The sequence below is a fragment of the Antechinus flavipes genome, chromosome 1 (genome assembly GCF_016432865.1).
Source record: "Antechinus flavipes isolate AdamAnt ecotype Samford, QLD, Australia chromosome 1, AdamAnt_v2, whole genome shotgun sequence".
In the NCBI taxonomy this organism is placed as follows: Eukaryota; Metazoa; Chordata; class Mammalia; order Dasyuromorphia; family Dasyuridae; genus Antechinus; species Antechinus flavipes.
Genome location: NC_067398.1, coordinates 546,130,170 through 546,418,527, shown reverse-complemented (window position 1 = coordinate 546,418,527; position 288,358 = coordinate 546,130,170). Strand labels below are relative to the sequence as shown.

Genomic DNA, 288,358 nt, shown 5'->3' with positions numbered 1-288,358 from the left:
TTAATTATTCCCATAGCATTTAAAAATTAAAGGATTTTTAACTTAACCAGCAATATAGTATACCTATATCTTACTATATATACCCAAAGTCAGATGTACTCACAAGGTGAATCTTTCAAAAGGTCAGTTTAAAAATGTGCAAACCCTTCTTCCTCATTTTCAACAGAATCCCAAAAGAGAGATGGCAACAGCTTCTCAAAAAGAGACAGAGAATCATGTATGTTTCAGAAGGTCTGTGAGATAAGAGCAGTATTTCCTCCTAAATCCTAAAAAGTCCTAAAAAGTTAGCAAATTTAGCTTTAAATGGGCAGCTGGGTGGCACAGTGGGCTAGGTAGCATGATGGACCTGAAGTCAGGAAAACTCTTCTTCCTGAGTTCAAATCTGGCCTCAGATACTTACTAGCTCTGTGACTTTAGGAAAGTCATTTTGTCTTTTTTGCCTCAGTTTCCTCATCTCTAAAATGAGCTGGAGGAAGAAATGGCAAACTACTCCAATCTCTTTGCCAAGAAAATCCAAATGGGGTCACCCCAAATTTGGTCACAAAGAATTGGATGTGACTGAAACAGTTGAATAACTAGATTTGGGTAAGGTCTTAGCACACATAGGTCAGGCTTCTCACCAAGGTTATTAAAATTATTGTGTAGAACGGAATGGCTGTGGGGATTGACTCAGATTTTTGATGTGACTTTAGTCACTTGAGTAAAAAAGACCGTATGAACCTTGTTTTCTGAGGCTTCTGACTGGAGATTAGTACCATGAAAAACACTAGAAAGCTGTATTTAGCTACAAAACTGAAAATTCTTATTAAATATCCTTCCCCTGATTTTTTTTTGTTGTTGTGGTTTGGTCATAAAAAAGAAAGAAAAATAATGGGAAGAACAAGAAAAAAATCTTTTTAAAAAAGGGTATAGAAAATGAAATTGTAATTAAAAAATTAATAGGGAAAAGAGGAAAAAGGAATTTTACTTGACTACTTAGATGAGAAGAAAGAAAAAAAAGATGAGATTTTAAATAACTAGACAAAAGGAATTAATCATTTAAACAAAATTCCAAAACTAATGAAAGAGATAACAATAAGGGAGAGAAGGGCAGAGTTTGAAAATGAAGAGAAGAGAAAAAGTACATTAAGCCAAAGTAATGGAAGAGACAAAAATACTGTCTTTATAGAGGAAAAGCAGAGGTGGGGATTGCTGGTTCCTGATCACTTGCCTTATCCTATTAAACAATAAACAAAAATAATATTAGAGATAAATGGAGGAAAATACAAACTAACTTTTATAGCTTTAAATATGAATGGATCAAACAAGCTAATTAAATGAAAAAGAGTGACAGATTGAATTTTTAAAAGACCAGCAGACTCCATCTGTTGCTTATAAGAAATGTACTTAAGACACAAAGACATATACAGAATAAAAATGAGATACTGGAATAAAATTTACTATGCATCATATCCAAAAAACATGACTAGCAATCATCCTATCCAACAAAGGAAAAAAAATTCACATATAAGTGATAAAGACACAACATTATGCTGAAAGGAACCATATTAGCATTAAATGTATAGTTCCAAATGCCTTAGCTTATAAATTCATAAAGAAATAAGTCAGGCCTCCAGATAACATAGACAACACTATAATAATTGCAGGAAGTTTAATATTTCTTTTTAAGCTTTTTTCATATCTAGCAGAATGATAAACAAAAAGGAGACTCACAAAAATACAAGTAAGAAGTAATATTGATCTGAACTATGGTAGTGATTAGTTGTGTGGACAGAAGATAATATATGAAAGAGTTATTGTGAAGTCAGTTTGGCAAATGATTGAATGTATTCACTGGGGATGAATGAAAAGCTAAGGATAACTCCAAGGTTGCAAAGGTGACAGTAGTATATGTTTGAACTCCTGTGTGGGGATTGCTGGTTCCTGATCACTTGCCTTATCCTATTAAACAATAAAGACAAAGCAGTCAGAAGTACATGCTCATTCTGGTAGGTAATGTGCCCCCATCTAACTCCTAACTCCCTAAACCAAGTCCTCACTCCAGTTCTGTTTGGTTCTCAGATAGCTGGCTACCTCTATCCTCTACCTCTTCCTTTTTTGTGAACGACATTAAGTTTTGCATGTATTTGTGCATGTTATTCTCCATACCAGAAAGTATAATAATCATAGGTCTCCATCAAGCACCACCAGTCCAGGTCATGTAATCCTGCCCAGGGATTGTAATCCAGATTCATGTAATCCTGTCTAGGAGAAACATGAACAAGTGATGCTGTCCCATTACTCTCTGATAAAATGGAAATAATAATGGCACCTGCTTCTAAGGATTGTGGTAAAGTTCAAATGAGATAATAATTTTAAAGCTTTTAGCACTGTGTCTGACACGTAATAAAGGCTATAAATGCATGCTGCTGCTATTATTATTGTTATTATTATTATTATTATTATTGATTGCTCTTTCTCTTTCCAAAGTTCATGTGTTGGTCAAGCTTGCTCTGCTTTTTGGTTCTTTTCATATTCTCTTTCAGCCAAGTGTACTTGGACTGAGTAAACCTAAAATGCAAAATGCATGACTTACTCCCTCTTTCTTCTCTAGCCTCTGATAGATAATGTTAAGAAGGAGAAGTTGTTGGTCAGTCATTTTTTTTCAGTTGTGTCTAACTCTTCATGCTCTCTTGAGGGCTTCTTGGCAAAGATATTAAAGTACTTGGACATTTCCTCCTCCAGCACATTTTGTAGATGAAGGAACTAAAGCAAACAGGGTTAAATGACTTGACCATGATCACACTTCTAGTATGTGTCTGAAGCCAGATTTGAGCTCAAGAAAGTAAATCTTCTTGACTTCCAGTTTGACACAAACTGATAAATGTAATGTTTCATTACATCAAGGTGAAGGGTTACACATCCATTATGTGATAAAACCATACATTTTAGTTTGTATGTATGTAGTATGGTCTATAAATTCAATCCTTTGACTCAGAAAGACCTAAATTCAAGTCCTACTTCTAAAAAACACTAGCTAGGTGAACATGGATAAGTCCTTTAAAATAAATCTCAGTACCTCTACAGGACTCTTTAAAACATTCCATAGACAAGTTATTAGGGGCAGTTCAGTAGTACAAAGGATAGAATACTGGATTTGGAGTCAGAAAGACCTGAATTTAAATTTGTTCTCAAACACTATCTCTGTGATCCTGGGCAAGTCACTTAACCCTGTTTGCTTCAGTTTTCTTGCTTGTAAAATGAGCTAGGGAAGGAAATAGCAAACTACTCCAGTATTGTTTCCAAGAAAACCCCAGATAGGGTAACTGAACAACAACAAAGACAATTTATCAAATATTCACATTGGTAGAGGGAATTTTTAAAACCAGGAATTACCTGTGTAGTTCTAAAGAATTTTAAAGGCGGAATGGATTAAAGATTATACCATCTAAACCTCTCATTTTACATATAAGAAAAATGAGACCTCAGGGAAGTTATGACTTGTCCAAAGCCATGCAGTAAGAAAGGAGAATTCTAATCCAGATCTTTTGAGTACCAATCCAGTGCTCTTTTTAATATATCAAATAGCCAACTGTACTCAAACATGCTGCTATCGTCTCCCCTCCACTTTTTAAGGTCAAATTCTCTGCTTTCCCCAAGATAGGACCTAACCAGGGGGTAGCCAGAATCAAGTGCACTGGTTATGTGTATGAATATTGTGCATGTATGAATGAATGATCTGAATTAAGTTACAGAGCATGCTCTTGGATTGTCCCATAAATTCAACTGTATCACAATATGAAGATGGATGAACTAGTATTTTATAATGATACTGGAGATGATTCTGAGAAAATGTTTTACAATAATTTACAAGCCATACGTTTAAAAACAATACTCTTAACCATTAATATTAATGTAAAGCAATATAATTGCAAGAAAAAGGAAAGTAACAAATTAAGAAATGATATTTATAGAAAAATGCTACATTTGGAGTATTTGAAAAATTATTGAAGTCACAATCCCAAGCAAACTATAAAGAGATTATTTCAAAAAAAAAAGAACAAATTAATATTTCCTTGAAAAAAATCTTAGCCTCATTCATTATCATTAAGTAAAATAACGAAATATAAATTAAAGTGTCTTTGAGGCTGGATATGTCACCAAATTGATTTTAAAATTATAATAATTAAAAGCAACAAAATTCACTAATGGTAGCTATAGAGAAGCAGATCATTCATTGCTGACAGAATTCCAAACCTGAAGAAACTTTTTGGAGAGCAATTTAGCAGTAGTATAAAATTTTGCTCTTTGACCCAATAACTGTGTTTTGAGACCATATCTTGAAAATTTTATTTAAATTAAGTTTGTGTGAAAAAATTATGGCACCACTCTATGTAATTACAAAAACCTGGAAACAGTGATAATTTCCAAAGACAAGGGAGTAGTTAAATAAATTGTGGTATACTAATGTAATGTAACTCTACAATGCAGTTGAGAACAACAACTATGAGAAAAAAATGAATTATGGAATGACTTTGATAAAATAAATGCACCACACAAAGAGCAGTACATAAAGAACAGCAGGCACTATTATATGAGGAAAAATCAACAAAAAAAAATCTTGATTGTCATTAAAATAGCCTTATGATAGGGTATGTGTTGAGAATAACTAATTTAAATATAAATAATTATATAAATAAATAATGTAAATAAATAATTATTAAGAAGGTTTAGATGGCTGTGCTAATGTTTCACAGAGACTCAGTTTTCTCATCTGTAAAATGAGAATAATAATATCTACACAGTTATAACCCCTCTATAATGGTGGTTGGGATAGGATTGGGGACTCAGGTCCCTTTTGCCCCCAATCTGGAAAATTCAAGTAAATAATAGCTAAAAGAACCACATTAGAATCCACAAAAAGACTAAGTCAAATGAAGACAACTTAGAAGATCTACAGGAAAGGTTTGTTGCACCAGCATGAGGACATATGCTGTACCAGCACACTAGAACTTAGAAGCCAGAGTGGATCAGTGATCCTCCTCATTTTTCTAGGGCAGAAAAGAGTGCTTGTGGTCAATCACAAACCAAGGCATATACCATGAGAGTAGTAAGCACACTTCTCCTTGGATCATTCAACCTGGGAAGAATTGAAAACTTACAAGTCCCTAGAAGGCTCACTGAAAACAGCTGCATAAAACCCCTGAAGGTCCCCAGGTACCTTGCATCCTCCACCCTGGAAATAGAGCCATATTTAACAAAGAATTAAAAGCTGAGTAATAGATTGGGGAAATAATCAAACAACAGAAAAAGAGCCTGATTGTAGAAATTTACTATGATGACAAGGAAAAAATCAAAACACAAAATAGAAGAAGATAGCAAAGTCAAAGTGTTATGCCACAATTCTCTTTTATTGTCCTGACTCAGTTTCCCTAATTATCCTGATCCAGTCCTGATTCAGTTTCTCTAATTGTTCTACTTCAATTTATAATTATCAGCTCAAAGCTCAGTTCTGCAAAACCTCCCCTCCCTCTTTATCAGAATATTTGATAAGGATAAAAAATCTTATGTTGTAGAATATTAGAATGCCTCTTCCCATCCTAAGCTATGGGAATATTAGATACTGTCTCATTAAGATGCCTCTCTCCATTTCCGGGACTCCTCCCCCCCTTAGGTCATCCCATATCCTATGTTATTCCATCTCCAGTGGCTCATCCCACCCTGTCAGAGTCCCATTCCTGCTCTCAGCACTCTGACTCCGCCCCTGCCTCAGTCTACCCCCTGAGTCTGAGCCATGTGTATATAGGTCATTGAGAACTCACGATAGTTTCATTCAGCCCTAGGACCAAACCATGGATCCATTTGGTCCCAGTAAATCTCTCTCTTTTAAATAAATTATTAAATACTCTCTAATCTCTATCTTGCCTCAGTTTCTCTGGTATTATAAAAGTTCCTACATCCAAAGCCTCTAAGAAAAATAAAAATTGGTCTCAGGCAATAGAAGAGCACAAAAGGTATTTTGAAAATTAAGTGAGAGAGCTAGAGGAAAAATTGGGAAGGGAAGTGAAAGTGATTCAAAAGGAAATATAAAAACGTAATGAGAGAAATGCCTTAAAAATCAAAATTGGCTAAATGGGAAAGGAGGTACAAAAGCTCATTGAGAAAACTTATTCCTTAAAAATTTAAATTGAGCAAATGAAAGCTAATGACTTTATGAAAAATCAAGAAACAAAACAAAACCAAAAGAATGAAGTCTTGAAAAAATAGAAAACAATGTGAAATATTTCATTGGAAAGATAACTAGTGTGTGAAATAAATCCAGGAAATAGATCCATTTAAAAATTATTGTCTACCTGAAAGCTATGATCAAAAAAAGAATCCAGACACCATCTTTCAAGAATTTATCAAGGAAAAGTGTGCTGATATTCTAGAATTAGGAAATAAAATAAAAATTGAAAGAATCCACTGATCATTTCCTGAAAGAGAGCTCAAAATAAAAACTCCCAGAAATATGATAGCCAAATTCTGGAACTCCCAGATCAAGGAAAAAATATTTCAAGTCAATGAGCTATTAACAAATTACTGTGCATCAAGTAATGTGAAACATTTGGATAACAAAGAGAAGTGAAAAGACAATTCCTGCCCTCAAAAAGTTTGCATTCTAATGGAGGAAGATAGCAAATAAAAGGAAGCAGAAAAGAAAGAGGTAGAGAGAAGGTACCAGAGTTAGAGCATGATAGAAAAAGAAGCACAGAAGGTCAAGGATGGGTCCTGAAAAAAATAAAGGGAATGAATGTGGCTACCATGAGCACGTCCTTAAAAGGGAAGTTCCACTAGAAACTGTTTAATCAAAGGAAAGGAATACAAGGCAATTTTCAGAGTGAGAAAAGACCGGGAACATGACAATGAAGGCATCAACCAGAGTGAGATGTCCTGTAGCATATGATGAAGAAAGAAGTCTTGAGAAGCCAGGAATTGGAATCTAGAAAGGAATATACAGTTAATTCCCCCAAAGCATTCTTTCACTAGTAACTGCACTGGACTACTCTTTTTTTCTCAGGCTGGGGCACTGGCTCCCATGGCACAAAAAACAAACAAATTTGGACACTATCATAAGAATTTCCATCTGCTCATCACGATCTTCCACTCAGGAACTGCATCAGTAACAGTGATCTGAGCAGAGGAAAGGGGCACCAGCTCTTAACATCAGCTTTCTGAATAGCCCCATGCCAAGCAATCAGGCTCCCTGCCTTCTCTCAAGAGGGGCAGCTTTTCACCATTGATATTAGGATGCTTGATCTTATTTTCCTCTGATTAAATTTTAGTCCCTTCTTCCTAGATAATTTCATAAATCATTTAACTATACAAACCCTATCTTTTTTGATGAGGCTTTTTTCTAGTAGAATGTAAAATTCATGTCAGGAGGGACTGGTTCCTCTTTCTATCACAGCCTGTAGGATTGTGCTTCCTCAGAACCTCCCCTTGAGAAAGTACTCCTGCCAACCAGCCATCTTTACTCTTACTATGGTACAGTTCCTTACTCTCCAGATTACTGTTACTTTGCCTCTATCATATACAGGTACCTTCCTACCTCCATCCTTCCACATCTCAGTGCTTTTTTATGTATTTTCTTCTCCTGTTGGAATATAATATCTTTGAGGGTAGACACTATCTTTTTGCTTCTATCCTCAGCACTTAACATACAGTCTGACACATAGTAAGTAAATGCTTTATCTCATCTAATCTCATCTAGAATATGTCTGTGACTTAAAACATGATGAACCATGAAAAATACAAAAATAAAAATATAAGACCCCTGTGAACTGATTTAAAATGAAATAAACAAAACCAGAAAAACAATAAATGACAAGACTACAATATGAATACTAAGAGAAAGAATAAAAAAGAAAATAATCCTGGTCCTGAAGAAAGAAGAAAAATACTTCTCTTCCTTCTTTGTAAAGGTGAGAGAAGCACATCGGTTTTGGTATTAGTGGATTAAAGCAGTAAATACAGGCAGAAATCTAGAATAGTGGGATTATGGAGAGCTGGAAGAGAATTTTGGAAGTTCTCCAATTTAACCCCAACATTTTACTGAAAAGATAACTAAGCTCTGAAGAAATAAATTGATCTGCCTATATTTACATAGGTAGTAAATAGCCAAAATGAGATTTTGCACTCAGCTCTTGTTAACTCTTTTTTGTTTTTTACTTTTTACTAACGGGTAGGGCTGGATGTTTCAGCAATAATTCCAAACTGCCTTTTTTTTTCTGATCCCACACTGTTCAGAGAAATGTGCTAAGCCAATTGGAAGTCTGGGGGAAGAACTCATTCTACCCCACCTTGGGAGGACAACACCCAGGCTTCATGCCGGAGCATTTGATGAGGAATGACAGCTAGTGAGCTGGAGGTGGTGAGCGTATGCCCCTCCCCCAAGAACTTCTGTCCAGACTCTTTGGGACACTGCCTTTATTAACCGCTAGGAGCAGCAGTTCTAATTGACAAGAATAAAAGGAGTAATCTTTTTATTAATTCTCAACTAAACATGGAACTCAGCAAAAAGGACTTATCTAAACTGCAGGAGCTTCCACTGGTTTCGACAAAACCCACCTACCCATCTTGAAATACAACAGCAAGCAAAGCTTCCCAGAACTTCAAGAGGGTGGCTTGAGAAAAGACACCATAAATAAGTAAGCAGGGGCCGTGTACAATTTCTTTTGTTTAGCTTGAGTGTCCAAAACCCACATTGTTGTTTTATTCATGTCAATATCTCGTTTCCTTCCTAGGTTTCAAAGATGATGAAATCAAAAAGAAAAAAGAACAAAAAAGCATTAGCCACATTAGTTAATAGACCCAAAACTCATCAATATTTCCAATTTTTAAAAAAATGTTTACTTGGTTTAAAAAAAAAAAAGAAAACATCAAGGCAAGTCACCCATTTCCATTGATCTTTTTTTTTTATTTGATTAAGTATTGGATCCTATACTTTCCTTCCCCCCCTCATTTCTAAGCAGTCATTTCATAAGAAATGCTTTGTAGATCAGCATTTGTTTGAATATACTGCTACACATAAGCTGGAAAATATTGGTTTTATCACTCTTTTTACATATGGAGGGAGTTGGTTGTCACCTTCTGGGACCACTTTTGTATGTCAAAATTCTGTTGGAATAAGCTTTGAGGGGCTCAAATTTTTGATAAATAGAATATTAATTGAAGAGGTCACTAGGGTTCAGATCATTTGTGTGATTTGGAGGCAACAAATTGAATTGTCAGAGTTTACAGCTGGAAGATGACCCAAGAGATCATATGGTCATCTTCCTCATTTTCACAGATAAGATAACTGACAGATTAGGGTTCTAGTCCTAACTTTTCCACTAATCTGTTGTGTGAACATGGACAAATTTGTGAAGACTAGAAGTAATTTCAGCTAAACAGAAAGAGGGGAGGAAAAGAAAGAGAAAGAGGGAGAGGGGAAGGAGGGAGGTAAGGAGAAAGGGAGGAAGAGAAAGAAAAGAAGGAAGCAGATAGAGAAGAAGGGAAAGAAGGAAGGAAGGAAGAAGAAAGTCCTTGAAAACTTATTCATGTTCACCCATGGAATTAGTAGAAACTAGTACCCAAGTCTCTTACCCACTATGAATCTCAGTTTCCTTATCTGCAAAAATGAAGATGATTACATAATCTCTTAGGTCCTCTTCCAGCTCTGAATTCTCACAATTCAATTTTTTGCCCTAATATCTCACACATAAACCAATTTCCTGTTCAATTAACATTTTTTGCCTTATCAAAAGTTTGAGCCCCCCCCCCCAACTCATTCTAATAGTATTCTGGCAGATAGGAATGATCCTAGTGCATGATCACTAAATTTCAGAATTTTTAGGGATGTCAAAGGCCTTGATATCATAAGACCATAAGACTTTAGACCTGGAAGGAATCTGGCTCTAGATCCTCATTTAACAAATTTTATCATCTACTAGGTTTGTGAGCAGAAATTCTTTGTATAGCACCCTTTCTACATGAGCAAGCAGTCTCTCTTTAAATCCCTCTAATAATGGGGAATACACTATTCCCAAGACATCCTATTCCATCTATAGTTAGTAAGACGTTGTGGTGGTAGTGGTGATTTTTCAGTAATTTCTAATTCTTCATGACCCCTTTTGGGGTTTTCTTGGCAGAGATATTGGAGTGGTTTGCCATTTCCTTTCCTAGATCATTTTACAGATAAGAAAACTGAGATAAACAGGGCCAAATGGTTTGCCCAGAGTCATTCAGTTGTTGCTGTTGTTTTGCACCTAAATCTTCCACTTGGCAACTTTCACTCATTGTTCCTAGTTTTGTGCTCTGGGATTAAACAGAGCCGATCTAGTTCCTCTTCCACATTATAGTCCTTTAGTGATTATATATAGCAAGTCATTTAAGTTCTCACAAAAGGTACATCATTTGCTAACTCCATACTTTTTCACTAGGCTCCAAGCCCAAAGCATACACTCTCCTCACCTCTACCCCATAGAACATTTCATTTCCTTTAAGAACAAACTCAAGTATCTATTTCCACTTCTCTACTTGTTTAGGAAATTCTCTAAGATTCAGAGAAAGTGTTGGTTAGGGGAAATTTCTTCACCAAGGATTTTCACATATCAAAGAATTTGCAGGTCTTTTTCCTTGACCTAACTCTTTCTGGCTTCAGGGTCTGGCATAAGCACATAAAAGATGCTTATTGATTAATGATTCTATATGATCTTGGGCAATCCATTTCACTCCTCTAGGCCTATTTCCTCAATTGTAACATGCAGATTTGGACTGTTTGATATCTGAATGCTCCTTAAGGTCTTCATCCTGATTTTACTTGAAGAAGTCTTCATCTTAAATCTTCTCTTCTCCAGAGTAAATATTCTTTGTTCCTTCAATCTATTTATGAAATTGTTTTAATGTCACTCAAGCTACTGAACTCTTTTTCTTTCCTCTAGGAAGGGATTGGACTCTCTGGAGAACAGGGTCATTTATATCTCTCTTTCTTTTTAGGTTTCAAAAAAATTTTTACAACAGTGTGAGAGTGTGCTTACTTTACAAATAACTTGTTTTTCATTTTAAAATTCTATTTTAGATTTTTATTGCAGCTTCTTACCCTAGCAGCTCAAGGACCTTAACACCATATTTCATATCATATTTTGCTCCTCTCCTCTTCCATATTTTGAGAAGGATATTTGTGATTTGTTTTATTTCCAAATAATTTGACTCTTGTCCTAAAATTATACAGTAAAAAAAAATAGCTTTGCTAAGTAAAATATGTATTTAAATATCATTTATTTCAATGCCCCATTTTACAGATGAAGAAACTGAGTCCCAGAAAAGTAAAGCAACTTTCCCAAGGAAAAAAACAAACATTTATTAAGTGTCTACTATATGCCAAGTATTTTCTAAGTGCTTTGTAAATATTCTCTCATTTTGTCTTCAACAACCCTTGGAATGTTGGTGCTATTATAGTCTCCCCCACCTTAAACAGAAAAACCTAAGGCAGACCTTGGGTAAAGGACACATCTAAGGTCACTTATCTATTAAGAATTTGAAACCTGGAGCAGCCATGTGGTGCAGTGGATAGAGCACTGGCCCTGAAGTTAAGAGGACCTGAGTTCAAAGCCAGCCTCAGATACACTTACTACCTATGTGACTCTGAGAAGTCACTTACTTCAAAAAAGGTTTTTAAAAAAAGAATCTGAAGCCTTATTGAAACACAGGTCCCCGGGCCCTGTATTCTATCAATTGAGTAATCTAGCTGCCTCTGGGATTAGATACTAGCTGTTGTGGCTCCCAGCTGTTCTGCAGATTTGGGTATACTCTTGACCAGTACCTTAGTATGACCCAACTGCCTATGTTTTTATAATACTGTAAAATTGATCGTTGGTCAGCTTTAGCCACAGTCATTTTTAAACAAATTTTGTACATTGATTTCTACTGATGACCTGTTCATTTTAACCAATTAGCTAAAGAGCTCTATCTTTTTCCATACTTCAGTTTTCTGCCTTCTCAGCCCTTTTCTCCACTTGTATGTCACTTTTTGTCAATCTTAATTGCCAACACATGGCACAACCCATCTTCAGTATGATGCAAAGTCCAAGGGTTTCTATTCTTGCAAAGAGCAATAGCACATTCCAGGGGTTAGGTATCACTTTATTTCTGTTTCTTCTGTCAATGTGGTACGAGTGGTGCCTATTTATATTACATGTGAGCCCAATCTAGAGGAACTAAGCTGGGTATCACATTTTAGGACAGACATTGATAAGACAGTGCAGTCAGAGGAGGGTGAATGAGATAATGAAGGGCTTTGAGACCATATCACATAAGGATCAGTTGGAGAAACTGAGGATATTTAACCTGCAGAAAGATGCCTCACCATGATAATTCTGTCTTCATATTAAAGATTCTGTCTTATAAATATAAAAAATATAAAAAATTCTGTCTGCCATATTAAAGAAGAATTACTTTTGTTCTACTTGGCCCCAAGGGACAAATAAAGGACAAATGGTGGCAGTTATAGAAAAAGAGGATCACAGATTTTCAGAGTTCAAAGAACTCAGCTAAAAGAGCTGAGGAAAAAAATTAAAAATAAGAAAATGAAAGAGTTCAGAAGCCATCTGGTCCAACCTATATCACCAAAACTATTTCCATTAGACATTCATGACAAGTAGTCTTTTTCTGAAGACTTCCAACTGAAGGGGAACTTCATTCCACTTTGAGCTATCTCCTGTTAGAATGTTTTCTCTTACCTTGTCTAAATCAGCTTCTTTCCAACTCCCACCCATTGTTCTAGTACTCATTCTACCCATTCTGCCACTAGGTGATGCATTGGATAGAGTGCTGGTCTTGTCATCATAGAACTTAGATCCTACAGTTGCTGCAGGGGTCAATAAGATAATGTTTGTAAACCACTGAGCACAGTGTCTAGAACATAGTAGCTCCTGATAAATGTTTGTTTCTTTTTCTTCCTTCTGCCTTGTGATACTAAGTAGAACAAATCTAATCACTCTTACCTTTTATTGTTGTTCAATTGTTAAGTTGTGTCATGTCTGATCCTCCATGACCCCATTTGGGATTTTCTTGAAAAAGATACCAGATTGGCAAAGATTTCCTTCTCCAGCTCATTTTACAGATGAGGAACTGTTGGTACAGAGGCTTCAGTAGGCAAGAGTTTCCTCCCAACCCCTGAAAGTTTTCAAGTAGAGACTGAGGAGATTTCCACTCAGATCCAGGTTGGAATAATGAACTCTGGGGTCCCTTCCAGCTTTGTGTTCTTTGATTCTCCAATTTTGTGATGAAAGTATTTTAAGAAGATTTATCAGGGAACTACTTAGAAGATATATTGGGGGCACATGTGGAATTATGAGATTAAAGTCAGAAAAGCAAGTTGGAAAACTGTTTCAGGTAGCAAATTAGACTGATTTTCCTTTTTGATAGAATTACTAGATTAATAACTCCAAACAATGCCCTAAACATGATGTGACTTGATTTAATAAGATCCCTATATTTTTTTTCTTGCATTTCATTTCTCTGCAGGGATTTTATAGGCTCCCCTAATATCCTTATGGTCAGGGTGGAGAAATATGACCTACATACTAGTAGAGTAATATAACAAGGAGCATTGAATTAGGAATCATTGCCAAACTAGAAGAACAGAAAAACTCAAAAGCCTTGTTGAAAGTCTCTCTCTTCAGTCCTGTTATGTTCAACATTTTTCTCAACAACTTTGGAGGAAGAAAAAGAATCAAACAATTAACCAACATGCATTTGTTACTATTATGTACCTACTATGTACTAAGCATTCTACTAGGTGCTAAGAATACAGACATAAAAATTAGACAGACACTGCTCTTAAAGAGCCTATAGTTACTCTATTGAAAAAATACAATATATTTATAGATAAGTGAATAAACAGACTAAATTCATTAATGATTGAGGACATAAAGAAAAAGTACTTGATTTAAGCTTTGAAGGGAATCAGAGTTCCAAGAGAGGGATGAAGTATTCTGGGCCTGGAGGCAGGAGATGGAGTATAACAAAAGAAGAGAAGGCAGATCAGGACTGAAGAATAAATAAGGGGAAATAATGTATAATCATCTTAAAAAGATAAGAGCTTTTATAATGTAATTTCTTTACTGTTAAGGTGCTTCTATGTATGCTTTATGATGTTATCGTTGCAAATGATCTTGTAGTAAACCTAGGGAATATAATTAGGAAAAAGATTCTGATATGTTATAATTAAACTACATATTAATTAGACAGGGACTTTGTCTTTCTTCAGGTGTCTGTTATACTGAAAATGGGTAGCTAGGTAGGATAGTGGATAAAGTGCTACACCTGAAATCAGCAAAACTCATCTTGCCAAATTCAAATCTGATGTGATCCTGGGAAGTCATTTAGCCCTTGTGTGCTTCAATTCCTCACCTGTAAAATGAGCTGGAAAAGGAAATGGCAGACCATGCCAGTATCTTTGCCAAGAAAACCCCAAATATGGTCATGAAGAGTTGGACATGACTGAAATGACTGAACAACAACAAATACCATGATACTATGAATAAATAAAGATAGTAAATAAATAAGGCTTTGTCAATTCACATACAATCCAATAAACATTATTAAGCACCAGCTATATGCTAGGCACTGAACTGGGCTTACAATTAATAAAAAAGAAAGACAGTCCCTACTGTCAAGGAATTTATAATCTAAGAGACAAAACAACACATAAAAGGAAACAGGAAATGGATGGGAGACTGAGTGGTATCTGACTTTGTTCAGTGATCTAGAAACCAAGCAGAATATCAGATGCAAAGTGGAGTGAGTAAAAGTCCAATTTCTACCTTCTAGTAAAACATTGGGAGGAGTTTGGTACTCTACTCTCCAGTCCTCCAATCAGAGAAGAGAAGAAATGAAATGGTGTCAATCAAGGTGTGAATTAGCAGCATGATGATGAGATATTCCAATAATCTGAAATTCATTTGTTTAGTAGCCTGGAACAAAACATATAGTTAGGAACCAAGGTTTGCAAAAACAATACTCACACTTGACAGGGATGATGGAAAGAGCACTGGCTCTGGAGTCAGAAAACTGAATTGAAATCCTGCCTCTGACACTACTTGTGTGACCTTGGACAAATCATTCAATATACCTAGACTTTACTTTCTTCGACTGTAAAATGAAGAGGTTGGGTTATATAGTCCCTAAAATCCCTTCAGTAGAATCCTATAAGATGCTATAAGATCAAATTCAATTTAAAGAAATCAGTGTTTTCTAGCAGAACAAAAGCTTTCATCAGCCTTTTCTCATGCAGTTCCAGCAAATTTCCAAATTCAATGAAATCATCCTTTATACTGGTGAATGATTCAAACAAAGAGGCTGGACTAGATGGTCTCTAAAATGCCTTCTACATCTCTGATCCTAAAAGATCTCATAAGATCATATACAACTTATAGCTTGAAACCAGTGTGTTCTAGCTGCTAGAAAATAGCTCAAGAGCTTTCAGCAGCCTTTCCTCATGCTCTTCCAGCAAATTTCCAAATTCAGTGAAATCATCTAGAACACTGCTGAATAGTTCGGTCATCCACTACTTTCTTAATGAGCCATTAGAAATTGTCAAAGCCCTCCAAGATTCCTTAGGGGCATGGGCTTAAAATGGTACTGGGCAGTTGAAGACCATTCTTCTCCTTTTCCTGCCATGGAACTTGGATAATTCCTACTGTGCAAGTGCAAAACCATAAACCACTATACTGGCTGCCTAGCGAAGTCAAGGATGTCTTGTACTCACGTCTTGGTCCAAGTATTTGGTTTGGCTATAAGTCTAATACTCTTCATGCACACAGCTCTGACTAATCTTTTTTTCCATTCTATCAACAGAGGTGAGACATAGGGACTATGAGACTCTTTAGTGATGCCGTGGACTCAAAGTTCCTTCAGATGCTTCCTGAGGTTTTCCATCCCAGAGAGGACAATTTTCTGAAAACATTCTCCAGAAGACTAGGAATTCTTCATCAAAAGAGGTAGAAGATCCTGGTTTTTACCATCCATGGGAAGGAAAAAAAGTAATGACTTAAGACGTGGGATAGAAGATAATAGTACAAAATCAGCTAGATAATAGTACAAAATCAGCTAGATAATAGCAAAGAACTAGCAAACCTCACAAATATGTCAAGTAGTTTTCATTAACCTTCTGTACCTTCAATTCTGACAGTCACCATCCTGTAAAAAGAAGCCCATAAGAGTTCCAGTGCTATAGGATGCCAGATAGAAGAAAAGTTGCTCCATGCCAAGTGCTACCCTTCTTATCATCCTAATTCCAATGAGATGATTTTTTTCCCCTTCTGTGTTCTGTCATATTGTTTCTGATGTCTGGGCTTCTGCAAGCAATTATTCTTGTTATCTTCTCTCTTTTCTATTCCTTTCTTCTTTCTGTCTTTCTGGTATTTAGTTTTTTTGATCACTGACAATCTCCTCATCTCCTCATCTATAGTAGCCTAGACAGAATGACTCAAATCTTCATTTCTATCAGATATGACACAAAAAAGACAATATACAAAATTTTCCTAAAGTACACAAATAGTTCTTTGAGTTATGGTTTCTCACTATATCCTTCAATATTCTAAAAATCATCTTATTCAAATGATCTAATGAGTCATAATTCATTGCATTTTTGAGTAGCAGTGAATTTATTCCTTAAATAAATCTAAGGAATATAACTATGGTATATCTCTCTCACTTATAAGCATAAATAGGGTACTTGTCGAAATCCATGCCATATGTCAGTCTTTATTGAGTGGAGTATAGTGACTTCCCTCTGAGATTATCTTCTATCTCCTCTCTCTATCTTCTTTTACATACTTGTCTGCAAGTTATCTCCTGAAGATTCTTTGAGGACAGGAACTTTTATCCATAGAGTTTAGTACAGAACCTGGCATATAACACTGATATAAAATTAATCAGCATACCTAGCACCATAGCAAAAATTAAGAGGAAATAATAGAAATGGAAATTCCACTAAAAATACCCTAGATATAAATAAAATAACTAGAGCCCATCATAAAGCTAGAAGGGAAAGAAACTTTAGCATCTAGTGAAACTCCTTATTGTATAGATGTGGAAACTGAAACTCAAAAGAATTGAAAATTGAGTGGATGTACACCAATTGGAAAATGGCTGAATAAATTGTGATTTGTGAATGTAATGGAAATTATTGTTCTACAAGAAATGATGAGCAGGCAGATTTCAGAAAACCAGGAAAGACTTTCATCAATTCATACTCAGCAAAGTGAACAGAACCAAGAAAATATTCTACACAGTAACAGCAACTTGGTGTGATGATCCACTTGAAAGACATCTCTTCGCAGCAATCCAATGATCTAAGAAAATTCCCAAGGACTCATGATGGAAAATGCTATCCACTTACAAAGAAAGAACTTTGGAGTCTGAATGCAGATTGAAGCATGCTATTTTCACTTTTTTCCTTCACAACATGACTAATATGAAAATATGCTTAATATGATTGCATATGTAGCTTACATCAGATTTCTTGTTGTCTTGGAGTGGATGGGGGGAAGTAAGGGAGGAAGAAGAAAACTGGGACTCAAAATCTTATAACAAGTGAGTGTTGAAAACTATCTTCACATGTAATTGGGAAAAAATAAAATATTATTGGGAAGGGGGGGAGAAACTAAAACCCAGAAAAACTAAATGACTTGCCCAATGTCATACAGGTTCTTTCAGATTCAAATCTGTAAGATTTGAATCCACATTCCTTGATTCCAGAATCTTTGCTATTCCCCGTGTAAAATAGTGAGATCCATTCAAAATTTAAGTAAATATAATCACAAAATACTTTATGCAAAAATAAAGGAACATATATAATGAGATAGTCATTTCTCAGAATTAGGTTGTGCCAATATAATAAAAATAAGATGTCTGTTTTAGTTCCTCAGATGATCCTCTCACTGATCAAGCACTAGAGAATGATCAAAGTCAAAAGCCTTCTCTCATTCCCATTAAAGGGTATTAATTTCACAGAGATTTACTCCATGTTTGCTGTAGCACAAACTATCCATTTAACCTGTGCAAGCATTCAGGTACCATGATGGTAGAATGCAGCAATTCCTGTGAGTGGCTGAAACCAAAAGCAAATACTTTGGGGTTGGCCATTAATTTTTTTTGTGGTTTTTTCACTAACATCCCATCCCTTTCCTTCATTCTTCCATTATTTCTGATGTATATCTTAGCCAGGACTGGAAAAGTCCCTTATATGATGGACTGTGCATTGACTCATGAAAGGAATCATATTTTTTTCTACTTGTTGTGGAAAGCTAACAATTAATAGTTCTCTATCCATCTCTAAGAATAACTCTGGCCCTAAAATTCCTAGTAATTCCAGTCAATAAGCATTTATTAAATATCTTCCTAGGTCTCAGATACTATCATAAGTGCTCAGAATATGGGGAAAGGGGGAGAAAGAGCAAAACTCTCTGCCTTCAAGTATCTTACATTCTACATATACATACATATGTGTTTAAAGGCATATACATTATAAAACATATTAATCTTACCTAAGTAGTTGTCATTTTCATTAGTTGGTAAGGTCTTTTCAAGTAGGACTTGTTTCATTATTTGTATTTATGTATCTACTATTGAAGAAGCCAAGGGAAAACAGGTATCAATGTAAAACTGGTAAAACTATAAAATGGCCTATCTATTTGGGGAAAGAGTTTGGGTTGATGACCCCAAAATCACTAAACTTTGAATTCTCTTTGACCACTACTAGGCCTATTCTCCAAAGAGATAAAAGAAAAGGAAGACTCATACATACTTAAGAGCTATTACCCAATTGATAAATTATCAAAAGACATGAATTATACACAAAGGACTATAAAATCATGCTTATCCTTTGACCTAACATGACCTAGTCATGAGATCCAAAAAAGACTTTTAAAAAGGAAAAGTATCTATGTGTACAAAAATATTTATACCAGTTCTTTTCTCAGGGCAAGAATTGGAAATTGAAGACATGCCCGTCAAATGGGGAATGATTGAATTAATTGGGATATGAAAATTATGATAGAATATTATTGTTCTGTAAGAAATGATAAGCAGGATGCTCTCAGAAAAACTTGGAAAATCCTCCATGAACTTAAGCAAAGTGAAATGTACTGTGTACAAAGTAATAGTGATGTTGTAGGATGATCTGTTGAAAGACTTATGATGAAAAATGCTATCCATATCAAACAAAGAACTGATTGTATCTGAAATAGACACAATGTTAGAGTGAAGCACACTTTTTTTACTCTCTTTTTTTTTGAGGGGTTTTTTTTGAGAGGAAGTGGAGGTCTTTGTTGTCTTTCATAACATGACTTTTTTAAAAATACTTCACATGTACCTTCCATCAATGGGGGGAAGGGGAAGGAAGAGAATCTGGAACTCAAAATTTTAAAAACAAATGTAAAAATTGTTTTACATGTAACTGGGGGAAATAAAAACACTAAATAAAGAACAAAAAGAAAAAAGACCCATGTACGTAAAGTATCTTTTTGTAGTAGCAAAGAATTAAAAACTAAAGTGAAGCCATCTACTTAGGAATGGCTTAACAAGTTATATTATGGGAATATAATGAAATTATTGAACCAAAAGAAATGAAGAAATGGATAGTTACAGAGAAACTTAGGAAGACTTATATGAACTGATCTAAAATGAAGTAAATAAGACCAAGAAACTGTTTTATACATAAGCAACATTATATTATATATTTTTTTAAAAAAAAGCTTTGAAAGACTTGAGAACTCTGATCAATGTAATGGTCAACAATGATTCTGGAGAGGTAAAAATGACATACTTTTTGACAAAAAAGTGCATCACTTTTCTGATAACAAGATAGAAAATTTTTAACAAATCCAATGTGAAAATTTATTTTTATTTGACTATGCATATTTATTATGAGGTCTTTGTTCTCTTTCTTTTTTTCAGTTTTAATGTTGCAGTTTGTTGCTCCATTATAAACATTTACAGATTATTCCTACTACATGAAAGTTCTTATATAATAACACAAAACAGTTAAATGAAATTAATAAGATCCCATCTAACGGTGAACACATCATTTCACATCTGAGTACACTCAGAGAGTACTATAAGCTTTCAATTAAAAAAGAATTAACAAAAATTTATTTTCTTGATCACCTCCAACTCTATGGGGTGGGGGGGGAATTTTTATATAAATGTCATGTAACACAAGACAATGTAGCATATGTATATACAAGTTTAACAAATTTACTCAATGGTTATATAAAAATCTATGTGTGTGTGTGTATAGATCTTTATCGATGTATCATTTTACATTCTAAATCCATTTCTTCTCTGTGATGAATAGCTTGTTTCATCATTAGTCCTCTGGATTTATCAATGGTTATTGTATTAAAAGGACTGAGAGTTGAGGAAGGGATAACACTAAGGGAAAGTAAAGGAGGAAAAGAAAGGGACAGAAAAGGAAGAAAAGGGAAGGGAAGAAGAGAAAAAAGTAAAAGAAAAAATTAACAATTCCCTAATGCTTACTGTGTGCCAGGCACTAAGCTAAGTGCTTTATACTTATTTTCACATTTGATCCTTGCAACAACCCTAAAAGATAGGTGTTATTATTGTCCCCATTTTACAGATAAGGAACTGAAGAAAAAAGAAGATGGGTGATGTGTGCGGGATCACATGGTTAGGAAGTATCTGTGGATGGTTTTGAACTGGATTCCAGTTCAGTCTTCTTTCCATTGTACCAATTAGGTGCTCTGCTAAGAAAGAAATGAGAGTCATAGAAGCATTTTTTAATAGAAAAGAGAACAGAAGGAAGGCCAAAAATAAGCAGAAACAGGATAACTTTGAAAATTACAGTTTCAATTTATCCTATACTTTAGAAGAAAAGCACATTCTACATAAAGATCTGTAGTTTCATGTGCCATCTTCTTTTTCTGCTCTGCAATGTTTGATTTTTTATCTGTTAAATTCAATTTTTTTTAATGGGAAAAAATCTTATCAGGATGGCTTGCTTCCACCACCTACACACTTCAAGGCTGCTCTAGTCATCAGGGCTCAAGAATGCAAAAGAATTTGAAAGTCAGCAATTTAAGTCTTGAAAACAGTCATCAAGAAAGTAGATATGCTTACAAGAAAAAACCCAAAAGAAAACCATTATATTTTGGATTATCTACTCTTTTGGATTATTTGCTCCACAGCTCTAAGGAACAGCAAATAGTCCAGAGAAGGTTGGGAATTTCAATGCCTCTCTCCAGGGTTAGGCTATCAAAGAAATGCTAATTAAGTTGGTCTCTCTGCTCTCAATGCCCCAGAGACTCCAGTTTTTAGAGGTAAAGCTCTAACAAGAATGAATGGAGTGCAGAATAATGAAGGAGGACTTTGTAGTACAGTCTAATGACATCCACTGATCTCTGACATGACAGGCATATGGTGTTTATCAATAAATAAAAAGGATATAATTACGTCGAGGCTGCAGGATTCAGGAGCTGGGGAACATTTGGTAAGCTGGCAAGCTGTCTGCCCCCTCTTTATTCTGACAGGTGGAATAAAAAAAATGTGTCCATGAAATCTATTCATGGTTAAATGATAGTCTTTAGTTGTCTTTCAGTTAACAAGCCATGTTATTGGATTTCCCCAATGAAACATTAGGTCATGTTCTAATTTGTGTCCATAGATGTATGTTTATAAATTATTTAAATTACTTTTGAGGTAATCTTCAATCAGTCCTTACTACTTTCAATACACGGACCTTCAGAAACATCACCAATCTGATGACAGAGACTTGTCAGCATTGAATTAAAATCATGGCATGACAGCTGATATAACTCTAAACATTTACCTTCTATGGGCTCTCTAAAATTGTAATGACAAACTCAGCTCTGGCTTCAGCACCTATTGATTGGCAAAAGTTGATTGACTTAACACTGGGGAAATACCTTCAAAAAGACCATGCATGTCAAGCACAGATACAAACCCAGCAGTAATCCTCTGCTCTTCCATCATCCATAATTTTGAGGTTTTGTCCACATGAGAACAAAAGATGTTTTGACAGAAAATAAAATGGTGCAATTCAACTAAAAGAAATAACATTCTTTGAATATATTCTTATGGAGCCCATGAAAGTTGTTGCAGTGCACAAGACAAACACATGAAATGATTACTTATGATTGTAGTGTTTGGTGATTGCCAAATGTCCTAACACTAGCTAATTTTTCAGCACCTCCTTTATTTATATAAATCTATGATCTTCACACTATGAGTAAATCTCCATGAACTCCAGTTTAGAACCTCTGCCTAGACCTACTGACATCACAATAAACCAATGAAATAAAACCATCCTTCTCTCACCATGTAACTAGCCTGATTACTTCAATAATATATGTGGTACCAAATGCCTACAAGTTATGGAATACTGCAGTTTCTGAAAATTATTGAGAATGGCAGTCATGGGAAGAATATATAGCACATTATTGGCAAGAGAAATAATGTCCAAAATGTCATAAAGATATATGGCTTTGTCACCTTTACTAAAAACAAACAAAAAAGACCATATATAGGATATATAATTCTTTTAAAAATTTAAAGGGAATTCATTATTTTGTGTGATCCTTTGCCTCAGGTTCCTAATTTGTTAAGTGAAGATGATAATAGCACCTATCCCACTGAGTTGTTGTGAGGAACAAATGAGAATATACATTAAAGTATACATACTTTATGAATCTTAAAGTGCTGTATCAATAGTAGCTATTATTATAAAGAGATTTTTATAAACACAATTACAAAACACTCTTCAGAAAGAAAAGATTTAAGTAATTAGAGGAATGTTCATTGCTTATAATTGGGCCAAGTCAAGATAATGAATGTGATATATCTAAATTAATTTACAGATTTAGTGTTATACCCAACAAACTCAAAAGAAATTTCATTATAGGATTTTGCAAAATTATTTTTAAAAACCCATGTATTTGGAGGAACAAAATGTCTAGGATCTCAAAGAAAGTGACATATAGGAATAATGGGGGAATAGCACTTCTAAGTCAAACTACATTATAAAATAATAATTAGCTAGGTTATTTACTATTAACTAATTTTTTTTTACATCTGTGAAGCAGAGAAGACAAATAAGATTCAAAAATAAGAACATTAAATAACTGTGTTGAAAAATACTTAAGATCATACTTTTTGTTCTAAGATATCTTACATGAAAAAGTTCAACAAATTTCCAATGATTGTACTAAATATATCCAAACAGATGTAAAGAAGAGAAGAAAGGAGAAGGGAGGAGAGGAGAGGGAAAGGAAGAGAGAATGGCACAAGAATACAAGGGAGAGGATGAGAGGGAAGGGGAGGGAAAAGAACATAATTAACATTTATATAGTGTTCACTATGTGCCAGACAATTGTTATCTCATTTGATCCTCACAACTCTTAGAGGAATGAATTGTCTAACTAAATCTAAATATAAAATAGGTTGTATAATAAAAAATAAATGAAGACAATGAAAGGACATTAACAACTATAGCTAGGAGGAGGAATCAACCAAATAAAAGATAGAGAAGATCACAAACAATAAAAGACTATGTTATGTACTTTTAAAAAATGTTAGATGAACAAAGTTAATAAAATTAATATAAAAATATCAATTGGAAAATATTACTGCATTGAATACTTGTACTAAAAGTCTGATATTCAAGATATGTATGGAATTATCACAATCACATGACCAAAAGTAGTTCTTCAGTACAGAAGCACTCAAAAAATATGGAAAATTTGCAACAATATGAAATATTGCTCTGACAATAAGAGAAAAGACATTTTTTTTAATTCTGAGATTTTACCACATACCAATCAAATTGGAAAAAAGATTAAAATTACCTATTTTTAAAAGATTCAAGAAAAATACACATTCTGATATCCTACTTGTAGAGGTTATTCACCCCCATGAATTGGTCTAACCATTACAGAAATAAATTTGGAATTATTTGAGAAAAGTAGCAAAACTGTTTATTCCCTTTGGACCAGAAATCTCACAACTGGGAATATACTCCAAGAAGGTCAAAGACCAGTATGTTTATAGCAGTACTTCTTGTGATAGCGAGAACTCAAAAACAAAACAAAACAAAAAAACCTATGTTTTTACAAACTAATATAGAATAAAGTAAGCAGAACCAGTAAGACAAAATACATGATTATAGTAATGTAAATGAAAATAAAAATGCAAAATATACCCTATTAGTTATAAAAATAAATGAAGACAACGAAAGGGGAGAGAGAGAAAGAGAGAGGGAGAGAGAGAAAAAGAGAGAGGGATTGTTTAGTCATGTCCAACTCTCTGTGATCTCATTTGGCGTTTTCTTGGCAAAATTACCAGAGTAGTTTGCCATTTTTCTCCAAATCATTTTATATATGAGGAAACTGAGGCAAATAGGGTTAAGTGACTTATTCACAGTCTGTGAATATAACCATCTGAAGCCAGATTTTAACTCATCAGAATAAATCTTACTGATTCCAAGGCCAGTATTCTATTAACTATGCTACCAAATTGATAAATGTATGCATATTTGTGTATTTTTGTATGTAATATATTATATGTGATAAATGAGATGGTATGAATATAGCACTGGGCATGGAGTCAGGAGGACCCGAGTTTAAGTCTGGCCTCAGACACTTAGTAACTGTGTGATCCTAGGCAAGTCATTTAAATGTATTTGTCTCATTTCTTTGTCAATAAAATGAGCTATTCTTCACTCACCATTATTAGTGGAGCATGTGATATAGAGGGATATTAAATTAAGTGCTGGGGTGGAGATGGGGGCTGGAGGCATGGGAGATAAGACAGAGATCTCCCAGCTAGTTTAGAGTTTTTTTCTGTGTTTCAAGTAAAAACATAAAAATAAAAAATGTGTGTTTCATCAAGTTTAGGAGGAAGGGAGAATAGTCTCTCAATTCTGAGTTCTTTTCATGGACCAGGAAAAGGGAAGAAGTAATCTCTCTAAGCTTTGTTTTCATCATCTGAAATTATGAAAAATCGAAGAGATGAGGGAGTTAGAATAGATGGTTTCTAAAACCCCTTCCAGCACTAAAAAAAAAAAAAAAAAAGATTCTCTGATATTAGAATAATGGCATTAACTGAAGATTCTTGAAACCTTCCAAAGAATTAACCAGAGGAGGTAATAAATATATATGTATATATATATATATATATATATATGCACAAATATAGATACATGCATACACATATACATACATAAATGCACACACAAGCAATCAAACTCTAATATAGAAAATACAATTTGAATGTTATACTCTGTGACCAAACAGAATTACAGTAGCTCAAAAGAAATGTAAGATGCACAAATTTAGAGACACCTCCCCTGCAAATGTTCATATGAACATGTCTGATTTGCAGTAGAGCCTTTCAAGTTCTTATTAGTCTTATCAGTCACATTCTATACCTTGACTGCAACGTAATTATATGATTTTGCATTTTGATCCTCTTTGAGAAGGAAAGACAACAATCTATCTATCTACACATCCATCTGTGTATATCTGTATAAAAATTCAGGGGTGTATACATACACACATATGTGCATGTGAGTGCACACAAACTCAGACTTGTCCTTTATTAGAATGGTTAAATGTGTGTGTTGTCAAGTTCTGAAGGAAGGAAGGAGAATAGTCTCTCAATTTTGAGTTCTTTCCATGGACCAGGAAAGGCAAAGGGTAAGAGGGCCTCAAGTTAGAACCATATATCTAGAAGACTATGCCAGTTCCTAGGGAGGAGAGCATCATCAGAAGTAAGGCTTGACTCTAACATTCCTGTGTGCTTTGCCCTTGAAGCAAAATCTGGGTAAGATGAGGATTCACTTGAAAGAGAACCGTTGTTTTTACTGCTTATGTACTCAAACGTGATTTGTTGTATTTTTTTCATCCAGTGAAATAAAACCTATTCTATTTTTTGTCTGTTAGGCCTGAATGTTTGCATTCTGATGTTCCCAGGAGAAACCCAAAATGGATGCATGAACTAAAGAAAGAATTATCACAAGAAGACTCTGAGAATAAGTAAACAACTATTTCTGCAAGAAGTCCTTCCCAACCTATCAATACTAGTGCTTCCCTCTAATAATTATATCCATTTTATTCTTAATATACAAAGCATCTCAAAAGTCTTAGCATAGTTTTTAAGCACTAAAGTACAATTTTGCTTGTGTAAGAACTATCTTTTGTTTTTTGTATCCCCACTAGTTGGCATAATGCCTGGTACATAGTTGTCACTTAACAAATTCTAGTTGACTGATGGACTTACTGCTATGGTCCTGGCCCATTACATAGCCAAATGGGTGAATCCCAAGTCAGAAGCTAATTTTACTGACAGCTTCAAAAATTTCCATAGGCTATCCACATTTTTAGGAGCTAGCCTAAAGCCCTTCCCAAATTTTCTAGTGTGGGAGAAATAATTATATCTCAGCATAAACCAACTACATTGCAGCGAAAATGATATATTCAATTAACATTTAAATTTTTACCTCCTTACAGCATGTTTTGTATCCTTAAAATTGGCCTTTTTTCTTTTAAGAAATGGTGATTTGCACAGTAATGCTTGCAAAGTCCAAAGTATTCTGGGACAATCTGTACTTTCTTTTTTTTTCCCAAGGGAAAATATTCACTGGTCTCTATTTTATTCTAAGAATAAATCAATAACAGCTTCTCACCCATCCATATGTGTGACCAACATAAGGAAGATAAAGATGAAAAAGAAACAGATTTCAGTTTCAATCTTTCAAGGGTCATTAGATATAGGGGAGAAAAAAACTGATTTTTTTAAGTTGCAGGAAAATGCTTAAAGATTACCTTTCAAAGTTGAGAAAAACACCCAACTATGTAGTCACTTTTACAAAGAACTTTCATATTATTAATCCTCCCATTACCTTTATTCCTTTAGTAGCATCAACACCATTTCTTATTTTCATAAGTCAAAAGACATACTGTTATGATGATTATGACATTCCATGGCAGACATGTTTTTCAGGACAAGCTGAGGATGGCAGTGTTCCGTAACCAAATGGCAGAACAGTTTTTGACTTGGGCTATGATAAATAACAGTCAAATACATGCCACAAAATTATATTTTAACAAAAATATTGGGGTGATTATGTGTGGAGGTTGTATACAGGGAAAGATGTTTTTTTTTTTTTATTTTGGTGGATATTGTTAAGGATTAGGAAATCAATTGTGTTTCATTTTTAAGACGCAAAAAGATTTAGATGGTAGAGATCTAAAAATATTAATTCACTATTATAATATCCCTATGTGACAGTTTTAAAAGCACATCTCATCACTACCACTCTCTTTGTCTTGTAGCTGAATTTTTTTTTAAATCTCTAGAGGTTTAAGAATTCACACACAAGGACACCTCAGTCACTAGAAAATCCTAACAAAATTCTCAGTGTCTCTATTCTTCAATACTTGACCTATCTGCTGTATATTTTGGTGTACTCATCTATGTTCTTACTTGACTCCACAATATCTACTCACTGAAATAACACCAGTTGGTGACTTAGCTTCTAGGAGAATATTAGAATAAAAACTTGGGAATAGATTTCAATCACCCACTTAACAAAGGACTCATGTAATACCTGACTTAAGTCAGGGGGAAGAAATTCCCTTCCCAGACTATTCATATTTTCTTCTTCCTTCCTCCCCCTCAATTTTCCTTGAACCATCTCTTCCAGACAAACGTAGTAGTCTTCATGGTACTACTCTGACTGAGATTGGTAGGAAAAGAGGATGAATCTAAAAGTAAGGTTCCCACATGTCACCTATATGACTATCTTAGGGAGTGTTACCATAAGAGAGCCAAAATTTGCTAACAGTTATTTTTTATTTTTCTAGGGGTAGTCATCCATTTCATTCATACCTCCCATATGGAAGTATGGCAAGCAGGATGGACTTGTGCAGCTTATTTCTAGATGCTTCTTCTCCTGCCTTCTTTTTTGTAAACTAGAGTAGAGTAATAATAGGACTGAGAAATAAAGAAGTTAGCATTCTCTCCAACTAAAATTTGGTAGAGCTTATTGGTGAAACTGTAGAGCAGTTGGGGGAAATTTGGTTTTCAATTACCCTATCTTTTAAAAGAAACTTCAAAGTTCATATCTTCATTATGTACTGAACACTATCTTTCTGAATTCCTCCTCTTCATTTTGAGGGGAAGGGCAGAGCTTGGGAAAATACAGTCTATTTCCCATTGCAGGAAGCTCAGGCAGCTTTTTCTTTACAAACAATGTGTTCCTATGTTGCTTACCTTTAATGTAATTATTAATGAATGTTTCCCCTTTTATAGAAATAAATATCAGAAAGCCACCATATTCTTGGTTTCTGTGATTCATTTTAGTTGTATTGATTTGGGGAAAGATTTTGATCCTTTTAAAGCAGTGGTTCTCAGTGATTTTTGTGTCATGGATCCCTTTGGCAGTCCATGAACCCTCTCTGAGAATAATGTCTTTAAATGCACAAAAAATGCATCAGGTTACAAATTAAATCAATCACACTGAAATCATTATCAATATATATTTTTAATCCACAAATACCAGGTTGAAAATCTCTGCTTTAAAGAGATTGGAGGTAACCCAGCTTCAGTTCAAGGTCAGATGGGGAGATCCAGCTTTGCTGTCCCCCAAGAAAGAGGCATGCCAGAATCACATTCCCAGACCAATACTACTTTCCAATAATAGGAGAACCCATAAGCAAATGCAACAGTTTTGATAGATCCCTACACTTAATATAAACAAACCCTTAAAGCAAATTCAAGCCTAGGAAGGACCAGTCTCAGGTGGGATACACATTCTCCATGGAGCCCTAAATCTATTATAAATGAGAATGAACTTCCATATTGCCTCTATACATATAATAGAAATATATGAAGTTATGGAGGTAGAGCCAAGATGGCAGAGTGAAGCCAGGAGCTTTCCTGGTTTCCCTTTTAAAAAAATGAAATCAAGTTTCTGAACAGAGTTTGACAGAATGAAACCATTCTACAGCTAAAGATAGATTAGAAGGACTTCAAGCAAGCTCAATTTCACTGGAGTGAAAAGGGTGTTCAGCACAACTCAGACAGTGTCTGGGAAAGCCACTGAGAGGGTTTTATCACAACAAATCAGCAGATGCAACCCTCTGTTCTGATTTAATAGTAGAGCAGACCAGTGGGGCAGCCTCCAGTCCTAGCAAAGAAGGCAAATTACCAGCCTGGGAAACCAGGCTGTTGTCTGGAGAGAGCACGTAGGGCTACTCTTGCTGTGAGCAAAAATTAACCACAAAGGGCCCCTGTGCTCAAAGTCAAGACTCAAAACTGCACAAAAGCCTTGGAACAGAACCCTCTGTACCCCAGGAACAGAGCTTGACCTTAAAAGTCACAAAATAGGAAAAAAAGAAAGAAAATAAGCAAGAAATAGAAAGAACCTTTACCACAGAAAGCTACTGTAGGTGACAGGGAAGACCAAATGTCCTCAGATGACAACAAAATGTCCACATGGGAAATCTCAATTGATGATATGAATTGGTCTCAAGTCCAGAGAGGCTTCTTAAAAGCATTCACAAAAGATTTTAAAAGGCAAATAAAAGAGATAGAAGAAAAATTGGGAAACAAAATGAGAGGTATACAAGAGAAAATCAACAGCTTGATAAAGAAAAACAATTACTTAAAAAATACAATTGGTCAAATGCAAAAAAAAAAATCTGCTAAAGAAAACAACACCTTGAAAAGTAGAATTAATCAAATGGAAAAAGAGCTACAAAAGCTAACTGAAGAAAATCATACATTAAAAAGTAGAACCAGACAAATAGAAGCTAATGACTGTATGAAACACCAAAAATCAAACACACTAAAAAGAATGAAAAAATGGAAGAAAATGTTAAACACTTCATTGAAAAACAGCCAACCTGGAAAATAGATGCAGGAGAGAGAATTTTTAAATTATTGGTCTATCTGAAGGCCATGTCCAAAACAGCCTATTATTTAGCATTCTTCAAGAGATCTTCAAGGAAAACTGCCTTGATACTCTAGAATCAGAGAGCAAAATAGTCACTGAAAGAATCCATTTATCACCTCCAGGAAGAGATCCTATAAGAAAAACACCAAGAAATATTGTTGCAAAACTTCAGAACTATTACCTCAAAGGAAAAAAAAAGTACTACAAACTGTCAGAAGAAAAAAAAAATTCAAGTATCAAGGAGCAATAGTAATCCAGGATCTGGCAGCTTCCACAATAAAAGACCAGAAGGCCTGGTATACCATATTCCAGAAGGCAAAGGACCTGGGATTACAACCAATAATCAACTACCCAGCCAGACTGAGCATCATCTTTCAAGGGAGGAAATAGCTTTTCAATGAAGTAAGGGACTTTCAATCATTTCTACTGAAAAAAACAGAACTAAAAAGAAAATCAAATCTTTAAACACAGCACTCAAGAGAAACATAGGAAGGTAAAGAGGAAAAAACATTAATTAAAGGTCAAACTGTTTACATCCCTAGATGGGAAAAATTGTACTTATAACTCTTGAGATCTGTATTCTTTTGTTGGAGCAGTTAGAGGGGACATACATATACTGAGGGAGTATGAATTGACTCTGATGTGATGTGATTAAGAGTTGGAAAAAGAGTTGTACTGGGAGAAGAGGAAATGAGAGGAAAAATTAGATCACACAAAGGAGTACAAAAGACTTATTATAATAAAAGGAAATAAGGGAAAGGGAAGAACATTGTCTGAAGCTTAATCTCATCAGCTTTGACTCAAAGAGAGAATAATATTCATTTAGTTGAGTATAGAAATTACTCTTACCCTATGGAAGTAGGAAGAGAATGGGCAAAGAAAAGAGAAGCATTAGATAGAAGGCAGAGCCTAAACACTAGGAGAAAAGGATAAAAGAAAAAAATGGGGTCATAGACAGGAGGAAAGATTGAGGGTGGAGTGGGTTAGAAACAAAATACTTCTATGAAGGGACAGGATGGGAAAAAAGAACAAAAGAATATACAGGGGAAAAAATAGGAGGGAAGGAAATACACAGCTAGTAATCATAACTATGAATGTGAATGGGATGAACTCTCCCATAAAATGAAAGCAAATAGCAGACTGAATTAAAAAACAGAATTCTATAATATATCATTTACAACAAACAGATTTGGAACAAAGAGATACATAAAGAGTAAGGGTAAAAAGCTGGAGAATATTTTATTATACTTCAACTGAAGCAAAAAAAAAGCAAGAGTAGTAATTCTGATCTCAAATAAAGCAAAAGTAAAAATAGATCAAATTAAAAGAGATAAGGAAGGAAATGTTAAAGGATAACATTTGCACCAAGTGGTACAGTATCCAAATTTTTAGAGAATTTAGAGAAAAATATAATTGGTGGAGGGACCTTGACCTCCCTCTCTCAGAATTAGATAACTAGAACCACAAAATAAACAAGAAAGAAACCAGGGAAATTAATAGAATCATGGAAAACTTAGATATGATAGATCTCTGGAGAAAACTAAACAGGAATAGAAAGGAATCTACATTTTCTCAGCAGCACATGGTACCTATACCATGTCAACATGGTGTAGTCAACCAAAAGCAGCAGCAGTCAACAAAAACATATATTAATGGCTAAGAAATAGAATGGTAGATCAGTGGAATGGGTTAGATACACATGACACAATAATCAACAACTAAAGTCATATAATGTTTGATAAATCCCAAAACTTCAGCTTCTGTGAGAAAAACTCACTATTTGACAAAAATTGCTGGGAAAACTGGAAAATAATATGTCAGAAAGTTGGCATAGATCTACATCTCACACCCCATACTAAAATAAGCAAATTAGGAGAGCAAGGGATAGTTTACCTATCAGATCTTTGAAGAAGAAAAGTCAAAGAAGAACTAGAGAACATTATGAAATACAAAATGTATAATTTTGATTACATTAAATTAAAAGGTTTTTGCACAAACAAAACCAAAAGATCCAAGATTAGAAGGGGAGCACAAAACCAGGGAAAAAATATACAGCCAGTGATTCTGATAAAAGCCTCATTTCTAAAATATATAAAGAACTGTGTCAAATTTATAAGAATACAAATTATTCCTCAAGTGATAGTCAAAGAATATTAACTGATAATTTTCAGATAAAGAAATTAAAGCCATCTATATCCATATGAAAAAATGTTACTATTGATTAGAGAAATGTCAATTAAAACAACTCTGAGATACCAAATCATACCTATCAAATTGATTAAGATGATAGGAAAAGATAATGATAAATGTTGCAGGGGATGTGGGAAAACTGGAACATTACTGAATTGTTGGTGAAGTTTTGAAATAATCCAACCATTCAGGAGAACAATTTGGAACTGTGCTAAAAGGGCTATAAAACTATACATACTCTTTGATCTAGCAGTGCCATTACTGTCTGTATCCCGAAGAAATCATAAAAGAAGGAAAAGAACCTACATGTGCACAAATGTTTGTAACAGGTCTTTTTATGATGGTTAAAAACTAGAAAATTAATAGATGCCCATCAATTAGGGAATGACTGAATAAGTTAAGGCATATGAAAGTAATGGGATATTTTTGTTATATAAAAAATGATGAGCACACTGATTTTAGAAAGGGCTAGAAAGATTTACATGAACTGATGCTGAGCAAAACAAACAGAACCCAGGATTACATTGTACATAGTAACAGCAAGCTTGTGTAATGATCAACTATGACAAACTTGGTTCTTCTTAACAGTTCAGTGATCCAAGACAATCTAAATAAACTTAGTTTTGTTTTGTTTTGTTTTTTAATAGCTTTTTACTTACAAGTTATATGTATGGGTAATTTTACAGCATTGACAATTGCCAAACCTTTTGTTCCAATTTTTCTCTCCTTCCCCCCATCCCCTCCCCTAGATGACAGGATGACCAGTAGATGTTAAATATATTAAAGTATAAATTAGATACACAATAAATATACATGACCAAACTGTTACTAAATAAACTTTAGATGGAAAATGCCATCTGTATCCAGAGAGTGAATGTATATCAACACATGCTATACTCATTTTTCCTGTTCTTTTTTCTCTCATGTTTTTTTCCCTTTTATTCTGATTTTTCTTTCCCAACATGATTCATAAGGAAATTTTAAAAAATAACTATACATATATAACAACAACAAAAGTACAATGTAATAGAACTCTCATTGCTACAAGCATATTGCCTCATAAGGTGAGTGAATTGATAAATTCTGTTTTGTTGGTAAAAGCTCATAACCTTAAGGTTATGCCTCATAATATAGACTTTCTAAATGATGTCAGTTTGAAGAATTTTTTTTTAATTTACAAAATTTTATTTGGTGACTGCTTCTCAATATGAGTTGAATATACTCTTCAAATTTCCCAAACTACACACTAAGAAAAGAATCATGTGTCACTACCACCATGAACCCTGGCTGCTACAGCTCAACTCAGGATTTTAGAGGGCTTTCTTATTACTTAGTGTGGCCACCCAAATTCTTCAGGCTTTGAAAAAATGAAATTCTGCCTAGACTAATCATGAATCTAGTAGAATGATGATGAATACTGTCCACCTCCTGACAAAGAAATGATGCATTCAAGATACAGAATAACACATATTTTTGGACATGGAAGACCAATGTGGACATTTGATTCACTTTACTATTTATGTGCAAAGATTTTCTGGTTTTTTTTCTTTTTTTAATATGTTGAGAGGAAGTAGGAAAGAGAGAAAATAAATCTTTGTTAACTGAAAAAGTTAATCTACCTGCATAGATGTGTTTTACAAATTCTCTCAATGGCAAAGTCTTTTCTGGTATTTTTGTTGATAAGATGGAGATACATGGATAAAACACAGGTAATTCTGAAGTTCATCAAATGACCACACTCAATGTCATCTGGAAAGAGACTACTAGAGTTCCCCAAACATCTGTTCTTTGGTATGTTTTGTTTGATATTTTTATTAATATATCAATGACTTTAATAAAAACATAAATTACACACCAAATAGCTACAAAAGATAGCTATCTCTCCAAATAACTATGCCAGGATTCAAAAATATCTTGACAGACTGGAACACTAGGTAAAATAAAGTAAGATCAAATTTTATAAGAAAAAATGTCAACTTTTTTCCTCCACCAATAATGGTGAAGCTACCACATTTCAATTCATCACAGTATTTATTGGATAACTTGAAGAACACAAGAAAGTAGAAATGGCACTAAAAAAAGCAATAATGAGGAAAGTAACAGTCTTGAGGACACAGAAGAATTGATTCTCAAAATATCTGAAAGAAGGAAAGATAACAAATGCAAAGATACCAATTTTTCCCCCAAAGAAAAATTCTGAGGAAAAAGTCATGGAGAAAACACTCTATTCAATTCAATAAGCATTTATTAAACAACTGCTGTGAACATTGTTTTAGATTCGGGTATACATAGATTATAATAAAATAAGCCCTGCTTTAAGGAGTTTACATTTTATTAATTCAATAGTAACGCCTGAGCTTATTTTCCCATCTTTACAAAATCATTTTAGTAATTCACAAACATACTCATGGCATCCTTCATGATGATATGAGAAGGAAAATCTTCACAAATGAAAACTATGTAACAGATCATACTTTATACAATGAATTGGCCAAAAGGTAAAGAGACTGCAAGATCCCACTGTACCTTTTACTTGTTAATTATAAGGAAACATTTGATTTAGTAAACCACAATGCTTCCTAAGAGTCTCTTCTCCAACAAGGTGCTTCCCATATGTATACTAAAATCAAGTAAAATTCCTTGAAAAAAAAAGTAAGAAAAGAAAAAAATGTAACTTTATCAGCTCTCTATAATAAATGATCATAATAAATCATACTTTAAACTAAAAGATCCCTTGAGTGTTTAGGTTTTGTTTCCTAACATTGGCTTTGACCCATTTAAACTATCTCCACTATTACAATTGATTTGACACATGTCAGATTAGAAAATAATGAGATGAAGTAGGAGTCTGGGTTTTGTGTTGTGGCTTCCAACTGCCTATGAATACTCAATATTTAAGATTCCAATCTTTATTTGTGTCAGTAATGACTGGACAGAACTTTATAGATAAATCTAGGCAGTGTTATTAGTCTAAAGAATGTCTTCATGACTAGAGCATGCATTTCCTCTTCACCTTTTCCTGTTATAGTTTCTGGCACAGCTAGGGGGTACTACCTCCCACACAAGATATTTTCTAATCTCTCAGTCTTTTTAATGAGTTCCACCTTATAAATGATTTATATTTAATTATCTGATTATATGTTATATCCTCTCTGTTGAGTGTAGGCTCCTTGAGGACAAGCATTGTCTTTGTATGTTCAGCACATAATCTAGTCCAAACTAAAGAAAATGATTAATAAATATATGCTGAATTAAATGAGCACTGAATTTGAATCAAGGGATTCAAATTTTAAATCTTGACTAAGCTGACCTTAAACAAATCACATTAGCTTTCTGCATCCATGGAGGGCATAGTCATCTACTCAAATTCCCTTATTTTACATATGAGGGAGCTTAGGATCAGGGGAGTTAAATTATTCACCCAGAATCACTCAGCTAATAAGGGTCAGGAGTGGAATTCAAACTCATTTCATTCTGCCTTCAAACCTAGTATTCTACCAGGATACTACACAGTTATCCCATTCCTGATCCAGGGAACAATAGAAAGTCACTCAATAACTGAGAAAGATGATTTCTAGACATGGATAGGTAATTGTCAATGTGTTTAACACACATATGGATAATCTGGAGTTGAATATACTTAAGCTTATTGAGTACTAAAAGTATTCCAATTACTAGTTACCATGCGGGGGATTCACTGAATAAATGCTTTAATAATTCAAAATTTGTCATTCCATATCCATGTAAACCCATGGATATGTTTTACTTATGCTCCTACTTGGAATTACAATCTTTTCCTCCACATTTTGATGAATGGACTTCATGAGTTGTGACTGAAAAAAATTATACATTTCTGGTCAAATGAGTATCTCATGATTTAGCTAAGCTGATCCTCAGCTAGCAGACATAAAATCCATCATGAGAATTGTTATCAAAGTCCACTTGATAGGCCTTGCTTAGAGATTGTACCCTCTAATGGTCTTCAAGAGACCAGGGCCATCTCCATTCTCCAGGAGAATAGAACATTAGTTGAATAAGAAAGAGAAAACAGAAATATTCTAATGGTATAATCATGAAAAGTAAGATTTCACACATATTGAAAAATAAGGAAGTCTGGCAGCATGGTGATACCGTGTATAGCAAGTTGAAAATTATATGGTCTTATTGAACATTATATCCAGAAAGATTCTTAGAGATCATATAAACCAACTTTCTCATTTCAAAGATTTTAAGGAATTGAAGCTTAGGTTATGGAGAAAGAAAAATAATGTATGTAAAATCGGAGAGGATTCTTTTTTCCAATGGACCAAATAAGAATTTGAATAAATGTAGAAAATAACAATTAAATAATGCTGCCACAATTTGTAATGCAATTTCACATATATTATTAGGAAAAAAATTTAAGTAACTTTATTAAAGTCCCCCTATTTATGGCAGAACTTACTCAGATCTCAGTTAATGGTTTTCATGGCAGTGTTCTTTCCACTATACAATGCTATTTCTCCCTGAAAATGAAAAATTTATTTTAGTGTATCTGTCATAAGGAGAAAGCCAATTAATCCATCTCAAAGAGTACTCTCTCTTCCCTTAAAATATCTAGGCAGTTATCTAATTCCAAATCTATTCCCACACTATTTAAAGGTTCAACATCCAAAATAAAGTACTAAATGGAAAATATATTATTAATTTAATATATTTTAATTCTGTCTTCCTTTTTAGAGTTAGACAACAGAAAGAAAAATATAAGTATCTCTAAAAATGTAGGGCTACTTAAACATGAGCAAGGGAAAATGGAAAAGAGATTTCACAATCAGTTTAAGATTATCTCTGCCCAAGTACCTTTTTTTCCTAAATTATTCAAGTATTTCAAGGGACCTGAATTCTCCATAAAGCTACCACATTTTTACACTTCATTCTACTAGCATAGATGCAGCCTACATAAATGCAACAGAGATGTAATTCTCCCCAGGAGGGTGGCCTCAACTGTGTTGGTTGGAGATGTGATTGCCAATTCTTCTACACACTAAAATAGCAGCATAACCTATTACACACACATTTGTTATCTGGCACAGAGATAGAATAATTTACTTAGAGAAATAGAAATGGCAATTGATCATAATAGTTCTTGAAAGGTCATAAACCTGTTGGTTTTGTCTCTGAGGAAAACCTTAGACAGATTCTGGGTAAACATTTAATGAACTTTTTAAAAACTATTGCATTGAAATTATAGTGTTTTTTGGTGTCTTTCCTAGCTAAGCTGCAAATAGTCCACTCTAATGATACATAATTTTTCTGTAATGTTCTCTTCCTTCTCAAAAAAATAAATTTCTAAGTTAATCTTGTATATATATATATGGGTATGTATGTGTGTGTGTGTACATATGTATAAACCAAATGGCCTATGGCAATAATATATCTAATCTCAATCTCCCTATTCTCTAAAAGCAAGTATTGTTTTCAAATTTTGTTTCATCTTAATCATACTTGTAAAAAAAAGCTTATACCAATGAACTTATACCAATTTTCTCCTTTCTCTAACTAAGGAATATTAATTCTGGATGGGTTCTGTTCTCAGAGGTAATTAGATGGAAAATAAGAATTTGAATGAAAAGTTATTTAAATAATAATACCTGTGTTTAATTTTTAGAAGCAAGAGTTCACACAGAGATTAAAAGCTGAAAAAGGGCTTTAAAAATTGTGTACAACATAAAAAACTCAGAGGCTTAAGTTAGGAATTGAGTGACTTTCCCATGGTCACAGATAATGACAGAACCCACAATTCAGATCCCAGTCCGTCAATTCTTTCCTTAATATCAACAATTGCTTCAAAGAACACTCAAATAACTACATTATCTCATATGATTCTGGAATAAAAAAAACACTGGTGTTAATTAAAAGGGGCCATGGTTGATTTGGTCAGACTTTCATATTGTCAATTTGACAGCTAAACATAGTGACTGTAGTGGGGAGAGGCTAGAGGCAGGTAGACTTAACTAGTAGACTATTGCTAGGGTCCAGCCATAAGGTGATAAGGCTGATATCAGGGGTAGGCATATTTCTAAGATAAAAAGAGGTAGGCATAAACTAGAAACATTAAGAGAGGACGTATGAATTGATTGAATAAGGGGAGGGGCAAGATAATAAGATGTTGAGCATGGCATCAGATTGCAAGCCTGGTTAACTGGATAGATGGTGATATACTTGGCAATTTTAGGAAAGTTAGGAAGAGGGGAGGGTTTGGAGAAAAGTTAACGAGTTCAGTTTCGGAGATGTTGATTTTAAGATGTTTAAAAGACATCCTGTTCAAAATGTCATGAGGCAGCTAGAGATGAGACCATAGGACAGCAGAGGGAACACTCATGGTTAGTGGGCTAATTCAGATTAAAATCTTTTCTTACTTTTTTTTATTTTGTGCCTCTCCTTTAACCAAATATGATTAAACTTGACACAGGAGTGCAAATTAAGGGTTTGTATGTCATCTATGAAGACTAATTTGAATATCACTATTATGGAAATCATTTATCTTATTTAGAAAATGTTATGGATTTTTCACTAAAAAGAAACATAAATTACATATGTAACACAAATATATGAGTGATCCATCATCCAAATATTGTTTTTCAAACCTGAATTAGTAATGTATAATCATGTAGAAATATCTGGTATTTAATATCCTTGGAACATTACCTTTAAAAAGCTTCTATGGGTCCAAGGCTATAGGTGAAATGGCTTAGATTCATAAATTCATATAGAATAGTTTGGGCCATTGCAAGTGAGTCTGCTTTTATGCAGGGTGCAAAGCTGACAAATGGGTATGACATTAGTTTTGGAAAATAAGAAGAAATAGCCCCTCAGACTGAGGTGTATCACTATTAATGTTGGGGAAATGCCTACACATGCTGAATCACATAGCAACAAGGAATAATACCAAGGCTTTTATTATCTTTAGGCTTCAGAACCAGAAAATTTCCTACACACCATTTTGTATAAAATGAAATACTCTTTCTTGAGACATTCATCTGAAAGATGGAAACAACAAAAAATGTCATCTAGCTATAAAGGCCATTTTCATCCTAGGTACAATGGGGATAAAATGGCTATATCTCCCATAAGAAATAATATTCTAGGATAGGGCTCCCTAATAGGAAGAAAACTGGGTTAATTTCAGAGAATTATCCTGATTGATATCCAACTTGGTAGTACACCACTCCCCTTCACAAATCAATAAACCCTTCTGTGTGTTTTGCTGTGATTCCCAAAAAGGAAGAAAGATATCTAAAGATTTCAAAGGGAAAAAAATTCCCCCTCATGAAAAGGTAAGGCACCATGTCCTAAGAGGTATATTTTCTACAAAGGATTACCTAAAGATAGAAAGTATAGAATGTGACTACAAAATATGAAAACACCTTTTTTAAAAATTAGCAATTTTATAATCATACATTAAAAACAATTTTTCCATATATTGATTTCCTCTCCAAATTATTTTACTTTTCATTGTCCTTATGTTCAAAATAACTTTGAAGTTGTACTCTCACTGTAAACTGTTTTACTTTATGGTTATTATATTCATCCATTCATTCAAAAAGCATTTGCATGGTCTACCATGTGCAAAGTTATGTTACACACTGTGGAATAAAGAAAAATAAAGCATGGTTCCTGCCCTCAAGAAGCAAGCAATCTAGCAGAGATTATACATAAAAAAATATTGCTGTATAAGATGGATGTTGCAAAGGAGATTCTTGTTTACATATAAGTTGGACTAGATCAGGGCTTCTTAAATTTTTTCCACTGGGACCCCTTTTCTCCCAATGAAATTAAGTGACCCCAGCTATATAGTTACATAAAATAGGCATACAAATCAAATGTTTACTGATAATAACTCATAATTTCACAATCCCAACATATGGGAGACCCCAAATGGAGTTGCGAAACATAATTTAAGAAACTGGGAATGAGATGACCCCAAAGGTTCAATGAAAATACAGTGGGTTGTTCAAAAGTATGTGTTGTGCCTCCAAAATCCATTATTTAATAATTTAATAAATTTAATAATTGAATTTAATAAGATTTTAGATAACTTTATTTGCTCTATACTTCCTAATGCATAAAATGATTTCAAAGAACAACAATCATTCAGGAGAATGCAAATTGAGAAACAGACCCACTGAGTTCATTTAAATTTCATGAAAATATTTTCATTTACAGGTTTTGCAAATATGAGACTATCCCTTTGTGTCTAATTGTTAAGGCAAGTAGGTACTCCATCCTTATAAAAGGTTTAGATTAGTTGTTCTAAATGAGCAAAATGCACTAGCTTCCAAAGTACGATCTGTTGAAAATAACTTAAAAACAGACTAGGCCCCCACAGTGGGATCTGGAACATTCAGCTCACACTAAATATTTCCTTACAAATATCAAATGTGACTAGAATATTTTTATGGCCTGATTTAATGTACTATTGGTATAAAAAAAAAGTTTCAAGCTAGAAAACTGTTTCAAAACGCCTGGTGCACTGATAGCCATGTATTTTCTGAAACACAAAGAAAACAGTGTCTTATTGGAACCCTGGCAATGGACCTTATTAGTTAAGTTTTTAAAATATTTTAGATTACAGAATAATAAAATGGTAGCATTTAAAACCACTAGCCAGATTCAAGTAATGAACAATGGTTTGTGTTTTCGGTTAAGAGAGAATTTAACTTTAAAACCTTCCACCAGTTTGTCATATGGACTGAAATCTGTATGAATAGCAGATCCGCTAAACCTTCATTCTATGCTATTTTAAAATAGAAATTGGTAAGTGATGCACCTTACTTATGTGATTCAATAGTGTTTAAGCATTAAAATACCCACATTCATTAAACGCTTACTATGTGCACAGCGTTGTAAAGCAATAGCTTCTGCCTTTTAGCCATGCCTCCTCCAGTTTTACCTCTACACTGTCAATTGCTTCCTGCTCCCCACAGTACTTCCCTCCCACCCCAAAATTCTGTTGGCAGACGCAGGGTCTTCCTTTGCCTTGCTTAGGGTGGGAGGACTACTCTCCACAGCTTCAGATCACAGGCGCACACAGGAGCGGACTAGCTTCTCCGGTGACTTTCTCCAAAGTCTGTAACGCACTGCTAGCCCCTAGCTTCCTTATGCTTTTTCTCAGGTTTGGAAACCAAAGCAGCTTTGAACAGAGCTCTGTCCTCCGCGCCCCAGATTCCTGCGATGAAGTCGGGTCTTGAAACTGTGACTGGAGACGAGTAAGAGCAGCCAGTATAACGCGTGAACCCGCCCTTCAATCATCCCCAACTCTACCCTGGCGCTCGCTTCCCGAGCCAAGCCCGGGCAGCTCAACAGAGCGCAGGAGGAGAAGCAGCTGTTCGCAACAGCTGGGGGGCGGCGGTGTCTACTCCAGGTGGGGACCCGGCCAATCGCAAGCGCCCGGCCCGCCCCCCTCCCCAGCCGGGCTCCGACCCCCCGGCATGGGAGGGGAGGGGAAGAAAGATAGTGGAGAGTAACTCAACACCCAGGACCATCCTCCGCTCTTAGGGCCTGGGGAAGACAACAGGGAGAAGAGCAGGGAATCCGCGGCTTTGCCATCGGGCCGGAACACCTCTCCCATAAGTAGCTGCTGCAACTGCCTTGAGTGACCGCCAGCTCTTCCTGTTCTTTGGGCACTCAGTAGGGTCACTCCTGGAGAAGATCAGAGCCCCCACCCAGGAGATCTCTTTCAGATAAAAATCTACCTTCAAAAGCACCTCTGTCTTCCCACCCTGTTGCCTGTGGAGAGTACCTCGCTTTTCATTTTGGGCTCCCTGCCGGGTGAGTGGAAATAGATTGTATTTGAAAAATTATATCTATATGTATTCGTATGCATAAGTGTATATATATATCACCTACTAATAAGAATTGAGAAGCGAGGAAAAGAGGAGAGTTTGGACTGTAACTGGCAGGGGGGAACGGGAGACGAGCGTGGAGCAAGGCTACAGCCTGAGGTTGCTTACGACTTTGGAAACCCCAGGACCCTCACCCCGGTGCTGAGATCTCTCAGGAGCTGTTCTGACGCCCACCATCCCCAACATACACGCACGCACGCACACACTCACACTCACACACTCACATTCGTACACATACATACACGCGCACGCTGCCCAGTTCTCCTCCCCCCTCCTCACTGGGCTTGCCTTTGGCTTCGGCTGGACTCGAGAGGGTGAGGGAAACGAAGGGGCGGAGGGGGCGGCGCAGCAGCAGCAGCCACAGCCGCAGCAGCAGCAGCAATCGCCGCCGCTGCCGGAGCCGGAGCCGGAGCCGGAGCCGGAGCCGGAGCCCGAGCCGGAGCCGCGGGGAGAGCGGGAAGATGCACACCACCCAGAAGGACACCACATACACCAAAATCTTCGTCGGGGGGCTCCCGTACCACACCACCGATTCCAGCCTGCGCAAGTACTTCGAGGTCTTCGGGGAGATCGAAGAGGCGGTGGTCATCACAGACCGGCAGACGGGGAAATCCCGGGGCTATGGATTTGTAAGTAGGGGGGAGGGAGTTAATGAAAGGAAGGGGTAGAGATCTCGAAGATAGAGAGAGGGGCTGAGAACGAGGGGGAAGGGGAGAACAAAGGCGAGTCCCATCTGCCAGAAGAAACTAGGGATCGGGTAGGAGGAAAAATAGGGGTGACCAGTAAAACGATGATTCGGGGCGGGAACTGGGGGGAACAAGCTAATGTAATTCGTACAGGCTGAGCTGAGCTGAAACTTTTTTCGGCCAGAAGGAGTGAGGTAAAGAGAATGGAAAGGCCTGTCTCCCACCTCTTGGGGTTCCTTAGGGAGTAAAAGTGTGGAAGCTGTGTTTTTGTGGCGTTGGGGGGAATTTGGTCTTGCAAGGAAAAAAGTTAAATCATCTTTGGAAGGAGGGGCCGGAGGAGGAGGCTGATGACCAGGAGCCGCTACCCTGGGAAATGGCTTTTCCTGCGTTGATGGCAGCAAGTTTAGCTGCCCTATGGCTTTAGAAAAGTATGCTGGTCTCATGGCGATCCGATTGGATTAGAGAGAGGGCACTCCGAAGGAGCTGCTGCTGTCTGTCTGTCAGCCCTCCCAATCCCAACTTCTCTTCTCCCACCCAATCATCTGTTAATTTCTTTTTTTAAACCTTTTTTTTCAAAACTAAGTGCTTTAATATAATCAAGTCTTGTGGCTAGTTTCCAAAACACCATTTATGAGGCATGGGAGCATGTCTAATTAGAGTTGAGCTAACTTATTCAGTCAAGGTCAGTAAGTTGCCTAAAGTTAGCGAGGTCACCGAGCTCCCAAGCAGAACATCGAACAGCGTATTCTGGGAGAAGCTGATGGGGAAGGTTTCTTCTCTCTTAAATGGGACGTTTATTTTAAACAAGTATTTTTCCTGGCCTAAGGATGGGGATCACCAGCAGTGCCAGGCAAGGGGGGAATGTTAAGACAAGAAAGATCAGGATTCCAAATCTCTGCTTTCTCGGAGCAGTGCTTTGCAGGAGATGTTTTTTGTTTGTTTGTTTTCCTTTCTCTGAAATGTAAAAGGGATCATGATAAAGAAATGTGTGATGACTGCCTCTGTGTGACTGCTCTGTTAAGTTTCCTTCCCAAGTTTAATTTGTAGCATTTATGTGTATGTATGTTGCTAAGGTCACCATGGCTGACAGAGCTGCTGCTGAAAGGGCCTGTAAGGATCCTAACCCTATCATTGATGGCAGAAAGGCCAACGTGAATCTGGCATACTTGGGGGCAAAACCCAGGATCATGCAACCAGGTGAGAAATTAGTACTTTCTGATACTTATGAAGAAAGAGGCCCTGATTCAAAAGACAGAACTTTCCTCAGAACCTGTTGGTTTATTGTAGAGTGTACTTTTAATTGGTCAATCTATAAAGAAAACTTTTTTTCACTTTAATAACAAAAGAAGATATATGTAAACATTTTTCCATATATACAAATACATTGAAGTGTCTGTAAAAGTATAATCTTAGATGAAAAAGAAATATTATTCCAGATGACTTTGTACAGACCCAGATTTATATGACATGCAATTGCTGCTTATTCTTTTCATTTATCTTCAGTTACAACCTTATTTGTGCCAAATTTTTAATCGCAGGCTGGATACACCTGTTTACCTAATACTCTTCTGGGCTGCTTCCCTTCTCATTTGACATGTGCTTGGGGAATGCAAACTAATCTGAGCACTAGCCTAAACAAACCATAAGTAATACAGGACATCTGCTAGGGGGGAAGCACCTTGTGTATTATAAAGCAGAAGTGATTATTTGATAATCTGCTATTCAGGCTTATTCAAAATTCTCCTTTCCACTATTTGAATGGGTAATTGACAATAGAGGATATAATATATGTAATTTTAAGAAGTAAATGTTTATGTTTAAATGCATAGATTATAAGATTCTAAAATCTTGAGTATAGATTTCCACTTCAATCCATACTGTATTCAAAAAGACTTTTAAAAATGCCTTTAACAATGATAAGTACCAACATAGGGGTAGATAACTAATGTGCAAGCAATTTGATGGACCTATTTTTTCAACAAAAGTGAAACAAAATGTATATCATTAGTACATTGTGAAAATATACCTATTAGAAAAAAAAGAAAGAATTTGTTTTATTAGATTTTTTTAAAAGTTTTTGTTCATAAAATCTACTCATGATATAGAGGAGGATCACTTCATCAGGTGATGAGACCTGAATCTGTATTTAGAGGACCTGGCGTCAAAAGCCTGCTTTTGTCAGTTTACTAATTATGTGACTTTGGGCAAATCACTTTACCTCCTTAAATTTCCTCTTCTGTAATGATGAGATAGGCTCTGGGATCCCTTTGAACTCCAAATCTATGATTCATTGACTATAAACTTGCATAGACCATTGGAGTCCTATACTAAGTTCAAAATAGTATTACAAATATTGAAACTCATAAATTTAGAATGCCATCAATTTGAGTATGTCTTTATATGTATATGTGGGAGTATATATTTATGAATATAGATAGGATATTTGTGAGCAAATCAATATGAGGTACTATTGTTGTGCTTCATTAAATTCATAACCACTTCATTATGACCTCTTCCTGAGCTCTTTTCACATATGTTTATGCCAGTGAAACTTTGCACATAATGAATACTCTGCTTTCTGTCAGTTGTATTCATTTTTAATCATTTATTTTTAAAACAAAATCAAACTAGTGTACTGTATGAAACTTTAAAAACTTGTTTAAATTTGGGCTTGTCAGTTTCTGTTACTCCCCAGATAAAGTTTTGTTGATAAAAAAAAAAAAAACCTGACTTTAAATTAGTGTATCTAATGCAAATAGAAAATGAAAGCTGCCATTGTATATTTTATGTATAACAGTAATAAGTAGATTTTGGAATCTCATATAGAGAATGTAATATGTTTTGTTGTTAGGTTTTGCCTTTGGTGTTCAACAACTTCACCCAGCTCTTATACAGAGACCTTTTGGGTAAGTCAATCAAACAGGTTCTCCAAAGTTCAAGTATATCATCTATTAGTCTGCCTTTGTCACACATGGACAATATCATCCTGCCACTGAGTTTTCTTGATTTCTCTTTTTAAAAAACTGTTTTGCTTCTTCATGGTGATGCTATAAATGTTTTTAGATGAGTCAAGTTATGTGATCAAATATGCAGTCCTCCAATCCAAACACCTCTTAAGCTTATGACCTAAAAAAAGAGGTATGACTTGTATACAAGCACCGTACCCCCATCAATCTTCTAACTCTTCAGCTTGTCTCAATGTTATTTATCTCTTTCTAATCTGACAGGGATCGTATACAGTTAAGCTAACTGATCAGAAGGATATGATGATAAGATGTGGAATAGTTCTGTTTGGAATTAAACTCTGTAACCAGTAGACTCAAACACACGAGCTAAGATGGTGATTAACGATGCATGTATGTTGTTGTTTTATTTTTATAATAGTCAATAGACCTCCGTGTGCTTTATTTTATTTATTACGGTAATGAAGTGGTGTTGATAGCTAAACGTGTGCTTTTTATTTAATTGAAAAGAGCTGTAGTGAAAAGTTTTTTGGGGGGGAGCTATTTTGTTTTGGTTTTTGGTGGTGGTGTTGAGGAGTGTTGTTGACTTTGACTTTGCCATGGGGAGCAAAGGGTCTTTTTTTTCCTTGCTTTTAAGCTGTAGCCTGTGACTTCTTTTTAACCATATTTTTTGTAGTGAGTGCTAAAATGTGTGACTTCACTATGTAAGAAAATAGATTTACTGCTTGCATGTTCTACTTTCTTTGGGTTGGGGTCAATTTTTTCTTTTTCTTTTCTTTTCTTTTCTTTCCTTTTTTTTTTTTTTTGGTGGGTATGGGGACCTATCTCTTAACCACGTATGTCTGCTTAGCCTTTTCTAATTTGAAGCACCAATTCTTTCCATTAGATTTAATAATCAGACTATTTTCATTATAGTAGCACTAATATTCACTTCACACATCTAACTTTGGGGAAGCCTACCTGTATTTCTTGAATCTCTTGATTTTGTGATCAGCAGTGGTCTGTAACTCAGCTACCTGCTTCCCTCTCTTACAGACAGTATATAATGCTGATGCTACCCAGCTAATTTTTTTATTACTGCATTCTGCCTTCTCTAGACTGCACCTAGCACCTGGTGTGGATGTCAGAAGTTAAGTTTCCCATTTGGTTAAGGAGAATTGTCCCCCAACTAATGATTTCTTAATGCCTAATCTGAGTTTACTGCATATGTGTGGCCTGGAGTGTTGGAATCGGGCTGTGAAGTTAGTTCTATCTTCTCTGCTTTCAGGTGTATACAGGATGAAACAGCTGCCAAGTTGCACTTTTAGTGATTTTTTTTTAGCCCTCATCTTCATTACCTGAGGGTCAATCCTTTTTTTTTTTCTTTTCTTTCTACTTAAACTTACTTTTTAAAAAATTTAAGTGAGGGAAGTATAATGTAATTGAAAGGTGACTTTTTATACTGATAGCCACTCATCAATAGTCTTCCACACTAGCTTGGAGATCAACAAAAAATAATGAACTCTATATAGAATTCCTTGTGCATGTTACTAGCATTTTTACTCATAAATAATAGAGAATTATGGGAAGTAATTTGTCATAATTTGACAGATTTTAGTCTGTCATTTTGAAACCTTATGTTAACCAAGCAAAATTTTATTAATTCCTACTAGATATGCCATATAGTATTAGACAGTACTTGATAACAGAGACGTAAAAGGCATGTTCTGTATATTCAAAGAGCTTATAGTTTATGTGCAGAGATAAAAATAACACCCCTAAAACAAAATGCTAAATTATGTGACATATCTGCTCAAAAAAGTAAGATCATTATTGGAAAGAATATTGGAGAAGGCACTGTGCAGGTAATGAAATAAATGAATTTTAAAAAGGATGGGTAGAATATGAATTGATGGGTTGGAGGGAAACATTTCAAGGTGGAGTTGTAAGAGAGACTTTAGCAAAAGGAAAAAGTGGGAATGAGTTTGACATGTTCCTGTGGTAGCAATAAGGAAATCAACTTGTTCTTAGCAGATGGCAAATATTGGGAAGTCATGAGAAATAAACTTGATAATAGGATTATGATGAGATTGTTGGCCTTAAAAGTCCGTCCCAAGAGTTTGGTTTTATCGTATTAGGTAATTGGGAGCCATTGTATGTTTTTGAGCAGAAGATTATCACTATGAGCTTTAATTGAAAGTGCTCCATAGAAATTTAAATACAACACATTTTCAGTTGTAAATTTTTATTTTTTACATCTAATATCAGATAATAGCTACTTCATGGTGATTATTAATTGTAAAAAAAATCTACTAATGGCTAAAAAAATTATTCTACTTAACTTCACTTAAGCCAATACAATAACAATAACAATATTCAGTACTTATTATGGGTTAAACACTGTGCACTTATTTACAAAAGATATAGATTCGAGATAGAATTAGTCTTCTTACTTCAGTGAATTATTCTGCTGTTCAAGCATTCTTAAATTGAAAATAAGCTTGTTTTTTCACAGAATGGTTACTTATAAAAATTGCTGTACCTAATTGAATAATGTTATTTCAAATTGTGATAAGTGGTACATTTTTTATGTCTGTAAAATAAGTTTTTGATGCTAGTTGTATAGTTTGAAGTAATAACTTTACAGTTTTTATTTGACATTTAAATGGTTTCAAGTGTACTGTGGATCACTAAATACCAAGTTCCTAACTGAAGTTGGGATAGCCATCTGATATGTGGAAACCTGTGAACTCCACAGAACAGTGTTTTGTTCTACTTTATTTAATTTTAGAATAACGTTTTGTTAAGCTTCTTTTGCTTTGTGTATAAGGAAGATTTTTCTTCCAGGGACCTTGGAAAGGTTGTAGTGAGGCTGTATGGATTGGGAGTAGAAAAGTTCAAAACACCGTTGCCCAAAGTGTATGCATTGCTTCATTTTTGCCTCTGCCTCCTGGGCTTCTACTTTGCAAGATTGAACTGAGGAAGAGAATTCATAAAAATATGTTCAGAGAGAAGTCCATTATATTCTGTGTAATAGCTCTCCAGTGCAAAAAAAGGGTTCTCCTCAGGGGAAGAATATTGCAAATATGCTAACCCACTGCGTAATCTTACCCTCTTCCTAGAAAGGGTTTTTTTTTTCTTCTCATAATTCAAATTCATTTATTAATTCATTCAACAAGCATTTATACAGTATTTACTATATACCAGGTCCTATGCTAAGTTCTGAGGCTACAAAAAAGAAAAAGAAAAAAAGGACAGTCCCTGCCCTCAAAGAGTTTAAATTTTCCTCAGTCTTAAGTGATTTTATTCCACAATTATTCATATGCCACCCAAATTCTCCTTTTTTCCTCCTCACTTGCTATTCACAGGCGGTCTGATACAGACTGCTGACATGTGTTGAGACAAGTTTACTTACTCATTGGCATAATCGAATCAGGGAAAAGCTGTTCTCAATGGGAAAAGATTGTCTCCAGAGACTGGGATACTAAGGGACTCCCCTAGTAATGTAATTCACTGGACACTTCTGTTTCTTAAAAGAAAAAAAAGTTAATAAGCAAATGCAGAAAAAACATATCTTATGACACAAACTTAAACCACATTTCCCTAGAGCAAAAATCATTCAAGTCAATAATATAATCAAAGATGCCAGCCTATTCACTACTTTAGCTACTTTAGGCCACTAGGAATCTAGTGGGGTTAATGTTTCAGTATTAGTGAGACCCATGCTTGCTGGCCTTTACAGCAGATACAGCAGAGTTTTCTTTGGCCTTATAAAGACATTTTACTCTGCTTGAAACCCTTGTCTCATGACATGATCAAAAATAGCCCCACTGCAGCCTGTGCTGTCAATCACCCATGTAAAATAGCATGATAGTGAAGAGTTGGTAGAGACTAATATAATGGAGAGAGAGAGATGATCCACAGGGATAACATTTCATAATGCCGCCTGTTACTTTTAGTGAGATTAGTTGCTTAATTTAGAAAAAAATTACAAGTGTATATGGGCAGGGCTGTGTGTCTAGTTTTTAACAAACAGTCAAGAATATCTCTAAGTGTCCTCCAGAATACATGGATGACATGGTTCATTGGCATGAAGAAGGAACTACAACTCTAGTAAAATTCACCGTATTTTCACCATTAGAATAAACTTATTTGTTTTTTGGGCTAGCATAGAATAACTCCTGGAATAAAGTTAGTCTTTTCACAAATGTTCATCAGCTTTGGTATCTCCTACGAGTATTGTTTAAGACAAACTTTGAAAAAAAACCAAGCCATGATTTCATTGGTTTGGGGTTCTAATAAGAGAATTCCTGAACACCAAGTTTAGAGATAACCATTGTTTGAATTTCGAGTAGATTTTGTGGATTTGCTAAATTTTGGAGGGAATTCTGGTATAATTTCTCTAGATATCAGTAGTGTTTTCCACTAGTGGTTATATTGTACTAAGGTGGAATCAATAGGTCATATATTTGTAGTTGTATTAATTAATCAAATTTCAGTATTAAGAATTGAGATATGCAATTTTTGCAGCTCACATTTTTTTAAATCATGTGAGCTTTATAAGTGAGATGGAAGTGTATATGTTTCTTGTGTATAATTTAACTAGCTGCTTGATTTCACTTGACAGGCTATATCTCAGTTTTTACATGGTGTTATGTAAATAATGGACTTCATCTCTACAAGTACATACCAATGGAGTGTAAATGAACAAAGCCAAACCTTCTTTGATTTGGAGAAGAAAATGGAGAGTTAGAGAATGTGCAAAGAGATGTCTATTTAGATGTCATTTTATAAATCTTTTAAAAATTCTTATATTTTAGATGCATTTAGTTGTAACTCCCTTTTCCTACCCCCTCTTCCTCATCACTTCCCCCAACCCCTCTGTCTGTCTTGCATAGAGATAAACAAGCTGGCTGACATCAGTTGCCTGATAGTCAAACAGGTTTGATTGACCCCTGTGTCCTTAAAATTCTACCTTCAAAAAAAAAAGTGTGCTGCACTTCTACTTGGGAACCACTGCAATGAATGTTAATAGCATTTCTGTAGCTTCCCACAACAGCCTCTTATATAGAGTGAGCTGCACTACAATTCGTTTGAAAAGTGTGATTCTGCCGTGATTACCACACCTGTGAACTTTTAAACTTTTTTTGTCGCCTGCATTTTTTATTTTTATTTTTTTTATTTTTAATAAGGGTGACTGAGGTTGCAGAGAAATTAATGTGTGCTGAGTCTGCATAGCAATTTTAAGTAGGGTTGCCATGATAATTAAATAAGGTCCATTTTCCAGTTTAAATATTTGGTTGAAATTTTCTTAAGTGATTTGATATTGGCAAACTAGCTCTCATGCTTTGGACCTAATTGATGACAAGGTACTTTTTAAAAGTCCAATGTTTGCAACTGAGAATTTTTCTAATTGTCAGAATCCTTTTTTTCTCTTATGGAATGATTTTGATTTTTTCCTAAAGTCTGAATCTAATATTTAAGTTGAGAACCATTTATTAAATGCCTTTAAGTGGAATGATAAAATCCTGAACTTTGACTTATTCCCTTAACTATTGATGAGGCTATTAATTCATATTTGGTGGTATTGCGTAAACAAATACAAATGAGAATGCTATCATGATGTGTTTAGCTCCAGTTATTGTTGGCTTCTTTTTCTGAGTACTATGTATGTTTTGGGCTACTGCCAGAGTGCATTCATTGGACTGCTAGAATGTAGCTATTGTGGCAACCCTATGCTCATAATAACCACTAAATTTTGAGTTTGTTTTACTTCTGAAGAACAGATCTTTTGCACATAGGAGCTTACCATGATCTAACTTTCTTTTCTATTTCTCAACAGGATACCTGCCCATTATGTTTATCCACAGGCTTTTGTGCAGCCTGGAGTTGTAATTCCACATGTCCAACCTACAGCAGCTGCTGCCTCTACCACACCTTACATTGATTACACTGGAGCTGCATATGCACAATACTCCGCAGCTGCAGCAGCTGCAGCAGCAGCAGCCTATGACCAGTACCCATATGCGGCATCTCCAGCTGCTGCAGGATATGTCACTGCTGGGGGCTATGGTTATGCAGTCCAGCAGCCAATCACCGCGGCAGCACCTGGGACAGCTGCTGCAGCAGCAGCAGCAGCCGCCGCAGCAGCAGCATTTGGCCAGTATCAGCCACAGCAGCTGCAAACAGACCGTATGCAATAATGAGTGACCAGCCATCTGAAGAGAGTTGAATTTCTTTCTCTATTTTCCCCCAGCCTTCCAATTTTAAGTAGGTAATAAGGTGGTTAACACTAATTAAGCAGCTTTAAGAAAAGTTATGCTACTGCAAATCAGGAGATTTTTATTCCACTGTCTTTGTACTCAAATCATGTTGCTATGGGGAAAAGGGTAAGGGCCAGGGGAGTAGAAGGAATTAGTTTCAGGAGTCAATCCAGGAGACACTGAATAAACAATGCACTGCCATGAAAAGACTATACGAGTAACAATAGAACTTCATTTGACAAAATAAAATAAAGGGGTTTTTGTTGGGGGGGGTTTAAATAGTATCAGGGACGCAAACTGCCTTTTTCAAATGAGAAAATGTTGTTTTGAAAAAGTTAAACCAGGGAAAAGAAATCAGAGTGAGCAATATGTAGCTTATATGACATTTAAAACATATTTTAAAGATAATTAAAGCACTGACTGTCATTTATTGTTTTCACTATGGCCTATAGAACTTGTTCAAGTAAGAAAATGATTTTCTTGCTGTCTCACAATGGGCATCAAACAATCCTGAAGAGCATGGCCGCTCGGTAAAATGGTGGACAGGCACCAAAGCTATTTTCTCATCTGTCCTCTGGATGAGTGGAACTATGGAGCAAGTGATGTGGAATTAATGGGTGCAACAGCTGTACAGACAATCAATAACACAGACAGTTCTGGAAAGAACACATCACTTGTGCTTGTTTGATGAGCTTGTCACATTCTAATCCCTCTCCCCATCCTGTTTCAATTTTGGGAAACTTTTAACTGCTGGTGTCAGCTATTCTGATTCTGAAATAGGATCAGCCCTTTACTACAACAGCCTTCTCTTTCTATTTATTACGTTGACTCGTGGCTTGTGAATAAAGGCAGGAAGAAGTTTGCAGAATTTGAACCTTTGAGAACTGTCTTAAGGAAATTTGTTTTTTCCTTTTTGAAATGATTTATATGACTTTAATATCTGTTACAGAGTCCTATTTAAAACTATTTATTAGGGAACTCAATAAGTAAGACAAGAAAGTTCCTGAGACTACAGTTCTTCAAGGGTTAATGATATGTGGTTTATACTGTGCCTTAATTGTAATGCTATTTAAAAATATTTATTTTGAAGTTTTACGATGCTGCACTCTAAAGAAAGGAACTTTAGATGTGACACTGTAAAATTATGTATTCATCTCATGGCATAAATTATTTAGTAGGTTTAGATGTAGCATATTAAATATTAACCTATTCAGCTAAAGATGTTGACTTAGATTTATTTAAATTCAGTATGTGCACTGTACGAGAGGATACTCTTAACATGAACAGAGTTTAGGTTTTTTACAGGATGTGTTGTTAGTTTCATACTGCTTCCTCTTCAGTATTTTGCTCATGTAGATCTACTTTCCTGGTAATTCATTAGTCCAATTTCCCCACTATTTTTACGTAGTTTAAAATGCTGCTTTACATTTTTCTTGTGAAACTACAATACTTGCAATTTTTATTCTTAACCTAAAGCGAATAATATTTTACACTGTATTGGACTTTTTATACTTGAACAATTTCATACAAGGGAAAACAGGATAGCATTTTTATGGACTTTATCCATTGTCACTGGATTTATTTTAAGTATTCTAAATACTAGCCAGTGTTATATAATGTAGACATGACTCTCCTGTGCATATTATTTATTCAGTATGTATATTGCTTTATAACATTTCAGATCTTCTAAACTATTCACTTGTGTTAAATATAATTTTAAAAAATCTACTGTTGCATTGTCTATAATTATGCAATAAAAGTGAAGAATGTCTCCTTTTAACTAGAGTCTAGTCGTGATTTATATCTAAAACTCCTAGTGGACACACAGGTTTCGAGAGACCTGGCTTGGGTTCACTGGCATAAATTTCATTAACTTATGACACAAGTCAAATCCTAACATAATGAATGCTAATTTGGATGATTTGGTTCTGAAATTTGTAACATTTGATTTTACCAAAAAAGGAGGGCAGGGGCATCAACTGGGGCTTGTAATTTGGGATATGTAGTGATGTCCCATTATAATGGCAATGGTTAAAAGAAATCAATTTCCCTGTAAGAGAAAAATTGAGAGCCTAGTAAATAAAGAAATATGTCTGTTTTCTAATGTTAATATGACTCCAATGATCACTAGGAAGTCGTTATGCTGGTGAAATTATGGATCTGGCAAAAAAAAAAGGGGAGGGGAGATTTTATAGAGATTGAATATTACATTCAAATAGCTCTCGTCTAGCATCTTGGAATTTGACAAAGATTTATGAATGTTTTCACTGGTTGATTATACTATGGCTTATTGGTGTTATTGTTTACTTTCATGTCTCAGCATAAACTTGTGTCCTTAGAAGTTACATATTTCCAATGTCTTAACTGACACATCATTAGATTCAATAATTGAGAATGAGGAAACATTTTTTTAGATCTCCCAACAACACATTAGATGTTGATGATGCTAAATAATGTGTTTTTCTGTCATCTCTGACTCTTTGTGACACCATTTAGAGTTTTTCTTGATAAAAATAGTGGAAGAGATTGCTATTTCCTTCTCTAGGTTATTTTACAGATGAGGAAACTGAGGCAAAGTTAAGTGACTTACCCAGAGTCATGCAGCTAGTACATATCTGAGCCTAGATTTGAACTCAGATCTTCCTGACTCCAGGTCTGTTGCTCTACCCACTGTGTCACCTAGCTGTTCCTTGCTGAATAATAAGCACTGATGATACTAATTTGAGCATTTGAAAATGAAAACTCATCTCACTAAGTTCCTCAAGTAGACATTGGAATTATCTGATTTTATTATTGTTAAAAGATGTCTAGTCTTACTGAAGAATGTCTCAATAAAGCCACAGGTCTACCTCCACATAACTGTATTTCTGTTTTCTTTAACTTATGCTAAAAGCTCTTCTCAATAATGAGACAATTAAGGCCAGTTTCAATAATCTTTCGATGATGAGAACCATCTACATCCAGAGGGAGAACTGTGGGAACTGAGTGTGGATCACAACATAGCATTTTCACTTCTTTTGTTGTTTACTTGAATTTTATTTTTTTCTCATTTTTTTCTTTTTCATCTGATTCTTCTTGTGCAGCAAGAGAATTGTATAAATACATATGCCTATATTGAATTTACATATATATTTTACTATGTTTAACATAGATTGAATTACTTGCCATCTAGGAGAGAGGGTGGAGGGAAAGGAGGAAAATTGGAACACAAGGTTTTGCAAGGGTCAATGGTAAAAAAAAATTATCTTTGCATATGTTCTGGAAATAAAAAGCTTCAATAAAAATAATAATTAATGCCAAAAGAAATAGCTTAATAAGATTCAGGTTGGAAGGTGTAAAAAAAGGCTTTATAAGCCTTTCATCCCAAATTCTCATTTTCTAAACCTAGCACAAGAGAAAGGGATAATAGCTACACCATCAAATTGAACTTTGCCTTGCTGCCATGCTGAATAGCCCTCAGTAAAAATCAGCCCTAGTGTTAACCCAAAGGTGAATTTTATCTTGCTCACTCCTACTAGATTTTTATGGAGTGTTGAATTGTATCTATGGTTGCTACTACTCTGTAATGCCTACTGTGGTCAAACTCCTGATCTAGCATAGTTTTCAAAAGATAGAAGAGAATGGGGAAGGAAGATGCAGATGAATTTTTTAGTAAAGGAATCAACATTTTGTACCTTTGATTCAATAAATGTTTTTCAATAAATAAATCTCTGCCATGTGTAAGGTTTGAGATACCAGGTGACCTTTCTTTGCTGTCATCTATTCTTTCTAGTTTCTGGTGAGACTCCAACGAGATTTTGAAATAAGGAGAAACTGAGATTAGAAAATTACTAAATTTGCTTTCAGTCTTTTTGTCCCTCAAACAATTTTAGCCTGTTTCCATGGAAAGTCCAACTTTATTTTGTTCATGCATTCAGACAACTTAGAAATGTATTCATTTTTGGTACATGTCACAAATCAAATTTTTGAAAACCTAAAGTTGACTTTGGCTAAGTAATTTTACATTTCAGAGTTCAATTTCTTAATATAAAAAGTAAGGATGTTCTTTCTGCTCATATATAGTTTCTCACAAGATAGAAGTGGAACAATAAAACATATAAAAGAATTTCAATATGGCAAGCCCTCATCTCCTGCGATTCTATCATCTTAAGTTCTATTAGAGGAAAAGCACTTTCTTGGACTACTAGAATATCTGTTCCTAGAAGTTTTTACCTATACTTATACACTACATTAATATATGTGGACTTCATAACTCTGAGGAGAAATCTTTTAAAAATATGGTTCCTTTTCAAATATATATATATTTACAAATGAGGAAATGGAGGCCTAAAGGTAAAGTGACTTGCTCAAAGTTGAACAGCTGGCTTCCATGTTCTGTCTTTTGTACCATATTCCTTCTAATGTGTGAAAGAATCTTGTAGTCCTTGAAAAAAAAAGCCTATAAATCAGCAGATTATTACAGAATCTCAATCCCTTCGATTTCCTTGCAAATTATTTGGTCCCTCCCTAACAATGTCTTCACAAAATCTAGCCTCATGAACTTTCCCTCCCCAACTTCTTTTTTTTTGTTTGTTTGTTTGTTTTTGTTTTTGTTTTTTGGTGTTGGTGAACATTAACCAGAAAGGAACTTTTTGACATTATGCAGATACTACACAATCTCTGTGTGGTAGGAGGACTAAAGAGTATATTGGGAAGAGATAAGCTTTTCAATACTATGATTTCATTTATGCTTATTTTTGCAATATGTAGAGGATTGTAGAAAGAGGATGAGAAAAGAAGGAATCCAGATCAAAATAATTTGTAAAAAGTATTGTTATATAATCAGTTTATGCTACTTTTTGCTAGATCCAGAATAACTGATAATTTTTATTGGTAGAGAGAGTTTCCTCATTGGAAATTCCTTTTGCTTGTGAAATCACAGATCTGAAGTTGGATTAGAGTAGTAAAGGACATCATCCCAAATAGAGGATCACAAAAGGAAATGGCCAATCCAAGTATTGCTCTGTTATCTAATGCTGAAATACTCAGAGGAAGACTTCAGCGCATTGGATGGATTCCTTATAGAAGATTTATAGAAAGAAATTGGCAAGAGTCACACATGAAAAGATCACAAAACTGGGATTGACATCTGCATTGCTGGAAGGCATTTTTACATTGATGAGATCATTGATCCCATTGAATTACTGAAATGTAAAAATAGAGTGGGGCCATCTGAAGACACATCATAATTTAGAAGTATTGTGAGGGATGGAGAGACTTTGAGGATAAACTCATGAGATTTAGAACTGGAAAAGACCTGAGAAATGACCTAATCCTATATCCTTAATTCTATGACAAGTTTGAAATGGGTTTAAAGCAATTAGGTTTATGGTTTTCTTCTTTATTCAATATATATATATATGAAAAGGAATCATAGTTTTTGAGGATTTCTCCTCAGAGTTATGAATCCTACATATATTAATGTAGTCTATAAATTTAGGTGAAAATTTCTAGGAACAAATAATCTAGTAGTCCAAGAAAGTGCTTTTCCTCTAATAGAATTTAAGATGATAGAATCCCAGGAAGTGAGGGCTTGGCACATTGAAATTCTTTTATTTGTTTCATTATTCTACTTCTATAACTAAAGAGATACTCAGCCTTTTCTCCATAATTTACTGGGAATGTAAACAAAAATTATTATTTCTAAGGGCACAAGCTATTATCAGGAAAACAACCATGGGCATCTGTTACATTGCATCTCTTTCTCAATCACACCACTGCCTGCTCTCTGTAGATCACCTGACAAGTTTCTTACTTGATGACATTTAGAATAATTAGTAGCAAGTTACATGGCCTTGCAGAGAATACAAACCTTCCTGGTGCAATCCTGCTAATAATTTATGAACATTAATTCTTACTATTAAACTGACTTTTATCAGATATATTTATTCTTGAGGATCAGCTGGAAAAAAAAATAAGATATTTTCCCAGGAAAAGACAAAATTGCAGAGGAAATGATAACTATCTTCAAGTTTTGAAGATCTGTGTGTGGAAAACATATTAGATTTGTATTACTTGGCCCAGAAGAAAAACTAGGAGTTATGAGTGTAGACAAATAGGGGTTTGATGAAAAGGAAAACTTGCTAACCATTAGAACTTTCCAAAGAATGGGTCTTCAAAAGGAGTGGCTTCCTTCAAGTCCCAGCTAAAAATCTCATTTTTACAAGAAGCTTTTTCCAATCTTCCTTAATAATAATACCTTCCTTCTAAAATTATGTTCACTTTATCCTGTATATATTTTGTTTGTGAGCTTCCAATCCATTGGATCCATCCAATGAGCTGAAGTCTTCCTCAGAGTCTTTCAATATTAACAATGCTAACACAAAATCACTTGGGTTGGCCATATGTTGTCTCCTGCTCTTCCACCTACATGACCAGCCCATCTTATTTTGTGACCATCTATCTGGAATAATGTCCTTTACTAATCCCAGGTCTGTGATTTCATTATTAAAGGAATTCCCAATGAAGAAACTCCTTCTACCAATAAAAATTGTTAGTTGTTCTGCACCCAGCAAAAAGTAACATAAAGTGGTTGTATAGCAATATTTTTATCAAATTATTTTGATCCTGGTACCCTCTTTTCTCAACATTTCTTTCTACAATCCTATCATCCGACACATTACAGCAATACATGAAAGTAAGCATAAATGAAATCATAGTATTGCATCTATCTTGTTGGTGAGCTTCTTTAGGAAGAGATTGTCTTTTGCCTTTCTTGATATCTCTAGAGATTAGCACAATGTAAATTCTTAACTAAGTCTTTTTTATTGTTGTTTGCTTGTGGGTTTTTTTTTTTGTTTTTTTTTTTGTTTGTTTGTTTGTTTGTTTTTTGGTTTTTGGTTTTGGTTTTTGCTGAGGCAATTGGGGATAAATGATTTGTCCAGGGTCACACAGCTAGTAAATGTTAAATGTCTGAGGTCACATTTGAACTCAGGTCCTCCTGATTTCAGGACTGCTGCTCTATCCATTGTGCCACTTTGTTGTAATCCTTACAAAGTGTTAACTCACTAGAGTTGATAGAGACAATAATTATCTAATTTAGCATGGTTCAGTATGAATGATCTGATCTTACAAGGAGAAGTTATGGGCCAGAACTTGAAACAAGGTACTGATAGAAACACTGCTTATGTTCACATCTTTAGAGAGCTCATATAAGCAAGAAGCTCCCAGGGACAAAGGGCACTCTGGGATAGACACAGAGGCACTCTGGGAGAGCCAGGAGCCTTCTCTCAGAGGCAAGACAGATTCATTCCAACTTTCAGCTTGGTGCTGGCTGGAGATATTTGGAAGAAGAGAAGCTGAAGCTGACAGAGCACTCTGGGAGGAAGCCCACAAGCCTACTCTCTGAAGTGGAGTCAGATTCATTCCATTTTCCACCTTTGTGCTGGCTGGAGGCTGAAGGACAAACCTTTGGATTTGGAGGGAGCTCTTGGAACCAAGCAGAGAGATAGGCCACCAAGAAAACTAACCAGGCTATTTTGGAGAAAGCAATAAAATATCTGAACTTTTAACACCTGGCTGTATTTGGAGTGATTGTTACTCTGAACCTAAACTAAGGCTGCCTCCAAGAAACCTGCTCCGAGAGAACCATTATATTTTAAAGAAGAGAACATGATATTTTGGCGCCCAATATGGGGCTGGCAGTAAGTTCTTAATAAATGCTTATTGACTGATGGACCCTCAATCTGAAGATCCTTAAACAAAGGCTAGATAATAATGCAAACTATTCATTGGAAAAACAAATACTAAAGCTGAATCTTAACTACTTGTAATCACATAATAAGAAGACAGGACTCATTAGGAAAAATTCTGATGTTGGAAAAGATTGAAGGCAAAAGAAAAAGGGGAAGGCAGAAGGTGAGATAGATAAATGGTGTCATGGAAGCAACAAATATGATTTTGGACAGACTTTGGGAATTAGTGGAGGAAAGAAGGCTTTGGTGTCCATGGGCTCACAAAGAATCATACGTGATTGAATGGCTGAAAACCAACAAGAAGAACCAATTGCTAAATATAGTATATGCATGCAAAATATGAATTGGACTATATGTCCTCTAAAGTTTTTCTCAACTCTGAAATTCTGTAATATGAGCAAGTGATCAACAATAAATATATTAAAATTCTCCACTTTTAACTGAATCTGACTAAAAGCGAAGTTTCTTCTCAATACTAATTAGCTGTTCTAGATTAGATATCACAAAATTACAATGACTTTTAGCCTTTACAGCTGCTATTGTGAAATCTTTGTCCCTAATAAACAAAGAGCATTTGTCTAGTTCAAAGCTTCTTGAATTTTTTCTATTCATGACCCCTTTTCACTAAAAAAAAATTTGTGGGTATATAAGTATATAAAATAAATATACAAGTCAAACATTTACTGATAACAGATCATAAAGAAGTTTATTTTAAAACAATTCTTTGGTATACATATAATTATTAAAGATGAAAGCAAATTTGGGTACTGATGAGATGGATTACTTGTTTATTTTTTACATAAAGAATTAAATTAAATTAAATTAAAATATTTTTTACTCTTGCCAAATGTTCTATGTCCCCGACATTCAGCTTATATGCAACCCCATGTGGGGTCATGACCCACAGTTTAAGATGCTTTGGTCTAGCTGAATCTCTCACCCTTGTATATTAATAACTGCTCCACAGGCTTTTCATTGAGGTTGATGTGTAATAATCTTCATGCTAGCTTTTCTGTTTTATTCCATCAGTATTTCCTTCATGGTAATGGTTTGAAAGCAATCTAACAATGAGTATTTCTGAGTTCCTCTTTGGATTTGGTATTAAATATATTTGATACTGATTTGGCAATTAAGAAAGAAATGAAGTTTAAAGGCAATGTAGAAGGAAAAGTTTCCTAAGTTGTGGTGACAGTTAAAAAGTGCAAAGGTTTGGTTGTTTGTTTGGAAGGCAGAGGAGTTCATAGACTTATTTTAAAATTTTATTTCATTTTTCAATTTTTAAAAAATCTGCTTTTGTCCATCCCATCTTCCTCATCAAAAAAGAAATAAAAACAAACAAGCACAGTCAAGAAAAAGAAATCCAGAATGGCCATATCCAAAAAGTAGATGATTCAGTCTGTATCTTGAGTCCATCACCTCTCTGTCAGTAGGTGGACAGCATGTCATTTAGTGAGTTCTCTGGAATTGTGGTTGGTAATTGAATTAATCAGAGTTACTAAAAGTCATTCAAAGGTTTTTGTCTTTATAATATTGTTGTTATGTAATATTCTCTTGATTTCACTCTGCATTAGTCTGGCACCATTCTCCTTCATCAACTCTTACAGGACAATAGAATTACATTTATACACCATACTTTGTTTAGCACCACCTGATAGGCACTACCTTAGTGTCCAATTCTACCACAAAATAGCTATTATAACAAATTTTGTACAGATATGTACTTCTTTATTTATTTGATCTCTTTGGAATAAAACCTGCAAATTCTAGCCTACTATTCTAAACACTAGACAAAGTTCTTATATTTAGAAAACCTTCCTTCCATATCTAAGAACTGGATTAAGGCTTTAATACCAACATCAGTCCAAGTCCATTTAAACCTTCCCTCTCCTTTATCAGCACTATCATTCCCTCCTTACTATTTCTTTTCGTTTACTTCCTTTGTGAATATACTTGGACTTCCCCAAAATCCTAACATTTACCAATGTTTGAAATCACTAGCTTTCATACTTTATACTGAAAGGTCAAAACTGTAATATGAAGGGCCCCAAAATAAGCTAATGGATTCAGTAGAAATACTGTCCCAGAAATTCCATGACAATGTTTTCAGGAGAGTTTATAAGGGGCTAGGACTCTTTTTTCATACAACCTCTTGTCAATTTTTGTTTAACAAGAACAGATATTAGACTTGTGATTTCATTAGTATAGAGAACTCCCAGGGAGGTAAACACCTTTACCAATTTGTGATGGCATCTTTTCTTCAATTTGTAGTCTTACAAAGGAATAGTTTCCTCCAAAGAGATCAAAGAAAGAGGGAAAGGACCTATGTGTAAAAAATATTTATAGTAGTTCTTTTTTATGGTAGCAAAGACCTAGAAACAGAAGTTGTGCCCATCAATTAGGAATAGTTGAATAAATTATCATATATGAATGTAATGTTCAGAGAAACTTGGAAAGAGTTTGGGTACAAAGTGAAGTAGAATCAGGAGAACAATTTAGGTTATAACAGTATTGTTTTTAAAAATGAGCAGTTTTGAAATACTTGAGACTTTTTCTTTTGCTGAGGCAATTGGGGTTAAATGACTTGCCCAGAGTCACACAGAAGGCTTGAGACTTTTGATCATCTCAGTGACCAACTGTGATTCCAGAAGACTAAGGATAATGAAGAATGATACCTACCTTCTAACAAAGAGATGATTCATTAACGATGAGAATGAGATACACATTTTTAGTGACATGACAAAATTGTGAATTTGTTTTGCTTTCCTCTGCTTATTCTAAGAATTTTGAATAAAAATTAATTTATAAAAAAGTTGCCTAGAATCCTAAGGGTTAATAGACATTCCTTTAGTTATATAAGCAGTAAGTTTCAGAGGTTAAATTTAAGCTCTGGTTTTCTCAATTCAAAGTTTAATTCTCTGTACAGTATGCCACACTGTCTTTCAAAAAAGAAAAAAAGACTAAGATGGCTTGCTGTCTTGGGGAGGAGGAAGGTAAAAGAACATAAACTCATACAAAAAATGAATGTTGAAAACTATCTTTACATTTGAAAAAATAAAACATATTTGGAAAAATAAAATGTCATTGGAAAAAATTAACAATAGTGCGTTAATAATAATTACTATTTCATTTTTATCCCATAGCTGTGACTTAGTATACTGAAAAATAAATGAAATAGTTCTAATGCTGCTATGAGGTAAAGAAGAAACTATTAGAAAATGAAAAGCCAATAAATATCAAAGTTTTATAGGTGTTTTGTGGAAAATCAACAATTCCTGGATTACTTGTGATCTAAGGGAGGGGGTGGAGGGAAAGGGGGAAAATTTGGAATACAAGGTTTTGCAAAGGTCGATATCAAAAATTTATCCATGCACATGCTTTGAAAATAAAGTTTTAATAAAATAAAAAGTAGTCTTTAATAACAGTGGATTGCTGATAAAAAAGAAATTAATAATTTCAAATATATCATAAATATTACTCTCCTTGCTCTGTATAGGTTAGTAAGAATTTTTAAAAGCAAAGAATAATAAGTTTCAATTGCCTATCCAATTCTGTAGAATTTACTTGTCAGTAATAGTTTCGCGAAGGAAAAAAACACCTCAAAAAAATCAAGTTTTGACTTAAAAATCTGAGAATATTGGATAAAGAAAAAGCAAGGTGTTAGAGAAAAGGCTCATAACCTGAAATGTATGAGGAATTTTTAAAAAATATATTTTGATATCTGTATTTCAGTGTAATTTGTTTCCTTCATAATCTTACATATTTTATTTTACTTATTTAAAAGCATTTATTCTGCGAAAGGGATCATAGGCTTTACCAGATGGCCAAAGGACTCCATGATACAAAATAAGGTGACGAATTCCTGAAAAGAATAGGATTCTGATTAATTTGAGGATGAGCAAAGACACTACAGGAAAAAAAAATCCAAAATCCAAAATACAGCAACAAGATTGGAAATGATTGAATGAGAGAGGGCAACAGAGAAAGAATCTCCTGATGTGGGTAAGACAAGAACAAAAAGAAAAATAGGCAAGTCTTTTGCCTTCTCCTTAAATATGTCTATATCCTGAGTGTACTGAGTTCTTTACAATTCTAGCTTTTATAACAGCTGCTTTCCTTATCTGCTTTGGCATCCTTTCTTCAGCCTACACAAAGCCACTTAGCTCTCAGTCTCTGCCTGAGATGGCCATGTCTTTCAGCTGCTTAGAGGCCACATCCTTTAAATCTCCCAGCTGCCTCTTACCTCTCAGACTCTGTTGCCTTCTGTGTGTGTGTGTGTGTGTGTGTGTGTGTGTGTGTGTGTGTATTTAATCTTCCCCAGCTGCCACTTTTTGGCTTACTGGTTGTCTCTTAGTTCTCTTAGAATGAGATATTTCAACAGGACTGTGTGGGGAAAGTAACAGAACAATGCATTTTCAAAATTAACCCAGAACTCTATTCAGAAGAATTTTACCTCAGCTTTCTTATGACCAATGCTCCATGAATCAACCCACGAATTTTTAAAGATCTTTAGGATACCACAGAGGCACAAATAAAGAAATTTGAGAAGCCCACATGGCACCAAATTGTCTAAAATGAAGAAATTTCACTGCCTTTGAACTATAGAATCTCTGCCTGCTCTGGCCTCATGGAGTTTATGTAACACCCTCTCAGTTGGATAAAATGCTAACCAGCATCCCCACTGTGTTCAGAAATATAAATGCAAAAAGCTGCAAAAAAATCATATTAAATTTAAAACTCGTTCACCCCCTGTTTTCCTGCTTCTTTTCTAACCTCCAGCTGAGTTCATCTTCCATAGTCACTGTGATTGCTATTCCACAGGATATTTCTGAAAATATTTTTTGAGGTATGTTACACATTTTCCAGATTTTTTCTTTGTTGGGGTTCATGAATAGGAACATAAATAACATCTGGACACTATTTGCTAACAGGGATTTGATATACCTCACAAGGAGCAGAAAATCAATGCTGATTGATTAATCAGCGTTTGTTAAATATCTATTATGTGCCTGGTACTATGTTAGGGGCCAACCTTATAAAGACAGAAAGGAAAATAGTTGCTGCCCCTATGGGGCTTATATTTTGTTGAGGACACAGTTGTGTAGATAGAAATACATACAAAATAAATACATGTTAATTTATTAGGGAAAGACACCAACTGCTGGGGATGGGTCGGAATGAGAAAACCTTCATGTAAAAAGACTGCATCTAAGCTGAGTTTTGAAGGATAATAGAAATTCCAAGAAATAAAGGCCAAGAGGAAGGGCATTCCAGGCATGGGAAGAGATAACCAAGCATATAAAGGTGGCAGATGGAATTTCATATGTGAGGAACAGTAAGAAGACCAGTTGGACTAGATTATATCATAGGTGAAGGGAATTAATTTTCTTGGTATTTTTTTTTACCAAAGCAATTGGAGTTAAGTGACTTGCCCAGGATCACACAGGTAGGAAGAATTGTCTGAAGCCACATTTGAATTCAATTCCCTGAATTAAGGGTTAGTACTCTATCCACTGCACTGTGTAGCTTCTGCATAATTCTCTAATGTGGTGGTGGTTTGTCCTTCTTTCAAGTCAAGATAATAAGATTAGAAAAAGAAACTGTAACCAAGTAAATCTTCATAATGGCAGGTCATTGGAAAAATGTGTAGTCTACTAACCATTCATAGGATGAAGCTCATTGAATTTCACTTTCTACTCAGGAACTCAGCCCCCAAAGCTACAAAACCCAAACCGTGTTTCCCTCTTCCCTTCTGTGTTAGATCATCCAACCACTTTTAATTATTTTTGCCTTAAATTTTTCCATTTAATGATGTGGCATGATATTAAGCTACTGGGTTTGGTTTGTTTTTTAAAACAAGAGACATTAACCAACATTGACTTCTGACAACAGTAAACTAGAAAGTTAATTTTGTCAAATTCATAGAGTGATAACATTTTATTATCAGAGAGCCTTTAGAGATTTAGTCCAACTCACTTATTTTACAGATGAAATAACTGAGGTCCAGAGAAATTAAATTATTTTCACAGAACATGAAGTAGTGCAGAATTTGGACCAGATCTCCTTACAACCTATGATTCCTTAGATGTTTATTATATCTTTGTCATACGCAGGAGTATATCTAATCATGGTAGGAACCAGAGTACCTAGAACCTACAAACAAGAATTTGGTGAATTGAATTTTTGAATTATGGCTTTGGTGGGCCGTTTTTAAAATTAGCAAGACTTATTTCTGATGCACAAGGTTCTCTTTGTGAGGTTTGTTTTTCAGTAACTGTGCTTTCTAAGGCTTCTGAACATAATTCAAGTTCTATGATAAATCATCATCATCATCATCATCATCATCATCATCATCATCAAATCAGAAAGATCCTTCCAACGCCATCTGCTGGTTCAACCTGCACTTAAAAATCTCCCCTGTACCACAACTTTGACAAATGGTTACCTAACCTCCATTTGAAGACTATTAGTGATAAGGAACTCACTATCTCCAAAGGCATCCCATTCTCTTTTGGAACTTCACTAATACTTAAAATTTTTTTCTTACATCATTGTTCTTAGTTTTGCACTCTGGAGCCAAAAAAACTCCACATCTGATGCCTTTTCTACATTATGGTTTCTCAAACACTTGATAACAGCAATCATCTCCTAATAATCATCTAAATATTCTTCATCACCATTGTGATTTTCCTCCAATTTGTCAATGTCCTTCATAAAATATGATAATCAAAACTGAGCAAAAATAAATACATAAATTAAATGTCTATCATCCTTCTTGTACTGGAAACTGCTTCTTTTAAGGCAATTTATTATTTCATCGAAACAATGAACATAAACTTGGACAGACTTTAGGAGAGAATGGAGGGCAGAAAAGTCTAGCATGAGTCCATGATGTCACAAAGAGTTGGACACAATTGAATGACGAAAAAGCAACAGCAAAAATGATTCCATTAGCTTTTTTGGTTGACATGTCTCCCTGCTGACTCGTGCTGAATTTCTAATACACTAATATTCTCAAATCTTCTTCATTCAAACACTTTTCTAGTCTAATCAAATATCTATGTGGTTGCTTTTTAGAATGCAATTTTTTGGGTGGCCATATTCAAGCATCTATTATTCTGATGCCAATTCTCATTCTCCAGGATTTTTCTCTTTTTTTTTCACCAGCAATCTTTTAATTCTGAAGATACCTTTATCCTACAACTCTCTGTTTTGATTGGCAAGTCCATCACCATTTCATGAGGTGTTCAGGGTATGCCCTCTTTGCTCCTAGATTCAATCTGCACTTCCCAGACTTTTCTACCTCCTTTCCCAGCACCCATACTGTTACCCTACCACTATTTCCAGCTCCCTTTTATGAGTTGTTTTCTTCCATTAGAATGTAAGATTCTTGAAGGTAGGAACTGTTTCTTTTTGCTTGTGTTTGTATTTCCAATGCCTAGCACAGTAGTTGATTAAAGTGCCTAATAAACACTTTATTAACCATCCTTCCACTTGTTTATCACCTATCATCTAGATCCATCCATCTATCCAACTATCCTTCCATCTACTGAGACAATAAAGTGACCCAGTAAATAAAGCTCTTGACCTAGAGTCAGGAAGACCTGAATTCAAATCCAGTCACAACTATGTGACACTGGGCAAGTCACTTACTCTCCATTTCCTTTTTGCCTCAGTTTCCTCATTGTTAGAAGTCTTACAAAATACTAAGACAATGGAATTGATAGAGACAATAATTATCTAATTTAGTATGGTTCAGTATGAATGATCTGCTCCTACAAGGAGATATTATGGGCCAAAACTTGAAATAAAGTGCTAAGTCACTGGAAGTGATAGAGACAATGATTATGTACTTAATACTTACTAGAATTCTACAGGGTTCACACCTTTAAGAGAGCATATATAAACTAGGAGCCTCAACCAGGATTCACTCCGGGAGATTCAGAAGCCAGTATCCAGTGGAGGAGATTCACAAGCCAGAGAAGGCCAGTCGGGCAGAAAGAAGGAAGACAGAGAAGTGGTGGCAGGCTGTCCTGTGGAGAACACTGAAACCAAGATCCAGAAGGCCTCCAGAAAACTAGCCGAGCCCCAAGTGAAGGAGATAAGATTTTGAAGGAGACAATAAAGGATTTGGACTTTAATCCCTGGCTACATTTGGAGTGATTATACTGAACTGAAATGAAGGCTGCTCCCAGAAGCCCCCCAAGAAACCTGCTCCCAGAGAATATTATATTTTAGAGAGAACATTACACCTCATCTCTAAAATGGGGGTGATAATAGCACCTACCTCCCAGAGTTGTGAAGATAAAATGAGATAACTTTTGTAAAAGCACTTAGCACAGTGCCTGGAACATAGACACAAAATAAATATTTCTTCCCTTCTTTATCAGTATCTAGTTTACATCTCTCCATTTTTTTCAAGTTATAGTTATTTCTTCCACATCAATACTTTCTCCATTGTAGTTTTGATATGTTAGGGTTGGCATATGAAATTAAATGAGAAGTTTTGGGGAATTTTATGGAAGGTACAGATGACACACAAACCCAGCAGACAATATAGAAAAAGTTTAGAAACTCAAAAATGCATAAAGTCTATATATAGTATTAAGTAATACAAACCAAAATTTTACCATAAGATATTATAAGTCTCCCCATTGGCTGATATGAAGGGAGTGGCAGTAATGATTTATCTGAGTTTTCCAGATTACAGAGTGCTTCATTCCTAACCCCTGAAATTTGGAAGTGATAAATGTATGATTAATGATTATCATAAAATTTGATAATTGTAAAACATCTCAGTGGCCCTCTAATCTGAATCATCTACAAAAGTAATCTCCACTATAATATATACAAAAAGTGATCAAGTGATCATTCAGCTTCTACTTGATAATCTCCAAGGAGGAACTTTGACAAACTCCAAGAAACACCTCTTTTTAAAGCAGACCATTGTACCTTTGGATAGTTCTAATTGTTAGGAAGTGGGTTTTTTTTTTATTATTTGTTTGGTTAGTTTTGGGTTTTTCCCTAGACATCAAAGTTAAATTTGCCTTCCATCCATTATTCCTTATTCTGCCCTCTGAGCCCAAATACAAAAAAATCTAATCACTCCTCAACATGGCCAGCCTCCAAATATGAAAGAAAATTTATTATATATCCCATATACCTTCTCCAAGCTGAACATTCCCAGTTTCTTCAGAAAGGAAGGAAGGAAGGAAGGAAGTAAGGAAGGAAGGGAGGGAGGGAGGGAAGAAAGGAGGGAGGGAGGAAGAGAGAAAGGAAAAGAGGAAGGAAGAAAGGAAGGAAGAAAGAAAGAAAACAAGAAAAAGAAAGAAAGAAAGAAAAAGAAAGAAAGAAAGAAAGAAAGAAAGAAAGAAAGAAAGAAAGAAAAAGAAAGAAAGAAAGAAAGAAAGAAAGAAAGAAAGAAAGAAAGAAAGAAAGAAAGAAAGAAAGAAAGAAAGAAAGAAAAAGAAAGAAAGGAAAGAAAGAAAGAAAGAAAGAAAGAAAGAAAGAAAGAAAGAAAGAAAGAAAGAGAAAGAAAGAAGGAAGGAAGGAAGAAAGGAAGGAAGAAAGAAAGAAAGAAAGAAAGAAAGAAAGAAAGAAAGAAAGAAAGAAAGAAAGAAAGAAAGAAAGAAAGAAAGAAAGAAAGAAAGAAAGAAAGAAAGAAAGAAAGAAAGAAAGAAAGAAAGTGTTTGGGACATAATTAGGCAAAATACATTGGATTGTATCCTAGTCCCTATGAATCCAGAGCTAAGAACTCTTAGTGACAGAAGGTAAATCTAAATCGAGTAGTTTTCTCCATCAATTAATCTATTTATAAATACATTCTAGAATTTTTCTTGTAATCAAAGTAATCCTCACTAAGCTGAATTTTGAAGAATCCACTTCCTCTATGTTTTAAAAAAAACATCTCCAGCCTATAACATCTCTCCTATACTCAACAGTTATTGTTTCAAAGATCAACCATCAAGTTTCAAGTAATCACATCTGCAAATTCTTTCATTAAGCATCAAATTAATTGAGGGTCATTAGGTACTCTGTTATGAGTTCCTAGATTGTTTTAGGTTTAAACTTAATTATTGTTGTGGGGACTGGAAGTAGCAACCAGTTGAATTTTTCAATTTTCCCCACTAAAAATTTTAAAATTTCTCAAATCAAATTTTGGACTGGCAGAGTGAATAAAAGACTGGGATGAGACATTTTCCTAGTCTACAAAACCCAGGAAGATGGTAAGACACAGATGGTGTCTGTCACACCAAAGTAGAAACCTATCCATACACAGCCTACCCATGTACACGTTAATTGGACACACACCAAAACAGCAACAGTAGCTTTCAGGAGTTCTCAGTCCAAGGCAATGAGTCAGACAACTGGTCAGAAAGAGAGGACAGGGGATGCAATGCTGGCATCAAGTTCAGCTATTGTTGATTGGCCACTCTCTTGCCCATAGGCAGTTCTCAGAAAGAAGCATTTGTGATCAGTCACAAGGGAGGAAGAACCCTGCTTATACTACTTAGGCTCAAAGGAGTACAACAGCAGAGAAATAGGAAATTTGATCATAGTGCCAGTCCAAGGGAATACTAGTGCTTGTGGTTAGAAGGGATTAGGGCCCCCTCCCCCTTCCTCAATAAAAAATCAAAGCACAAACCAGGAGAGCTTCCCCCTAGAACTAGATCTAAAAACAGCTGCTTGGAAAAGCCTAGTTTGAGAAAGTGTTTCCCTACCGCAAATTGAGCAAAGCCCAACTTTAAAATAAAGTTAAAAGTCAAGAAATAGATTGGGAAAATGAACAAACAACAACAACAATAAAAAAAACTTGACTGGAAAAGCTACTATGGTGGCAGGAAGACCAAGACACAAACTCAAAAGAAGATAATAATACAAACATAGCTATAACTAAAACTTCAAAGAAAAATGCTAATTGGACCCAAACTCTTTAAAGAATTTAAAGAGTTCAAGAAAGTAGAGCCTCAGCCCTGAAGTTAGGAGGACCTGAATTCAATCTGGCCTCAGACACTTAACATTTCCTAGTTGTGTGACCCTGGACAAGTCACTTAACCCCAATGGCCGAGAAAAAAAGAGTTCAAGAAAGAGAAGAGTGGTAGGAAAAAAGTTGGGGAAAAGAAAAGAGATTGATACAATAAAATTATGGTGAGGAAAAATAGCTTGGAAAAAAGCGGCACAAAAAATTAAATGGCACCTTAAAAAAGAATTGGCCTAATGGTTTAAAAAAAAAAAAGGCACAAAATTTCACTGAATAACTCTTTAAAAAGCAGAGTTACAAAAAAGAGATTAAAAAAAAATCTCACTGGAGAAAACAATTTAATTGGAATTGGACAAATAAAAGCTAATGATCCTATGAGATATCAAGAAATAATAAAGTCAAAAGAATGAAAAAATAGAAGAAAATGTGAACTATCTCATCACAAAAAACAAGTGACCTAGAAAAATAGATTAGGGTTAGGTAATCTAAGAAGTATTAGACTCCCAGAAAACTATGATCAAAAGAGAGCTTAGACATTATATTTCAAGAAATTATAAAGGAAAACTGTCTTGATTAATTGAATTCAGAAGGCAAAATAGAAACTGAAAGAATCCATTGATTACCTCCTGAAAGAAATCCCAAAGTGAAAACTTCCAATTATATTAGAGACAAATTCCAGAGATTCCAAGTCAAGGAGAAAAATTAGCAGCTAGAGGGAAATAATTCAGATATCATGGAGTCAAGTTCACACAAGATTTAGCAGCTTGCATATTAAATGAACAGAATATTTGGAATATGATATTCTGAGAGGCAAAGAAGCTAGGATTATAATGAAGAATAACCTACCCAGCAAAACTGAATATAATCCTTCAGGAGGAAGTGGATATTTAGTAAAATAGAAGACTTTTTGATGAGGCAATTAGAGTTAAGTGACTTGCCCAGGGTAACACAGTTAGTTAAGTATTATGTATCTGAGGCTGGATTTGAACTCAGGTCCTTCTGCCTTCAAGGCTGAAACTTTATCCACTGCACCATCTAGCTATCTCCAGAAGTAGGGAACTCTAAAGAATTTCTGTTGAAAAGATCAGAACTGAATAGAAGATCTGACTTGCAAACATAAGATTCAAGAGAAATATTAAAAAAGTAAACATGGAAGACAATTCATAAGGGACTCAACATGGTTAAACTCTACATTTCTATGTGGGAAGATGATTTATGTTACTCCTAAGAAATTTTTTATTATTAGAGTAGTTATTTAAATTTCCATAGAGAGAATGAGTGAGTCGATTTATGTTGGAATGATCTCCCCAAAAATGAAGGGTTAAAAAAAAGGGCTGAATTAAAAGAAAAGGAAAGAGTAAAATAGAGGGTGAAATGGAGTCTGGCAGGCAATGCTTGAACCTCATTTTCCTCAGAATTGGTTCAAAGAAGCAAGAGTACACACACACACAAACACACACATGCACACAAACTCCAAGTTGTATTTAGAAATCCAACAGGGAAATAAGAAAGGAAGGGATAAAGAAAGAAAGGAGAATGATAAAAGGGAGAGATATTTAAGAGACTCAGTGATAAGAAGCAAAATAAATTTGAGAAGGGGCAAGAAAAAAAGAGAAAAAAGACAAAGAGGATAAAATAGAATAAAGTACACGGTTATTAATCATTATTGTGAATGAGAATGACATGAGCTCAGCACCCCCCCAAAAAAATGGAAGCAGATAGAAAAATGGGTTAGAAATCCAACAATGTGTTATTTACACGAGATACACTTAAAACAGAAAGACACACACACACACACACACACACACACACACAACTAAAATAAAGAACTGGAACATAATCTAATGTGCTTCAGCTGAAGTATAAAAAAAGTAGAGGTAACAATGATGATCTCATATAAAGTAAAAACAAAAATAGACCTAATTAAAAAGAGATAATCAGGGAAACTACATTTAGCTAAAAGATATGATAGGTAATGAAATAATGGCCAGAAAATTTTACATCAAGTTACTCTGATAAAGGTCTCATTTCTCAAATATATATATAATTGCATCTAATTTATAAAATTGAGAGCCATTCCCCAATTGACAAGTGCTCAAAGGATAAGAACAGGTTGTTTTCAGATATCCATAGGCATATGAAAAAAATAGTGTTTTGATTACATTATTGATTATTATTTGGTTAAACTATTAGACTAAACACTATTGATTAAAGAAATGCAAATTAAAACAACTATGAAATCCCACTTTACACTTATCAAAAATGACAAATGCTTGAGGGAATGAGGGGAAAATAGGGACACTAATAATATATTGGTGGAGTAGTAAGTCTGTCCAATCATTCTAGAAAACAATTTGGAACCATGCCCAAAGTACTATAAAACTACACATACACTTTGACCAAGCAACACCACTACTAAGTATATATCCCAAAGAAATCAAAGGAAAAGGAAAGGGAACTGTATATGCAAAAAATATTTAAAGCAGATATTTTTATTGTGGCAAAGAATTGGAAATCAGAGGGATGCTTATTGATTGGAGAATGGCTGAACAAGTTTGACATATGATTCTGATGGAGTATTTTTAAGAAATAAGGAGAAGATGGTTTCAGAAAAATAAAACATGACAAGACTTATATGAACTGAAGCAAAGTGAAGTGGAAACTGGGAAATCATTGTAATAATGATCTATACAGTAGTAGCATAATAATAGCAATGTTCTAATGATGATCAACTATAAAAGACTTCGCTACACCAATCAATATGATGATCCAAGACAATTTCCAAGAATTCATGATAGATACAAAAGTGCTATCCACCTCTAGAGAGAGAAGTAATGAGCAAATTTAAGAACAATGTTCTCACTTTCTATATTTTTTTTGAAATTTTTTGATATTTTTTGAAATATTTATTTCACTGAGCTAATAAGGAAATATGTTTTGTATGATATTACATGTATAATTAATATATTGTTGGCCCTCTCAATGGACATGGAGGGAATAAGAGGGAGGAAGAGAATTTAAAATTCAAAAATTTAAAAAATGTTTTAAATAAATAATAAGTTAAAAAACAATTATTGTTCTATATTTGCCAGTCTTAAGATATTTTTCCTAAAAGAAACCAGCAAGATAGAAATTGAATATCAATATACATATATTCTCTTTCTTACTAATTATTATAATCTCATTCACCCAAAAAGAGATCCTATCTTTTATCTCTCTCCTGCTTCCAATATAGTTTTCAAAAACTGAGTTTGTTTGTTTGTTTGTTTGTTTGTTTTATATATTTAACTCAGGTCTCACTTTACTAGACTCAAGCTTTCCTGGCATTATTCATTCTTTTGGGCTCATCCTTGATGCCATGTCTTCTACAGATCTGTTTATGTGGCCACATTCAACTTTTTTTCCTTCATTAAAATTGTTACTGACGTTAGAATTCCATTAATGAAAGCACTTTATCCTTCCTAAGTCAATTTCCTCAGACGATTCTTAAGCCATGTGATCCCAGCTAACTTTTCTTTGAATTCTGCAAATCATTCTTTCAAAAATTTAGGGTGTTTGTCAGACTACATTCAGGAGATACAGACCAGGTATATAATACATATACATATGTACACATATATACACACAAAGATATGTATTATATGTGACACATCTGTATATACATGCATATTGTATATATGTACAACTGATTTATTCTTTTTGACTGTCTTCAAATTTAGAATTAATCATCACAGCTGAATGTATTGTATAGTAAGCCACCTTTATTTTAAAGACTTCCCAAAGGAACAGATGTATTGTAGAATGGTCCATTCATTTCATCTGCATAGACACAGCTCCACTCTTGTCAAAACAAAGTACAGTGACACCTGTTTAGAGCACAACCTTTATTAGGACACCTGCTGAAAAGGCCTCTTTTTCAGTGTACATTTCAAACAGAGCATCAAGAATCTATATTCACAAGCCACCTGTCAGATCATTTTCTTTCTTTTTAATTAAATTGTATTTATTTTTATTTTTAGAACCATTTTCAAAGGAATGGCAAGCGGACCCTTTAAACAGGTTGGACTGTTAAACCGAGTCTTGGTTACTACAATTAATTCTTTCCCTACTATAGCTAATGTACTCAAATTTCCAGTTAAAAGTATATTAAATATGGTTACTGCTCATAGCCCAATGAAAACATGCAGTGCAAATCCAAATTATGCCTCTACTTTAGGAGAGAGATTCATTATTTCTCTTAATCAGGACTTTGAAATATAACCAACTTAGATTGAAGGTAGTGTTAATTTTTCATTTTTTTTTATTCCTTCTCCTCTGCTGTTTTAAGAATTGTTTTTTTTGGGGGGAGAGGCATACAAGCTGCTTTTTCAAATACTTTTGCTCCTATCAGAGACTCATTTATCTACAAACATCAGTTCCTTTGGCTATCTTTTATGTAGCTAGATGTCACTGACTTACTGGATGGAAGTCAGATAAATAACAAAGACATATTTCTAATATCTGACATGGTAGGTTTTGGGAGGAACAGATTATGAAATCAGGATAAGAAATTTTGTGACTGAGAAAACATGAAAAAACCATCATATTGGAGGCACCACAAGAATATTAATCAGTTGGATTGCATCTTCCTAGAACAAGTAAATATCATACAACATCTTTCAAGGTAAGCCTTAAAAATTTGAAATAGCACTTCTAGTTGGAAAGTCTGAAAATGACTCCTAGTTCTAACATTAGATAGCACTGTTAATTGGGGGAAATTCACTTGAGCTCTTCAAACCTCAAATTTCTAAACACGGACCTTAGTTTCCTCATTGGTCAAATAAGATAAATATTAAATACCTAATCAATAGAATTGTAATGATCATGTGAACTAGGTATTTGGAGTCCACCTGGAGATTTGGGTTTAATCCTTTCTTCCTCCTGCTTACAACTTATTTGATTTTGGCCAAGTTTATCTATTAAATGAGGAAGTTGGAATAAATGTCTGATGTCCTTTCCAGATCTAAACATTCTACTTTTGTAATAAGTCTAGTCATGCAATGAGAAGTAAAGAAAAATCAAATGAACTGCCTGGCCACAGGATGACACATTTTTCAGCCACTGCAAAACATCTTTTAATTTGCTGAGAGGTTATAATCAATATCCCTGGAGGGAATATTAACAAAGTCATAGATATATGAAGTATTAATGTTGAAGAATAACAATGAAATTAAATATTATTTGGTACATTAATTCAAACAAATTGGTTAACTCTTTGAGCATTAAAAATATAAATATATTCTTTAGGGAGAATCATTCAATTTTCTATATAGCTTCATACATTTTAAGTTTTTGGCATTCCAATTTAAATCTGGGCAAAATTATGAATTATTTTCCTCTTCCTTTTAAGCATTGCTTTAATCTCCTAACTTAACTATTTACTGGGGAAGCTTGTTTTTTGTTATTGTTGTTGTTTGGGGGTTAGGTTTTGTTGTTTTGTTTTTGTTTTGTTTTGTTTTGTGGAGTTAGTCTAGACCTGTGATTTCATCTGGATAAAGAGCTCCTAGAAACAAAACTCTATCTTATCAAAGTAGATCAGCAACTATTCTGTATTTATAATCTTAGAAATTTGCTTAGCCCCTGAAAAGTCAAGTGATATGCCCACAGTCACATTATCAGAGATAAGAGTAATTTGGACTCTAAAGTCTGGTCTGTATTACTAGCTGGGGTATTCAGGGAGGACCAGCACCTCTGGTATGAGGACTTGTTAAGCCCTTATCAGGGCTACTCATCTATCCTTGGTATTTACCTGTCACCCAACTCTGACCCATGGTTCCAAGAAGCTGTAGCATATACACTGGCCACACCCTGGTAAAACTATCTCACCAGATGGACTAAACCAGGTTGAGGATAACCAAGAGGCTTCAAAACAAATTAGGAGAATGTTTACCCTTAAGTATGTGAAGGATTCTCCCAGAATAATGGTCAGATGAGAACAATTTATTCCAGTGATCATGAAGGTGGCTGAAACAGGTGCGGTGGAACACTTGAGCTTGATCAAGGATCAAAGATACTGCATTCTAGATCATTACCAGTCATTTTGATTCTTGTCCTGCCACAGAACTTGAGTGACTCTAGAAGAAAAAGTCAGGCTGGTTACTTTGCATTACTCTGCTTCATTTAAATCCAATTTATATACAAGTCAAGACATTATTCATGATGTTATTGGTCCTCTTTGAAAACAAAAAAACTAACAACAGCATTTACTATCTATGTTGTCTGTCACTGGAACAGTAATAGATTGAATTACAATTTATCCTTAAAGAAACATAAGTATCCATAGTTGGTGTTAAATTATGATCATATTATGTATCTTTATCTACCTATAGCCATATCTATATATATATACACATACATATATATGCTTACACATATGTATACATTTTGTAATATATACATGTGTGTGTATTTTAATAGAGACATATTTTCCCTAAATTTCAGGATTGTTATATCAAAGGTCAAGGTCTGAGTTTGAATTTGCATCCTAGGAATGTCTTAGAACTTTGCATATCCTGGGAGAATAGTGTTTACAGAACACTAAGGGACTCATTTGACCAAAGGGATGAAAAAGATATCTAAAGGAAGCAGCATGCTAAAATAAAAAAACAAAACCATTGGAAACCTGAATTCTAATTTGCTACACACTCCCCATGTGACCTTAAGCAATACCAATATTAATTGGAAATTACAATGATAATGAAAGACAGCATCCTAATGTTCATCTATGGTTCTATTATTTTAGTTATTATGTATCCCATACTATACTTAAGATAAACTAGAAAGACATTGTCTTTCAGTATATATGATTAAAGAAAAAATGCATATTCTTTAGTAATTCATTGCTATTTCACAACCTAATTTTAAGGAAGTTCATGAAAATGTTAACCCAAGGAAAGAAAGAAAACATGAAATGAAATTAAGTCAGGGTGAAAGCCAGGATGATTTGGGGAAGGGAAGAAAGCAATCAGAAGCTATTATCTCTGTCTAAGCCCAAAGTTATCTTATTTAACAAGTCATCCAGAGTATATGAACTAGTGATCACTAAACCAGATCAAAGACAGTGTTTCTGAGCTTTCTCGGCCATCCTGGGCACATGCACACTGATATCTGTGAAGTTCACCAGGCTGGGGAAAGTATTTCTCTGCTATTTGCTGAAACTGGAACAGCTATAATGCCCCTACCTTGGGTCACTATTCTTACAGTCTGGTGTTAGGGAACGCCTGGGCATTCATAAATTAGGACTGCTTATATGCCCTGTTTGTCTAGAATGAAATACAGCCCTGTACAACTACTGAGAACCATTAATTATCCATGGTTATGTGGAGAACTTTATTAATAAGAAATGCCACATGTTGGAAAAGACCAAGTGAGCCACTGATGTCCTAGTTCCAAAGTAACAGAATAGGTTCCCACTGACACAGCACTCTGAACTTTCCATGCTATGTTGCCAGAAAGTTGAGATGATTAGCAATTTTAGAAGATGTATTCACTGTTCTATTTTGTGATCTTAGCCAGACAAGTTCCTAAGGATCTGAATGGAATTCAGCCTAGACTAGAGTACTTAAAGTTTAGACAGAAGAATTATTAGTCATTCCAGGCTCCAAGGTTTTATATAGGGATGTTATGTGAATGTCTGAATGTTTAGACTGGTGGTATCAAATCCAGGGTAATATATGTGGGAATTGTTGAGACTCTCTACTCAGTTTTAATTTTAAAAAACCCAGTAGTTGTGAATTTTTGCTTTACTTTTTATGACTAATGTTTTATGTGACTTTACATTAGCTGTAACTTAATGATTTATTAGATTGTTCACTAGAGACAGTTTGCAAAAAGCATCTCATGAATGTCATTATGAATATGTCAGTAGCATGTTATCTGAAAGTGACAGCTCCTAGAAACATTCAATTTTCTTCCTGAAAATATAAAATCAGTAGCAATATAAGACCAGTAGCAACAGGAGAGTTCAATAATTCTATTTAATTCAAGAAGTCTAGCTCAGCCCTTCCCTAGTCCCTATCTTCCTCAATTTTCCTTTTCTACTATGCCCTCTACAAACTCAGCTCTTTTTTTAAAGTTCCCTTTATCCTAGATCTCTTCATCTTATATATTTTCTAAATTCTGATATACTGGGCAGCCTTTCTAGAACAGACTACTTCTTTTGTTTTCCCCAAAATATTGATCCAGAAGGAATATTCTGCCACCATTCTTCAGAAGTGTCTCCTCTAAGACATCATCAAGGACAGAGCCAAGATGGCTGATAGAAACCAGAAAATTGCCTGAGTTCTTCCCACTTTCCATCAGAAATAATGTTATATCAAGCCTCTAAAAGAATTCTGGAGTGACAAAAGAATGGATTGAAACAATTTTCCAGCCTAAGACAACTTAGGAGAACTTCAGGAAAGGTCTGTCTCACTTGATTAAAAGGAAAGCATAGCCAGTACAGGTGTTCAGGCAAGTCAGTGAGAGGCTTTTAGCCATGGCACAGATCACAGCTGATGATACGTGAAGTCATCTATGAGGTCTCTAGTCCCAGTACAGGAGGTAAATGCCAGCTCCTGAACCCAGGGCACAATAAGCTGGGCTACGCTGGTACATCAGATAAGCCACCAGCTCCAGAGGCTTTGGCATAGAGTTACCAATATTGATTACTATGAAGCCAGGGCCAGGTTCCAGGCCCCCAGTGCAATAAGCTTGGGACAGTGCTCCTAGTATATGATCAAGAAAAGAACCTGAACACTGTCTTTCAAGAAATTGATACTGAATCAATCAAGAAATTATACCAGAATAGTAATAAAAAATTCTATTGATTAACCCCTGAAAGGGATTCCAAAATGAAAACTCCAATGAATATTGTAGTCAAATTCCAGAAGTATCAGATCAAGGGGAAAAAATACTTGCAAGCAGCAAGAAATAATTCAAATGTCAAGGAGTCACAGTCAGGATTACACAGGACTTAGTAACTTCTACATTAAAGAATCAGAACAGGCTTGGAATATGATATTCTAGAAGGCAAAAGGGCTTGGTTTACAAGTAAAAAATCAATTACTCAAAAAAAATTGAATATACTCTTTCAGAGGGAACGACATTCAATGAAATAAGTGACTTTCAAACTTTCCAGATGAAAATACCAGAGCTGAGGGGCAGCTAGGTGGCACAGTGGATAGAGCACCAGCCTTGAAGACAGGAGAACCTGAGTTCAAATCTGGCCTAAGACACTCAACACTTCCTAGTTGTGTGACCCTGAGCAAGTCACTTAACCCCAATTGCCTCAGAAAGAAAGCAAAAAAGAAAGAAAGAAGATAAAATACCAGAGCTGAACAAAAATTTGATTTTTAAGTACAAGACTCAAGAGAAGCATAAAAAGATAGACAAGGAAAAAACAAAACAAAACATGGTAGTCAGTAAGGTCAAACTGTTCGCATCCTCACATAGGAAATAATTCTTAAGAACTGTTATCTATTAGAGCAGTTAGGAGGATATTTAAATAGAGGTATAAGTTGGCTTTAATGGAATAATTTTAAAAATTAAAGGATAAAAAAAGGATTAAACTAGGAGAAGAGAAAGGATTAGGCAGAATGGAGTAAATTATATTACATGCACAGGCATGAAAGACCTATTAAGTAGAGGGAAAGAAGGGAAGGAGTGAGTTAAAATTTATACCAAGAATTCTGGGTTGGTTCAATATTAGAAAAACTATCAAATAATGGGCATATCAATAACAAAACTAACAGAAATAACATGGTTATTTCAATAGGTGAAGAAAAAGCTTTTGACAAAATACCTATTTCTTTTTTATTATTATAGCTTTTTATTTACAAGATATATGCATGGGTAATTTTTCAGCATTGACCCTTATAAAACCTTCTGTTCCAACTTTTCCCCTCCTTCACCCCACCCCCTTCCCTAGATGGCAGGTAGATCTATACATGTTAAATATGTTAAAGTACAATACCTATTTCTATTAAAAACACTAGAAAGGATAGGAATAAATGGAGTTTTCCTTAAAATGATATATAGTATCTATTTAAACTATCAGAAACCATGTAATAGAGATATGTTAAAAGCCTTTCCAGTAAGATATGGGATGAAACAAAATGCCCATTATCACCACTGTTATTAAATATTAAACTAGAATTGTTAGCTTTAGCAGTAAGAGAAGAAAAAGAAAGTAAAGGAATTAAAATAGGCAATGAGTAAATAAAACTATCACTCTTTGCAAGTAATGTGATAGCATGCTTAGCGAATCCTAGAGAAACAACTCAAAAACTATGTGGAAAAAAATATATATCAACTTAAGCAAAGTTTTAGGATCTACATTTCTATATATTTCCAACAAAACTCATCAAGAAGAGATAGAAAGAGAAATTCTAATTTTTTCTTCTTCCTTTTTTTTAAATAGCTTTTTATTGACAAAACATATGCATGGATAATTTTTCAACATTGACCCTTGCACAAACTTCTGTTTCAACTTTTCCCCTCCTTCCCTCCACCTCCTGCCCTAGATGGCAAGTAGTCCCATACATGTTAAATATGTTAAAGTATATGTCAAATACAATATATGTATACATATTTATACAGTTATTTTGTTGCACAAGAAAGATCAGATTTAGAAAGAAGGTAAAAATAACCTGGGAAGAAAAAGCAAAAATGCAAGTAGTCCACATTCATTTCCCAGTGTTCTTTCTCTGGGTGTACCTGGTTCTGTTCATTACTGATTAATTGGAACTGATTTGGATTCTCATTGTTGAAGATAGCCACTTCCATCAGAAGTGATCCTCATATAGTATTGTTGTTGAAGTATATAATGATCTCCTGGTTCTACTTATTTCACTTAGCATCAGTTCGTGTAAGTCTCTCCAAGCTTCCGTTCTCCAATTGATGGGCATTCATTCAATTTCCAGTTTCTATCCCCTACAAAAAGGGCTGCCACAAACATTTTTGCACATACGGGACTCTTTCCCTTCTTTAACATCTCTTTGGGATATAAGCCCAGTAGTAACATTGCTGGATCAAAGGGTATGCACAGTTTGATAATTTCTTGAACATAGTTCCAAATTACTATCCAGAATGATTGGATCCGTTCATAATTCCACCAACAATGCATCAGTGTCCCAGTTTCCCCAAATCCCCTCCAACATTCGTCATTATCTTTTCCTGTCATCTTAGCCAATCTGAGTGGTGTGTAGTGGTATCTCAGAGTTGTCTTAATTTGTATTTCTCTGATCAATAATGATTTGGAACACCTTTTCATATGGATAGAAATAGTTTCAATTTCATCATCTGAAATTGTCTGTTCATATCCTTTGTACATTTATCAATTGGAGAATGGCTTGAGAGAAATTCTATTTAAAATAACTGTAGCGCTAGAAATAGTTTTGTCAGATCTATGAAAAAGGAAAAAATTTATGACCAAACAAGAAATAAAAACTATTATGAAATGCAAAATGGATAATTTTCATTACATTTAATTAAAAAGGATTCTGTACAAAGAAAAATAATGTAATCAAGAGTAGAAAGAAAGGAAAAAGATAGAAAACAATTTTTACCACTGTTTCTGATCAAGGTCTCATTTCTGAAATATATAGAGAACTGAGTCAAATTTATAAGAACACAAGTCAATACCCAATTAATAAATGGTCAAAGGGCAGGAATAGGCAGTTTTGGGATGAAGAATTTAAAGTCTTCTATAGTCATATGAAATAATACTCTAAATCACTAGTAATTAGGGAAATGCTAATTAAAACAATTCTGAGATACCATTTTACACCAAAGAGATTAGCTAATATCACCAAAAAAGAAAAATGTTGAATGTTGGGGAAATGGGACACTAATTCATTATTGATAGAGTTCTGAACTGATCAAACTATTTTAGAAACCAATTTGGAACTATATTCAAAATGCAATCAAACTGTGCTACCTTTAATCTAGCAGAATCTCTACTAGGCCTGTATCCCAAAGAGAGCATTAAAAAGGGAAAAGGACCTATTTGCATAAAAATATTTATAGCGGCTCTTTTTGTGGAGGCACAGAATTGGAAAATTAAGTGGGGAATGGCTCAACAAATTTTGGTTTATGAATATAATAGAATACTATTGTGCCTTCTAAGAGAAATGATGAGCAGGACTTAAATAAACTGATGCTTAGTGAAGTGAACAGAACCAGGAGAACATTGTTTACAGTAACACTATGTAATGATCACCTGCACAGGATTGCAATGTTGCAAGGTAATTCCAAAAGACTCCTGATGGAAAATGCTATCCACATCCAGAGAAAGAACTATGAAGATTGAATGCAAAGAAAAACATATTATTTTAATTTTTTTTGTTTTTGTGGTTCTCTTTTGTTCTATTTTTCCTTTCACAGGATGACTAATGTGGAAATATATTTCTACATTATTGCACATGTATAACCTTTATCAGATTGCTTACCATCTTAGGGTAAGCCCTTTGGAGGAGCTTGGGAAGGAAAGAGGGAGAGAAAATTTGAAACTCAAAATCTTATAAAAATGAATATGGAAAACTGTCTACATGTATTTGAAAATGAAAATTTATCTCCATGTAGATATCACCATCTTATCCTACTGATACTCTTGCCAGTAAATATTAAGTCCCTGAATATTACTACTAACCTACTAACTCTCATGCTACTGAATATTGGAGGAAGAAGTCACCTAGATTTGTTCCAGATATTCTTTAGAAATTTGGGTTTTCTTACTTCATTTGGTCCCTCACTGCAGCTCAGCAATCTTCTTCTTCTTCCATAAACAATTCTCTATCACAAGATCTATAAAGACTATTTCAAACCTTCTCTCATCCTAGGTGCTTATGCCAACTTTCTCACCAAATGATCTCCATATGTATGTATGTATGTATGTGTGTATGTATTCTTCCTCGGTTATGTGTCTAACCATATTACTTCTCTACTCAAAAAAATCTTCAGTGGCTTCACAATCTAGTAACAATCTATTCCTTCCCTATTATTCCATATGATTCACCTTCATCCTCACTCTATATTCTTTTTTTAAATAGTGTTTTATTTTTCAAAATACATGCTAAAAGTTTTTGACACTAACCTTTCCAAAATCTTGTGTTTCAATTTTTTCTCCCTTCCCACCAAGACAGCAAGCAATCTGATGTAAGTTGAATATGTGCAATTTTTCTAAATATATTTCCATATTCATCATACTGCACAAGCAAAATCAGATCAAAAAGGAAAAAAGATGAGAAAGAAAAAGAAAACAAGCAAGCAAACAACAACAAAAGATAAAAATACTATGCTTCAATCCACATTCAATCTCCATAGTTTTCTCTCTGGATGTGGATGGCACTTTCCAGCATAAGTATATTGGAATTGTCTTGGATCACCACCTTGTTGAAAAGAGCCAAGTCCATCACAATTAATCATCATATGATCTTGTTACTGTGTACAGTGTTTTCTTGGTTCTATTCACTTCACTTAGCATCAGTTCATGTAAGTCTTTTCAAGCTTTTCTGAAATCAGTCTGTTCATCATTTCTTATAAAACAATAATATTTCATCACATTCACATAAAAATCATTTAGCCATTCTCCAACTGAAGATTTCCAATTCTTTGCCACTATAAAAAAGACTGCTATAAACATTTTTTACACATGTGGGTTCTTTCTCCTTTTGTAAGATCTCTTTGGGATACAAGCCCAGTAAAGATACTGCTGGATAAAAAAGTATGCACAATTTTATAACCCTTTGGTTATAGTTCCAAAGTGTTCTCCAGAATGTTTGAATCATTTCATAACCCTACCAACAATTCATTATTCACTCCATATTTTTAAACTCAATATTCCATCTCTCATCTCCTATTTAGTCTCTCTTCTGGAATGCATAACCTTTTCAGCTTTGCTTTTCAGACTCTGTCTTCCTTCAAAGCTTAGTTCAGGTTTTACTTTCTCCAAGAAAGTCTCCATGATTTCCCTTCCTATTGTGAATTCTAAATAGACATATTTGTGTACATATTAGATCCTCTAGTAAAGTACCCCGTGAGGTGAGGGATTATTTTGTCTTCATCTTTGTTATCCAAAACCTAGTATGGTGCTTTTACACATAGTAGATATTTAATAAACACTTTCTGAATTGAACTTAATATTTATTGAACATCTATCAGTTCTAGGTGCTGTGAAATACTCTGTTGACATCATAAGGAAGATGGTGTTAGGGGACTAAACCTGTGATTTCATTTGAATAGAGAAGATCCAGTACTACTAGGGAATAATCTTCCTTTAATACTTTCTCTTATTTTCTTTGTAAAGTACAGATAGACCGTCTCTGGGTTTTTTGACTACTCAAATCATTTGTATAATATGGGAATCATCAACTCAATTTTTTTTCTAATGAGATTTTTCTAATGAAAGAGGTCTTCTAATGAGGACCACTAGCTCAGATTCCAGGACCACTTTCCATTTGCCTTATCACTGCAACCTAAAATTCTATGGGCCTTCCCTATTTATTTACCTTACAGATGTGGGCACTGTCATCTAATCTGTAATATAAACTGAACATCTCTGGGCTTTATCACCAATCAACCTCAGATTTCTGAATTTGTCTTCTCTGAAGTAGAACTTTCTTTTCTTTCTTTTCTTTTTGAGTTATCTCCCTCTGATTAAAATGTAAAGTCCTTGTATTGTTCATTGGTTTCTCTTTGCAACCCAAATGTTTAATACTTAGTAAGCCCTTTAAATTCCTTTTCTTTCACTCAGTCATTTGCTGAGAATTGCTGGATAAGAAAACTCCCTCCACCAGTGCTCATCTGCACTTTTTCTACAATTCATACTCACAGAGCTGGAGTTGCCAAGAACACTGACTCATCCAAAGTTACACAGCCATTGGGTGTGAGAGGCAAGATCAAAATCAGTTCACTGTAGTTTTGAGGCCAGCCCTCTATCCATTCTGCTCTCATGCTGAAGACAAATCAGGTAAGATAGATCAAGAATTAAAAAAAACAGAAATTTTGTATGGAATTTCTTTGTTTTTAGGATACTGTTTCATACCCAAAATCAACTATTAGATAATGTATTCACAAATTTTAAATTGTTTAATTGATGACTTGTTGATATTTTTAAATGTCACTCTTAGTGCCAAATAAATTCCTTCCCTACAGAATTATCATTTGTAACAAAGAAAAAGTCGAACAAAACAACCTGATAGCTCATCATCCACTTACCTTTTTAGTCTTATGTCATACTATCCACCTTTAAGACCTAGAACAATCTCAAGCACATTATTATTGCTTATTGACTCATTCATTCATTCATATATCCTTTGGCCATATAGTCTATCATTCTATTTTCTTGATAACAATCTATATTTTTTCAACTTATGCTTTTTCTCATTGCAATTCCCTCCCTTGCAAATGTTCTCCACGCTGTTATTCAATATAGTCCATATGGAAATCTATCTATCTACTTTTCAAGTCACAATTCAAATGCTACTTCATACTTTAAATATTCCCCAATTCCTACCCTCAGAAGTGATCTCTAACCTCCCCTAATTTCTAGTAGAAATGAAAGGCAAATATTAATAATACTTCCTCTTAAAATTATTTACAGCACAATATTTATATAAATCTGGATTAAATAATTGACCATTGTGCTGATATTTTTCATCTCTGTTGTTTCACTTTTCATTAGTTTTATCCTCTAGATTGAGCTCTATAAAGACACAGATCATTTTTGTTCTTTTCTATCCTACAGGATTTTTACATGCAGCTGTTACTCAGTTAGGATTAGTTTTTAAAAAGGAAATTACAAGAATATGGAAAATCAGTAATATATATATATATATATAACAAAAAGAGAATGGAAAGACAGTGTATTCAAAGCATAAAACAAAAATACTTTTTAAAAATTATATTCTTTAAAGAAAAAACATAGTATTTAAAAGCAAAACACTATCTTCTTAAAACATTTATTTTAGGCCACTATAATTCCACAATTCCAGCTAGACCTGTCTACAATCTGAAAAAAAGAAAAGAAAAGAAAAGAAATTCTCCTGAGATGGGCTTTTTTTGTATAGCTTATGGGCCCTGTCTCATTATTCTCTACTCCGACCTTAACTATTTTCAAGGGAAAGGAAATGTCTTATGAATGCAAGGATTTTGCTAATGGCATTATGTCTGCACAGCTGCTGCTCATCCTGCAAACTATTATTCTCCTCATTTTGGCACTAAGGTTCAAGATAGGCCTCAAGTAATTAAGCATGACTCCTGCACATTTAAAAAAGAACACATTTTAAAGAAAAAAGACATTACTTACAAACCTAAAATATTAGTAGAAATTTTGGAAGATAGTGAAATATTAATGGAAAAAAATAAAGAATCATTGGAGTATTTACCCACCTTAAAATGACTAAAATAAATAATTGCATCCAGAATGAATTCAATTTTTTATTATTGTCAATATTTTAAAAGTCTGGTCTTTCTGACTTTGCAGAATTATGAATTATATTGCAAGTATGAAGCAGCTTGACATAGTGGTTACTAGGACAACATATTTCAAAATTAAGTAAGTAGATTAAAAATATTCTCCCATATGCACACAGAAACATGAGTTTTTATACCACTGCTCTTCTGATTTTGTATTTACATAGTCTTCATCTGAAAGAGGTAATATTTTTATAGAATCTGAAACCTGTCTTTCACCCTTCTTAACAAAGACTCCACCAAGCTCAGCAAAACAAATCCTTTTCTTGTTATAAGGAGAGGAAAGAAGATATTTACATATTGCATAATATTTAAAGGTAGATCTGAAATTTTTATTTGCACATCAGCCAGGATAATACTGACCTTTAGTAAACAATTGCTTTTATCTTGTTTGTCTAATCTCCTTGTTTACCAATGATCCACTAATTATATCTGTCTCTATCTCTATGTCTATTATGACTATGGTAATGATAATTATCATAAATTAATAATGACCTTGTTTAGGAATACATTATTAAATTATATAGATCTAAATTGTGTACCTTCCATTTGAGGTAGAAAGGAGTTGGCCAGTACCTGGTGATCATATGATCTATGTATCCAAACATGAAGTTGATATTCTCCATATAAATATCCATATCAAAATGTAGAGATATGTACTTTTTTCTGTTAAGGAAAGATGTTTAAATATAATGACACACTCCTATTGGTACATCATTCTCTAACAAACTTACTTTTTAATAGGATTTTATTAATGCCCTTTATATGATAATCTTCTCAATATTCTAGTCCCCAGATTGAATCCTCTCTTTCTTCAAAGAAAAACAATTAAACAAAAGCATCAAATACAATGTCTGTATCTGATAATGTCTACACTATGCAGTACTAATAATTACTTATCCCTCCATCCTAGCCATGAGGAGGAAGATATGTTTTCTTCAGAACCTTCAGTAATTTTTTTTAGCACTCAGAATTTAACTTTCTTTAAAGGATATCTTTATTTTAGTTGTTGTAGTCAATATAAATATTTCCCATCAAAAATATTAATAATCACAGACTACACACCAGACACTGTGCTAAGCTTTGAGGATCCAAAAGAGGGGACAGAGAGCAAAAAATGGTCCTTTACTTCAAGGAACTCACATTCAAATGGAAGAAACAAATGGGAGAAACAACTATGATCATACAAGATATGCACATGAAAAGAAATCTCAGAAGGAAGGCACTGGGGTTGGGATGAGGTGGTAGGCATAGGTGAAGGGACTAATGCAGAAAATGGGCTTTGAGCTAAGTCTTGAAGAAAACAATGGAACTAGGGCAGAAATGAGAAGAAAAATCATTCCAGGCAAAGGGGAGAAGAAAAGGTAGAGTTGAGAAGTGAAGTGTCATATGCAAAGAACAGCAAGGCGGCCAGTAATGTAGGAAATAAGGAATAAGAAAACTGGAAAGATAGGAAGGGATAAGTTTTTGAATGGTGAAAAAGTAAGGTTTTATATTTAATACTAGAGGTGATAGAGAGCTACTGGATTTAACAAAGGTATGAAGTGATGGTCGGACCTTGATTTTTAGGAATATCACTTTGGCAGCTAAGTGGAAGATAGATTGGACTGGTGAGAGATAGGATTCAGATAAACCAAGCAGAAGGTTGTTGAAACAGTCCAAGTATCAGGTGATGAGAGCCTGAATCAGAGTGTCAGCTGTATGACTAAAGAATTAATAGATGTCATAAAAGAATTAAGTGACAATACAAAGGTAGAAATGAAAGATTTGGTAACAGATTGAGTTTGTAGGGTGAGCATAGTACAGGATGATCCCTCTACTACAATAAGAATTTGGGAAAGACTTTTAGGAAAAAGATGAGTCCCAATTTATACATGTTGAATTTGAGATGCTTTTGAAATAATATGGTTTGAGATGTCCAAAAAGCAGTTAGCAATAATCTAGAAATGATTTACATAGAGCAATATTTCTACCCATGGGAGATAATATGCACCAAATAATATAGTATAATGGGAAGAGAGATAGTATATACCAAGTGAGATAGAATAATGGCAGGAGAGAAGTTCCATGATACAGTCCTCCAACTTGTCCATAGTTAATAGTTATTATCTGGATGAAGATCCAACAAAATACACTGAGAAGGAGAAATCAGACAGGAAGGAGATGAACCAAGAAAGAGAAGTATCATGAAAATGGAGAGAAGTGAGAAATCAAAGATCAATATTGTCAAAGGTCACAGGAGGTCAAGAAAAATGAGGACCAAGAAAAGGTTTACATATTATCTTTTTGGCTCTTCTGAATTGACATGTACAAGTGGGAACATGCTTCTCTCACTTTCTTAAGTTCATAATTTCTTATAGCAAAATATTGTTTCATTACATCTCTATATGATCATTGTTTTGCCCACCCTCCAGGAAATGGGCACCAACTTTGTTTCAAGTACTTTGCTACAATTGCTATTATTAATATTTTAGACCTTTTTTTTCTTGAGATGCAATCAATCATCAACTTTTGCCAGAGTAAGTGAAGGAGACAAGAGATTCATTCCATCTCTGTGCTGGTTAGAGGCTGAAGAAAGCAGAGGCAGAGGCTAAAGGACAGAACCTAAAGGACAGAGCATCAATAGTCATTGGGAAGCTTGCACCCAATCTGGGCCTCCAGGGCATCGAGCTCACACTCCTCCACACTGTCTTTCAGAGATCCAATCATCCTGGGGCACCTCAGTCCCAAGTATCTTTCCAGGTCATCCCAGGCTTTTTTTAGAGTAGCATAATGTTGAATATATCTTCCCAGATCAATATAAGTGTCTTTGAAGAGAGTTTTCCAACTTTTGTTCTGCGTTTTTTCTGCCTCAGATAAAAGCCAGTATTTTTTGCAGTGTCTTCTCCAGAGAGGATCATGGTTTGATAGCTGGTTTAATCTTCGGCTGACACAGCTACAGCTGACCAGGTCCTGTGGTCCAGATGTGGTGATCTTTTTCTTCTTTAATATAATAAATAATAATGGCTCTTCTCTGGGAGAGAGCAGGTTTCATTCAAGAGAGCCATGGAAGTCAAAAACAAGAATGCTGATACATTGAACTCATGGGAAATAAAGAGTTAGGTTCCTACAATCACCAAAAACTATTCTTTCACTAGATATTGCTGAAAATACATTTTCATGTATGTAGTTATTTATAACAAAACATTGGTCCTGATAATATGCACTTTCCTAAAACAGTAACCATAAAATGAGCTATAAAACACAGTACACAAAATAAAATTGGCAACATAAAAACATTTTTCTTATTAGTACAATTCCCTAGAATTCTGTAGTCTTTTGTGCTAACATCTCAACAAAAAACTCATTGATTTCAGACAATATTTATTTTTCAAAGCACATTAAATCTGAAGTATCATACTTTATAGCAAATAAAATTCTTAAAACCAAAACATTTTTAACTCAAATCTTATCTTCCAATGTGTCAAATGGCAGTGTGAGGCCACTGGATTGTATACTATATTGATTAAACTTATAAACCTTTCTACCTTGGTCACCCTCTGAAAACTAAGGGAGATGTTACTGGGACTTTAGTTCCTGCTATGTCAGAAGATGCCAAAACTAGTGAGATCTTGACCTCACCTCAGAAGTTGGTCCTTCACAGTTAGTGGACGGTGTTGGATATAATGAAGAACATATCAGATTGAAATAATCATCAGTATCAGTTTCATGAACCATATAAGTTCCTGAAGGGTCTCTGAATATGAGAGCAAAGTAGAGACGAATTGATGTTTAATCTTAATGCAGCAATTTTATTTTTCTTTAATCTTTTTTAGATTTATCATTAATTTCATAGCTATGTTATAGTTGCTTAATCTATAGCCATATGATTATCTCAGTAAAGGTAATATTCGACATTATCTAAGGCATAAATTAATAGAAGATTGTTAATCATCTCTTGTTTATCCTGTATATAGTTTGCTTTGTATATATTTGTTTCCATGTTATCTTTACCATTAGATTTTAAGTTCTTCAAAAGGCCAAGAATCTCAAAGGAATTAATGAAGTAAAAAGCAAATGAAGATGGCCTAGCTGTATGAGATCTAAAACTATATTATAAAGCAGCAGTCATCAAAACCATTTGGTATTGGCTAAGAAATAGAGTAGTTGATCAGTGAAATAGGTTAAGTTCACAGGACAAAATAGTCAATGACTATACTAATCCAGTGTTTAACAAACCTAAACACCCCAGCTTTTGACAAAAACTGGTGGGAAAATTGAAAACTACTATGGCAGAAATTAGGCATTGACCCACATTTAACACCATATGCCAAGATAAGGTCAAAATGGGTTCATGATCTAGACATAAAGAATGATATTATAAACAAATTAGAAGAACATAGAATAGTTTACCTCTCAGATCTGTGGAGGAGAAAGGAATTTTTGACCAAAGAAGAACTAGAGATCATTATTGATCACAAAATAGATCATTTTGATTATATTAAATTTAAAAGGTTTTGTACAAACAAAACTAATGCAGACAATATTAGAAGGGAAGCAATAAACTGGGAAAATAGTTTTACATTCAAAGGTTCTGATAAAGACTTCATTTCTAAAATATATAGAGAATTGATTCAAATTTATAAGAATTCAAGCCATTCTCCAATTCATAAATGGTCAAAGAATAACAACAGACAATTTTCAGATGAAGAAATTGAAACTATTTCTAGTCATATGAAAAGGTGCTCTAAATCACTATTGATCAGAGAAATGCAAATTAAGACAACTCTGAGATACCACTACACACCACTCAAATTGACTAAGATGACAGGAAAAGATAATAACAAATGTTGGAGAGGATGTGGAAAAACTGGGACACTGATACATTGTTGGTGGAACTGTGAATGGATCCAACCATTCTGGAGAGCAATTTGGAACTATGCTCAAAAAGTTATCCAACTGTACATATCCTTTGATCCAGCAGTGTTTCTACTGGACTTATATCCCAAAGAGATCTTAAAGGAGAGAAAGGGACTGACATGTGCAAAAAAATATTTGTCATAGCCCTTTTTGTAGTGGCAAGAAACTGAAAACTGAATGTATGTCCATCAATTGGAGAATGGCTAAATAAATTATGGTATATGAATGTCATGGAATATTATTGTTCTGTAAGAAACTACCCACAGGATGATTTCAGAAAGGCCTGGAGAGACTTACTTGAACTAATGCTGAGTGAAATGAGCAAAACCAGGAGATCATTATACACTTCAACAACAATACTATATGATGATCAATTCTGATGGACGTGGCCCTCTTCAACAATGAGATGAACCAAATCAGTTCCAAATGTTCAATAATGAAGAGAACCAACTACACCCAGTAAAAGATCTATGGGAAATGAGTGTGGACCACATTATAGAATTTTCACTCCTTCTACTTTTGTCCGCTTGCATTTTTGTTTTCTTTCTCAGGTTACTTTAATTTATTTCTAAATCTGATTTTTCTTGTGCAGCAAGATAACTGTATAAATATGTATACATATATTGCATTTAACATATACTTTGACATATTTAACATGTATTGGCCTACCTGCCATTTAGGGAAGGGAGTGGGGGGAAGGAGGGGAAAAGTTGAAACAGAAGGTTTTACAAGAGTCAATGCTGAAAAATTACCCATGCATATGTCTTGCAAATAAAATGCTATTAAAAAAAAAAAAAAAAGAAAGAAACAACCAGCAGGATGATTTCAGAGAGGCCTGGAAAGATCTACATGAACTGATGCTGAGTGAAATGAGCAGAAACAGGAGATCATTATACATGGCAACAACCAGACTGTAGGATGATCAATTCTGATGGATGTGGCTCTCTTCAACAATGAGATGATTCAAATCAGTTCCAATTGTTCAGTGATGAAGAGAGCCATCTGTACCCAGAAAGAGTACTATGGGAACTGAATGTGGTTTACAACATAGCATTTTCATTCTTTTTGTTGTTGCTTGCTTGCATTTTATTTTGCTTCTTTTTTTACTGCTTTGATTTGATTTTCTTGTGCAGCACAATAATTGTATAAATATGTATGTATATTTCTACCATGTTTAACATATATTGGATTACTTGTCATCTAGGGGAGGGCATGGGGGAAGGGAGGGAAAATTGGAACACAAGGTTTTTCAAGGGCTAATGTTGAAGAATTGTCTACATATATGTTTTGAAAAATAAAAAAAACTTTAATAAAAAAAAGATTTTAAGTTCCTTGAAGGCAGAGATTCTCTTTTGTCTTTCTTCATATTACCAGAGCTTAGCAGTATGCCTAGCACATTTATTTTTGTTCAGTCATTCAGTCATGTCCAACTCTTTGTGAGTCTATGGACCATATCACACTTAGCATAATTAAATACTTAATAAATATTTATTGATTGAAGTAGGGGAAAAATGCCCATGTGGTACTCTTGTGCTAACAGTAGAGACTCACAATTTCTGCAAGGATAGTAAGCTAATTACTCTTATATCTATGCTACAAGTAGTAAAATGAAAGGAAGAAAGAATGGAATGTGAAACCCTTTTGGACATACCATTATACAATTTTTTTAATTGACAATGGAATAGATTATCAATAATATGGTTTAGGCTACTGGATTAAATAATCTTCATTCCCTCTGTTGTCTATCTAAATAAATTTGGGATCACTCAATCTGCTTATTTTCTAATAGAACAATGTCTATAAAAAATTATCTCTAGTACTTCCAAAGAAAACTGGAGAATCTAAGAAATAGACTGCTCTGGAAATTGAGCAAGAGATGTGAACAGGTTTCTCAGGTTCTAAATTCCTCACTTCAGCACCAAGCACACTGAAATGTATATTCAGAAGAAAAATAGTATTTCTGGCATTTTTCTCCTCTAATCTAAGTATCCCATGAAGTTGATTTTTTTGAGTGTCCTTAAAATATCCTTTATAATTATGTTAATGGCATAAAAAGTTACCTATATCTGTAATTCACAGGTTTCTCACCTGTGCTCAGACAATCCTTAGCTTTTTTTCAAAATTTACATGAGATTTTTATCCTAATCTGTCTAGTCATCATTTATTAGTACTGTCCCTCTTGAAGTTATTTTGTATTACTTGATGTTATGTGTTTACTTTATATATTTTATATATTTTTATTATTTATTTATTATGCTACTTTATGTTTATGTGTTTATTTTATGTGTTACTTTATTTTTAGCTAATGACATGTGTACATGTTATATTTCCCTCCAGAAGAATGTTAAATTCTCAGGCAGGGAATATTTCTTTTCTGTCTTTGTATCTTTAGGGTCTTATATAATGTCTTGCAAATAATAACTATTTGTTAAATTGAAAAATGTCTTCCCAGTCCGTGATTCTCAATCTAGTAACCTCTTTTATTATTTTACTTCTCCTTTTCCCATTTAGGTTTTCCACAGTCTCAGGTTGTCATTTATTCCCCTTTATCTCTCAACACAGTTCTATATTCAAAATTTCCCTTTGTGTACAGATTCAGACTTTCCCTAATCAAAATTTAACTATCATATGTCCTATTTCATCCTCACTCAGCTGCAAGCTAAGTGATAGGTAGATCTTTCAATTTACTCTGGAGTATGAGGTTTGGTATCCTTAGAGGATGGCTAACTAATACTTTCTTCAGGGTCAAGGGAATAACCTTAGAGACCAGGAAGTTTTAGTACCCTTGATCCAAAAGCTCCCACTGTTATGCTTCCTACTGATAATAAATTGGTTGAAATCCATTAGTTTTTAGAAAAGGGATTTACTGGAAAAAGTATAACAAGGACAGTTGGCACAAAACATTCTCCCAAAACTAAGGTTTTGTGTTCTCCCTTTCATCACCTAAGGTCCCTAAAGAAAGTGAACCCAATTTTAAAGTAGTAAGGCACATGTGTAGGGGTAACTGCCAACTCTTAAAACCTTTCTTTCTATCTATCTTTCTTTTTAGTGGAATTCTCATGAGCATCCCTGTAGGGATGGAGAGAGGAACACAGCATCAGAGATAGATAAGTCTCTTTGTTGCTCAGCAGGATTGGCACCTGCCAGACATGGAGTCTCCATTTGACAAGTTGCTCAGTCAAGTTTGCTCCTTGTAGGGCATGCTGGGTCAGCATTATTGTCTGGGCACTACTTAATGATTGTAATCCTTCTGGAACTCCTAATGGCTACTGAAACCCTCTTAGTTGCATTCTCCTTTCAACTACTATAGATGACAGAACTTCTGATGGGACCTCTATATCTTCCAAATTCACAAGTCCTTATGGACACTCTTATCTCATAATACTCATCTAAAATTATAAAAGAATGAATGCAAAAGAACCAAAGCTTCCCCCATGTGTTCATGGAGGAAAAAATGGTAGGTAGAAGGGTTAATCACCTAATTCCTCAACTAATAGCTTAAAACAGTCTTACCTCCTTGAAGCCACAAAGGAGAAAAGAGAGAGAGAGACAGAGACAGAGAGACAGAGAGACAGAGACAGAGAGATAGAGAGACAGAGAGATAGAGAGACAGAGACAGAGAGAGACGAAGAAGAAGAAGAAGAAGAAGAAGAAGAAGAAGAAGAAGAAGAAGAAGAAGAAGAAGAAGAAGAAGAAGAAGAAGAAGAAGAAGAAGAAGAGAAGAAGAAGAAGAAGAAGAAGAAGAAGAAGAAGAAGAAGAAGAAGAAGAAGAAGAAGAAGAAGAAGAAGAAGAAGAAGAAGAAGAGAAGAAGAAGAAGAAGAAGAAGAAGAAGAAGAAGAAGAAGAAGAAGAAGAAGAAGAAGAAAAGAGAAGGGGAAAAGAGGGGGAGAGACAAGGGGGAGAGAGGGAAAAAAGGTGGGGAGGGAAGAAGGCAAGGGGGAGAGGGGAGAGAGAGAGAGACAGAGAGACAGAGAGAGGGGAGAGAGAGAGAGACAGAGAGAGAGAGAGAGAGAAAGAGAGGGACGGAGGGAGGAAGAAATAAATAGGTAGCCCCCACATTGTTATGCAAACTCAGTTCCAGCCAAGCAACTCCTGAGTCTTTCAATTCTGCTGCCAATTAGAAAACTTTTGAGTCATTTAAACCTGAAAACCAACTTTTCCCAATCTCCCCCATCACTTGGGATGAAACTAGGTAAAAAAACATATCTGAAGAACAACACTATCCCTTCCCTCCTTCCAACATTGGTCAGTTCGTCCTATTAAATTCTAATTATCTGTTTGTTACTGTATTGTTCAGTCATGTCTGATTCTTTGTGACCCTCTTTTAAAATCATTCACCAAGATTGTCTCAAAGACACACACAGAAGCCATTTAATAAATGTTTATTTGATGAAAAGTTTTCCAACAACAACAACAAAAACAATGTCTTAATACAAAGGATTATGTTAAATTATGGGAATCACAGTCATCACAGTAAACTAGTGAGGGAAGTACTTTTGAACAGGTAAGGATGTGTGGGACAGGGTGCTAGTCCTCCCTTACTCAAAATGACTACTCAGAAGCATCTCCAGATACAAACAAAAAGCATTTATTCATTTCTTGCAAGAAGCAGGCTAAGAACTAAATGGATGCCTATCAGTTGGAGAATATCTGAATAAGTTATGGTATATGGATGTTATGGAATATAATATATTGTTCTCTAAGAAATGATCAGCAGGATGATTTTAGAGAGGCCTGGAATTACATGAATTGATGCTAAATGAAATAAGCAGAACCAGGATTTCATTGTACACGGTAACAACAACATTATACAATGATGAATTCTGATGAATGTTGTTCTTCTCAACAATTAGATGATTTGTACTTCTGGAGAAACTGAAGCAAGATAGATGTTAAAGAGTTATAATAATTTAATCTATTGGAGAGTTAATCAATTGACTGGATCTGACTCTCATCTCCAATTATCCAGTAAACAATGTGAGTTTTCAATGACATATATACACGTGGCTCAGATACAGGGAGTAGACCAAGGCAGGGGTAGACTCAGGGTGCTAAAAGCAGGAACACGGGACTAACAATGGGGTTCTGACAGGATGGGAGGAGGCATGGGGGATATTTGATAATTGTGATTATAGAATGGAGAGAGGCACCCAACATTCTGATGATGCTTAAGATAGAAGGGCTTTCTCCTTATCTGGATCATCATGATTAGGAGGGAGGGATAGAAACTGGGGCAGAACAAATCAGGAAAACCGAGGCAGGACAAATTAGGGAAACTGAGTCAGGACAATAAAAGAGAATGGTGGCACAATAGATTAAAGCCAGTTCCAATGATCTTGTGATAATGAGAGCCATCTACACCCAAAGAGAGGACTGTGGGAACTGAGCATGCATCACAACATAGCATTTTCACTTCTTTTGTTGTTGCTTGTTTGAATTTTATTTTCTATATCATTTTCTTTTCCTTTTTGATCTGATTCTTCTTGTGCAGCAAGATAATTGTATAAATACATATGCCTATATTGGGTTTACATATATTTTTACCATGTTTAACATGTATTGGATTACTTGCCATCTAGGAGAGGGAATGGGGGACAGGAGGAGAAATTGGAACACAAGATTTTGCAAGGGTCAATGGTGAAAAATTATCCTTGCATATGTTTTGAAAATAAAAAGCTTCAATTAAAAAAAGTCATGTTAAAAAAAAAAAAAGAAGTGGGCCAAGTCTTAAAGTCTGATCTACTCTATCCTACAGTGTTCTGAGAAATCTTCACTCATCCCCTTTGAGGACATGTATTAAAGTACTCTCTTTGAGTAGGAACAAACTCTATAGATAATAACTGTTGGGACAGGAATAATACTCATAAGTTAGTTAACATTATTTTTAAGCAAAATATATCTTAGAGATTACCTTGTCCAACCACCCTCATTTTATAAATGAGGAAACAGAAGCAGAGATATTACATGACTTGTCCAAGATACATAATTAATATGTGGCAGTTAGGATTTGAATACAAATCTTTTGACTTCAAATATAGTATTTCTTCCTTTGCACCATGATATTGTTTTTCTGTTATACTTTTTAAGAAAAGTATAGCCTACATTTCAGGATTTTGGGACACTGCCTAAAAATTCTTAATAGAATCATTAGAACCCATGTCCTACCCACTATCTCCAGTTTATTTCAGAGATAATTCAGTCTTTTAAATAACTATGTTATTGACCATTGGTCAAAAGTTACTTCCTTTTCAATCCATCCAATGAATTTAAAAATCAACTAGGGGGAGGGGAGGGAGGCAGAGTAGGAGGCCGGGAGTGTATCTGTGTCTTCTCTACTAGGGCAGAAGCATTCTCTGCTTCTGCCATGTAGTTTTCAAATTTTGTTCTCATTACCTTTATGTTATTAAAAATAATTGAGGATCTGTCCAAAGAGTTTTTGTTTATGTGGGTTATATTTACAGATATTCATCATATTAGAAATAAAAACTAATTTTGAATTTGTTGATCCTCTGAACGTCAGAGACTTTTCAGTGTTTGAGAACTAATGCATTAAACTATAAATTCCTTGAGGACAGAAACTATTTTTTAAAATTTGTATTACCAGAACTTATTGTTGATTGATTGATTAGATCGCAAAGTATTCTTAGTAAAGCAGGCACTAAATTAGAATAGACCTAAGACAGTGTATCAAGAAAAGCATCCTATAATTGAGCTCAGTTGGTAAGATTTCCCAGGATGAGGCAAAATCCAAGGCTGGAATTGATGTACTGTATAGTCAAAGGCCAAACCTAAATCATCAATTCACAAGGTGATCTTTACCTGCCGACTTGCAATGTGCTTCCTATCAGTTCATTCTTGGCCCTAGTTTAGCCAAGTTTTCCCCAGGCTGCATTTGCCTTAAAGATGATAAAGTTCAGTCTGAGGAATAATGTGGCTAAAGTATGCTGGATCTAGCATTTGTGAATGTAAATTATACCTAAAGTCTGAAGGAAGCATCAGTGACATCACAGCAAGAATCAAAGGTACAAGTTACTCACTCAATGAGTTAGTCAAGCTAATAGCAAATGGGACATCCCCAGTTTATAAAACAATTTGTTAATTCTTGTGAAATCACAGATTCTATTAACCAAAGTCAATCTTATAGATATACTTAGTATATGCATATATAACAGTGAGGCAAACTGGGACGCCAATTAAATTTCCTTTAAATCTTTTTGAAAAAGTTTAAACCCAGGTATTTATTTATCTTTTATGGAAGCAATATCTTTTTCTAATGATTGTTACATTTACTTCAGGGATATGAGTTGGAGTAGAATGGGTTTTGGTATCCTGGTAAGAAGACCTGGAATAATCTGGGTTCTGAGATGTGGGAAAATCATTTAATTTCTTTACTAAATCTTACAGAGACTATCTAATCCAAACTATACTTGAACAGGAATTCTCTTTACTGTGAAACCACTCGAGTTTATCCAGCCTTTGATTAAGGATGATGAGTTATTTCAGTAGCATTTGACTCTCTATGACCCCTTTTAGTATCTTCCTGGCAAAAATAGAGTGGCAATTTCTTGTTTTCAATTTTGTTCATTTTTTTCCTTAATCTTCAGAATTTCTACTTTGGTATTTAAGATTTTCAACTTTTCATTGGTTTTTCAGTGTGTTTTTAATTGAATTCCCAATGTATTGAATCATTCCCCTTTTATTATTATTTTTTAATAACTTTTTATTGATAGAACCCATGTTTTTATTATTATTATTAAACATGTTGGAAGATATATGTATTTCCCCCTATGGATTGCTTTGGTGGCATTCAAAAAAGTTTGAATTTTGTTTCATTCTTTTTATTATTTTTAGAGAAAATTTCTCTAAAAATGTTTCTATTTGTTCTTTGACCGAATGATTCTTTAGGATTAAGTTATTTATTCTTCAATTGATTGTTAATACTTTTTTTTCAGTAGCCCTTTAATATAATTTTATGGCATTTTGATTAATATATATGTGTACATATTAAAAAATGGTGGAGTGCAATTGATAAATGGTCAAAGGATATGAACAGACAATTTTCAGAGGATGAAATTGAAACTATTACCACTCATATGAAAGAGTGTTCCAAATCATTATTGATCAGAGAAATGCAAATTAAGACAACTCTGAGATACCACTACACACCTGTCAGATTGGCTAAGATGACAGGAAAAAATAATGATGAATGTTGGAGGGGATGCGGGAAAACTGGGACACTAATGCATTGTTGGTGGAGGTGTGAACGAATCCAACCATTCTGGAGAGCAATCTGGAATTATGCCCCAAAAATTATCAAACTGTGCATACCCTTTGATCCAGCAGTGTTTCTATTGGGCTTATATCCCAAAGAAATACTAAAGAAGGGAAAGGGACCTGTATGTGCCAAAATGTTTGTAGCAGCCCTATTTGTAGTGGCTAGAAACTGGAAAATGAATGGATGCCCATCAATTGGAGAATGGCTGGGTAAATTGTGGTATATGAATGTTATGGAATATTATTGTTCTGTAAGAAATGACCAGCAGGATGAATACAGAGAGGACTGGCGAGACTTACATGAACTGATGCTGAGTGAAATGAGCAGAACCAGGAGATCATTATACACTTCGACAACGATATTATATGAGGACATATTTTGATGGAAGTGGATTTCTTTGACAAAGAGACCTGAGTTTCAATTGATAAATGACGGACAAAAGCAGCTACACCCAAAGAAAGAACACTGGGAAACGAATGTAAACTATCTGCATTTTTGTTTTTCTTCCCGGGTTATTTATACCTTCTGAATCCAATTCTCCCTATGCAACAAGAGAACTGTTCGGTTCTGCAAACATATATTGTATCTAGGATATACTGCAACATATCCAACATATAAAGGACTGCTTGCCATCTAGGGGAGGGGGTGGAGGGAGGGAGGGAAAAAAAAATCGGAACAGAAATGAGTGTCAATATAAAGTAATTATTAAATAAAAATTAAAAAAAATGGTGGAGTGGTTGTCCATTTCCTTCTCATTCTATAGATGAGAAGATGAGGAAGAGTAAACTGACTTGCCCTGTGTCACACAGTGGTGAAGGTCTGAGGCTGGATTTGAACGCAGCTCTTCCTGACTCCATAGTACTCTATCCACCTAACTGTTCAAAGCCTTTGGTGGAAGACTTCCAAGGAAGGAAATCTTCTCCCCACTTCCATCATACTTTTTGAGGAATCCCAATTTACTTTTGGACAATTTTAATGATTGGAAAGATTTTTTTCCTTGGTATTGAGTCAAACTCTAACATTCTATAACTTGAACCCCTTGTTTTGCTTCTAGTTTTCAGGCTAAATATTCATATTGATTTACTGTTTTACTGACATCCCACACTTCTTAAAATTCTCATGACCTCTTAACACTTTCCTTCTCCAGACTAAACAGCCAATCAATTCTCAGAAATGTGACCTCTAAACCATTCACTATCCTGATTGCCAGTTGCCCACTTTAGAACATTCCCCAGTTTGTTAGCATCCTGCCTAAAGAAGTAACAGCCCTAAATACAGTACTTCAAATGTGGCCTGTCCAGATTACAGTATAGTTTCCTTCTCTGCAAAATGAGGAGAATGAGATTTATTTTATTTACATTATAAAACTGTTTTGAGTAGATTACTTTGTAGTATATTATTACATGAATGGGAACTTAGTAGATAGAGCTAGACTTGGAATCAGGAAGATACAAATTCAAATCCAATCTCTGGGCAAATCACTTAATTTCTATCTGTCTCAGTTTCCTCACCTGTAAAATGGGGATAATAATAGCATCAATTTCCTAGGATTGGCATGAGGACAAAATAAGTTAATATAGCAAAATGCTTCCTATCCCCTTCCCCGCAGAAAAAAAAAATATTTTCCAAACCTAAAATGATAGATAAATTTAAATATGCTAGTTATTATTTTTTTTAAATGTAACTGAAACATTAAAAAAATGAGAAAATTGGGAAGGAGGAATATCAAGAAAATGGCACATGAAGTGAAAAGAGGCACATCAATCAAGTATTCTCTTACCTCCACTGACAATATAACCTCAGCAAAGGTTTTTGAAGAGCAAGAGGCCACACCTCCTAGTGATAATTGTCCCTGCATACTTGAAGCCACTTTACCCGGACAGGCTGATGGAATGAGCTGGCAGCCCAAAATAGCCTTGAATTGGGGCCTAGCAAAAAGTTGAGAAAGATATATTTGCAACTTTACACTGTCTCAGGAACGGATATATTATTGGAGATAAAGTTTAGCCATAGTTTATCAGGCTTTATAATGCTCCCACTTCTTAGGGACTCTAGTTTCTGAAGAGCTCTTTTGCATCAGTACTATAATTGTTAGATTTCCTCTTCAGCCCGGGGAGTGGACAGTTTCTCTTGAAAGCTCAAAAGCCAAAATGCATTCAATTCTCTTTCCTGGATGCAAAGGCAGTTGTTGCCCTGGTATTCTCCACTCCCCACCCCCATCCCCTTTTTTTAATTTAAGGAGGAAGCTGAATGCTGCCAACAGTAGTACAATTTGAATCTCAAAGGGACTTGATTTTGGTGTAAAATGGAAAGCCCTTTCAATGCAATAGATTCTCAACTTGGAAGAAAAAAAAAATCCCTCTCTTCCCATCCCCAATTAGTAAATATGAAAAATTATTCCAGTTCCACTTAGTGAGTATCAACATTAATTAGATCAGTGCTCTAATTTTATTTTTGGCCTTTGACCAGTCAGAACTCAGTCAGGGTTGAGCTGACAGTTTCTCTACTGTAAGAGTAATGGCACAAACATTTGCACACTTTCAGAAGCATGAGATGTATTCCCTGGGGAGCAATGACCAATAGCCTATCAGTATGGAAGAATGACACCCGGTGCTGAGAAATCAAGAGGGAATATTGTGAGCCAATTAGCAAGGACAAAAGCTTCTTCTTGTTGTTATTATGGCTGTTAAGACTAGAACTGGAGGTGGGGAAATAAAGAACTGAAAGATGGGGAGAAAGATTGGAGCTTTATTAGGCTTGAAAGTAGGAAAGGTGACTCTTGTAAAATGCAGTTGCTGCATTAGGAAGCTGGAAAGTGAGAAAAATAGAATGTCTTTTAGTAAACATATTTATGTTTATATGTTGCATATGTTATATAATAGTCACTTAATATAACTTTACATATATAGTGCTTATTTTGAATATGTTGTGGCTGTACATGTTTTACATGTACATGTATACACGTGCTGCAAAAATAGTATATGCTTTACATTGAACTCTGCATGCTACACATGGGGCAATGTATATGTATGTGATTTATATGTTGCTTATTGTAAACATATGTGTCTGTACATGTAGCTATGTATTGATTTGGTGGTCTGCTGAGAGAAAACTATTTCCAGCATTTAGAAGAATTTCCAGAAATGCGGAAAGCCCTTGGGTTTTAGAATCCAATGTCAGTTTGACACGTCCCAGAGTGGAAAAGCCCAAGTAATCTATCAAGCAGATTTTTGCAACTACCAGTTGGCTAACTTGTGCTTCATTCAGCCTCCTATCCTGATCTCCGCCAAGTTCTAATGCTCCCTCCCCACTCTTTCATCCCTTTCCCTACCCCCTTCTATGTGCATTAAAATATGAGCTCTTGAAGAGGGAATTTAACCTTTTAAGATAGCATTTTTATCTACATTTCTCAAGGGGAAAGCATTCTGAAGCCTTTAGGAGAGCCATAGGAAAAAGCCAGGAGAGGGGAAGAGGGAAGGGAAGGAGAAGGGGACAAAAGACTTAATTCTGTTGTTGATGAATGTTAATTTGGTCTGAAAGATTAGGACTATGTCAGAAATGTGAAATGGACATTTAAGGCAAGTACTGGAGGATAGAATGTAGCAGTCTCTAGTTCTGCCTCTTCTACTGACTTATTTGGACATCTTGGGCAAATCATTCCAGGTTTAAGGGGCCTCCCTTTCTTTTACTGGCAAAATGAAGGGATTAGACAAGTTTAGGGGTTTTTAACTTAAGAGTCCATAGACCCCCAAGGAGTTCAGGTATTCACACAGGGGAATTTCAAGGACTCTGTCTTTGGATGAAAAACAAATTACAACTTTATTTTCACTAAACTGTAATTGAAATTTAATCTTTCCTTCAATTATAATTTTTTTAAATTATTCTAAGATAGAGTCAAATAGGCTTTGATAGCCTATCTAATGTGCCCACAAAATGCAGAAAGATTAGGAACCCCAGGTAATTTAGCCATTATAATCTTTATTATATCTAATGTCCTAATAATATGATAAAATATTCATATATTGTTATAACATATTATAAAGATACTTAAGAAAGTACCTTCTAGTTCCAAATCCTGTCATCATTAATAACCCCTAGCCTTGGTTTCCTCATCTATATGTTTGTTCAATATTCTTCTCAGTAATGTGACAAAGCTCAAATAAGATAATATATGTAAAATACTAGATAGCTAAAATACATTTTATGAGTATAAACTATTATTAATGTGCCCACATCAATCATTTTCATCCTCTCTGGGGTTTTAAATACTATTCTTTCCATACATCCCCACAAAAGAGCCAAAAAGCATATATTATCTTTCTTTTTATTTACAATTAATTTTGTTTTGAGATTTCTATTATAGACTAAAGATGTCTTGCCTTTTCAATGTTTTTCTTCAGTCATTTTTCAGTCATGTATGACTATTTGTAACTCCTTTTGAGATTCTCTTGGGCAAAGATACTTGAGTTTGCCATTTTCTTCTCCACCTCATTTTATAGAAGGTTAAATTAGGCAAACAGGGTTGAGTGACTTACCCAGGATCACACAGCTAGGAAATGTCTGAAGTATAATTTGAACTCAGGTTTTCCTGATTCCACAGTTGGTGCCTAATCCTCCAGCTTATTAAACTATGTATCACTCTTATCACTGAATGTGGGGGACAAAAAGTTATGATTTATTATCACTAAATGTTTGATTTGTATACCTATCTTGTATACCCATATACCTGGGGTCACATAAAAAATTTCTCAAGTATAAGAGGGTCACAAGTGGAAAAAAGTTTAAGAAGCAATGCTCTATCCAGTGGCCCATCCAAAGCCACCTAGCTTTCTGGAGTTATTCAACTACCAATACCTTTAAACTCATATCATTCTGGCTTTCATTGAATGACTAATATTAGCCTTAGCCCAGCTCTCGATGGCTCATTATTTAGTTTTTGATAGCTCTGAATGAGTGTAAATAGCAATTGTTTCAGCAAGAAACTGTGAGAGTCTTCTAACCTGATATTTTTGTGATTGGTAAATTAAGTCAATTTTTGTCTCAATTCTTGCGTAGTGTGAATGAGTATTTCCTCAAACAAACTAAAACCTGGGAAATGATTTGATTTAGAAAGGCCAAGATCTTCTACTGTATCTCAGGCCATCATCAGTCATTCTGAGTTTTGTCCTGCCACTGGACCTTGATGACTCTGGAAGAGAAACTGAACCTGACAATTTTCCCTAATTCTGATTCAATAAATCCAATTTACACTAAAGTCAAGCTATCACCTCATGGTGTTATGGTGTTCTTCAAAAATAAAGGGCAAACAACAACAATAATAAAATTTTCAAAGGAGCAGAGAGAGAAGAAGGAAGTCTCCCATGACAATATCACTAAGTGGTGGAGATATAAATGTATTCCTGATACGCTTTTACAAAGACAAAAAAGGAATATCCAGAGAGTTTGTTTTACAGTTATTACAGTTTCCTCATTTCTTAGGTGCTACAATTTGCCATATACATGTTATTTTCTAAAAACAGATAAATTTCTGTTTTTCAGTTTTTAAAGGCATATTCTGTTTAAAACTAAATACAATGAATAATGCTGTCTCAGAATTCCATTGTATTTATTTGATATTTCTCCATTTCAAGTGAGTGTGGAGAAAAGTATTTAAATGAATTATAAATATTTACATTTTAGACTAATGTTTCTCTTTTTGTTCTCAGTCTCCTTTATACTTTTAAAACTTACTGAGGATGTTATATATTGGGTTATAAGACAACAACATGTGAGTTATATACAACAACAAAGAGATATTGTATATATGGATTATTATGATTAATATGTACCATTTTATAAATTAAAACATATATTTTAAAATATTTAAAAATAATAATAAACCCGTCATGTTACCATTAATAACGCATACTTTTGAAAAATAAAGTGAGAAAGGTGTCATTATTTTATATTTCCCCAAACTCTTTAATATTTGGCTTAATGGAAGACAGCTGGATTCTCATATCTGTTTCTGTAGTCGATCTGTTGTAACATGCTATTTTGGTTAAAGTATATGAAGAAAATCCACCCTCAGAAATATTGTCAGAAAACAAAATAGTATTTTATTAGACAAATAATATCTTAGATATTTTTATTAAAATAATTTTGATCTCCTGAACCACCTGGAAGGATCTTGAGAAGCCCCAGAGGTCCACATACTACACTTTCAGAATTGTTGTTTTGGTTCCAGGTTCTGGTCCCTATACTGTACTAATAATTTTTCTCTGAGGAAACTGTAGGGTAAGGAACTTGGATGAGATAATCTTTAAGGTCCCTTCCTTTTAAAGTTATATGAAAAGCTTAGGTTATTTCACATTTATTAATTTGTAGTTTTTAGTGAAATATTTGGAGTTGGGGACAGAAAGACACAGACCAAGCAAATATGGGGTATTCTAGCTAGGATCTTTCCCTCTCCTCTCAAAATGAATAATGTTCCTGAAAGAAATATGTCCCAGGGGACCTGGAAAACAAACTGGCTTCCTAGCAGTAGATGCCACAGGTAATTTGAATAATTTCACCTACTTGCCCAAGAAATTTTTTAGTACTTAAACAAGATGATCAGAGAGAAAATGGGCTGCTTTGTTGGCTCCTACACAATTGAGAATGTTCCCTTAGAAGGAAGATATCCTTTCCATGAGTCAAAAGAAAAAAGATAGTAGGTTTTATAGTCAACAATGTATTGACAACAAGAAACATGAAAGTATATTTATAACTATTGCTATAAGCTTTAGCATCTTTTTCTTATCTTTTATGCTACTTTCAAAAAAATGTTCTCCATTGAGAAAATTATATAAAATGCAAAACTCTTTGATAACTGAAAAATTTTAATACTTTACTAAATTAGGAGCTTTGTCTTTGGTACAGAGTGGATGGACTAGGCACAATGGGGGAAGACTATAAACCCTGCTTCCAAGAAAGCTGAGGCTGGGTAACCAACTTAAACTTAGGGGTTCTAAGTTGCAGTAGGACTAAAATTTCATTAAGTTTGGTACCTATATGGAGGCTGCCAAAATGCCAAGGATGGGTGACCCAACCAGTGTAGGAAATTAAAAGAATAAGAACTTCTGTGCCAATTGGTAACAGGATCGGGTCACAATGTCCAGATTAGATGAGATTGGAAGAATAAATCTCAAAAGAGAAAAAAAAAGAGTTACTGGATAAATACTATTTGAATTTTAGATGGAATTTTACCTTGAATTTTAACTCTTTGGATCTATTCTGTTCTATTTACTGATCATTTTATTTTTAAATATATATTAAATAATAATCTATTTATGTTTCAATATTCATTAATGTTTAAACATTCTGTTATACTCAGGATATAAAAATATAAAAGCAATAACCCCTGCTTTCATAGAGCTCAACTTCTAATAGAGATAACAAAAGTTTCAGTTGCAAGTCAGAGAGAAAGACACAGTGATTCTTCAGATGCAGTGACAAACAGATGGTAATGCATTTTCTTTGTATCATTTCCATTGATAAAATCATATTTGTCTCTGATATTGAATCATTTGAAAATGCCCAAGACCTTTATTGCAAGAACTCTCTTTTCTAGGTCTTTATTCTCTACGGATGAGGTAAGAGCTTCATTAATTTAAGCTTAGAGTTGAATTGCAGTAGAGATAAAATTGATTGTAGAACTTCACTAAATCTGTCACCAACATGATGGGTTTACAAAAGAGAGGAACATTAAGGAAGGATAATCTGACTCATGTTGAAAATTGAATTGGTCAAAGTTTACCATTATGCTATGGGATTTGGCAATTGTACTTCCAGTCTTGGTGAAAAAGAAAGACTAAGTCTCAATAGAAATTCAGTTATCAGATTGCATCTTCACAAGAGTTACTCTCTTGAATGATGGCTATAAGGCATTCAGAGGCACAGTCATTTCTGGGCTTTGGGCTTACTCAATCATTGGCAGCAGTTTCTAAGTAACTGTGTGGTGCTGATGATAGTGGTGGTGGTGGTGGTGGTAGTAGAAGTGCTGAGGATGATGGGCTCTTTTTCCATAACAATTTTTCCCCTTGATAATGACTTATAGATGAAAAGGATACAAAGTGGAAGCAGGCCCGGTTGTCTAGGATAATGTTATTTCTGGGGTTCTTAAGCAAAAGATCTCAAGCTAGATCCATAGGAGTAAGGGAAGTGGTGATGAAAATGATCAAAATTTTACCTACATATATTGAAAAAATATATTTAAACCTTACTTTAAATATTTAATATCTAAATATATGTGATAAATTCTTTATTAAATATATGATAAATATTTAACATATAAATGTTTAGCTATTTTTTTATTTTAAAATTAAATATAATCAGATATAATTTTCTAACCTATGTGTCTATACATATCCTATATATGGCACCTAACTCCCAATTCTCTGTCTCCAATCTTGTTCAATCACTTAAAAGCCAAGGGTTTTCTTAGATGGGAGTTGACAGGCTTTTATAACTCACTCTCTGAGTCTTATGAGAAATCCTACTATGGAAAAACTATATAGCTATTACTTATAACTATATACTCAAAACTACCATATAGTTTTATATATATAAGTATATAGTTACAATTACATATGTATAACTATAGTTCCTGAGATTTGACAATGATCTTTCCATCCAAACATGGATAGAACATTAATGTTGACATTTTGACAACATTAATAATATCATGAAAGATTTACTGCACAATGCAAAACAAAAATAAATGTAGCAAGAATTTAGCCATAAAATTTGATCACACTCTCCCACCAAGACACACAATATCCATGGGGAAGACAGTATAAACTTACAGAAACCAAGCAAAGAAGCGCATGATTTTCGGGAACATTCAACACCAAAAATCACCATGTGCTATGTGAAGCCACTTCTTCCCTAGCTGCTCTATTAAAAATACTCTTTGGCTGGGCTCTAAGGCAGTATAATCACAATCTTAGCAAAAGTAGTTCTTCCAAATCTTAGATCTACAGAGATTTAATTTGTTCCTTTGGTTGAACTATGGAGGACATTTTCTCTCTCTAAATTAATAAAATCAATAAAGGGCAAGGAAGACAAACTTCTCCTTTGCCCAACCAGTTTAATTAAGCAGAAAAAGATTGTTCTTCTTGTATTCAGTTCCCAGAATCAAAAAATTTCCTCCAGTCTATTCAGCAAGGGAGAAGCACAAGCAATAAATTCTTAGAAGGCTGTTAGGTGAGCATAATGGAAAAAACACTGAACTTAGAGTCAGGAGAGACTTGAGTTCAAATCTATCTTCAGATACTTAGTAGTTGTACCGTGTTTCCCCGATAATAAGACCTATCCCGAAAATAAGCCCTCCCCTTACTGTGTAAGATTCCTCTAAAATAAGCCCTCCCCCGAAAATAAGCCCTATTGAGATTGCATCCAATCAGAGCTGCAGCAGTGAGCGTGTCATCCTGTTCTTCCCCAGTGATTTGATTAAAATAAGCCCTCCCCTGAAAATAAGTCCTCTGGTCTTTTTCTGTCCAAAAAAATAATAAGACAGTGTCTTATTATTGGGGAAACACGGTATGACCCTAGTAAAGTCATTTAACTTCTCTGTCTGCCTCAGTTTTATCAACTGCAAAATCGGGGTAATAATAAAATCTATATGCTAGGGTTGTGGTAAGAATCAATAAGATAATGTTTGTAAAATGTTTAGAAATTAATCAATAAAAAGACATTTATTAAACATCCACTATGTGCTAGGCAGTGCACTAAGCACTGAAGATGCAAAAAGAAATGGAAGACAGTTCCTGCCCTCAAGTACCTGATACATAGGAAGCAATGAATAAGTGCTTCTTTCCTTCCTCTTTCCTCAACTTTCAATTCAACTGAATTTCTATTTGCCTTCCACATTTTGGGAAATAGTGGGCTCAATTGCTTCCATGAAGCAGGGGCAATCTCAGTTCTTCCGTTCAGTTTCTTTGATCTCTTCCTTTTCTTCCTCAGCTTCTTCCTGTTTTCTCTGATTTCAGTTCTCATCCTCTTCAAAGCAAGGTTCCTTTGTATGAAGTTATTCACCTCTATCTTAGGAGGAAAAACCAAAATTCACATTTCTGTTAATCATACCACAGACAGGCAATGTACAATAGTTCTACAGTCCAAAAACATTATTTTAATAAAGGTTTCTCAGTTAATAACCTTAAAGTAATTGTAATATACATACATTGATGTATATGCACATGTGAGATATATAGATGTGTGTGTACTATATAATATGCATATATATAATTATCTGCTGGAAAATAAAATACTTTGCCTTTTTTGCCTTCTATAAATATTTTTTTCATTTAAAGGCTACTTTCTCTTAGATCTTCTCATTACTTTTCTCCAGGGAAGTGCTTTCTCAAAGCATCTCTTAGCCATGTTTCTATCCATTTCCACAAATAAATTGTCCCAAATTCAAAAGGGGTGCCCATCTGGCAATATTCCACTCAGAACAGCAGGAAGGAGAGCCTGTCTCTTCAGGTACAAATTTAGGAAAAATAATTGTTTGTTAAAAGTTATTTTATAAGAGTTCTTCTGTGAGTTGTTTTCTTTAATCTTTCAATAACACTTCCTTTGATTTTGAAAAATGTCTATTTTTAAAAAGAAGCTGGTTTCACCATATTGGAGGTAATATTAGGTAGTTGATTTTTTTTGTTTGTTTTTTTGGGGTTTTTTTGGAAAAAACTTTGAAAAGGAACTACAAGATGAAGAAATAAGAAATACACCAAAGTGAATCAAGAACTTTAATGCTGGGAAAGCCTCTAATACCGGATTACATTAGCCATATACAAATGCTTAAAACTTATAACACCTGGAGGGGAGCTTGATTGCATAAGTAATTTTAATATAACTATATACTGGGGAGTTTTAGTCTACTACTTTAAATTTAAAAGTATTTGTTTCCTTTTCTTATCTATTAACCAACTATTTTGATCAGCTGTCTAAATTTACTTTCTTGATAAAAGAATTTGCAGAATAGAAAATGATAATTATTCTGATATTTATTTTGAGGCCTTTCCCAATTTTGTTATAGTTATTTTGGCACTGTTATAGCAAGAAAATTATTTGATAAGAATTAAAATAGCCTGGGACTAAAAGGGAGCCCTATGTTATGTCTACATATTTATGTATGTATATACAAATATGTGTTCGCTTCACTATGATCAGTCCATGTAATTCTTTTGAAGCTTTTCTGAAATCATTCTGCTTTTTCTTATAGCACAATAATATTCTATTAAAATCATACATCAAAGCTTGTTTAGCCATTCCCCAAATGATGAATATTTCTTTGGCTTCCAATTCTTAGCCATATATCAATATTCTTTGATGGAGAAGTAAAGTAATCAATGAAAATATGGTTTTAATTGGCCCTATTGTATTTTGGTCTTTTATTTATATTATACTGACACAACCTACTCATTAAGAATGTAATTTTACCAAACAAACAAAAAATCTATATGGTCCACTCTGTGATTATAATATCCCATTTATTTCTTTCATAATTTTTATTCATATTGTGCTTTAAGATTTACCAAGTATGTTTATATATATTTTATATTTGATCCTCACAAAAACTCTGAAAAATAAGTAGGATTGGTATTGCTTCATTTTAAGTATGGACAAATTGAGGACCAGGGAAATGAAATTGCTTCTCTAAGATTTAAGATCCCATAATTAGTTAGTAATCAGCAGAATCAGATTTAGAACCAGGATTTCTTGGTACACGTTTCAAATCTCTTTCCATTAATATATACCATTAAATTCGTTTCAAAATGTAGCCATAAAATGTATATTTTTATAACTTAATTTTCTTCTTCATTATGAACTTAGACATAAATAAAACATTTTGAAATACAAAGAGAAACAAGAAGAAACTGAATTTTTGAAATTTGTTCTTTTGTAAATATATGCAAGGAAGAGGCAGAGTCAAAATGACTGAGTAAAATCAGGGACTTGTCTGAAGTCTCCCCAATTCCTCTACACATAACTTTAAAATAATGCCTCCTGGAGCAGCAGAACAAAAAAAAAAAAAAAAAAAAAGGCCCGGGGGGGTGGGGGAGAAGAAGGGGTAAGGGGAAGGAAGGGAATGAAGCAATTTTCCAGCCTAAAGATACTTAATGTTTTGTCAGCATAGCTCTATCACACTGGATGAGAGCAAAGGGCAATTCAGTGCCCCAGCAGCAGGCCATATGGGTGTCTGATTCAGTAATGGTGATTTCCAGACCTCTCAGTCCACAGAAGGCCAAGGGCTTGGACAACAGATCAGAAAAAGACTGGGGGACTCCTTTGTTGGCAATGTATGTGGGACTCTATTGTGTAGTCCATACACAGTTCTGGGACCCAAGACCTTGGGCAAGGAAAAGCAGTAGCACACTAAATTATGTGGTCACAAGAGAAATAGTTCCAGGACATAAAAGAATCCTCAAAGTCACTGAAAGACCAAATCACAGGCCAGAAGAGTAATGATCATACCTTTTCTTAAATAGTACCAACTAAGAGGAACTTAGCTCTGAAAAAAGTGACATAAAAAACAAGCAACTTTGGGACAGTGTCCCCCTCCCATTGGGAAGTGGAATCCCAATTTAGCATAGAGTTAAAAGTCAAGAAATAGATTTGAAAATAAAAAAGCAGCAGAAAAAGTTCAGGCTCTTCAGAGTTACTGTGGAGACAAGAAAGCTCAAAAGATAAAAACAAAAAACACAACAAAGTCAAAACAGCTTCATGTAAATCCTCAAAAAAAAAAAGTGACTTGGTCTCAAGCCTAAAAGTCTTTGATTTTAAAAATCTAATAAGAGAAATATAGGGAAAAGTGAGGAAAGAAATAAGAGTGGTGCAGAAAAATAATGGGAAAAACTTTATAGCTTGGTAAAGGAGGCACAAAAAATACTAAAGAAAATAACATCTTAAAAAACAGAGTACGACAGCTAGTAAAAAGGATACAAAAATTCCATGAAGAATTCTTTTAAAAGAATTGGCAAAATTGAAAAAGAGGTCACCAAAGAAAATCTTCTTTAAAAATAGAATTAGCCAAGAAGAAAAGGAAGCATAAAACTTCACTGAAAAACATAATTTCTTAAAAATTAGAATTGGTCAATTGGAAGCTAATGAATTCATGAGACATCAAAATACAATAAAACAAAATCAAAACAAGGAAAAAAAGAAAATGTGAACTATCTCACTGGAAAAACAACTGACCTGGAAAATAGAGTGAGGAGAAAAGAATTAAGAATTATTAAACTACTTAAAAGCCTTAATCAAAAAAGAGCCTAGACATCTTCTTTCAAGAAATTGTCAAGAAAAAATTGTCTAATATTATAGCACCAGAAGGTAAAATAGAAATTGAAAGAATCCATCAACTACTTCCTGAAAGAGATCCCAAAATGAAAACTCTTGAGAATATTACAGACAAATTCCAAAGTTCCCAGATCAAAGAGAAAATATTGCAAAAAGAACAGCCACAGTCAAGATAACACAAGATTTTGCAACTTTTATATTAAATGATCAGAGGGTTTGGAATGTGATATTCCACAGTGCAAAGACCAGAGCTGAATAGAAAATTTGACTTTAAAGTATGAGACTAAAAAAAGGCTTTAAAAAATAAATAGAAAAGAGAAAACATAAGAGATCCAATAATGCTAAATTGTTTACATTCTTACACAAAAAGATGATACTTGCAATTCCTAAGAATTTTAACATTAATAGGGTTGTTAGAAGAAGTATATGTAGAGGGGGATATAAGTATAAATTGAATATAATTAGATGATATATTTGTAAAAATACAATTGGGAGTGAGAAAGAGGGATATACTGTGAAATAGGGAAAGGAAGAGATATAATATAATAAATAAGTTCACATGAAAGAGGAAAAAAAGCTTTTTCATTTCTGGGAAAGATCAGGAAGGGGATGTACAGGAGAATGTGATGAACAATACTTCAAACTTTCTCTCCTGAAAGACAAAATAACATATGCACTCAAGTGGGTATATAAATCTATCTTATCCTATGGGAAAGTAGGAAAGAAAGGAGTGTTAAAAAAGCAGAGGGGATTCATAGAATAGAAAGTGGTATGGAGGAGGTAGTAGTCAGAAGCAAAATATTTTTGAGGAAGTACAGGGTAAAAGAAGAGAGAGAAAAAAGGATAAACAGGAAAAATAGGATGCAGGGAAATATATAATAATCCCAACTTTGAAAAAGTTTTACAGAAAGTTTCTCTGATAAAAACCTAATTTCTCAAATAATATAGAGAATAGACTTTATTTAGAATACAACTCATTACCCAAGTGATAAATTTTTAAATGATATGAACAAAGCAGTTTTCAGATAAAGAAATCAAAGCCATCTATATTCATATAAAAATGCTCTAAATCACTATTTATCAGAGAAATGCAAATTAAAACAACTCTAAAGCACCACCTCATACTTATCAGATGTGCTAATATGATAGAAAAGGAAAATGTTGGAAATGTGTCCTAGTTCATCTACTTACTAAACTGTGTGACCCTGGGTAAGTAATTTTACCTTTCTTAGCTTTAGTTTCCTCATCTATAAAATTCTATTAACTAAATAATCAAATGAAAGATAACAGAGAGGACCAAAAAATATGCATTGTTTAATAATCTTTGGAGCTTGGTTCCAAATAGTTCTTCAGAATGATTGTATCAGTTTACAACTCCATCAGCAGTGATTTAGTGTACCAATTTTCCTACATCTCCTTCAGCCAACATTTATCATTTTCTTTTTATAATAGCCAATCTGATAAGTGTGAGATGGCACATCAGAGTTGTTTTAACTTGCATTCTTCTAATCAACAGTGACCTAGAACACCTTTTATGTAACATGCTATACTAGTTCAATTGATTTTTCTCAACCTACATGCAGGATTTAAATTTATTCCTGTTATATTTTGTTGTGATTATTTCAACCAAACTAACACATAATCTAGATCCTAATTCTCCTTCCTTATAAATTAACTTCCTTATCTAGCTTTGTGTCACTCATAAATTTGATAAATATGTCTTCTTTGTCTTTATTGAATAGGACTAGGTATAGTATTTAACAAAGTCATACAGCATTCCATTAGAATCATTCCTTCTGATTTACAACAAGCATTAACTCAATTCTTTAGATAGAGTGCTCAGTGAGTTCTGCGGGTATTTAACTACTATTATCCATCCTACATTTCTCTCTAACAGTATGAGAAATTTTTTCAAATGTCTTGCTAAAATCCAGATAAAACACATCTAGTCTACCAATCTAGTATGAGGCATGTAGGTGACAAAATGGACAGCTGGCTGGAAGCTTACTATGTGACCCTGCACAAATCACTCCTCAGCCCAGTTTCCTTATTTTTAAAACAGGCATGCTATCCACCTCACAGTATTATGAGGATCAAATGAGATACTTGATAGTATGTACATAAAGCACTTTGTAAGCCTTAAAGTACTATATAAATATTAGCTACTAGAATTTTCATACAAAAATGAAATAAAGCATATTATCATGATTTGTTATTGGTTTGCTCACTCATTCATTCAATAAGCATTAAGTAAATGCCAGACATTCTACAATATATCATCCCTGGGAATACAAAGGCAAAAGTGAAATTGTTCTTTCTTGTAACATATTTTATTTGGGAGAAAGAGCATATACTCAAATAGGAATATAATATAAATATTATGCACGCATATGATAATTTCCAAGTATGTATAAAACTTTATAAGTAAAAGTAATTTTCAAAAACATATTAACTATCTCTGTTTAATAACCATAGGATCATAGATTTCAAGCTGAAAGAGACCATATAATCCATTCTGGAATTTTGACAGATAGATATATCAAACTAGCAGGAATTTTTCTCATTCTCCATGATATCTCAAATATTAATGATGTGTTCTATGAACACATTTGTAAGCTCCCTAGTACCACAAGATGTAATTCATTTGAGATAAATAATCTGAATACATTTAAAGTGACTCCAAGGATCACAGGATTTAGAGCTAAAAGGAACTTTGAGATCATCTAATAAATAAATAACTTTACTGAACCTTTTCTGAAAAGTATAAGTATTCAAATATCTAAACAAGAGTAAATTTTAAAAAATAATACCCCCTAAAGAGTGAAATAGCCCCATTTTGCAAATGAGGGAATTGAGGCACATAAAGACAAAATGATAAACTAAATTTCACACGTATTTTCTTTTACTATTTCCTTCATAATATTGAGCTTCACTTACCTATGATCCATATTTTTTTAATACTTTCTAGTTTAAAGATAGGTTTCCTGAATAGAGAAAACTGGAGTAAAATAGAAGCTGAGTAATTGGATTTTTCTCTCTGTTAAATTGGATTTTTCTCTCTGTTATTTGTTAATATTACCCATTTACAAAAGTGGGCTAGATCTCTTCCTTGTCCATCTTCTTATTCTGAAAAGATCTACATGTAAAATAGATGTATAAATCAATCTCAGCTTTACCATTCTCCCTTCTTCTTGTGTCCCCATTTACCTTATTCTAGGCTTTAGCATCTCTAATATCATCAGGACTAGACTGTGATAGTCTTTAATATTTGACTTGGTTGTGTGCCCCTTCCTTTCTATTTCTATGAAGTCATCAATTGTTAGATCTAAAAAAGGCATTAGAGACCTTTTAGTCCAGTCCTGTCTCCCATTTTATAAAAGAGGAAATTGGAGTCCAGAGAAATTGAATGATTTGTTTAAAATAAATATTGCATATAGGTAGTTATTGGCAAAATGGAGGTTCAACATTACCAAATCTTAATCCAGTATTTGTTGCTGACATCTCAGCTATTCACTAATTTTAACTTCTCTTAAACAACATTCCTAGACTCAAATGAAAATTCTAAGAAAATTAATTAATAAAAGTATGAAATTTGGAACATCCAATATACATGACAGTAAAGCTGCTCATTCACATAATTTTTTCACCTATACATGTACTGATCAGACACCATTCTCAATTCTATTATCTCACAGATTATACCAACATGAGAGTGAGGTTGAGGAAAGAGATCAAAATTTCATTCACATGCTCACAGTTCTCCAAAAATCAAGTCCTGTTCTCAATAATTGATTCATTGGATAATTATCATAAACTTGCAGAGGGTTATGTTCAATATCTTGCACAGGTTTATATGTGGTGAGTTACTCTACTCGGACACAGAGTTATTGGTCAGTTACCCTACTTATGCAATTCAGTACATCCTTAGCTTGGTAAATATATGTAAAATGACCTAGATGTTCTGTAATACTTGTAAATAATACAAAAATAACAATGAGATTGACTTAAAATTCAATTCTTATTACTAAAATCTTAAAGATGGTATAGATAAAAGCAAAGCACAGAGAAAATCATTGATTGAGCTCATTTGTTATTAGCTAGTTACAAAACTCTTGGTTCTCTTTCCTTATGATGTTATGCCTTAACTCTGTTGACAAATTTCTATGCTAGCAGCTAAAAAAATTCGCTGCAAAAATCTAGAAAGGATTAAAAGTTTAATCCATTGACAACAGAGTGGTGTCTTACCAACATTCTCCCAAATGGGAAGAGAAAAAAAATTGGGTAGAATATTTCATTGAACTTTACAATATCCTTATGAGATAGATAGGAAACCTAATAATTCATGCCTCTGTCACTCACATTTTATGAAAAGCAATTATGTTATATCTATAAAATATGAATTCTATAAGGAAGAAAAATAGAATTTAAACCAATCTCATTTTTTTTAACCATTAGAGAATACAAGGTAAGGTTGAATAACTCCAGAACACTAATACATAATAATAGTATTTTCCAGACAAGAAGCCTAGCCAAGACCTAAATGATTAGTTGGTGAAATTATTTTCTGATTTTTTTATTAATATTGTGCTGAAATAGATTCATATTTCCATTGCTATTCACTTAAGATAATTTGCTTTAGGTTCCTGGGTATAAAGATGATTGACTGGGAAAATATTTTTTCCCCTGGAGTTTTCCATTTCCTATCATGAATTGACATCTGATTATAGATCAACAGATTGCTGGGGGCTTTTTGTATATTAATCATGAATGAATTAAAAAGCCTTTATTAAATACATTCTGAGTATTTAATTTTCTGATTTAAGGTTCTGAGCTAAGCACTAGGGATATAAATACAAAATTGATTCAGTTTATATCCTCAAAGAGCTTACATTCTAATTGGAGGAGATAGAACATATAGAAGAATAATGGCCAAGAAAAGGAGTATTGGACTGAATATTCACAGGAATGCTGAGTGAAGTCATTAATTGTCACAGTTACCAGAAATAATGGTAGTATTCATTTAGTTATTGGAGATAGCAATCAGAGGGGAAAGAAATGAGGACTGCAAAAGATGCCCAGTGGCATGAATGGTAGGATGTAATGTGAAATGCAGTTTAAAGTTGGCTAGATATAATGGATCAGTGGAATTTAATGTCTTTCACCAATCAGAGCAAGTTAGCCCAAGGAGGTAAGGCATGATCTCTAATGGTCAGATCTGGAAAGCATTGTTCCTGTTAAGGAGCTATGGTGCTGTGGTAGGGCAAATGGCAAATTGAAAGAATGCTATATGAGATGTGAATCATGCTCTGGAGTTAGCTTTATCTACTATATTTATTGCCTATTTTCTACTATAGCAAATTTGGCAGGCTATTTTTGCTAAGAAATATAGGTGTATACATACATATAAATATATACATATATATACATGTATACATATATTCTATTTGTTGAGAACTCTAATCTTTACGAATTTTTCCCTTATATAAGCCCAATTAACATACATGATACTCATAAGTTTAATAGTTTCCAGAAAACCTTGACTCCTTATAAGGTATTCTCCTTTATGGGAGGCCTAAACTGGGGCAATGCACACTTCTAGGAAGGGCATATTGTTCCTTATCTTAAGCTAATTTTGTCAGTCAACTAGATTGGTTAACTCCAAATAGGTTTTTTCCTCCTGTCACCCAGTATCAGTTCCAAGAAAAACACATTCAAGTGTAAGTGATTCAGTGTGTTTTCCTTCTGAGGAAATTTGCGTTAAAAAACAGCAGGGAAATAGTTCTATTTAACTCAATCTATAGGTAAGCATTTAAGAAGCATCTACTGTGTATAAGGCAGAGGGCTATGCACTGGAGATACAAAGACAAAGAATTTTAGCCCTCAAAAAGTTTACATGCTATCAAAGGAAATGTGTATACCCATATGTAAAGTGAATGTAAGGTAATTTTAAAGATTGGCATTAGCAGATCTCAGGAATGAAATGAACAGAGCTTTGAAAGGAATTCTAGGGATTCTAGGAGTTGGAAGGAAGAAGAGAAAACATTCCAGTATGATGTATAACTTGCAAAAATAAGAGATATAAGAAATGAAGTGTCATTTGCAAGAAATAGAAGATTAGTCTGATGGAAACAGAGAGTATATGCAAGATTTGCTGTTGTTGAGTTATTTCAATCATGTCTGACTCTTCATGATCCTATCTGGAGTTATGCCCCATGTTGAGGAAGAGATCCTGGAATTAATTGATGTGATAAGGACTCTGTGTCTCCCTGATCTTTGTGGAGGGTGGGCCACCTGGCCTGGGGAAATTCCTGGAAATGATCCTCACCCACCTGAATCTCCCTTGGGAAAACTATCTGGTTCCCACAGGAATCTCCCATTCCCAGTGATCTGATAATCCCTTTGCTCTGGAAAACAATCATCAACTTTTATTGAATTGAAAATTAGTCCCTCAAATTCATCTGGAGATAGCTCCCTAGCCCGGAGTCATATTATGTTTAATATAATCAAAAGCTATTCCCCAAACCTTTGCTAATTCCTTTCAGAATTTGGTCCACTGAGGAAGTTGTTACTTGGTGTAAACTCATCTTTGCCAAAAACCTACCTTTGCTAAATTCCTTTGGAACTAGCCCTCTGGGAATTTGTTTCTCAGTGTAATAAACCCAATTTTTTTGGGGGGGGAGGGAGGCAAAAACCTCTCTTTCAGTTTGGGACTGTGAATTCTTTCACAAAAACCCTGTAACACCACCAGCCTAGGGACCCCATTGCAGCCAGGGTAAATCTCATCTTTCATTTCTCAAACCTTAACAGAGTGGTTTGCCAATTCCTTCTTCAGCTCGTTTTAGAGATGCAGAAACCAAAGCAAATACAGTTAAATGGTTTATCAAGGATCACACAGCTAATAAGGATCCGAGGTTGGATTTTAACTCAGATCTTCCTAACTCCAGGCTGTGCCACCTATCTGCCCTCTGGATAAGAGAAGATGATATTGAATAAACTTGAAAAAAAAAAGTTGGAACTAGTTTGTATAATTTTAAGCAGAAGAAGTTGGAACTGGAAACAATGAAAAGTAAATAGAGCTTATATAACAGGAGAATGATATCATACTTCTGCTTTAGGAATATCATTTTGGCACCAGAATAAATGACAGATTAGAAAGGAGACTTAAAGAAGGGAGACCAATTAGGAAGATATTTCAGTTGTACAGACTAGAGGTGAAACATAGAACACATAGTTAAAATTCTTAAGAGCCATTCCTCATTTGACAAATGGTCAAAGAATATGAACAGGCAGTTTTCAAACAAAGAAATCAAAATTATCTATAGTTATGAAAAAAACACTTATATCATGTATTTACATAAGTCTCATACATTGTCATCATCTCCTGACCTTCAGAACACTTTCTTATATTTCTTAACAAATACAACCCTTGTTTCAGTTTTTCTCTTCACATTGTTATGGGAACATAAATTTAGAGCTGGAAGAAAACTTAGAAATACACTAGTCCAATTACCTTATTGAACAGATGAAGAGACTAAGGTCCAGAAGGGTTAAATAAATTGGCTAGAAGCAAAAAGACAGCAAATGGCAAAGATGGGATTCAAACTCAGATTCTTTGGTTCTAAATGTAGTGCTCTTTCCACTGAACCACATTAACTGTCTTCAACATGATCCTTCAAATGACCATTAATGATTTTTAATAGCTTACATCCCATACTACACTTTCTTCAAGATAAGAAGTAATTCATTTAAATCTGTATCCTATTCCAGTCATATAATAACCAATTTGAAGGAAGAAATCTTCATCTATTATCATCTAACACTTCCCCATTGTGCCCCTTTCTACCTGTGTGTAAACTGCCTTCTTTTTGGGGATTATATACCTGCCTCAGGGGAGTTATACAAAATAATCTAAGAAGGATACATAATAGCAGGTGTGCTGGTGCAATTGTGAAAATCACTTTCTCTCAGTATACTCCCCATAAAATAATCATCTAACAGCTATTAAAGGTAGAAGGCAGACTCTGCATTCTGAGAGTGAGTAGTGAAAAAAATACTCATCTTTTCATTTTGGGTGGGACAGAGTCAGGTTCCATGAATATGCAAGCGTAGGTATGTTACAGTCTACATAGACTGCATTATATTATCTTTGATCCTAGTGAACTTCTCTTCTAAAATTCTCTATTTCTTTCAAGGATACTATCATTTTTCCATTTACCTTGATTGGAACTTCTTGACCTTTCACTTTCACCCTTCCCACATACCGTGTTTCCCTGATAATAAGACACTATCTTATTATTTTTTTTTTTTGGACAGAAAAACAGCTGAGGGCTTATTTTCAGGGGAGAGCTTATTTTAATGAACATTGACAGCAATTTTAATAAACAGGTAAATGTGAACAAAAAAAAGTACCTTTATTCAATAATAATCAAGTCATCTTCTTCAACAACATCGTCATAAGTGTCCATACCCTGAATTCCATCCTGGATGTCTTGCACCTCTATTTCCTTCAGAAGAAGTGGACCCAATCTGTCATGTCCAGCAATATAGCTCTCTTTAAATGAACATGTCTTGTCCAGGTAACCTGCTCATAGTGCCTTGGCGACACAGCTGTCAGTAATTTTATCCCATGACTTCTTCACCCAAGTCACGACTTCTTGCAGACAGGGCTTCACAAAGTTTCCACGCTGATTTCTTTCCATTCTATTTTCAATGTAGTCATTGATTTCCATGCACAAATGGTCCTTGAATGGCTTGTTTATTGCAATATCAAGGGTCTGGAGCTAGGCAATCATTCCTGCAGGAATTATTACTTGATCTATTCTTCTCTCTGCAAGGAAGTTCTTCATTTCTTTAGCTTAAAGAAGCTAAAGTGCTGGCTGGTGTTCTTCTTTTATCCTCCATCATGCCCCCTGAGTTCTTCTTTTATCCTTCATCATGCCCCTTTTATCCTCCATCATGCCCCCTCACTCCCACTTACATACCAGGTTTTTATGTTGTACTGCCTCAGCTCTCCTCCGTGGCACTACTCTCAATGGCGCCAGCAAGCAAATCACTGGGGAAGAACAGGATGCTTTGATCCAGCAGTGTTTCTACTGGGCTTATACCCCAAAGAAATACTAAAGAAGGGAAAGGGACCTGTATGTGCCAAAATGTTTGTGGCAGCCCTGTTTGTAGTGGCTAGAAGCTGGAAAATGAATGGATGCCCATCAATTGGAGAATGGTTGAGTAAATTGTGGTATATGAACATTATGGAATATTATTGTTCTGTAAGAAATGACCAGCAGGATGAATACAGAGAGGATTGGTGAGACTTACATGAACTGATGCTAAGTGAAATGAGCAGAACCAGGAGATCATTATATACTTCAACAATAATACTGTTTGAGGATGTATTCTGATGGAAGTGGATCTCTTTGATAAAGAGAGCTAATTCAGTTTCAATAGATCAAAGATGGACAGAAGCAGCTACACCCAAAGAAAGAACACTGGGAAATGAATATAAACTGCTTGCATTTTGTTTTTCTTCCCGGGTTATTTCTACCTTCTGAATTCAATTCTCCTTGTGCAACAAGAAAACTGTTCGGTTCTGCACACATATATTATATCTAGGATACACTGTAACCTATTCAACATGTAAAGGACTGCTTGCCATCTGGGGGAGGGGGTGGAGGGAGGGAGGGGAAAAATCGGAACAGAAGTGAATGCAAGGGATAATGATGTAAAAAATTACCCTAGTATGGGTTCTATCAATAAAAAGTTATTTAAAAAAAAAAAAAAAAAAAAAAAAAGGAAGAACAGGATGACGTGCTCACTGCTGCAGCTCTGATTGGATGCAGTTCGGAGCACAGCGTGCATTTCACGGGGGAGGGCTTATTTTCAGGGGAGGGCTTATTATCGGGGAAACACTGTATATAGCCAGTTTTCTAAGTATGCTGTTTCTGTCTCCATAGCATTTCTTGAATCTGCCCTCTTATCTCCACATAGCTACCAGTTCAAGCCCTTATCTGAACTCTTCTTACACTATTGGAATGACCGCCTAATTGATCTTTTGGATTTAAGTTGCTCCTCACTCCAAGTTATCTTCTACACACCTTCCAAAACGATTTTCTTAAAGAGCAGTTCTGATCACATCATCCTACCAAACATATACACTCAATAAATTATTGTGCCTCCCTTTTGACTATAGGATTAAATAGAAACTTTTCTATTTGGCATTTAAAGCCCTTTACAATTTTGCCTTAATCCAATTTTCCAATCCTATTATTTATTGCTCCTCTTTCTGCAGTTTGCTGTTTAACCCAACTGGCCTTGATATCCTCCACATTCTGGCAAAAATACAACTAAAATATCCAAACGTGAATAGGAAATTGAATCTATGACATCATCCATTAAGCAAAACCACATAAAGAAAGAGGAATTGATTTATGTTGAAAACTTTTTGCTAAATTGAAATCAGACCATCCACTTTGGCTTGTTGTTTCTGCATTTTTGTGTAGGGTGAGAATCTACAACAGGGAGAAATATAGTTCTTCCCAAAATGCCAATATGTTCACTGACAGATTTCTATATTATAAACCTTTCAATTTAAAAAAAATCTGAGAAAGAAACTCACTACTTAACTGACTTCATAGATTCAATTAATGAAATAACTAATTAGTAACATAATTCACAGTTTTATCTTATGCCCTAGGATATGTATGCAGGCTTTTAAAAAATAACAATTAAAACATGCCTGTAGTGGTGGCATAGTCCTGTATAATTCCCTGCTACTGAGCTGACCTGGTAGATTTCTCGAGTTCAGAAGTTCTGAGCTAAAGTAGGAAGAAGGGGGGAGAGAAAGAAAAGGAGAGAAAGAGGAGGAAGGAAGGAAAGAAGGGAGGGAAGGGGAAAGGGAGAGAGAGAGGAAGGAAGGAAAGGTGAGAGGGAGAAAAGGTGGGAGGGAGGGAGGAATAAAAAGAGGGGATTGAGGAAGGCAGGAAGAGGGAGGAAAGAAGGAAGGAAGGAAGGGACATTCTTTGTCTCTTGTTTGATCATAAATTGTTCCCTTCTCCATAGATCTGACAGTAAATTTTTACTGACTCTCCTAATTTGCTTTTGATATCACCCTTTATGTCTAAATCATATACTATTTCCACTATATCTTTGTAAAGAGTGTGAGATGTTGCTCAATGCATAGTTTCTGCAATAATATTTTTCAATTTTCACAACAATTTTTGTCAACTAGTAAATTCTTATCTCAGGAAGTTGGAGTCACTAAGTTTATCAAACTGTAGATTATTGTAGTAATCAGCCACTGTGTCTTGTGTACCTAAACTATTCCACTGACCCACCGTTCATTCTTAGCAAGTATCAACTAATTTCTTTATGACTGCTATTTAATAATATAGTTTTAGATCTGTTACAGCTGGGGGAGGAACTAATAAGGGACTAAAGGACAAGATTGATCTCTCAGTTCCAGACAAAGAGACTTATCTCTGCCAAGACTAGCTCTTGTCTAGGGCAATATAGAAGAAAGGGGAATCCACTGCCATTTAGACCTGTCAAAAATAAAATGGGCCAGAATTCACTATTTTTCCAAGATTAGAATCTCTTTACCGTTTGATCAAATCTAAGTTTCCCCAGATAGGTATATTATAACCCTTTCAATGGCTTACTGAATAATATATGGACATGATTTCTGAATAAGCTCATAGAAATGTGGAAACCTGAGTCACAACAATAGTTGGCTATTACTCTGAGAGAAATAATCATTTCCCTCACATGTCTACAAGAAACACTGTGGAAGAAAACTGAGGAGTCAAATGATTATAGGTCACAATATAGATAAAGTAAAGTTTGATTTTGGAAGGCAGAGGGAGAGGTGGAATGCCAGTAAATGGTAATGAGATAATGGAAAGCCAGAGTTGATGAATAGATAAGTGATGTATTTTTGGATGATAGCAAGATCAAGAGTATGACCATCTTTGTATAAGGCTAAGATGGGGTGGAGAAAGTAATAAATTACTAAATTGAGAAATTGGTAGATTAAGGTGTTTTAAAGAATGTCATTATCTAGATTTAAGTCTCTACTATGAGAGCAAGAGTTGAAAAGGAAAGTAAACAAGGCATTAAATTTATTGAGGAAAGAGAGAAGCATCCTGGAAGTCAAAAGACTTCCTCATGTGATCCTCAAAGAATGAAAAGCTACTGAGTGATAAGGGAAGGGAGATAACCTAGAAGTGATAGTGGGCAGCAAGTTTTTCAATTTCCCTATCATCACTAGTAAGTTAGAGGAATGAGTGAAAATATAGCTCGTGATAAAGTGTGGTCAGGGAGGCTGTGTTACCAGCAGAGAGCCAAGTCTCAGTGATCCAAAAGGTTTGAGAAAAGAAAAGATGAAAACAGGTTTGCTGCCTATGAAACAAGCATTCCAAAAACCACAGAGTAAAGGTGGCTACCTTTGGGGTAGTACATTGGGGACAGGATGGGTTAAGAGAAACAGAAATAAGGGTTGAGCAGTAAGGAAATAGGGTTTGAATAATAACCTACAAACATACAGGCTCAAAATCAATAGAATATATAAGCTATGTCCAGGGGAAAGTTTTTTTTAATCATTAAGGGAAATTTTTAGATAGATTTTCAATGTCCATTGAGTTTAGCTTCATGATGGAATACTTTCAGAATCAAAGATGTTAAGGAGAGTGAGTAATTTTTAGAAACAGATACACCCATTATATTCTTTGCTCAAGGCAAAAGACTAGGATGGAAACTTGATAGACTAGCACCTTGTTTCTTCATCTCCATAGCCTAACATAAACTCTTTGAGAGAAGAGAATTTTTTCATTTTTTCTTTGTATCTCTAAGATCTGGCACTTAGTACTTAATAAACTCTTGTCATTTAATTGATATTTCTCTTCATTGCCCTTTGGGTCATCCACTATTTTGATTCTCTAAACGTTGTTTGATGATTTGTAGCAATATAACATCACCAAAAAAATAATACTGGATTTCTATTTCCAGGAACAACTTGGGATCATTAATTAATACAAACATAGCACAATTTCCCACATATAGCCTGGCATTTTTCTTTTTCTAAATTTTGTAACCAGTTTACTGTTTATTTGTATTGTCAGATATATGAACCTCAATGAAATTGATGCAATCAGAACAAGTTCCATAAACGTATATCTGAAGGGTCGTATAATTTATAAAGGGAATCTCTTCAATTTGGAGTCTCTGTTACCTTTCATACAATGCCTTTGGTGAGTATGCCAGGAACCAAGAGAGAGTAATTAGTTCTACCATCATTAGTGAAGAAAACAATTTATTATAGATATGTTGACAAGGTAGATTCCATTTTTCACCTATTTGATATACTTTTTCCAGTTGTATTTATAAATGCTATTAGTATGAACTGCCTTAACTGGACCTCATATCAACAAGCTCATCTTTCTATAAACTCAGTTTCCCTTCTTTTCTTCCTCATTATTTTATAAAATAATAATAAACATAGTATGTCCATTGTCCATAGCATTCCATAAATAATTACAAATAAATTTCTATTAAAAACCAATGATGCAGGGGTGGAGCCAATCAGTGAAGAAAACAATTTATTATAGATATGTTGACAAGGTAAATTCCATTTTTCACCTATTTGATATACTTTTTCCAGTTGTATTTATAAATGCTATTAGGATGAACTGCCTTAACTGGAAAGAGATTCCCATTTTTGGCCCTCACTTATACATTCCCTATTCCATCCTGCCTCATTCACTCCTTCCCTGAAGATAGACACCATAGAAGCACATAGATTCATGTTGACGGGAATGTTCCTGGAATTCATGGAGTTTCTGGAATTCATTCATTTATACTGACATAATTCTCTTTTTCCTTTCATGGAGAAAAAACGGGCCACAAATAATTTTCCAAGCAATATTTACTATATTCAAATAGTTCCATTTCTAAATCTTCGGAAAATTATGATTAATTTCTGATCAAGGATTTTGCAGATCAAAAAATATTGCTATCAGACATGCTCTCAGAGTAGCATATTGAGCATTACTAGTCAAAATTCTTTTCTGGCTTCTTATTGTCAAGTGAATAAAAGTCCAATCTTTATCCTAGCTTCCAATACTCTACAGAGCCCAACATTAGCCTAAATTTCTTATCTCTACTAATTCAACATTCAAATCAAAGTAAACCTCCAAGTGTCCCTTATATATATCTAGCAATTTCTCCCCTACCTACATTTGGTTTCCCATGCCTGCAATTCTTTCCGTTAAACTACCCTTCAAACCATCTCTGCAATGAAATCTTACATATTTTTCAGAATCCAAATTTAAATGCCACCTTTTTTCATATAATTTCCTCAGAATCCTGCAGATGGAAATGACTTTTGTTTCCTTAAATTTTTTTAAAAAACAATCTGTTCTTCATTTGTGTTCTTATCATAACTGATTCTATATCTTTATTTATTATATAAAATCATAGGTAATAGAATTTTACAGTTGGAATTATCTTCAGATGCTATCTATTAATTCCTTTTTCAAATTCTTTAGCTACTTAAGAAATATCTTGCTCTTCCAATTTGATCTATTTTTATAATCTAATCTAAGACAATATATGACATGATTTTACATCCTCTCCACCCCAAGATCTTGGTTGGCCTTCTCTGGGAATGAGCAGACTTACTATTATGGTTCCCAGATGTAAAGACAAAATAGAGATTGTGATGTTAATCTCCCTCTTCCTGGACCTGGTTCTATGTGTTATCTTTTGATTGTTTCATAATGAGCTTGCAGTTCACTTTTTTCCATATAAACTACTGCCTAATTATACTTCATTCCAATTGTGGGACTTCGTATTTATCTCTATGATTAAATTTGTCCTTCATTCTGGCCTGCTGAAATCTTTTTTTTGGATTCTTATTCTGTCATCCAATATGTTGATGTTATTCATCAACTTCATGTAGTTGTAAATGATAAGTATGCTACCTATGCCATCATTCAAATTATTGATAAAACACATCAAACATATAGATTTCTGTAGCATCCCATCAGAGGCTCCTTTCACGGAGATCAGTCCTTCAATCAGTTCTGAAGCCACACCATTTTCCAGCATAATCTATATTTTTCTATGTAGCCCAGGGAGTCATTCAACAAACATTTATTTATGTGGGCTTATATGCTAAACATTTTGCAAAGTACTAGGAATAGAAAGAAAGGCAAAAAATAGCCCTTTTCCTCAAGGAGCTAGATTAGACAATTACATGATCACAGTTACTTTGGAAAGGAGAGTTTCAGCTGAATGATGAGATCAGAGGCCAAATTATAGAGTTTTTAGAAGAAAATGAGAGGGAAAAATATATAAATAAATTTTAAAAGAGTTAGATCATAAAGGGGAGGAGAAATATAGATTAATAACTATGTGAGAATAGTAGTATCATCAAGTTAGAGTTTACAGTATCATGAGAGAGCTAATTAAATATCTTGTTAAAATACAGGTCTACTCTTTCTATGGCATATACTGATTCCCACCCCTTGTTTATTTTAAGGTCTAATTTAAACTATTCTCTGTTCACTGTTTTTTCCAGCTGTATATGTTTACCCATGCCATCTTCCAAGAATGAAACGGAACACCTCCCTTCCATCTCCGGTTTTTGTCAAAGCTTTATTCCTTCAAGGTACAACTCAGATATACCTCCCTATGATAAATTTCTTTCCTTGTCATAATAAAAATTATCTCTCAGAAAATTTCTCAAGTATCTCTCTTTAGAAATATTCTCACTTTCCCTTGAATTAAAGTTATTTGTATAGGATCAAAAGTCACTAAAGCTGTCTAGTTTTAGTTTCCTCATCTGGAAAACAGCATTAATAATAGTGCCTACTTTATAGACCTATTGTGATGATTAAATGAGATAATATATCAAATGCTATGCAGGCTCTCTTAAATAGTAGCTATTATTTTAGTTTCAGAGATCCAGAGCCTGAAAGGACCTTACAGGCTCTCGTTATATTCTTAATTCATTGATATCAGGATGTGTCCTTTCCATCTTTGTTTTCCCAGTGCTTAGTACAAGGTCTTGTTCATCCTAGTAAGTGGTTAATATCTGATGAATTTTGAAGAATTATACTTATTGTGTATTTACTGCAGTTATTAATGAGCACTTCAAATTTCCCGTGATAAACCCTAAGTTTCATAAAGATGGGGATGTTGCCTTGTCTTTCTATCAACTACAAATCCTTGCACAGTGTTTTACACAAGGTGATTAATATACAGTTCTTCAATCAACATTTACTAAGGACATAGTGAAAAAGAAGCTGTGCTAGGAGATAAACAAAAATGAGAGTCCCTGGCCCTCAAAAGCACAAAAGTATATATTTAAAAGACAATTGGGGGGGGGGAGGGAGGGGAGAGAAGGAAGAGAGAGAACAGAGGATCTGGAGGGAGCTGGAAAAAAAAAAACTAGGAATTCTTGCGGTGAAGATGAGGAGGTAATCAAGAGTGGGTAGATTGTACAGAGGCACGTGGAAGACGAAGTATCCTGAGTGACGTTCAGTCAGCTGGCCTGAAGTAACAAGCCCAGAAAAGTGTTCCCACGACTCTACAGCCTTCCCTAAAATAGGGAGAAACAGTTATAGTCCCTAGTCTACAAAGCAAAGCCGAAGACGGACTCCTCCTCCCCACCCACCTTTGGTGGCTCCGCCTCCTTCCCCTCTTAACCTTTAGCTGGGAGACTTCTGAATCTTTCCAAGGACATCTTTGCAACGTTACCTATTCACCACTGAGTCAGTAAGTAAAAATGACTGTCCTTGCAAAGACTAAACTGCTTGGTAGCATAAGCTGATGAGCTTGGTTTTGTTGTTGCTGTTGTTATTGTTTGGGGGTACTCTCCTCCATCCTGCTCCAGTCCCCCTCCCTCCTTTCCACGCACTCCATCCTCACTCTCCATCCCCAGCTTTTGCCTCTTTTCTCTGTCCCTCTGTTCCCTCCTCCCTCCTCCTGCCTTTCTTCAACTTGTCTGTATTTGGAGCTCCCGGAAGCTGGCGGCGACTCTCTCTAAGAGCTGAGTGACTGACACCGACACTCTTTAACGGGGGGAAGGGGGCGGGGAGGAGGGAGTTGAAGGAGGAGCGGCCAGCGGGAGGAAGGGAGGAGGGAGGAGGGAAAGAGGAGGAGGGGGGAATTGAGCACCGGATCGCGCATTTTCTTTGCTGGGGAAAAGACTCCAGGTCATCTAAACAGGTAATATAAGCACCAACTGGGCTTGGAAAAGAAGGGGATGGGGAACGAGGAGTGGAAAGGGAAAGAAGATAGGGCTGGGGGTAGCAGCGTGGGCGGTGGCCGGAATGCCTGCGAACCGCCCTCTTTGGAAGTTCTCTTGAAAGGGTGGGGTTGGGGAAGGGGCTGCGAGGGAGGATTGTAAAGTGAATAAAGGGGACCTCCACCTGTCTTGAATCCAGTGTATGCGCACGCGTGTGTGCACGTGTGTGCGTGTGTGTTTATGTGTGCGATTGTATGTGTGCGCGTGGATGTGTGTGTGCTTGCGTGCAGAGGGGCCCTTCTTGGCGAGAAGACATTTTAGGTTGAGGGGTGCTGAGAAGGTGAACAAAAAGGGCGGGATGGAGGGGGGGCAGTGGGCGTTGGTTGTGTGGTCAGCTCAGTTTGGGGTCCGAGCTATTATGCGGACAGGGCAGGAATTTGTAGGCTGGGTTGGGAGAGGGGATGTCGGGAAAGTGGGCTCCTGAAGTACATCTTGGAACGTCCGCTTTCTTTATCTGGGTCACCTCTTTGCTTCCCCGCATCTCCATGCCCTTCCCGCCCACCCCTAACACACACACACACACACACATACACACACACACACACACACACACACACACACACACACACACACAAGCACTCGCACTCGCACTCGCACTCGCGCTAAGCGAATTCTTGAAGGGCTGGGGACTAAGAACACCTAAGGCTGGGATAAGAGATGGGTTGCATCTTGAGGCCTACTGGGCTGGCTTTTTTGCCTTATGTTTTAACTTTTAACTTTACGGGGATTTTCACATGCAATGATTGGAGCTTGATAAGGAATAAAAATTCTCCGAATAAATCTGAGGGGGAGAATAATAACAGCACCCACTCTCTGGGAGAGGAGATAAGAACGGGGGTTGGCTTAGCATCCAAACAGGACTTGAAGAAATGATAACTAAACAAAAATTGAAAAAGTGAGAGAGCATTTGTGGCACTAAAGGAAAGATGAGAAATAAGAGCACACCACTGGATCTCTGGATGCTCTTAGTAGAGGAATGCCGATGTCAATAGTGCAACCTTTTATACCATAGGCATATTTCTTCTTATTGGAGGTCATAATAGCTGGGTACCGAGACCAATATTAATAGATAAATATCACCTATAAAGCGTTTTAAAACATAATTAGAACCAAACCTCCAAAGGGGAATAAGTCCTGCTACTTCCATAAAATGGAATGTTTTTAGTAGTATCCTTATAGGGATTTTGAGTCCTATTAGATTGATGGACAGTGGTTAACCAGAATTGTTTGTCATTACCATACATGAATAAAGCAAATAACCTTGTCTTGGGTAGAGAGTCTTAATTTAGAATTCATTTTTTAAAATCCCATTTTGGGTAATGTTAAGAATCCATTGGGAAGGTTTACATTGTTTAGGTTGTGAGGTCCTAGTAGGGATGATGATGGAGTTAACTTCCTATAGATCTCTTGCATCCTTTTAAAGAAATATTAAGGGAAGATAGTTCCCCCACCCATTCTGAAACCAAAACCACCCACTTAAGTAGACTTTGGTGTTTCATGTTGATAGTTTTCAAAGAACAGAAGAAAAGAAAAAATTGCTTTGAGAAATAAAGGGAAAGTGATTGACTGACTAAATTCAGTTCACTGACCTTAAAGTATATTCATTAATGATATATGATAGCATACATATTTAATGATAAATTATTACTGAACACTTAGCAGATAGTATAGATTGGCCCATCAAATTCTAAAAGGTTTAATGAGTAGGATTCTCCCAGTAACTCAGTTGAGTACACCTGGGTCATTAAATTAAATACATTAAAAAGTTGTATTAAGTGGTTTAAGGTTCTGTGGATTTTAATTATAATTTTAATGGCCAAAAACAAAGTATCTTACTTTCCTACTGATTTGAATATTTGTAACATATTTCTCAGCTAATTCACTCCTATAAAAGCAAAAATAAAAGATATCCGACCCAAGACTTAAGATTGGGCCATCCATTCACATTCTAAAGAATTAATCAACAAGAATTTCTTATGTACCATTCTGGGCCTGGCATTGGGAACATAGAGACAAAACTTGACCTTGACCTTGAAGAGTATACAACTAAGAAGGGAGAAACCATGAATATATACATAATGTATTTGTAGATTAAATAACAAATAAATACAAATTAGGGAAGAAAGAAGCATTTTGAGAGAGCTGGAATGGTTGATAGAGAAGATCGTGCTTCAGCTGTCTTTTGAAGGAAATGAGGGGATTCTGTGGGACAGAGACAAGGCAGGATTGTGGTCCAGGTTCATCAACCATTGCAAAGATACAGAGAGAAAGTTTGAGTGAATCAGAGAGTACAGGAAAGGAAGCAGTAAATAATGATATTGGAAAGATTAGTTGAACTGTGATGAGAACTTTAAAAGGCAAACAGAGGGATTTTTATTTAACATAAAGATAGGAAGGATTATTTGGAGTTTATTGAGTAGAATAGATCATATATGCAGTTAAGAAAAAATAATTTTGGCATTTGTGTGAAAAACAGTTGAAATAGGAGAAACTTGGGGCAGGAATACCAATTAAGAAGCTATTATAAAATAGTAAAAGTGATAAGAAGTTGAAAGAAAGTGGTAGCCTATAGTAGGTAGTAATGAGAAGGGCTCAGATACAGGAGATTTTTTAACTAATTGCATTGAATTAATATATTCAGTTTTAATAATAATAATAGCTAACATTTATATGCACTTAGTCCCAGGTGTTGTTTTTCAGTTATTTCATTTGGTTCTCACAACAACCCTGGGAGGTAGATTATTATCCCCATTTTACAGATGAGAAAACAGATAAACAAGGGTTAAGTGACTGCCCAATATCACATAGCTCATAAGTAAGGCCAAATTTAAATAGAATTATTTAGTGCTTAGCGTTATTTCTTTTCTTTTTTTTCTTTTTGCAAGGCAATTGGAATTAAGTGACTTGCTTAGGGTCACACAGCTAGTAAAGCATTAAATGTCTAAGTCAGGATTTGAACCCAGGCCTTCCTGACTGTCCACTGTACCATCTACCTGCCCTATTTCTTTGTAGTATAAACATGAATAATCCTTTCTACTTGGGTTAAATACATTTCATTTGGCCCTTACAACTAAATTTAAAAAAAAAATTGAGCACAACATTAATCGTTAATGCAAAATGACTATTAATTAAATGATGTTCACAAGTGATTACTTACCTACAACCAAAATATTCTTAGCATTGTGTACTTAATCAGACATTACAGGTGTTCTAATTGGCTCATTTGGAAAGAATATGGAATTTGCCTTCTACTTTCAGTGCTTTCCTTGACAGGGAATATATATTTTCACAGCTTATTCAATGTATTTTGGAATATTCCTAATGAGGTAGGAAAACTATGGAATCAGACAGCTTCTAAGAAGGAGCCCTATGGTTAGTGACCTGTGTCTAAGGGGAACTTCCATCTTGGTTTCACCTTTTTCTTTAATGGGTCCATTAGGAAATCATGTTTCTTACCAGTGGAAAATGTTAAAGAAAAACTCTAAGTTTTTTCCTTGTAATCAATCTCCATAACTGAAAACCTGAGAGTGACAGAAATCTTAATTCATTTGACAGCTGCTGCTATAGGTTTTTCATTGGTTGCTTATTCATTATGTGAAGTAGAGCACTGCTTAGCAGGGTAGTGCCTTTCAATGGCCACATGACCCTGGGCAAGTCCTTTAATATCAGTTTCTTTATGTAAGATGAAAGCAATATTTGTTCAACTATAACATTCTAAGACTCAAATGAGAACTCACATAACAGCAGAATGTCCAAGTTGGAAGGAGGGAGGAACTAACTAATTAGAGAACTGAGTGGGTTTTTTGTTTGTTTTATTTTGCTTAAAGTCTTAGGTTTATGAACAGGCATCAAGACATAAATATCTGGCTTCCAGACCCAGATTGTCTTCTTGAAACTTTTTTTTTATGCAAGAATACCTTTGATATTTCTGGGGTTGTTAAAGAGAAGGAAAGAAAAGAAAATGAACAAAACAAACACCAAAAAATGACTGCTCTCTGATTCTGCCAGCAATTAAGGTCTTTCTTGAAGTTTTTGAAGCTTCAGCTGTTGTAATAGGAAATTTGAAAAGGAAAGATCCCAATTTTAAAGCACATCTTATTTCAACTGACTGATGTTTCCCTCTGCTTGCAATAAGGGAATGCAAGAAAAAGAAAAATTTACCCATTCAAATTTTCTTAATTTTTACAGAACTAGAACTAAGTAATCCCAAAAACTGTCCTTCTAAATGTTAAGAATGCAAGTGAAATTATTACCAATTAGTTATTGAATGTTTATTATAGCCAAGTCCCTGCTTTAATGAGGCCAAATTTATGATGTATAATAGGTGGGGGGCGGAGGTTATATCCTGCATGGATACTTTATAGTACACTGGGTTCCCTTGTATATCCAAATGAGAACTGTGCTTTTAAAGAGACATCTTTGAAGAATACTCAGTAATAATGCTAATTTCTCAAAGCATTTTAAAATTTTCTCTTGACTTTGCCTTCTAAGACTTTTGAGTATCTTCAGTAATGAAAAATCTTTGTCCTTTGAGAGATGGATCCTAAGACTAGTAAATCACATTTTATAATGGCTTAGGATTTACAAAGGACTTTCCTCACATTTATACAACTGTCATTATCCTAATTTTGTAGATTAAGAAACTATGCTTTAATGAAATTAAATGATTTGCCTGTGATCACACAGATATTAAGTGTATTAGATGACATTTGAAGTCAATCTTCCTGACTCTAAGCCCTGTGCTTTTTTAAATCAATATTTTTCAAAATTGCCAAAAGTTATTTGGCACCAAGACTCATAAATAAGGTTCATATTCCCTTTATTTTTTTTAAGTTGTGAATGGATAACTATGTCTCAGTAGTTAACTTGGACTGTGCTATGCAAAAAGAAAGGTTAAAAATGCAATAAACTATTAAGATGGACCAGCTCAGGCTATATAATAACAGTTTTTTGAAAAATAAAAAAATGACATCTAACTATTAAGTAATGAAGCTGGTTTCATTATGGGACTTGGAAATTGAATGTGAATGTAATACTTCAGAAATTCCAGACGCATTTTGAGCTTTGTTGTGATAAGCCTTCCCAAGTGACTACTTTCATTGACAACACTCATTTGGATGTATAAATTCTGAAATGTTTGCAAAATCAATCTCATTTATATTAAGATTTCTTAGTTAAAACTAGCCTGATGATTCTCTGAAGAGGAAAAGATACTAATTCTTCTGTGTGTATTCAATTCTCGCTTTAATTTTTAAAGTTGGGAATGAATAGCCCTATCATTTAACCATCATATCATACATGCAACACAATATTATTGCTGAGAGTACATGAATGAAAGAGAGCAGATAATTGGTTTGCATTCAGGAAACCATTTAGTGCTTTCAATGATCCCATGCTTCTCCTTGGAAGAGAAGACTTGCTTTAGCACAAGTATTCTCCCAGACATGCTATATGATTATAAAAATTAGAACACCACAAAAGAATCAAAATTCACTTGAAGTAGAGGGAAGTAGAAGGATGCTTGGTGGACACAAATAGGTTGAACATATTTCCAAAGATAACTTTTGAGAAAAATAAGTATATAGATTATTATAAAAAATAACTGGTCAGAAAAAAGGTTGGGCCTGAGCATATAGGAGAGTGATAGATAACAATGGACTACCTGAGAGATGAAATAGTATCTATTAAGTATGAATAACAACAACTGAGAAGAAAGCCTCTGGCATATTGAGAGAGCATGAACCAGAATCACTCAAGATGAGTAAATGGGAACTTCCATATGAATTAAGTCACAGATATTAATTAGACATTAAATTATAAATAGAGACTACTACTGTAACGAAAACTTTTAAGAATTAGATATGGCATATTTCTTGATCCTCATAATTATTATTGTCCTGAATGATAATAATCAGATACATAGTAATAGTTCATATATTATTTTAATATTACTTTTGTATAACAAAACAATTTTTTTGTTTTTGTCTTTTCACTTTTTAAGTCTTCTCTTGTCAGCAATGATTTCAGCAGTTTGAACTGATATAGTTTCATTTCATTACACACTGATACATATTAGAAGACAAAAAGTATATCCTAGATTGGACTGCCTAAAAATCTCATCCCTACTAACCCCTCAATAAAAGAGGCTTTATGGGTTGACTTGGAAGTCCCCTTGGACAGCACTCCCAGCTGTTACTCTTTGTTCTCTTCCCCAGGAGTTATATATGTGGTAAAAGATTTAAGACCATGAGTTTTGGGTTACACAGAATGTCTAAAGGATGATAGAATGAACATAACATGAGGAGGAAAGGCAAAATTAGAGGTAATAACACAGAGATCAGAAGAGGAAATAGAGATCAGTCTCTTGATCTAAGACATCTAGGTGAATTAAGAGAGAGGGAAAGAAGGAGCTAAAGTTAAAGGAGGGTCAGAGGAAGCCATCTTATTCTCTGACAGGAGAGGAAAGAGAGAGTTAGGCTGGAATAGGATGCTTTAAGAATTAGAGAATGCCAGTAATAACAGAAAACATCTTCATTAAGTTCCAGGATATTGTCTGGGAGGTTGTGGTTAGGTAGAAGAACAGAGGCAGGATTCTCTTTTGTTTAGGAGAGGGAAATATTGCTACAAATATAAATGATTGATTCCAGATATTTTCCTATTTTGTTTAGGGGTTAGGGTGTCATAGTAAATATTGTATCTTTTGGCAAAGTTTCTTGTGAAGTTGACAATTTTCTGAAAACAGGTCCTATTTCTCTTCAGTGGTACTCAGAAAAATTGAAAACTTTTCCAGATGTATTTTTGTCTTGCATGGTTATACAGGTGTGCATAATAACAAAATCATTGCCTCTGTTGGATTAGACCAACAAGGACATAAACAAGAAACAAAAAAAGAAATCCCTATATGCCTATGAACAGGAGAAGCCTCAGAAGAATATCAGTTCAAGTGGTTTGCATGCTTTCCCCTCCTTGTCTCATTTCGTCCTTTTTTTTTTTTATCAAGAAAAGATATTTTTGCATTTTTATAAGATTCAATATATCACTTTGAGAGTATCATTTAAAACACTGCTGAAAAGCATGGACATGCAAATATTCATTGTCTTGTTAAGAGAGCCCCATGAACATTTTGAAATATTTTAAGTCCTAAATAGTGGTCATTTCTAATCTTGTAGCCTAGAATAAAGGGAATTACCCAGTTCTGTGTTGCCATATTGTTAATTGCTCTATGAAGCCTTTCTTTCAGTTTCAATGGGAGACCATCTTGGAAAATGCATTGTCAGAGAGAGTAATACAATTATTATATTGTGTTCTTAGAGATTTAGCATTCTTCTACTGTATTCTTCTACCTGTACATCATACATGGAGGCAAAATGACTTGTAGTGGCACATCAGCAGGTCTTACTAAATTATAAGCGAGATTACGAGGTAGATAGTTATCTAGTACCCTCCTACCATAACTTCTTCAACCCTCTTCTCAGTAAGTTGCACAGTGGGTAGAGAACTGGTCCTGCAATCAGGAAGCCTTGAGTTTAAGTCTAGCCTCTAGATATGTAACCCTGGGCAAGTCCCTCTGTCAGCCTCAGCATCCTCACCTGTAAAAATAGTACCTACAGTTCTCTGTGAGGATCAGATGAAATAATATTTGCAAAACATTTAGCATGGTATCTGGACCACAGCAGGCCCTTAGTAAATACTATCCTAATGCTAGATGCAAGAACAAAAAAATCAAGACAAAAGCAGAATGGTCCTGTCTTCAAGGAGCATACATTACAGCATAGGGCCTTAATAATAGTAGATTCTTAACAAATGTTATTAACAAATGAATTCTGCTGGGAGAAGATACAATGATATGTGATAACCAAGTACTTTAAAAAGGCAACAAGAACTAATGTCTGGAAATTCAAGAAAAACTTTGCATAGATATTAATTTTTTAAATAAAAAGAAATGACTAATATTGCTTTACAAATGAATTTTGTAGTGATATCTCACTTCAGATTTACTAAGGAAGGAGTAATCTCAATCTGAAAAAATTGACTTAAAAAAGGAAAAATACACATTACATTCAAACATGTTTATTAACATAAATTAATGGTCAAAATGTGTTGATAAGCATTCTCTCTACTTTATTATGCAACAATAAATTGTGGTTAGTATGTTATGACTTGAAAGGAATCAGTAGATAATACTGACTCACATTTCCATAGGACTTCAATATGGCAAAGCCTTTTTCCCATAGTGCAATGATGGTGTGCTATGGTGAGCCATTTGTCAGCCACTCTTATCACCTCCACCCTTTTGCTATCCACTGCATAGATGGGTTTCTTGGTACAAGCATTCTCATTCAGTTCTGTGAGATGATAACAATAGAACCTTATAATTCTCTTATTCTAAGCTCTCTGTCAAGGACATTGCTTTGGCAAAGCACCTCAATCTTACATTTCTTTCTCCCTTTCTGGAATTGTCTCTCTCAATCAGGTTCTCTTAATTTCATTCCCAGTAAGTATGCCCAGTCTAGAAAATACCTGTATTTTAGACTAGTGATGAAGATAAAGTAAACATATAAAACATGTAGAAAGATAAGCAAACTTTTAAGAAACAGACTTTCTCATGCTCGTAGAAAAAGGCTTCAGATTATGGAAGGAGTCTAAGAGACAAGAGGGAATAAATGCAATTATCCTCATTTTACAGATGAGGAAACTGAGGCTTAATGAAATTAAGTAACTGCCCTATTAAGCATCAGGATAGAGGCCCAAATCTTTCCTAATCTAAGTCATGTATTTTTGCCGCCATACTACACCACTTTAGATATACTAACTTTCTTCCATAGCAGGTGTTTATTCTCTTGTTTTTAGGTATAGATGTAGAAACTGGCAGTCTTATTAGTCATTTCTCAAACAGAGGTTGATAGCCTTTTTGGACAATTTCCCATTTAGATATTTCTCTTTTAACATAATTATTCTTAATTTTTCTTCTTGTGAAGGCAATAAAATTTAAGCCTTTTTATTTGAACACTCATACCCATACACATGCAGAGTCATATAAAAACCTGCCCTTTATAGTTTAAAAAGGGCTCATATATTTTATTCATTTGATCTTGAACAATTCATCAATAAAGTAACATGCAACTAATATCCCCATTTTACAAATTATGAAACTGAGGCTCAGTTAGATTAAATGATTTGTTCATAGTCATGGGGCTAACCAGTGGCAAAACCAAATCTATTTGTGCCAGCCCCCGTGCTCTTTTCACTCTTATGTATAATATTACTCTTATAAGTAGATTCAGTCTGAACCTTTTGGTATTGAAGAAAAGAAGGTATTTGTATAGAAAGGGTTAGATGTGAGTTTTTTCCCTTTTTCAATGACTGTAATAATTTTCTTGATTTTCTGCTTCCTTTTGCTTGTATATATTCATCCTAACATACATTCTAACTTCTCTGCTGTAGTGCTATCTTGAAGCCATTTAACAATGATTTGAATACTTCCACTTTGAAAGACACACTCCATCATCAATCAACCTGATTCATGCATTTTAAGTCCAATAGCTTTGTATTATACCCATAGGACATTCAAGAATTGTTCCTTTGACATTAAAAAGCAAAGCAAATTTTCATTTTTACTAAGGGATTTACTAAGAAATCACACTGACACAGTAAAGTAACTAGAACCATAAAGATTTTGCAATCCATGGAATCTCAGATTAATAATGTAAAGATTTGTTAAAAATGCTTTTTTGCTAGGCATCTTATCTGGCCAATAAGAAAAACTGTTATTATAGGAAAGCTTTTGGATAGGAAAAAGTGCAAATATTCATTTGCCCTTTCTTTTTAGTTTTTCCATATTACCTTCATTAGTGATTGCCTGGCAGATTTGGCCAAAATAAACCTCTCTAACCAAGAGCTATGAGAGTAGTACCTTCACCAAGATGCACATGTGTGCTTGACATATGAACAAAGATTTTCTTTTCAGAACTTCAGACTATGTGGTTACATGAAATCATAAATGACATTTTTATTATATTTACTATGACATGCTCTATTATTCTCAGTACACTATAATTCTGGTAGCTTTCATATTTATAGCACTTCAGGACTCACAAAATATTTGCTTATAATTACTCTTTGAGGCAGGTAGTATAAGTATTATTAAATAAAGTCATAAGCTACTAGCCAAGGCTCGAATTCAGATCGTCTGACCTCAGGTCTTTTTTTTAATCCACTGTATTATGTCATATATATATATGTATATCAGTCAGTCTTATTATATATATATATATATATATATATATATAATAAGACTGACTGATATACATAAAGTATTTTGTTAGATACTATATAAATATTGTCATCACCTATCACCGCATTTTAAAGCTGAAGAAACTGAAGCAAAATCTAGATTAATCCAGCAAACTGAATTAAAAACCTACTGTGTGCAAGAGACCAAGGGGATACACAATTTACTAGCTGGGTAACTTTGGACAAGTCTCTTAACCCTGATTATCAAAAGAGAGAGAATGAGACAGACACGTACTGACAAACTGATCAGGGGATATAAAGACAAAGTGAAAAACTCTCTTTGTCCTTAAGAAGATTTTGCTTTCCAGTCACATGACTAGTAAATACCATTTGGGGACAAAATCCAGTGCCCTTTTCACTACAGGACAACTATTTAAGTCTTATAATAATTACTCCATGAGATAGGCAGGAGTGAAAACAAAATGTCAATCAACCAAATCAATAAATGTTTATTAAATGGGCCAATCACTTCACCTAGATAGAAGAATTCTATAGCAAGTGGTAAATTTTGGACCTAATCTCTCTCTTACTCCCCTGGTCCTGTGATTTCATTGATCTAGGGAAATGTTAGGTGAAGAAACTTCCTCCAGCAGTGTGGGTTGGTATTTTTGCAACTTACCTTAATAAATGTTTTGCAACTTTTCTTGACCTAGAGAGCTAGCTTAAGAAGGCAGCTGAGAAGTTGTGATTTGCCCAGATTCACACAGCCAGGATAGAGCAGAGGCAAAATTTATTCTATTTTTTTTTTTAAATTAATGGGCTAAAAAGGGCTTTTCTATAATATTGTATAATAAAAAAATGATTCACATGAAACTATGGATTTTTATGTACAATGTGCTGTTCCTTTTAAATATATAATAAAATTATCATATTTTTTTCTATTTTTTCCCTCTCCCCCCACTCTAGAGATGGCTACCATTAAACACAAATAGGTAGGGGGGTGGGTGTGTGTGTGTGTGTGTGTGTGTGTGTGTGTGTGTGTGTGTGTATAAATGATATATTTAATATATTGAAGCCAGATACTCCTGGTTTCAAGGCTGGCCTTGTACCCACTACACTCCCTTTCTTTTTCTTGTATAGATACATGCTAAATAATTCAGATATTTTTCTTCCTTATAGTATTCTCTCATTCTGCTCATGTTTACTGCCTTGTCTTCATCCCTGTTAGCCCTTGGAAAAATGTGAACACAACACATAGGAATAATATATATTTATTCTTTAGATGTAGAGGAGACATAAAATCTTTCAGTGTGTTTTTGAAGGGGAAAAAAGGAGTTACAACAGGACAAATTATAAATATGGAATTAGGAGTCTAGAAACATAAAAGGAAACATAAGAGATCTATAAAGAGAAAGACATATGACCTGTCTGCGTCACCTGAGCTATTTTAAGTCAAGTGACCATATTTGCACTTGTTGGAAATCTCTAGAAGCAAGACTTGCAATGCAATTAAGAATTGATCTTTGAGATTTTTTTATATTTGCTGAATCAGTTATTACATTTTTATTTAATTGGTATAATAGGTAAAATGATACTTTGTCCCTAAAGCTAGAGATTAAAAGTTAAAGCATACTTTATTTCCCCAAAGGCAAGATATATCGCATACTTAACACTGAAATGACAAGATTTAATAAAATAAATTATTTCCAATAGCATTGAGAGTAATAACTTGTTCTTGATGAAATGATGGCCCTTTGTGTATTGCAACTATTGAAGCTTTTGAATTGAGGACTGTGGCCTATGTGGAGAGGCCTTCTAGAGCTGGTCTCTGGGTGGGGTGATTCAGCTCACTATATTTTTAGGAAGGATTCTAATATTCCTTCAGTCTACCTATGTTTATCAATTGTGAAATGTTAAGATTTAGGGATGTAAAGTAGCTATATCTCTGGACTTGGAATTAGAAGCCCTGGATTTGAGATCTGGCTTTATCATTTATTTATCATTTATATTATATGACTAGACTAATCATTTAACTTCTTAGGGCTTCTGTTTCTTTCCCTGTAAAATGGAGATAGTAGTTCTCCCCATTCCATAGGACTATTGTGACAACAAATTTTATGAATTGTAAAGTATTTTGTAAATGTGAACCTTATTTTTACTTTTGTTATTCTTCAAAAAAGTTTCACCTTGATACTTCCTTGATATGTGGCAATAACCATGAGTTTTTGAAGGTTGTGTCAATGAGAGAAAAGTTTGAGGAGGCCTGCATACATGGAAAGGTTTTGAATGATAGACTAAATCTATCTCTCAAATTTTTCCCTGTCTCTCCTCTGATATTGTCACCACTCTAGTATAGATCTCATCACCTCACTCATAGATTACTGCAATAGCCTACTGTTGAGTCTGCCTATCTTCTCTGTCTCTTGTCACTCCAATCCATCTTCCATTCAGTTGTCAAGATTATTTTCCCACCCAGTCCCCCACTGAATAAACTTCAGTGGGTCCCTGTCACTATCAAGATCAATACAAGCTCAAAGTCCTTCATAATTTAATCCCCTTCCACAATTTTAGTCTTCATATACCTTAATCACATCACAATCTCTTAGGATTAGTGACATTGGTTCTTTCCTATTATTCCATGAACAATATACTACTTCTCTCAGCTCTGGGCCTTTTCTTACCCTGGCTATTCCTTCATGACTAGAATACTCTTCCTTCTCTTATCTATCTACCTACTTTCCTGCTTCCTTTAAGTTCCAATTAAAATATCATTTTCTACAGGAAGTCTTTCCCAATCCTACTTAGTTCTGATGTCTTTCCTCTTTTAATTATTTCCCATTTATCTTGTATATCCAGGTTTCTTAAAATTTTTCCACTTATAACCCTTTTCACCCCAGAATTTTTTACATGACCCTAGGTATATAGATATATAAAAAGATATAGAAATCAGACATTTACTGATAATCATAATTTTGCAACTCCCATAGTTATAAGACCTTATATAGGGTTATAATATAACTTGTTTGAACTGTATTTGTTTACTTGTTGCCTTCCTCATTATATTGATCAGGAACTGTCTTTTTGCCTCTCTTTATATCCCTAACATTTAGCATAGTGACTGGTTCAGAGTAGGTGCTAAATAAATTGGCTAACTACCCAAGAACCATCCAAGCTAAATATGCAGAAATTCACTTAATGAGATCAACAATGGGTTGACTTATCGTGGCCACATGAAAGCTTAAAAAAAATAAATCCCATCATTTACATCAATATAGGAAGTATAGGAGTAGGACGTGTGAAATCACAGATCCAGAACTGTTAAATAAGTGTTATTCTTATTATCACCTTTTATTATGAAAAGAAATTTTATGAATTATATCAAGTTAACACATAGTTGCTGCCCCCAAGGAGCTTACTTAGACACAGATCAATATGGATAATCCTTTATGGTACATAATGCACATTTTTCTATCTTCCCATTTTATATTATTCTTTTCCATGTCTTTTTGTATATTTTTCATTTAGTACTCCCCAGTGTACTAGAGGTTCATTGGTTCTTATATCTTGAGGGTATCAATGTATCATATAAGCTGCTTATATGTTCTCTCTCAGTCTTATTACACGAGCAGTCTATCTCCTTTTCCAAGCATATATGTTCTTGATTATATCCTTTACATTACTTTTTTTTTTTTTTTCAGGGCAGTTAGTATTAAATGGCTTGTCCAGGGTTGCATAGCTAGTAAGTGTTAAATATCTGAGGTCTTATTAGAACTTGGGTCTTCCTGACTTCAGGATCACTGTGCTATTTAGCTGTCCCTATACTACTTCTTGAATATTTGCAAGTCATTAGTGGTAATATGCTACAGCTTGTATACATTGTGAGTCTTCCATTGCCCATTGAGTCCCTGATAATTGTGATTATTATGAAATCATTATAGTCCATGATTCAGATAATCATATAGTATTACCATAATAGATACCATATTGATATCAAAGATATGAGATATTGTGTCATTGATCAGTTTAAGATCACTGATAGCACTACTACACAAAACTCTAAATATGAACCAACCTACTTTTTCCCCCAATAATAGCTTCTGAAATGCCAATATGATTGTAAGGAAGGGGATCTCATTTTTTCCATTTAAGGCATTGCCCATTCAACTGCATATAATAAACTGGGAAATATGCATTTTCATCCACTTTGTTCTTCCATGTATATGATAATGGATTTCACTGAAAAGGCTTTGGAAAATCTCATCGTATATAAAAAAGGCTCTTTAAATCCATACATGATGCCTTTCATGAGAGTAGGTGAACATGTCTCCTTGTTTTATCCTATCACATAAACTTATCCAGTTTCAACAAATACATGAGATCCCTAAGTAGAATATAGTTTTTAATTCTTCCTACATGTTACTCTACTATAAATGATAGATAATAAACAACTTTCTTTTCTCTATATGTGTCAGTCATCTGTGATACTTTAAAGTTTGAGGTCTGCTATAAAAAATTGTCTACAAAAACTTTCCTATTCTCTTCCTACATTTTGTCATATCCTTAATATGTGCATAAATAATTTTTACAAAGATTTTTATAAAGATGAGAAAGTAGTCATATGACTAGTACTTGCTGATATTCATTTTTTCTAATTCCGATTTTTCATTCTTCATCTTTTATTTTTTAAAGTACAAAAACCAAATTCTAGTAACTAAAAAAGATTTTGATAAAATGTATTTTTTAATTACATGTTCTTTGAGACATTTTCAGAATCTAAATGCCTTTAAAATCATTTTTCACCTAATTGTCTTTAAAATTATGACAACTTTGACCTGGGTTTCTTCTTTGTTTACTTAGTCAGATACATCTATCCAACTTTGTCTCCTAAAATACCATTGACACTTTACCTTAGTATATCAGCTGGCAAAGCCTCAATGGAGTAATTACATTTTCAAAACTGATATTAGATCATTGTACACATCTGACAGATAAATTCCATTTTATAAGTATTCAGTGTTTTCCTTCTGGTTTCATCTACAAAACACCTTCGAGTGATTGAGATAAATTCCATTCCAACTCTTTCTACAGATTAGTTTTCTGCTCAGCTGCTTTTTGCTGTTTTGTAAAATAATGCTATCCTCAATCTTCTGTTATTTCATTTCATGTTTTTGCAAATAAACTTATACTCTACACACTAGTGTTTTATCTTGAGTATCATATTGATTTAAAGTAGGATATCTCTTTTGATATCTTCATTTTGGCAATTGTTTTGCATCTGTCAGACTTCTCTAAAAATGATATTAAAATTAAAATAAAAACACTTTGTCCAGTTCTCATTTTTCAGAATCAAAAACTTGCATAAATAGTTCAGGTTCAAGATACTATAGTCATACCCTTTGTCTTTTTTTCATCTTTATCCTTTATTTGAATTTGGTATTTACTTTGATTTTGCTCTAATCAGTAGATAATTTTATCATACTTTTTCAATTGATGTTTCTTGTTTTCTATTTATGCAGTGATAGTCCACTTTATTTTAAAATAGTTATATTTAGTATATAATCTGGTCAACATTTTCCAACTCTAGTCTTGAAGAAAGTATTTATGATGTATAAATGTAAAATTTCTGAGGAGTCTGTAAGCATTTGGCCTCTTTCTTTTACTGATCCTGAGCCTTATTTTCCTACAATTCTTGTTTTTGTTTTGCCAAAGATTATATGCTCATAGGTCTAGAGCTAAAAGGGACACCCTTTATTGTACAATTAAAGAAAATAGAATCTTAAAAAGTCAAATGACTTTTCTCTTTGTCTATCTTTTGCTTGAAATCATTGAGTATGAAGTTATTTAGTGATTTAGTTTGGAGAATCTTACCAAGGACTTAATATTCAATGTGTTCCTTCATTTTCAGTCAGCTCTTGGGATGTCTTGGCAAAGATACAGGAATGGTTTGCCATTTCTTTCTCCAGCTCATTTAACAGATGAGGAACTGAGACAAACAGAATAAATGACTTGCTCAGCTAGTAAGGTAGTAAGTGTCCCAATTGGGATCTGAACTCAGATCCTCTGGATTTCAGGGCCATCACTTTATCCACTGCTAACATTTAATAGAATTGTTTTGTTGCTTTATCTTCTACAGTAGATGCTGGTAAATAAGTTTTAGTCACATTCTTGATGATCTATTTGCTTATATTCATCACAAGTACCTAGACGATGAGATTACCAAAAGTCCCATTAAATGCTATTTCCTATTGCCTTTAGGACTCTGACAATTTCTTTTTTCTCCTTTCCTAGGAGAACATACAAACTTCATTTTATTCTCGGTTTTTTTACTTATAGTGAGAATATCAATATATAGTAAGAATAACAATATACACAACGTATGTGTGTTTAAATAGTAAAACTACCAGTTTCTTCAATAGTATGTCAACTCATTGTTGGACAGGGATAATACATTAAAAGTACCTACACATTTATATTAGTTTATCTATATCTAAAAAATGTGAGATTCTTGGTCACTTTTACCAGTCTTCTGCTACTTTTCCACTATCACTTTCAAAACAGAAATGAATGGGGGAAGGGAGAGATGTCACAGAGAACCATGACTGCCATTTGGAAATTTTGTCCATTTTGTAGGTTGACTTGGCTATGTGTGGGATGTGTGTGTGTTGTGTGTGTGTGTGTGTGTGTGTGTGTGTGTGTGTGTGTATAATCAGAGTATAAGGTTCCAGACCTGACAAGATGGAAATAATGATTTTGACTCAAGGTGAATTGCAAAGAAAAGCAGGTCACTCTGGAGAAAAGTGTATTTTAGATTCCTCTTTTCTTTCCTAGAAAGAAATGTATGCCCATGTTCAAGATTCTTATGTAGGATTTTGGTCACCACACCATAGGCTCTGCCTCATTTCTCAGAGATGCATTCAATAACACATTTTATAAAGTTAAGTAAATCAATATTCTTAATAACTTTTTCCTTATGAAGATAACCTAAGTCTTCTCAGCTACTAGTTCTTTCCCTCTGAGATAACCTCTCATTTATACTATTTTTATCTTGTGTGTATATATCTTTTAGCATGTTATCTTCTCTCATTAGAAGGTGATTGCCTTGAAAGCAGTAGCTATGTTTTTTGCTTTTCTCTGTATTGTCAACACTTAGCACAGGGCCTGGCAACATAGCAGATGCTTAATGAATGCTTGTTATCCTGTTGACTTTGTATCCACAAGGATCAAATAAACATTTAATTTATTAAACATTAATAGTTATTATTAATAATAAGCATAATAGCAATTATGCTTATTAACTGACTGACAGTGTTTGGTGTGAGTCTTTTCTATGGTTATTATAGGATTTAGGACCAAGATAAGTCAAATTCCATAACACAGAATTTACTTCAAACACTAAAATATGGTGTGAATAAGAATATATGTGTACTTTCAGTAGTGAAACTACTGGTTTCTCCAATAGTATGTCAACTTATTATTGGATAGAGATAACACATTAGGAGTACCCACACATTTAAATTATTTTATATATGTCTAATATATAATATGAAACTTTTTAGTCAAGTTATTTGACTTTGCCTTATTTGACTTTGATATGGGCTCAAGTTAATGAGGTCTTATTTCTTTTGTTCAATTGCTTGACATTAATAAGTTTTTATTAATAGTTTCAATGTTTGAATATTTAACCTTACTCCCCAATGAAGCTTTAGGGCCAGGAGTGCTCCCCACAAATTGTTACCCAGTGGGCAGATGAAACTCCTTGGATTAGATTTTAGATGTAATAACTGTCTGTCATCTCATGGTTACAGACTACAAAGATAAAAAATACATAGTCTATGGCATATCTTTTGTATCTTTGTTGTGCAGACAACATGTGCAGGAATTTCTTAAGTTCTTTATTTTGTCAAAGAAATCAGAAAGTCTTCATTGCTGAATCTAGGACATCTTCCGTTTCCCTTCTCTCACTCATTCTTCATCTTGAAGTTTGGTTTCCCTTGAATCTATGATAGTTGTTACTGATTTCATGGATTTAAACCTCACCCCTTATTTATGCCTCCCTGGTAAGGGAAGAGAACTTGAAATGAGGAGTAAGGAATTCAAACCAGTCTAATTCATTTCAATAAATATTTATTAAACACTTATTATGTGCAAATGTGGAGGGGAAAGAAGTGTAAATGAAATAGTTTCTGCCATCCAAAAGCTTACATCTTAGGGTTAATATGTACACACACACACAAAATAAATAAATAAATACAAAGTAATTTCTAGAGAGAAAGGATAGAGAATGCAAACAACTAGATGGAATCAGAAAAGGAAACTGGAGGAAGCTGAAGAGTCTACAAGGTTAAGTAAGAAAGAACATTCCATATATGGAGAATCGCTTGTAACAATGCAGGAAAGCAAAAGATTTAAGTACACTTTTTGTAACTGACGGTCTCTTTATGAAAGTAATCTAATCTCTGTTTATGAGTCTTCTAATTTCCTAAGATACAGTGTTATATTGTAATAGTTGGCCTCCTTCCCCAGAATTGTTTTTACAACTTTGCAGAATAATTAGAAACTGTTTCCAAGGTACTTGGGTGACTTCAGAGTTAGGTACTTAGTGATTATAATGTACTCTTAAAAATTTTTTAAATCATGCAGGGAAAGGAACTATAGAAAATCCAATTAACCCATAGTTCAGCTATCTGAGGACCAGAATCACTTTAAGAAGAGAAAAAGACGACCTTAGGATTTTAGGAGAGGGAAGTTTGGCACCCTGAGAAAAACTGTTGTCTGACTTTTAGATGGAATGTGTCCCAGAAATGTGGCAGTGGGATAGGGCTTAAAAGAAAATATTCTGTTTTGTGCAAAGCAATGGCCTAGGCACTTTGAAAGATTCAAAGAAATCTGAGATAGCCCCAACCATTGAAGAATTTTAGAGAGGTAGTGTGGTCCTACCGGAACAAACTGTATAAGCCACTGAGTCTTTGGTTGGGGTGACCTCGGAGCATAAAACAACCTCCGAATGATTATAACCTAGATTAACCAATCTAAGTGTATCAATACCAGTAATTGACCCATCTTTTGATCAATGGCTAGTGGACTGGACTTGGATTAAAAAAATCCCAGGGTCAAATCTTCCCTCTATAATTTATTAGCTGTGTGAGCATGGGTAAATCACTTAATTTCTCTTGACCTCAGGTTCCTCATTCATAAAATGGAGGTAACAATATCTGCAATACAGAGTGGTCATACAACCCTGTAAGGATTATTTGTATTTATACACATATAAACAAATAAAGTATTACATAAATTAAAGCACTAGATAAATGGCAACTGTTATTATTACAATCATACTGAAGAAATAATAAATGTTCACACACAAAAATTGCAGAATTCTAAACAGTATATAGTTAAACATAAAATCAAACGAACACTATGTTACACGTACAGGCAAAAGTTCTACATTTTGAGAGGGAGTTCTCCAGAATTTTCTCCCTTTACCCTCTGTGGCAGTTTCCTAAGCATTTAAAAAAAAAAAAAGGCCCATGAAAAACTGTGTTAGCTAAAGGCCACAGGGGCCTCTCTCTCCAAACGAACAGTTCTCCTTTGGGCATAAAACTGTCTGAGTAGAGTGTGGAAGGGAAGAAAAAGGGAATTTTCTCCCCTGCCTGTTTCCATAAAGATTATGTTGTTGCCCTTTTCGGAGTGGGAGGGAGGAATTAGAGGAATTGTTTGTAAGAAGCTGAGAGAACAATTGGATGCTTAGGGTTAAAGTGATTTTTTTTTTAAATCTATTACTTCTTTGGGAAAGGGGAGTTTTTTTTTTTTGTTTTGTTTTTTTTTTTTTTTTTTAGAAATAGTACAGCTGGTTCAAATAAAATGGAGGGTTAAAAGAATCAAAGTGTTTTTACTTAAGTTATACATGGCTGGCTATTTATAGTGATCAAATATGCTTGGGAGATTGTTCAATTTCCCAATGCATACTGTATATGCAGGTATTCTTTGTATTGAGGAGGACACTTTTTAGAGATTTAGAAAATGTCTGTTGTGGAATGTCACAACACATTACTAAGGGACTTGGGGGATCTCTTGGTTTGAGCTGAAGTCTCAGAATTTATTCATTCTATGTATGTGTTTTGTTTTGTTATATTCTAATCCATATACTTTCTCTCTAGTTTCTCTTTTCCTGGATTAATGGATTTACTCACAATTCATTATTTCTGATAGTATTTTATGTGATCAGTGAAAAGGCAAAGCTGACAAGTGTAAGATAAAGGCTTCCTTCCCCCTTAAAAGTAACCAGAGAAGCAGTGTTCCTTCTGAATCTATCACATATTCCTAGACAAAGATATTTAAGGTAGGTTAGAAACATAGAGCCATGAGATAGGCAAATAATCACTTCTCCAACTATATATATACTATGCTATATACTATGCTAAGTGCTGAGGATACAATTGTCCAAGGGGAAGCTCTCCTTCCGAAGTCCCTAGGAAGACAAGCTGGAAATCAGGCACATATTAAGGAGCTTGTTTCTTCTGCATGTCTACAACTTCCAAAATCTTTTTTCCTCTGCATATTTCTCCTAAAAAGGCTCTGGAACTATATGTGTCTTTTCCCTGAGAAGCTCTGATAACCGCTCTACCTCCTTAGACAAGTACTAGGTATCATCTCAGCGTTCTTTTCTTTCTTTTTTTTTCTTTATTATAGTTTTTTATTTACAAGATATATGCATGGGTAATTTTTCAGCATTGACCCTTGCAAAACCTTCTGCTCCAACTTTTTCCCTCCTTCCCCTCCACCCCCTCCCCTAGATGGCAGGTAGTCCCATACATGTTAAACATGTTAAAGTATATGTTAATATAATATATGTTTACATATCCATACATTATTTTTCATCATTCTTTTCAACTTAGAGCCACTTCCTCAAATACAGCAGCATGCAAAATACCTGAAACTTTTTTGGAAGCCAGGTTACATATACAGATGTTGAGAACAGCCCAGCATGCTGCTTCTAGTTCTCACTAATAGCAAGTTTTCTCTTTCATGTGCTTCTCTATAGACTTCTAGGAGGTCTTACTCTGAGATTTGTTTTTGTTTGAACAAGAAATCTAATCAAATTCCTCAAACTGAGGGAAAAAGCTGGTACTATAGTTTCTTCTCTTTTGTGGACTGGATTTTCAACCATCTCCTTGGATGTCACTGCCTTAATTCTGTTTTCACTTATTGGTTAGTTCATCTAATTATGAGTAAATTATCAATATTGCCTATGTATTCCCTACTTATGATCTCCCTTTCTCTCTCACTTCCCCTCACTCCCCACTCCACCTCCCCCCGTTGAACCCCACAGCAGCCTGTGGCCTCAGCAGACATTGGGTTTAGTTATGTTTAATAATGGACATTAATAGTAAAATATTACATTTAAAGCTAAGTGATTGTCATGACTAATAGTATGTTTGAATCTTTAGATAATGAGGATAGAGAGGAATCAAACATGTAATTTCAGAATAAATGCTTTTCTCTGTTTCCATGTATCTTAAGGGAATTGCGGGTAGAAAGGATTATATTCATGTCCCAGATGTAGGTAGAAAAGAACTATAATCAAAGAACTTTGCTAAAGTAGCAAGAAATTTCACTTATGCATGGAAAGTGATATATGATCAGAAATCAAGACAAAGTAGACATTGCTTAAAATTAATTATCCAAGACTTACATAATATTAAGAAAGAATTACATTTCAGAAAAAGAAAAAGACAATCTTTGGTGAATTATCATCTTAATAATTATGTTTCAAAAACTATTTTCAAATAAAGACAGAAAGGCATTCCACCAAAGTTTTTTATGAGCCGAATGTGACCCTGAAATCCCAATCTGGGAAAAATCAAATATTAAAAGAGAAGGACTGAACAATTTCATTTGTGAATATTTAAAGAAAAACTGTAAATAAAATCATTTGCAAGAGAAATTAAAATGGGAATTCACTTCACAACTTGCAAATTGGCAAAGATAAATTAAAACATGGAAAAGCTAATATTAAAAGAAGATTTGCCAATATACTCCAGTATTAGTAGAATTATGAATCAGTTTAACTATTCTGGATAGCAGTTTAGAATTTTGCAAGAAAAATGACAAGTGTTCATGCTTATTGCTTTTATCCCAAATTATATTGTGTATTTATTGCAAGGAAGTCCAAAATGGGGGGAGATGGGGAACATAGTACCCCAAAATATTCAGAACAGCAATACTCTTTGTAATAGCAAAGAAAATAAGGTGGGGGATTATCAGTTTGGAAATGGATTTAGAGGCTATATTATATGAATGTTTTAAAACAGCATATAAAATATGTTATATACAGTAATATTGTATAGTAAGAAACAGCACATATATCATTTCAGAGAAATGTGGGAAGATTTCTATGAACTGATACTAAAACTCAATGCTGTTTTCCTGGCATTCATTATTAATTATTAAGATAATTCACCAAAGATTATCTTGAACATGGCATGAACATACAGGGGAAGAGAATGGGAAGGAAAGGGGGAAGCAGCAGGGTATCTTGGGTCTTATTCCAACTTTACTACTTACTATCTGTGTGATTTTGGAAAGGCCACTTGACCTTTCTAGGCATCATTTGCTCTTATATAAAATGAGAGATGATGGGTTAAATGACCTTGCAACTCTAAATCTATGCTACTGGGATCCAAAAGCCACAGAAAGAAAGCAGATGTTGAATCCAGTCATGATCACACTGAGCATATAGATACGTCGTTCTGTAGGATTAGTATATCCTTCCATCTGTATGAATGTCTCCCAGTGGAGGATATTTTTGGCTTTCTCTGGGTACAGCTGCTCTATAATACCCTAAACTGAAGGGCATCTCCAATCCTGCTATAGAATAGACTGAATATTTTTGACCTCACAGGAAGATGCAGCCATACAACTACAATCGGTTTTCCTCATTCTGGATTATAAAAACATTAGTTTCCAGACACTCCTCAAATTTCAGATTATTGTAGTCCTCACTTAGATAACTTGTCCATTTCCCTATCCTACACTTATTTATAGCCATGTTTTTTTGTTTGTTTTTTTTTACACAGAGAGTTCCTCTTAAAGATAGTGAGGGCATAACAGTGTGGCTGCCTAGGGTTCCAGCATGCCAAAGAGTACTAAGCATGAAATGAAACAAGTGTTCCCCAAACAGCTGGCAGTCTCAGCATCTATGGATGGTTGAAATTTTGTTTGTTGGTGGGGAGAGAGGAGGGGCAGTGGAGGAAAGGAAGAGGTATCAAAAATTAAAGATTGGTTTTCTTCCCTGTCATGGGTTAGCTTTCTGCAGCATTTGGCAAGTTAAGCAATGGAGTTCAGACAACTGCAAACAGATGGGTAACTATTAAAAGATTAGGGCAGCTTTCGTCATTTCTCCAATGGTCTTCACCTGCCCACAGATACTTATTTCCCTTTCATAAAATTTACGTAAAAGATTCAATTATGTTCCTTTTTTTAAAATATATTTTCCGAATGAGACAGAAGCAGAAGCTCTGACGTGTAAAGGGAAAGAATAGACGAAGGAACTTTCTAATTCTGAATTCTCTTGGGATAAGATTCTAATTTCAGCAGTGCAGTCTGCACTGGCCCATATTTTGAAAGCCTCCCTACCACATTTGCAGAGTAAAGGACTTTTCAAAATAGATAGTGATATCCACCATTCATATCTGATTACCATCTGGCTCTTGGTCAAGAAGAAACAAAGTCATATGTGTGCTTCATAAGTGTAACCTTGCTTTTTAAAAGTGCAATGATAAATTGTGTCCATAGTAGCTGAACTAAATGGGAATGTAAGACCAATGGAATAAAAAATAGAAATAAGTGCATGTGTGACTTAGCTCTTGGAAGACAATTTTTTTTTTAAATTGTATTCTATTACATCTGAAATTTTGAGACAGACTACATTTCAGAATAGCAAAATTTCTATGTAGCACAGGAATACCTCACTTGGTTCAGAATGAGGCTTTCCACCCATGGTGTCAAACTCAAAAACAGGGGCCACTAAACCATACATAAAGATCCCTTAAGGCTGCATATTGAAGAAAACCACATATTAATTTTTCCACATTTTATTATATTTTATTTATATTATTAAATATTTCCCAATTGCTTTTTAATCTGGTTCTATTGAAACACTCAGCAATGTTGTGGCTTGTGAGTAACGTATTTGATATCTTTGCATTGCACTGTTTGTGAAAGTAAGTTTATATATTCTTGAAAGTGAGAAACCCTCACTGTGGCTTTAGTTGCAGTAGGGTTCTTTTTAATGTCTTCTGGGCAGTGACCTAATTCCACTATCCAGTTTCATTCCCCAAGGCTTCCTTATTGAAATAGTTGTTGGAACCAGCATTTGAAAGTCCCCTACATTATCTACTTTTAATTTTTTTTGGGGGGGAGGGGATGTTCAAGATATTTTTAGATGGATATCTAATGCCTTTTTTTTTTTTTTCTTAAAATTCTTGGTCAGCCACATACCTAGTTTATCTTTTAGGGATGTTGGGCACTCTAAAATTGTTCTATCCCATCCTGATTAAAAACCATAAGAACTGCAAAAATAAATAAATAAAATGATCCTTATAGATATTTTAAAACAAATCACTCATTATTTACCTAGTGTTTAAAAACAATTAAGCAAAAGATAGAATGTATACTATCTAATAGTAATTTTTTTTTTAAAAAAAAATTGTCCTTGAAGACATTTACTTCTAGTTACATTCTAAATAGCCTACAGCTAATGGGTCCTGTAAGTTTAATTATTCTATCAGTTACGGTGGCTATTGCTTGGTTGTTTTAATGTAGTTTATTAAACTTGAGGATTACCAATTGGTTTAGTGTTTCTTGAGGATCTAGACTTAACAGAATCATTTATTGGAAGCAACATGTACTTCTTATCAATTAGCAAGACAAAATATTTGTGACATTGCTTCTGAGCAGAATGTTTGTTTTTAAATAAGAGGTGAGCACAGGTTTTGTTTATGTGACAGTGACCAAACTGGATGTAATTTTGACTGGTCTTCTTTGCCCCAATCTGATGAAGAACAATGTTTTCTATTACATGTAGGATTATGATTATTAGCCATGCCAAAAATAATCTTTTAATCTTATCCAGTTTGGAAGTTTAAACAAGATCATTGTGCCTTTTTTCATAAATTGGTGAAATACTTTTTATCAGATCTTTTATATATAATGAGAAGCTATTCTTGAATGAAATGGAAATAATTCCTGTCTTACTGAACTGAATATTTTCAGGAATAGGAGATAGAAATAGGGACCACACTTGCGATGTATTAGCATGGGAAAGTTCCAGATGGTGAATCTGCTTCCAACTAGAAGTCAGCACCTTCTCTACTACAACTTGTAGTCTTTAAGTTGCCTAGGAAGAAATGTCAAGCTAGTAGTCATCCTGCAAAATTCCTGGGTACTACCTAAACAAAATGAAAACATCACTGGGAAATGTTTAAAAAAATAAATAAAAATAACATAAAACATAATGTTAGTTTGTGATTTTCTAAGTCTGCACATAGCCCAAAAAGAGTATTTTCTATTGTTTGACATTGCTATCCTAGAGCACTGAGAAGTTAATGAACTTGCCAAAAAGTGAGACTAAATATGTTCTGACATTAAGAAACTGAGGCAGGTGATCTTTTAAAAGTAGAATAGATCCTTAGACTAGATCATTTTTTAAAAATTTATTTTCTGACCTTATTAGAGAAATATATGCTGTTACTATGTTAGTACAAATTAAGAAAGAAAACTTGAAGCAAACTTCTACTTAACAGCCACAAAATAGTGTCACTCTATATAATGTAGTTAGTGGATGAAGATAAAGGGGCCTCATTACCACCTCTGACACTCACTCACTACCTATATGATCCCTGGCTGATCTCTTAACTTCATGGCAAAGTTTTTCTCATCTGTAAAGCAAAGGGATTAGACTAGATGAATTCTCATTTTTCCCCAACTTTGAATTTCTGTTTTTGATGTCTGCAACAACAATGTTAGTAATAGTAACTGCAATATTTACTATTTATATAATGCTGCAAGATTTACAAAATCTGATAGCTGTGGGAAGTGGATGTTATTATTATTCCCATTTTACAGATGATAAAAGTAACACTTAAAAAAAAAGCTTAAGTGATATTCCCAGGGTCATATATTTAGTAAATATTTGAGAGAAGATTTGAATTCTGGTATCCCTGAAATAAATTTTATGTGGCTACATTTGAGGGTCTTATTGATTGAGCATAGATGAGTTGCTAATTTTTTAATTACAAAGACACATTTTTTTTAAATTGTAGAGGCTTTTAATTTCAAAACACCTTTTATACCTTTTATCTTAGATACCAACATCAATTCTTTGTTCAGAATCAACCTCATGCCTCTTAATTCTATAAATAATACTAAGAAATGCTGTAATTGTTGGCTGCCACAGAGTCTGTAACTAGAAATTAGTTTATAATGGAAAATCAATAAAAAACAGGTATTTGGTAAAATGTTGAACTTTGTATTACTTATTTGAGCCAAGTGGAAAGAAAATGGACTGGATATACCACATTTTCTCCCAATTCAGACTTTTATGCTCCAGATTACATTTTGTTAATATAAAAATCTTTTTGAATTTATTAGCAGACTTTTTTGAATGCTGGCTGTTTTTCTTACCATTTATATCCTAAAACTGAGCTCTTATTCTTACTCAAGATTAATAAATATTGTAAGCATTTTTGTTCCCTTTTATTTTCAGAATGGCAGAAACACAAGGATTGCTGGAAAGGCTGGAGAAAGCTGTAATCCGCCTAGAATCATTGTTTTCAGGGACAACTGGATCTCATGGGGAATGTGGAACAGTTAATGGAGTCAATGGAGGTAGGACCAATGGGTATTATTGAACTTATGTCTTATAATATAAACAGATTTCTTTCCTATCTCATTTGAGAACTAAGCAGTCTGCTTTATTATAAAACAATCGAACCAAAAAACCTAAAAGTAATTTCTATAGCAAAGAAAACAAAAATTTGTGAACCACTGAAAAAAGTGTTGATATTAGGGACTGTTAAGAATATAGTCCATTTTCTAGACTTCACTAAGATTTTTTTCTGTTTTATTATGTGTGTATAAATATATATAGATGCATATATTCATTTTGTATATAACACTAAATTCTGAGAAATTTTTTTTAAAAGAAAAGAAAAGCTGCCAAAGAGTCAGAACATAAAGAAGCATTGTTTTCTTTAAATTTCAGATGTAGAGAACTATCATTAAGGTTATGGACTATGAGCCTCAGGCACTTTAAGAAGTAACTACCTTATACATGTCTCAAAATAAGCACAGACTTCATCTCAATTTTCCCTTTTCTTACGAGTCCTTCAGGTGAGAGAAGATGGAAGAAAAGATAGATTCCTCATTCTTTCTGTATAACTAGACTAGACTCTTTATGAAGCACAATTCAACATTACTTCTAGCTGATCCTATGAAGTTGTTTTACTCTATAAGCAAAAGTTCTATTAAGATTTCAGGGCTTAAGTCTCAAAAAGATGAGAAAAAGAGGAGAAGAATCTGTAAGTACAAAAGTATTTTTATCAGATTCTTTTGTGATTACAAAGAACTGGAAATAAGAGGATGCTCATCACCTGAGGAATGGCTGAAAAAATTATGGTATATGAATATAGTAAAATATTATTGAGTCAATAAGAAATAATGAAAAGGATGGTTTTAGAGAAACATGGGAAAGACCTGTGTAAACTGAAGCAAAGTTAAACAGGCTAAATCAGGAGAACAATTTATACAAAAACAATCATCTTATTAAAAGAAATAATTTTGAAAAACTTAAAAACTCTGATCAATGCAGTGACCAATATGACCATTGCTATGCACTTTCTGACAAAGACGTATTAGTATTAGAATTTATTTTCCTTGACAATACTTGGTAAAGTGTTTTTAAAATTCTCTAGAGAATTTTTTAAATTCTCTAAAATTCTCTAGGTCATTACCAATTCTTTTTACAATTCTTCCTTGTCCCATTTTAAATTTCTTCTATTTCATACCCACTTGGAAATATTTCAGGCTATTTGGGATTGAGAAAAGCTTTGGGGGTTAGAAAAAGCTTCCACGGGGCAAGATTTATGTTAGTGCTTCTAGAATTTCAGGTTTACTTAGCCCTGTGCCTTGTATTACATGCCCAGAGACAAAAATTACTGTGAGCACAAATGTGCAGGCTCATTTTTTTTTATTCTGAACAGAATGAAAATAGAAATGTCTTTGAGGAAATTGAAAGGGAACATTGTTTAAAAGAAATCTGTCAGGATTCCATAAGCTTTCTCTGCATCAACTGAGACATATCTGTGGTTTCATTTTGTATCTTTTTGTAAGCTAAACAGTTGGTACATGAGATTCATTAGTCTGCACTTGTAAGAAAACATTTTCATGTTGTCTCATACTCGGCATGTTTTATTATTCTGCTATAGACCTCAGGTGATCACAAGACATTTCTCTAAAGATAACTGAGTACAAATGACCAAGAATATCAGGGGGAAGAAAAGAAAAAGGGGGAAGGAAAGAGAGAGGGAGAAAGAGAAAAAGGAGATGAAGAAAGAGAGGAGAAAGAAGACAACGATGATAACAATAAAGACTAAAGTTTAAAAGATGATTCTGAGAGGCCCCTGAATAAGCTAAAACTTCATTAGTTAAAGACATACTTATTCAGACAGGGACTGAGCCAAATTGAATTTTTTCAATTCAATAAATATGTCTTTTTTCACTCTCCATGAAAAGGGGATTTACTAAGGAAAATAATAGATTCAACATTATTTTAGGGAAGATTATCTGAAAACAAACTGTTGCAATCACATTATATATAACTGATAAAACAAATCACTCTCATCTGCTCAGCAAAGCAGGTTCTTAAGAACAACTAGGCAACAGTTTGCTAACCTATTTACTTTATGTATTTAATACCCTAATATCTTCCTCAAAGATTTTAGTATTTTAAAAATTACTGATATTTTGACCTTCTTAATCCTGACAACCTCCTCCTTATTGTGACCTTCAGTATTCCCTCACATTCTTCTCTCCATCTCTGTCTCTGATTTTTAACCTTTCTAATCCTATTTTTTTTCAGTCTGTTTTTTGTCTATATGTCTCTTTGACTTTGTCTACATATGTCTTTGTCTATGTCTCTCTATCTGTGTGTTTCTCTCTATATCTGAAGAAAGAAGGGGTAGGGGGAAGAATAGACATTTCACTCCATATTCAGCCTTGAATTTGTGGTTTGTCTTTTAATGTTAATACTTTTGAAACCCTTGCTACATCTGGAATTATGCAAATAAAGTGACTAAAATATCCATACCTTTTGACCCAGAAATTCCAATACTAGGTATATACTAGGGGTAGATAGGTGTCACAGTAGATAAAGTGTTGTCTGGAGTCAGGAAGAGCTCTGTTTGCCTCAATTTCTCATTTGTAAAATGGGAATAATAATAGTATCTATCTCCCAAGGTTGTTTGGAGGACAATGATATAATTGTAAAATTAAAAATTTTTACCAGGTCTAGCATTATATGAATATTAGCTATTATACTCCAAGAAGATCTGTGATAAGAAGAATGTTCCATATACACCAAAATAATTATAGCAGGACTTTTTGTAGTAGCAAAGAACTGGTGAATGCTTAAACTAATTGTGGTATATGAATGTAATCAAATATAATTATACTGAATAATAAGATGAATGTGAAGAATACAGAGAAGCATGGAAAGATTTACACAAACTGATGAAGAATAAAGTTAGCAGTCAATATACAAAATAACTAATACAACATAAATGAAAGAACAAGTACAAAGCAATCAAAACTGAATTTTTCAAAATTTCAAAGAAAAAACATGGACCCAAAGAAGAGAAAGAAGACACTTCCCATCAATTCCTTTGCAGAAATGAGAGTTCCTTGTTTCTAGAACATTGAATATATTTTAGATGCTTTTTGATATATTGATCAATTTTTCAAGTTTCTCTTTTTTCTTTAAAACAATATTATTTAACTTCCTAGCTGTGTGATCCTGGGCAAGTCACTTAACCCCAATTGCCTCAAAAAAAAAATTATTTGTTACAAAGAATGGTCATCTAGGAGTATGGAGGAATAATGGTGGAAATTTTGGGAATAAAAAAAAGATACCAATGAAAATTTTTTTTTAATTCCTCAGTACTATAATCATTCAATATTCTCAACATGAAAATCTTCATATCTTAGAAATCTCCATTAATTCATTTCTTTGTTTCTTCTCCAAAATTTCTTGTCATTAAAAAAGTCATGAGATCAAGTTGACTTTTTCTACTCAAGATTTGTGGGACATTACCTCATATGAGCTCCTAATGCTGTTCAGTGATCATGGAAACACATGATTTTATTATTGTAAGATACTTCAGTTTCTGTCTAGTTCCCAGAAAAAACATTTGAGAAATTATCATCCAACTTTTACTTGAAGACTTCCACTGAGGGTGAACTTACCACCTCCTGAGGCATCATATCCCACTTAAATAACAATGGTTATCAAGGAAGGATTGCCTTTGTCTGCTTATTTCCCAGTTTATGTTTCCTTTCCTAAACTGAGGCCACTAGAACTGAATGCAATACTTCAGCTACAGTCTAACTATGGTATATACAAATAGAAGTATGAACTCCATGCTCTTAGAAGTGATATCTCTTTTAGATATGATAACTTAGGATTATCATATGTTTTTTGACTGTCACATCATCTTGTTGAATTCATGGTGATCTAAAACTCTCAAATCTTTTCCAAATTGCTATGTAACCATGCCTTCTTGTTTATAAAGTCACTTCTTTAAAACTGAGCATAAATTTTATATTTATTCTCATTAAATTTCACCTTAATAGAGTTAATCCAGTGTTCTAGCCTATCAAGATTTTTTTTTTTTTGGATATGACCCTAACATCTTGTCTTAAAATCTACTTTATGCCACTTACTCCTTGTGTTACTTTGGATAGTCATCCCTTCTGAGTTTCAGTCAACTGTAAAATGAAAGAATATGACCACAATTAGTTTAAGCATTCACCAATTCTTTGCTACTACAAAAAGTCCTGCTATAATTATTTTGGTGTATATGGAACATTCTTCTTATCACAGATCTTCTTAGGGTAGTTTTCAACCCTAAGTCTGATTCTGATATTCATCCTTTGTATTATTAGATATCACTCTTAGATTTGTGTCTTCAGAAAATTTGATATTTTATGCATGCTTTTGCCTTAAGTCATTGATATAAATGTTAACCAATACATGCACAAATCCCTGAGGCATTCCCCTAGAAAACTCTTTTTAAGTTGACTTTAATGAAGAAAAATATGTCTACTACAATTTACTTTTAAAATCTCCCTAATGAATTTTTAATGTGCACATGTAATTGAATTATACTGTTTTATAGCTAAAAGCAACTTTAAAATGATTATAGTAATAATTTAGGAAACAAGTTCTCATTGTACCTTCCTTTATGTGGGAAACAGGCCTATGGACTGTGTTTATGGAGTCAGTTAAATAATGGAAAGAACCATGATTTTGAAGTCCAAAAATTTAAGTTCAAATCTTAGTTTCTTTGCTTATTATCTATACAAACATGAACAAGATAAGAAGACCCTTAGTACAAGAATTCTTAGACTTTGTACAGGAGAGCAAGGCTCTATTTGAGGTTTCTGAGTTAAATAATAGACCAACCATGAAGAATTCCCAAAACAGGTATTGTTTCCCTTAGGGACAATTAATATAATCTTAAAGAAATGTTTTTTGTTTTTTTTAATGAGATGCTGATTGTTCATGAAGGTGGTTGTCAAATAGAGTTTCTTAATTTTATGAACAGAAATCTGGGTTTCAACAGGGACTTAAACAGAAACATTCCAAATAAAAAAGCCCAGACATCTCTTTTGATTAATAGCTAAAAAAAAAACTCAATCTTTTACATCATTCAGATTCATACTTATCCCCACCTGAGGGTTAGAATCATTGCCAGTTTGACCAGTATGACATTGGGTACCATATATTTGTTAGCACATAAGCATTTTTCATAAATATATACAATACAGACATATATACTCACCTATGATGCACAAAATAAGCATGGCAAAAAACTGATTACTACTGATTATTACTTCTTAAAATCTGATGATTCTATGATTTAGTGATCCTTCCTTCCCGCAGGTGAGTGACTTAGTAGTGGGTATTTGCAAGGCTTTATTTTGGCAGCTAGCTTATAATTCATTCAGGAAAATGAAAAGTAGGAAAATAAGTAATGTTTTGTAGATCACCCAAGCTATACTTTCTGATATAGTCATGTACCTTATGTGTCCTCAATAAATACTGAAGGAGTAAAATGAATGACTGCATGAACAAGATGAGTTAAGCCCTTCTATCTAAGAAAGGATAGTAACAGCTGTTTCCTTGAGCTAACCAGGGAGTAATAAAGTGTCCTTCTTTCAAAGGTGTTGCACCCTCAGTGGAAGCTTTTGACAAATTGATGAATGGCATGGTTGCTGAATTTCTGAGGAACAGTAAGATCCTTGCTGGGGATGTAGAAGCTCATGTGAGTATTTTCTGTTTTACTTGCTTGTTAGTAAGAGAATGACTTGCATAAACACTGTCACTGCTTGCTGAGCAGTGAATTCTTCTCGGTATAGTGGGCTTTGATGAAGGCAGCATAATGGCATGGATAAAGCTCTGGACTTGGAATGAGGAAGACCTGGATTTGAATCTTCCCTCTTTTGCTTTTTAATTAGATCTCTTGGAGCCTAAGTTTTCCAATAGAGAAGATAATATCTACCCTAAGGGTTGTTGTGAAGATGAAAAAAGTAAATATATATAGTTATATAAATTAGCTGGTAGTGGTGGTAGTAGTAGTAAGAGGAGGAGGAGAAAGAAAAGGAAGAAGAAGAGTGATGATCATGTAATCAAGGGAGGAGGAAGAGGAGGAATAGTGATACATGGTATTCAAATAAGTTTTAGACTTAAAACATCCAGATTCACATTCTGGCTCTGACAATTACTAGTTTGGTGACACTTTCATCTTTTTGGGTCTATTTCCTTATTTGTAATATAGAAATAATTTTATTGTACTGCTTAACTTCTGAGGCTTCTAAATTTGAAAGGACTATGCAAGTATGCATTGTTACAATGAAGAGAAAATTAAATCAGCTTTCCTGTCCTCTCCCTACTGCCTCCACACTTTTCATTCTGCAGGGAGTATAACAGCAAGCCACTGCCGATTTAAATTGGGCAATCTTCTAGCTTCTAGATCATCTCATACTATGAGCTTAGAGCAGGAGTTTTTTAAATTTGTCTGTCTCATGGACCCCTTTGACAATCTGGTGAGGCCTCTGGACTCCTTGGAATCATGCTTTTAAATACACAAAATCAAATACACAGGATTACAAAGAAAATCACTTATATTGAAATATTGTTATCAAAATATTTATAAAAGACATAATGAGAAACTCCAAGAATACCCAAGCTAAGAATCTGTAGTTTAGAGACTGTTCAAATGTTTTTGATTCAGATGACAGATTTTTAGTAACTTTGGTGTTTATCCTGATCTATCCAAGAGGGTCACTATGTTATTGTTTTTTGTTCCATTTTTCTGCCTTTTACAGATTTTTAAATGATTTAGTGCTGCAAATCTGATCCAGGAAGCAAATGAATAAAGAAATAAATGTGCTCACCAGAGCATTCATTTTTCATTTGCCTTTATTTTCTCTGATTAAGGTGTTCACACATCTCAGACATCTGTATGCTTATAGATTTTCAGCAACCAGTCAGGCCTAGTACTAACAGTAACATTAAATGCAACTAGAAACCTGATTCTCAGATAAAACTTTGGCTTGGACAGAGTAAGTTAAAAAAAATCGTCTATTTGTGTCCTTGGCTTTTTTTTTTTCAAATTCTCTTTCATTTATAAATCTAAAAATGAATAAATGCACATAGCTTTGCCTAAGAGTACCACTATAAGTAAAACATTAGTGAGTGGGAGGGAGAAGGCACAGAAGGAAGTAAAAGTTTTTGTAATCATTATTTCTCCTTGACTTGGGGATAATGAAGTGAAGTGAAGAGGGCTTTGGACCTAGAATTAGTCTTGGTTATGTTTCTAATAAGTTATATGACTTTTCTGGTTCTCTTTTTTCCTCATCTATAATTGAGGGCAAGGGAAGGCATGAGAAATTTGGGGTGGGAGGAACAAGGTAATAATTTAAGTCCTTTCTGGCTCTCAATATTAATGCTTCAAATTAATAGTTCTAGCCAACTGTGGCTAAGTTTTCTGACTGTAGTGCTTTGAGCTAAAGAATTTGAAATGAATAAGATTCTAAGCTGAGCTTAGAAAACATACTCTCTTAACATCTTAATATTACTATTGTTTTTGCTGTGTTTGTTGCCATTTTAGGTAATTGTTGTATCATTATTTTAATATTAAAATATACATTATGCTTAAAAGTTAGAGCATTGGGTAAAATGCTCTAAAATACTTTATATCAGCAATTTCTCATCAAAGCCAAAAGAAGTGGATTCTTACCATGAAAATATTTGAGTAAAAATTCTTATTGGAGAACTTTGAGGATCATTATATCTTACATATATAAGATATTTGTAGTGAGTTCAATCACTATGTCGATGATCTTGGTGATCAATGCTTTCTTTCCATATGAATTTCATTATTATCTTTGTATTTGATGTTTCAAATAAGGAGATATTTCAAAATAGGCACATTCTTCTGTGAGATAGAATTAAAAATAAATTCACATTTGTCATTGTTAACGCTGGGGAAAAAAAATACAAAACCTTTTACTTAAAGGTTTAAGCTGTGAGTCTATAGCAGAAAATCCAGGCTGCCATAACCCATCTGTGTATTACTAACACTCTGAACAAGTAGTTTATTTTTTTCTGTGTCTTATAGGCCATGTGTCATGAGCATTAAGCTTGCAGCTGCTGCCTTTCCCATAAGCCAAGAATGGGGGTTGAACTTTGTTTCAAGAACACACCTGTTGCCTAGAAAGAGCTGACATACCTGATTGAGCAGGATGGTAATATGAGAGGCTAGCAGGTTTTTATATTATATTAAATAAGTGACACAAATGAGCATCATGTTGAATCCTGTCCTTAACTCTTAAAAGCTGTTTCATTGGTACTACAAAAAAAATAAAAATAAAAAGGTGGAGAAGGGGAAGCAAGTCTATGATTTAACGTCTGCTGCAATATGTTTGACCCTGGTTTGGGCTTGACTTATTGTATGTTCAATAGTCTATTGACAGAGAAGACCACATAAAAGAGAGAATTAATAACTACAATTAGAAGGCTGTAGTAAACTGAAGAACATAGCAGATTTTAAAAAGATTAAATCTTTTAAATTCTACTTGGATGGAACATGAACCAAATGGTGTATTTAAATTGCTTTTTAACTTGAGAAAAACTCCTCACCATTGAGTCCAAGAAGGGTATTAATACAGTTTGTCCTTCACTTAAGTAAAGGGAGAAAAAAGGAAAAAATGCAAAATTTAATAATTGTTCTTTTAGAGTAACAACAATCTTCAGTATCAAAATGAGGAATCATTTAATCTGTCTTATGAGGCCAAAAAAGTGAAAACTCAATCATTTGATTGTGTTTCATCTATAGGACATCAATCCATTGGTCTGCCTTATATTTTTCCCTGGTGATTTTTTTGTTTTACTAAAACTTTACTTTCTTGACTGATGCTAGAGAAGTGGTGAAACATGTTCAACTTTCTTTATTAATCTGTTATATATCATATAATGTAGGCATAAGGAAGCCAATAGTTTTAATGAATAAGTGACTCAAGGTTCCCAAAATAATTTTTGTGTCCCTGGTATAATGGAAAGAAAGTGGATTGAGAAAACTCAGGAACACTCAGGGCTAGTCTTATTTCTGTTATTAACTGGGTTGGAGATATTGGGCAATTTTAAACTCTAACATCACTATAACTTAATTATTATATGAACAAATAAACTATTAAGCTCCTTTTAATTCTGTAATTCCATGATTCATTAATAATAGATAATATTTATATAGTACTTACTGTGTGTCAGGAACTGTGCTGAGTGTTTTACAATTTGTTGTTGTTTTTCAGTTGCTTCAGTCATGTGTAATGCTTTATAATTCTACATGGGATTTTCTTAGCAAAGATACTAGAGTGGTTTGCCATTTCCTTTTCCAATTCACTGTACAGATGAGAAAACTGAGGCAACATATTTGTTTATAGAGTTGTCTCATTTTATTCTCACTAAAACTCTGGGAAATAGGTGATTTTATTATCCCCATGTTGCAGAGGGAAGAATTGAGACAAGCTGGAATTAACTGCCTTGCCCAGATCACACACATCTAGTAAATGTGTGTGGCTCCATTTGAACTTAGACCTTCCCAACTCCAAGTCTGGTATTCTATCATTCATTGCAAAAATGAGTATAATATATAAGGCACGGGGAGGAGGGGTGTGGAGAGAAGGGAATCACAACACCTGATCTGTCATATTTTGATATATTGCCAAAAAGAGATCTTCATACTACAGAAATGAGATAGCATGAGATCTTAGTTTTAGAATTAAAATTCTCTTTTAAAAAAATCTGTTGTAGCCTCTTAGTTTTAAGGATCCTAAGCCCCAGAGAGATTAACGGACATGCTTCCCAATTTTACCAAGGAAGTAGATGCAAAATTTGAACTGAAATCCTGTGACTCCAAAACAGGTGCTTTTTTCACTGTATGCTCTCTTTTGACTGAAATTCAATTTAGCTGACCAAACATCTGAGCAGTGAGGTGGCAGAGTGGATAGAGCACTGACTCTAGAGTCAGGAAACCTCTTCTGAATTTAAATCTGACCTCAGAAACTTACTAGCTGTCATGGAGAGTCAGCTATGACTGAAAAAAACCACCCTGAATATCATTAAATGCCTATTTCATTCAGAATATTGGGCAAGGTAGATAGTTTATAAAAAATATAGTCTGTACCTTCATGGAGCTTATGTTCTCTGGAAGATATAATACATATATATCTATAATGTAAAAATAATACAACAAATACAGAAAAAGAATCAAAGTGCTCAAATGAGGTCTGGGGGAAGGGTTAGGGAAAAAGTTTTCTGAAATATAATTTTTGGTCAAGATCTATTATATCAATCACAAAGGAAATTCTCCAGCGGTCTGAATCAGCAGCTTGTCAGCAATTTACTTTTTTATAATGTTGCTTGACTTTCTTTATGGATAGAATATCAAGGGAAGGCTTCATAGATGAAGTAGCATTTGACCTAAGATTTGAGAAGTAAAATATATTTTGATGGTGGAGGAGCATTCCAGATGGAAAGAATGATATGTGAGGGGAGAAAACACAGAATATGCAGTGAACCACAGACTAAATCAGTTTGGTTAAATAATAAAGTAACTCAGTTTCAATTGATAAATGATGGAGAGAAGCAGCTCCATCCAAAGAAAGAACACTGGGAAATGAATGTGAACTATTTGCATTTTTGTTTTTTTTTTCCCCCCGGGTTATTTTTACCTTCTGAATCCAATTCTCCCTGTGCAACAAGAGAACTGTTCAGTTCTGCAAACATATATTGTATCTAGGGTATACTGCAACATATCTAACATATACAGGACTGCTTGCCATCTGGGGGAGGGGGTGGAGGGAGGGAGGGGAAAAATCGGAACAGAAGCGAGTGCAAGGGATAATGTTGTAAAAAAAATTACCCTGGCATGGATTCTGTCAATATAAAGTTATTATAAAATAAAAACATATATATATAATAATAGAGTAACTGTGGGGAAGTAACAGGAGATGCAGCTGGAAAGATAGGCTAGATTTTATTGTAGAGGGGCCTTGAATATCAGGTCAAATATTTTGGAATTTGTTCAGTAGGTGAAAGAGAGTTTTTTGCAAGCTTTTGAGAAAAAGAATGACATGATTTAAATAATGATTTGAGACAATTATGTGATTACAAAAGGTAAAAACAATTTCAACTACATCAAATTAAAAAGGTTTTACACAGCAAAATTAATGTAATAGGATAAGAAGAAAGGCAGGGGATAAGAGTGCTGGGCCAGGAGTCAGGAAGATCTGAGTTCAAATCAGATACTAGCAAAGTGACCTTGAGCAAGTCATTTAACCTGTTTGTCTAGATAATGGCAAACCATTTTTCCAAGAAAATCTTATGGATCATATAGTTCAGAAGGTCATAAAAAATCAGACACAACTGAACAACAAAAGATAAGAGAAGTAGTTGATTGTATCAATTATCTCTGATAGGGTGTGATATCCAAGTTATATAGGTAATTAACAATAATGTATAAGACTAAAAGTCATTCCCCAATAGAAAAGTGGTCAAAATATATGAACAGTTCTTTAAAAATAGTTGGGAATTATTAACAACTCAATGAAAGATTTCTCCAACTCATTTACAATAAGAACAAATCAAAGCAACTCTGAGGTTTCACTTTATAACCTACAAGTTGGCAGAGATGAAAAAAATAACAAGATTATAGGAGTTATAGAAAGACAAGTATATTGATACACTATTGATAAAATTGTAAATTGAAAGTGACTAAAATATCTACACCAGAGGTATCAAAGTCAGAGTCCGCAAAACTCCCAAGTGGGCTGAACCAGATTAAAATACTATTGAGAAACATGTAACAAAATAAATAAAAGTGTATTATAACATAATGTTAATTTGAGATTCCCTGTGTTAGAATGTGCTAGCAGATATATATTTCTATTTGAGTTTGAGATCACTGGTCTATATCTCTTTAGTCCAAATATCCCATTTTTGATATATGTCCCATTTAATTCAATTACAAAAACAAAGTTTCTATATACAACAAAATATCTACATTACTACCTTATTTTTAGTAGCAAAGAACTAGAAGCAAAGTAGATGCTCATTGACTGGAGAAAAATTAGATATGATAGACCTTTGGAGAAAATTAAGGGATGAGAAGAAATATAACTTTTTTTTTGGCAGTACATGAAACCTACACAAAAATTGATCATGTATTAGGGAATGAAAACCTTAAAAATCAAAAGCAGAAAAATAGAAATAGTAAATACATCTTCTTTCAGATCGTGATGCAATAAAAATTACATGTAACAAAGGGCCAAGGGAAAATAGACCAAAAACTAATTGGATCTAATCCTAAAGAATGAGTAGGTGAAACAAGAAACAATGAAGTCAGAGAAACATAGGAAGACTTGCATAATCTAATGCAAAAAGCTTCTGAATCTCTCAGATACAGCTGCAAAAGTTGTTAGTAATCTACTGACCCCATAGTTGTGGCCAAAGCTACAGATTGAGCTTTTCCTCATCCTCCCTTAATTGCTAATGCCTTCCTTCCAAAATTGCATTGTATTGAATTAATGTTAACTTATTACATACAGCATGTTTACAATTTGTAAATTTAATATTGGTCTTATTTTTGTTTTATATATACTCATTGCCTCTCTGTTAGGGGATTGTAAATTCACTGAAAGTAAGGATCATTTCATTCTTTGTTCTTCTGTTTCCAGAATCTAACACAGCATCTGACATATAGTAGTTGATTAATTAATAGTTACTGTTTGATTGATTGATTGATAAACTGTTGCTCCTTCCTAGAAGCAGAGGGAAGCGGACATTTATATAGTACTTTGCATATATTATCTCATTTGATTCTTACACATGAGATGGTTTGCAGACATATTTTTTCTCTAAATCATAGATGGTAAAGCTAGGGATCAAGGAATTAAAGGTCAAGGCATTGAGGGTCAAGATCACACACAATAAGTAATGAAAAGAACTAGGTTCTCTGGCTCTTAAATCCAGGGATCATTTTACTTCATGCTGTATGATTCAGCACATGGAAATCCCCTGTGCTGGTGTCTTTGACTTACTGGATTTGCCAAGGAGTTATACAGAATGATCTCTTTTCATAGGTAATCACAATAATAATTCACATTTATACAGTACTTTATGGTTTTCCATATACTTGGAGAGCATGAGACCCGCTCAGACTCCATCTCAGGAATAGATTGATGGGACCAAAGTCAACGATAGTAGGAAAAGTTTATTGAGCAACACAGCCTTTGTTTTATACAGTTTTAGAAGCATGATCAGTCAGCATTCTCCAGTCACTGTGCAAAGAGCCTGCACGAGCACCTTATGGATACTTCATGAACAGTGAGAGAATATCAATCCAAGGAGAGCCTACCCAGCACATCAGCTGCTGACCACCAAGTAAGCAGGTCATGAGAACATCCTTGTACAGCCAGCAACTTGCTTTGACTCTCAGCTATTGTCCGACTTCCCTGCACACATGACAAGAAGGAAACACCTTTTACTCCCATGGATTCACTTCACATAGATGTGACACTATGCATAGAGCACTGCACTTGGAATCAGGAAAATCTGAGTTCAGTCCAGCTTCAAACACTAGTTCGTGAAGTCATGTATTTTCTGTTTGCCTCAGTTTCCACAATTATAAATGGAGATAATAACACCTGCATCCCAGAGTTGTTATGAAGATCAAATGAAATAATAATTACAAAGCATCTTGCATAGTTCACATAATACGTACTATATAAAAAATGTTAGCTAAATTCTAAGTAGGTAGTAAAAATATCATTCCCTTTTATAGAAAGGAATTTTTTAAAAAATCTTAGAAGAATTTAAGTGAAATAATTTGGCAAAGGAATGTGTGTGGGACACATCACCCCCAAAAAAAGTCTGATCCTCTGTATCTGGTAGTTGATCCTATACTACTGTCACTTTGTAATTATATCTTTTTCTCTGGTTTAACACTATAGACAATGGATCATAGGAGAAGTATTTCATTTTCCTAATCCCTGAAAGAATGAAGATTCCTGGTGAGAGCTCAATGCTCTGTGTATCTGTGAGTGAAAGAAAGGAGTCAGGAATTCCCATTTGCTGGGAGCAGTGGTGAGATACAGATCCAGACTACCAAGAAGAATAAGGTCAACTCTAAAAATTGGTTCCGAGGTCCATATATCCCTAAGAGCTAATGAGAATCATCAGAGAAAGATAACCTAAATGTAATGTCTCTTACTAGTACAATCTAAATGCATTTTTTCTATGAGGCAATTTCAGTGTGATATTTAATCACAAAACTGTTTCAATACTAGCTTCCCTAGTGAAGGAGACCTATAAATATAAAATTTCATTCATCATAAATGTATAATGTTAGCCATAAAACCTGATGACAAAGTGCATAATATTCTATTGAAAAAGTGACTTTTTTGAAACTATAAGAAACAAAAGTTGTAAAGGAGAGCCTTACCAATTATGTTGTTTATTTAAATAATAGAGACAGGTAACCAGATCATCAAAACTGCCAGATTAATTAACCTGAAGTTTCTGGTTTGATTGACATGTTGCTCAGAAAAAAGTCTCAGAGAAGTAAAGTGATTCCTCTCAATGTCACACAAATAAAAAACAGCAGAGCTGGTCATCTGGCTACAGAAGTAGAACCAAATGAAACAAGGTCTAAGAAAATGTATTGATCAATAGATTTCCCCAACTCACCTTGAGGAAATCTCAATCTCTGAAACCTAACAGAGGTTAAAGAAAATTATCTTTTCCTCCCCAACATGGTGCCAGTGGGCAAGCCCAACTCTGAATGGAACAGATGTTTATCAGATATCTCCCCCCCCCCAAAAAAAAGGTTCATTGCTCTTTAAGATCATCAAGTGCTATAAATAATTCCCTATTGAGAATGGATGCCCATCAATTGGAGAATGGCTGGGTAAATTGTGGTATATGAATGTTATGGAATATTATTGTTCTGTAAGAAATGACCAGCAGGATGAATACAGAGAGGACTGGCGAGACTTACATGAACTGATGCTAAGTGAAATGAGCAGAACTAGGAGATCATTATACACTTCAACAACGATATTGTATGAGGACATATTTTGATGGAAGTGGATTTCTTTGACAAAGAGACCTGAGTTTCAGTTGATAAATGACGGACAAAAGCAGCTACACCCAAAAAAAGAACACTGGGAAACGAATGTGAACTATCTACATTTTTGTTTTTCTTCCCGGGTTATTTATACCTTCTGAATCCAATTCTCCCTGTGCAACAAGAGAACTGTTCGGTTCTGCAAACATATATTGTATCTAGGATATACTGCAACATATCCAACATATATAGGACTGCTTGCCATCTAGGGGAGGGGGTAGAGGGAGGGAGGGGAAAAATCGGAACAGAAATGAGTGCAAGGGATAATGTTGTAAAAAAAATTACCCTGGCATGGATTCTGTCAATATAAAGTAATTATTAAATAAAAATTTAAAATAGAAAAAAAAATTCCCTATTGAACCTCACCTTAGCCTTCCTCATTAGCCATATCTATAACCCAAATCAGTGTACTCTTTGGCATAAGGGTTCCATTTGTTCCATTTCCCCAGTTCTACATAGTTCTTTGGGGATTTAAGAAGGCTCCAACAGCTACTTTTCTTAATTGCCTTACTTACTCTTAAGTAGTCTTACAATCTTACTCTTAAAAGTCTCAATGTGGAGGCTATCAAAATGCTATTGGTTAGTTAGCTATGTAGTTTTAATCTTGTGATTCTTGTTTTGGGCCAAGTCTAGAAGGCCTTTGAGGTCTCTTTCAACTGTGTGTTTCTGACATTTCAATTTTCATTATTTCATTATTGTTGTTTTCCCTTGTTTTTTAAATTTGGAGGCAATTAGAGTAAAGTGACTGACTTGCCAGGGCCACACAACTAGTAAGTGTCTGAGACTAAATTTGATCTCAGGTCCTCCTGATTTCAATGCTGGTGGTCTACCCACTATGCCACTAACTGTCCTTCATTAATACTTTTTTCATTTAATAATATCAAAGTCAATATTTGTTTTATCTTTCTCATTTTTTTTTAATTCATTGTTTCCCAGTTCACGTAAGGCTCTCAGTGCTTCTCTATATTTATAATAATCATCTTTTCTTAGAGTACAGTGATATTTCATCAATTTATTTAGCTACTCCTGAATCAATAGGAGTAATTTGTTCCTAGTTCTTAACTACCACAGAAAGTGCTCCTATTACTATTTTGATGTATATAATTACAGATTTGTAATTTGAAATAAATTTTCATTAGCTTTAGATTATGATTGCCTTTCTAAATCTCATGATTGCCCACTAATCTCCACTAATTCAATAATTGCATAATGAGCAAGTTATTCAGGTTACTAAAAGAATAATATAATGGGCAAGTTATTTTACTTTTAATAAAAGGAAAGCATTCCCATTTTGCATGGAACAACAATGACCTGGTCTAGGAAGTGTTATTCGTTAGAGAAAAATCTGATTAAGAATACTACTGGTTAGCTAGATTGGTTGTACAGAGAGTATATTTTTTTCTCTAACTTACTTACTTGAAAGAAAAAAGGCAACAAGCAGTAAAGGATCCCAATTCTTCTACCTAAAGATGTATGTTTGGCTTCAGTTTTCTTATTTGCATAATGAGAGAGGAACAATTAGTGGGCTCTGTCATTTTAGAACTACCTGATTCAGAAATTCTTAATCAATTTATTGTATCATAGATCCCTTTGACAAGCTGTAAAGCCTCTTCTTATAATGTTTTTAAATGTATAAATTAGAAATCCATAAAATTCTAAGGAAGTCAATTATATTGAAATCTATTTATCAAAGTTTTCTTTTTTAACTTCTTGGATTTCAAATTAAGAATCCTTACTGACTGAATCCCTGCTAAAGGATGACTGTTTACTGTTAACTGAAAGAAATAAAGCTTTCACTTCAGAGTTGTCACCATTGTAGAAAGCATTCTCAGTTTGATGAAGTAATTTCTTTTTTTGAGAATATGAAAAGAAAATGGCTGAAGAACACTGAAAAGCAACATTTTTCAAATTTTCCCATAATTTAAGGTAGAGAAAAGCTATTACTAATAGATTATATTTTTCAGGCATTCCTTTACCTAGAATGAATGACAATATAATAAAAAGAAAGGCTGGGTCTGTTTATTTTGCTACAGATGGGACAAGATTATTTTAAAAACAATCTTGTACTTACTAGTAAAGTACCTCTATCAGGAAGAGAACCTTGAACCTTTTAAATGCTTAATAATGTAAGTATATACTATGTCTACCATCAAATTGGAAATAGATTTAGGTTTGGATTCCATCATCAGCTGTACTGCTCCTCAAAGGAGCAATTGATAGTCCCCTACATCAGAGGTGGGGAAGGTCTGCCAAAGGCCTGCAAATTATTTGCTAAGGCACCTACAGGTGATGATGACCTGAAAGCTGGGTATAACAGCTTCCCACTGCTTGAGTTCTATAAGTTGATAATTTTTATAGCCCATGAATGATCTTATAAATATCCAAAATGGCTCTTGGCAGAAAAAAAAAAGTTCCTCATCCTTGCCCTACATCATCTACAATTCACTTAAATTTTCACTTAAGCATCACTTTTGGATTCCTACCAATAATTTTATTGGAACATTTTAATTCAATTTAACAAAAATGTATTAAGTATAAACACAGCATGACAAGGCATTGCTTGGGGCTCTGAGAATTATCACACAGTCCATTTCCTGAAGAAGCTTACAGTTGTTTGTTTTTTGTTTTTTTACTGACCTAGAAAAAATAACAAAATTCATCTGGAAGAACAAAAGGTCAAGAATTTCAAAGGAGTTAATGAAGAGAAAAACAAATGAAGGTAGTCTAGGTGTACCAGATCTAAAACTATATTATAAACGAGTGGTCATCAAAATCACTTGGTACTGGCTAATAGAGAAGTTGATCAGTGGAATAGGTTAGGTTCACAGACTATAACATTGTTATAGTCAATGACTATAACAATCTAGTATTTGACAAATCTAAAGGCCCCAGCTTTTGGGATAAGAATACACTATTTGACAAAAATTGCTTAGAAAATTGGAAACTAGTATGGCAGAAAGTAGGCTTAGACCCACACCTAACACCGTATCTCAAGGTAAGTTCAAAATGGGTTCATGATCTAGACATAAAGAATGATATTATAAACAAATTAGAAGAACATAGGATAGTTTACCTCTCAGATTTGTGGAAGAGGAAGGAGTTTGTGACCAAAGAAGAACTAGAGATCATTATTGATCATAAAACAGATAAATTTGATTATATTAAGTTAAAAAGTTTTTATACAAACAAAACTAATGCAGACAAGATTAGAAGGGAAGCAATAAACTGGGAAAACATTTTTATATCCAAAGACTCTGATAAAGGCCTCATTTCTAAAATATATAGAGAATTGACTCAAATTTATAATAGTTCAAGCCATTCTCCAGTGGATAAATGGTCAAAGGATATGAACAGACAATTTTCAGATGAAGAAATTGAAACTATATGTAATCACATGAAAAGGTACTCTAAATCACTATTGATCAGAGAAATGCAAATTAAGACAACTCTGAGATACCACTACACACCTGTCAGATTGGCTAAGATGACAGGAAAAGATAATGCTGAATGTTGGGAGGGATATGAGAAAACTGGGACACTGGTACATTGTTAGTGGAACTGTGAACGGATCCAACCATTCTGGAGAGCAATTTGGAACTATGCTCAAAAAGTTATCAAACTGTGCATACCCTTTGATCCGGCAGTGTTTCTATGAGGCTTATAACCCAAAGAGATCTTAAAGGAGGGAAAGGGACCCCCATGTGCAAAAAATGTTTGTGGCAGCCCTTTTTGTAGTGGTTAGAAACTGGAAACTGTGTGGATGCCCATCAGTTAGAGAATGGCTGGATAAATTATGAATTATGAATGCTATGGACTACCATTGTTCCATAAGAAATGACCAGCAGAATGATTTCAGAGAGGCCTGGAGAGACTTACATGAACTAATGCTAAGTGAAATAAGCAGAGCCAGAAGATCATTATACACGGCAACAACAAGAGTATATGACGATCAATTCTGATAGATGGTGCTCTCTTCAATAGTGAGATGATTCAAACCAGTTCCAATTGTTCAGTGACAAAGAGAACCATCTACACCCAGAGAAAGAACCGTGGAAATAGTGTGTGGGATACAACATAGCATTCTCACTCTATTATTTGCTTGCATTTTGCTTTCTTTCTCAGTTTTTCTTTTCCTTCCTTCTTGATCTGATTTTTCTTGTGCAGCAAGATAACTGTACAAATATGTATACATATATTGGATTTAACATTTATTTCAACATATTTAACATGTATTGGGCTACTTACCAGCTAAGGAAGGGGGGGAAGAGGGGAAAATTTGGAACAAAAGGTTTTGCAAGGGTCAAGATTGGAAAAATTACCCATGCATATGCTTTGTAAATAAATATTTTTTTTAAAAGAAGAAACTTACAGTTTAATAGAGAGAATGGCACATCTTCAGATTGTTAAAAAGAAGACTGACAATTGAGGTGACAAAATTCTGTGATAAACAGATAAAGATCACTTGTCAGTGCAGTTAAAGAAAAGGTGTCAAAGATTAGGTGTCTGCATTGTAATTGAAGGGAAGGCCTTCATCAAGTAAATATTGAAAGGGGAAAAGATGGAATAGTTCATTGCATACATGATGGATGAAATAAAGAAAAGCACAGACACTAGGACTGAACAAAACAGGAAAGCACAGAGAGTAGCAGAAGTTGTTTAGAATGTGCATTACATGAAGGAGTGTTGCTGGACGAGACTGGAAAGGTAGATGAAAGTCATTATCTAGAATCTATTTCAAGAAATATTTTCTTAAGAATCCACAGCACAAGAAAACTATTCTTTTACTATGTTCATGAGACAGAGTTTCAATAATTGACTTGAATAAAGAACAGTTACAAATTTTGACCTTTGATTTCAGATTCTAGAATCAATTAGAATTCTTTTTATCTCAGAGAATCATGTAAAATAGTCATCTTTAGCACTGAGACAATAAAACTCATTTTGGTAATATTGGTTCAAGGTTTGCAAAACACTTTTCTTATAACAACACTGTAAGATAGATATTATGAGTATCACTACTTCCATTTTCAAGATAGAAATTGAGGTTTGTAAGAGGTTGAGTGACCTGCCTTTGATCATATGGCTAATAAGTATCTGCCCTCTTGAGTATAAGTCCATTCTTTTTGCCCTACCCCAAAAAAGTAGCTTGGCTATCATGCAGTCCATGCCCTCATTTTAAAATGAGGAAGATGAGACTCCAAAAGATAAAATGGACAAATGGTCAAGGTTCAAGTGACAAGTGAGTGACAAAATTGGGATTATTATAAACCTAACACTTTCCCTACCTTTTCCATTTTAGTTGAGTTGTCTAACCTAGACTATGACAAGATAAAAAGATCTAACAAATTACTGTGCTGAACTTGGTCTTTTCCAGGGTGCTACGTTCAATTTATGGCAAAGGAAACATTATTGGAAAATAAGTGTTTTAGAAATGAAAGGTTAATAGCAGTCTCATAAAACATAAGATCATCTGCAGCCAGATTGCACAATGGATAGAGCATTGGTCTTGGAATCAAGAAGACTCATCTTACTAAGTTCAAATCTAGCCTCAGACACTTAATAGCTATGTGACCCTGGACTTGTCACTTAACCCTGTTTGTCTCAGTTTTTTATCTCTGAAATGCTCCACAAAAGGAAATGGCAAGTTCATAAAGAACTAGACTTGAAACAACTAAACAACAAGATCATCTAATATTTATCAAAACTACTTCTCCCTTGATGACTTATTAGAAATGAGAAATCCAAGGTTAGTAAAGTGAGTTGTCCAAAATTATATCGCAACCTTATACCTGATTTGACTAGTAACTTTAAAGGATTTTCAGAAAAACTGTGTACATTTTAACTTTAGAAGCATAAATCATAGGCATTTTAGGACAATTTTTAAGTATCTTTTGAAGACAAATATATTGAAACATAAGTTAGCCATATTACACAATTGTATACAAAATATTTTTTTTCACTCTTGTGACTAATGAAAAATATCTATGGCAGGTAAAACATCTAGGTAATACATAGCAGATAACCTATTAAATATAGAGTCAAGAAGACCCAAATTTAAGTGCTTTCTCAGATATTTCCTTACCATGTTTCTCTGAGCATGACATTTAACCTCTTTTTTGTAGAGGCATCTCCTTCACAGTATTGTTGTGACAGTTAAACAAGATCATATGTGAGGCACTTTGCAAAACTTAGAGTGCTATGTAAATACTTATCATTATAACTGATATTGACAATAATAATAAATTGAGTCTTAAAATAGTTGAACACTTTATCAGTTTTGTTATTGTTTAGTTATTTCAGTCTTGTCCAACTCTTCATCAACCCATCTGGGAAGAGATATTGGTGTAGTATGCCATTTTCTTCTGTTCGTTTTACAGACAAGAAAACTGAGGCAACTTGCCCAGGGTCACACAGCTAGCTAATAAGTGTTTAAGGCCAGATTTGAACTCAGGAAGATGTTTTCCTATCTATAAACCCGAACTCTATCCACTGTTCTACTGAGCTGCTCTTTATTAGTTGCAGAAAAAATCATTTTGCCTTTAACTGTCTTGTACAGATTGTTTCCATTAAATTTCCTATGATCCTTGTTATTAAAGTTTAAACATTTTAAAGCTGCACAATGTCTTTCTGACAACCCCAGATTTCTTCCCCTTCTCTAACTTAATTCATTTTTTTGCCACTATGTGCCATATTAAACAGGATAGGAAATAGCCTTCCAATAAATTTGTCTCTGCTACTCTACAGAAACTGTCCAGTTCTTGAAGGAAAATTGAATTCTTTGGTTGAGTAATTCAAACACAAGGCAGTTCTCCTCAGAACTGTTGAATCTCTCAGAGACTGTCTGTATTTGGATGGCATTTGTAATGAGATAGCAGTGTGTCCTGAACTCAGGAGGCTCAAACTATGTTGATGCAAGACTGTGCATAAGTCCTTTAAACATTCTGTACCTTACTTTCCCTTTCTTCTCTCAAGCCATAAAGAGAAGTCATGGAAATAACAGAATTTAAAGCTAGAATGATCCTTAAAGATCATCTAAGCTAGCCTACTTATTTTATAGATTGGGAAACTGATGTACAGACATTCTGAGTCACTTGCCTATGGTCACATAGTGTCAGGATTCCAACCCAAAATGTGTGATTCCAAGTACAATCTTCTATAACATCACTTTGCCACCAGATAACACTTGTCAAATGTCGTCTTCTTTGAGTTTCCTTTTACATGCAGACTGGCATAAACCTGAGTAAAACATAAAAATATAAAGGAATCCATGACCTTTCTCAGGTCTCCTCTGACTTTGAAGAAAAAAAGATGAAAACTAAAAGTGGCCCTCTCTGGGAAAAATCAGTAATTCAGTTCTGCAAGACTCATATCATGATACTGCTATTTATACAAGCAGATCATGTCTATGCCCATTTCAGAAATTGGTAGAGGATAAGCAGCATACTTTTTTTTTGATAAGTTGATTTCATGAATATAAACTGCTTGCATTTTTGTTTTTCTTCCTGGGTTATTTATACCTTCTGATTCCAATTCTCCCTGTGCAACAAGAGAACTCTTCGGTTCTGCAAACATATATTGTATCTAAGATATACTGTAACCTATTTAACATGTAAAGGACTGTTTGCCATCTGAGAGAGAGGGTGGAGGGAAGGAGGGGAAAAATTGAAATAGAAGTGAGTGCAAGGGATAATGCGTAAAAAAAATTACCCTGGCATGGGTTCTGTCAATAAAAAGTTATTTAAAAAAAATAGTAAGTTGATTTCAGAAATTATGGTTATCACCCAGTAAGAATTTATATATACTGCATAGCTCTGCTATTTTTTCTTTCTCTTCTTTTTTTAGTATAACAATATCAATTATGCAGTTTTTACATATCTAGATTAAAAAATAATCCAATTAATTAGCTGACAGCTACTCTTCACAGTATGTACATTCAAACCCCTTCCAAAGATAATGGCTGCTTTATGTTTCTGTTTCTTTCCAGGTAGGTTGGTCTTTCTCCATTCCGTCTCTAATCCTAATCCTTCATCATTCAGTGTCAATAACATATATAGTTAAAAGGAATCAATTTCATTCATCTGAAAAGATTAATACAATAATAATCAATAAGCATTTATTAAACACCTACTATGTGCCAGGCATGGTACTAGGCATTGGACTTACAAAATCAAAAGTGAAACAGTCTATTCTCAGGGATCTTACATTTTAGTAGAGGAGACAATATACACATATCTAGGTACAAATATGTGATATATATGTATATTTCCTTTCATCTCCTTTCTTTTCTTCAAATGGGGTATCAGGTTAAAATTCTATCTCTTTGCCTTTCAAATATTGGTGATCTGGAGGGCAAATGTGCCTCAAAAGGAAAGCTGTTTGTCTAGTCACTTAAATTTTTTTTCAGTAGTTTTTTTTTTTTTTGTGTGTGTGTGTGACAATTGCTTATAATAAACCTGTTCCTACTATCCCATATCAAGCAATTTTTTTCAAAAACTCAAAAAACAAATCTTTTAATGTATATAACTGCATAGTCCAGCAGAGTCTCACATTAGCCATTTCCAAAAATACATGTCTCTGCATTTTAAATTCATCACTACTTTATCAGAAGATAATCAGAATACTTCATCTTCATACTCCTGGGCTTGTATTTTGTCACTGTATTATTTAAAATGCTAGTCTTTAAAGGTTTTTTGTTTATATTATCATTTTTTTATTATAGATTTTTATTGACAGAATATATGTATGGGTAATTTTTACAACATTGTCCCTTGCGCTCACTTCTCTTCCAACTTTCCCCTTCCCTCCCTTTATCCCCTCCCCTAGATGGCAGGCAGTCTTGTACATGTTAAACATGTTAAAGTATATCCTAGATACAATATATATGTGCAGATCGTACAGTTCTCTTGTTGCACAAGAAAAATTGGATTCAGAAGGTAAAAATAACCTGGGAAGAAAAACAAAAATGCAAGTAGTCCACATTCATTTCCCAGTGTTCCTTCTCTAGATGTAGCTGATTCTGTCCATCATTGATCAATTGGAACTGAATTAGATCTTCTCTTTGTCAAAGATATTCACTTCCATCACAATACATCCTCCTACAGTATATAAATGATATCCTGGTTCTGCTCATTTCACTCAGCATCAGTTCATGTTAGTCTTTCCAAGCCTCTCTGTATTCATCTTGCTGGTCATTTCTTATAGAACAATAATATTTCATAACATTCATATGCCACAGTGTACCCAAGTATTCTCCAATTGATGGACATCCATTCATTTTCCAGTCTCTAGCCACTACAAAAAGAGCTGCCACAAACATTTTGGTACATACAAGTCCTTTTCCATTTTTTAATGTCTCTTTGGGAAAGATAAGCATTCTCATTTACCTTGTGTATTATTGGATTGGAAATATTCTTCCTTATTGTTCACTTTGATTGGTGGAGAGGAATTGTTTGGTTTGATTTTTGTTTTTCCTATAGCCTTGAAGACCATAAAAATAAATGTGTTTGATGCTGAAAACTTTAAATTTTATTTAAATTAGTTTTAGCCTTTTAGGAATGTATACCATTTGTTTATAAAGTCAAATATCTTTTCCTTTTTTAACACAGTTAACATGAAGAGGATTGAGAAATGGGGTAGGCTTTTGGATATTTTGTATATGAGTCATTTATGAGTCAAACCAAATCCGTTTCCCCTCAAAAGATAGATTTCTTTTAAGCTTTTTTGTTGGGGGGGAAGCAATCCATGGCATTGAAAAATCAAGGTGATGCCTTAAGTAGGAAAATATTTCTTAACCGATGATTGGGGAATAAGGAGAAGTAGGAGGCAAAAGACAAAGGCTTAGTAATGAAGGAACACAGATCTTGGGGAAAAAATCATGGGGGCAGCAGCTAGGCAGGATTGTGGAACAGGTGCTGCCTCACTGTTAGAGGGAAGGAAGGTTATGGCACAGAACAGCTGGTTAGAGAATTGCTTATGGAGAGGAAATATTCTCCTTGGATATTGGCTCCATGGGTCACCCATCTTCATTATGGTTCTGAGAATGATCAACCACCTAGGCCCCTAAAGGAAAGGGAAAGAGATGGAAGCAAAAATTTAGATTGAAAATTTAAGTTTGAAAAAGGAAATCTTCATTCTGTGAAATAAAGAAGGAAGAGTGGTTGGGATGGGTGAAAATTTTAGGTTAGACATTTCAAACTGTAGATGAGGGTGGACAACATGGTATGATATCAAGATATTAAATGTGATCCCCACAAAAGACCTGAGTGGGAACTGAACCAGATTAAAATGTAATCGGGGAATGCTTAACAAAATAAGAATGCAACATAAAGGAGCTAATATTTATTTCCATATTTTCTAAGTCAAAATCTGACCCATGAAGATCTGTTTCTTTTTCACACCATTAAAGAAACTTTAGTGTGTGACAGGCAATTGGAATCAGTTTAATTTATATAACCTTCAATTTCTTATTTTAAATTGAGGGAAGTTATTTCCTAAGGATGATCAGAACAGAGTTCTGCAATAGCAAAGCTTGTTGAAAATAAGAATGATGACTGTTATAACAACTACTCCAAGCCATTCATCTGTACCCTTAAAGCCATGGATGAAGTTGGAGTGAGGAATCAAAAACCCTGTTTAAAGGAAAAGCCTAAGGCAGAAAGGAACCATTAGTGTTTATGAAACTAACATTCCCTAATGTCGATGTGAAGAATGAAGGAAGAGAATGCGAATTCGTCAAAAAGCTTCTCTTATACAGTAAGTTGCCATCATCATAGGGTTCATCATCCCACATTCAAAGTACTTTCCCTTCTGTTTCTGAACTTTGCTGTAGGTTGCCATATTCTGCATGTTTCTTAGTTTAAGTCTTAGCTGTTTATGACCGTAACAGTAAGAAGAGCAAGAATTTAAACAGGAAGACACCAAGGGGTAATCGACTCATGGTAAGATGAATGCTTATACACACAGATAAATGTTTCTTGCCTGATACTTCCTAGCCAATTTTTTTAACCTAAGCATTGTGTGTCTACTTAAAAAGTGTCTCTGACACAGTGGTGGGATTAGTGGATCAAGTAAGTTAGAAACAATTTGAAATAGCTATTATCGGTGTGTGAGATATCTCTCACTGGAGATCAGAAAACGGATTGTCTAGCTGTTGTAAGATTGGATGGTATGAATTTTTTAGTGGACCCAATCAATATGGTCTTATAATATTTTCCAGCAATTCTCAGTAGTCTCAAAGATGAGGGAGAAAAAAGCAGACAGTGAAAGTGGCTTTAGGGTTTAGGGACAACAAGTTAAGGATTGGCAGAAAATCAAGAGAGTAAAGTTTTCTGGAGTGGCAGAGTACATATTGAAACAGGATATATGAAGCTAGAGGCATAATTGTATATTGGTTGATAATGGTGAAGAATTCAGAGAAATATAGGAAGACATGTATCAACTAATGCAGAAGGAAGCAAGTGAAGCCAGAAAAAAAGTGCTAAAGAAGGAAGGGAGAATTAAAAGAACTAGGGGTAATAATAAAGATAAGGTAGATTTTATAGGACTGGGAGAAGAGAGAGAAATTAATTTCAGAGCAAAAAGTCTCAAAGATGGAGTAAACAATCCTGAATTATGATAAAATTTAAAGGCTATACAAAGTGTTGTGGAAGTAAAAATTTTTGAACTTGAGGAAGTTGAAAAACTATGATTTTTCTAGATGAGTAATAAACATAAAGTGATTTCATTTCTAAACTTGTATTTCCCTTTCCTTGCTACAGAAACATCATGATTACTACTCTTAGGAGTACTAAACATGATCAGAGTAAATGTTTAGCTTACAGATGAAATGAAAAATTAGAATTATTTATGAAAATTGGAAGAGAGGGGAAGACAAATTTTCTTTGATCCAAATATCCCATTATTAGTCTTAGACTGTATGAGAGTGAAAAACTGTTTTGACTTCCTTGTGTTTTAAAGCACAAATATAAAAACAAGGTCAAAATGAACAAAAACATTTAGAAGTCCTAAACCAAAAAGAAATCAAAAAGAGAAACAAAGGCAAAATATGTATCAAAATAAAATGGCAGCACTTTTTGAAGTAGCAAAGAATTGTAAACAAATTGATTGCCCATTGATCAAAGAATGGCTTCAAAAACTATGGTATATGAGTATAGTTTAATATTATTTTACAGAAAGAAGTTATAGCTATGAGGATATCAGAAAGTAATAATAGGGAAATAATATCTGTCTACACAGTTATTTTACTGGGCCCCTGTGCGGTGCTTCTGGCCCATGGTAGCTTTGGGCTATTGTTAAAGGAAAATGATAAGAGAATCTAACTGTCTTGGAATGGGAAGATGCAGCAGGTAATTAGATGTTCATGAAGTTAATTTTCATATGTTGGGGAGTTTCTGTCTCTGTGTTTGATTTTTAGGTAGGCATAGTTATTAAACATATATAATCTGTTCTATAATTTTTGTTTGTCATAGGTGATGAATTTGTTCTCGCTTCATTTCTGCCTATAAAGTTGTTAGTTTAATTCATTCAAAAATATTTATTGACCTTTTTAATTTTATGAAATAAAATAAGCATTTCCATAACATAGTAGAATAATAAAAAAAGATTTCAAATAAAATCACGAATCTATTTTGTATACTTGTTATTCTTTTAAAATATATAATAAATTGATCATATAAATTTCTTTCCCCTCAGAATGGCTGCTGTTACACACACACACACACACACACTCACACACACACATGGGTGTGGGTGTGTATATCCATCTATAGATAGATACACAGATTATATGTATATATATATATATATATATGTTTTATATATATATATATATATGAACTCATTCTATATGTACTTCTATTTATCTTCTTTCTCTGGATACAGATTGTATATACATAGTAACAACTCACATTGCTATAGTACCTTGAGGTTTGCACCATAAAAAATGAGAAACCAGAGAAACTTGAGAAGATTTGTATAGACTGATACAAAGTGAAGTGAACAGAACCAATACAATAGCAATAACAGTGTAAAGAAAAACAAATTTGAAAAAGTACAAAACTCTAGTTCCTTAAATGACTAGCTACAATTGTAGAGCAGGTGTAGTAAACCAATGCAAACATTCCAACTAAAATATAATTAGGAAATATTTAAGAAAAAATTTTAATCCAATACAATATAATGTTAAACTATAATTTCTTTAGATAACAACCAAAAGCTGCCATGGACCTGTATGTGATTTCCTGCGGTGTTTTTCTTCTTTAAAATAATAGTTCTCTCTGGGAGAAAGCAGGTTTCTCAGTGAGGTTTTCTGGAGGCAGCCTTAGTTTCAGTTGAAAGTAATAATCACCCAAATGCAGCCAGGTGCTAAAAATGCAAACGTTCATTTTCTTCTTCCAAAATAGCCCGGTTAGTTGAGGCCTATCTCTCTGCTTGGTTTTAAGAGCTCTTGCAGCTTTGTCCTTTGCTCCTGCCTCTGCTTTCTTCAGCTTCCAGCTGGCACCAAGTTGAATCTGTCTTGCCTCCGAGAGAGGGCTTCTGGCTCTCAGTCTCCTAGAGCGCTCTGTGTCTGTCCCAGAGTGCCCCTCTCCAATCTAATTCAGCTGAACTCTCTTGACACTGGGCTTATATATGATCTCTTCTGAGAGAATGGGATTATGGGTTTTCTCCCAGAGTGCTCTCTGGCCCTAAGAGCTTCAAGGGAGGTGTGAATTCACAAAGTTAAAAAGTTTACTTTGTGAATTTCCCATACTTGTGAACTCCAATGAGTACTTAAATACTTCTTGCTTATATGAGCTTTCTAAAGGTGTGAACACAAGCATTGTATCAATTAGTTCTACTTAGTACCTTGTTTCAGGTTCTGGCCCAAAACATCTCCTTGTAATATCAGAGCAATGATACTGAACCATACTAAATGAAAACTTTTTTGTAATTTTGCTCATATAATTCCTGACTTTCCTTTGGTAGGTAGATTCCCAAATATTTTATGCTATCAACAGTTATTTTGAATGGAATTTCTCTTTGTATCTCTTGCTCTTGGATTTTGTTGGTGGTGTATAAGAATGCTGAGGATTTATGGGGATTTATTTTGTATCCTGCTACTTTGCTAAAATTATGAATTATTTCTAATAGCTTTTTAGTAGAATCTCTGGGGTTTTCTAGGTATACCATCATATCATCTGCAAAGAGTGATAGTTTGGTTTCCTCATTGCCTACTCTAATTCCTTTAATCTCTTTCTCGACTCTTATTGCAGAGGCCAGTGTTTCTAATGAACCATACTAAATGAGATAATTATTGTCTCTATCAACTCTAATGACTTAACAGTTTGTAAAGATTCCATTAATTTTCTAACTCAATATGTAGCCTTCAGGGAACTTTGTATATGGTTTAATTGTTCTTATTTCTATTTAAGTTGATACCACTGTTCTAATATTGAGAACGAAGCTTGCTACCCACTTAAGACAGAAAAGTGAGGTGTACAAGATGCAGAATGAGACATGTATTTTTGAACATGGCCAGTGTTAGAATTTGTTTTGTTTGGCTACATATATTTCCAACAAAGATTTTCTTTTTGTTTTTGTTTTTTCCACTTTGGTATGGAACAGAGCTCCATGGGAAGTCAAGAATGTTTAGGGATGTGGTTTCTGGCTTTTCCAAAACAATAAAAAGGGGTTGGAGTAAGATAAAGCTGGGTTCAAATCCTGGCTCTGATACTAAGCTCCTTAGGTGACTGTAGCAAGCTATTTTATCTTTTTGAGTCTTAGTTGCTTTAGCCGTAAAATAAATGCATAGCTCATATAAATGCATAGTTGCAATGCATAGCATAGTTTCTAGTGCATACTAGGTGCTTGATAAATGCTTAGTTAAACAAATGCTAGTATCTGCTTCACAGGGCTATTGTAAGGTATGTTTGTCCCATATGCAAAGCTCTTTGCAAGCTTTAAATCACTATGTAAGTAACTAATAATATCTATAAAAATAACAAGAAGAAACCCAAGATGTCTGACTACAAATCCAGTATTTCTTCCATTATTATATGCTATTTGGTATACAAGCAAGTATGAGAGATAAAAAATAATTGTAAAAGATGACTCCAACCTAGGAATCTTATAATCTAATTGAGTACAATACATATTATAATTTAAATAACTTTTCAGTATAACAATTTGATATCTCAAAGGCCAATAAATATGCAATTGAGGTAAAAGACTCAAAGAATTGAATTTTATTCCTTTTTCCATCACTTCCATCACTTAAGTATCTGTGGACAAGCCAATTAGTGGAAATAACTCTTGGCAGAAAGTGAGTACAGTGTGTTAATTCCCTTAAGGTTTAAAAAAATTCAAAATTAAATTGTTGGGGAAAGGAAGAAGGAAGGGGAATATATATATATGTCAAATATGTCTGCTCCTCTCTTACAGAATTTTGAAATTAAGTAAATTAAGGTGCTAAGCTTTGTTTAGCAGTTCAGTACTTGCACTAATGTTAGTACAGATCAGAAAATGTGATAAAGGGATAGTGGAGAGATGTTTTAATCAGGGACATGATAGGAAAGTAGCATTCATAGCATTCCTGTATTCATTCCTTTCCTGGACTCATTTTCTGGACAATAATGTTTCAATTCCTTGAATTTTTTGCATATCAAATAAACACATGTATCTATTGTTAATTCAAAATCTCTTCAGTTAGTCATTACTTGAAGCTTTTTAAGTCTGTATATATCTGCTCTCTTACAGAATTTTGAAATTAAGTAAATTAAGATGCTAAGCTTTGTTTAGCAGTTCAGTACTTGCACTAATATTAATACAGATCAGAAAATGTGATAAAGGGACAGTGGAGAGATGTTTTAACCAGGGACGTGACAGGAAAGTAGCATTCATAGCATTCCTGTATTCATTGCTTTCCTGGACTCATTTTCTGGACAATAATGTTTCAATTCCTTGAATTCTTTGCATATCAAATAAACACATGTATCTATTATTAATTCAAAATCTCTTCAGTTAGTCATTACTTGAAGCTTTTTAAGTCTGTATATATCTGTATCCTAATTAATTAATTAGGAAATTAGCATTTTTGTCAAATAGCATTTAACTACATCTAATTCAGTTTTCTAGTTTTTCTATAGTGAGAGCTAATTTCAAAAGTATTATGTTCTACCTTTATTACAGATTTTTAGTATTTTAGCTATGAATAAAACTAGTTTTTGTGGGCTAGCCTGCCAATTTAATTAAGTACAGTTGTTATGAGAAATATATTTAGTGTTTGTTTTGCAGACTTGTAGTGGATGGGTTATTAATGTTAATTTAATAAACCTCCTTTACTGCTTTGATCCCCCAAGAAGTAGTCTTTAAAGGCAAAAATGAGGATACAATCTAAGAAATGATTCTTCTTTCTATCCAGAGATTCTTCAGTTTGAACAGAACAGTCACAATGCACTAGAACCCCTGAAGTGCTCTCTTTCTATTCCTTACCTTGCCAAGAACAAAAGTTGGGATTGTTTTCCATAGAGCAGAGAAAAAGTTAGGTAGGGGAGGTCGCAGAAGGTAAATAGAGCTCTTCAGAATATATACTTAGACTTTTTTGTCCTTTTTTCCACCTGCTAAACACCATTTAAAATATCAGTAAAATGTAAAGCAACAAAAATGTAGTTAACTCTTATTTATCCAGAGTAAGATTATTGGTAGTACAATTTGCTTGTGCCAAGTGTTTTTAAGCTCTTATTTCTTTTGTAATCTGTTCTGGTTAATGAAGCATTTTGTTGACATAAATTGTTTCTTTATTACAATCTAGAAATGGTAATAACTATAAAATAAGACCTATGGGGCTTAATAATTACCATACATGTGTAAAGGACTTTGCAAAGGAAGAAAATTGAGAAGGAAGAAAGGGTGATTAAGTGTCAGAAGGTGTGAAAAGATCAAGTAGAATAAAGAACTGAGAAAAGACCATTGGATTTAGCAGATACTTTGAGATGGCACCAAGCTTGGATTTTTCAGAAATGGCCTGGGCAGTTCTAAAAGTAATAGATTATTCCTCACTGAAGCCTTGATGACTTTTTTTCAGGTATGTTGTAAGAGGGAAGTTCTTGCGCAGGCTTTGGTAATATCAATGTCAAACTCAAATAGACATAAGAACTACTCAGTCAAAAATAAGGATTTCTACAGGCTGGTATTAAGTTAGAAAAACACATATTAAGGTCATCTATATTCCATTGTAGTTTTTAAAATTTTTGTTGTGTTATTTTAATTAGTAAGATTGTACTTTATAATAATGACCAGTCATCATTAATTGACTGGGTTAAATTCCTTCAAATTTGTTTTTCTTTATACTGTTGTTGCTATCTCAAGACACCAAGGTCCCTTAAACTCCATGGTTGTGTGATTCTCTATGGCACTTAAATTTTAGTCTATTAGGTAATATTTGTTATTCCCTGGATCAAATGGGCACAAAACAGAAATGTTATAAAATGTCATTATATAGCTAAACAGCCTTTCACAAGTCAAATTGTCACAATCAATAAATTGGTCAACAAAGATATATCAAGCACTTGCTATGTGCCAGGAAATGCGCTAAGTACTGGGATTACAAATACAGAAATCTTATAGTCTATCAGTGGAAACAACAGGGATACATGTAAGTAAAAACCAACATATACAAGCAACAAATGGCAAATAATCGATATGGGCAGTTCTGGAAGCTTGGAAGGAGTCAAAAAAAGGGCTTATCTAGGAAGTAACAAGTCAGGTAAGATTTGAAGGGAGATAATGAATTCTAAAAGCCAGAAGTGAGGTGGAATTGCAAGGCAATTGGTGGGGCAGTGGAGGTGGGTGAGGGTGGGAGCTGGTATGGAAGCATGGAGATAGGAGATAGAATCTTATATAGAGAGAACAGCCAATATCTAGGTAATTTCATTAATTCATTTCAATCACTGTGAATTCCCAGAATATTAGATCCAGGAATATAAAAAGTAAAAACAATAATGAATCATAAAGGCAAATATTTTTGCCCTAGTTTGACTGTTCCATGAATGAGACATTCCATCTCCCATGTCCAGACAGTTTCTCTAGTTGTTCCCATGCCTGGAGCATTCTCTTTCCTCAATTTCACACAATTGACTTATCTGGATTACTTTAAGTACCAACTAAATCCTATAGTGTGCTTTCTAGAACCCCTAACTTGGGGCCCAAAATGTACTGTGCTTTCTAGAGCCCCCACACTAGGTGCCAAAATATACTATCCGGACTGGCTCTCTGGAGGATCTCTGGACCAGCCCAAGTGCTTGGTCTTAGTGCAGGAGTAATAAAGGCAGAGACCCACAAGGATGGTCAAATATGGAGTCCATTGATTTCAAGTCCTCTCAGCCCCTAACTGCCTTTTTACAATTACATCACTACAGCACACTGAGCATGTGCTAACTATAAGCATCCTGCTATTAATATGTAAATGCCTCTCTTACTGTAAGTAATTCTGCTTCAAGTAAAACACAGGTGGTCACCTTCTCCCTCCTTCCCTCCCACCCCCACCCCACCCCCTGGGAGGTGGAGAGTCCTTAGGATGAGGAGCCATACCAGACATTGTCAGCAGGTTCCCTCTGGGCTGGAGGGTCTTATACCTTACCCAGAGGTCCCCCACTGTCTGTGACCCTCTACAAAATCCCAACTTTTATGGAAAGCTTTCCCCATCTCTTCTTAATTCTTGCGCCTTCCCACTGCTAATTTTTGTATTTATCCTGTATATAGGGTTTTTTGTCTATATTTTTTGAATGCTGCCTTCCCCATTAGATTGGAAATTGCTTCATGGTCAGACATTGCCTTTTCCTTCATTTTGTATCCCCAGCACTTAGAACAATGGTGACACACATGATAGATACTTAATAAATGTTTATCAGTTGATTGATTTATGATAATTTATGAATTATCTATATCAAAGGTGTCATAAATGAGACCAACCAGCTACCATGAACTAGTTAGTACCAGATTAAAATGTAATTGGAAAATATTTAATAAAAATAACTAAAAATACAATAGAACATAGATAATGTTACTATGTCATTTTTAAGTCACTGTGCAACTTGCAAGGATTCTTATGTATGATTTATTGGTCCTATTTCTGTTTGAGTTTGACATCACCAGAGTTATGTAGATTGGTATTTTTTACTTCTCCATTGGTATAGATGCTAAATAAATATCTTGTAGTTAGGGAATATATATGAAGTGGAATTTAAAATGAATTTGTGGATCAGAAACTAGGGAAGTACTAAGGTTGTTGTCCTGTGTTCCCAAAGAAGACAAAAAGGACATCAGCATGTTGGGCAAGACACTAAGGAAAAGGAACTATTGAAACTGAGACAGTCAGTCTCAGATTGAGACTCTTCTATGTGTACTACTAGGGTCAAAACTGACTGGAGCAAGTAGTAGCCACATGGGAGCAGGTATGCCCTGTTAGGGATATCCTACGTGCAATAACCTGGTTGATTTTAAGTATAGAGATAAGGACAGACTCTAATAGACATTTAGATGCCAGCAACCATGTAAAATCTTCAGTTGTCAGTTCTCTGTTTTCTTTGGAGAAGGGGAGGGATCTAGCTGATTAATGGACAGGGGAGTGATTAAAATTGAGGCAAAATAAGAATGCTTTTCTATCGCTAAGCATGACTGAAATGTAAAAATTTGTCACAAAACTGAAATACTTTTGCTCCTATTTAAACTGCAAAGAAATAATATTAAAATTGTATTCCACCATTCATTATCCTTTTCCTCAAAAGGTATTTCTTTTTTAAAATATTGATATATTTTATTCCTTCTTTGGGTTTAGGAATCACTTTTTTTTAAGTTGTAGGTTATTTTTTTCTCAAGCTTAGAAAAAATATATTTGAAACATCTACAAGTATTGAAACAACAAATAGACCATTGAAATACACATTATATTGTCACTACTGTGCATCAGATGCCTTCATGTGATCTGGCAGTTGCCTAGATAATAATTCTAATAATAATGGATGGATGGCCTTCATGTATTATCAGTACCTTTGAGGGGAAAAAAAGATTAGTTCTTAAAGTTTAACATTTACATTCCCACTACACCTCCTCTTTCTTCATTTGCCAATCTGCAGAACTGCTTTACCCTGTTAAATAAATACACCTCTCTCCTCTGCCAAGGCAGACAGAATTATTTTTAAAACTACAGGAAACTATGTAAGGACACAAGGGTTTCTAGTTTAGAACAATTAGCTAATAAAAAAATTATTGCCCCTTTGATACATCCTTTAATGCTTAAGGCAGAACCTGAAATTAACCCTCTTGTATAATACAGTTAGTATTTGAGCAGACTGGCACCTTTAAATTAACAGTGTTTATGGTTTAATGATGTTTTGCCAGCAGACTTTTTTTTAAATAACCAGTGTGTGTGATATTATTCCTTCCTTCTCCTAGTCAGATTCTAATTTTAGATTCTATTTTATTAGGAGCATACTCAGTACATCAGAAATCCAACTGTCCCAGGGAGTTGCAGGCTCCTTGTCAAACAAAATGAGATAGAACACATTAAGTCATGGTCAGTAGGGATGACCAAGAAATTCTTTTTTAAAATCCATAAATAAAACTTGTTTATTCATAAAGAATCAGAATTGATTTCTCTATCTCTATTTTCTCATTATTGAAAAGTACAAGAAATCTTTATTTTCCCTGCATGGACAGTTGAGCTCAACAATCCATTATTAGGGCTTGGTTTATAATAAGCTGACCTACAGAATTAGCATTTTATTACTTACTATGTTATTTTTATATTGTCCCCACAGCTCAATTTTCACTATTTTTTCCCAAGGGTATATATTTGTTTCTTGTAAGCTCCTGTAGGTGCTTTATAAGCTATCTACTCAACAAATAATTTTCTGATTTCTGGATAAATGAAAGAAGAAATTTGTTTCTTATCAAGAGGCATTTTCAAAAGGCTCAGTAAGTTGTCAGAAGTAGGACATGAGACCCAAACTGACTTGTCTCCTAAGGTCATGGCTAGTAGCCAAATGCCATGAACAAGTTATATTCACTCTTTGAACCTCAGTCTGTTATCTTTAAAATGACCTTTAAAATTAACAATACCATTGACATTACTCAATTCACATGATTGCGCTAAAGGAAAATACTTTGTAAACTTCAACATATTATATAAAAGTGAATTAGATTCTTTTCATTAGTCCACCTACCAAATCAGACTATTCTAGGTTAGTGTTAGAAAATTTTTATTCAATATATATCTGACAAAAATACGCAAATGGTAGCACAGAATTATAGAATCTCAAAGTTGAAGGGCCCTCAGAGACCATATAGTCTGATTATCATCATTCAATAAAGTAGTCATTTGGCCTTTGCATGAAGGTTTCCAGGAAGAACTCATCACCACTTGAGGAATACCAGGTCACTTTTGGCCAACTTCAGTGGATAAGAATTGTTTTTCATCAGATCTAAATGTGCCTTTACAACTTCCAGCTATCATTCCTACTTGTGTTCTCTGGGGCCAAATATAACAAATTCAGCTCTCTTTGATATTACCATCCTTGAGATACTTGAAATCCTAAAGACAAGCTGCTCCTTCTAATCAAATCTTCTCTCCCTCAAGCTAAATTTTGCAGTTCCTTTATCCCATCCTCATTTAGTATATTCTCTAGACCTTTCACTATCTTTAATGCCTTTCTTTAGCTACTCCACTTAACAATAGCCTTCCTAAAATGAGGCACCCAAACATGTGTACTCACTTCAGATGTTTTTTGACCAAGACAGAATATAGTGGTATTCTTAACTCCATAGTCCAAGACACTTTCAAAGAAATTTTTTTGACTGCCATATGATTCTAATGATACATGACAAACTTACAATCCACTAAAATACTTATCTTTCCCAGATAAACTATGTCTATTCATGTCTTTCATATCTTGTCCTTGGAAAAGTGATTTTTTTAAACCCAAACTTAAGACTTTATACTTACCAATATAGAGTTTCACAATATTAGATTTGTTCCAGTGTTTTTCCTGTGAAAATCTTTTTGGAACCCTGATTCTCTTATCTGTTGGGTTCACTCTGCTTTCCAATGTCACGTCATCTACAAATTGTATAAATATGCCATTTATGTTTTTAATCAAATTACAGGTAAAATCCTTAAAGACCCATAACTAAATGCATATCCCAATGGAATGTGAATTAGAATTAAAGAAGAGAAGTGTCCGTTGTTAATACTTGAAATGTCCTTTGTTAATACTATAGGAAGAAAAACTGCCTCTTTCCTTACCAACTCAAAGACTGATCACCTATGCCATTGGACTTGTGTATCCTTCCATATAATTGACTTCAACGTTTATTATGTGCTTACTTTTTTCAAAGGCACTGAGCTAGACAACTTAAAGCCATTATAAGGTAATTTTAAGTATGAACCTTCACAAAATTACTAGTTTTGCCTTCCATATCCTCAACTTTTTTCAATCTATTTTTTTCCCTCAGATTCAAATCATGCTCTCAAAAGTCAACTAATTCTTGTGCCACTCCTCTCTCCCAAGCTGTTAACTAATAAAGGCCTAAGGTATCACTTGCCCAGAGGTTTTGTATACTCTTTAAAGCCAAAAACACTTAGAGATCTAAAAAATCATTCTCTAATAGCTTGTTTCATACTTTGGCAGATCTGTAGAAGAGTTATTTGGGGGTTAAAGGTAGAAGAAGCTTTTCTGATTTCCTTAGATCATAAAACATAGGAAGGCTTCTACCCTATATATTGATAAAGTTGACCCAACAAAGCCTATCCAGATATTGAGTGGAAGACTAATATAGAGTAGATGCTCAATAAATGCTTGTTGATTTGGTTGATTCTCTTAAATTGTTGTTGGAATGGTTCGCTATAGCCCTTCTTAAACTATGGTTTGTGAACCCATATGAGGTCATAAATAAATGTGAATGTTGTGAATTTATGATTTATTATCAGCAAATGTTTGATTTTTATATTTGTTTTCTATGCTTATATATTCAGGGTCACATAAAAAATTCTCAAATGAAAACAGGTTAAAAGTAGAAAAAGTTTAAAAAGCCCTGATCTATAGTACTGTGGTGTCAAATTCAGTTAGAAAGAGCAGACACCAATATATGAGAGTCACTGTGAGCCATATATTGACTGACTTTTAAAATGTAATGTTATCTATATGCTATTGTATTTTTATTTATTTTTAAAAATATTTTCCAATTACATTTTAGTTTTGTTTTATTGCATTCAGATATGGGCTAGCTTTTTTTTTTTTTTTTTTTTGATGCCTCTACTCTAGAACTATATCCACAGACTTTTGATGGGAAAGAATTCCAAAAGCAATAAAGATTTAGGATTTTTATTTCATGCGTCAAAGTCTTACCTCTCTCATGTCTTTTTATAAAATTCAACTCGTATCCCATAGGCATCTCAAACTCAGGACATCTAAGTTAGAACTCATGATCTTTCTGCTAAACCCCCCTTCTTTCCTGAATTTCTCTATTAGTCTTTAGGATACCAATATCATTCTAGTCACCCTTGATATCATCCTTCTCACTCATATCATATAACTAATCATTTCTCATCTCTTATTTCTACCTTCATAACATCTTCCACATATATCCCCTTCTCTCCACTCATATAGATACTACTGTATAAGAGTAGTACAGACCCTCATCTCTCTTCCAGACTGTTGCAACAATCTGTTCATTTATTTTCTTGCCTGGAGTTTTTCCTACTCCAGTCCATTTTCCACATAGCCATCAAAGTGATCTTCCTAAAGCTTGAGTTTGATAATATCCTTCCCATTCCCTACACACACACACACACACACACACACACACACACACACACACATATTTTAGTGGCCCTCTGTTACCTTTAAGTTAAAATATCAAATACTCTTGTTTGATATTTAATGCTCTTTTTCACCTGGTCCCTTCCAACCTTTCAAGTCTTCTTGAAATTTACTCCCCTCTGCACATTCTGCAATGTGACCATAATGACTTAAACCCATTACTCCAAGATGGCTGTCCTATGGGGCTGGAATGCAGTAACCTCCCACTCAGGAAGCAGCTTTCCTAACTTCCTTGCCACCATCTGCAGGAAATTTTTCCTTATGCTCTCAATTGCTAGAGCTTTCTTTAAAAGTTATCTTTCATTCACTTTGTATGTATCTATGTGTATGTATCATTTGTTTACATCTTGTTTCTACTGTTAGAATGTAAGCCCCTTGAGGATAGAAATTATCTTTTGCTTTTCTTTATATCCCCAATGCTTAAGAGCTCTTAGCAAATAAGTGCTTGTTGATTGGCTAAGGACTGATTTTTGAGGTAGATAGATAAATGGCTCAGTAAATGGAGTACAGGTCTTGGATTCAGAAATATCTGAATTCTAATTCTTTAACAGACATTTATTTGGCAAGTCATTTAACTTTTCTCAGCCTCACTTTCCTGATGGTTTATTGGAATAGTGTGAATAAAAATATAGATATATGTATATATGGGGATAATAATAACACCAACTTTACAGGATTGTTGTGAAGAAAAAAATGAATGAGATAATATGTATGGTAAACAAACCTACAAGCACTTTACGAGTGTTAGCTAATATTAGGAGTATTTATATACTTTGGGGGCTTTGGTCATTTCTCTGAACACATCATACTTTACCTTTTTAGCTTTTTTGACTAAACAGTACAAAGTCTCAGAAACTATTCAAATAATCTTCCATACTAGAAACTGTATTCAGAGAAGATTAACTTGAAGAAATCATTTTTTGCTTATATCCTGCTGGCATTGTCACTCCAGAATGAAGGAACAGCAGAAATTATACCACTATACTAGGATATCTAGTTGTTAAAATGATTATTTATGGATTTTAGAACAAGTGTAAAAAAACCAGTCCATTCATCAGATATTTCTTTCTCTCTCTCTCTCTCTCTCTCTCTCTCTCTCTCTCTCTCTCTCTCTCACTCACTCTCTTTCTCTCTCTCTCTCTCTTTCTCCCTCTCTCTGTCTCCCCCCCCCTTTGTCTATATCACTCTGTCTCTTTCTCCCTCTATTTCTTCTTTTCACTCTCTGTCTCTCTCTGTCTTTGTGTCTGTCTGTCTGTCTCTCTTTCCCTCTCTTCTTCTCTGTCTCCTTCCTCTCTCTCTCTCTCTCTCTCTCTCTCTCTCTCTCTCTCTCTCTCTCTCTGTGTGTGTGTGTGTGTGTGTGTCTCTCTCCTCTTTCCCTCTCTGTCTCATCTTGTGATGACCAAGCTTAGCAAGCCCCCTAAATTTTTTTTTATTGAAAAATCTGTGTGTTTGGCATTTCCTTTTAAAAGTTTTAAACTAACTGAGTGAACCAATTCTCTATCCCTCGTTATCAGACTCAGCAGGTTCACTGAATTTGTCTGTAAATACGATGTTACCTGATTAAGTGACTCAGTAGGTTCTAAAGAGATGGGCAGCAGATGAATCAATCAATGAAAAGAAAAGAAAAATAAAGTTTCCATTAGAGTCTTCCAGAAGACTGAATAGGAGTAATTTGAAATATTTCTTAGGAACTCTGTTGAGAATTGCTTGACCTTAGAATAATTTGTTTGATTGTGGTCTCTTCTGTGCCAATCAAGCCCAGAATTCCAGGGTTTTAGTGTGAGGATCATGCAAAGGAAACCTCATATAGGCTAATTTATCATGGATAAAGTGAAAGTCTTTATCATAGTTATTAATACCCTCATCACCACCCCATCCTCCCAAAATAAAGTTCTGCCATTAGGGAAAAAAAGCAGTTCAAAGGAGAACAAGCTTATAAAGTTGTCCCTCTATATTGATAGAAATTACCAGATAATTGCTTAATCCTCACTTTGTTGAAGGTTGTATTAGAGAAAAGGAGAGTACAAAAAATAATCATAGAATGTTAAGTAAATGTCAGTGAATTTTCCTACAGATCCACAAGAAGATATGAGGTCTTTAATCAATTTGAAAGGACCTAAAATTCAACATAATATGGAGGGGAAAGTGCTGTACATAGAGAAAAAGCATTAAAATTTGAGTATGAACTCTGCTTTTATTTTCCTAAGTCTTACTTTCCTCATTTTTAAAATAGAGAGGATAAGAACTATACTGTCTGCTTCACAGGATTATTATGAATTAACTAAACTGTAAACCTTAAAGCACTATAATGAACATGACTTGAAAATAAATCTTTGGACAAATACAAAAGATTGTTAATGCCATTTCTGAACTAAAATTTAACTGCACAAACTAGGAAATCCCAAGTTATTGTTCCCATAGCAACTGTGTTTCAGTCTTTCATGCTATGCCTTTTGGGTAACTTGAACAAGGGATCATCACTAAAAAGAACTTTAGATTTCACTGTTTAGGTTCCTTTGAAGTTTTTTCTATTCATTTATGTAAAGTAGAGAATTTACACACACACACACACACACATACACACAGTTTAATTTCTGTGGTTAGGAAGATTCAGAAAGTAACCATAAAATATTAAGGAATTTTCTTACAATCCTATAACAGGATGTGAATAGGTCTTAATCAGTTTGAAAATATTATAGCACCTTGACTATTGCATAAAGGCAACCAACATCATATAGGAAACATTGTGATTAGCTGAGAGAAGCAGTCTTCCTTCTTGGGCGTATATGTGTGTATATATGTGCATAAATATGTATATGTGTATTGTGCATTATGTGTGTGTGTGAGTGTGAACTGTAGAAGCTATTTAGCAACTGAAGAGTTAAGGCATTTTCTGGAGATAAAATCCCTTCACCTATAATAGAGAGCAACAAGGTGAGGAGGGGACTTGATATTATTTCCACCAAAATAGCTACATCAGATTTACTAAATGAGTAGGAGGCAATACATCTAGTTGGAAACATTCATAGCCAAGGACACATGGGATCGCAAAAAGACAAGAAATTAAACACAAGAGGGGGGAAAAAAGACTCATGAAGCTATACAAAGATAGAAAGAACTTCCAGGCTTCATAACTAGGAGTTATATATATTCTATATTATATATAATACAACATTATCATTTGCAAAATATGTATCCTATACATGTACCTGATTGCCATTGTACACTACATTTGACTCCACTCTTCCCATTGAAGCTGCATATATTTATTAAAAAAATGCTCCTCGGGTTTGGGGAAGAATGTTTTATATCAATTGCTCTAACTTAAGGTAATAACTTTGCTAAAAAGTTTATTAAATCCATTAGCTGGGAAACAGTCTAATAGGAGTTTGTTTTAGAAGTATGATACCATAAAGTATACCCTTATATCCTGAAGATAGTAATCAGTTCTGTAAAGCAAATTCATGAATGTGAATTCAAATTCAGAGAAAATCCAAAGGGTGGGGAAGGGGGATAAGAGGGATACTACACTTACAAACTAGTCTATTTTTCTATCAAAAAGCTACATTATTTAATCATGTTCTTTAATATGAGATTGGTTTAGAAAGATAAAACTTCTCCAACTAGTCTATTTTTCTATCAAAAAGCTACATTATTTAGTCATGTTCTTTAATATGAGATTGGTTTAGAAAGATAAAACTTCTCCCTCATAAATAGTGGGGAAAATAAACCAGAACTTACAAATTTATCAATTATGCAGTTCAAGATTGACTTTGAAATATATATATATATTATCCAATATACCCCAAATCAGTAAACCTTTAAGATACTCTACTGTTCTATGATATTTTATATTTATATAGCCCCTTAAGATTTATCAAGCACTTTAAATATGTTAAATCATTTGAGTTTTATAACAAACGTATGAGATTTGCAGAAGGAGATTAATATTTTGGCTCTACTTTGTATTTATTGTTATTAGGTCTGACAACAGTGGTTTGGGACGTCCTAGAAACTAGAGGATTCTCTTTTTTACTGGAGACCTTAAGGTGAAAAGTTAATGACCTCTGAAAAGGGGAAGGCGGAGTATACAGGGCAATTTTTGGTCAGCTATTGGTTAGAAAATGTGGCTTCTGAGTATCCATTCTCCTGTGATCCTATGATCTGACCTGTCACCCTTTTTCCCTTCTCCAGGCAGAGATGGTGCACAGTGCCTTCCAAGCACAAAGAGCTTTCCTCTTGTTAGCATCTCAGTACCAACAGCCCCAAGAGGTAAGATCCATAAAATGTCCATGTCACTATGGTCTGGACTATATGCTTATAACAATAAGTATGCATACTGGAGAAAAGTAACAGAAAACCAACAGAGCTGTTGTGTGGGAAATACATCTTGCAAATTGAACCCTCTACATATCGTTCCTACTCATCCTTATCAAAGCACAGCTGAACTAATCCACTTAACCACTTTCACAACCTAAATGCACTAATTACATTAGCCTTTATGTCCATGATTGTAAAAAATAAAACACAATATGCACACAATTAAATCTATATTTTAGTAACTGCAGCATACTTAAGAGACAAGATGTATGATAGGAGAAAGATTGACAGACATTTATTGTACTGTAAACTGGCAAAGCATTTTGCAAGCATTATTTCATTTAATCCTTTAGCTCCCTTGTAAGGTCATAATAATATGTACTATCTACATAGTATAATAATATATAATATATACTAAGTGCTAGACACTGTGTTAAGCATCTCATAATTATCTCATCCTCACAATAATTCTCAGAGGTGGATTCTTGAATTCAGGTCATTTTGATTCTAAGCCCAGCCACTTTTCTTCAGTCTACCACAGTACATCCCATCATGGGAATCGTAAAGCAGGATCTAGATCTGGTGTTCCTATTAGCTGTGAGGTCTTGGTTAATCTCATCAATTTCCTGAGCCTCTTGTTCCTCATCTATAAAAAAATAACAATTATGTTTTGTAATTTGCAAATTGTTTTCCATGTATTATCTCATTGGAGCTTCACAACAGCCCTGTGCTCTAAGTAGAACAATTGTCCCCTTTTTGTCCACGAGGTAGCCGAGATTTAGAGAGAGAGCAATTTCTCCAAGGTTACACAGCTAATGTCATCAATTGTTGGATTAGTCAAACACAGAGGTGCTTTAAAAATCTATATTTATATCATTTGAACGTCTAGGTTTCAGGGACACTTCTGCTATTTATCTGTTCCGTGATCTTGGTGGTTGCAGGATATAGCCTCTTTTTTATGCTAGATCAATAAAAAGGTAACTTGTAGAATTGGACTTTTTAATGGCTTTTTTAGCTTCTTTCTAATTTTTTTTGGAGTTATTTGGAGAGATTGGAAGAGGTAAGAAAAGACTTGGGACAATGGGAACAGGTAGGGAGAAATCTCTTCATGTACACAGCCTACCATTAGGATCTTGGGGTAGAAATTAGGAAGTGAAATTCTTAGGCTATACAGTCACTTGAAAAGAAAGGATTGTGTACATAATTCCTCTCCAAACCTCCTCGAAACACACACATACACGTGCGCACATGAAGTAATAAGAGACTAAAATCAAGAATAGGAGTCCAAAAACTTAGACTTTGCTCTCTTACTACCATGAATTATTTAGGTAGTACTAGAAGGAAAAGGAAGTTGCCTTTTTAACAATCCCAACTTTTTTTTCTTCCCTGAAGGACTCCAAGCTTAGGAAAATAGTACATAAGGCTAGAAATTGACATGCATGCCTGAGGTAAAAGTGAAGTCCGTAAAAATGTTGGAACCCACCTAACCAGGAGCCCCAAGGTTGCTTCTTTTCTAAGAAGGATCCAATTGTAGAATAGAGCATCTGGAAGATTGTATAAGACCCTGGAAGAAAGTAGAAATCCCTGGAGATAGAAAATTTTATTGATGATATAAACACCTGAATATTAAAAGTATATTTAGTATTTGTACAATAACAGGGGATCTTTTTACCTACATCAGTGGAATCCTAGACATGAATTATAGTCTAAGATTTCTCAGAGGAAAATCTGGATGGAAGGAAGCCAGATCAGCTGGAAGAAATTTTTTTTGGAGGGGTGGAGGTGAGGAGGAGAAATAAGGAAGGGAAACCTCCAAAACTGATTATTCTCCATTAGAATAAAACTTAGAACATAGAGAACTGGGTAAGGTTACAAAGATGCTAAAAATATTTGACCAGTCCCTTTGTATGTGCTTAAACTTCCTGAGGTTGTAAAATTTACTGGAAATATCAGAAAACAAAACTTCACTTGAGAGTTATGAACTTTTCACTTTTCAAAGCGTGATTCACACAGTACTAACAGAAGAAAGAGCAAGCTGACCTATCTCACAGACATGTCCCAAGTAGATGAAATTACTCAACATGTTCTTAATCACTCACTGGAACAGAGTGACTGCATTAGTAGTGCCAAGCCCCAATGTATGGCCCTTGATGTAGAGGAACTATCTTTTTAAGCAATCAACAAAATCATGACAAGTCAGCTCTCTACCACTTAGGGTCTTTTTTATTGATGTTTTTCTTGGTTTCTTTATTGTTTTTTTTGTGTGTGTGGGCCCCAGAAAGAAAACTTTTTTGATCTCCTACAAAGGTAGTATATGGCTTTCACTCCCAAGTCTTCCATTTCCTTGAGATCCTTGACTTATTTTTCTGAGTGGTATCATTGTCCATGAACTTTTGTTTCTCTTTAATGACAGTCTTTTTGTAAACTAAGAATTTAACCATAGCTTTCAACCAAAAAAAGAGCCATTGGCTCTCCAGAAATTCTCTATTACACTATAGTTGTTTCTTTCCTATATTTTCTCACATCTCTTTAGGGAGTTATATGGGAAAGATCTTTTTTTCCTTTGATCCCTCAAAGATGACTGTATATAAGTTCTTACCCCATCTGTGACCAGAAAATGTATTTGATCCTTTGCAAAAGATAATCAAAGTCGTTAGAAAATGAAGCTATATAGTATGTTAGGGTCATTACAGTACATTGGAAAGAGCCCCAGATTCTAATCATATAACCTGATGCACATCCTGCCTCTGTCATTAAGTATCTGTGTGACTTTATGTTGAGGTTGGGAAGGGACTCCCAAAGATTGGGGGTCACAAACTGGTGTCTCAAGGTGTCTTAAAAGAATTTGCAGACTCAAATCCATATCCAAGTCAAGGGGGCAAAGTTTATTGTAATTGTAAGACCAGTTGAAGCGGTCTAAATTTTAAGACAATTTAGCAAAGAACCTGGAGAAAGGAGATAACCTTTATCCAGTTGTTCATGTCATTGATAGGCTGTTATGACCTAAAAGTAGAACCAAGGAGTGGTCTCAAGAATTTGATTATAACTGACCTACAGACAATGGTGTTTATAGGACTATTCTAAAGTCAGAAGACTTGAAATTATTGACAGGCAGATTATTAGAACAATAGTCTCAGGATCACTAATATATCTTCCCTAAAGTCTAATGGAAAAAAATATTATTATATTCCTAGGCCAAAGGACTTTTATAATTCATTGACAGAACAATAGCATTCTTAGATCAAAGGGACTCAGGATCATAAATTCCAAAGCCAGAAGTTTTAGGATTGCTGATAGATTGTTAGAACAGAAGCCTCCTAAGGTCAGGGGACCTTAAAATTATTGCTGTCAACCTAGAGGCAATATTACATCATTTTGGCAACTCAGTTAATCTCTTTAGACCTCCGTTTACTCCTTTGTGAAATGAAGAGGCTATGCTATATAACATTTAAGATCCATTTTAGCTCCAGATCTATGATCTCATGTAATATTTTGATGTTATATTTAAGCCTCATTCTGCCCTTTCTTGAGTGAACTAAGAATACAATCTTAGTATCTCAGGAGGAAAAAAGATGAATGGTTTCTTCTACCCATCCTCTCACTCACACACAATTATTCCCTCGTTTATTCACAATATGGAGTGGAGGAGTGGAGGAAGAATGGGAAGACCTCTGCATGATCTAGTATGTACATTCACATTAAAATACCACAAAATGAGCTATGGCAAGAGATAGAGCTATTTCAAGAGATAGTGATGTGAATGTGACTGGGCTAAGTTATTGGAGATCACAACAAATGCAGTTAGTTCTTGGTTCTTTCTCCTTCATTCCTAAACACACTTATAGCAGAAGCAAGGAATAGAAGAAAGAGGGGATGGATTTGGTCAAAAGGCACACAATGTGTTGTTCTCCTAGGATCAAAGACATAGGCTATCTAGTTTTCTTTATAGCATCCAAAACAATATTCCCTAAGTACTGTTGAGGTATGAGAAATGAGGGGTGAACCAGTATCACAGGTTCTTGTGAAAGAATTCACAGTCCCGAATGCAGGTGAGGATTATGGCAAAAAATGGGTTTATTATACTGAGAAACAACTTTTCACTGGACTGTTCCAAAAGGGATTAGCAAAGACAAGTTTTTAGCAAAGATGAGTTTACATTGAGAAGAAACAACCTCTCAGTGGGCCAAATCCTATTAGGATATTTAGCAAAGATTTGGGGTTCGGCCTTTGATTATATTGGGTTTTTATGGACCAAGGCTAGGGAGAGATCTCCAGATTAACTTGAGGGACTAATTTTCAATTCAATAAAAGGTGGTGATTTTTTCCCAGACCAAAGTGATTATCAGATCAATTGGAAATGGGGGATTTGATGGGAGTCAGATAGCTTTCCCAAGGGAGATTCAGGTGGGTGGGGATCATTTTTAGGAATTTCCCCAGGCCAGGTGGCCAACCCTCCACAAATATTTGGGAGACAAGAGTCCTTCTTATTATATCAGTACTGCAAAAGAATTTAGCATCCAATAAAACATAGCTACTTCCCACAGTGTGCCATAAAATCAAAGCTTCCAATAATTACAACTTTCTGTCAATATTTAAAATTGATAGGTTGTTATCTCACATTCTATAAAATTGGGATAATCAATGTTTATGTTGATTTCCAAGGAACATTATTAAAAATATATATTATCTAAAAATTGTGCTGCATCATAAATATAACCCATCTAGAATCAGTATCTTAGCATATATCAGATATCTGATTACCATTTGCTTTGTTTGACTTGTTTAAATTTAAAAAAGAAAAGAATAATAAAGAGGAATTGTTTTGATTGTCTTATATCTATGCAAATCACAAGATTGTAGAAGTGATATAGACTGCAAAGGTCCTCTTTTCTAACCTGTACCTTAATCATCTGTCACCTTTTACAGCACCACCTGATTATAAAATAAACATGTGACTAAAGAATTCTAGTAGTAGAGAATCATTCCACTGCTACATAGATCTGTTAAGAAATTTCATGTTGAGATGAATCCTGTTTCTATTACCTTGACTCTTGGTTTCTAATTTTGCCCATTTGGAACAAGTGAATCCCTTTTCCACAGCCTTTTAAATGCTTGAAAATAGCAGTTATGTTCCCCAGATATGTCTTTTCTCCAAGTTAAATATCCATGCTCAGTCACTTATTTGGCAGTCATATCTTACCTCTTTGTGACCCCATTTGGGGTTTTCTTAGAAAAGATACTGGAGTGGCTTGCTCTTTCCCTCTCCAGCTCATTTTATAAATGAGGAAACTGAAGCAAACAGGGTTAAGTGACCTGTCCCAGGTCATACAACTAATGTGTGAAGCTAGATTTGAATTGGAGTCACAAGAAATCCAGGGCCAGCATTCTATCCACTATTTTACCTACTTGCCCTTAAATATACATAAGTTCCTTAACTTCAGGTATTTGGGTAGCTTTTTTGTTGTTGTTTATTTTATTTGGCTCCATTCAAAGAGTAAGAGCCTTGGGAGGAATTTGCAAAGAAGTAGGTTTCAGTGCAATATAAGGACAAATTTACTAATAATTAAATCTGTCTAAAATTGGAAGGGGCTGTATCAGAGAGCAATGTTTCCCATTCACAGAAGTCTTTAAGTGATAGCTGACCCTTGAGATTGGCTCCCATCTAGCGCCCTTGTACCCAAAGAGTTAAAATATTTTCCATGTTTTTATCTATCTGTTTGTTTTTGAAGACTGACTATGTCATCTAGGCTAGATGGGATCTGTCCATCTAGCCAGAGCTGTTCATAGGCTTGGTCTCATTCAGATTAGCACAGTAACTTTGACCTGCTCCATTTCTGATGAGCTGGTTCACTCCTTTCCTTTAGTTACCCATTGGCCCCCTTTTACTGTATTAATGTCCAAAATACAAGAAGCATAGTCTGCTGCAATTAAGGATTCCCAAGCTCAAGAAATCCTTCACCCTTAATCTCAGCCTCCTTAATACCCATTTATTCTATTTTTTAAAATGTATCTGATAAGAATTCTAACACTCCCTCCAAACCTAAATTCTCAATCAGTTAATCAACAAACATTTGTTGAGCATTTTTCTGTTTGTCAGCAGCATATACTTTCATATTGTTGAGGAATGAGAGATACCTAACAGCAAGGGGATCCCCAGGTCAGTGTTGCAGGTTTTTTCAAAAGAATTTGCAGTCCCAATCTTCAGGTGAGGTTTTTAGGTTAAAAAAAAAAAAAAAAAAAAAAAAAAAAGGTGGGGGGAGGAGGGAGTGGTTGTTATTTTCACTGAAAAACATCTTTCCATCAGTGGACCAGTCCCTGATATGAATTGGCAAAGGTTTGGGTACAGAATCTTGTCTTTTATTAGCCTTCTATGGTTTGAGGCTCAGGAGCAATTAGGAGCTAATTTTCAAATCAACAAAGGGTAGTGATTGTTTCCCAGACCAAAGTGATTCCCAGAACAATTGGGAAGTGGGAGATTCCGGAGGGAAACCAGGTTTTCAGAACAGAGAGATTCAGGTGAGGGAGCATCATTTATAGGAATTTCCCCAGGCCAGGTGGCCCACCTTCCACAAAGATCAGGGAGACACAGAGTCCTTATTACATCATTATTACTATGTCCTGGGGGTGCTGGTAAATGTTTAATAAATTCCCCCTCTTGGGGAGAGGGAAGAAGTACAGCATGACACACTTTTAAGTTTAATCCACATTAACATTTCCTCCAACATTTTTTGTCTAGATAATCAACAAAACAAAACAAAATACTGATTGACATAAATCAACAATTTCTGATTTTTGAGGTATAAATGATCTCACAGAAATTTTACAATTGATTAGCCAAAGTGAGGAGGGAACTCCAAAACTCTCTGAAAACTCCTTCAAGGAGAAATTCTCCTTGAATCCTGCCTCTCTGAGACCCACCCCAAGAAACCAAGATAAAGTAGTTTATCTTGGTGGGACTAGTTGAAGTATTCACTTCCAAGATTTTTTACCCCTACTGTTGGCTCAAAACCACTCCCAGTAAGTGGTCTCATTAGGCCTGGAGGCACTGACAGCATTGAGGTAATCTCATTCAATTGAAATTTCTGTCTCAGATTTCCTTATAAAAACAGCAACTTGGGACACAGTCCTTGCAGAGGACCTAATATGCTATTCCTGGCATAGCAGCAATCTCTGCCTGCTGAAATGATATTCTCTTTCAGAATTACCCTCTCTTTATCCTCACCTATTTCCCTATGAGAATTTATACCTCTCTGTCTACTAGAAACCTTACTTCTCTGTCAGACCTTGCCACTAAGAAATTCAGCCTTTCTAGTCATGCATGGCAAAGGCTGACTTTCCAATGCCAATGATAAACTTCTTTTTATCAGTCTAGGTTTTCAGGTTTGTAAATTCCTTTATGAAGGACCTCTGCACCGCCAGAAGGGGTTCCCACAACTCCCCATCTTGAGCAAATTCCAAAGGGGGTTTAGGGGAGCCAAATCTCTTCATTTGGTTCCCTGATCCCAAACCTGCCACTAACCTCATCATTTCACTCCTTGACCACCAGGAACCCTAATCTCATCATTTTGGTTTCCTGAATCTAATCTCATCAAAAGGAGGTTCTACCTGGCCCCAGCACAACCCTGGATTTAGGCCATTTATCCCCAGTTGCAGTAAAGGAAAGGCAAAGAAAGGAAAAATGGAAGTTAAAAAGTAAATTGGAAGTAAGTTGTGGGAAATCTTAAATGCCGACTGAGAAGTTCATGTATTACTATGTGAGCAACAAGGAGTTACTGATGTTTTTTGAGCAACATCAGGCTCATACCTTGGAATAACTATTTTGTTAACCCTGTGGATGATGAATTGGGGTAAAGGAGAGGAAACTAGAAACAGGGATACCAGTTAGAATGAAAGCCAAATACCCCAACACTTATCAAAGACTAGAGTCAGGCTATGACATATAGTGTTCTAAGGATTAGTTTGACCTTTTCATCATACAGATACGGGATCTGATGCCAGAGAGTAATCTCCTGAATTAACCAAGAGAGGCAGTCAGAAACTCCTGACGATTTCTGAGCAGAATACTTGTGTGCCCAGACCTGTGCATTAGAAAGAGCATGGCAGAGAGATGGGAGAGGACAGATTGGAAGGAGGGAGGAAGCAGGAGATGACAGTGGTCTGATTTTCACGGGTCTCTGAGCTGAAGATATTGCCTCCACAACACAATGCCTCTGAATGTTGGTCTAGAGTATTGTCCAAGTAAGACTTTCACCCTACCAAGTTACCTGTGGGCTTCTTTGCTCCTCAGAGGTCTTAACACTCAAGGCCTGTTAAGAACTAACCTCTGTTAACTTGCAGGGCAGGGCAGCAGGTGGTGTGATTGCAGCTGTTGCACTGTAACAACAGCACACTTTCTTTTTCCCATCTCTCTCTATAGTTTTAACCAGAATTTCTTATGTCACTAGAATAAGAAAATCTGTGCCTAGTATAAATACTTAATAATGATGTGCTAATATGTACATGCACACTTGCATTTCAAAAGAATTAACTCAGGTGTTGCCAAAAGTGGCATATCTGGAGTATTACATTTTAAGTATTTGGGGCCACAATAAAATATAGTAAACACACACAAAAGAAAAAAGAAAGAAAAAAGAATCCAATATTTTTAAACCACTAAAAATGATTCAAGTTTTATTTTTGTTTTTTTGTTTGTTTTTTAATGAAGTTTAACTCACTTCTTTTAGGCTAGGAAGCCAGTGACTATATTCATCTTAATATAGGTGAGGGAAAGTTTCCCCCATGGCCACTGTTTTCTGCTTGCTACTTCCTTTGACCTGCACTTGGAAACAAGCTGGTGCCATCCTGTACTTAAAGCAGGATTACCAGATTATTTATTTTTCATCATTCAGGAACCTCCTGGCATTTACAATGCCAAATGCAGTCCTCCACACATAGTAAAACACTCAGTAAATATTTGCAGTTGATTTATATAGGAAACAACCAGAATTAGGATAACCAAGGTTCAAGTGCACACAGCGCCAGCCCCACCCCCATCACATACTGACTGTGTGATCCTGGTCTAGTCATTTATTCCCTCAAGGTCCCCAAAGCAAGTTTTTAAATTTATAAATTGCAATGAAGCTCTCAATCTGTATGGGTAGATAAAGTACTTTGAGGGAAGCCTCTTAGATTGAAGAAATCACAAGTCAGTTCAGTGTCAATGAACAATTAGTTTAATTAGGTCACATAAATTAAATGAATAATCCCCTAGAGCAAAGAGATACAGATAGTCTATGAACATTAATAGATCAAAATTGTTAGTAAGCCTGTGAATATACAATGTCTGGTGTCTAACAAATCTTATTGAGTTTTAGAATGTATTAAGTAAAATTCAAAGCCATGATAATTTATGGAAATCCAAAGTTTATGTTCCTAAGGTAAGAGCGTACATTGGGAGCTAGAAGAGATCTTTGAAATCATCTAGTGTAGAAGTTCTCAATTTTTTGTTCTTGTGACCCCTTGATGCTCTTAAAAATACCAAAGATTCCAGAGAGCTTTTGTTTATGTGGATTATATCTGTTGATATTTACCATATGAGAAATTAAAACATCTTAGTATTGTTAAGAAAATAGTTTTTATCTTTCAGTCTTCTTGAAAGAGTCTTAGGGATACTCAGAGGATTCTGAGTTTGAAGTTTGAAAAACTTTGGTCTAATCCCATTCTGTCATTTTACAAATGAGAAAATTGAAACCCAGAAAGAGGAAATGTACAATGACCCAAAGCAGAGCTGGAATCTGAACATACACCTCCTCATTTCATGCCTAGTGCTCTTTCTTCTACTTTCCAATATCTCCACTATAATTGACAGCATCAGTATCCTCGCAGGCACCCAAGCTGCTACTTTAGTGTCATTCTTAATTCTTTCCTCATACTCACTGCACATATCAAAATTGTTATTAAATACTGTCATTCAACAATATTGTTTTGACCCTTATAACATTTCTTGTGTATGTTCTACTTTTTCACTTAACAGCCATCACCCTAAGAAAGCCCTTCTCACCTCCTGCCTGGGCTATCAGAACAATCCATTCATTGGTCTTTCTTTCTCATTCCAAAGTGATTTACCTAAGTAAAAGTTGTCAAATCAATGAATTTTGGTGGGTCCCAATTATCTCTAGGATTAAATATAATGTCTTGTTTGGCATTTAAAGCTCTTCATAATCTAGCCTCTTTCTACCTTTCCTATCTCATTAACACTTTCCTCCTCTTCATACATTGTACTCTCCTATCATATTAACTTATTTTTATTCCTCATATATGTACTATATCTCCAGATTCCATGCTTTTACATGGTCTAATCCCTTATACCTAGTGAGCTCTTCCATATCACCTCCCATTCATAGTTTCCAAGATTCAGTTCAAATCTTACCTTTCCTGGGTTTTCCCCACTTCCCCCTAAGCTTTTTTCCTGTCTAAGATAATCTACCATTTACACCACATCATATATCTGATAGTTATTTTCATGTTGTCTCCCCATTAAAATATGAGCTATCGAGGGCAGGGTCCATGTTTTTTAAATCTCTAGTACTTAATACTGTGCCTTAATCCATAAACATAATAAATACTTCTTGATTGACTGATATGCTTTTGCTTAAGAACTCTTCTAATAAGAATGACTGGCATAGTACCTGGCACAATCCTAAGCACTTTACAAATATTACCTCATCTGATCCTCTCAACAACCCAGTGGGATTATTATCCCTATTTTATAGATAGGCAAACAGAGGTTAAGTGACTTACACAAGGTCACATAACTAGTGTCTGGCATCACATTTGAACTCTGATCATCCTGATTCCAAGCCCACTAGGCTTACCTAGCTGCCTCTTCTTTTCACTAAAATTGATTCCCTTCTTCCCAAACCTGGAAGAAACCAGGTTCTTTGAACCTGGCCTGCACTTTAATACTGAGTGGTGGAACCACCTTAGAATTTTTAAGACATGTGATCAATGTAGCAGATACATTATCAAAGGCAGAAGAGCAGTAGCAAAAATGGACATCCCAGTGGTATCTGACTCAATGACTGTCTATTGCTCCTAGAACATGTCCTGCCTTATTATCTTAGTCAATGGGTTTAGAACAAGCTTTATCTGGTTCCAGCCCAAAGTGTGGATCAGATATTATTAAAAAGTTCTAAAATAAGTCTTGTTTCTCAGGCTTGTAATGGAAGTGAATTTAGAAATCACAAAAAGACTTTTGAGCAAAACTAAATCCCAAAGTGTTTTTCAGCCATTTCTGAGAATACCACAAGAATTTCAGGTTCATAGTTCCTTCAAAGATATTGAAAGGCTTATGACTTGGTGTGAGGCATGAATTGATGGGAGGAAGAAAGCTACATAGTCCTTAAATTGGTAGTAATTGGACAATAAGGGAATTGGGTCCTTAAAACAAAGTGAAATGTCTGTTCAAAAATCCCATTCTAAAACTTCCTTAGCACAATAGGAAAAAAACTTGAATTAGACCAAGTAGATAGCAAAAAGTATTGTATTGAGTAAGCCTATTAATTTTATACACATGAAGTGGTCTTTTTAGGTAGCTTTAAAAAACATTTTCTAGGAAGTCTTTTTTTCTTTTTAATCAAGAGATACATGTAGCTATAGAAGAAACTAAAAAGTCAGACATTCATCTTTTATCAAAAAAAAATTCAATTAAATTTTACTTTTTAATGAAGACTGCATATTTCTTAGTGTTCTGCCTTCCAGAATCATTCACTGTTATGCTTACTACTCTCTTATTAGTTATTTTCTAGTCTTCTCATTTCTAATAGGTAATAATTTGATATTGTTGTAAAAATTACTTTGGAAATTAATTATAGTAGCATTTGACTATAAATGCTCAAATAATAGCATCAGAGAATACTAATGGTTTGAAGGGAAGTTAGCAATTTAGTGTAACCCTCTCATCTCATGAGCCAACTGAGGCCAATATAAAGTAGCAGAATATATCTGTATATATACCCACACACATATTTATATATATACACATTTATACATGCAGGTTTAATTATATAACTAATCATATATACATATATATATGTTTTTAAAAATCTGAATGTATAATAAAATAAATAGAATTTAATTTTCTGTAATGGTTTTCTGAGGAACATTTCCTATTGTAGATATGGATGTTAGATGTGAGATGGAAAATATCCTTCCCTTTCATATTATCCTGTCCATAAAAAGAAAATAAGTATTGGTATTTTATGTACACCAAGTAATATGTGAAAAGACAGTTCTCCGAGCTACATATAAATGCTGGCAAATATAGATCGTAGCTTTGAAGACTATAGAAAAGGATGTGGCAATCCCTGTGATGTCATTGAGGTCTGCTTGTATTTCTAGTCCAAAGCTACCAATTCATGCTTGAATCCCAACAGGAAGCCAATTATTAGTTTATCAAAATGCAGAGAGGAGAAAAAAAGAACCGATGGAGTTGACAGCATATCTATGAATGTGAGAGAAAGGAAAGCTATTCTATCATTCATCTGTCTAGACTGTTTGCTTCCGTAAAGAGAAATTGTGAATCAGCTTGTGAGTTGTGATTGGAGTGTGGTGGATTTGCAGACATTCAGAGACAGCAGGGTGGAAGCAAAGAGGATTTTTTAAGTTCCTGTCATGTTGGGATATCACTCACAGTGGCCTTCTGAAAAAAAAAAAAAAAAAAAAAAAAAAAAAAAAAAAAACAGACAAAGCACATTAGCTCATCCCTCTTTGTGCAAGACATGAATTGGGTTATGAATGATTGCTAAGAGGAAGTATGGTGGTTATCTAATAGAGTATAAAGGACTTTGGGAGTTAACTCAGGGCAAAAGGTTAATAAAGGATATTATTTCTTGTCTTCTGCATTGTTTCATACTAAGTATTTTTGTCAGAGTTCCAGAGCACCTGGATAACAGAGGCTGTGTCAAAAGACAGAAATGTTTCTTGAGCTAAGGATTTTTCTTTTCTCCATTTTGTCAAATGTTGAAGTTACTTTGTATAAGTTTTAATTTTTTTAGTTATCCATCATTTATCATTTGCTACAGTGAACCTTGTAAACTACAATAAATTTGTCATAAGGTATTATGAGATTTGGAAACTATTTTATGACATGGACAAAAATATGTAGATGGCAAAGTTTAATGTATTCAGTCAGTGAGCCATTAACCAATTGCCCTTTAAAAGCCAAACATGTTTTGGCCTTGGTGGGATTCAGATGTGCTACTTATTAAGAGTTTCAGTCTATTTCAATTTGGAGGCTGTTTGCAGAACATCATTTTTGTGATCTGTACAAGCTATATATAAGCGAAAATAGCAGGAGCAGACAAGGTAATTCCAGCTGGCATCTTAGTCTCGCATCAGCTGTAATAAATTACTTAGCCAAGACCACGGTCTGTTACTTTTTATGGTCATGTTCTATATTTGTGTGGGTAGGGGAAGGATCACATGGCAAAGTGATCATTTGATATTAGTGTTTATGTGTAGCAACTTGAGGCTGCTAGATACAGTCTTCTCTGTGCCTGCAGAGCTCTAAAACCTACATCCCTTCCTGCAACAAGGAAATTCCACTTTCTAAATGCTTAGTTTCAGCTGTAACAAATGTAAACTGATCTGGAATAACTTGTGTGTCTTTATCTGTGGAAGAAGGCAAGGTCTGTCCTATCTTCCAACTAATTTAAATACCCTGAACTTTCTAGGTATTTGAAAATACTGTATTTTGAGAATAATGAATTCTGGCAGAAGGGTTAATTAAGGTCCTGACTTTATGTGATGGCAAATCAATTTGAAAGAACTCATATTTGTTTGTTTTTTATGTTTTCTTGGAGTATCTTTATTCCTCAGTTTATCTTGTTAATGCTTGATGATATAGTATATCAATATGCCGAGAATTATAATTTTCCTATGCATGCACTAAAAAGGCTAGCTGCTTTATCAAATGGTATTTAAAAATCTAGAAAGAAGCAAGGAAATTAAAAGCATTTATTTCACACTTTTTGTTGTTGTTAAGTCATTTTAGTATATTTGACTCTTCTTGACCACATTTAAGGTTTTCTTGGCAAAGATATTGGAGTGGTTTACTATTTTCTTTTCAAGCTCATTTTACAGATGAGGAAAATGAAGTAAACAGAGTTAAGTGACATGCTCAGAATCACACAATTAGTAAATGTCTAAGGCCAGATTTAAACTCAGGAAGATGAATCTTACTAACTCCAGGCCCAGTGCTTTACTCACTGCACCTGCTACATGCCCTTACTATGTGGCAAGTGCTGTGCTAAGCAATGGGGACACAAATATAAAAACAAAGATTACCCCTGCCCCCCCTCCCGGGGAGCTTACGAATGTAACAAGGGAAGCAACACATAAATTCAAGTGGGGCTAGGGAAGGGTGCTTTGGTATCAAAGTCCTTGGACTGGTGAATGAACCTACTAGGGAGTAAGTAGATTGGCAGATCCCTTCCAGAAACAGTGGTAGAGTTGGCTTGATCATGGTTGCAATCATGAAGAAAGAAGCTGCTGCTGAAATCTGGAAATAAAGTGACTTAGAAAAGAAGGTTGTCCTTATGCAGCTCTTTGTTAATCCATTCACCTGACATGACCCAGCCCTCTTTAGTATCTGCTTCCACTGAGTTGATTTTTTGCTTTAGAGCTCCTCTTCGGAACTACTCTGAGAAGAAGGAGCCTAAATCTTTTTGTCCTTATTCCTTCTGATTGATGGTAGAAGCCAACCCTTGCACAAACCCCACTTAATGCCTATGATCACAAAATTTCCTTTCCCTATCCTTAAGGTTCATTCCATTACTCAAGTCCTGGAAAGTCTTACTAAACTAACCAATCTGGTTAAGCCTGTGACCTTTTACCTCTTCTCAAATCTCTCAGCATTTTAATGCAGTTTGTTCTGTACCTCCCTTTCCCAACAATTTTATTTTATGATTATTTCAGACTCCTCAGCAACTTGAAAGGCAGTATTATAGCTAGATCTAAATCTGACCTCCAGTAATTTACCAGACATAGCCAAATTATCTAACCTTGCTAAATCTCAGTTTTCTCACCTTTAAAAAGGACATAATGGTTCCTCAAGTGTCTACCTCACAGTAAATATGAGGCTCAACAGAGATACATATATATAAAACATATTTATAAAATATTGTAATTATTATCAGCTGAGTCACACAGGATACACATATATAAAACGTACCTATAAAATGTTGCTATCGTTATTATCAGATTACAATTAGAAGGCAAATTAGGAAACTGTTGTGATAATCCAGGTTAAGGGTTTATGAGGGTCTGAACTAGAGTAATTTGATGTCAGAAACATTAACTCCTTGATTTGGTCATTCAACTAGTTAATAAAGAGAGCATATAATCAATACTGTGTAATCAACATTGAGAATAACTCTGTAGTGAAGTGGATAAAGGAGTAAACCTGGAGAGAGAAACACTCATCTTCCTGAGTTCAAATCTGGCTTCAGATATTTACTAATTTGTGTGACTCTGAGCAAGTCATTTAATCCCATTTGCCTTGATTTCTTCATTTGAAAAATGAGCTGGAAAAAAAACTGACAGGTCATTCTGATATCTTTGCTAAGAAAATGGGCTTAAATGGGATCACCAAAAGTCAGACATGATTAATATGATTGAATAACAAAAACCATTATTTTCATAGTATACCTGAAATTAGTCATAAATTTGAACTAAGAAAGATTATATGAATAACAATTTTATAAGATGTTATTAAGACCATTCAACTGAATAATACTATTTTTATGCCCTTTAAAAATGCCCCTGTTTAAGGTATTGTAGATGACTGCAACTTCAAATGTGAGAAAATAATGATGAGAAATTATCACAGCCAGATTTTAGTGACAGATGTAATTTGAGTATTCAATGATAATAAAATAGAAGTTCTGGAGGAAATGTGCTGATTAAATTCACATGGACTGTGGTTATCCAGCTGGCCTGGTATTCAAATGCAGTTAAGAAAATATTCCAATTAAGTGTATTCTTCTCTGTGCAGATTCTACATATGATTAAAAAAAAAAGATTTAAGTATTAAATCGGGATAACTAATATGCTTTCCATGCCCAACATTAGTCCATTGAAGATAGTTATTATGAAATTACAACCACAAAAATTAGCTGACAGAAAGATTTCACTGTTTTGGCTCTGAGCATGATGTTTCTTTATAGAATACTAGCCAATACAACACCCTTCCAGTCAAGTTTTAGTGGATTAGTCGATGGAAATCTTATTGTTTTTTTGGCTTATATCCCATAATTAAATGTGCACAGATAGACCTTGTGAATTATCATACAATCATATATTCCCATAGAAATAGTGATATAAGTGGGGGGGTGGACTTCTGACAAAGTAATTATATATCTATATTCCAAGAATATGTCATAAAGTAACAATTGTAAACTTCTATGATCATTGAATATAGTGATACAAATCCCACACACATCCTAAAATTAGGTAGAAATATATTATCCATGCTATGCCCAAAGTCTTATGCTGTGTATACTCATAGCATATTTTCTTTTAAATTAAGCTCTCTTATGTGAATTCCCTAAAACTAATATGCTATCTATAATAATCATTTTATTAATGATAATTTACGTGGCTTCTTAGAATTTAGAAAGTTTTTTATTGATATGCTTTTAGTGGCTTATATCTCATCTAAGTTACCAAGAGAAATGCAAACTGATGCTTCCTTTTTCTCTTGTTAAGTTCCTCTGTTATAAGTCGAGGCACCCAGAATTATTCTTTATTTACCTTAGAATGACACTCAAGAATTGGGGTTGCTGTTTTGGAAATCTTGGGTGTCTTAGCCTAAAGATGTAAAATTTAAAGAGTAGGAGTACTTGAATCTGGGTTTTTCTTTATCTTTTTTTCTTTGCTTTTTCATCTGTTTCCTTGTTCATATCCTTTAGTCACCCTCAAACAATCCCAGGAGGAGAGAGAAAAGGAGAAGAGGAGGGCAACTTGAAGGGACTGTGGGACAAAAATGATGGATTCAGTTATACCATATAGGAAAAGAATAGGGTAATAGGTAAATAACCTCTTTATATTACTATGAAAAATTAGTTTTGATCTTACCAACCCTATGAAAGGATCTTGGGGATCCATGGAGGACCACATACCATACCTTAAGAATTACTATACTATATGTATACATATATTGTATTTAACAAATAATTGTATTTTATTTTAAAAAGTTAAATACTTTAACATATTTAACATGTATGGGACTACCTGCCATTTAGGGGAGGGGATAGAGGGAAGGAGGGGAAAAGTTGGAATAGAAGTTTTTGCAAAGATCAGTTTTGAAAAATTATCCATGCATATGTTTTGTCAATAAAAAGCTGTTTAAAAAAAAAAAAAAGAATTATTGTACTATTCAGCACCTTTGTATCTCCCTAATATTGTAGCTGCTAGTGGATTAAAATCGGGATTGAGCATCCAATTTAGTAGCTCCCAACTTTTTCAAGTAGAGGAAGTGAGACACTGAGAGCATTTTTTAAGCATTTACTATGTGCCAGGTACTGTGTGCTAAGTGTTAAGGAAACAAATACAAGCAAGACAATCCCTACCCTCAAAAAGCCTATATTCTAAGGGAAGAAAGCACATGAAAGAAAGCTAAGGATGAGGGAAGCAACACTGAAGGGACAAGTAAGGAATTAGCAAGAATGTCCATTGAGTGAAGCCAGAATAAAATGAGGAGGCTATACCTCTCCTGAAATATAAATTTTTATTTTATAAGTTTAATAACTTATTTTGTAAATTGATATTTTGTGGGGTGAATTTCATTTATTTAAGTAGAATTAGTTGCAAAGTAAGCTTAATTGATTTATTTTAACTCAATATTTGTTCATTTATTTGGGGAGGTAATAAGAGTTAAGTGACTTGTCCAGGATCCTACAGATAGTAAGTGTTTTAGGTCAGATTTGAATTTAGGTCCTTCTATTCTAGGGGAAGTGTTATATTCACTGTACTACCTAGATGCCCCTAGTTCAATGTTTATTTTTAACCCAAAAATAAATAAATAAATAAAAGGATTTCAAGAACAGAATGATAGAAGATTAGATGGTATAGACTTTTTTTGTACAGCAAAATTACTGTTTGCACATGTATACATATATTGTATTTAACATACTTTAACGTATTTACTATGTATTGGTCAAACTGCCATCTCGGGGAAGGGGTGGGAGGAAGGAGGGAAAAAGTTAAAACAAATGGATTTACAACTGTCAATGCTGAAAAATTACCTACGCATATATCTTGTAAATAAAAGGCTATAATAAAAAATAAAAAAAAAAGAAAGATGGGAGAAAAAAAAAGATTAGATAGTATAATGAAGGGAAGGAATTTTAGAAGATCCAAGTTCAAGTCCTATTGATGATATCATAAGCAAGTCATTTAACTTCTTTTTGCCTCTGTTTTCTCATCTATAAAATGGGAATAATAGCATCTAGCTCCAAGGGTTTTTGTACAGATAAAATGAGATAATATATGCAAAGTGTTTGCAAACCTTAACATACTCTATAAATAACCAACTGTTATTAATTTTAGGAACACTTTCAAAAGAATTTGTGTTTTATTCATCAAAGCAGCATTTACATGAATTTGAAAAAAATTGTTAGTCATAATGAGCCATTATTCAGTCCATAGAAGATTTGTTAACTTATTTATTATGCTGTCTTGCTGCATATTTTAGTTAGATAAACATCCAAATGTTAATATATGTGGCTCACCCTTTGCAACAATTCTGTGTCCTGTCAGTTGAGAACCACTTATCTCACTACCTGGGAGGGACTCAGATGAAAACTTATTCACAGTTCATCAGAACTGTGTGAAGAACGGCTTCAGAATTAATACCACCCTTTCCCAAATTCCCTGTATAAACAAAGCTCTGACATTCATTGCTTTTTATGTCTTTTTTCCTGAGGGAAAATAAAAAACTGAGTATTAAATAGTTGTAGAGTTAGAGTTGGAAGGGACCTGAAAGGTAATGCAATCCATATAGCACACTCATTTTTAAAATAACGAAATTGAGGCTAAGGTTAAGGCAGTTAATTTGCCCAAGATCACATAAGTAATATGTACCAAAGATGGGATTTGACTTAAGATTCTCTGATTCCACACTGTTTTTTGCCTAATAGCTCCTCTGCCTAGACCTTTTCAGAGCATATTAAAGAGGATTGGAAGGTCTTTCTTCATGTAACTCATGGCCAAATACCAGAAAATCTGAGATTAAGCAATCTAGGTTCAAACTTTGAAAGGAATTCCCCCTTTCCATCCTCTCTCAAACATATTCCATTGGTTTATTTTATATCCCCTCCGACTTGAGCTTACATCAGGGTACTGTTCAGTTCTCCAGATCCATTACTCCATCTGATACTTTGAACTTCCTTCTGAGAGGAAATGAACTTGGGGGTTTCTAGAATGCCAATTCCATCCTGACATTCCAAAGAGTAAGTTCTACTGTCAACCCCAGAGAGACTTTAGGCATTCAATCTTATGGTAGCCTCAAGTGGACATTGTTTGGGTTTTGATGGCTCTGACTAAAGGTAAATAGTAGTTGTTTCTTTATGGCCAGAAACCTGAAGGTCTTTTCCTCCCATTTTTTTTTTGAGTAGTCAAATTAGACTATCTTTTGCCTCACTGATGGTTTTGCATCAGATGAACTGGGATCTGGGAAAGACCACAGCTTAAAAAGGCCAAAGTCTTTCATTGCATCTGGGATTATCTCTAGTCATACTGACTTATTTCTTGCCACTAGACTGGAGGGAAGAGTGAAACTGATGATTTTTCACAGCTCTGATTCACCTAGACCCAATTCATAACCCCCTGGTATCATTGGTTCTCTTCTAGAATGAAGGACAAACAATAACAGTACTATGAGAGCTTGAAAGCTCTTTTATTAGGGAAGGTTACTTGGGACTCTAGATATACAACTCCCATCCCTTCTGATTGTATTGTCTGAATAATTCATTGTTATATAAAAGAAAAAACCAAATTCATTTACTTTCTTTCCCCTGTATTGTGGAGTTAGATTGTTTTTGTTCTAGCCATAGGAACTAAAATCACAATCCCCTTCTCCTTAAGACTCTCTGTCTGTCCAAGGACTCCTGTTCTTTTGCTAAAAGTCTGAGAACTTTCAAGCTTGAATTTGCTACAGAGGCAACACTGAAGCTGCTACTGCCTAGTCATCCTCCCTCTATCTGAAAGTTTTGGTTCAGAAACTTCTGTCACTTGGTCAGATGGTTCCCCTTCTAAGACTCACCTTTCAGGCTGTTTTTCCAATTTTGGAGCCAGAACCTTGGGGTATAGGAACTTTTCTTCTCTGGCCATATGAATGAAAGCAATTATTAGTCTCCTATGCCTCTGCCCTAAGGCAGCTACCAGCATGGTCAGAAGTGGAGAGCATACCATATCTACACACCTTTCACATCCCTTAGGTCTTCTGATCTCTGGTATATGCTACAAAAAGGAAAAAATTTTCTTAAAAGAAGACAAAAAGAGTCTAGTCTTTAATGAAGACTCCCCAAACCACAGGGCAAAAAAGGTAATGCATCCCCAATTCAGAATGGATAAAATGAATACATTCAAACCGTATTCATATCTTCTTTCACATCTATCTTTACTCTCCACATAGTCAGCACTATGTGCCAGATACTTTACTAAGTACAAGGAATACAAAGAAAGATAAAAGATAGTCCCTGTTCTCAAGAAATTCACAGTCTAATGGCAAAGGCAACATGCAAACAAGATATATACAGATATATATACATTAAAAATTGAAGATAATCAACAGAGGGAAGGCACTAGTATTAAAAGAGCCTTGGGAAGAAGGAAGCCAAGAGATAGAGGTGAGGAGGGAGAGAACATCCCATTTTCAGAAGATTGGAAATGTAAATGCCCAGAGTCAAGATATAGGGTGTCTTATTCAAGGAATGAATAAGAGACCAGGATCACTGGGTAGAAGAGGTTTAAGGTATAATAATATTTAAAGGTTGAGGGAAGGGTGATTGGTTATGAAGGACTTTGAAACCCAGAGAATTGTATATTTGATCATGGAAGTGACTGGGATCCACTGGGGTTTACTGAGAGAAAGTAAGGGAAAAGGATATGACAGGCCAAACCTATACTTAGCAAGATTACTTTCATAGCTGAGTGGAAAATGGTTAAACATGGCAGGCAGACAAACCAGCAAGCTACTGAAATAGTCCAGGTATGAAGCAGTGAGGGTCTGCATCATAACTATGGCAGTGTCAAAGGAGAGAAAAGTATGCATTCAAAACAAGTTATAAATGTCAAATATATAACCCTTGGCAATGGATTGGGCAATGAGAGTAAGAATTCAAGAATGGCACCTTGGTTGGCAGCCTAGATGACTGAAAGGATGATGTTACTATCAACAATAATAAGGAAGTTAGAAAGAAAGGAAATTTGAAGGGAAAGATGATTCAGTTTTAGATTGTTGACTTTAAGATATTGATGGGATATCCATTTCGATATCTCCAACATTTAACTGAAGATATAAAACTAGAGTTCACAGATGTTAGGGCTGGATAAGTAGATTCTAGAATAATCACCAGAGATAATAATTTGAGTCCATGACAGCTGATAGATCACCAAGTGAAAACTGCATAGAGGAGCCAGGACAAAGATAGGGGAATATTCACAGCAATCAAGATCTGGATAAAGATCCAGCAAAGAAGAATAAAAGCAAGTGGTCACATAGGTCACATAACTCTCATCATTCTTCATGTCTTTACTACCTCTCACATGAATTATTGCTATAGCTCATAATTAGTTTCCCTGCCACTTGATCCTGTCTTCTTCAAATCCTTCTCAGGCTGTCAAAGTAACATTCCTAAAGCACAGAACATAGATAGAATACCAGACCTGGAATCAAGAAGATCTGAGTTCAAATCCAGCTTCAAACATTTACTCTGTGACCTTGGACAAGTCATATAACCTATTAGCCTGAGGTCCTCATCTATAAAATGGGGACACACTGGAGAAGGAAATGACAACCCATTCTAGCATTTTTGCCAAGAAAACCCCATGAACAAAATTCATAGGGTCATGTAGAGACATGTAGAGAGTAGTGACTGAACAATAGCATTGATAGTTGTCCTTTGTTCTAAAAGAAGACCAAAATGACATCACTGTGTTGGAGGTCAAGTTACAGTGGCTGATGAGACCAATACAAACTCAGAATGCTCTACCCTGGTCAGACACAAATAATATATATGAAATTTGGGGTATAGATTTTGCACATCTCATATTTCTTTTGATCTGCTTCAGTCTGCTTTGCTCATAGAGCATAGGACCTTCTTTGATGACGGCATGCCATGTTAGGTAGTCTTGTGCCAGCATCTCCCATGTCATGTAGTCAATTCCAAAGTTTTAAAGAAAGAACTTGCAAGAATAACAATTGGTTAATAGTTAGAAAGATATAATCAGATGCCCAAACTAAGGCTCATCACCCTTAAGGGTAATGATGACTCATCAATCTAACCAGAAACTCCTCTGATCATCCTCCCTACATTTCTTTTCTGTGTACTTGATGTAAGCACATTCCTAACTCTAAAAATTAGAATCATGCATAACAAGACCTTTAGTTTATAGAGTACTTCAAAAAGAACTCAAAGAATTTTCACATTCACTTCAGAGAATATTTTATTTTATTTGAATTATCATCAACAATCTGCCTTTGAAATAAAGATAAGGAGACATTTATTACTATTAGCATTTTTCAGATGGAAAAACCAAAGCACAGCAATGTAAAATTACCTATCCATTGTTACCTAGTAAATGATTGGAAGGAGCAGAACCAATGTGCTCCTGCTGATGAATCTCTCCGCCTCTCTGTGATTTAGTTTATTTTTTCTGCTATGTATTAATTTAAAGACTTCCATTCTTTCATTTTATTTCCCTCCTGTCAGGCTGTTTCATTTCTTGGCCAGTGGCTTACCAGACCTCCCAAGTATGCATCATTGCAAATTTAAGTAACAGACTGTTTATTGTTCTATAATATCCCATGTCTTTTTTTAAAATAGGTGCAATATTTATGTGGTCATTTTATGTTGTTTGAAGTTAGATTTATTAAAGAGTTGGGATAATTATTTGCTTCTTTTTAAGGAGTAATATTTTCTGAGATTTTCTTAGGCTTTGTGACCTGTCCAATTTTCTTTGTTTTCAGAAAGACTTGTTCTATTGACACCAGTAAATTTTTAAAACTCTAAGCTATAAATTACCCAAATCCTTTCTGTTGGCCACTTTTCTGTCCAACTATATCCATTCTGATTTTTATAAACAGCATTAGTAATAGATTTTATGGACTGCATGAGTAATAGATAATGCAGAAGACAAAGAAAGAATGAGTCAGAAAGTGACAAAGAGATCAAGAGAGAAGGATTCTTTCTGTGTGATCCTAGACAAGTCATTTACCTCTTAGAAGACTAGATTAAACTACAGATGATGTCCCTAGATGGGGCCTTGTAACTTAGGTCACGAAATTATGATTTATTATCAATAAATGTTTGGTTTGCATACCTACTTTATATCTCTAGGGTAATATAATAATTTCTTGGGCAAAAAGGTGTTGCAAGTGGAAAAAGTTTAAGAAGCCCTCTAAGACCATGGCTATTCCATGTTAGACTATTTATTTTTCCCTGATCTCTGGGCCACACTGAAAAGGGAATATGAATATGTTGGAAAGGTGAAGGATTCCAGAATATATTTATTTCTCCCAGTCTTTGCTGCCAAGATTCTTGCCAGAATCCTCCTTAATAAGTAATCCTTCACCTGGAAGATGGTCATCTACCTGAGAGTATGGCTTCAGAAAGGAATTGAGGAATAGCCAATAAGGTGTTTGTTGCCTGACAACTCTAGGAGAAATACCAGGATCAAAAGAGAGATGTGTTCACATTTGTCAAACTAGCCAAGGCCTTTGATACTGTTAGCCATGAGGACTTGTGGAAAATTAAGGCAAATTTTGGTTACTTTGAGAAGTTCAACAGTATTATGTGATGACCACATATTTTAAAATCAGCCGGAGTCATGAATTCAGGTTAAGGGAAAATCCTCTTTCTTTATTCTTTGTGGAGGTGAAGGGGGATGGCGATAGGAAGGATAGCAGCCGCAACACGAATCTGACCAGCAGTCTCTCTGCCTCTCTCCCTTCCTCTTTCTCTCCAACCCCCCACCCCAAATCATCTTTACATCATTTCCTATACAACACATCAAAACGTGCAGAGAGTGGGCAGAGCCATTCTTTCTCCAAGCACATATTAATAGAGTATGGTCCAATTACTATTTAGCCTCATCTGCTTGGGACCTCAGTGCATCAACTCGAGCTTCAGCCCATTACAGTATTATAGGTCAGGTTCTTGCCAGCATGGTTATATGGATTCCAGTTAATGGATGATGCTATTGTGTTTCCCCTTCACCAATCGTGTGAAACAAGACTTTGTGCTTACTTGCATACTTTTTTAGCATGATGTTTTCAGCAATGTTGTCAGATGCCTTCAGTGAGGACAAAAACAACCTCAAAGTCAGCTACTATGGTGATGGTAAATTATTTAACTTGAAAAGGCTGTACACTAAGATTAAAATGTAGGGAGAGTTCATACATGATTTTTTTATTTGCAAGTGATTGTGTACTCAATGCAATCTTTGAAGCTGCCTGTACTAATTTTGACCTAACAATTGACACCAAGAAAACAGAAATTCTCAACCAGCCAATACCACACCATCCATTCATGGAACCATGAGTTAGAGCACATGGAAAAATATTAAATGTTGTAGATAAGTTCACTTACCCTTAGCAATATACTTTTCAGGGATATACATATAAATGATGAGGTTAATGCACACATGCCAAAACTAGTTTAGTGTTTGGGAGGCTCCAAAGGAAAATGAGGGAGAGAAGAGGGATTAGACTGCCTACCAAACTGAAGTTCTACAGAGCCATTGTGCTGACATCATTATTCTATTCCTGTGAAACCTGAACAGTATACCAGTGCCATACCAGGAAATTGAATAGCTTCCATTTGAATTGCCTTAGGAAAATTCTGAAGATCACCTGGCAAGATAAGGTATCAGACATTGAGGTCCTTTCTTAGGCATTCAGACTCTATTGCAGAGAGTGTAACTCTGATAGGCTGGCCTAAAAAATTTATTTTATGTGGGAATTCACATATGGAGGTCAGAAGAAGTAATACAAGGAAATTTTTAAGGTCTCTTTAAAAATCTTTGGAATTGACTGCATGATATGGGAAATATTGAAGAAGGACTATCCAGCATGGCATGTCTGCAGCAAAGAAGGTGCTGTGCTCTATGAGCAAAGCAGAATTGCAGTAGCTCAAAAGAAACATGAGATGTACAAATTTAGAGTCATCTGCACTCCAAATGTTCATATAGACTGTTTGTGTCTGATCTGTGATAGAGCATTCCAAGCTCATGTTCGTCTGATCAGCCACAGTTAGATACATTGTACCTTGACTCTAACATAGTGATGTCACTTTGGTCCTCTTTGAGAATGAAAGACAACAAGCAACCAATCAGCTTTTCCCTAAATGAATGAGAACTAAGCTGAAAAGAATTATACTTATACAATGTTTGGTCCCAATTTTAAAATTGCATCAAATCCACAAATATGTATTGGGAGAAGAAGCATAGTTTGTCTACCAATGCAGAGTGACACCATCTCTGTAACTTTTAATCTTAGAGAATTAACTAGAACACTGAGAAATGAAGCCATTTGCCCATGGTTACCCAGCACATGTCAGAGATGGGTCTTGAACTGAGACCTTTCTGATTTGGAGGCCAGCTTTCTATCTATTATACCATATTGCTTACTATGCTCAAGATCTTCTACTAGGCACTCTGAGGAAAAAAAAGTATAAAAAAGTCATATTGGTCCTCCACAAGTTATTCATCTGATTAAGAAAATGATACAATACCCAGAGAATCTTTTAGAATTGAAAGGAACTTTAAAAACTTTAACCCTCCTCCCATCTTTTTCCAGGTAAGGAAACAGAGTCAGCCAGTAGCTCAAAGTCATACAACTATTCAGCAAAAGAGCTACTGGGATTGGATTTGAGGCCTCTTCCTGAAATGAAAATAACCATGACAGGGCAGTAGTATCAGAGATGTCACAAATGATTAATTCTCCAATGAGTGATACTGACAAGTGTCTATAAAGTCTGAAAAGATGAATATACTACTAGATGATAGAAGAAAGCTATTCTTACTCCTAACTCCAGTAGGAACTTAAAGCTGGGGCAGGTTGCCAGAATCGTGTAGAGAGGTAATGTTAGTCCTTACGTTTTACCTCTATGTTTGATAGCTGATGCATATGCCCTTTCCAGGCTGGATCTGGTCATGAACAAGCTCCTATTTACATTCATGTCTTGATTGAACACGCTGCCTGACTTATGTGACCACAGGAGAGCCACTTTGTCAAATGATCACTCTGCATCTGGAGACATTACAGGGGTAATATGATATAGCACATAATTTTAATTTCAACCCCAAAATGCATCTATTATTCTGGCTTTAATCAACATAATAGAGATTATATTGCTATATCTATCATTATTACCTGTTTCTTATTTTTTCATATCCTTAATTTGTTTCCCTAGTGTTCTATAAGTTGAAAAATCAAATAATATGCATAAAGGATTGAATGTGGGGGGGAAGGGAAGTTGAATGTGTATGTCAGTGAAAGCCAGATAATTTCAAAAAGGAGGCACATGCATGTACTGGGCCAAATCAAACACAATAAACGTCTATAGTCTTCTATAGGAGACATCTAGCTTGTTGAGCACTATGGAATAATTGTGTCAAGTAAGAAAATCCTTTAATGAAAATGGTTTGGAAGAAATATATAGCAGCTGCCTATGTGTATATATAATCCAGGAGTCTAAACAATGGCTCTTGTTCTTCTGTTCTGATGGTGCTTTTTGCCAAAGGATGATTTACCAATTCTGTTTTTAAGAATCATCAAGACTTTTAATGGAATCCAAATCTAAAAGAATAAAATATTCTCTTATAGTATTCTTGTACCCTACTAATAGTAAGTATTCTAGAATAAAATTTACAGTACTTGGTTGTATTTTTACATTGCATTTGTAGAGAGAGTAGCATGAGGGCAGATGAGGAGAGAATTTGAGTTAGTTAAACAGAAGAGTAAACAAGATTTCTTTCATAAAGGTGAATTTTGCCAGCTCCAATAACAGACCTTTTAAATCAAAGATCTTAAAATGCTTTTAACACCTGTTAATTAATTCCCATATCACCATAGGATTGGTAAGAAGTAATATTATACTAGTTTGTACAAATGGAGAGACTGAAACCCACAGATTTTCAATTACAATATTTGCCAAGATCTCAGAGTGGTCAGCTGGAATTCATCCATTCTAGTTTAATACAGTCAGTGCTATTTCAGGACCATTGCCACTTAGCCATTGATAGTAAGAGCTATAAATCTGTGGCACCTGGGCCAAAAGTGGTATTTGAAAGGATTTTAAATGGCAGAGCTAAGAAGAAAAAGTTTTAAGTAGGAAATTTTTAGATTTGGTCCTTCTGCTTCCTTATCAGTTCCCCTTTCCTTCCTCCTGGAATCCCTATTTCCCCTGGGTGTACCCACCCTTCAACCTCCCCAGACACCTAACCTGGGTCCTTTTCTGATTCTTACTGACAACAAATCCCTATTTAACTTAAGAAGAAAAGTGATTTCTGATTAAGACAGGATTCCTCCCAGGAGCATTTCCTTCTGAGAAGGAAAATTTTTAAGGTTAACTACACCTATACAATAAAGATAAGTGACATATTTTTCCCGCACCTTTTCCGTGTTCCTAAATTTTATCATTTTCTTTTCACAACTCAAGTTAAATGGAACATCCTCCACAATATGTCCAGCTACTGCTTGATATCAGGCTCAGCCAGGCTCAATCAATTTAGCAAGCACATACCGTACTTTGGGCACTATGCTTTATACTAAGGACACAAAACCAAGCATGAAACACTTTCCGACCTCGAAGAGCTTATTAAAAGGGAAACTAGATAGATTGATAACATATACATACATACAAACATACACACATAAATACATGTGTTTTTAGGTATACATATAAATTCTAACTTAAATTACTTTTCTTAGTCTTTGAATACTGTGATTTTCTTAGCAAGAGAATAGCATCTTGAAGAGAGCTAACTCATCTGGGGAGTATCTGTCATGTTTGAGATGTACTGTGAGATATAGAGTTAAAGGACTAAGAGAACTTCTTTTCATGAAACTGAGTTAGTTGTCATCTTTAAGAGGCTAAAAAGACTTTTTGAGGGAAAATTGTTTAATTAGTCAGGAGGACTTAGAGAGCATGTTTGCAAAGGATAATCCTGAAGGTTCTTTTAATGAAGTCCTCAAATGTTCCCCTTAAGTATAAAGTAAACTTGAATTCCAACAACAGTACCAAGGATGTATTTCCTCAAGATCCTGTTCTCAGTTTTCTTACTAACTAGGTTCCATAACTAATTATAGACTTCACTTTTTGCCCAACCCAACAACACTATATTTTCAGTGATTATACCTCTATTCTTCATAGTCCAATTTGAATGCTATTTTTGTCATGGAAACATTTCTGCTCATTTCAGCTGATATTAATCATTGCCTTCTCAGATGTTCCATAACAAAGAGATACAAAGGGTATCTCTCACGTATTTACTATGTGATACTTTGTATTCTAATTATTTATGTATGTGTCATATCACCATATCTTGGCAACAAGAGTCACAAGGGATAGAAGGATGGATGGAGATAGGTTTTGATGTGCATAGTTGAAGAGAACATCCATTTTGATAAAAGATCCATTTGAGTATTTGAATCACATCCCCTATTAAACTGTAGTTTCCATAACAACAAGACTATGGCATATTATGTTTTCTCCTCCTCTCCTCTTCCCTCCCCCGCCAAAAGCCTTAGCACAATGCTCTATACACATAAATTTAATAAATGTTTGTTGGATTAAGTTAAATTAAATAGCTTGAAGTAACAGTGCCTTAGAGTTTCCAACTGTTACTCACTCAAGAATGCTCAAGGCAATTGTTCAACACCCATAGAGATTCATGTGCATTTATTAAGATTAGAGCTTTTTTTAGCAATAGGAGAAAAGATAGGTGATATTTCTTTTTGAGTGGCCTGTTTGACCTTGCCTATGGAAGAGTTTCATTTCATGTTTTCTACCTCTATTATGAGATATAAGTAGAGTTGATATCATAATTTCATTTCATATTTTAAGAATTTTATTTCCTGTTTTACATATTATAAAATGTAAGTAGATGTAATTCTGATATCAGGAATTTACTAAAGAATCAGCACTTTGCAAAGTGTGTAATTTTTTCCCTTTATATAAATGTACAACTAATTGAGGTTTCTGGTTATGCTGGCCAGTGAAAAAGAAAGAGGGATAGATATGAGCACTACATGTTATTTAGAGATCACCTATAAGAAAACATTGCGAGAAACAAACCAACTCTAAAGGGTGGAAATGAGAAAAATCTGGAGGTAGGAGGAAGTACCCAGGAGAGCGAGATAGTTGGCAGAACACCAGTGGTCAATCTGGTACTTGATTTTGCAGCTGGTAGACTTTGTTCTCTAATGCTAATCAGCAGCATGCAGAATATCCTGTGTAAAGAGCCAAGACCAGGAGTGTCTGGAATTAAAAATGAACTTGTGCCTATGACTAGCTGCATTCTGGGTAGCCATTTGCAAACAATAGTATGAGTAGATGGTCATGCTTTGCATCTCCTACTTCCTGTTTTTTCCATATTAATGTTCCATGTTCTGTAATGATTAACTACTGGTTTGTGACAGATTGAGGATCAAATAGAATTTCATTTCCAAATAGAAGTCACAAATACCCTTTTCCTCAAATTTTTGCATTTGATGAAGAGTACAAAGTGTTAGCTTCTAACAACTGGGAAAAAAAGAAGAAAGAAACTAGGATAAGTTAACTGGAAAGTCTGGGCAGACTTCAAGGAGAAAATCAAAGAGAGGAAAAGAGGAGAAAGATCTCCCAACAAGTTTGGGCTTTTTTCCCCCTCACCTGAAAAAGAGAAATAAAAGTAACAAAGAATACAACCATCTTTTCCTCTCTACGGCTGAGACTTGCCACAGATATCACATCCATCTTCCAGAAAGTATATATAATCAGCATCATTTTAGCACCATGGGGGAAAAAGGCTAGGGATCAGAGTTGTGGTTTCATTGGTATAGGTTATCTTTGGGGTGAGGAAATATCTTCAATCACTGCAGATAAGAACCTTCTCTTCATCTTATGGCATTTTTCCAGAGTTGCATAGAACCCTGAAGAGTCAATGACTTGTTCAAAGTCCCACTGCCAATACATGTCACAAGCAAAATTTGAACCTTGAACAAACCTTTAAGTGCCTACTACATACCAGCTATTGAACCACAAAGTCAAAAATTAAGCATTGTCTCCTTTAGTAGTTATATATAATTTAGAATATTAAAATATACTGTCTTTAAGGCTAATTTCCTATTTACTGGCATCTCTTTTATTAATTCTAGCTAGTCATTGTCATTATCTGACATTTTTATGACACTTTAAGATTTGCAGAGCATATTTCATTAGATCTTTACAACAAGCCTGGGAAGGGCATATTGCAAGGTATTAACCCCATTTACTAATGAGGGAACTGAGGCTCAGGTAAACTAAATCACTTGCCCATGGTCACATCTATTAAGTATCAGAGATAGGATAAGAGATGATCCTAGGTCTTCCTAACCTCACATCTAGTACTTTGCTATATGATACTGAATTTATATAATGACTTACAATTACAAAGAACTTTCACATACATATTATTTTATTTGGTTCTCATAAGACAGATAGTATAAGTAGCTTTATCTTAATTTTACAAAAGAAGAAACTCAAAGAGCCTTATTGATTTGCCTAAAATCACACAGCTTTTCAAACCAGGGATCAAACCCAATTTTACTCACTCCAAGTTTAATACTCTTTAAAATATATCACTTTGTTATTTGTACTTTTTTTTCATCAGCAATATGGATATGATCCTGTCAGTTAAATGCTATGCATCAAACTAAATGCTCCTCGTGCAACTTGATTGAGTTAAATCTAGATCAGTTGCAGTCTTTTATTAAGTGCCTGCTATATGCCAGATACTGTGCAGAGTGCTAGGGATTTTTGTTGGCTTTGTTCAGTCATTTTCAGAAGTGTCTGATCCCATATGTGGCAAAGATACTACAGTAGTTTGCTGTTTTCTTCTCCAGATCATTTTATAGGTAAGAATACTGAGGCTAACTGGGTGAGATGAGTTGCCCACAATTACATAGCTATTAAGTGTCTAAGGCTGGATTTGAATTCAGAAAGGTAAGTCTTCCTGACTCCAGGCCCATTGCTTTATCTACCGCATCACACATAACAAAGAGAAAAATTAAACAATTTATCTATTGGCAGTCAGATATAGAATTTTTGTGAACAAATTATTTGAAATCAGGAGAATGAAATTTTAATTCCATCTCCTATACTTCATAGCTATAACATAGCCATATCACTCAACATCTCAGAAACGTGATCTATTCATCTATACAATGGGGATAATGTTGCTTGCATTATCTATCTCAGAGGGTTGCTGACACTGCAAAATAAATGATGGTGGCTAACATTATATAACACTTGAATATTTGCAAAGTGCTTTACATATATTATTTCATTTGATCCTCACCACAAGTTTGTGAAATAGTCATTATTTTCATTTTATAGATGAGGAAACTGAGACTATAAGAGGTTGTGACTTGCATAGGGTCGTGTAGCTTTTAAGTATCTGAGGCAGGATTTGAACTCAAATCTTCCTGAATCCAGGTTCAGAACTCTATCCACTATGCCAACAGGTTACCTATAAATGTGAGGCCAGACAGAGGGAATCATTTGTACAAAGGCATGGTGATGGGAAATGGTAGGAATAGCTAGCAAGATTACTTGACTAGAACAGCAAGTAGGTAAAAGAGGATGATATGAACTAAGACTAGGAAGGGTAATAAAAGATGACTTCACTGACTTTGAATGCTAAACCTGGTACTTGTTGAAATCACCCAAGCAGGAAGTTTTAAAAAGAAGAAAATAGTTCTTAGGATAGAGACGTGGAGGATGACCACTCCAATGGATGACAGGAGAAAGATGATCTAGCAGAAGAGAATGAGAAGGGGCATTTATCCAGGAAGGAAAAAATCCCCAAGACAGCATTGTCATAGAAGCCAAAACAATTTTTAAAAAGAGTGTGATTTCCTGCATATCCTAGAGTTGTGGATTTCCATAAAATAAAACTTTGAGTAAATAGAACATTTTATTCTCCAATCATTTTTAATGATGTCACACCTGCTACTTAAAGATGACAAGCTCATACATGAATGACTGAAAAAATATTTTTTTTCTTATTTGGTTCTGTAATCTTCTAACTTCATTAAAAGGACATGTCAGAAATTTTTATTGTGATTTTTTGGTTATTAAATAAAAATCTAGTTAATTACAGAGCTTGCCTTGAGGAATCTGAGTAGTTATCTGAAAGAACTTTATCATATTTCTATCCTCTAATCTTTTCTGCTCAATGCTAACTCATTGATTTGCCCTGTAGTCTACAATTTGATGTAGCCATTCAAGATTTTTTGAATAATCTCTACTTGTAAATAAAATGCAATCATAGAAGATAATAAGAACTTTGCTATATAGTTGCATTAGAGGGAGTGCTATATTTATAATCTTGTATCAGTTAAAAACCCTTTTATGTTTTGTAATCATTGTGTATTCTGTTTTCCTAGTTATTTCACTTTATATCAACTTACACGCTTCTCTGTATTCATTATGTTTGTCATTTCTTATAGTATAGCAATATTCCATGACATTCACTTACCAAAAATTTTTCAGCAACCCCTCAGTAAATGAGAGTTTATTTAATTCCCAGTTTTTCAATGCCACAAATATGTTGCTATAAATACTTTTGCATATATTAAATCTTCCATCACTGACCTCCTTGAGGTATATGCCTCACAGTGGAATTTCTAGTTGTGGACATTTGAGGCACGTTCATTGCATAATTCGAAATTGCTTTCCAGAAGGTTTGCACTAACTCACAGGTCTAACAGCAATGTATTAGCATACTTGTATTTCTACAGTCACTACAAAATTGACTATTCTCATCTTTTGTCATGTTTTGCCAATTTTCTGAGAATGAGATGAAACTTTAGGGGTGTTTTGATTTATATTTCTCTTATTAGTGATTTGAAGCTTTTTTCATTTATTTATTAATAGTTTACAATTCTTCTTTTGATTCATATTCTTTGACCACTTATCTATAGGCCAAACTAGCATGTATTCTTAATCTGGTGTCTATTAACTTTTTTTTCTTAAGTATGTATTTTGATAATTATGTTTTAATTGAATGCTTTCCTTTGTAATTCTTTTATTTTACGCATATAAAAAATCCTTTAAAGTGATTTAAACTTCAATAGATTATTACCAGAGACATCTATGACAAAAAAGCTTATGAACCCCTGACTGATTTGGCAGAAGGCTGCATCAACTTTTGATTATTTATCAGTATGCAAACAGACATATTTTTGGAATATGGCTAATGCAGAAATTTGTTTTACTCAACTATGGGTGTTTATTGAAAGAGTTTGGGATTTTTTTTTCTTTTTCCCAGCAAAGGGGAGATGGGAGAAAAAGAAAATAGACTTTTTGTTCATAGAAAAAAAGGAAATGTAGCCATGCTGCATTTACATTCAAGAAGTAAAAAACCATATTGTCCAATTTCACCTTTATATGAAAAGATAATGAGCAACAAAGTAAGCTACTAGGGACTTTTTCTAAAAGAGCATATTTTAAGTTCACAGGTAAAGTACCAATTTGATTCTTACCCCACACTATCTGCTTACATGTCCTGCTCAATGATTTACCTATAAAACTTAAAGGTTTAATAAATGTTTTTTGAATTGAGCTGTTCAATATCTGAATGTACCCACAGCTATATTTTGAACAATTATCATAACTGATATTTCCAGTGATGCTTTCAATCAAGAAATATGATACAGTGTGGTACAGTGACATAGGAAAGGATTTAGAGCCAGAGGTCCTGGGATACATCTCTGTTATTTCCTCATTATATGGATTTAGGCAGGACTTTTCCCTTCTCTGGGTCTGTACTTTCTCATTTGGAAAATGGGAGTCCAGAAAGAGAGGACTAGTAATCTTTAAAAGCTTTCCCAGCTATATTGACATAAACACAGGATTAATTGTCTACTGTGTGTACAGCATTACTCTAGGTACTGTATAATAAATTAAGTTAGTAATATTTGATTCCTTCACTGAAAATACATTTAGTAGATAGATTAGATATGTGTTGAGAGGCTAGATGGGAAGATGTATCTTCCTCTGTTCAAATGTGACCTCATAATACTTACTAGATGGGTGATCCTGGGCAAGTCTCAGTTTTCATATATGTAAAATGAACTAGAAAAGGAAATGACAAACTATCCCAATGTCTTTTCCATGAAAAATGGAACCACGAATTGAAAATAACCAAAATGACTGAACAACAAAAATATATGAATAACTATAAAAGTAAAAAATGTAAGTACATTAAGAGGGTATAAACATCCTATTTTAAGAGTTAATTGAAAGAGGTCTCTTTTAGTTTAAGATGATTGGGAAAGACTTCAAGGTAGAAGAGGCATTTAAGCTAGATGTGAAAAGATGAATAGAATTTTAAAAGATGGACCCAGAAAGAAGAGCATTATGGGCTTTTGGAACAGTGTGAGCAAAGGTACGGAGGCAGGAATGTAAATAATGTACTATGGGGTCTGTAAATACTTTGGTTTGGCTACACAGAATACATGACAGAGAGCCATGTAACATAAGCCAGAAAGGCAGAATGTAATTTAATCGGTAGGGGACTTGAATGTCAGGCTAAAAAGTTTAGACTTTACTTAGTAAACAACTGAAAGTTTTGGTATATTGAAGTGATATGGTGAAACTTTGTCTATCAAGAAAATGAAACTGTCATAGGTGTGTAGGTTGGATGAATTAGATCAAGAAACAATGAGACAGCATTGTGTTATAATTAATAAGATCATGATGTACATGGTACATTTTAGAAAGACTTTCATCAAAAATACTTTAAAAGTTCTAGCACTTTAAGGTCTAACCCTCCAATATTTGGAAAAGTTGATTATTTGGAATGATTGATTTATGTAAGGATTCTAGATGATCCAAGATTTATCCATATAAGATTACATTTTGAAAGCATAAAAGAAGCTTTGGGATTCAAGAAAAGGAGGATGGGTTTTATTTTTATTTATTTATTTATTATTATAGCTTTTTATTGACAAAACATATGCATGGGTAATTTTTCCACATTGACCCTTGCAATCACTTCTGTCCCAACTTTTCCCTTTCTTCCCTCCACCCCCTCCCTTAGATGGCAGTCTCATACATGTTAAACATGTTAAAATATATCTTAAATGTAATATATGTGTACATATTAATACAGTTCTCTTGTTGCACAAGAAAAATCAGATTTAGAAAGGTAAAAATAACCTGGGAAGAAAAACAAAAATGCAAGCAGTCCACACTCATTTCCCACTGTTCTTTCGCTGGGTATATTTGGTTCTGTTCATCACTGATCAATTGGAACTGAATTGGATCTTCTCATTGCTGAAGATAGCCACTTCCATCAGAATTGATCCTCATATAGTATTGTTGTTGAAGTGTATAATGATCTGGTTCTGCTCATTTCACTCAGCATCAGTTCATGTAAGTCTTTCCATGCCTCTCTGTATTCATCCTGCTGGTCATTTCTTACAGTACAATAAAATTCCATAACATTCATATACCACAATTTACTCAGTCATTCTCCAATTGATAGGCATCCATTCATTTTCCAGCTTCTAGCCACTACAAACAGGGCTGCCACAAACATTTTTGCACATACAGGTCCCTTTCCCTTCTTTAAAATCTCTTTGGGATATAAGCCCAGTAGAAACACTGCTGAGTCAAAGGGTATGCACAGTTTGATAACTTTTTAAGCATAATTCCAAATTGTTCTCCAGAATGGTTGGATCCATTCCATCAACAATGCATCAGTGTCCCAGTTTTCCCTTATTCTCTCCAACATTCATCATTATCTTTTCCTGTCATCTTAGCCAATCTGACAGATGTGTAGTGATATCTCAGAGTTGTCTTAATTTGCATTTCTCTGATCAATAATGATTTGGAGCACTTTTTCATATGAGTACAAATAGTTTCAATTTCATCATCTAAAAATTGTCTGTTCATAAAGGATGGGTTTTTAATTGCGACCTCTCCTCAAAAAAGTATGAAATGATAAATGAAGTCTTCTGAGGACATTTTTCCCAAGAATTTTCCAAAATACTTGTTAGAATACATTTTAGCAGTTCACTGCACATAGTAGGCATTAATTACATGTTGAGTTGTTTTGACTTGGGTGCACTTTTTGCCAAATGTTTTTGTAAGGGTTTTCCTTAGCCAGCTTCAAAAATTTCACAAGAGTTTTCTGATCAATAAGGAGAATTTGGAATGAGTATATTGACAGGCAGTTACCTTGAGAAAGCAGCTGCAAAAACATTGCTTTCTTCAATGGTCAACAAATAGAAATTTATTTTACTGCCTATTGTAAGTTTTCTGTTTTAGGCCTATTTCCCAGTGATATAGGACCTGTATACCTGAAACCAATACTTGGGATGTAAGAATATGCTTAAAGGATACATTTGTTCATGGAAACAAGCATCTCATTTAGAAAATATTTGCCTGGGCATACATAGTTAGAAAAGGGCACTTACTGGTGCCAGGTCTCACCTGTGCTGCTGAGGTTTGAGACAGGCCAAATTACAGAAATATCAGCTGATTGGTGATAGTGCTTCAGTAGCGAGTCAAATTGGATGAATGAACTTGAAGAGAGACTGAAGCTGGGGATGCAGACCTCATGCAAGGAGGTTGAAGAAGAAAAAATTGAAAAATGATAATCCATATTTACTGCAAAAACTATATCTCCTACAGTTTCCCCCAGGCTCAGTTGGGCCTCAAAGAAGCTCTTTTTCTATAATCTGGCAACTACTGTGAGACCAGGGATACAATTAAAGCCAGAACAAGAAAAAGGCTATTTCACTACTGCTGTGCTGATCCAGAGTAGTGCATAGTGCACCCAGGGGACTCTGGAGATATCAATGAAAGTGAAAATAAGAGAATCCTTGAACACTGCAGGAATCATCCTCAGTAACTGTTTATGCAGCTTGTGAGCTTAAACATCATGGTTTCCACTCCTATGATATGGTTGAGAAACTGAACAGAGATGAACTAGACTCCAATTTGAGAGGGATTTAATACTTTGAAAAGTTGGATTAGGAAGTGAATGGATGGAACTTTCTCTGATACATGTAATGTTTTTGATCTTATCATGTTTCTATTGAATTTAATTAAACTGTTTACTTAATTATGACCTTGAATTTTGAATGACTAAAGCAACCTTCCAAACCTGGAAAGAATAGAGAAATTTATTTCTATTCAGTATGTAGAGACTCAAATTAATGAATGACAAGTAATGATTGATCAGTTAGTCTTATATTAAGTATGGTCTTAATAGGGAAGGAGAAGGCTGCTGCATGATTGGCATTTCACATGTCTTTCACATCTAAGATTTTTGTGACTCAGATGTGAATGGGAGAGCCTAAGGTCCTTGTTCATAAATAGAACTACTTCCATGTCATTCAGGAATAGATTTCCCTCCACCTTTCTAGTGATCAGGAATAAGAATCAACATTTCAAGAAGTTGTTGTGTGTATGTATTAGCATCTGAAAGTGATTTTGATCTTTAATTTAAAACCTCCACATTTTTTAAAACTTGACAGCTGATGTAATCATTTATTAAGTTAACAATATCCATTATGTGCCAAGCACTGGGCTAAGTGCTTGGTAAGGATAAAAAGAAAGGCAAAAATCAATCCCTAATCTCAAAAAGCTTACAGTCTGGTGAGAGACAACATGCAAACAACTATATGTACCAAAGAAATAAGATTAATCACTAGTGTGCTGAAAACTATTACCAACCATGAACTCTTATCAATGTTATCTTCTTTTTTTCTTTTCTTTTATTTTCAATTCATGGAACAAAACAAGCATTTTAGTAACACAGTACAAGAGAAGAATTTTGCAATTGCAATGAAATGCAAATCTACCATGTACAAGTTGCTATTCCATTCAAATATTCAAGTTATCATGTAAATTATTTTTCTCCTTTACCCCCTCCCAGCCCTAGAGATAGCTACTATTAGACACAAAGAGATGTGTGAATAAATATAACATTATTCTATATATATACTTCTATTTATGCACTCTTTCTCTGGATGTAGATAGCCTCTTTCTTCATTATGTCCTTTATTTTTAATTTGTATATTTATTATAACCAAAATTACTCAGTTGTTCAAAGTTTTTCTTAAAACAATATCAATGTTATGGTATATAATGTTCTCTTGGTTCTGCTCACTTAACTCATCATTTTGTGGAAGTCTATCCATATTTTTCTAAGATTACTGAGATCATAATTTCTCATAGTGGCATTCCATCACAATTATGCACCACTTGTTCAGCCATTCCCCAATTGATGTGATTTCCAGTTCTTTGCCACCTCAAAAAAAAGACTACTATAAACATTCACAGTCAAAGTTATGATCACTATTTGTGAATTTCCCTCTGTCTTATTTTTACTCACTACTTTCTTTTTCATACTCCCTTTTTTTTGCCTTATCCCTTTTACCTTATCTTCTCCTTCCCTACCCTTTCAATTCCCACTCCCTCCCATACTCCTATCCTTCTCATTCTTTCTAAAGGCTAGAAAAGGGAAGAGATTCATTTGGTATTTGCCCAGCAATTGCCTTTAATTGAAAACTAAATAAATTATCCTTGAAGTCATAATGGCGACACAACTGCAGTGCTTATGCCAGGATTCTTAAATTATTCTTAAATAACTGAGATCCTGTCTCTTGGTGACAGGTCATTTTTCATAGCATGTGCCCAAGACATATTTAAGATTTTTTAAAAATAAGCTCTTTGGTTTTATTTCTTTGAAGTATTCTTTCTAATATATATTTAGAGCATATATTCTACTACTTCTAGGCTATCTTAATAGCAAGTATTGTGAAAATATGGTTCTTCTTTTAAATAGCATTACAGATTAATCTGTTTTCTATCTTATACAAAAAAGTAAGGATTCCTGCTTCCAGAATTAGTAAACATTATTTTTAATCTGTGGCAACACTCATCAATGACATAAAAGTATGTTCCTCTTGACCTCATTAATTAGACAAAAACACAACTTTAGGCAAAATATTACAGGAACACTTAGTTCCATAGGAACAATGTTGTAAATGTGATATGATGGTATAGGAGGAAAGGAGAAAAAACTGGTCATTGACTGGTACCTCAATGAGACAAATGTGATCTCTGAATGTCCCAATATGGAAATAGGGCTGAATTAAGCAGAATACTGAAAGAAGCCTTAAATACAGAGGGAATAGGAATTAGAATATTGCTCGAAAGAGATTCCAGAACAAGGGGAAATTAAAGGAAACCTTTGGAGTCTTGAAGACCAGACCAATTATTAGTGTATGTCACAAAGTTTGTTTGTTTAAAAAAAACACATTAAGCAGAGATTTGATTAGAACACATTAATAATAATTTTTTAAAACATTCTTAGCTTAAGCATCTATATGTAGTAGATGTCTGCATGAGATTTCTTCCTCTTTATTCTGTGACATCTTTTTTTTCTTTTTTAATAGAAAAAGAACTCTCCTTTTGAATTTTTTTTGTTTAACAGAAATTTATTTTATCTCATCTCCTTCTCCATTATAAAAGAAAAACAAATCCTTTATGGTAAATATGCATAATCAAGCAAAACAAATTCCCTCATTTATAGGTTTAAACAGATCTATCTTTCATTCTTTGCCCTAAATCCATCACCTTTTTCACAGGAAGTGAATATGGGTATTCTTAAATCATGTATAATCACTGCATTTATCACAATTCCTCCAGCATTCATAGTTGTATTTGTTGTTTGCTTATTATTGAGTAAATCATTGTACTAGTTCTATTCATTTAGTATTTCATCAGTTTATAAAAGTCTTCAAACATTCATTTTTATAATATCAAAGTGTAGTACAAATTTCTTCTGGGCTGTTCTTCACTTTGTATCAGTTCGTATGAATCTTTTAAATTCTCTTTAAAATTATTTTCTTCATTTAAAATGAGGAAAAATAATACTTACACCATAATAGTATTCCATCACATTTAAATGCCACAATTTGTTTTTACTTCAAGAATTTTGAGCTGTTCCTCACAAAGAGCATGATGTGATTTCCATCCCCATCCCACAAGTAAACTCTTTACTATAGCTTAATGAGATCAATCTTTAGCTTTAGTTCTTTCTATAAAACAAATCAGGTACTCATATGACTAAACTGAGATAAGAATGATAATACATATCAATCTTTCAGCCCTAAAGAAGAAGTTAAGATCACAAAGATCTGTAGGTCTTGGATACTCTTTGAAACAGAGCAATGTACTGTGGGGCTAATATATCTCCCAGAAATATTTTTTTCTGGAAGTTGTTGGATAAAGAATGAAATGGATAGCTCATTTCCGGCTAAGTAAGCATTTTAAATGCTTAAAGTCCAAAATAGAAATCATTGTCTTTTTTTTAAAAACTCATCCCACTTCATACTTCCTTATTTCTATTGAAAATGTCACCATCCTTCCATCACACACACTTACCACCTTCATGTTAGCTTCAGTCCCTCTCTCTCCCTTACCCCATAGTTTTAACCTGTTGCCTAATTTTATTTCTACCTCCATGTCATCTCTCAAAAATATCTCCTTCCTGCTTGTACAACCACTACATTAGTCCTGACCCTTGTTTCTTTCTGCCTGGTCCATTACAATAACTTCCTAATTAATCTCTTTTCCCATCTCTTCCCAATTTTAATCCATCCTCCACATAGCTGCTATAATGATTTTCTGAAAAGGCCAGTCTAACCATGTGATTACTCCTTTAAATAAACTGCAGTGGCTCCCTATTACTTATAGCATAAAATAAAGTCCACTACTTGGCTTTTAAAACCTTCAGAATCTGATCCTATAACTTACTTTTCTCATCTTGTTACACTACTCCCCTTCCTTTACTCTGTGACCCAGTCAGACATTTTTCACTTTGGTACCTGTGTACTTACTTCCTGTCCTCTGCACATGGATGCTTTCCCTCATCTCATTCTGTGAGAATCTGTTCTTTTTTTTCTTCAAAACCTAGCTTAAATTCCACCTCCTACACAAGAATTTTTGTTTTTGTTTTTTCCTAGCTTCTAGTACCCTCCCCTGAAAAATTACACTTTAGTAATGTTACTCATATTTTGCATGTACTTATAAGGACAGCTAGGATAGAGCAAAGAGCCTGGAGTCAGAAAGAATCATTTTCCTGAGTTCAAATCTGGACATCAGACACTTATTAGCTATGTGACCCTGGGCAAGTCACTTAACCCTATTTACTTCAGTTTCCTCATTTGTAAAATGAACTGAAAAAGGCAAACCTCCCCAATATCTTTGTCAAGAAAACTCCAAATCGGGTCAGATACTACTGAAGTGACTCCACAACAAGAATATATTTCTATGTGCTTAGGATCCTCGCATTAGAATGTTAGCTCCCTGAAGGCAGCAATAGTTACATTTTTGGTTTTGCATCCCTATCACTGAACACAGTGTCTACTACATAGTAGGCATTTAATATTTGTTGTTTGATTATTCCACTTGGAATCTATACACATGTAGTACCTTAAAATCTATGGACTATAGAAATCTAAGAGAGTTTCTTCCCTCCCATCCTTGGGACTATCTTTTGCTTTGTAAAATGTGATTTTTGCCTAAGGAACATGAGTAAAGGAAGCCTGAAGAAAAGTCAAAGAATGATTGCAGAGTAGGGTCATTCCAGATATGTATTACCAATGAGTGCTTGGGTTGTTAACCAAATAAGGAAAAATGCCACTAAACCTCTAAATAAAGAAATGCTTGAGATCTATTAAGTGACTGACTCTTCTCTCTTCTTAGGAAAAAGTTCTATTTCAGTTTAATTCAGTAAATATTCACTGAGTACCTACTGTGTGCTTAATGCTTAAGTTGGTGAAAGTGTCTTTTTATCATCCTCTTCCCCTGTTAGCCTTTTGTGAAGCCTTCCTGGAAACAGACCAGAGAGCTAATAACATTCTCTATCTGTTTTGAATCCCCACTGCAAAAGTTCAAAAAGAGCTGGAGAATGTAAACCTACTTTAAATTGTAAGAGAAAACTGTTGGCACAGAATAAAAGCTTTACTGTTTATTAGAACAGACTCATAGCCGTGGCACTCAATACTTCCAGCCTTACATGTTTAATGCAGGGAAAGGGGGTAGGGGAAAACAGTTCTGACTTTCTGCACGCTATTGCCAAACTGAGGCAGAAGCAGACTTTTCCAATCTTTATGATGTCTTGATCAGATAACTGATATAAAATATCTTCCCAAATCCTCTGTCTTCTCAAACTTTATGGTTTGTTCTTGGGAAGTCAGAGATAAACAAGAATCAACTTAATAAATCTATCTAAAATTATAAATACATAGGCCCTGGTTGTTTTTCTCTGAGGGCGATAGGCCAGCAATCAGCAACATTTCAACTCTCCTGGCTTTTCTCAAAGGTTCCCCGCAATAAGACTGTTTTGGCTTTGCAGATTGTTGCAGCTGGGTCTCAATGTGGCAGCCACAGACCAACATTTGGTGCCTTTGAGAGAATACTATAAGAGACTCCTGATCATGCATTGCATTGTGGTTACTTTTGCTGCTTTCAGTAGATAGAAATATTTGCTTCTTAAACACTGATCCAAGAAAGGCTTTTTAAGCCTGACATATAGGCTTTTATTCAGTCCTTTCAGTCATGTCTGGGATCTGCATGACCCTATTTGGGGTTTTTCTTGGCAAAGAAACTGGAATGATTTGTCATGCCCTTCTCCAGCTTATTTTACAGATGAGGAAACTGAAGCAAAGAGGGTTAAGTGATCTACCCAGGGTCACACTGCTAGAAGTATCAGACTGGATTTGAACTCACATCTTTCTGACTCTAAGCACAGTACTCTAACCACTGTGCCACATGGTTGCCTTGTGACCTGCTCTTACAAAATCAAGGAATCTTGTCCACTCTGGGAAATAATTTCTTTCCCCAGAAGGCAGCTTGGTGCAATGAAAAGAGCATTGGCTTTGACATCAGAGGATGAAGATTCAAATCCCTCCCCTAATTACTACCTTTGTGACACTCAAGAAGTCATTTAACTTCCTTGGGTTCCAGTTTCCCCAGCTGTAAAGTAAGAGAATTGGGTTGGATGGGTACCAAAATTTCTACCAGGTCTAGATTTGATAATAAGGCCCCAGGTTCCATGCATTTCTTAGATCCCACTCAAAAAAAAAATCTTTCTCTTGATCTATGTATATAAAGTGAAATGCAGTAGAGAAACTGAGAGATTAGTCAAGTATTGACTCACAGAATATTGGAGATTGCTTCTTTGGTTCACTTTGAGACAGAAAAAAATCCTGCCTTCTAAAAAAAGCCTTTCCCAACCCCTACCTTAATACTGGGGCCTTCACTCTGCCAATTATCTTCAATTTATCCTGTGTGTTTCTTGTTTGTATGCAAGTATTTGCATGTTTCCCCCACCTCACCCCATGAGAATGTAAGCTCTATTTTTTGCCTTATCTCTTAATATAGCACCTGGTACATGGTTAGTGCTTAATAAATGCTAGTTGACTGATTTATCTGACATACCTATCAAAGAGACCCATATATTGAATTAAGAACTTTAATAAGTTTGCTAGTTTCCATTTTTGTAGAATTTAAAGGTGCTATATAAGGAAAAGTAATTTGAAGATATGTTTAACAGATAACTGTGAATTTTGGCAGCTTCTGCAGCTGAAGATGGGGACAAGGAGATGACATAGACAATAGTGCACCAGGCCTGGAGGTGGGAGGACCTGAGTTCAAATGTGGCCACAGATGCTTGCTATAGATATGGCCTTTGACATGTCATCTTACCCTGCTTACCTCAATTTTCTCATCTGTAAAATGAACTGGAAAAGCAATGGCAAAAAATTTTAATATCTTTGCCAAATGACTTGTGCCCAAGTGGTATCACTCAACAATTAAAAAAAAAAAAAAAAGAAGCTAAAGATAACTTCCTTCACCTTTCCTTCTTTTTCATCTCTACCAGGAAGTTTCTAGTAGTGGTGATTATTTTTTAAATAGAGGCTCCAAGTGGTTGATAAGAATGACTGTGAAGCAAGCAAATTTTGAGCAAAGGACTGGACTTTCAGGAAATAGGTTTTAATTAAAGGCAATTCACATCTCTTCAGTTGCTCATATCAACGCTTTATGAGTTACTAAATGGCAAATCACAAAGAGGAAATAATTGGATAGCAGAATACTATTGTTTTTATTTCTTAAAGTTAAGACAGAAAAAAAAAATTGTGAATTAATATAGCATTTCTATACTGGCTATTACAGTAATATTTTTTTCCACCTGACTTGCATGTCAGGTGATTAGTTCAGCAGAAGTCACAGTTTCTAGTAATTATGACCAAGTTTACACAGCATTCAGGGACTCCACAAATTGGCAAGTACAAACTGAGTTTGTATTGTTTTGAAAGACAAACCAAATCATTTCAAATAGAAGAAAAACAATTTTAATTTTTAGTTTTTCACTGGCATTTTGGGAATTGTTAAAGCTATTTATGAAAGTTATGATGGAAAGTACATTGGAAATAGTATTTTAAAAAAAAACTGGGCATTAATCAGTTCTACCCTGACCAAATCCTATGTGATCCAGGGGAAAATCATTTCTTTATAATGAAGGTTTGGCTTGCTCATCTGCAAAGTAGAATTAGTATTCTTGAGCAACTTACCTCACAAGATCCTCAAATGAGATCATCTTTACCAAGTGTTAGATACTTTCTTCATTGGTGTTTCATTTCTCTATATGCATTATGAACCTTGACTGCATAAAAGGGTTTTGATGCTATTGTATTTTTTTTATATCTTACAAGAGAATAACTTGAACCTGGAAAAATATGTGAATTTTTGAAAGTTTGGGAGATGATTATTTAGATATTATAACAGGAGGAAAAAAACAACTCATTCTGTTCTGGAAACTTCACTTATGTTTACTTTAGACTATCAGACAAATGGAATATCTTGGCAGCTTCTGATTAGACCAACATGGATAGAGCATCTTTGTTTCTGTTCTGTCTTCAATAACAATATTTTTTATTTGGCTATTTGCAGAATGATGTGGCTGCACTTCTCAAACCAATATCAGAAAAGATTCAGGAAATACAGACTTTCAGAGAGAGAAATCGGGGGAGTCAAATGTTTAATCATCTTTCAGCTGTGAGTGAAAGCATCCCTGCACTGGGGTGGATAGCAGTGGTAAGTCTAGACCATAATTTGTGGATTCCTCATCTTGGCACTCTTTTGGTAGTTGAAGTCACAGCTAATATTTATACACATAAAAAGATATAACTCCCTTTTCCTGTTTCTTCATCTTTAGCCCGATGCATTAGTGGAGACTTTTTCCTTTTTTTTTTTCAGCCTATGCCAAATATTTATTCTGCTTAACGTGCTCTGTGCAATCTATGATATCATGCTCTGTAGCCTTAATGCACTCAGTTTTTGCTTAATAACTTTAAAGTATCACTACCTCCACTGCTCATCTTTTTTTCTCTGAACCATTTTCTTGCTTTGTTATTTTTTTCTTCTATGCTGGGGTGATGGTGCTGTTCTCTTAGTCCCCCAAACCAGGTCCTTATGTCAAGGAGATGAATGATGCTGCTACATTTTATACTAACAGGGTCTTAAAGGACTACAAACACAGGTATGTTGCCTTATTTTATTATCCTTACTTTGAAGTTGATTGTTTGGAAGTAGTCAAGGAACTGTTGTTTAGTGGAGCCCACTATTTCTTTCAGAAATCTCTGAAATTCAACTTATGTATATAGACAAAACAAAATCAGAAATGAAATAAATATCTAGGTATTCAGATATCACTTCTTTATTATTGTTGTTGTGATGAACACCTTCTCTAGTTTTGTGTACTTTGTATGTTTTCCCCATTTTTGCTATAATGTAAAAATAAGTCACATATCTACAAGTGTTTTAAGGTTTATAAAGAGTTTTAATCACAATAGTTCCAAGAGGGTCAGTAATGCAAATATTATTATCCATATTTCACAGATGAGAAAATCAAGATCCAAAATATTTTAAATGCCTCACACCTGGTCTCAGCTCCATAATATAAATCTCTTTCCATTATATCACTTCATTTTGTATCTTCTTTGTAACATCAATTTGTAAATGTCAATAATTTGTAAATAAAGAAAGGAGAAATCAGAAAATGAAGCCATGTAAAGAAGAAAAGGGCAGATGAAAGAGGGATCCTGGTTTGAAATCAATAAGACAAGGAATAACAATATCTCGAATTTAAAAATATTCCCAGAAGGCTGCCATGTCACACTTACCATCAATTTATATTGAGTTCAAAATCCATCCAAAAAATGTTTTTATATTTTCCTCAGGAGCTCTTGTCTAATAATTTTTTTCTGCCATGTATCTAATGCAACTGATTTTTTACCTTGTGTTAAATAAGTACTTTCTATTTTTTATTTACATATTCATTACATGTGTCCACATGAAATGCCATCTTATCCAATTCAACCCATTGTCCTACTCCATCAAGATATTCTTGGAGTCTACCTGTCATCTAGCATGTTAGGGATCCCTCTCAGATTGACATCATGTGCAAATGGGATGACCTCTCTATGGCTTCATCTAAGTCATCAACAGAAATATGCAATAGAGCCAGAATCAAAGATCTGAGACACTTCTCTCCAAGATGACACCAAGTAACTTCTAGCTCAAATCTCTGTTTTTTTTTTCTCATCCAAAGAAATGATTTACTAAATGCTTGGCTAAAAATTATGTAAACTTTACCTATACCATTACTGTCAATTCTCAACAGTAGTGAATTGGCACATTGCATAGAATTCTAGACCTGGAGTCATAAAGAACTGAGTTCAAATCTGGCCTCAGACACTTAACTAACTGTGTGACTCTGGACAAGTCACCTAACCCTATTTGCCTCAGTTTCTCATCTGTAAAATGAGTTGGAAAAGGAAATGGCAAACTACTCCAGTACCTTTGTCAAGAAAACTCCAAATGAGGTCATGAAATTTCTCTTGGGGGGAGGGGCAAGGAAGGGAAGATACCACTATTGTTTTTGTTACAATTCTATATATTTCAGATGAAAGTGAATTTGGAGTACTGAATTATTAAGATCCCACTTCACCCTCCCAGTATAGCTTTAAGAGTAGGAATAAGAGAAAAACAAGCATATTGTATAATAAATTACAATTTTAAGTAGCAAATGAAATAAATAAGAATTATAAATAATATATGAATGTATACTGTATTTTAAAGTACACTTTTTATATCGTTCATCTTAAGTTTTTGCTTATTTCAGATTTTAGCTGAAATTTCATTGTCACCAATGACACCATCATTGCTTTCACAGAGAGTAGACATATTTTGACTAAATATCATGGCTGTGGCTATATACTAAGTCAAGTTCAACTGTGGGAATTATTCTTGGATAACTCAACAAATGGATCTGGCATCTTTATTGTTCTCAGTAGAAATGATTCTTTGTGAGTCAGGAACAGCTATTCCCCTAAGAATTATCATTCTTCTCTTTCTCTCCTGGTAATATCACTACTCATACAGAGAGTTTGGGCTGTGTTAATTTACCCAGATAGACTTGAGTCCAAATTATCTCTCGTTTCTTAGATGTCATAGGACATTATAACATGAATTACTTGATGGTAATAGGATTGCAAGTCATTTTCCCTTTTAAAACATGAAAGCAATAATTGCTAAAAGGTCACAACCTTCATATTAATGATTGTTGGAGATAAAAAAAAAAAAAATCTGTTAGTACCCTCTACTCTCACACACACACACAGTGACTCAAGTTACTTAAGCCACATTTAGCATTGATTCAGAGGGACACTAACTTGGAAATGTTTGATTTTCCCATTAATGTGTCCTCCTCTCTACCTGCTTTACTTCCCAAGCATTACTCCTTTTCTCTGTATTGGGGAAGGATAGGGTGGGGAAGTAATACCTTTTACCAGTTGGCATCTCAGCTGTAGTACTGAGGAGCTGAGATTTTCTTCTCTATAAGACTTAGTGGTCTGACACCACAAAAAAGTCTCTGAGACTAGTTCATAAATGTTAGAATTTGGCTGGAAAGAATATTTTTAGTAACATCAAGGGCAAATCTATTAAAAGCCTTGTGGAATAGTTGCCAGAACAACTCATTCACCTCGCTTCCAGTAAAACCAGAATGCTGGCCATAAACTCTCTCATCACTGCCAGAGACAGACCACCCCAGGGATACAGAATACCTACCACCCTGAGTGAATACCTTCTTTTGCTTTTTTAATATATATTACATTTTTTCCCAAATGCATGTTAAAGCAATTTAAAACTTTTTTTGTAAATTCTGAGTTTCAAATTCTGTTCCTTCCTCCTACCTTTCCCTTCCACATTCCTGAGACAATAAGCAATCACGTGCAGGTTTACATGGGTAATCATGTAAAACATTTCCATATTAGTTACTTTATACAAGAAAAAGAATAAAAGAAAGTGAAAATGGCATGCTTCAGTTTATATTCAATCAATATCACTTCTTGCTCTACATTGCAGACATACCCAAGCTTGCTTCATTCTTCCAGTACTTGCAGTTTCATTCAGGATCTACAGAAAATTTTCACAGTGTTTTGTGGGATACTGTAGTCACTGAACAGTTCTTACCTTTTAAAAAAAAAAAAAGGCAGGAAAACTAAAAGACAGGTTGATGACTTCTGACTTTCTTCTTTTTGTGGAGCAGTTTTTAAGTATCTTTCATTAAAGGACTGTTTACAGCAGTCTGAGTTTACAATACAAACAAGTGTATTGACTGATATTCCCCCTCAGTGAGAGACCAGAATAAACTAGTTGTTTTGGCTTCATCACTGTCTTTCTTTTTTCCATGGTAATTGTAGTTGATTCTATTATCCTTTAGTATATAATACACACACATATATACTGTTATCAATATATAAATTAAAAATAAGTTCATGGACCCTAGGTTAAGAAACCCTGCTCTAGCAGGTCATTGAAGTATTTTTAAAAATAATACACCAAATAGAACTTCAGGGGAAGACAGACAAGGTGGATAGTTTTGAAATTTTATAACATACTTTTTAATAAAGCAAGCTGAATATGATATCCAGTTTCACATATAATCAACATGGTATCCTTTGTTCATTGGAATGTTCATGTTCATAGATAAGTGTTTGTCAAGTTCTGAAAAAAATTAAAATATAGGTAAATTTGTGCATCTAACTTTATAACTGTGAGTCTCCCTTTCCAATACTTATGGATTAATGGACCAATTTAAATTAAAATATGCTTATTACAGCGAAGAAAATGGTTTTGCCCACCCAAGTTTACATAAACTTGAAGTCAGGAAGACTGAGGTTCAAATCCTTCTGATACAAGAACTATGTCACCACTGATAAGTTAACCTCAGGGAATTTCAACTCTTTCCATTGCAAAATGAGAATACTTGTATCTACAATTGTTGCAAATACATACAATTACATATATGTATATGCATTATATATCATACATATATGATATTTGTTCAATATGTACCTCATTTTTTCTTCCAAAATTGGTTTATACAAAACCAAGATGTGACCAATAATCATACCATTTTGTCCTCTAGTTTGTCTTAGATAAGAGGCAGAAGTCCTTTAGTTTAATATGGTCTACAAACTTTCCTGTTTGAGACTGACTTGCCTGGGCTCTAGGACAGCTTCACCCCACATTTCCCTTACCTTTCAGTCACCCAACTTACACAGTAAAGATATTTTTATGCAACAGTTCTTCATACTTTTTTTCCCAAAAAATCATCACATACAGATGTAATTATTTATTTATACCTTTACATTTTATTCTTTTAAAGAGCTCTCATTAAAAGAATACAGTCTATATTTTGGGGGGTAGCCTTTAGAAATAGTATGGTACATACATGTGCACATGCACAAATATATACACACAGAGACATACACATTTGTGTGTGTTTATTGAGAAAAGTTTTAAAAATAAAAAAAACAGTCCTAAGATGAAACTCTTAGATCCATGAATACATAAAAGCTTGCCCATATTTGGAGAAACAGAAGAAGTTTCCAGATTTCTTAACTTATCCCACTTAATTTGTGATTTCTTTTACTTCTTTCATTAATATAGACAGAAATCAAGTCTGGAATATGCAGATGATTTCCACATGCGGTTTTTCTCTCCTTGGAGATAAATGGGGGAGAAGATATAAAAATAGAAATTGGTTCAGGTCTTTTCGATTAGTAGATATAAATGTAGCATTTAAAAATCATCACTCTCTTATGATTATGTCTTTCTCTGATTAAGCGACTTACGCCATGTGGATTGGGTAAAGTCCTACCTGAACATCTGGACTGAGCTTCAAGCATACATCAAGGAACATCATACTACAGGCCTTTCTTGGAGTAAAACTGTAAGTGTCCTATTTCCCTCTGTGTCACACCCAAGGCTTCTTACCCATGAGCCCAAGAAAACTAGCCCATATTTTTAGGTGAGAATCTTCTCTAGAAAAAAGCACATAACTTCCCACCTATATATTTCCTTAGCTGGATGATTTCTCCCTGCTAAATAAATAAATGAAAAAAAAAAAAAAAGCATTTTTAAATGCATGCTATATGCCACACACTGTTTCAAAGACCTGGGGAAACAAATGCAAAAAAGGTAGTGCCTGCCTTCAAGAATGTTACTTGTGATATGTAACATGGAGGGGAAAAGGAACCAGAGAAGGGTGAAGTCACAGAGACACAGAATGATGTACTCTTTCCAGAAGTAATGGAAGTATTGTTTTGGTTACTCTTTCCAGAGCAAGAAGTGCCAAGTAGGGAAGGGTAAGAGGAATAGCATCTGTAGGAAGACAGGAAGCAGAAAGACAATGTAGTCAGGTACCTGATGCTCTCACCACAACACTGAGGAAGTAAGCATACATCCATTTGGGAAAGTTCATAGTAGGAAGAGCATCAAAGACCAGTTCTGGTACCCAGAAATGGTGAGAGACAAAAGAGAAATGGAGATAGCAATAGGAGACTAAATATAATGCCAAAGTACTCCTTACAACTGGCACTTTAACTTGAAGTTAGAATACCAATTTATCAAATTTTATTGAACTTTCTCTGCCATATTTATTCTTTTTTTATAATTTTATTACCAGAGAGTGTTGCTATGATTTCACACAGATTTTTTAGCTAAGTTTTTTATCTGTTTCTGTTAAGAGTGTTTATTTGAAATTTCTTGTCAAAGATAGGGCTCTCTTCTTTCATGACTCTCTTTCTCCTTCATCCAGTCTTTCAGGCTGCTAGAAGTTGATATTAGTACAGAAGTATGAATATCATGGTAGAGGGTGTGGTCACACAAGGCAACCTGAATCTTCTGAGTTTGTTCATGCTTTTGCTTTGAGTTACCTCCACTAGACTCAAATATCTGATGTCTATATCCACTTTTCCCACTCTGTATTATCAATATAACTAACATTTATGTAGATCTTAATGATATACTAGACACTATGCTAAATACTTTGCATAATTATCTCATTTAATCCTCACAATAAGGTGATTATTAAGAAGGTAGATGCTATTATTATTTCCATTTTACAGATAAGGAAACTGAGGCAAGCAAGGTTAAGTTACTTGTCCAGGGTCACACAGCTAGTAAATGTCTGAGGCCAGATCTGAACTCGTCTTCCTCACATCAGGCTCAGTACTGTATCCACTGTGCAACCTCGCTGCATAAATAAAGAAGGAGAAAAAAACAATTCACAACATGTATAACTTTTCCTTCTGTTATGTTCTCACAATTCATGAGATTGGTAAGAAGGGTTGTACATATGTGTATGTGTTTTGGTATCAAAGCGTATGATAGCAACCAGTGCAGATCTTTTTCAGCATTGCCCATAAGCTGGTTGTCTATCTAAGGCAAATTTCATATCACTATCATTATAAATTTTTTGTCATTAAAAAGAAACAACTAGGTCTTTATAACAGCAAGGTGATTAGTAACACGTTCTGTTTAGAGATCAATTGACAATCGAGATTCTTTAGACTAATTACTGTCTCATTATATTATAATGTCAGCAAACTTTTAGCCTGCATTTTTCAGCTTACAAAATCGAATTACTCTCACATACTTTAGTAGTAACCTAAAAATAAATAAAGATAAATTAAATTGTATGGAAAATCTTAGATGAAATGAATTACATTAAATAGCAGTTCTGTGCTAAATAAATATAATAAAATAAAATATGTTTTATTTATTTTAATCAGATCAAATCTACTCTCTCATCTTCCTATATTCTACTCCAGTTGAGAACACAGGAAGAACTAAACACATTACGAACACATATAGTCAATCAAAACAACTTTCTTTATTGACCATGTCCAAAAATATGTTTGTCTCCTGCACTCTTGAGTTCTTCATTTGCCTATTAATAGTGGGTCACTCATTACATGCTTAGTCCTCTAGTCATGATTGATCATTGCACTGATAGTTCATTCAGCACAATTATATCCCATTACATTTATGTAGATAACTTGTTCATTGATTCCCTAATTTGTGGGTACCCCCTCAGATTCCCATTCTTTTCTAACTCAAAAAGAGTTATAAATAATGTTTATACCCTTATAGTTTGTTTGCTTAGGTGTAATCTCTTCCTTAATCTATCCACTTTCTTATTCTCGCTCCACACCTTTCCCCTGTCCCTCCTATTTCCTTGTGGATTATATTTCCATACCCAGCTATATATGTAATGTGTTTGTATGTTTTTTCTTCTTTTGACCAGTTCAGATGAAAGTAAAGTTCAAGTGTGAGCTCTCTACTCCCACCCTCCTCCTTGTTTTTATATATATCCTGATTATGAGAGATGATTTTCCTAACCTCCCTTTCCCCTCTATTCCAGTATATTATTCTTCCACTATCTTTCTCCTCTTCCACACTCTTTCAATTCTTAAAATTCTCAGGACATAAAAGAAGCAATTCCAGGTCTCGTCTAATTGATCTTCTTCTGTGACTTCTGATGGTGATAGGGAAATACGTGTATGTCATCTCATTTTTAATATAAAGAAATTATCCTTGTTTAATTCTTTATCATTGCATATTCATATTTATTTTTCCATGTTTCTTTTCATTCCTATATTTGAACTTCAGAGTTTCTTTGCAGCTCTGGTCTTTTCATCAGCAATGTCCAGGATCTCCCTATTTGGGAACATCACTCCCATATGCAAATCTACTTTCAGTCTGCTCAGGATTTGTGACTCAGAACTGGGTAGTTACAAGTTCCAGTTCACACCTGTCTTCATCTCAGTGTCTGCCTTTCTATGGACCTGATGGTACCCTGGTAAGAATGTAAGATCTCCTCTCAAGCTAGGGTGCTAAAGGACTTCATGCACTCACTTCCCTGGCAGTCCCCAGTATCCACAGATCTGCCTGTCTTTTTTTTCCTATACTAAGCAAGGCTGGACAAATGAGTCACTGTGGCACTTTCTGAATTTCCCCATCAAGATTTGGTCTGGCTCAGTTTCTAGGTTTGTTTAGAGACATCTTCATGAAGTGAACTCATCATATTACTTCTTATCACTCTGCCATTTGACTCTAACTCTTTTGCTCTGTGGAATTTCAAAAAGTAAAAAGTGAATGATTCATTAAAGGAAAATATTTAGTCATTGCTTGGTTTTGATGTATTCATTCAAACTTTCTATTAGCTGGGCACAAAAATACTATGTAACATAAATACTTAATATAAGAAACTTGGGACCAATTTACATAGTTATAAGAATATTCCATTCAGATTACTGATCCTTTACAAAGAGTATTTCAGTTCATAAAGGAAACAATATTGCTCAGTATTTGTACAAATAGTTTGATAGAATTGTCATAAAGATATGTTTTGCTGACATTCACACCTTTCTTTCCCAGGTACAAAGTACTAGAGATTTTGTGTGGACATTAAGGTAATTGTGGGTCTTTTTGATGTAGTCTTAGGAAACTTGTTAGTCATACCTGATTTGGGTGGATATTTATATTAAATGATCTCTAGAATTCCTTCCACCTCTAAATTCCATAGTCCTGTGTGTTATTTTGCACTTGTTGCTAAAGAATTCTCTCTCTAATTTTTTGGTTTCTATCCCAGATTCCAAAAATACATTTTTATGTGTGGCTTGAAAAACGTGAAACCATGATAGGGCTCTAGAGAGTGACAGAATAAATAACAACACAATCCGCTCTTACAAATGATCAAATAGTCTCTTCACCTATTTAGGACAGAACAAAAAAAAAATGAATTATATAGAGTTATAACATGAATCATGGAGTCCTTGTAAAAGCAGGGCAAAAGGGATTTTTACAGCTTTCATAGGGGTGTGCTTATGGGAAATAAGAAACAAGATTAAGAAGAATTAGTTGATCAAATATCCATTTGGAGATTTCTCTTAATCCAGCTTGATATAGAAGTAATTAATAGTTAGGTTCTTATTGTTTCATATGAGTATCATTACGATAGCAAACTTCAACTTAACATCTTCAGTGCTTTATACTATAATTTGTTTTTCTTCTTTTTCCTTAAATTGGATTAGAGGTAAAAGAAAATGGACTTATAGTATCTTTTTTAAAGTAATTGACAGCATAGGCTCTGAGAATTAAGGTTTCCAAAAGAAGATTTCTCCTGAAAAATATCTGTTCTATGTTCTGTGCTCACAGTTGGAGCCACATTTGCTTGTTACCACTTCTTGACCTTTGCATTTAGTCTACAGCTGTACCAGGCAACTGTTGTTTCTTTCAGTTGTCACTGCTGAAATATAAGATTTTTTGAGTGATCTCTCCTTAGAATAATGTGGCAGGAGGAGGAAGAGAGTGTGTGTGAGTGTACCCACAAGTGTGCACCAATGTGGGCATAACAAAATGAACAGCTGTAGAGAACACCACCAAGAATTCCTTGTAGATGCTTAGATTTACTGTGATGACAGTCTTTCTCACTTCAGCAGCCTCTCTTTGCCACATGAAAGCAACTGCTGAATGGATATACTCTAATGAGTTCTCTTGAGCCTACTTAATACCAAATGCTACTTATAGTTTGTATTTAAACTTGGTCACTGGGCAATTTTCCCTTCATGTTAGGTTTATATAACATTCTTCAAAGTTATATTCTGAAGGAATTTGGGTTGTTATTTAAGATAGTCTCTTGGCAAATAGGCAACGGGGACACAAGTGTTTATGGTTGCCTCTAGCCAATCAAATGTGTACTACATAATATCCTTGAGTAATGTTGTCAAACCAAGTGACTAGAGCAGAAAGATAGAGATTAATTCTTCACACCTGTGGTTATTTGAGAAACTTGTTTCTTCCATGATTATCCAAATTATTGCCCATATCTTTATTTCATTTCGCTCTATATAAATATTGTCTAATAAAAATCAAGAAAAGAATAGTGAGTTGAAAAGGGAACAAATATTTCCTTAGCTTTTTCAGTATTTCTGCTTTTTCTGTTCATTCTTCTTGCTGATTTATGTGAACACTTAGGTCTTTTACCATAATTTTCATGTGTTCAATACAGATCCACACATATGTTCATGTCCAATAAATGAATGAAACCATTTATTAAGCACTTCCTATGTGCCAAGTACAGCTTTATGAGAAACATTAATGGGTTTTTATAGCCAAAGAATTTATCACTTAGTGCCCAATCTTTTAGTAAAAAGGATTCCTCAAAGCTGGTCCTCAGAAAGAAGACATAGATTGTCAATAGTAAAGCATTGGAAGACTTTCCAGAATAGCAGACCCTGCTGGAGCTTATTCTTCCTGGCATGTCTTTGAGAAATCAAGGTCATCCACATACAGTAGTTAAACATCAAAGTGAGACTTTTGCATACCCACATGGCATGGGAAACACCATGAGCAAAACAGATATCAATACAAAATCTGGCCATAGAGGCCAATTATTGACCTTTTGCAGAAAAACAAATACAAACGAGAGTAGAAATGAGAATATTACACTATATGAACTTCCCTCTCATGATTGAGACAATAGCATCCTTATTTTAGCATGTTCTTTCTGAGCACTGCTTTTCTTATTAATGATGTGCTTAATATAAAAAGTCAGTTCTCCACCAACAAAGTGAAGCAGATTAAGAAAAAAAAAAAAACCTGCCTTTACTTAAATTAAGATTTAGCCAATGGGCATTTATATCTTAACCCCCTATAAATAATGAATACTGGATAGTATATCATTAAATATTTATGTCTTGAAAGTTTTCAGATGTTTGGGTTCTTCCCATTGTTTTTTCTGAGATACCTGTGTGGTGACAAAGAAACTAAAACCTTAATTTTATAAGTCTCATTTAGTATTTGTGCCAGTCTTATGATTTGCTTTTGGCAAGCAAGTTAGATAGGTGGACGAACACTCAGAGTAGTTCAGAAAAACTCTCCCTTAGCATTTTGGACCAGTTTGAAAAGGCAAAACTCTTTCCTTACTGTAATGACTATGGTGTCTGACTCTCAGGTGTTTCTGGCCACACCTGCAGCCAGCCCTCTTAATTGGTTTATTAAACTAGTAAATCTGAGAGTAAATCCTTCAAATAGAAGGTTTCACAGGTGGCTCATTGCTTTCATTCTTTTATATAAAAGGAGAAAAATGTAATGAGGGAGAAGGGAAGGGAAGCCAAATGGCTGTGACTAGTTCAAAGTGGCACTGTGAATATCAACAATTCATAACAAAGTGCCAAAAGTGAAGATAACCACATGAGTAGGAAGCATAATAATAGTATAAATTTTAAAATGAAGGCTGGAAATCCAGTGGTAGATAGATAGATTAGATTAGATCAGAGAAATCATAGAGCTATCATTCCTTTCTTCATTCATTCCACAAATACTGATCAACTACTCTGTTCAAAGTGCTTTAGAGGATTAAAAAAAATGTGTCAGACACAATCACTGACCTCAAAGAATAGTAGGTATTCATTCATTTAACGTTCTTGAGCAAGGGTAGACAGTAACACAGTCAAAAGAGTGCTTTAAGAAAATAACAGCTATGCTGTGCAAGATAGGTCAGAGGAAGGAAGGAAAGAAGGCACAGAGACAACTTAGTAAATTATTGAAGCATTGCACTAGAGAGGTAATTAAAACCTGAGGTAAAGTGGCAACAGTTGGAATAGAAAGGAAAGAATCATAAGATCATATATTCAGTGTCAGAAGGGAGCTGAGAAGCTATCTAACTCAGTCCTTCATTTCATGAATGAGGAAACAAGATACATCACACAGGGAGTATCAGAGAGGGAAGCTGGTCCTTTGACTTCTGTGGGACCAGATCTTGAAAGAGAGTTTGGGAAAAGATATTGGAAAATTCAGATGAGATCATATATAACATTTTGCGAATCTTGACATATTCTATAAATACCAGTTATATTTATTAGTATTAGTCCAGTCTTCATTACCCGAGCAACTAGAGCAGGATCGGGGAAAGGGGTATTTTGCATACATACTTTTAAATTTAATCAGCATTATTAATACTTTCTTAAGCCTCAAAAATCAACAAATAAAGCCCCTGATTTGTAATCCTTCCGAGGTATAAATTCAATGAAAATATAATGATCCAGGGACAGCTAGATGATGAAGTGAATAGAGTACCAGCCCTGGGGTCAGGAGGACCTGAGTTCAAATCTGGTCTCAGACATTTAACACTTACTAGTTGTGTGACCCTGGGTAAGTCATTTAACTCCAGTTGTCTCTCAAAAAAATTAATAATCCTCTCTCAGCTATTAGAGCATGACTTCAGCACAACCCTGGGTGAGAGTTAGTAATAAAATTTGGAAGTCATCTGCATAGAAGCAGTTTTTGAATGAGCACTACCAAAATGGAAAAAGTATAGAGAAGAAAAATGTCAGTATAGACAGAATTTGGAGAAAGCCCAGAAGGAGGAGTCAGAAGAAAAAAGAGAAGTCAATCAAGGAGTCAGAGAGAGGAAAACTAGTACACCAAACTGTTATAGAAGCAAGGAAAGAAATTGCTTAAGAAGAGGAAGACATCAATAATACAAAGTATTATGAAAAGCTCATAGAGTATCCGGACTTGGGGGAAAAAGAAAGGATTTGACAATTAGGAGATAATTAATGACCTTCCATAGGGTAGTTTCAGTAGAAGCCAGATTATAAAGGGTTTGGGAATGAGTGGTGAGGACCTGAAGGGTAGACTATTCATTTAACAAGTTCTAATACAGTTGATTAGGTAGTCCTTGAAAAATAAACAATTTAATAGATTATTCAGTCTTTTTCCTCATGTATCTTCCTGCTCTTTGGCTATATTATTGCTTTTTTTACTAGGAAGTGGAAAAGGAAAAATATTAGAGCTGGGATAGAGCTCAGGAGGCATCTAGATTTGTGCTTTTCTTAACATAACTTAAAATTACATTAGCTTTTTTTGTCTGCCAAATTATTGGAAAGAAAGAAATAAGCATTTAAGTGCCTAATATATTCCAGGCAAACTTCAAAGTTGAGTATGCTAACTATGAAAGAGTTAAAGTAAGTAAACTTTTCATGTTTAGAAATGTTTCAGTTTTATATTTTAACACTTTTAGCTCTTGTATTCATTTACTTAGATTTATAAGCATTGTGGAAAATATTTAAATCTTTTCTTTTATAACTAGACAAAACAAATAACTTTTAAAAAAAAGCCACCACAATCTATCTATTCTAATAGTTAAGATTGTATTGTTTACTACCAAGCATTTATCCAAGAATTTAAGCTGATTAATTCTGATTTATAATTCACTTAAAATATCACGACATGATATTTTTTAAGTGCACAGTGTTATGTGTTGTCTGATTATACCTGGACAAAGCAGAACACCCACTTATCTGAGTATTCTGTGCAAGAATCTATCTACATCAGCTCAAAGGTCCACATCTGAGCCATTACATAACTGAGAGGGGGCAGCTAGGTGCATATCCATAGTGCAGAGCCTGGCATCAGGAAGGCTAATCTTCCAGAATTCAAATCCAGCCTCAGACATTTACTAACTCTCTGACCCTGGGCAAACCATTTAACTCTGTTTGCTTCAGTTTCCTCATCTGTAAAATGAACTGAAGAAGGAAATGGCAAACAACTCCAATATTTTTACGAAGAAGAGTCCAAATGGGTCATGAAGAATTTAATACAACTGGAAATGACATAATTAACAATAACAACACAACTGAAAAGATAAAGTGCTATGATTCTTTTTTTGTTGGTGAAGGAATTCCTCAAGGACTTGCCCAGGGTCACAAAGAAGTATTATGTATCTGAGGCCGGATTTGAACTCAGATCCTTCTGACTTTAGGACCAAAGCTCTATCTACTATATCATCTAGCTGCCCCAAGATGATATGATTCTGGCAGGATTTTATAGTAGAAGATCCATTTGACTACAAATAATTTTTTATTATAACCACAATGACTTATTTGCAGCTTTCAATAAAAGCCCACATACCATTTTGCTCCTTTCCTGAGTTAATATGAGCTCATGTGATTTAGACTAATTTTTGCCTAAGGGAACAAAAGGATGAATATCTTTACCTAAAAGATAATCCAAAACAAGATGTAAAAAAAAAAATTTTTTTAAAGAATAGCTTCTGGTCTCCGCCCTTAGCTTGAATGATTTGATATCTGAGTGAATTTCCATTAAGGTCTTAAAGCCTCAAAAGTCTTGAATTCTGTAACAGTCACACCAGATCCCTCTGGCAAAATGAAGTGGGGAATGTAGCCAGCTATGTTCAGCCAGAAGTCTCTCTTGGTTCTTATATCACTGTTGGCTGTGTTCTGACTTCTCTATATTTTGTCTCTTTGATATGTTTACTTGCTATCTTTAACCCTGGAAATTTTTCTCATGGAAAATGTAGTTTAATCTTCCTTTTTTCTCTAGAAATTATATTTTCAGGCTGCCAGTGCTGGGAAGCCATGAAAAACAAAAAGAAGAATTTGGGGCCCAAGCACACTGCTGGTAAACAAAGCAAATAATTATAGCTGTTAGAGTGATTAAAGCAAAAAAGAATCTAAATAATTCAAGTAAAATTGGGTATATGGAATATCTGCCCCTAGATGCTATATAGCTTGTCTGCTTTTATCGGAATTGCATAAATTGCTTAACAGAACCAAAGGTCACCATTGAATTCGATCCTCTAAGTATTGTGAAATGATAATTTGCTTATTTACAAAGGTTCATAGCTTTTAGAGTGAGAAGAGATGTTATACATCACTGAGTCCAATCCCCTCATTTTTACAACTGAGGAAACTGAGGCAAAGATAATGAAGTAACTTGTTCAAGATCATACAGTTAGTAAGCAATAGAATCAAAGTACCCTTGGAGAGGCCATATGTGCCATTTCCAAGTTAAATGCTTAGTTTATTTATTTTTTATTTTTTCTTATCAGCTGCCATGACTCAGATATCTTTATTAGATATACTTAAGAGGCACATTTGGAATCAAGGGCAGGGATGAAAGGAATGGAATTACTAAGAATCTTTGACAAAATGACAATGGGGGAGAGGAAAGCTTAAATGCTTTTTTTTCTTATTTGGAAGGATTAATGATAATTTGCCTATGGGAGAGAGATAGGTCATCTTGATCCTAAATTTCCAATACAGTTCTTTGAGCATCTTTATGTTATTTGTCTAGGTATAGCATGTTATTCTTCATGAAGAATACATTATATAATTTTATCATAGAAATGTTCTATTTTAATAGAGACAAATTATAATAATTTAATAGTAGCTGTCAAGAAAAACACACATATAAAAAACACTTTAATTTACAGTGATGTTAACAACTCAGTAATCTTATAATTTCCAGTAGAGGGGCAATGTAGTGAATTTATAGTAGATAAAATTTGTCCCTAGAGTCAGAAGGATCTGAGTTGAAATCTCACATCAGACACCTGATAGCCCTGTGACCCTGGGCAAGTTATGTAAATCCATTGCCTCATTACGCCCCCCCCCCCAAAAAAAAAAAAAAAAAGAATTCCACCAGAAGTTTTCTACTCAAAATTAAAATTCTTGGCATTGAAATGTTCTTTCAAAGTAACATATTTCTTTATTATGAATGATTAACTATGACTTAATTAGATAAAGTATGTGTATCTATACCAAAGAATCAATAGCATATTTCTGAATTAAGATTTATTTTATACTCGTCATGAAGAAAGAACATTTATAAGACATTTACCCTGATTATAATTATTAGCACATGAAAGTGAACTGAGGGATTTTCCTTGTGAAATACAAGCACCTAAGAATTTAAAAATATTTAGGGAAATGAAAAATATTTGTTCAGAACCTCGAAGCAAAAACGAATTTGCTTTAACAATAAAATGTAAACAGAACTATAATTTATGAAACTTCTAAATGCTCTTTACTACTAAGAATGCTGCCAGGTTTGGGGGTTAGGCCTTTAACCATATTCTAGACCTCTTTTTTCTTCTCTTTTGGCCTATTTTTCATAATATTCATTACTCTCAAATTTATGTGCTCTATTGCAGAACCATGTGGAATTACTTTTTGTTTTGCAAAATTGATCACTTGTATTTATGAAATTTTTTCCATATGTAATGAATTGTATATTTGTGCAATTGTGACACATTTAAGAGTCAGAATATTAAATCACTGAAATTATTTTTACTCTTTATAGAAGTACTTTAAAGTATTTAATTTGGTGGTTGTGTTGCCCCCACTGACTAGAAAGGGAAACAGATGATTTAATATGAAGCAAGTAATAAGTGGATACAATGTCTGTTTAAAAATGATTTAGAAATTAGAAACTAACTCGTGTTTTTTTGTTTGTTCCAATATTTCATTGCATATAATTTTTTGGAACAAAAACATTTGTTTTAAAAATAAGAAGTTATGCTGAAATGTGATTTAACTTTTTTTATTCTCTTGGATTTTTATGAAAGGTAAAACTGGTAGAAGGAAAGCTCATCTGTTAAAAGAGATATAAAGATTTTTATATGAAATAAAACAACCTTTCTATTTTACATTAAAAAATAAACAATAGGCATAGACTAAAAACTGACCCTAGCCAAATGTATAGTGTTTTCTTTAATTTGAAGAAAAAGAACAAAATTATTCTTTTTAGCTCTATTCCAAATAAGCAAAATAAAATTAGTGAATTTTTTCAAAAAGAAAAAAGAAATTAGAAGCTAAACAAATCATGTCCCCAAGAAACATAAGAAGAAGAGGGAGGTTGTTTTTTTTTTTTAACTCCAAAAAAAAAAAAAAAAAAAAAAAAAAAAAATCCAACATTCCTGCATTTCAGCTGTTTCATCTTGTAGCTTGTCTTCTAATAGTCACCATGAACACTTAGACAGGTGGTTTAAAATGTACTTAAAAGACTAACACTAAGCTACTTTTACAAAAGAAACACCTTAACAAAAGCTCTGTGCCTTACATCTGTTTTTAAAGATCATTATTTTGAATCTCTTGGATTGTGTTTTATAAATGCATAAATATTTGTATACACATATATTTTTAAATATATATATATTGAGTTCTTAGTTTGTGTTAACTTATAAATCTGATTATAAATAGCTAGAGGGAAGAAAAAGAGATATATATCTCTATCATAAACGATTTTCCCCAAAGGATCCTTGTATGAAATTTCTCATTTTAAGCTTGTCTTTTTGATATTGTCAGTCTTTTAATGTCCAAGGGATGCCTTGATATCCTGTGCTTTGTTTTCATTCATAAGTTATGGAAGGAAAGGGAAAAGAGGAAAGAAAAGAAGAATTTTTCCTTTTGGAATTAATTAATGTCATTTTTGAAGACTTAAATCTATGAAATGTACTTTTTTGGTTGTAGACATGACCCAAAATTGTTATCAATAGATATTGTTCAATCTTTTCTTTGAGAAAATTTAGCTATTAATGGTACTATAGAAAAACTGAGCCAATCTTTTATTTTTTTCAAGATGCTTTAAAATAATGGGGGGTTCTGATTAACAATATTCATTAATAATTTGATAATATTAGATGTTATAAGGAAATGAATCAAAATAAAATAAAATACCAAATGAGAAATTATTCAATTCATTTAATTAAATATACATGATCCTTATAAAAAGTTGGCCTATCTTATTTAAATAAACTTGAAGCAAAATGGAAAGTAGTGCATATTTGGTAGAAACCTCTCTTTTCCATATCTCTCCTACCAAGTATGATACTTTCATTTTCATTTTTCTTTAATGAATGAAATGTAATTAAATGAGACTTCAAAGTCTGACCTATGCTTGACATTGGTGGTGTTTCCTTTTCATAAGCTAATCAATCTCAAATCTAATTTGAACATGAAGTTATAAAATTTAGAAAGCAGTCCATCCTTGGTATGGCCTAGAAACTGTGGACTTCAGTTCTTCAAGTGAGTTCACTGATATGGGTGCTCTCTCCAGCGATACAGTCTGACAACCCATCCTAGCTTCAATTGATAGGTTTGTGAGATGCTTCAGCCAACAATTGGTAGCCTCTTACTAATGAATGTTGTCAAGCTGGCTGTCAGAAAGTAGATATTCTCTGTTCACATATTTCTATTTGAAACTTTATCAGCATCATAGGGCTTGTCAGTTTGTAATGAATCTATGTAGTCTTCAGCAATCCATCATCTCTTATACATATGAAGAATTAGAGTAGAATGGTAGTTTCCTCATTCCATTTTTCTTAACTAGACTATGAAGAAAATTATGATCAAATTAGCTAAACAGATATTCCCTTGACTTAGCAGATTGGTACATTTATCTGGGGCATAACATAGATGGACTATGAGTAGGGCCCAGTATCAAAGAGTAGTTAGAGAACAAGCTGGATTGCATTTGGAAAAATAGTATAGTGATTTCAACAATACTAAATTGCTAAAAAGACCAATCTCTTCAACACTGTTGTTCTGCTATTGTTATCCAACAATAGCTATGAATCCTACAAATCACTGTCTTCAAGGAATCAAAATTTTGACTGAACCAAAGGACATTGGGAAGATGCATCCAAGTGGGTTCAAAAAAGGAACAGCCTGTTCACAATGAAGACATTCTCAAGAAGTAAAGAGAACATATGAGGGAAAACAAGTTGAGCTGCTTGTATGGCAAGAAAAAGAGATAACAGAGAAAAATTCAAAAGCTGAACTGCATGAGTGACACACACATATATACTCATACACACAGATATACATGTGTATATAATTATATTATGTAATATGACATATATAACACAATCCTTGTAACTTTTATAAGGATTGTACATAATGTTTAGTTGTGTATAATATTAATATATAAGTGTGAGTACTATTATATATCTAGAGTCTTTTTAGACTTGCTTTATTCTAAAACTTGTAATCTCTCAAAGACAACCTTTACATCATTGAAGAGATGAAATATAGCAAAGGGAGGTGTTTAGATATGCTGAAAAGAGATTGGTTTGGCAGCAGGACATGCAAAAATATATGCATGTATATGGGTATATGTGTGTGTGTTGTTATATCATTTGGCAAAGATACTGGAGTGGTTGGCCATTTCCATCTCCAGTGTGTTCCCATTTTACAGATGAGGGACTAAAGCATAGAGGGGTTAAGACTCCAGAACATTAGGTGGAAACTCTTTGAATGACTTATGGGAGAACAGGACGAAAAATTGTCTAAGGAAAAGGCATATATAGACTGCTCATGCCACCAAAGGAGGGAGTTCCCTTATCAGTGATCTATTCATGTAGATAGATCTATAGATCTATTATATATATATGTGTGTGTGTGTGTGTGTATATATATATATGTATATATATACATATATATAATATATATATGAATTCATGAAGCATTAGACTACAAACTTCATTATAGTCTATATCTTATCTAAATTTGTATATTTTCCCCAGCATTTAGCAAAGTCCTTGGAATAAAGTTGGCACTGAATAAATATTCAATTGAATTGAGTTTTGAAAGATTAAATTTTGAATTGCCAGTATCAAATCAAAAAATTACTTTGTTGGCTTTAATATATTTACCTGGATTTAATATTTAATTTGTTTCTAACATATTTAGCTTGATCAGAAACGCACTATGCTATAGATAGTTAAGTAAACAGTAAAACAAAAAATCAATAGTAGTCTATTTGATCCTTTATGCAGATATTTAGTTATATTCTTAGAGTCTAAAACTGAAAGGTCTGAATTACTGCTATTGCTTTAAAACATAATTAATAGAGCATTTCTATATATTATTAATACATATACTTAGCATCTTTCTTTGAAAGGGATCCCAACAATGCTTTGTAAACTAAGCAATTTGACTTGAAATCATATTCTCTAGGTCTCCTTAGCCAATTCTTGTTAAGTAACAGTTCTTCAAAAACCAGGCTCTTCCAGGATAACATATAAGCAATCATTATTTATGTTTGCTTAGTTTACTGTAATATATGAATTTGAATATACATGTTTGTGCATATTCTGTCAAACCAGTGTTTTTACATACCTCAGTACCTCTCTATATTATATTTCATCTCTTCCTTTGAGATAAAGGTTGTAACTGAGAGATTACAAGTTTTAGAAAGAAGCAGTTAACTAAAAGAACAGCTAGGTAGCATGGGAGCTAGAGTGCCAAGCCTAGAGTCAGGAAAACTCATCTTTATTAGTTCAAATCCATCCTTAGACACTTACTATAGCTGTGTGACCCTGGGCAAGTCACTTAACCTTGTTTGCCTCAGTTTCCTACCTATAAAATGGTTTGGCAAACCCCTGCGGTATCTTTGCCAAGAAAATCCTAAATGGGATCTCTAAGAGTTAGACATGACTGAAGCAAGTGAACAAATAACCAATAAATACAAGTGTGATTCTTCAATGGGAGCTCCCAGAAATAGTTCTGAACTTTAAAGGTCAAGTTCTTGGGTTCAAATCCTTGGCTCTCCTTCTTCCTCCCTTTGTAAACTTGGGCAAGTTAATAACCTATATGAACCTCATTTTCTTCATCTGTATAATAATGGCATTGTCTTGGTGCAATGGAAAGAGCACTAAATTAAGAGTCAGAAGATCTGAATTTAAATCCTGGTAAAGGTGTTTGTGCATATGTATATGTATATAAAATAGGAATTGTTATTCAGTCATTCAGTTGTGGATGATTCTTCATTACATGAGGTTTTCTCAGGAAAAATATTGGAATGGTTTTCCATTTCCTTCTCTGGTAGATTAAGATAAACAGAAGTTAAATGACTTGCTCAGAGTCATTATCTGAAACTAGCTTTGAACTCAGATTTCCTCTGTTCACTGATCCATTCTGAGTACTTTGCTATATGCTAAAGGAAATATTTAAGTTTAAATAAGATATAGCCTATTCCTTAATGGGGATTTATAGTCTAATATTTCAGTATTTCATGTGGGTACATAAATATATAACCAAAATGCATACATATTATACATACACATAGTGTGTTGCATATTGTATGTATAGTATATGTATACGTGTATTCCTTAATGTGATACATATATACATGCAAATAAATACTGATATATGCATGTGTATGCTTATATAAATACAATCTATGTACATATTCACATATATTCATATATAAATGTATACCTCTTTGTGCCTACTGTTTTATATGTATACATATACATATATAGTTACAGGTGTATTTGTATGTATGCATCAGGTCACTTTCCCTCTCTTAACTTCAATTTCCTGTAAAAAGAAGAGATTAAATTAGATGACCCAGGAGCCCCTCCCAACTCCAAATTCAAGATCCTTTGACTACTGAGATCCCTTTCAGATTGAAATCTACCATTCATCTTTATTTTAATGTAGGAAATATACCCACTTACAGATTATTTCATTAGAACATTGCCCATACAAAAGGAAACTTTCTCTAAAATCTCAATCAGCTATTAGTGGGACATCTAAGAATGATGAAGAAAGTGATAGACATAAGCACTGGACCTCGTACCCTGATCCACCTTCCCTTCTTCAAGGGAATAAAAGTTATTATTAATAATCATGTTATACATTTAATATCTAGAGTCCTTTTAGACTCTGGATTTGCGTGTGTGTGTGTGTGTGTGTGTGTGTGTGTGTGTGTGTGTTGTTCAGGTATTCAAATCCATGGGGCATTTGGCAAAGACACTGAAATGGTTTGCCATTTCCTTTCTCCATTTTACAGTTGAGAAATTAAGGCAAACAGGGATTAAGGGACTCTAGAATGTTAAGTGGATACTCTTGAGCCAGAAATTGCTAACATGATGCTTTATAAGCTTTGATTCTGCTCTGATTTATCTTAAATGCCCTTAATACTTTCTGAGAACAAGTCAGTCAGTCAACCATGTTCTTACCAACCAAAATACTTCAATACTTTTATATATCTGTGATCTCTTATGGATACTCCATATGAAAAATGCACTCATTCATTTCCATCATCTGCAACTTTTATTCATGTCTTTTCCTATATACTCCAATATTCTGGGGGCTATACTTCAAATCTAGCAAAATGCATGAGTACCAATAGAATAAAAAACAGGCTGCTTATTGGTTATCCCTTGCTTGTATTACATATCTATACCATCATTTTTTCTCAGTCATATATCTCTCTTATACCATCTTTTTTACCTCCCTTCTTGCAATTCTTGATTGATTATAGAAATCAATTCCACTCCTGCCCAATATTGGCTTCTCCACTGCCCTTTTAGTGACCCATAATTTTAATTCTTTAGAGACTATAGTATTTCATAACTTCTAAGCATATAGATTGCATCATAGGGAGATTGGCCTTTGTTTTAGAGAGACACCTGGTATCCTTAAAAGTAATGCTCAACATCTTCTATTCAATTGTAGACCTATGTCTTTCCAACTGTAATATCTATTTCCAGATATATTTATAGAAAAGACTGCCATAGAGGCTGACCATCCAACTACTGAAGATTTAATAACAAAAAATTAAGATTATATTAGCAAATTCTTGCTTCCCAGAGGTAGAACCAAAATCATTGAATCCTGAAATTAGGTGTAGGGGACCTTAAGGTCCCCACTTTCAGACAAAATATCAAATGTCAACCAAATGCAACTGAATTTCCTATTCTTAAAGATTATTGATCACATCATTCATTTTAATATTATATGAGTGGAAACTTGGAGAGGATTATTAATTTAGAAACTGTTACTATGTTGATATACTGTTCCAGAGTTAAATTTCTGGAAGTCTATGAAACTGAAGTTTTGAGAAATATCTAGGTGTTTAAAAACAACTAATACAAATAATTTAGACCATTGCCAAAAAAAAAAAAAAAAAGAAACCTTCATATCTTCCTATGCAACAAATTTCTTTGGCTTAATTATCTAGTCAAGTAATAGAATTTTCTATTTTGTATCACCTGTCAAGATTCAGCAAAGCTGAGTCATCTAGTGTCATCATAAGCCTTCAGTGATGTGACAGGATGGAGAATAAAAACAATTTATACAGATGTATTCGACACAAAGTAAAATTTTTCTTTAGTTGTCCAAGTAACTAGGGCACAAGTAAGGTTTTGTCCTGAATTATGAGGATATCCCCTAAATTCTTAACTTTGTCTCAGCAGTTAAAAATGTTTCAGAGACAGGAGTTTCTCCAAATTCATTCTTCTCCTTATACTCTCCCACCAAAAAATTATAAATGCTTGATTTGATCGGAACACTGACAAGTAATACATTTGATGACAACAAATGCTTGTGTGTTTGATATGATGGCTTCCACATGCCACACAAAAGCCAGTCCCATTACTTTGTAATCACACCTCATGTGTCAGGATGAGGAAAGCAGCTGTTCTCCAGAAAACAGCTGAAATCAACTTAGAGAAAAAGAGTATTTGCAATCTCTGTAAGTCCTATAATTATTAAATAGTCTTTGTTAAATAACTTTACATTTAACATCTGTTCAGAGTTAATCTTATGAGTGGTTAACAAGTTTTAAGTTTTAAGACTAGTTTGAGGTTGTTTGCTTGTTTTGTTTTTATAATGAATTTTGGACTCTGGAACTTAATTAAAATCACGAAGCTGTTCGTTTTCCTATTCAAAAAGCTAGAGCCCACAATTAACATGTTTTTGACATTTCAAAACTTTCTGTTGACTATAGACTAGAAGAGAATAATTGAGGGATTCCTAATATGTGATTCCAAAGAAAGTAGTAAAGGCAAACTTAAGTGAGGTTTATTGTTTACTCAATGGTTTTGAGTAAGTAAGCTTGTGCTTCCCCTTTGGGGTTTTTGTAATGATAGTCTACCCCTGTTTTTCTGGCTCTTCACGTAGACTCCTCATTGGGAAGTAGTAATGTGACCAGATGGAAATACCATTGCACTGATGAACATGCTACTTAGTTTATTCTTCTTTAGCCCACTGCTTATTAGTTGGGTGACTTTTTGTGCTTCTTAATGGTCTAACATATTAAGTGGGGATCAAAATAGCTGATTGAGGGCAGGGAATTTTCTGAAACACCCTCTCAAAATATATTCCAGCTTTGAGATTTATGATATGTTAAGACACACACACACACACACACACACACACACACACACAAAACCATTGTCATCACAGACATACTTTTTTGATGGGCCTAATTATTTACAAATTAATTTTCACAAAAGGAGGTATTTTATTGAATATTATCCTTCATTGAGAGCTTGCCCAAAATATCTCTGCTGCAAACCATGTAGAGCTCTTCACAGAATCACAGGTTTAGAACTGAGAGAGAACTTAGTGGATGTCTGGTCCAACATAATCATTTTGCCAGTGAGGAAACTGAAAATGAAATAAATGAGGAGAAATAATTTGCCTGAAGCTTCTCAGGAAGCAAGGAATAGAGGGGGCATTTAAGCCACAGAACTGAAAAATTGGAAGAAATGTCAACAGCCCAACCTATACATGAATGGAATCCCTACTATAAAATATAACTAATAAATTATAATCTAGTTTCTGCTTGACCACCAAGAAAGGGGAACCACTTTCTCTAGACAGTCTATTTCGCTTTTTCTGATAGAAATGTTTTTCCTGGCAATGAGCCTAAGTTGGCTTCTTTGAAACTTCCTCTGTTACCCTTGGTTCTGCCATCTGGGATCAAATAGAACAAATCTAATCCATTCTCTGAAAGATAGTCCTTCAAATAATTGAAAAACACTTGTCTTCATGAAGAAAATGACATCTAAATGGAAAGTTGAAGGGAGAGAAGGATTTCGATAGGCCTAGATGAGGATTTAACAGATTAATTCTCATTCCTGGATTAATTCCTTCCTCTATACATTTGCTCAAGTCCCATTCTTGGAAAATAATCTTTTTTATATCTGCTTTTTAAAATTATTTTCTTCTTTCAGAGACCAACTTAGGTAGCATTTCTAGGTAACTTTTTATGATCTTTTCCTTCAATCTTCATCCTCAATTGAAAGTATTCTCCCCTTATTCCCCCCCAAATACTTGAGCATTTTGAATCCTATTATAACATTCTATCTTGCATCATTTTTATATTTGTACATATATCCACAGGATCTTAGTTTTTTTCTCCATTGTATTGTTTGAGACTAATTCATTGTTATATATAAAAAGAAAAGTTGGATGGTAAATGTTGAATTTAGGGATTCTGTTTACAAGACTTAATGTATTTTACTTCTATATGTGTTTGTGTAATTTTACTTTTCTTTTTTCAGCAATAGGGAGAAGGAGGTAGGGGGAGAAAATGATCAGATTGCAAAAAAATGTAATTAAAAAACCATAGCAGGGGTCAAGAAGACATCATGAAATGGAATGACACAGGAGAATATGGAAGATAAAGATTTTAAAGGTCAGGAGTAGGGAAGAGGTGGGTAAAGATGAGAGGACAGGGAAAAGTAAGATGAGGAAGGATTTTTGCCATCAGAGTTGTAGACCCTGAGCTGTAAGAGTAGGGAAAAACGACTCAGATATATACTATAATTAGGCCAATATCCCCAAAGAAATAAAAGAAGAAAAGGTTCTATATATACAAAAATATTTATAATAGCTAAAAACTGGAAACTGAGGAGGTATCCAGAATAGCTAAACAAATGAGGGTATACTAATTTAATTTATATTGTTTTGTGCTGAGTGAACACAGTAGATAGAGTATTAGACTAGGAAGCAGTAAGAGCTAAATTCCAATCTTGCTTCAGACACTTACTAGGTATGTGAATCTGAATGAGTCACTTTCTCAACACCTTAATTCCTTTATCTGTAAAATGAGAATAATAGTAGCATCTGCCCCACAGGGTTGCTGTGAGGATGAAAGGAAAAGGAATACATGTAAAGCAATTTGTAAGTCTTAAAGTGCTATAGAATGCTATGTAGCTTTCCTTTTAAAAAGAAAGTTTATGACAAATTCATTGTTATTTTCAAAGCTGTACTATTTGTCTGTTTCCTTTTCTTCTCTTTCATGAATAAAATCAATGCTTAAATTTAAAAAGAAGACTAGGGAGAAAGGGAGCTAGGAATTTATATATCATGGTGTAGAGGATTGAGGTCCCCCACTATCCAGGATCCTGTAATGACAGCATAAAGAGTGGATATGGGGTGATAATGTCAGCTTTCCTGGCTCCTTCACCCCATCATAGGGAACCTCAAGATATAGGAGTAAGTTCTTTTTGGACATCTGCATCAGTAAATAACTGGAGTTCCAATTCCCCCAGAAGATAGCCTAAGCCCCAGGTTTTCAGAGATGAGCCATATCTAGAAAATGTTTCACACATCCCAGTATTTTATTCCCAGAAGACAGGCTACCATTGGAGAGATAGACTCAAGTCCCCTTGGAAGAGAAATGTTACTGCCTTTGGCGCACTAAGGTCCTCCATGTAAACACTTCAGGCTCAGGAGTGGCACAAATCAGTGTCTTTGGATCTTTCTAATGGCTGGTTACAATAAGTCAGTCATCTCTTATCTCTAAATGCAAGCTCTGTACATGGTATCTTTGACATCATTTTCTAATGAATGGTGAATTGCTTCATTTGATACGTTGTGGAGTCAGGCAGCCCTTGCTGCCAGATACCCTGACAAGGCAGGCTTCACGGGGGCAAAATTGGAACAACTCAGACCACAGAGGAGATCCTTAGGCTGCTACCGTGATTCCAGTTAATGAGGATGACATTAAATAACCTCCTACCTCAAAAATAATGTAGAACACTTTAGCGTCTGGTGATGTCATCTTTAAACATCTAATATGAGAAGGGTAGAGAACAGAAAAGATAACCTAGTGTATTCCAGGGTGTACCTAACATGATCCAGTTAAGGGGATGTTTAATCAGTTCAGTTTCAAGTGTATTTTATGCATTAGAGTCCCTGAACATTGATTGCAAAAGTAACCTGGGAAACAAGGACACTTAATTGTGTTTTCCATGGTGGTGATACTGCTGTATTTGAGGGCATACAAAGGTGAGTTAAAGACACAGTTTCAGCCTTTCCTATGGGCTCCCTTATTTTTGTTGGCTTCGGTTTTCAACATGTATTTCTTGGGTGTAGTGAATTCTTTGTTTAGTATTCCTGGATCAGACATCCAAATGTATCATAGTTACAAGAATTTGAATATGCAGCTTGTGGGTTTCAATGTTCTTTAATGGCTCTTTGGGAGCAGTTCTGAATTCTTAGTGATAGAACCACTGTGACTTCAGAAACTCATATCATCTCTCCTTTCCACAAAATAAGAGTATAAAGTAGCAGCAAATTTTCCGTTCCTTTATTTATCTGATGAGTTATAATGTACTTGAGTAAAAGTAACAAACCTTTCAGTCAGGGTTGACACCATCTGTGAGCACAGTATTGAAACTTTGTTCAAAAGATGAGCACTTTATACTTCAAATAAAATTCTCACACTCCTTCCAGGTATCATAAAAGGGAGAATGTAAAATCCAGAAGAAAACACATCCCATTTTGAGTTTTTTTCTTTAATGCTTCTTTTCAAGCACCTGGTTCTTGAGCTATTCAAAAGTGTTTTGGACTGAATACCTGTCACATGTTGGCTAAGAATTGGAATCGATGACTTTTAAGGTTTCTTCTGGATCCAAATCTATGTTTCTATATTAGATTTAATCCAAAACATTCTGACTTTATTTAGCCACAGAGAATATATTTATTTATTTATGGCCTAATCTGTGGGTCAGTAGGGTTTGACTGTGTGGGGAAGTTTTCCTTAGTGAAACTAGGTACTACATATCCCAATATATCAATTTTGGCTCTTTGTGCTATTGAGTAAATTATAATTTAATAATAATTCAATAGAGTTGTTCAATAGTATTTAGAGTTTGTCAAATATGGTGTTTTTATTGCAAAGTATTTTATATCAAACATTTAAACTGAAATTTAAACAAAAGTGTTCTAGCCTTTCTAGCAGCCTCTTTTCAATTAAATTAAGTTTTTAGTCTTTAATGACAAGTATGCTATTTCACTGAATATTATTTGGCCTCTTACTCTGGTAAGATTTTTTTAAGTCTCATTCTGTTGGATCTTGTCCTTTATAATGACTTTTTGAAGCAGATATGAAATTGTTAGGTTTCTTATCTCCTCGCAGAAATTTTGATGCTACATTACCTACTGAATTATTTTTATACAAAGATTTTTCATCTTTTTCCAAATCTTTATCACTATCATTAACATCTAAAATGCTATTTGTCATATTTACTTAGAAACAAAACACATAGAAAAATATGGACCTATTGCTCTGTCTCATAATTCACTATACTAACCTATTTTAATACCTGGGAATTTAGTGTTGAAAAATTGTGTTGCATTAGGAAAGAAAGCAAGAATTTAAGTATTACTTTTTGAGTAAAAATAACATATTCCAGAGTTGAAAGTATCTACAAGCACAATACTGAAACTTTGTTAGATGAGCACTTTATGCTTCAAATAAAAAAGCCCTTTAAATCATTCCATTAAAAAAAAATTAACATTGGTATACACTCTTCCGTTAACCCAGAACAATACTTTCTTAGAAATAGGTTATCGTACATCTGTATGTGGAAAAAATTGATCTAGCAAAGGAATATCTATTTCTTCAGTCTTACAAAAAAAATTCAAAAGTATCTAAGAATCATAACGTGTTTTCCTCAGCAATTCTCACTCAAATATAAATATAATAGCAAACAATATCCTGAAAAATCTATATTATGGATCAGTGGCTAGGGCCATTCAATTAAAGCTGACATCTTCCCAACTCAGTCCACTGTCAGTTCTAGCTTTTCTAAACAAACACACACACACACACACACACACACACACACACACACATACACACACACACACACACACACACACACACACACACTTCTGCAGAGACTTACATTCCTTAGAATACCTTAATGAAGTACCATTTCAGAAGCACCAGTTCTTAAGAATTCTTTCCTTGCAATAGTCTAGCTGCCTAAAGTAATTACAAACATTAAAGGAAAAAGTGTCTTTAAATCCTCTTTTTTTTCCTTTTCCACAGGGTCCTGTAGCATCCCCTTCATCAGTACTTCCTGTCCTTTCCAGTGGGCAGGGTGTACCCCCACCCCCTCCTCCTCCTCCACCTCCAGGACCACCTCCAATCTTTGATAATGAAGATAGAAGAGAAGAGTCCTCACCATCACGCTCTGCTTTGTTTGCTCAGCTTAATCAGGGGGAGGCAATTACTAAAGGTTAGAGAACAAGAATGATAAGCTTTTCCCTCCTGTTTAGTAATACTGGTTATATATCTTCCTAACAGTTCATCACTGTTTATTCTGATCCCTGGTTAGCATAAGTGAATCATTCTATTCTCATATTATACACACACACACACACAAATATTATTGGATGAAAAAATATTACCCTCCTACAGGTAAGGTAAATCAATAGAGTCACCATCAGACTTCAGGGGCCCCAAGTTCAAAATCTGCCAATTATTAACATAGTATGTAACTCTCCGATGCTTTGATTTCTGCCTCTGCAATCCAAACATCAGATAAACATTATAATTAGAGATTCATGAATGTAGTAGTGGCCATGACTGCTGTCATAGAACTTGCACAATAGTTGAAGAATTATAATATGAATCCATCTCATGATGTTCAGGTAAGGCATGGTTAATGAAGGAAATGAATTCCAGGCATGAGGAACAATTTGTGCAGAGATACAGAGGGGGAAGATGGAGTATTCTATGTGAGGACAGAAAAAGGCAAGTGTTGCTGAATCAAAGAATAAATGAAAGAAATGAATGGATGTTATTCAATTTTCAGTAATACTTGCTAAAGGCTGAAAAATATATGCCAATATATTTTTGATTTACACAGATAATAGTGTGTGAAGGAAAAAAATATACTAGTCAACAAATGTTCTAGTCCCGGCCCTTCTTTAAAAAATCTTTTACCACTCTAGACCTCAGATTACTCATCTGTGCAATAAAATTAAATTTATTATACTAGTAGAGTTTTAATGGCATACTCTAAATTAGTAAGATAGGAAATGTTTTATCTTTATATAAATAAAAGCATTAGCCAAGTCATTATTTTTTATTTCATTGTTATATGTCTAGAAAACATGAAATTCTACGCATCAGCTTTAGATATTCAAAGCAAAGGTGTTTCAATTTGTAATATTAACAGCTAGGTTATTATCTAGATCTCAAAATGCTATAGTTAGCTAGGTGGCGCAGTGGATAGAGCATTGGGCTTGGAATCAGAAAGACTCATCTTCCTCAGTTCAAATCTGGTCTCAGATATAAACTACGTGACCATGTCATTTAACCCTGTTTGCTTCATTGAACCCTGTTTGCGTCAATTCTTCATCTATAAAATGAGCAGGAGAAGGAAAGCCAAACCATTCCCATACCCTTCACTCTTGTCAAATAAAGCCTGAAATGGGATCACAAAAAACTAGACATGAATGGAACATCAACTAGCTGTTACTCAAATCCAGGGCCAGCCCTTAAGATATGTTTAGGGGAACATTATAAAATTATGTCCTTCTGCACAAATCATGACTTATTACAGTTTTTCAAAGTAGAGTATAATAGCTTCTCTTCACACAAGGTATTAGGATACCTGTTGATGAGTTTTGTTTTTCCTAGGACTCCGGCATGTATCTGATGATCAGAAGACACATAAGAATCCCAAGCTGAGGGCTCAAGGAGGACAAATTCATTCTCCTACTAAAAACCATACTCCAAGTTCCATTTCTCCCCAATCCCCTTTGCAGCAGAACCATCCTCCCGTGTTAGAGCTGGAAGGAAAGAAATGGAGAGTAGTAAGTATAATTGTATAAATAATTTTACAACTGACACAAATTGAGACCAAGAAGACAGAGTACCAAATTATTTTCACTGATTATATCCAACACATTTTGTTCTAATGTAGTATGTTTATTATATGTTTTGTTGACATAGATTTAATATGACCACATCCCTCTATAGCATCCACAACTTTAAGGGATTTCTCCATATAGAAATTTCAGAATCTATACTACAATATCTATATTATAAAAATGAACAATTTTGACGACTTTTATAAACTGATAAAGAATGAAATTAGCAAAACCTAGAGAATGACTTATCCATTAATAAAATGTATAAAAACAAAAACAAAAACTATGTTTCACCTATAAGAATCCTGTTGAATGTAGTGACCATCCATGGTTTCAAAAGGCTAATAATAAAACATGCTATCTATGTCCTAAGAGAGCTCGGTCATGGTTTTAGGATGCCATATTTTTTTTTGCATGGAAGATAAGGAAATTTGTTTTGCTTTATTACATTTATTTGGTCTATTGGTGTACAGATTGAGAGGGAATGAAAATAGATTTCTGTTGGTTAAAAAAATTGACAATTTTTATTTATTTATTTTTATAAATAAAAGTAGCAGAAATATGACATTCTGAATATAGATGAAAGTTGATGGTTCCACTAAGGCCATGAACTTCCCTAGAGATTTTCCTTAACCAAATTTCCAAGTGATGTAACCTTTAGAGGCTTTGTTTAATATTAATACTTCCATCTAACAGAATTTACTGCTTATTCATTAGCTTCTTTGCCCAATCTCACTCATCAGCAAGAAGGTAAAAAGAAAACTACTAGTTCATGATCTATGCATGTATATGCTCATTAAACTCAAACCAGCCTGGAGGATATTTTCAATTCTTCTGCATAGAAGTGAAGTACATACTCGTCAGAAGGTAACTCTAGATAACTGACCAACAGTTAACATTGCCCATCAACAGTGTGAAAATGTAAAAACTGCATCTTGGTCCCCTGTGAAAGAGGTTCTGAAAGAAAGATACAAAAGAACTATAAAAATGCAAAAGTTTTTGTATATATCAACAATCAGTGGAACTTGCCTATATATATATGTGTGTGTGTGTGTGTGTGTGTGTGTGTGTATGTATGTATATGTATATATGTAATGTTTATGTCTGTTTTTTCTTTTAGGAATATCAAGAAAATAGCAATGACCTTGTGATTTCAGACACTGAACTGAAGCAAGTGGCATACATTTTCAAATGTAACAAATCAACACTACAAATTAAAGGAAAAATAAATTCTATTACAATCGGTAGGATATACCTATGGTTTTAGAGTTACTGTGATAATTCATTTCATACAAAAGCAATTCCATGTATTTTATGGAGTTTGTTTTTTTTCTTTTCCTAGACAATTGCAAGAAATTTGGTCTTGTGTTTGATAATGTTGTGGGCATTGTAGAAGTAATCAATTCCAAGGATATTCAAATTCAGGTAAGTTTCAGCACAAAACAGAAATGTGTGCATTCTCTCCTTGTATAATATCATGGTAACTTCTTAAGAGGAGGCATAGTTAATAGCAGTAAGAAAGTGTCCTGGATTTAGAATCAGGGCAGTTACTACTTCTTAGCTGCAGAGATACTCAGTTATGATGCAAATAGAAACCTAGGCAAACCATAAGGAAAGGAAGGAAGAGAGGGAGGAAGGGAGGGAGGGAGGGAGAGAGGAAGGAAAGAAGGAAGGAAGGAAGGAAGGAAGGAAGGAAGGAAGGAAGGAAGGAAGGAAGGAAGGAAGGCAGGCAGATAAGGAAAGGGAAGGAAAGGGGAGAAGGAAAGGGAAGGAGGGAGGAAGGCAGGGAAGGAGAGAGAGAAGAAGGGAGATGGAGGAAGGAAGGGAGAAGGGAAGGGATAGTTGGTTTTAATTAGGCCATCCATTTCCCAAATGAATACTCCTCTCTTCCCCAGCATAGCCGTAAGTTCCATTTATTTTCTGCATTAAAAATGGAGAAAACAGTTATAGCCCTTTATTGCCATAAGCCCTATTACTTGTAATTGTTGACTGTTAATTTCAAGCATTCTTCTACCACTTCACATCTTTGTAGCCAGCAGTCTGCCTGAAGCTAGAAGTCAATCTGTGGCCCACTTGAGTTAGACTCTCTTCCTGTGACAATTCTGGAATCTCCAAACACTTCATCTTTTCTCTCTCTCCTTACAAAGTTCTCTTGAGTTTTTTTTACCTTCTTCCCCTTCCCAAGATTTTCATCCCTTACCCCATGATAAAATGTTCCCTATTCCTAGGCACCAGACTGCTGAGAAAAGGAGTCCTGGTCAGATAGCCTTGGGTCAACTACACAGAATCCTAGAAAATATAAACTTGCCCTCATCTGATATTGAATTACTTCTTCATCTCCCAATTCTAAAAAAAAAAAAAGTACAGTATCTGTAAATCATACTTGATATATAAGGTTAATTGTATGCCTATAATATAAAATGTTCTTTAATATGCATATGAGCCATTATTTATTGTACCAACTGCAAAGGTCATATGCGGGTACATGGTACAGCAACATGCAAATTCAAGTAGTATAATCAAGATCCAATACAAAAGTTATGAATAAATTTTTAGCACATGGCATCACATGTTAAGATGCATTCTAAGAGCAGATGTTATCTTGCTATATGTACAACTTACTCTCCCTTTACCCTAGGAACATGTGGATAATCTTGGCATTTTTATGGTAATATGATTTTTTAAAACTGTAACTTCTGTACTCCCAGTCAACCATAGATGGCCTGGGTTGATCTTAATGAGTTCAATCATTTTCATTTGTATCTAATTCATTGTAACCCCATTTGGAGACTTCTTGGCAACGATACTGGTCTGCCATTTCCTCCAATTCGTTTTATAGATAAGAAAATTGAAGCAAACAGGATTGTGTGACTTACCTAGGGTCACAGAACTAGTGTCTACAGCTAAATTTAAACTTATCTTCCTGACTGTAGTCCCAGCACTGTGTCCACTGTGCCACCTAGCTTCTCCAGATCCTAATGAGACCCCCACAACTAGAGTGTCAGAAAGGAGGTAAACTTCAGAGTTAGCCCTTTTTCTCATAAAGATTAAAGTCTCTTTCTGGCTAAGGCAAAATGGGCAAGCTTTTTTAACTCTCACTTTCCTCTTAAGCAAATTCTTAGCCAGATCCTTTCCATATGACCGATTATCTGGCACCAGCTGTCTTCTGCACCTGTTGTATGGGCCCTTTTTAAGCTCTCTTCTTGATCTTCCTGTTCTTGTGTTTCTGAACACCAAGGAATCTAATTCCTCGATATTAGTGTCTCTGTGGAATATCCATCATTCCCTGTCATCATTTTTTAGACTGGGAGATTACTCAGTCTTTCCCCTATTTAGGAAGTATGGATCTCTACTGGTCCATGATGTGGACACTAAGATTTCTTAACAAGACCTTTGTCCTGAACGGAGTTCATAAGAATAAATTTGAACATTAGAATAGCTTCTTCTGGTTTACATAGTATGCAAGTGATCACTTAAACAAGTGATATATTAGTAATTAGTTTATACATTTTCAAGAACCTCTAAAATAGAGTAACAAGCAGCTGTGGTTCATGCCCAACTATCAGGTAGTAGAGATATCTGTGACATCATTACTGAAAGTAGTGACCAATGAAATGCCTGATCAAACTGTTTATTGACCTACTTTGACCTCCTCTGTTTCCAACAGGCTGGGTCATTCCTCCTTAGACATTCTAATGGCCTCCTGGCAACTTCATTCTTTGTGCCAGACTTAATGTGAACACCCAGTCTTCTTTTACTCCTATTGCAGTTCAGAGTTCCTGCACTCAAGAAATTCACAACCTCAGTCTCCCTCATAATAAAGACTGCAAGTGTGCTCCATCACTCCCAGATTATTGTTATTTTAGAAAACCTTGGAAACAATTACAGAAAAAGTATGCCTCATAGTGAAAGAAATCTATTTTAAGCTCCCTCAGAGTCTTTACAAAAAAGGATCAAAAAATCAATGAAACAGTAAGAGAATTATCCGTGTTATGTGCTATCTCTCTAGGAGGATAGGACTGTGCTAATATAAGTTTGGTCCATCAGTAATGATGAATTCATGAAGGCTTTCTTTAAATTTCTGCATGGAAAAATATATATTCCTATTGTATATATGTATATGTATGTATACATACATACATATATATATATATCAAGAATGAGGAAAAAACTTTTTAAAAAAAACACGCCTCTATTTGCTGAAATGCCTATGCTTGTTTAGTTGCTTAAAGACTCAATCACTGCTTTCTAAACACAAATTAATAATACCAAAGAAATGTGATCATAAGCCTAGATACTTCAACATATAAAAGAGGGAAGAAAGAAAAAAATGATTTCTTCTTTGTAACTAAAACAATGTTTTTCTATAGTCTGCCCAGATTCATAGAGGAGAACCCATTGAGGAGAGGGTATCACAATTATAAGCTTGGTATGTTAGACCACCATTGTAAAATTAAAATTAACATGCTGTTTAAACAGACAGTGGTCCCCATAAGTGATTTGCTTGGTGTTCACTCTTTTCATCCATTTTCCTGGCATTTGCAAAAATTTGGCCAGTGTTGTGCATGTTAATGTTCTTTGCTGCTGTTAAGCTGTAGAAATTACAACAAAAATTACTGAAACGTTAGTGCTCTCCAATTCTGAATTTCCTTTTTTACTTATCATGGAAAGTGCTGCCATTTCTTTGACCTCAAACTACCTCTATTTTTTTTTGCCCTAAAATGTGCAGGGATTGTTTCCCCAAGAAAACTCTAGATATCATCAATACCATAGCAACTCAACATTGTTTTTAGGATGAAAGAGAAATTCTTATCATTTTAATTGCCATTTCAAAAAGGGAAATTATGAAACTGTAATATGGTAGGATAGAAAATATTTGACTCTTCTATAGAACATCCCAGAGATTTCTAAAGCTTGGCTGTTTGAAAGAAACTTAAAACTAAGCAGAATTTTTGGTAGCATTTGAATATTTGCAAACATTACACAGGATCTATTCTCCTGTTATATACATTGGAAGTTGTTCTGTGAATGACTTCTTCTTCCTCAATCCAGTTTTCTGAAAATAAAGCACAACACTTGTAGAGTTTTATTATCTTTGAAATAACTAGATTTATTCCATCTCATTTAATTGTGCCATTAAGCTCATAAAACAGATGGAGTAAGTGTCTTCATCTAACATAGGCTTTGTTAACGAGAACCATCTTGCTTCTCTTTATTTTTTGATAGGTTCAGAAAATTATTAATAGTCAGCTATCACATTCAATGATTTTTTTTTACTATTGATAATATGTAATATTACAGCATTTAACATCTGTATCCATTAAAATTTGGCAAAGATAATAAGGGAAAAACTTTTAAATTCATGAAAATACATTATCTATTTATTTGGTTATGAACATTACAGTCCTACTAAGAGATAAGTGGTAAGGACATAGTGGCTGCCATAATATGAAGCCTCCATTTCCTTTTTCAGTTAGAGGATCTTCAATTTCAAATGGCAGTTCCATCTTTGACCCTGGGAACCTACCATTGAACTATATCCTTTTGTCCTTGTCCAAATATTCATGGTTTGCTTAAAGCCTATTGAATTTCACTCTGGAATTTATTCACATATATAATATGTGTTAACATAATGTTATAGATGGTGGTAGTGGTCATTGTAATAAAGATGATAAAGTTTAAAAAAATGTTATAGATTTGTTTTGTTTTAACTGCAGGTTATGGGGAGAGTGCCAACAATTTCAATTAATAAGACAGAAGGCTGCCACATATACCTCAGTGAAGAAGCTTTAGACTGTGAGATTGTGAGTGCCAAGTCATCTGAAATGAACATACTTATTCCACAGGATGGTGATTACGTGAGTATAAAGATTGCTGAGATATTTCTTTGGTCTTTCCAATTACCATTCATACTTTTGTTTCAACATTTATTCAACTCTGAAATTACATTCCAGTACTTCCAATAGAAGGATCTCTCTGATGTATGCACTAATACCAGTAGTCTGACCACAATTCATCCATACTCCTTCATATATGACACTTCTGTGTGTTTTCATTAATTCTCCATGTGGGGTCTACCCAACCCCCTAGAGTTTTTTTTAAACTCCCTAGAGTTTAGAGGGCCTCCCCCTAGGTTTTTTTTAAACATTATGTGAGTATCAGTGAGACATTCAAGCTATCCAACTGGCCCTTAATTCGTACTTTATGACCAATTCAGCTCCATCTCTGACCACAGAGCTCCAATTTAATATCAGTTATTCTATTTATTTCACACAAGTCATAGTAATAGACTGAAGTAAGCCCAAAATGTGAACCTAAATTGCCTCGATAATAATATACAATTTTGAGATTTGCAAAATGTTTTATAAATACTATCCTTAAACCTTAAACAATTATATAAAAATAAATAGTTATGATTATTATATGGCAAAAAACAAATTAGTTGAGATTTTTGGCATGCCATTCTCTGGGAAAAAAATATTTTCCAGTTAATCCTGATCTACTAGTCAATTTTTTCAACTGATGAGGAGCCAGTACACAGGCTGATTTTACTTGGTCTAGTCACTACTCCCCCACAATCAACTTCCTTCAAATATAAGGAAATTCCCCAGTACAGACAAAAGCATGGCTGGTATTATTCCTATGGTTGGCAGAGAACAATGCTGAATCTCACACTCCCCTCTTAGAAACCCTCACTTCCTTTTTTTGTCCTTCCCACACACACTAGGACTTACAGGTTTCAAAAACAAAAGCAAGTGGAAAAATTCATATTGACTTGCATATCAAGTCAGTTTGTATTCTGTACATTTTCTATTGGTTAAGACTTCTCATGAAATTTCATATCTTATTTTCTATCTCCCCCCCTCATCTCAGCCCCATATACTTTAAATTAGGTATATCTCTCATGTACAGTAACGACAATTACTCCTTCCAAAGGAAAAATGAAATCACCTCTTATGGAGTCTCATAACTGAATATGGATGGTTGTGAAATTATGATTTATTGTGAATAAATGTTTGATTTGTATGCCTATTTTATATACCTATATATCCCAAAATTTCTCATACAAAAAAGGGTCATGAGTAAAAAAAAAAAAGTCCTTACCTAAAAAAGTCTTACCTAGAAGACATTGATAATTCAGACATTAACAAAGAAGTATATAGCAAAAATCAAACCTCATTTATTGTGCTGACTTCAACAAAAAGAACATAAAGTTTGCTGAGTTTGATTGATTAAGAGTTAAATAGAACTTCACAAATTAGCAGATCCAATCAGTCTTAAGAATATTAAAGATGTGACTTCTTTGAGTTGCCTCTTCTGAGATTTTCTGTTGGCTCTACTGAAGATGCTGCTGCCATTCAACAAGTACTTGCTGTATTTGCCCGATTAAAGTCTGAGTTACCTTCAGCTAACTATAGCTTTGTCATTTACCAAAATGAACTATGTTCGAGGTCACCTACATTTTCGATGATTCCTGAATGGCAAGTAAGGGAGGCCAGAGTTCTAGAGGAGCATCTATCTGTTTTGTTTTTTTGTTTTTGTTTTTTTTTTTTTTTTGTCTCTGGAACTAAAAAACAGATAGTCATTTCCCTTAATTTAGATCCCTAGATGAAGTGTCCAAGACGTGTCCCTGAATCAAAAAATAACAAAACTTCTTTGCTCCCATTCTTCCTTTCTATTCTGGGTTGGGTTGTTTTTTAATTTGGAGGGGGGGGGTTGTTTGATTGGTTGGCTTTAGGGGAGTAGGTTTGGTATGTACTGATGTCTTTACTTCAGATTGGGGTGGAAGGGAACAAAAGGAATGTCCAGGTAGGTGGAAAACTGATTTTTCCTTAATACATTTTCTTCCTAGGCCAAAGGGTAGGTGAGGAACATTAGTACAATAGATAACTAATGACATGACTTGGAAAAAACAGGTTTTGTTTCTGTGTGGTTATCAAAATAGCTTCTGGAGAGTGGTGCAGAGGACCTCAGATTTGCCTCTGATATAAACTCTTTACCCACCATGTATATTAAGCACATGCCAAACTGTTTATATGCTTAAGACACCTTCATTTATATAATCAATATTCTTGTTATTCCTTTTCCAGAAAGAATTTCCTGTTCCTGAACAGTTCAAGACAGCATGGGATGGATCTAAGTTGGTCACTGAACCTGCAGAAATTGTGGGATAATTGCCTTTGGACACACAGAACCCTGTAACTTTAATACCGACAGGTCACCTAAATAAAGAATAGTAGCATCAAAGGACTAGAAGTAGCAACAGCCAAGACTGCTATAGTTTGGGCCATCAAGCAATTTCTCTGTACTTTAGGAACAGAGATACTTCCAGCATGCTTTATTAGGCATTTTGAAATCTTTGAAACCTGCACACAATCTGTATTCATTTATACTTTTGATCCTAAAAGATGCCATGTGAACACAAAAGACAAAGGAAAAAATGCACTCCCCTCATATCATTGGCTATGGCATAATAATAATAATAAGTCAGAATATTGCATGATACAGTTGTACAATCATATTCTTTTGCATTCCATTCTTATGTTAATACTAGTTGAAAAATATTAACTATTTTGAAGAATATAAGATGCAGATTTTTACCTTTTAGCCAAATCATGTATAATTCAGTGAACATGTGAACAGGAAAGTGATTATTTTTTGTAATTATCCATTAAATTTTGTCATTTAGTATAGATATGTTTCAGAAAATGTATCTGCCAGTATGAACATATCTGCCAGTATTTTATCACACTTTTTATTAAATATGTAGGGAAAGTTCACCTTTCGATGCCAATTTATAATTTCTGGGACACCTCCCTTTTAGTTACTGAAAATAAATTTCGGGGCTTTTTTCCCCTAGAAAATACACTGATTTATTTTAAATTCTGCCCCATCACCAGAAGAGTTTTAATTTGTGTGCCTTCTGTCTTATTATTTGATGGGGGGGGGTGGTAGTTTCTTTTACACATAATACCTCACACTCTTGCTCTAAAAGATCAAGAAAAAAACTTTTTTTTTTTTTAATTTGGTACTTATTAAGCATCAGATGCCTTGTAAATGACTTCCACTTTAAGGTCATTTCATACCTAAGTAGACTTTTGGCTAAATTTGTTTTGCATATTGTACTACTTTTCTGCTTATAAAACTTACAAACCAGCCTTTAAAATTCATGTGACAAGCCATAGATTTCTTCTTTATCAATTACCTATGAATGTGTTAAGGAATTGATTCTGGTTTTGGCCCCCTGACTCAGTTTTGTAGTACTTATAGACCATGCTTTTTAGCACTGAGATGACCTGGTATGCATTTGTATATTTTCAATTCATAACACTGAAAAATCTGCATATTTTTTGAATCACATGTAATAATACTTTATGATAATGAAATCTTAGTGACATGCTTGCAGAAGTAGTAATGAGAATCTAGATATATGCATATATATGAATTTATATACATATATTGCCACCTTCAGGGTATATTGTTTCCATTTTTTAAATATCTTAGATATCTCTATAATATTATAACAACCAGTGCTTATGTAACAAGATTTTGCTAACAAGGTTTTGTCTATATGTATAATGTTGTGGCTTTATAGTAAAGATCATTTTTCAAGGGTATTCTGAAATAAAATGAGACTATACTTGTTTAAATACAGAGAATAATTCTGAATGTTAAAACTTTTTTCCTCTCTATAATTTTCTTTTTTTTCCTGAGCCCCTTCCTGTTGTTGGACTTGATAGAGACAGCTGTGAGTCTGTCTGGTTGAATGAGAGTCTTTTTGTAGAGCATCCTATCCAGCACCCCTGGAGAATAGTTGGCTTGTTTCTCTGAAACAGATATATGAGGCCATCTGCATTTGAAATGCAAGACACTTTAATTAGAGTGTCAACCACAAAATTCTACAATCCTTTTTTATAATTCATTGTTTTTTTGTCACAAAACCAAATTTTATATATATATTTGTATTTATATGTGTACATATATATACATACACACATATGTATGTGTATATATGTATATATGCATATATATGTTAGCAAATGTTAATCCCCATAAGATACATAAATATATATGTATATATACACACATCTCATTATTCATAATGGTTTATAGAACAAATGATATATATGTATTACACATATGTTGCATATGTGTAATACATATATATATATAACTTCATTTTGCCATCCCAAAGACCCTGCAACAATGCAATTATACATATCTCTTCTACAGCATGACTTTCACCATTGCAGTTTCAATATATAGAGGTCAGCATAAGAAATTAAATGAATATTTGGA

General features: G+C 34.5%; 2 protein-coding genes across 3 annotated transcripts; both read left to right on the top strand.

The window, feature by feature from the left end:
* Window positions 1-42,245: 42,245 nt before the first annotated feature.
* On the top strand, window positions 42,246-54,825 carry RBM24 (RNA binding motif protein 24). Its single transcript, XM_051970645.1, has 4 exons — window positions 42,246-42,704; window positions 43,835-43,958; window positions 45,613-45,667; window positions 51,546-54,825. The coding sequence occupies exons 1-4, from the start codon at window positions 42,537-42,539 to the stop codon at window positions 51,904-51,906; spliced, it is 708 nt and encodes a 235-aa protein (XP_051826605.1). The 5' UTR covers window positions 42,246-42,536; the 3' UTR covers window positions 51,907-54,825.
* A 75,409-nt stretch (window positions 54,826-130,234) lies between these two features.
* Window positions 130,235-287,721, top strand: CAP2 (cyclase associated actin cytoskeleton regulatory protein 2). 2 transcript variants are annotated; one of them, XM_051970643.1, is made up of 13 exons: window positions 130,235-130,429; window positions 157,960-158,081; window positions 163,695-163,795; window positions 201,265-201,342; window positions 246,876-247,019; window positions 247,379-247,464; window positions 252,120-252,225; window positions 276,228-276,417; window positions 277,827-278,002; window positions 279,180-279,303; window positions 279,402-279,484; window positions 283,777-283,917; window positions 286,150-287,721. In XM_051970643.1, the coding sequence occupies exons 2-13, from the start codon at window positions 157,961-157,963 to the stop codon at window positions 286,231-286,233; spliced, it is 1,434 nt and encodes a 477-aa protein (XP_051826603.1). In that variant the 5' UTR covers window positions 130,235-130,429; window position 157,960; the 3' UTR covers window positions 286,234-287,721. The 2 variants fall into 2 exon arrangements, with proteins under 2 accessions (XP_051826603.1, XP_051826604.1); XM_051970644.1 differs by lacking the exon at window positions 130,235-130,429 and adding an exon at window positions 130,798-130,882.
* Window positions 287,722-288,358: the final 637 nt, after the last annotated feature.

Excerpts from the sequence above, each read along its gene's own strand:
- RBM24 (XM_051970645.1), top strand. The coding sequence starts at position 42,537 with ATGCACACCACCCAGAAGGACACCACATACACCAAAATCTTCGTCGGG. Across the intron at positions 42,705-43,834 it reads AATCCCGGGGCTATGGATTT|GTCACCATGGCTGACAGAGC; the intron begins GTAAGTAGGGGG and ends TATGTTGCTAAG. Across the intron at positions 45,668-51,545 it reads CTTATACAGAGACCTTTTGG|GATACCTGCCCATTATGTTT; the intron begins GTAAGTCAATCA and ends ATTTCTCAACAG.
- CAP2 (XM_051970643.1), top strand. The coding sequence starts at position 157,961 with ATGGCAGAAACACAAGGATTGCTGGAAAGGCTGGAGAAAGCTGTAATC. Across the intron at positions 201,343-246,875 it reads AGTACCAACAGCCCCAAGAG|AATGATGTGGCTGCACTTCT; the intron begins GTAAGATCCATA and ends GGCTATTTGCAG. Across the intron at positions 283,918-286,149 it reads TTCCACAGGATGGTGATTAC|AAAGAATTTCCTGTTCCTGA; the intron begins GTGAGTATAAAG and ends TTCCTTTTCCAG.